The sequence below is a fragment of the Aquarana catesbeiana genome, linkage group LG08 (genome assembly GCF_042186555.1).
Source record: "Aquarana catesbeiana isolate 2022-GZ linkage group LG08, ASM4218655v1, whole genome shotgun sequence".
Classification (NCBI taxonomy): domain Eukaryota; kingdom Metazoa; phylum Chordata; class Amphibia; order Anura; family Ranidae; genus Aquarana; species Aquarana catesbeiana.
Window position 1 is genome coordinate 92,703,532 of NC_133331.1, and position 288,358 is coordinate 92,991,889.

Genomic DNA, 288,358 nt, shown 5'->3' on the forward strand with positions numbered 1-288,358 from the left:
TGGTGTGAACTGACCCTAAAGAAAAAGAGGGGGAAAATGCAATGCACTGCATCAAAAACTCACCAAAAATGTGCATGCAGAAAAGCATCTGGAACGCATCCGTACTGTTTCTTTGGCGTGAACTGGCCCTTATATAGCAGAAAGTAAAAAATATATATATATATATATTTATATTATTTTTTTTATATATTTTTTTTTTAAATTGGTGGTCTTCTTTTGTATATAGAGCAAAAAATAAAAAATGCAGAGGTGATCAAATACCACCTAAAAAAGCTGTATATGTGGCGAAAAAAGTATGTCAATTTTATTTGGGTACAGCGTTGCACGACCGCGCAATTGTCAGTTAAAATATTGCAGTGCCATATCGCAAAAAAATGGCCTGGTCATGAAAGGGGTGTAAATCTTCCAAGAGGGCAAGTGGTTAAAGGCAGAAGGGCTGCAGTTTGGAAGCATGCTGTATGATCTCACACTTTCCATGTCTCTCTCATCTATAGCCTGCCCACTCATCTCAATTGCGCATGGGCAGTCCATGTCTGGGCTTCACGCATGCGCAGAGAAGGCTGAGCGGCGTCCCGTCCATTAGTGGTGTGCGCAGGCGCAGTAGCCGGCCCGTCATCTCCTGGACAGGAGGAAGCCGCCATGGAGTCATACGATGTGATCGCAAACCAGCCCGTGGTGATTGATAACGTGAGTAGAGCTGCACGCCGCAGACATTTGCACACAGCTCTCTTCCTCTGGCAGGGTCAGGGATTTGTACAGTGAAGGAGGGCGGAGGGGCTCTGCCATTAATTTTTCCTTTGTCATTATCGCAACCGCGCCCTCCTGACACACAGACAGCACTGCTATAATACTCAGCAGCAGGGCAGGCAGGCCGGTGGCTTGTGTGTACGCTGGGGGGAGGGGGAGCCTCCATGGACGCGGCTTGGGTATTTTATTTCTCGGGTGTTTAGGGGGTGATAAAGCTGCGAGCAGTCACCCTAACCTGATGGCTGCCACGGGACACGCCCTGATGCTTGGGTAGGCGTGGTAGACAGCGGAAGTGTGCATTCCTATTGGATGAAATCGCCGCCGTTCATCCGGAGGAAAAGGGGCGGGAATGAGCGGCGTCACTTGTCCGCACCTAGAGTGCTGATTGGGTGGTAGATTGAATGGCAGCTGGGGTCTGAGTTGTGTTTGGAGCCCATGTGAAGGGGCGGGGTTTGTCGGTTGGGTGTGGAAGAGGCGGGCCCGTAATGTGGGTTAGGTTGGTAATAGAATGGGCTGGATGTGATCATAGAGTGCAGTGTGGCGGGGTACGGCTGGCATTGTATACTTCCCGTCTGGGCGGCGCAGGGAGAGGCCGTGACACAGGAAGTGTCTGGCTGCGCTGTATGTCTCTTCCCATAGATCAGCGGTCTCCAAACTATGGCCCTCCAGTTCAAGAACTACAATTCCCATCATGCCTAGTCATGTCTGTGAATGTCAGAGTTTTGCAATGCCTCATGGGATGTGTAGTTCCACAACAGCTGAAGGGCCGTAGTTTGGAGATCCCTGCCATAGATCAATGAATATACTACAAGTCCCATCCGCCTCCATAGCAGAGAACAGTTATGTCACTACACTCAGAGCTCATTTTACACCTGCTTTGTCTCTGAAGAGCAATCCACATTCAGATTGCCATTCAGAGAACTTTTGACCGGCGGTGAGAAGGAGTTGTATTGCCTGTTTTAACCCTCTAAATACCAGACAACGGTGTGGTTGCAATGCAGCCTCCTGCACTTGAATGGGACGCATTTAGCGGGCGCTACCACCTGCCAAAAGCAACGGGTTAAACTTGCTGCTGTGGCATGTGTACACAGCCCTGCCTGCCGCCTCTACAGGAAAAGGGAGTAGCGGTTGGCCGGCGGTAAAAACATGACTCAACCACAGAGTTTACCCCCCTCACCCATCACAAGTGTAAATGAGCCCTTAGGCCTTGTGCACACAGGTGAACTTAAAGTAGAACTTTAGTCAAAAAATGAAGTCCTGCTAGATCACTCTATCCTGGCCTCTTGCAGGTATTGCTATGTAAAGTGTCTATACTGTTTAAAATCCAGTAATACACACTCTCACCCTGATCTGCACATGCTCAGTTGCTCTCTATTTTTAGGCATTGCCGAATTTGTAGAGGCCGATCTGCTGGCAGCCTTAACACAGAATTAAACCCTCCTATCCTTTACAGCCAAGGAAGCTGCTTCTGTTTGATCTGCAACCACCATGGTGCTGCACATCTGATGAGTTATGACACCAGCCATTTGATGGTTTGACAGTTTGGTTGAGGACATAGCGAAATCAAGCTGTTTTTTGAAAATGGAGAATCAATGGGTTTAGTTCCGCTTTTTTGATTTACTGCTGTTCAAGGGCTCTGGGCTTCAGCAAAATGGCGGCCTCCAGCAAGAAGAAACAGGAGCAATGCTGGAGGCAATTTACAACACACATTAATTTTGGTAGCATAATTATTAACGTGGTATGTATATTCCTTGCTAAAGAACATTTTGTGCTTATCAAATTGTTAAGGGAAAAGTTCCGTTTTTAAAGCAGGTCTTTACTCATAACAACTTGATAAAAACATAATGTTCTTTAACAAGGGACATCAATTCTACATTAACCGCTTCAGGACCGCCCACCACATATATACTGTGGCAGGGTCGGCCCGTCTGCGCAAAATCGTGTACCTGTACGAGATTTTGTGCACGCGATCTAGGGGCCATACACGTGCTGCCGGAGCACCGCTCCTGCTATGTTTGGACACAGCGGGAGCCAATTAGCAGGTCCGGCACAAGGCAGACCACTGTTCTGTCAGGGAGTAAAAAAGAGATCTTGTGTTTCAGCTAAGCTGAAACATGGCTGTCTCTTTTCCTCCAGTGCATCCACTCCCCCCACAGTTAGAAAGCATTCCCTGGGACACACTTAACTCCTTCCCTGTCATTGTCATTTATACAGTGACAGTGCATTTTTTTTAGCACTGATCACTGTATTGGTGTCGCTGGTCTCCAAAAAGTGCCACTTAGTGTCAGATTTGTCCGCTGTAATGTCGCAGTCCCGCTAAAAATCGCTGATCGCCGTCATTACTAGTAAAAAATATAAACAAAAATATATAAAGTCCCTAAATCTATCCTATAGTTTGTAGATGCTATAACTTTTGCGCAAACCAATCTTCATACACTTATTGGGATTTTTTTTTAAATAAAAATATGTAGCAGAATACATATTGGCCTAAATTGATGAAGAAATTACATTTTTTTTTTCAATTTTTTTTTTTTTTTTTTGGATGTGTTTTATAGCAGAAAGTAAAAAATTATTTTTATTTTTTTTTTCAAATTTGTCAGTCATTTTTTGTTTATAGTGCAAAAAATAAAAACTGCACAGGTGATCAAATACCACGAAAAGAAAGCTCTATTTGTGGGGGAAAAAAATACATCAATTTTATTATGTTGCATGACTGCGCAATTGTCCGTTAAAGCATCGCAGTGCCGTATTGGGGGTAAAACCTTCCGGAGCTAAAATGGTTAATAAATATGCAACCAAAATGAGTGTGCTGTAAATTGCCTCCAGTATTGTTCCTCGTAAAGCAGCAGTACGATAATCGGATAATTAGTACAGAGCTTTCGAGAGCGGATTACGACAGTTCACCCAATATTATCCGATTGGACAACCACCAAAATTATTCTGATATGATACCAGATCATACGATTTCCATTTAATCAGTACAGTACATCGTCTGAAAATACAATACAAATACACTACAACACATGACATCACTTCCAATTTAAAACATTTTTTTTTTTATTCTGTCGTATGAGAATTTCCGTAACTTTAGTAAACTCTCCATGTTCGATTATACCACTAGCATGCAAAAAAAAAAAAAACGGACGATCTGTCGTCCGATTTTCGGATTGTGTGTACGGAGCTTAAGAAGCATTTGATATACTTTGCCATGGTGGCATTTTGATTCACAATAACTTTATATGTTGCATTACATGAAAATTAGGGTCGAAGCATCTGAGTTTATTACTGCTTTAATGGTTTAAAAAAAGTTACATTCCTGGAATGCCTGGCTTGTCAACAGTCACATTTGCCTGTGTCCTCAACCAAACTGTCAAACCATCAAATGGCTTGTGATCAGCAGATCGGCCTCTACAATTTCTGCAGTGTCTACAAATAGAGAGCAACTGTGCATGTGCAGTGCTCTCTCCTGGGTAATACAGCTCTCTTGTGCTCTCTCCTGGGTAATACTGCTCCAAGGAATTGTCTGTAGACCTCCGGGACAGGATTGTATCAAGGCACAGATCTGGGGAAGGGTACAAAAACCTTTCTGCAGGTCCCAATGAGCACAGTGGCCTCCATCATCCATAAATAGAAGAAGTTTGGAACCACCAGGACTCTTCCTAGAGCAGGCGGCCTGGCCAAACTGAGCCATCAGGGAAGAAGGGCCTTGGTCCGAGAGGTGACCAAGAACCCAACGATCACTCTGACAGAGCTCCAGGGTTTCTCGGTGGAGAGAGGAAAACCTTCCAGAAGAACAACCATCTATGCAGCACTCCGCCTATCAGGCCTGTATGGTAGAGTGGGTAGACGGAAGCCACTCCTTAGTAAAAGGCACATGACAGCCTGTATGGAGTTTACCAAAAGGCACCCGAAGGACTCTCAGACCATGAGAAACAAAATTCTCTGGTCTGATGAAACAAAGATTGAACTCTTTGGCCTGAATGGCAAGCGTCATGTCTGGAGGAATCCAGGAACTGCTCATCACCTGCCCAATATCATCCCTACAGTGAAGCATGGTGGTGGCAGCATCATGCGGTGGGGATGTTTTTCAGCAGCAGAAACTGGTAGACTAGTCGGGATTGAGGGAAAGATGAATGCAGCAATGTACAGAGACATCCTTGGTGAAAACCTGCTCCAGAGCGCTCTGGACCTCAGACTGGGGCGAAGGTTCATCTTCCAACAGGACAAGAACCTAAGCACACAGCCAAGATAACAAAGGAGTGGCTACAGGACAACTCTATTAAAGTGGATGTAAACCCACTCTCATCCTTTCTAAACCACTGCCATAGTGGTTATCTATAAGGATATACATGCCTCCTGCATGTATCCTTACCTATCAAATGTCTCCCCTCTGTTATGAGACCCGAAAACTGCAGATTCTGTGGGTGGGTCTGTTGTCTGGAGCTTGGTGGGTGGAGTTGTGATGTCAGTAGACTCCCCGCCCACCTCTACACTCCCCTTGTCAACATGCATTTTCTCCTGTGTATTTCTTACACTGAACTTCTGCTATGATAACTAACATCCAGTCAAAACCCAGAAAAGTCACATGACATCCGCATGCCCAATCCTGCAGAGGTGGGGGGGCAGCCAATCCCAGGAGAGCTGGAGAAGAAAGGAGGAGGGGATCTGAAGTACACAGAATGCCTCTCACACACTTGTGCACGAGATATGTAAATCACCTGTCGCTCACAGCAAGGGGGAAGAACTGACTCCTATTTCTCTGTGTGTCAGCTTGTATCTCACTGAAGAAATATAAGAGGACTGCTCAGAGCTGGATTAACTCTTTGAGGCAAGACTGGGCACAGATGACATGAAATCCTACACTGTACAAGGTGCAAGCCTTAATTTAAACTTTTTTTTTTTCTCGGTTTTACATCCACTTTAATGTCCTTGAGTGGCCCAGCCAGAGCCCAGAGTTGAACCTAATTGAACATCTCTGGAGAGATCTGAAAATGTGCACCAACGCTCCCCATCTAACCTGATGGAGCTTGAGAGGTCCTGCAAATAAGAATGGGAGAAACTGCCCAAAAATAGGTGTGCCAAGCTTGTAGCATCATACTCAAAAAGACCTGAGGCTTTAATTGGTGCCAAAGGTGCTTCAACAAAGTATTGAGTAAAGGATGTACACTTTATGTACATGGGATTTTTTTTCTTTTAATAAAATTACAAAAATTTCAAACAAACTTCTTTCATGTTGTCATTGTGGGGTATTGTTTGTAGAATTTTGAGGGAAAATAATGTATTTAACCATTTTGGAATAAGGCTGTAATGTAAGAAAATGTGGAAAAAGTGAAGCGCTGTGAATGCTTTCCGGATACACTGTATGTTCCTGCATACTGTGAGGACAAACATAGTCACCCTCTAACAGGAATTCGGATCACAGCAAACAAATTTGGAGGAGACTGAGAGCAATGGACGGTACTTGATTGAGTACATTTTTTTTTTTTAAAACTAAAGTTTAGTGTCACTTTAACAATCTTTATATAAAATGTAAACCAGAGATTCTCTAATTCCCTTTGCTGGAACTGTGAGCATCTTTGGATTAGAAATGTAAAAGCGTAGCTTTAGAATTCCATTGTTCTTTTTGACACCTCCTGTTCCTCTTCTGGTATTATTCATTGTACAGCTATGGTAATTGCTGTTCTTATACTGTAATTTTTCTCTTTAGGGCTCTGGAGTCATTAAAGCTGGCTTTGCTGGTGATCAGATCCCAAAGTATTGCTTTCCTAACTAGTAAGTACTTCTTTATGGATGAACCAGTATGCTGCTGTACAGGGTGAAGGTTGTAACCTTTGGTTGTATTTCTTTGTAGTGTGGGGCGGCCAAAGCATATTCGGGTCATGGCCGGTGCCTTGGAAGGAGATTTATTTATTGGACCAAAGGCAGAGGTGAGTTACTTTGAGCACTGTTTGTAAAGGAACCACTGAATATTTCTTGAAGTGTTTAGTAGGGCTGAAACAACTAATCGATTAATCGACAACTAATCGATTATGAAATTAATCGATTACTATTTTCATAATCGATTAATCGGACAGTAACATAATGGGGTTAAAAAAAACTAAAATGAGCCGTTTATAGCACAAAAAGAGCAAATAATCGCTACTGTAAATCAAAATTTCACAGTTCTACAGTAAAAAAATGAACCCCTTACAGTAGTGATTATCTAAAGGGCCAATTTTATTTTTATTAACCCCATTATGTTACTAAACGTCTTAGACCTGCTTCACATCTATGTGTGTTTTTTGGTGCTTTTTGCATAAACGCACTACAGTTCATTTACATGGTTTCCTATGGGACACATTCACATCTATGCTTTTTTCAGCCAAGTCAATTTTCAGACGAGAATATTCAGACGAAAAATCTTTGTACATTCGCTGAATGAAAGAATGAAAAAAATTGATGTCTGAGTCTGATGATATTTACCAGATTCACCCTTTAATAGTATATATGCTCTAATAGTATATAAAGTATCTCTTCTAATAGTATGTACAGTAGATCTCCTCTAATAGTATGTACAGTAGATCTCCTCTAATAGTATGTACAGTAGATCTCCTCTAATAGTATGTACAGTAGATCTCCTCTAATAGTATATACAGTAGATCTCCTCTAATAGTATGTACAGTAGATCTCCTCTAATAGTATGTACAGTAGATCTCCTCTAATAGTATGTACAGTAGATCTCCTCTAATAGTATGTACAGTAGATCTCCTCTAATAGTATGTACAGTAGATCTCCTCTAATAGTATGTACAGTAGATCTCCTCTAATAGTATGTACAGTAGATCTCCTCTAATAGTATGTACAGTAGATCTCCTCTAATTGTATATACAGTATATCTCTTCTAATTGTATATACTATACTATATACTACATTATATCTCCTCTGTCTTATTCTCAGAGTGGATTAGCGCTTTTGCTCCCTAACCATAAAGTTGGTAATTTATATTTACCACTGCATTGAGATATTTAGGAATAAATTTCCTTTTTTTTTAAACTTTAAATATTAAACTAAATTATACACCACACTTTTTTTTTAGGTTATTAACCGAATAATCGATTAATCGAAACCATAATCGGCCAACTAATCGATTATGAAAATAATCGTTAGTTGCAGCCCTAGTGTTTAGCCTGCAGGAGATATTCTGTTGTAATACTGACATGCATTACTATTCTAGGAACACAGAGGCTTACTATCTATCCGATACCCCATGGAACACGGCATTGTAAAGGACTGGAATGACATGGAACGTATCTGGCAGTATGTCTATTCAAAAGATCAGCTGCAGACTTTTTCAGAAGAGGTATGGCGGTGTTATCCTTAAAGGGGTTGTCCCCTAAGAAAATAAACACTTTTTAGTAGTCTCCATATGCTGCGTAGTTCATTTCTTCTGACATCTGGCAATCATCTTTTTGCCTGGATTGGGGTTTCAATTTTGTAGCTGTATCACACATGTGAGTGTCCCCCATTCAAATGGGATGGACCACCCTCTCTGGTATAAGGACACCAGTGAAGGTGTTTTCCCAATTAATTTTGGCATTGGAAAGCTAAAGTAGAACCAAATGAGAGACATTTTTTTTCATTTTGGATAGTGTAAGGGAGGGTTCTAACAACTGTCAGTTTTTTTTTTTTTTTGCCATCTGTTTCCCGTTTGGGGGGGATGTGTGTTACCTTCACTTCCTGTCCCATAACCAAAACAGGAAGTGAGAAGAAATCCCTGCAAATTCATGGAAATCTATTGGGCCTCCAAGTCAACAGAAGGTTTGCTTTTAGTTTACATTAAAGTGGTTTAAATACTTAATGTTTTGTTACCTTCATGCATTCTCTGCATTAAGGTACAAAAAAAACCTTTTGTGTTTAAATGGCCTTTGCAGCAAGGTGTACATGGAAGGGCCATGCACATCACAAACAAACAAAAGATTTCCCAGCACACTTGCTAGCCTGCAAAACAACCAATTTTGCCCTGTCTAATAGTTTATGTTGAAAACAAAGGGATACTTGCCTGTTCTTGATCCAGCACTGCCCCTGAGAGAGCGAGCAAGCAGGGGGTGGGGCTGAGCCACTGTGAGTGCCAATAGGCAAACAGACTCAGGATCAAGCCTGCGTGAGTGCCCCCATAGCAAGCGACTTGCTATGGAGGTATTCGGAAGGGTGGGGGAGCCTGGAGCGCCAGCAGCAGACCCCAGAAAAGGAGGATCGGGGCTGCTCTGTGCAAAACCATTACACAGAGCAGGTAAGTATAACTTTTTTTTTCTTTAATTAACTTTACAATCACTTTAAAGTGTTTGTTAACCCCCAGTGCTTGTGCTGTGTAATCTGCCCCCTCTAAACTAAAAAAAAAAATCTGCCTGAACCTGCCACTTGCTGTATCCCCCTCTCTGTACTGACCACGGTGGTCAGGGTTACTGAGCCCTGACCACCGTGGTCAGAGAGCGTCCCTCCGTCATACGTAGCCCTGCTCTCAGCTCTCCTCTCAACCCCAACCCCCCCCCCCTCTGCCTGTCATCTCTGTGTCTGTGTGTCTACGTCCCTGCCGCCCGCCGCTATTGCTAAAATAAAAAATTCTAAGTGGTCCCTGCCAGCCCCTCTTTTATAGCCTGGCATAGAACTCTGCATTTGTTTTTTATAAAAATGAGCGTTTGTAAATACTGATTTAGCACGATCTTCAGGGCATTCACGTGACACTTGGGTGGTTTTCAGGGCTACTGCAGGAGAGGCTGAGCGGCCATGTGATCTCCCCAGCTGATGTCAGAGGGAGATCTTGGCCCTTCCTGCAGAAGCCATATATCGGATGTATACAGCGGCCGCGAGTCATGTGACAGGCCTGAAGATCAGTCTAAATAGGTTTTTACAATGCTCATTTTTTTAAAAAAAGACTAATGCAGTGTGCTATGCCAGGCTCTAATAGAGGGTCTGGCAGTGTTTGTGTTATATGGGTTAACAAACACTTTAACTCATTTTTATCAACAACATGCTACGCATAGAATATATAGAAATTGTAAATGTTATGTACAAATGTGTTCACAAAATTGTCACCCAGGAATCACATTTTTTTTTTTTTTTTTTCCCCCCAAATTAAAAAATATTTGTAAATCTTGCATGAAAGCTTTTTTTAAATAGACCCCATAACTTTTCACATAAACGCCTTTTTGTCCTCTTCTTCTGATATGCTGCCGTCCCAAACCTGTTTCCTGACCTGAGTGCCGGAAATTTGCTTGTTTGGGCTTTATATGTTTAAAACTCAAGATGCCCTGTATTGGTGGCCTGTGGAGGTACATTATATTGTCAAAAGTATACGGACGCCTGCCTTTACACGCACATGAATTTCAATGGCATCCCAGTCTTAGTCCCTAGGGTTCAATATTGAATTGGCCCACCCTTTCCAGCTATAAGAAGGCTGTTCACAAGGTTTGGGAGTGTGTCTATGGGAATGTTTGCCCATCCTTCAAAAGCGCATTTGTGAGGTCAGGCACTGATAAACGAGAAGGCCTGGCTAGCAGTCTCTGCTCTAATTCATCTCAAAGGAGTTCTGTTGGGTTTAGGTCAGGACTCTGTGCAGGCCAGTCAAGTCAGTTAAAACTTTTGTGGATGTGGAATTCTCTTCCACAGACGGTGGACTCAGCGGGGAGCATTGATAGTTTCAAGAAACTATTAGATAAGCACCTGAACGACCGCAACATACAGGGATATACAATGTAATACTGACATATAATCACACACATAGGTTGGACTTGTGTCTTTTTTCAACCTCACCTACTATGTAACTATGTAAGTTCCTCCACCCCAAACTCACTCATTCATGTCTTTATGGACCTTGGTTTGTGCACTGGTCCAAATCATTTGGTGGAGGGGGACTATGTTGTTGGTTTGTTTTTCAGGGGTTGGGCTTGGGCCCCTTAGTTCTAGTGAAGGAAACTCTTAAGGCATACCAAGACATTTGTGGACAATTTCATGCTCCCAACTTTGTGGTAACAGTTTGGGGATGACCCCTTCCTGTTCCAACATGACTGCGCACCAGTGCACAAAGCAAGGTCCATAAAGACATGGATGAGGGAGTTTGGGGTGGAGGAGCTTGACTGGCCTGCACAAAGTCCTGACCTCAACCTGATAGAACACCTTTGGGATGAATTAGAGCAGAGACTGCCAGCCAGGCCTTCTCGTCCACATCAGTGCCTGACCTCACAAATGCACTTCCCATAGAGACACTCCTAAACCTTGTGGACAGCCTTCCCAGAAGAGTTGAAGCTATTATAGCTGCAAAGAGTGGGCCAACTCAATATTGAACCCTACAGACTAAGATCGGGTTGTCAGTCATGTGGATGTAAACGCAGGCGTCTTTACATGCTTTTGACAATATAGTGTACCTTGCATGTACAAAATAAAAAAACCGCAATATACTAAGAAAATACTGGTTGTTAACCCCTTTATAGAAAAATAAAAAACACATTCAGTATAGATCCTCTTTAAATGATTTCTAATTTTCTTACACAGCATCCAGTATTGCTTACAGAAGCTCCCTTGAATCCACGGAAAAATCGCGAGCGAGCGGCAGAAGTTTTCTTTGAGACTTTTAATGTTCCAGCTCTGTTCATCTCCATGCAAGCTGTGCTGAGCCTGTAAGTGTCTCACTCTATTACTTTATGGTTGTCTATGCTCATGTTTTTTATGGTTTTCCTCTTATTGACTCCAGGTTTCTTGTTTAAAAATGTCTTATTCTGCAAAAAAAATATGTTAGCTGCTGGAATCGAATTGGATCCTGTAGACCACCCACACACATTTGTACATGAGACTTGGGCCCCTTTCACACTTGTACGACTTGTCCTACGACTTGGGACTGCAAAGTCACATTACAAGTTGTTCCCCATGATTTCCAATGACGACCATTCATATTAGTACGACTTTAGTCGTGCCAACTTCAAAGTAGTCCCTGCAATACTTTGGTCCGACTTTGATGCAAGTTCAGATTCATAGACCTTAAGTCTCCCTGAAATCGTGGCTGTAAAATCACATGACTTTGAAGTCGCGGTAGCGTGAAAGGGGCCTTAAGCTTTATATTATGTCTGTGTTAAATCCTTGGTGTGTTCCTAGTGTTTGCACTGTAACAGCTGCACACCTGGGATTCATTTATTCTGCACTATAAACCATCGTGATTAATAAGTGTAGTCTGGTGCGACTAAAGACTTGTGTGTATGAGTGCCTGGGCGTTCTGGGCTGCTAAAACTTTGTTCAGTAGAGTTCATAAAACCATGGCATAGAGGCAGCTGGGTTTTGCTGTGTGCAGATCAATTTCTTCAGTCTGCTTAACCACTTGCCTGCTGGGCACTTTTACCCCCTTTCTGCCCAGGCCAATTTTCATCTTTCAGCGCTGTCGCACTTTGAATAGTTTCTGTTATAACATTTTGGAAATAAGTAATTTTTTTTCTTCGCTGATGAGGCTGCACTGATTATCAGGGTTAATGTCACCTGCCACAAGATAGCCGGTTATTGGCTTTTCTTCCCTCACAGTGACAGTGCTGAAGGAAGGAAATACAGATAACCAGCATTTGTTTACATGTGGTGAGCTGTGATTGGACACAGCTAATCACATGGTAAATGGCCACTGTGATTGGCCCTTTTACCTTGATCTGTGATGAACAGTGTTTGTAGAGCTAAGCATAATTGAAAACAGATGGGGTTTAAGTACAGAATCCTAGGCTGTCAAGAGCCCCCACAACCCCCTATGTTTAATAAAGAGAAGGATCTTGTTTTTCTGTCCTTAACTATGTCATCATAGAGAGCTCAGCATGTACAGTGTATACACTGCTCAATAACTGGCTTCATCAGACGGGTGATTAAGCCCGAACTCCATGCAGCGTGAGTGTGAATGGGCATGCAAAGTCTGAAAGCAGAGTTTCACCCAAAAGGGAAAGCTTTGCTTGTTTGCAACAACTGCCCCCCCTGCCACATTTGGCACTTTTGTGGGGGGGGGGGGGGGGGGCGGCGGCGACCTGGTTTTGACAGGTGCCCGCTCCCACTTCTGGCTCAGGTCTGGGCCGGAAGTTGACCCCCCCCCCCCCCCTTCCTTTCCCCGCAGTCTTCTGAGACACATCACAGGTCCCAGAAGACTGTGTGGCCATTCACAAGGTGCAGCGCAAGGCGCTCATGCGCCATAGGAAACAGGCTGTGAAGTTGCTCCAAAGCTAATTGAAGAATCGGCTCAGGTGAGGACATTGTGGGATCCCTGGACAGGTAAGTGTCATTCTATTAAAAGTCATCAGCTGCAGTATTTGTAGATGCTGACTTTGATTTTTTTCTGAAGGAGCCTGGAGTTTCTCTTGATTGAAGAGACTGTGCATTTGGATCTGTGCACCCGCTGCTACCTGCATCTCAAAGTTTGACATGCAATTGGGTCCACGCATCCACTGTGTATGTATTCACTTCTTTGGGCTGCCTCCACAAAGCTCTGAGGTGGTTGCACACGCATCGGCCAGTGGCTTTGCATGGAGGACGGCACTAATCTGGGCCCTAACTTTTTTCATTTCTAATAGAAAATTTCCAGTGTTCTGGTAGGTTTTAGTTCCACAAAGACTTTATTGAGATAAGGCGAATACAGAAAAGGGCCCAGGGGGCCATGGTAGACATTACAACAAACAGAAGAACTAAAGAAAGAGCTTTCAAAAATGCTGTACATTAAGGTTGATCATCAGTAGGGGAAAATGTGTAAAGGCATGGGGTATACACTAGTTATGAACAGTGAGCATGTGAACATGTCCCTCAATAGAGAGAAATCCCAAAATAGAGAATATTGTGCAATAAGCCAGAGTCCAGATGCTACAGAGGGTACAGTAGTCTTAAAGCAAAAAGACGCTCATGGAAGGGAAATCTAATTTCAGCCTAAAAAGTTGACCTTATGCAAAGGGACTAGTAATCTGGCCAGCCATCTCCACTAAGGGAGCCAAGGGGAAGGGGATGGGGGGGGGTTACAATGTAAAATGGCTTGAGTAGTGTAGGTTAGATGGAGCCTTAGAGATTGAGGAGCGTAGCAACAAGGGGAAGGCAGAGGTCGCTCCTTCTACATGGGGGTGGCCAGCTTCACCCACCCTCCCCGTGCTCTTCCCTCCTGAAGTGAGTACAGCAAGCTCTGCCAGTTTTTAAACCTCTTGTTTACCACTGTCTGACACTCGTATAAGTGGTCAAATACAGGAGTCAAATCCACTGGTCCTTGGCAACCCCATTTGTCTCTTTGCTACCTCTTTGGCCCCAGATTGAAATGCTGCTTAGCTTTTTGCTGTTCCGTGGAGGAGCTGTAATATACAAGCATAAATAGTTAATGAGGGTGTATTGTGGCTTAGGTTTGAGGGCCCATTAGGCGTTCCACTGTGGTGTTAATGCACATGCGTTAACATGTATTATGGTTACTGTATGCTATGTTAAAGCAGAACTATACTCGCCTCCACACCAGCAATAAAGTGTCCAGAAGCTCCCTGCTTTCTGCTAAACTCTTCTGCTGGATGTCTTCTGGGTTGCGATCTGGGGCCGTTTTGACTGGACCAAGATGACATCATTTATCTTGGCAGATGTCAAAATTGTTCACTGAACTGTGTGTGCAGGATGGTAAGAATACTTTGATGCAGAAGAAACAAGAAGAGGCATAGTAGCCATTCATATAGAGTAGATGCATTGTTGTGGTGTGAACTGTCCCTAAGAGTTTATCCAAGTGACAGACTATAGCACCATCAGTTGTCCTTTAGACTGATTTCACATTTGTCATACCACTCAGGTTGTGTATACATTTAATGTGGCCTTATACTGTATGTTGTAAACATTTGTGTCCTGTTGTGATAAAAATCATTTATATGTATACAGCCCTGGCCAAAAGTTTTAGAATGACCCAAATATTCATTTTCACAAAGTCTACTGCCTCTGTTTTTATGTTGGCAATTTGCATATACTCCAGAAGGTTATGAAGAGTGATCAGATATATTGCAATTATTTGCAAAGTCCCTTTCTGCCATGAAAATAAACGTAATCCCGTAAACATTTCCACTGCCCTTGTGAAGAAGACTTCAGGGTGCCTAAGAAACTCCAGCAAGCACCAGGACCATCTCCTACAGTTGATTCAGCTGTGGGATCGGGGCATCACCAGTGCAAAGCTTGCTAAGGAATGGCAGCAGTCAGGTGTGAGCGCATCTGCACGCACAGTGAGGCGAAGACTTTTGGAGGATGGCCTGGTATCAAGAAGGCCAGCAAAGAAGCCACTTCTCTCCAGGAAAAACATCAGGGACAGACTGATATCCTGTAAAAGGTACAGGGATTGGACTGCTGAGCACTGGGGTACAGTCAAATTCTCTAATGAATCCCCTTTCCGATTGTTAGGGGCATCTGGAAAAAACCTTGTCCGGAGAAAAAGAGATGAGCGCTACCATAAGTCCTGTGTCATGCCAACAGTAAAGCATCCTAAGACCATTCATGTGTGGGGTTGCTTCTCAGCCAAGGGAGTGGGCTCACTCACAATTTTGCCTAAGAACACAGCCATGAATAAAGAATGGTACAAAAATATCCCCCGAGAGCAATTTCTCCCAACCATCCAAGAACAGTTTGGTAAGGAACAATGTCTTTTCCAGCATGATGGAGCACCATGCCATAAGGCAAAAGTGATAACTAAGTGGCTTGGGGAACAAAACATCAACATTTTTGGTCCATGGCCAGGAAATTCTCCAGACCTTAATCCCATTGAGAACTTGTGGTCAGTCCTCAAGAGGTGGGTGAACAAAAAAACCCCACAAATTCTGACAAACTCCAAGCATTGATTATGCAAGAATGGGCTGCCACCAGTCAGAATGTGGCCCAGAAGTTGATTGACAGCATGCCAGGGAGAATTGCAGAGGTCTTGAAAAAGAAGGGTCAACAACACTGCAAATATTGACTCTTTGCATAAACTTAATGTAATCGTCAATAGAAGCCTTTGACGCTTATGAAATGCTTGTAATTATACTTCAGTATACCATAGTAACATTTGACAAAAAGATCTAAAAACACTGAGGCATCAGACTTTGTGAAAATTAATATTTGTGCCATTCTCAAAACTTTTGGCCACGGCTCTATAAACAAGTACAAACAAGTTTGAACTGCTGTGATCTAAAGCTGAACTCCGGGCTCAACAAATATCATTTAAAAGAGAAGTGTGTTTTTTTTTTTTTTAGAGTCATACTTGCCCATGTGGATGGAGCATCAGACCGATGCTGTAGCTGTCCTCCCGGCCTCTCTGCACTGATGACCGAGCTACAGAACACTGCCGATGGCTCGGTTCTCACTCCTCCACAAGCGTAGAGATGTTGCCTGTCAGTCAGCATCTCTCCTGCTCTGATCCTCCATGCTCATTGGAGCGCTGAGCTGTGGAGGGGCAGGGAGTGGTTGTCTCAGCGGCTCGCTGAGACTGCCATCAGTCAAGGCGGATCCAGACTTGGGGAGTTGGGATGATGTGATGCCTCAACTGATAGCAGTGACGTCAGCGGATGCGGAGAGCGGACTTCAGACTGCTCTCCGCTGAAAATGGGTCACAGGATTGCAAAATGAATTGCACTCCTGTGCCCCAGAGGAGAAGCCCAGCCTAAAAAGCTCAGGCTGGACTTCTCCTTTAAATATAATCGGAGGATATAAATCCACCTTGTGTTCACCAAATGTCTTTGCTAACCCAGATATTACCTTGAAGAACTAGCCGTGATATCATAACTATGCTGTGTATAGCCTGTGCAGATATAATAGCTGTGGGATGGGCCACGCAGGACCCACCCACTACAGGCTGCCTGCCGAAAACTACAGAAGGGGGCGGGGACAAGACCAGTCACCCTGCACAAGGAGAGTGGGCAAAAGTGATTGGTCTTTATCACAGGAAGCTTCTGCAAAGAGACAAAGTTTTACACTGGTGTACTGCACAGATCTGGAAAAAATACATTAAAGCACACTGAGTTTCAAGGAAGAATACATCTAACGCTTGTGTTTAGCCACTATTTTCTTATCCCAGAGTTCAGCAGTAAAAAAAAATCTTCTATATATGTTTCACAAAAGAAAATAATCAACCCACTTTTCCTTTATCCAGCTATGCCACAGGGAGAACAACGGGTGTGGTTCTAGACTCTGGAGACGGAGTAACACACGCAGTGCCAATTTATGAGGGCTTTGCCATGCCTCATTCCATCATGAGGATTGACATTGCTGGTCGAGATGTCTCCCGCTTCCTCCGGCTGTACCTGCGGAAGGAGGGCTATGACTTCCATACCTCAGCTGAGTTTGAAATAGTCAAAACTATCAAAGAGGTTCGTAGTGCTTTTCTTTCTGAGGTGTTGAAAAGTTTGACAAGTTGAGTATGAGTTTGAAACAGTTAAAACTTCCATGGACTTCATAGGGTACATGGGCACACATGCTTGATCTAACTACCCTCAAATACTCCTGTGGGGGGGGGGGCATCCTCCTAAATTTACACTTTTGGTGTTGCCAGATGTTTATGTGTGTGGGCAGATTCCCATATATGATCATAGTTGGCCATGTTCAGTCAGCTCGTGCTTCAGCTTTGATTTGCTAAGGCAAGAGTATTTCCCACTGTGAAGGTCTACCGGATTGAATATCCATTTTTATAGATTGTCAGGCTGCATATTGGAAGGTAATCTTGTCCATTTAACCCCTTGGTGCTGGCCCCACGCAAATATGCGGCCTCCTGGTGCTTGGCTCCGAAGGGCTGTATATTTGTGTGAATTGCTGCCCAAACAGGTGTGCCGAGAGCGCGTGCCCGACAGTTACCGGCGCCTAACCCAGAGCTCCCAATTGCTACTTGCTATCGGGAGTTTTCGGACCACGTTAAAGCCAATCATGGCGGTCACGTGCTCTTAACCCTCTGAGGACCATAAGATTACCGTCGTCAATATAAAAATAATTATATATTTTTCCTTTTAAGAATGTATTTGAAAAATAAATAAAACCATTTCCACACGTGTCATTTTTGGGGGAGAAATTATGCTAGATCTATTTGTTTATTTATTTTATTTATTTCAGGTACTTATATAGCGCCGTCAATTTATGCAGCGCTTTACATATACATTATACATTCACATCAGTCCCTACACCCTCAAGGAGCTTACAATCTAAGGTCCCTAACTCACATTTATACGTACTAGGGACAATTTAGACAGGATCCAATTAACCTACCAGAATGTCTTTGGAGTGTGGGAGGAAACCGGAGTACCCGGAGGAAACCCATACAGGCACAGGGAGAACATGCAAACTCCAGACAGGTAGTGTCGTGGTTGAGATTCGAACCAGCGACCCTTCTTACTGCTAGGCGAGAGTGCTACCCACTACACCACTGCGCCCATTTGTTGATGAGAACTAATATTTTGACTCAAACCAAAAAAAAAAGTATTTTAAGTTCTTAATCAGATGATACAGTCAATTAAAAACCTGGGACAAATACGTCCCTTGGTCCTCAAAGGGTTAAGCCCCGCCCCACCTCCCGGCATTATAAACCTCTTAAAGGGCCAGGAGGCGCCGGCGTGAAAAGGTTAATTAACTACATTTGAAACAAATTCAAGTTAAAGCTGAATTCCAGGCTTACCTTCAGTCTTATACAGTTGAACAGGCTCCCCTTCTGTACTGAAATTGCTTATTTTGATTTTACGACACACTGTGAGCTTCTCCAAAAAAAATGTTAACGCCACTTTTCCAGTACAAGTTATATTGCAAAGTAACCATTACCTCTTTTGTTCATTGTATCTGTACAGTTGTGACAAACTGAACCCAAATGTCTTTTTCGTGAAAGAGATGCTTGTGAACAGGCTGTGTCCATGATCTAGCACATTGCTATGGTGCCAGGACTATAACAGCTTGGTTAAAGACCCATTCTAATCATTAAAATGTTTCATTTGAACCGATATACAGCAGGCTGCCTTCGTTTTGAAGTCCTGCCGTTCTTCTTAGGCAGCTAGCAGTGTAAAATGAATCTGTGTAGTGAAGTGTTTCTTCCATTAGATTAGTAGTTCACTGATTGATTCTTCTTTTGCTTGGGTTGCTTTTTCAATATGTTTGTTATACATTTGTTACCTATTTTTTAAAGTCAGAATCTTTTACCCAAATGTTTATGAATGATTGTTCTATTTTGTTCTGTGTAGCGTGCGTGTTACCTGTCCATAAATCCACAAAAAGATGAGACACTGGAGACAGAGAAGGCCCAGTATTACTTGCCTGATGGAAGCACAATTGAGGTATGTACCCAAGCAATGGACTAGAGACTTGTCAGCCATCATTAGCTGAATCGTGTATTTTCGATATATGAAAATACTATTATCTAGACAGAACACACACCTACCTTACCTTATACACACATAACTTATACTTACCCGAGCCCCATCGCGATACAGCGCTGTGCTTGGCTGTAGCGGCTTTCTCCTTTCACTTCCTGGTCTCGCAGGTTTTTCTTCTCCCGCTTTTTTTGCTGTCAAGTCAAATCCTGTGATGGGGCGGGGGGCCTAGTCACGCTGTCTGAGTCTATGGAAGCAGTGCGACTTAGAATAGAGCCCGCAGGAGTGCCCCCATGGCTTGCTATAGGGGCACATTTAGAGGAGAAGCCAGGAGTGCCAGTTGGAGACTGGAGAAGAGGAGGTTCAGGGCCACTCTGTGCAATTGCATTGCACAGAGCAGGTAAGCATATCATGTTAGAAATAGGTTTTACTATCACTCTATAACTCTGGGTGTGACTGCTTTACTTGGTATCATGCTTTTTATTGGCGAGTTTAATTACAATGTATTTTGCAGTGCTGTCTGTTTTATTTAGGAACTCCACATATTAGGAGGTAAAAATGCAATTTTGTTATCCTGCATTTTGGGCATGTTTAGGTTAATAGCTCAGATGTACAGATTTGAGTTTTATTGCATTTTTGATATTTCCAAGGATATCTCAGATCAAAATTAGTGCAAACCACTAAATGATTTGTAGATTTGTCTTTTTTTTTTCTGGCATTGACAAAATAAGGCCTTAATTGAAAGGGTTGCATATACAGTAGACCTAGCAACAGAATATATTACAACTAGAAAAGCTACAATTTCTGGGGAAATTGTGAAAAGTGTTCTTGCCTCTACAACTGGAGTGGGCGGAGTAACTGGGTGGAGTGGCTTGAGTAACTATTTTAAAAAGTATCAATAGTAGTAAAAAAGTTGAAGAAGTCCCATAATTAGCTGAAAGAGCTGAACATTTTTTTCAAAAATGAATTTTTTTTTTTTTCAAAAATGATTTTTTTTTTCAAAAATGATTTTTTTTTCCAAATTTTTTTTTTTTAAATGATTTTTTTTTCAAATTTTTTTTTTTTTTTTAAATGAATTTTATTTTTTTTTTTCAAAAATGAATTTTATTTTTTCAAAAATGATTTTTTTTTTTTTTTCAAAAATATATATTTTTTTAATTAGGCGGTCATGTTTTTTCTGATCATGGGGTGGTCATAATGTTTTGACTGATCATGGGGTTGTCAGCTTTTGTCACCTCCCACTCTAGTTTTGAACATTTCGCCATTCATTCCTATGGGACCAATTTCGTCGCAAAAACGACGATATTTCGTGAACCATTTGGCGAAACGTTCCACAAAGTAATAGCACACCAATTAAATGACATTGAGGCCGGATTCACACTGGTATTTTTCAGCTTTTCACAAAGTTCCACAAGGTAATAGCACACCAATTAAATGACATTGAACATTTCGCCATTCATTTCTATGGGACCAATTTCGCTGCAAAAACTACAATATTTCGTGGACCATTCGGCGAAACGTTCCACAAAGTAATAGCACACCGATCGGGAACAATCCTCACCTTCGGTATATTACTGTCTATGTAGTTTAAAAGCTGTGGGAGGAGTTAGGGTGGTATGATCATGGGGTTGTCAGCTTTTGTCACCTCCCACTCTAGTTTTGAACATTTCGCCATTCATTCCTATGGGACCAATTTTGCCGCAAAAACGACGATATTCCGTGAACCATTCGGCGAATGTGTAAAAACTGTGGGAGGAGTTAGGGTGGTAAATTATCAGCATTATCAAGCATCGCAGATGAAGGTATGGCCACATGCATTTGGGGGGTTTCAGCATCTTGTGTTTACAACCACTGTTTCCTAGCAACGCTCATGTACTGTTTATGCTTCACACGCACTGCTCAATACACAACACAATGTAATTTCTACACAATACAATTCCTATCAAAACTTCCCCATCATATTGCCACCATTAAAACTGCCCCATCAGAATTGCCCTATCAAAACTGCCCCATCATATTCCTCTATTATAAATCAGTACATGGTGTGTCTGTCCCCTCCCCCGGGCTCTGTAATCACAGCTGAGATGCTCCAGCCACCTCCCCCCTTGTGTATAACAGAAGCTTTGGTAACCATGGCAGCAAAACAAACACTAACAGTACACTCTGATTAATGGCTAAAATTTCCTGAAATGACCTCTAAACAAAAAGCTTTTTCCCAAAAACTATAAATCCTACAGCGAAGATCTTTATATTGTGAGAATCACAAGACCCAGACCTAGATTTTGATGTATAGTATGTCTCTGAAATATTAAAAATGAAGGCACAGTCGCAGTTTAGAAATTGCCCTTCAAATTTGAAGGGGCTAGAGTGTAGTTTCAATGAATGTCAATGGACGGCATGAGTTACAAACAAATGGTCATATTGTGAAAACTATCAGGACTATGGCTTAGCCGTGGACATGTTTAGTGGCAGCAGGGATAGCTGAACGTTTTGATATAAGATTTGTGTAGGTGGGCTTAAAAATAAGGGAGTGGTGGCAGTTTAGAAATCATGTTCTGATTTTTCAGCTTTTGTCACCTCCCACTCTAGCTTCCCCATTCATTCCTATGGGACCAATTTTGCCGCAAAAACGACGATATTTCGTGAACCATTCGGCGAAACGTTCCACAAAATAATAGCACACCATTCGGGAACAATCCGCACGTTTCGGTATATTACTTGTCTATGTAGTGTAAAAATTGTGGGAGGAGTTAGGGTGGTAAATTTGGCTATAATAAGAATAATAAGAACTAGAAAAGGTACAATTTCTGGGGAAATTGTGAAAGTGTTCTTGCCTCTACAACTGGAGTGGGCGGAGTAACTGGGTGGGGTGGAGTGGCTTGAGTAACTGTGAAAAGTGTTAAAAAGCTTAATATTTTAAAAAGTATAAATAGTAGTAAAAAAGTTCCATCATTCGCTGAAAGAGCTGAACATTTTTTTCAAAAGTAATTTTTTTTAATCAAAAATGATTTTTTTTTCTTCAAAAATGATTTTTTTTTTCAAAAGTAATTTTTTTTTTCAAAGGTAATTTTTTTTTTTCAAAAATGAATTTTTTTATTTCAAAAATAATTTTTTTTTCGAAATTATTATTTTTTTTAAAGTAATTTTTTTTTCAAAAATAATTTTTTTTTTTCAAAAATATTTTTTTTTTCAAATATATTTTTTTTTCAAAAATAATTTTTTTTTCAAAAATATTTTTTTTTTCAAAAATATTTTTTTTTTTTCAAAAATATTTTTTTTTTTACATGGGGCGGTCATAATGTTTTGGCTGATCATGGGGTGGTCATAATGTTTTGGCTGATCATGGGGTTGTCAGCTTTTGTCACTTCCCACTCTAGTTTTGAACATTTCGCCATTCATTCCTATGGGACCAATTTCGCCGCAAAAACGTCATTTCGTGGACCATTCGGCAAAACATTCCACAAAGTAATAACACACCAATCGGGAACAATCCGCTCGTTTCGGTATATTATTTGTCTCTGTAGTGTGAAAACTGTGGGAGGAGTCTACAAGCATTATCAAGTCTAGCAGATGAAGTCACATGCATTTGGAGTGTCTCAGCATCTTGTGTTTACAACCACTGTTTCCTAGCAACGCTCATGCCCTGTTTATGCTTCCCAAATACTGCTTCATCAAAACTGCCCCATCAGAATTACCCCATCAAAACTGCCCCATCATATTCCTCTATTATAAATCAGTACATGGTGTGTCTGTCCCCTCCCCCGGGCTCTGTAATCAGCTGAGATGCTCCAGCCACCTTCCCCCCTGTGTATAACAGAAGCTTTGGTAACCATGGCAACAAAACAAACACTAACAGTACACTCTGATTAATGGCTAAAATTTCCTGAAATGACCTCTAAACAAATGGCCGTATTTTAAAAACTATACATCCTACAGCGAAGATCTTTATATTGTGAGAATCACAAGACCCAGACCTAGATTTTGATGCATAGTATGTCTCTGAAATATTAAAAATGAAGGCACGGTCGCAGTTTAGAAATTGCCCTTCAAATTTGGAGGGGGCTAGAGTGTAGTTTCAATGAATGTCAATGGACGGCGTGAGTTGCAAACAAATGGTCATATTGTGAAAACTATCAGGACTATGGCTTAGCCGTGGACATGTTTAGTGGCAGCAGGGATAGCTGAACGTTTTGATATAAGATTTGTGTAGGTGGGCTTGAAAATGAGGGAGTGGCGGCAGTTTAGAAATCATGTTCTGATTTTCCAGCTTTTGTCATCTCCCACTCTAGTTTCCCCATTCATTCCTATGGGACCAATTTCGCCGCAAAAACGACGATATTTCGTGAACCATTCGGCGAAACGTTCCACAAAGTAATAGCACACCATTCGGGAACAATCCGCACGTTTCGGTATATTACTTGTCTATGTAGTGTAACATGTCTATGTTAATCAGAAGGCAGCGTGGCTGAGCGGTCTAAGGCGCTGGAGTAAGAGCTCCAGTCTCTGCGGAGTCATGGGTTCAAATCCCATAGCGGTCTAAGCCGCTGGAGAAAGCTCCAGTCTCTGCGGAGTTGTGGGTTCAAATCCCATAGCGGTCTTAGGCGCTGGAGAAAGCTCCAGTCTCTGCGGAGTCGTGGGTTCAAATCCCACCGCTGCCTGGATTCTTTGTGCTTTGTCATTAAAGAGGAATTGCAGTCTGCTCACATAATAATTTGTAACTAGAAAAGGTACAATTTCTGGGGAAATTGTGAAAGTGTTCTTGCCTCTACAACTGGAGTGGGCGGAGTAACTGGGTGCAGTGGGCGGAGTAACTGTGAAAAGTGTTAAAAAGCTTAGTATTTTAAAAAGTATAAATAGTAGTAAAATAGTTGAAGTCCCATCATTAGCTGAAAGAGCTGAACATTTTTTTCAAAAATGATTTTTTTTTTCAAAAATGATTTTTTTTTTTCAAAAATTATTTTATTTTCAAAAATGAATTTTTTTGGTTCAAAATTTTTTTTTTCTTTAAAATAAATTTTTTTTTTCAAAAATATTTTTTTTTTTTTTCAAAAATATTTTTTTTTTCTCAATAATATATTTTTTTTTTCAAAAATGAATTTTTTTTTTTTCAAAAATTATTTTTTTTTTTTACATGGGGTGGTCATAATGTTTTGGCTGATCATGGGGTGGTCATAATGTTTTGGCTAATCAGGGGGTTGTCAGCTTTTGTCACCTCCCACTCTAGTTTTGAACATTTCGCCATTCATTCCTATGGGAAAAATTTCGTTGCAAAAACGTCATTTCGTGGACCATTCGGCGAAAAAAGTTCCACAAAGTAATAACACACCAATCGGGAACAATCCGCTCGTTTCGGTATATTACTTGTCTCTGTAGTGTAAAAACTGTGGGAGGAGTCTACAAGCATTATCAAGTCACATGCATTTGGGGTGTCTCAGCATCTTGTGTTTACAACCACTGTTTCCTAGCAACGCTCATGCCCTGTTTATGCTTCCCAAATACTGCTTCATCAAATCTGCCCCATCAGAATTACCCCATCAAAACTGCCCCATCATATTCCTCTATTATAAATCAGTACATGGTGTGTCTGTCCCCTCCCCCGGGCTCTGTAATCAGAGCTGAGATGCTCCAGCAACCTCCCCCCCTGTGTATAACAGAAGCTTTGGTAACCATGGCAACAAAAACAAACACTAACAGTACACTCTGATTAATGGCTAAAATTTCCTGAAATGACCTCTAAACAAATGGCCGTATTTTAAAAACTATACATCCTACAGCGAAGATCTTTATATTGTGAGAATCACAAGACCCAGACCTAGATTTTGATGTATAGTATGTCTCTGAAATATTAAAAATGAAGGCACAGTCGCAGTTTAGAAATTGCCCTTCAAATTTGGAGGGGGCTAGAGTGTAGTTTCAATGAATGTCAATGGACGGCGTGAGTTACAAACAAATGGTCATATTGTGAAAACTATCAGGACTATGGCTTAGCCGTGGACATGTTTAGTGGCAGCAGGGATAGCTGAACGTTTTGATATAAGATTTGTGTAGGTGGGCTTGAAAATGAGGGAGTGGCGGCAGTTTAGAAATCATGTTCTGATTTTTCAGCTTTTGTCATCTCCCACTCTAGTTTCCCCATTCATTCCTATGGGACCAATTTCGCCGCAAAAATGACGATATTTCGTGAACCATTTGGCGAAACGTTCCACAAAGTAATAGCACACCATTCGGGAACAATCCGCACGTTTCGGTATATTACTTGTCTATGTAGTGTAAAAACTGTGGGAGGAGTTAGGGTGGTAAATTTGGCTATAATAATAAGAATAATATATATGTGAGATAACAGTAAGTGGTCTTGCTATGCAAGAACACTTAATTAAAACATCTTTGCCATTCTGAAGCTTCCCTCCAACCACTTTGCATATTATTTTATATATACTGTACTTGCCAAATACCCTGCAGAATCCTCCCTCCACGGAGTCTGGCTGCAACCATTTTAACTGTGGGCAGCTGAAGCTACTGCCTGGATTTACACAGAGGCACACCTCCAGCTCTGCAGCTCTCATTGGCCCTCTTATGAATCCCCCCCCCCTTCCTGGCAAACTCTCCAGAGAGAGAAAGCTGTGCATGATGTCATAAGCCAAGGCTAGAAACAGGAAGTGGGCTGTATAAGGTATTTGGTGGCAGAATAAAAGAATAGGATTGTTTGCCCCCCCCCAAAAAAAAAATACCACCAACCGCCACTGGTGTCAGGAAAGGTAGGCTGTGATTGGTGATGGGGGGAGCATGTCAGGAACAGCAGGCTGTGATTGGCTGGGGGGGGGGGGCAGGGAGTGTATCAGGAAAGGTAGGCTGTGATTAGTGGTGGGGAAGTGTGGGTGTGCCAAAAAAAAAGGCAGGCTCTAATTGGCGGGAAGCGTATTGGGAAAGACAGGGTGTGTGTAGAAAAGACAGACTACAGTGATACAGTCTTCTAACTCTAACTTAGAAATACTAATACACAAACTGACCACACCAATATAGATCTGCTTCCATGCTTAAAGCAGAGAAGATTGACTGACAGGATTGCCATGTACTGTATGAAAGAAGAAAGAAAGATACAACAGGGTCCAGTTTCACACACCAACATATAATGAAAGACATATTTAACATAGACTTTAGGGCACACAGCCACAATATATGATCCACTTTTCTGGTAAAATATAAAAGATGAGGTTGTGTCGAGTAAATAGATACCCAACATGTCAAGCCTTAAACTGATGCACACCACTGAAATGACAACAAGCTTCAGTACCCAAATTTGTCCGTAGGTGACATTTTTAAAAACAGTTTAGAGTTGAATGGTGGCCCTAAGTTTAAACGTCACACATTATGGCCTCTGATGCAGCCGGTCAGCGGGGGCAAAACTGGTCAGGCTGAATTTTAATTTTCTATGCCCCTTCTTTTCCCAAGGGAGCAACTGATCAGGGACTGATAGGTATTTTTTGAACATTTTGCTGCCATAATGCCTTTGGAAAATCGATGGTCATCTTACTTGGCTTGAAATGATGGATACTCGGGACATGCGTTTTCCTTATAGAGAGTGCAGATAGAACTTTTGGCTGCTGACCAAATAATTTGCCGCTGTGAAAGGGAGACTTCCCCAAGAGCTTGCTCCCATTTGATCATATAGCTATGTTTGCCCCGAGTATCTATATTATGCGAGTTTAATATTTTATATACAGTATATCCTCACTAACAACACTGTCCTAACAGAAAGGCCTTGCACTGTATCACCAGCAACGTTGGAGCTCATAGAACAGAGATTCCTGGCTGCAGCAAAGCGATGATGAACAATGCAAGATAATAACTCCCATTTGATAGCAATACTATTTGTAATCCAAGAGAATGTTGCAGGTGTTCTGTGCTGAAAGTGTAGTACTTGGCAAACAATGGAATCCGTGGGCCTGAAGCCCCCTCACCAATCCTGATAGTCTTCAGAGTCACCCGGTGGAACCAACAAACGATTCTTCCTCTTTCAGGTGGACCGGGACACAGGGATCCGTCTGTGGACTGTTTCCGCGGTATTCAGCGCTGCTGCAGAGCGTCCTTCTGACAACTGGAACTCACTGGGGCTGAAGCGGTGGACTATAGATCGCGTACTAGGCCGCAATCCTCCAAATCCGCATGGGCCTGATCCTCAGATCCCCATATAGTCTCTCCCACAATTCCTCTGCGAGCAGACAGTCTCTTGGGAGATGAGGTTCACAGTCAATACTGCGAAATCAGCAATGCCTGTTAAGGGAACTACTTCTCCCACAATGCTTTTCTCCGTGCTTTAGTTGATGATGTCACTGATGAAAATCCAGCACTAAGCGGGCTAAAATAGTAACAGACAGTCTGCAAAGTCAGATAACTGTAGTCCACTCCCGGCTACATACAGTCAGGTCCATAAATATTGGGACATCGATACAATTCTAATCTTTTTGGCTCTATACACCACCACAATGGATTTGAAATGAAACAAACAAGATGTGCTTTAACTGCAGACTTTCAGCTTTAATTTGAGGCTATTTACATCCAAATCAGGTGAAGGTGTAGGAATTACAACAGTCTGTATATGTGCCTCCCACTTTTTAAGGGACCTGACTGTATGTAAGCCTTGTTCTTTTCTCCAATAAAATTTTTGAACAAGAAAATTTGACGGGCAGAGACTACAAAGTCTAGGTTGCTCATAGGCAGTTTATATTCACACTTTTAAAGTTCAGGAAGGTTTCCACAAGCAACACTTATATAGCACCTGGTTTTTAGGCAGGGTTGCTCCTCACAAATTTACTTGCCAGGAGTAGTTATCCTGGTTGATTGCTAGAGATCTATTGATTTCTCCCTAAGTTTGGCCTTGTTGCACTTTTCTCTTCTACCACTAGGTCAGGTTATGGGTATATGGGGGATCTCAGCCAATATGGGCAAGGGTTTTCTTGAAACCCTTGGCCTGCTGGGAGAGCCTATATACTCAGGTGATCTGTGGACGGCTGTCTGGGTGGACTTGTGTTGTACTGCCCGGGCTACTAGGCCGGAAATTGGGCACATCTGGCTGCTGGGCTGTCTGAGGGCCTATCCAGAAGCAAGAGAGCATCGCAGGGTTGGAACTGCGGTTTGCAGTCCAACCAAAAGTGACGGTTCTGCCGGCCGGAGAACCTGTCGTGGCCGGAGATAGAGGGGAAGCTGTCACCACTAAGGGTCTATCCGCCTTATTACCAGGGACCACAGTGAGTAACTGAAGCAAGTACCGAAGCAGAATTCTCAGCAACCGGGGTCGGTGAAGAATCTGGAAACTTCAGTGGGAATCAAGTCAGGGACCCAGCCAGCAGAGGTAACGCTTGCAGAGCAGCCTTGTGTGTCAAGCTAGGGACCGAGCAGGCCAGTGTCGGTGAAGCTTGAGAGGTATCTAGAGTATTAAGCTAGGGACCCAGCAGAGAAAAGGGGGCGATGCTTGAGGAAGATACCACCGTGAAGATTGACAGAGCTCAAGGGATTCAATGGCAGTGAATCAGTGGGTCTAGTGAGAGACCAGGAGCTCAGTGTGCTGAAGAACTACAAGGAGTGATTGTAGTGAAAGTGAAGGAAATGTTAAGCCTTGTGTTTGGAACTGTTAAAGACTGTTGCCATAGGAGGCAGCATTCCTACACGTGCAGATGTGGCATCTTGCTGGATGCCTTTCCCTGCATGGCTGTCTTCTTATTGAAGTCTCAGAGTCTGCCAATTAATCTTGCAACTACCTAAGGTTGTCCTGGCCCTAACCCTCTCTCCCCCAAAAAGGTTTGTTAAGAGAAATAAACTTCCTTTTGCATCCAAGAAGTGTCTGGCGCCCAATAACGTAACTACTCTACACCCACCATGCCTCACAACCCACTACATACAGAAGGATGTCAGCTATCCCTAGCCCTGGAGGTTCTCATTAGATCAAAGGAGGCCTGGGACCTTGCTACACTTAATACAAAATTTTGGAAAAATTCCTGCAATTTTCAACCTCAAGCTCCTGGGACGGCCCCCCACCCCACTCCATATTCAGTGCAAATTCTAGAATTTCTACAAGCTGGTTTCGATAAAGGTGCAGCAAAATCTCTGGCCTTGTCCAGTCTAATGAGAACTTTCCAAGCCAAAGATAGCTGACATCCTTCTGTATGTGGTGGGTTGTGAGGCAGAGTGGGTGCAAGGTGGACAAAGTTATTGGGCGTCAGACACTTCTTGGATGTAAAAGAGGTTTTATTTCTCTTAACAGTCCTTTTTGTATTTTTGGGGGAAAGAGGGTTAGGGCCAGGACACCCTTCAATTGGCAGACTCCGAGACTTCAATAGGAAGACAGCCGTGCAGGGAAAGCCCCCAGCAAGGAGCCACATCTGCACATGCAGGAATGCTGTCTCTCCTATGGCAACAGTCTTTAACAGTTCCTAACTCAAACGTAACAGTTCCTTCAGCTTCACTGCAACTGCTTCTTGTAGTTCTTCAACTCTGAGCTCCCGGTCTCTCACTAGACCCACTGATTCACTGACTCTGAATCCCTTGAGCTCCTTCAATCTTTGTGGTGGTATCTCCCTCAAGTGTCACCAATGCTTCCCTGCTGGGTCCCTAGCTTGGCACTCCTGATACTTCTCAAGCTTCACCCCTGCTAACCGGCGAGGTCCCTGGCTTGACTCACGAGTCTGCTCTGAAAGCATCTCCTCCACGGGTTGGGTCCCTGACTTGAGTACCGCCTGAAGTTTCCCGATTCTCCACCATGCCCTTTCGGTGAGAATGTGGTTCTAGTACTTGCTTCAGTTACTCACTGTGGTCCCTGGTAAAGGTGGTTGGTCCCTTAGTGGCGGCAGCTCCCCTTCTACCTCCTACCACGACAGGTTCTCCGGCTGGCAAAACCGTCACTTTTGGTTGGACTGCAAGCCGCAGTCCCAACCCTGCGCTGCCCTCTTACTCCTGGATAGGCCCTCACACAGCCTGGCAGCCAGACGCCCCCTGGATAGGCTCAATCTCCGGCCTAGCAGCCCAGTGCGTATGACACACATCCACCCAGACAGCCGTCCAGGTGGCACAGAACATAGATCACCTGACCTGACCCAAATATATAGGTTCTACCAGCAGGCCAAGGGATTCAAGAAAACCCCTGCCCATTCCCATTGGCTGATATACCTCATATACTCATAACCTGACCTTGGGTTGCCCTTCTCATATCTAGTACCACCAAGTACCCGGCCACCTAGTGGTAGAAGAGAAAAATGCAACAAGGCCAAACTAATGCCGTGTACACACGGGCCGACTTTTCGTCCGGACTGGTCTGACGGGACGAATCTGTCGGACAATCCGACCGTGTGTGGGCTTCATCGGACCTGCAGCTGACTTTTTCGGGTGAAAATCAGACGGACTTTAGATTTGAAATATGTTTCAAATCTTTCCGACGGACTCGAGTCAGGTCGAAAAATCCACTCGTCTGTATGCTAGTCCAACGGAAGAAAACCAACGCTAGGTCAGCTATTGGCTACTGGCTATCAAATTCCTTATTTTAGTCCGGTCGTACGTCATCACGTACGAATCCATCAGGCTTTGGTGGGATTGTGTGTAGGCAAGTCCGTTTGTTCGAAAGTCCGTCGGAAGTCCGTCAAAAGTCCGTCGAAAGTCCGTCGGAAAGACCGCTGGACCTTTGATGCCGAAAAGTCCACCCGTGTGTACACGGCCTTAGGGAGAAATCAATAGATCTCTATCAATCGACCAAGATAACTACTCCTGGCAAGTAAATGTGTGAGGAGCTCCCTGGCTAAACCCCAGGGTGCTACAAAGGCAATGGAACAAGTTCAGTTAAAGTGCAAGTTTATGCTGTTTCTGCGCTCACAAATTACAGGTGTGCTACACATAATTTTTTTTTTTTTTTACAGAAAAAAGGTTTTTATTTTAACAAATAAGCATTACAAAACAGTGCTACACATAATTTAATAGTACAGATATTAAAAGCATGTACTTTTGGGATATGGAAGGTTTTGCAAGAATTTTTTCCAGGCTCTGGTCTCAAGGTTAAAAACTAGTGCTCTAAACACATATGAACGTAGGTTTGACAGTGCCAGTGTGAATGAGGCCCAGCCCTTGGGCATTCACCCTCAGCATCACAGGAGTGAGTGTTCTCTTTCACCTCATCGCTGAGCGCAGTTGCTGTTGCTAATGAGAGAGAGAGCACCTTGAACATTTGTAGGGGTTTGATCAAGGAGAACGCTCATTCCTGTGACACTGTGGGTGAGCGCCCAACAGCTAGAGCGTCCCAGCAGCAGGACAGGATGGGCAGTTACCTGTAGGATGTACCGCACCCCCCTAGGGGCCTAAGATGAACTGGGATCCTACACCCTGCACAGCCAGGCAAACCGAGTCTTCACCAGCACTTCAGAGACAGAGAACAGCCTGTAGCTTTGTTTTTAATTTTTATTAGGGAGTTTCATCTTGGTTAGGGAGGGGAGGTTATGGGATGCCCACTAAACTTCAACAAGTTCAGGGACAGCTTCCTATACATAGTCTATATATATTGTCTCTATGCACAGCCTTCTCTTCTTCAGCCTCCTGCTCACTTAGTTTTTGCTGGCTCACACCTTTAGGGGAGCTGACAGGGCCTGATTGTCAACTCAGTAACAGCCCATCACAGGTAGGAACTCGCAGTCCCTAAACAGTAGCACACTGGAGTGACACAGCTTGCACCTTCTCCTTCACTTCCTTTCCGGGGTCACTGAGCCTAGCACCACATCTTCTGTCAATGCCTACCCACCTGGCTGCATCTGCCCCTTTCACTAGCCCACCAGGCAAACTTCTCACAGTAGTCCTCCAGACAGACTTTCTCACCAGCCCACCCGGCTGACTCTGCAGAAGCTCTCAGAGGGAAGGGATGAAGACTTGGCACAACACGGTATTTAGGGAGAACTGGCTATGTATGGCAGTCTCCCCCTTGCGAGTCCCCAGTAGTGCTGCTCTACTCACACTGTCCTCACACTTGTTCCCATGCCTCCAGAAAGGGTTTCCTCTGTGTGTTGTGGCAGGATCCTTCCAACACCCATGCCCGGACCCAAGGTCAAACCCCCCCCGACTAGGGTAAGGTGACCAGATTTTTAAAATGAAATCCGGGGACATATTTTTTTTTTTTTTTTTTTACTAGTAATGGCAGCAATCGACGACTCTTTGCCTGTCTCCGCCGCCGCCACCCGCCTCACAGCCTGTCAAGTCTAAAGCCCCATACACACTATCAGATTTTCTGCTGATTTTTTCCTTCAGATTTACCAAAACCATATAATATGAGGTCAAACCATAGGAGTTTCAATTTGTATGCAATCAGGTAGGCCCTTGCACTACATGGTTTTGGTAAATCTGAAGACAAAAATCAGCAGAAAATCTGATAGTGTGTATGGGACTTTACTCTTCGGGCCCCGGCTACTACTGGGTGGGGAGTGGAAGAAGGTCACTCCACCAGGGAAGGCAAGGAGATAAGCAGGCAGGCGGCTGGCTGGGACTTGAGCCAAGGCAGAAGAACATGTGAGCGGAGCTGAGTGGGCATGCGCCCGAAACTGAAGAAATAGTCCCTCCGCTCCGACCAGCACATGATCATCAGAAAGGGACACAGATAATGGAAAAAATAAACCCCCATAAGCTAGTAGGAGCGGCAGAGGAGGGGGGTGCAATTCAGATTTTTTCTTTTTATTCTGCACGGGCTGTCTTTGAAATTGCCCCAGCCCCTGTTCAAATCCAATCCGGGGACAAAACTGGGGACAGACTTGGTCCGGGGACAGTGTCCTCAATCCGGGGACTGTCCCCAGAAACCGGGGATGTCTGGTCACCCTAGACTAGGGGGTACCCCAGAGGGCCACTGACAGTCTCTACAGCACTTTATCTCCATCTTCCACCCGACTGCCCTTGCTGGCATGGTTCATGCCTATTTGTGAGGTAAACCTACCCCCTGCCAGCCCTTTTACTGGGGATTGGCTCAGGCCCTCATAAATATTACAAACAGTTCCTCCTAACCTCCACCTAATAGCTCTAAAAGTTTTTACAACTTTCTAGAAGTTTCGTACAATAACAGACCTAATCTACAAACCTACACTACTAACTAGCACACACTAGAGGGTGCTACAAGGAGCTACTCAGACAGGCCTTAGGGGTGACCCAAATGGCCTACAGGTATAACTATTTAACCCCAGCACAATATTTCAAAGCTGCATACAGATTATGAAAACCCTGGGGCCCCTTGACTGCATGGTGTACTTTATGGAAAAGGTGAACTAACCCTTTTAAAGAATATATATTGTTGCTGACTGGTAGGTAGAGAACTGTAGTCACATGGCGAGGGTGGCTCAGGCAACCAAAACCCATGATGGCTAAGAGGCCCAGAGCTGTTTCAGCCTGGATTCACACCTGAGTGTTTGCATGTGATTTTGGAGATTTTTTGTGCACGTGTTCTGTTTTCATGTTTGAGTGTTTGATAATAACTCCTTTCCGCTGGCCCTTTAAGATCAGAGTGATGTCATCTCTTTGCGTGGTGTTGACTGGCCTCCCTTTATCACTGTGATTGCCTGACACAGCGATCATGTGATTGGGAGCCAGTCCTACCTACTCCTGATCACAGTCACAGTGCTGGGAGTGCTGATTGGCTCCTGCTGCTGTCAATCAGAGTCAGTGAGCCAATAAGGAGAGAGAGGGGGCGGTGTCAAGCTGCAGCTCCATGTCTGAATGGACACACAGGGCAGGGGAGCAGCTCGGGTGCCCCCATAGTAAATTGCTTCCTTTGAGGGGGCACTCGATAGGAGGGAGGGGCCAGGAGCGCAGGCAGGAGACCCAAGAAGAGGAGGATCTGGGCTGCTTTGTGAAAAACCATTAGGCCCGGTTCACACTGGTGCGATGCCAGACATCGCATGTGATTCACAGCGCACTGCTGTTCACATCACATGTGATGCGATTTCAGCCATACAGATAGTATGGCTGATATCGCACCACATTCGGTCCAAACACGCACAGGACCCTTTTTTTTGTTCGGACCGGAATCGGATCGCATGGCTGTTCACACCTGTGCAATCCGATTCGTGTCCGAACTGTCAGTTCGCAGTGCGATATGCAAGCTGAACTGGGGGTGTCGTTAACAATGTATTGACACTCCCCAGCGATTCGCATATGGCAGTGTGAACTGCCATGCGAGTCGGTGCGATGTGGGAACCCGCAGTGGATTTGCAGGGTTCTCGCATCGCACCAGTGTGAACCGGGCCTTACACAGAGCAGATAAGTATAACATGTTTGTTATTTTTAAACAACAAAAAAAAAACAGGACGTCAATATCACTTAGTCGCACTGATCTGAATGTATGCCATTGAAAAGAATGGGCTGCGACAGGTCATGTCCAAAGTCACATGACAAGTCGCACAAGCGTGACTGGTGCCTTAACCACTTGCCAACCGCCGCACGCCGATTTACGCTGGCAGAATGGCACGGGCAGGCAAAAGGGCGTACCTGTATGTCCCTTTGAGTTTGCTGCCTAGTAGGCGCGCGCCCACCGCGTGCTGCGGGAGCGTGCCCGCGGGTCCAGCAAACTCGATGTTCGCCAGTGGCCTGCAATTGCGGCGAGGAGAGGCAGAACGGGGAGATGCCTATGTAAACAAGGCATTTCGCTGTTTTGCTTAGCAACATGACAGAGATCTACTGTTCCCTGTCACCGGGAGCAGTGATCTCTGTCATGTTGTAGTGAGCCCATCCCCCCTACAGTTAGAACACACCTAGGGAACACACTTAACTCCTTGATCTCCCCCTAGTGTTTAACCCCTTCCCTGCCAGTGTCATTTATACAGTAATCAGTGGCTATTTGTAGTACAGTGTATCACTGTATAAATGCCAATGTTCCCAAAATAGTGTCAAAAGTGTCCGATCTGTCCGCCATAATGTCGCGGTCCCAATGAAAATCGCAGATCGCCGCCATTACTAGTTAAAAAAATAATTTAATAATAAAAATGCCATAAATCTATCCACTATTTTGTAGACGCTATAACTTTTGCGCAAACCAATCAATATACTCTTATTGAGATTTTTTTACAATAAATATGTGGAAGAATACATATCGGCCTAAACTGAGGAAAAAATGTGTTTTTATATATATTTTTGGGGGGTATTTTATTATAGCAAAAAGTAAAAAATATTGCTTTTTGTTCAAAATTGTCACTCTTTTTTTGTCTATAGCGCAAAAAGTAAAAACCGCAGAGGTGATCAAATACCACCAAAAGAAATCTCTATTTGTGGGAAAAAAAGGACGTCAATTATGTTCGGGTGCAACGTCGCACGGCCGCGCAATTGTCAGTTAAAACGGCGCAGTGCCTTTCGCAAAAAATGCTCTGGTCAGGAAGGGGGGTAGGGGGGTAAGTCCTTCCGGGGCTAGAGTGGTTAAACTGCTGCACACAGAATCTGGTGTAGCTGTGCATAGTAACCAATCAGTTTCCAGGTTTTAATGTCAATGCTTCATTGAACAAGCTGATTGGTTACTATGCACAGCTGCACTGGATGCTGAGTGCACCAGATATAGTAAAGCTCTGGTTCAATCTGATGCGGCTTTGAAAATGTGCGATTTGCACTGCTGATTTCCACCTAATCTAAAAATATACAATATTCAGCGCAGAAAAAATAAAACCACAAATGACCTAGGTTGCAAGCTGACACTTAGTTAAATTCATAATAACCCTTCACATGAACAGTAAAAATAATAAAATAGGGGAAGCCATTAGATGTCTCCCAATAATCAATAATAAAAGAGAGGAAGGGGACAAACTAGTGCTCTCTGTATATAATATTTTATTAGACAAATAAAAAAATGGGAAATGTACTCACATAAATTGCACTCCAAAACCGAGTGCAGCTAAACAAGCAAGCATGTAAGGTTGTTTCCAACCTAGAAGATGGCCGCGGGTGACGTCAAACGTGACTCCTCCCCCCTGTCACCCGCGGCCATCTTCTAGGTTGGAAACAACCTTACATGCTTGCTTGTTTAGCTGCACTCGGTTTTGGGATGTTTACATTCCTTGTAATAGGAATAAAAGTGATCCAAATAGTTTTTTACAGTGAAATAGTGAAAAAATAAATAAAATAAAGTAAAATAAATAAGAAAACGAAAAAAAAAAAATTCTTTTTAAAGCGCCCCGTCCCGACGAGCTTGCGCGCAGAATCGAACGCATACGTGAGTAGCGCCCACATTTGAAAACGGTGGTCAAACCACACATGTGAGGTATCGCCGCGACCGGTAGAGCAAGAGCAATAATTATAGCCCTAGACCTCCTCTGTAACTCAAAACCTGCAACCTGTAGAATTTTTTTTAAACGTGGCCTATGGAGATTTTTAAGGGTAAAAGTTTGACGCCATTCCACGAGCGGGCACAATTTTTAAGCGTGACGTGTTGGGTATCAATTTACTTAGCGTAACATTATATTTTACAATATGAAAAAAAAAAAATGGCTAACTTTACTGTTGTCTTATTTTTTTATTCAAAAAAGTGAATTTTTTCCAAAAAAAAGTGCGCTTATAAGACCGCTGCGCAAATACGGTGCGAAAAAAAGTATTGCATTGACCGCCATTTTATTCTCTAGGGTGTTAGAAAAAAAAAAAAACAATATATAATGTTTGGGGGTTCCAAGTAATTTTCTAGCAAAAAAACTGTTTTAAACATGTAAACACCTAAAATCCAAAACGAGGCTGGTCCTTAAAGGGGGGTTCTGGCCGTTTTTGTTTTTTTTTTTAAAGTCAGCAGCTACAAACACTGTAGCTGCTGACTTTTAGTAAGGACACTTACTTGTCCAGCGAGCCTGTGATGTCGCCCCCCCCGGCGGTGCCTCCATCCTAACTAACGGAATCAGGCAGTGGAGCCTTGCGGCTTCACTGCAACTTTCCTACTGCGCATGCGCGAGCGGCGCGGCGCTCTGTGAATGGCCCCGTTGTTTCCTGGGACACACACATGTCCCAGAAGGCAATGGGGCCGCTCACCTTAGGAGAAGGAAGTGCCGCGGAATAGGAAGAGGCAGATTAGGAAGACTGCCTAGCAACAGGGCTTTCAGGTAAGTTAAAAAAAAAAATTTTCTCAAATGTTTTTTTTTAATTTTTTTTATGAATTTTAATGCCATTTCCTTTTTTAGGGTGGACCTCCACTTTAAGTGGGTAAACATCCCGTGTAATAGGAAAAAAAAAAAAGCATGACAGGACCTCTTAAATATGAGATCTGGGGTCAAAAAGACCTCAGATATCATATTTACACTGAAATGCAATAAAAAGAAAAGAAAAATATTTTTGTCAATTAAAAATTAAAAAAAAAAAATGTCTCTTTAAGAGCTATGGGCGGAAGTGACGTTTTGATGTCGCTTCCACCCTGCAATGTTATGGAGACGGGTGGGGGCCATCTTCCCCTCACTCATCTACATACCTAACACCGGGAAGGATCCGATCGGCTCCGGTAAGCGGCGGAGGGCACCAGAGCGTGGCGGAGGGGGGGGGCCCTCTCCCGCCGCTGATAAAAGTGATCTTGTGGCGATTCCGCTGCAGAGACCACTCTTATCGGAAACTGGACGAAGAAGAGGATCCCGTGGTTTTGGCAGGTAGCTGATGCCATAACAACGATATTCCGCTTCAAAATAATGACGTATATCGGCGTGCGGCGGTCCGGAAGTGGTTAACGCCTGAATTACGCCTCCAATGTGAAAGGGGTCTTATTCTAGACTTACCTGTAGCTATCAGTGGTAGAACGGGGTTTACAAACACTGTAACCAGAGGCTGGCTTCACACTGGTGCGATGCGGGGAAAACCCTGTGAATGATCCAGTGCGGGTTCCCAACTCGAATTCATCGGCGATTCACACTGCACTATGCCAACCGCTTGCGGGTGTCCATACAAAAGTTAATGTCGCTCCACAGATCAGTGCGAACTGCGAATTCTGAACATGAATCGGAACGTATTGGGTCCAAACACCCATGCGATCCGATTCCTGGTGCGGTCCAAAAAAAAAAAAGGGTCCTGCGCCAATTTCTGGTGCGAATGCAATGCGAATTCATCCCTACAAACTGTGGGGCTGAGTTTGCATGGCACAGACATCGCATGGGATGTGCACAGCGGTGCGGGTGCGAATCACATGCGACGTCTGACATACGCTATAGTGTGATATCCTCATGTGTATTGTACACGTTTGCAGGGCGGCCCTCCGTTCATCATTCTGCCCACCAAAGAGGGGGGTCAATTTTTGCTGCTGAGGTTACGACACTTGTACAACTTCCCCTCCCCCACTGTGATGGATTTAGTGGAGGGGGGGCGCAAAAGTGCAACTCAACCACCTATATTTACCGTCCCCCTGGAAATGGGGTGTCGCCAAGTTCTGGCAGCTGATTGGATTAGTAAATCGGTTGGGATGAGGGTGACGCCCCCCCTTAGCTGATCTCTACATATCACAGATGGCACAGGACATCACAGGAAGTGAAGGGAATCCCCTATATAAGGCAGGTGTCCCCAATGGGAGATTTCCCCTCACTTCCTGTTCTGGTGACAACTGAGAATTTTTGAGTTTCCATAAAAAAGGAAGTAGATTTTCCACAAAAGGGGGGGGCGAATGATGATAAAAAGGAGTGGGCGGAGCTTCAAGCCGCCACTGAAGCCTACGTGTAGGCGGGGCTCAACTCACAGGAGGCATACCAGCCTAGGGGTGGTGGGCGGGAACTACTTTAACTCGCAGAAGGCACGGAAGTCTGAGTTGGTGGGCGGAGCTAAACGAGTTCACAGACTGCTTTGCACAGCCTACGTGTAGGCGGAGTTTCCAGAAGATAGCGATGAAGGAATAGGGGTATGAGTGTTGGGCGGAGCTACACTAATCCGATGCAAGCATTGGAGTATATGCGTGTTGGGCAGAGCTACACTAACCCGCCGAAGGCATTGGACTCTGCCTGGTGGGCGGAGCTTACTCTAATCCACATCAGGGATTTGGAGTCTGCGTGGTGGGCGGAGTTTACACAGCCAGGGGTGGAAAAACGTCGTCTGCTAGCCAATTGACAGTGAGAGTACGACAGCAGGTGGCGAGAGCGACCAATAAGGGAATTATTAGGCCAGAATAGACAGGGCGTGCGGCCAATAGCAGTAGAGATTTTGAATAGCATCCCCAAGAAGGCGGATCACTGATGGTGGCGGGCATGTGAGGATAACATGGGAGCGATGTAAATCCATGGAATTCACTAATAGAAACTGAAACTAGAAAAGCTACAATTTCTGGGGAAATTGTGAAAAGTGTTCTTGCCTCTACAACTGGAGTGGGCGGAGTAACTGGGTGGAGTGGCTTGAGTAACTATTTTAAAAAAGTATCAATAGTAGTAAAAAAGTTGAAGAAGTCCCATAATTAGCTGAAAGAGCTGAACATTTTTTTCAAAAATGAATTTTTTTTTTTTTCAAAAATGATTTTTTTTTTCCAAATTTTTTTTTTTTAAATGATTTTTTTTTCAAATTTTTTTTTTTTTTTTTTAAATGAATTTTATTTTTTTTTTTCAAAAATGAATTTTATTTTTTCAAAAATGATTTTTTTTTTTTTCAAAAATGATTTTTTTTTTTTTTTTTCAAAAATATATATTTTTTTTATTAGGCGGTCATGTTTTTTCTGATCATGGGGTGGTCATAATGTTTTGACTGATCATGGGGTTGTCAGCTTTTGTCACCTCCCACTCTAGTTTTGAACATTTCGCCATTCATTCCTATGGGACCAATTTCGTCGCAAAAACGACGATATTTCATGGACCATTCGGCAAAACGTTCCACAAAGTAATAGCACACCGATCGGGAACAATCCTCACCGGATTCACACTGGTATTTTTCAGCTTTTCACAAAGTTCCACAAGGTAATAGCACACCAATTAAATGACATTGAACATTTCGCCATTCATTTCTATGGGACCAATTTCGCCGCAAAAACTACAATATTTCGTGGACCATTCGGCGAAACGTTCCACAAAGTAATAGCACACCGATCGGGAACAATCCTCACCTTCGGTATATTACTGTCTATGTAGTTTAAAAGCTGTGGGAGGAGTTAGGGTGGTATGATCATGGGGTTGTCAGCTTTTGTCACCTCCCACTCTAGTTTTGAACATTTCGCCATTCATTCCTATGGGACCAATTTTGCCGCAAAAACGACGATATTCCGTGAACCATTCGGCGAATGTGTAAAAACTGTGGGAGGAGTTAGGGTGGTAAATTATCAGCATTATCAAGCATCGCAGATGAAGGTATGGCCACATGCATTTGGGGGGTTTCAGCATCTTGTGTTTACAACCACTGTTTCCTAGCAACGCTCATGTACTGTTTATGCTTCACACGCACTGCTCAATACACAACACAATGTAATTTCTACACAATACAATTCCTATCAAAACTTCCCCATCATATTGCCACCATTAAAACTGCCCCATCAGAATTGCCCTATCAAAACTGCCCCATCATATTCCTCTATTATAAATCAGTACATGGTGTGTCTGTCCCCTCCCCCGGGCTCTGTAATCACAGCTGAGATGCTCCAGCCACCTCCCCCCTTGTGTATAACAGAAGCTTTGGTAACCATGGCAACAAAACAAACACTAACAGTACACTCTGATTAATGGCTAAAATTTCCTGAAATGACCTCTAAACAAAAAGCTTTTTCCCAAAAACTATAAATCCTACAGCGAAGATCTTTATATTGTGAGAATCACAAGACCCAGACCTAGATTTTGATGTATAGTATGTCTCTGAAATATTAAAAATGAAGGCACAGTCGCAGTTTAGAAATTGCCCTTCAAATTTGAAGGGGCTAGAGTGTAGTTTCAATGAATGTCAATGGACGGCATGAGTTACAAACAAATGGTCATATTGTGAAAACTATCAGGACTATGGCTTAGCCGTGGACATGTTTAGTGGCAGCAGGGATAGCTGAACGTTTTGATATAAGATTTGTGTAGGTGGGCTTAAAAATAAGGGAGTGGTGGCAGTTTAGAAATCATGTTCTGATTTTTCAGCTTTTGTCACCTCCCACTCTAGCTTCCCCATTCATTCCTATGGGACCAATTTTGCCGCAAAAACGACGATATTTCGTGAACCATTCGGCGAAACGTTCCACAAAATAATAGCACACCATTCGGGAACAATCCGCACGTTTCGGTATATTACTTGTCTATGTAGTGTAAAAATTGTGGGAGGAGTTAGGGTGGTAAATTTGGCTATAATAAGAATAATAAGAACTAGAAAAGGTACAATTTCTGGGGAAATTGTGAAAGTGTTCTTGCCTCTACAACTGGAGTGGGCGGAGTAACTGGGTGGGGTGGAGTGGCTTGAGTAACTGTGAAAAGTGTTAAAAAGCTTAATATTGTAAAAAGTATAAATAGTAGTAAAAAAGTTCCATCATTCGCTGAAAGAGCTGAACATTTTTTTCAAAAGTAATTTTTTTTTTCAAAAATGAATTTTTTTTAATCAAAAATGATTTTTTTATTCTTCAAAAATGATTTTTTTTTTCAAAAGTAATTTTTTTTTTCAAAGGTAATTTTTTTATTTCAAAAATATTTTTTTTTTCGAAATTATTATTTTTTTTAAAGTAATTTTTTTTTTCAAAAATAATTTTTTTTTTTCAAATATATTTTTTTTTCAAAAATAATTTTTTTTTTAAAAGTAATTTTTTTTTCAAAAATAATTTTTTTTTTTCAAAAATATTTTTTTTTTCAAAAATATTTTTTTTTTTTTTCAAAAATTATTTTTTTTTTTTCAAAAATTATTTTTTTACTTTTTTCAAAAATAATTTTTTTTTTCAAAAATATTTTTTTTTTTTTACATGGGGCGGTCATAATGTTTTGGCTGATCATGGGGTGGTCATAATGTTTTGGCTGATCATGGGGTTGTCAGCTTTTGTCACTTCCCACTCTAGTTTTGAACATTTAGCCATTCATTCCTATGGGACCAATTTCGCCGCAAAAACGTCATTTCGTGGACCATTCGGCAAAACATTCCACAAAGTAATAACACACCAATCGGGAACAATCCGCTCGTTTCGGTATATTATTTGTCTCTGTAGTGTGAAAACTGTGGGAGGAGTCTACAAGCATTATCAAGTCTAGCAGATGAAGTCACATGCATTTGGAGTGTCTCAGCATCTTGTGTTTACAACCACTGTTTCCTAGCAACGCTCATGCCCTGTTTATGCTTCCCAAATACTGCTTCATCAAAACTGCCCCATCAGAATTACCCCATCAAAACTGCCCCATCATATTCCTCTATTATAAATCTGTACATGGTGTGTCTGTCCCCTCCCCCGGGCTCTGTAATCAGCTGAGATGCTCCAGCCACCTTCCCCCCTGTGTATAACAGAAGCTTTGGTAACCATGGCAACAAAACAAACACTAACAGTACACTCTGATTAATGGCTAAAATTTCCTGAAATGACCTCTAAATAAATGGCCGTATTTTAAAAACTATACATCCTACAGCGAAGATCTTTATATTGTGAGAATCACAAGACCCAGACCTAGATTTTGATGTATAGTATGTCTCTGAAATATTAAAAATGAAGGCACGGTCGCAGTTTAGAAATTGCCCTTCAAATTTGGAGGGGGCTAGAGTGTAGTTTCAATGAATGTCAATGGACGGCGTGAGTTGCAAACAAATGGTCATATTGTGAAAACTATCAGGACTATGGCTTAGCCGTGGACATGTTTAGTGGCAGCAGGGATAGCTGAACGTTTTGATATAAGATTTGTGTAGGTGGGCTTGAAAATGAGGGAGTGGCGGCAGTTTAGAAATCATGTTCTGATTTTCCAGCTTTTGTCATCTCCCACTCTAGTTTCCCCATTCATTCCTATGGGACCAATTTCGCTGCAAAAACGACGATATTTCGTGAACCATTCGGCGAAACGTTCCACAAAGTAATAGCACACCATTCGGGAACAATCCGCACGTTTCGGTATATTACTTGTCTATGTAGTGTAAAAACTGTGGGAGGAGTTAGGGTGGTAAATTTGGCTATAATAATAAGAATAATATATATGTGAGATAACAGTAAGTGGTCTTGCTATGCAAGAACACTTAATGAAGGCAATACATGACATAATTCAGTTTTCCTTGTCAAAAGAAGTTTATTGAGTATACAATGTTATAAAGATACATAAAGTAAGTTTACAAGGATCTATAAAGTAAGCTCATTGTTTTACAGTAGGGTTTATATAGGTAAATATCATGAAATTTCAAATATTAAACATTGGGTTCACGTAAACCTAAATTAAAGATATATATCATTTCCTTAGTTACTTTTGTAGGTATTTAAATGATTTATACCTACTATACATATTGTTTACAAGTAGAGTGTATATAGGTCAAATAAATTCTGATAATGAGCTTTAATCGTAAGGTGGAGAAAAGGAAAGAGAAAGAAGAAAAAGGGTTGAAAGGTAGAGGTATGGTCCACAAGGTTGTCCCGCTCGTCAGTTTATTATTCTTTTTAGTTCTCTTTGAAGCCTTAGAATGGGTGTTTCTGTAAGTCATTTAATCTGTTACCATGGCAACAGGACAGAGTCATTGAAGTTTGACAGGAACTGTTGTTTTATCCAAGGATGCCAAAGTTTTTCAAATTTTGGAATTTGATTTTGATCGATGGCTACCATCTTAGCATGGGACATTGTATTATTCATTCTATGAATTGTTTCTGCTAGTACCAATGTAGGAGATTTCCATGCCTTGGCCACTGTTTGTTTTGCAGCCGTTATTAGTTGGATCATAAGTTTGAATTGAGAGAGTGTTAACCATTCCGGTTTTAGATTAAGTAAAGTTAAATATGGATCTGGTTGTATTATTTTTTTAAATATTTTAGATGCAATCACGAAGACTTCCTTCCAGAAGGTTTGGATTACTGGGCATGTCCACCATATGTGTAAATATGTGCCTATTTCTGGGCATCCTCGAAAACAAAGAGCTGAGGTATTAGGTGAATATTTTGCCACTCTAGCGGGTACAAGGTACCAGCGAGTTAGGACTTTATAATTTGTCTACAGTGCTAAGATGTTGGGTGAAGATGACTTAGATGTGAGCCATATGTTAGACCAGTCCGTGTCTTCTAAAGTTCGTCCCAGGTCCTCCTCCCACCTCTGAACGTAAGAGGGTCTATTAAGATTTGCTACTCCATATAATTGATTATAAAGTGATGAAATTGTACCTTTAGCAAATGGATCTTTTGTACAGATTGATTCAAAAATGGATAATTGGGATAATGGTGTATCCCCCTTTAGGAATGGTGTATAGAAATTTTTGATTTGGAGATATCTAAATATCTCAGAGTTTGGTAGATCATATTTTTCTCTAAGCGATGGGAATGAAAGGAATGATTTAGATGCTATGAAGTCATTTAGTGTCTGAATGCCTGATGTTGTCCAAGCTTTAAAAGAATTTGGGTAGATCCATGCCGGATAAAAGGCCGGATTTCTGATAAAAGAAAGGAGAGGATTGTGTGGAGATTGTAACTGATATTTGGTTTTTAGTTTATCCCAGAGAGATAAGAAGTGTTTAGTTATGGGATTATGAATTTTAAAGCGGTCTTTAGGATCAAGCCATAATAAATTTGATATTAATAGAGGGTCATTTTCTGAAGCCTCTATAAGTACCCATAATGGGATTTCCTGTTTTGCATGGTATTTGGACAGACTGGCCAAATGTGCTGCTCTGTAGTAGTTAGTAAAATTAGGGTATCCCAGGCCTCCTTTATTTTTGGGAAGATGTAGTGTGTGTATAGGTATACGTGGTTTAGAAGAGCCCCATATAAACGAAGTTGCTCTTTTTTGTACTATTCTCAAAAAATAGGAAGGAATTGGAATAGGGAGGACTCTGAATAGATAAAGCAATTTGGGTAGAATAGTCATTTTGATTGCATTAATCTTCCCTATCCAGGATAAAGGAAGTTGCGACCATTGTTTTATTAGATTTGTGATCTGTCTTAATACAGGAGGATAATTGGTTGAGAATAAGTCAGAATGAGATGCTGTTAAATGAATTCCAAGATATGGGATTGATTTTTCTGCCCATGTGAATGGGAGTGCAGCCCTAGCCGGGATCAATTCCATGTTTGTGAGTGAAATATTAAGCACTAGGCATTTCTTAGGATTAATCATAAGGCTGGATAGGGCTGCAAACCCATCAAGAGCTGGTATTAAGTTAGGACCAGAGACCTGTGGTGATGATAGAAAAAGTAATATATCGTCTGCAAATATACATAATTTGTGTGTAATACCTCATACTTCAATGCCAGTTATAGTTTGGTTTGTTCTGATGTATTGGGCCATGGGTTCGAGTATAAGGGCAAATAATAAGGGAGATAATGGGCAACCCTGTCGGGTACCTCTTTCGATATTAAAGGCTTCAGATTTGTATCCAGCATATTTTATATAGGCTTTGGGTTTATTATATAATGCTTTGATCCATGTTAAAAAGTGGGGTCCAAAACCCCATTTTTGTAATGAATATTGCATATATTGCCAGGATACTGTGTCAAATGCCCTCTTAATATCGAGAGATAGAAAACATAAAGGGATTTTCCGTTTTTTAGCAATATGTGCCAATAACACTGCCCTGCGTATATTATCGCCTGCCTGTCTATTTGGCATGAAGCCTACTTGATCTCTATGTATTAATTTTCCTATAATGCTATTGAGGCGTTTTGCTATTATTTTTGCTAATAATTTAATATCGAGGTTTAACAGAGAGATAGGCCGATAATTCACACAGGAAGTATCATCAGAAAGGGGTTTTGGGATCATACAAACAATTGCCATTAGTGTTTCTTGCCGAAAAGAATGTCCATCTAGAAGTTTGTTAAAAGTTTCAGTGAGAATGGGAGAGAGTATTTCTGAGAATGTTTTATAGTATAAAGCCGAGTAGCCGTCTGGGCCTGGTCTTTTGTTAAGTTTTAGGTCTTTTATGGCGTTAGCAACTTCATCTATAGTTATAGGCTCATCCAAACTGCTTTTTTGATTCTGAGATAACTCAGGTAAGGTTATTTTTGAGAAGAAGGATTCAGCCTCTGTAGGATTAAATTCATTGTTTGTCTTGTATAAAGTTGCGAGATGTGAGTGAAATTTATGGACTATTTTAACTGGATTACAAGTGTAAACATTTTTTGATAATTTCAAACGTATTGGTTTGAAAGATTTGTTAGTTGAATTTAATGCCCGAGCCAAATATGTACCTGGTTTGTTTGTATTCATGTAGAAATTGTGTTTGGAGCGTTTGAGGGATTTATCAACTGACTCAGTGAGAAATAGATCGTATTCCAATCTAGATTTTTCCAGATGAGATTTTGTACTCTGAGATGGATTATCTTGAAATGATATGTATGCTGCATTAAAATTGAGTTCTAGTTTTTTTGCTAGATTTTTGCGTTCCCGTTTAAATAGTGCCATTTGTCTTTGTATTGTACCACGCAAGACAGGCTTATGAGCTTCCCACAGTGTTATTGGGGAGATGTCTGTTGTATTATTAATTGATATGTATTCCTTTAAAGCTTGTTCAATGGCCATCTGATGTAGTGGGTGTTTGAGCATTATGTCCGGTAAGTACCACGTTGGGTCATGCGCTTTTGGTATGGCTGAGGCTATAGTAGTGTATACTGCATTATGGTCAGACCACGGAATCGGAATTATATCTGATGCAATAATTTCTGGTATCATTCCTATTGTTAGAAAAATATGATCTATTCTGGTGAAGGTTTGATGAGGGTGCGAGAAATAAGTGAATTTCTTTTTCATTGGGTTATTTTCTCTCCATGAATCTACCAGATTGTATTTGGAAAGAAGTTGAGAAAAAGGTAATCTAGAGGTTATTTTGGATGGTGTAAAAGGTGATTTATCTAGAAATGGGAGGAGGACCTGGTTCGAATCCCCACACATTATCACTGTTCCTATTTTGTGTGTATTAATCACTTGTAATATATGTGAGAGGAATGGTGTAGGTTGTTTGTTAGGAGCGTAGTAGGAAATCACCGTGATTGCTGTATCCATTATATAACCCATGAGTATCAGGTATCTACCTTCTGGGTCTTTAATTTCTGATGATAAGGTGAATGGTGTGGATCGGTGAAATGCAATTAGAGTTCCCCTTTGCTTGGTACAGGCAGAAGCCGTGTAATGTTGTTGATAAAAAGGAGAAATATATTTTGGAGTAGAATCTTTGGTGAAGTGTGTTTCTTGGAGGCATACTATGTGAGCCTTCTTGTTATGGAAAGTACGGAAGGCTTTGGTCCTTTTTTGAGGGACATTTATTCCCTGAACATTCAGGGAAAGTATATTCAGTGGTGCCATGGCAATAGATCAAATAGTTTTGACTTACTTTTTGTTATGCAGAGCTGACTGCGCAGATCAACCTGTGTGGACTGAAGAGATGAATAGATAGAAAAGAAACCAGTGAATTCTGGAGTAAAGAGTAAACAAAAAACATATGAGATTAGATGATACATTGTATAAATTATTTTTTGCAAGTAATCACAATTTACCCGTGAAAGAGAATAAATATCTCTCTCAGGGGAATAAGTGCCTTCGTCACACTCCCACATAATATGGTTGGGAGAATGAGGAGGGCTAATGGGGGTACACGGATCTTCCGCTTACAGGAGAGAAGTGCTATGTCAAAAGACATCAAAATGATGTTTCATTAATTGGAGTGCAGAATATAGTTTTTGTTGAAATTATTTATTCCAGGGTGGTTGTATATGGTTAGTCTTGCCCTAGGCTAAATAATTCAGTTAGAAAGGTACTGTTAATAACTTTGGTATTGATGAAGATAGTTTGAATTATTTTGGGATTTTAACCCTTTTAGAGTAAACAATTACATATTTTATTCATACGTAACTGTTTAGATATGTTAACTCATAAAATTGAGGTTGTATTGCTTCAGATTAGAATAAACAAAAACATAATTCTAGGAACTAGTTAGGTAATAATATATTTGTTTTAAGAAAAGAAAGAAAAAGCTTCCATTACTTCTGGATTATTGAACATATTTGTCCTAAAAAGTAATAAATCTATTGTTATTACCTGATAATATATAACTGAACAAGAATTTCCTTATTTCACTTATATATTCTAAGGTTATATGAATCAGAAGTAATAAGAAATATAACTGGAATGTAACATGATCCCACACAGTGTGTGACTATCAGAATGCAGTTACATTCAGTTATAAATATAGGTTTTTTATAGAGAACCATCTCTTAGTATAATAAATGAAGAGATATCAGGAATTAGGATGTCAGTCCATTGAATCTTCTTTGTCCATGGATGATGTGGCATAACGGCCTCTTTTGTGAGAATGATGATTCCCATTTTGTTCTGAAATTTTCTGGGTGCTGCCTGAAGGTGAAGATGATGCCATTCTTCTGCGTGTGGGAGTGTTGCTGCTTGTAGGTTCTGTCAGATTTAATTTTAAAAGGGTTTGTTGTAGTTCATCTGCTGATCTGCTTCTGTAAATTGTACCTTGGTAGTTAAATCTGACTGAAAAGGGGAAGCCCCATTGATACATAATGTTGTGGCGTTGCAGTTCCATTAGTTGGGGTTTCATGGATCGTCTTTTAGTAATAGTAAGTTGGGATAGGTCAGCAAAAATTTGATAATCGTGTCCTTGAAAATTAAGTTCCTTTTTTTCTCTTGCAGCAATTAGTATTTGTTCTTTCGTTCTGTAATAATGAAATTTTGTGATTATATCACGTGGGGGTCCATCTTTCTTTTTGGCTGTGAGGGCTCTGTGTACTCTGTCCAGTTCTAAACGTTCAAGAGGGATATCTGGCTTTAGTTCTTGTAATAGAGCAGTAATAGTAGAGTGCAGGTCTGTCACAGTTTCAGGTATTCCCCTTATGCGCAAGTTTGAACGTCTGGCTCTATTTTCGTAATCTTCGAGCTTAGTTTGAAGTATTAAATTCTCTTTTTTTAATTGTTCCAATTCTGTTATATTTTCTTGGGTTGTAATTTCAATTTCATCCATTTTTATTTCTAAGGCTGCGGTGCGGTTTCCCAGCTCTCTTATTTCTTTGGTTAGGCTTTTTGTTATTTGGTCTGAGGTTTGTTTTAAAGCCTTATGAAGCATCTTTTCAAATTGTAATAATATTACTGGGGATACTGAGGAGGCTTGTGGAGAAGTTTGTGAGAGGATTAGTTCTGTATCTGACACAAATGGAGAGTCTTGCTGTGACATTTTCTGTCTGTGAGAGCGCCCTGATGCTGTATCTTGTGAGGTGACTGGAGCTGCTTCAGCTGCAGTGAGTGCCTGTGAGCTCTTTGTGAGGTGATTTTTATTTCTGCCACGGTTTCCTCCCAGTACCATATTTCCTGCCCAAACTTTCACAGTTTGTTCCCTGGGGCAAAAAGGTTCAAATGGATACCTTTTGAGCCTGCAGGCTCTGCTTTGTCCTTCTCTTCTCTCCTCAGCGGTGTGGAGCTCTAACAATACATGTCTGCTCCGCCTCCTGCCCCCTCGACATAATTCAGTTTTCAATGAGGTAAAGAAGTAATAGACCATTGAAGCTGAAAGAATGTTTGTTCATGAAGAAAAGCATGACATGCAGACATAGCATATTTGGCGCAGACATGGTACAATGCATGTGACCATATACAAACACAATATGACTTAATAAAAACAGTGAGGTTGCAGTGAAGGGGAGGTGCATATTCGGGGGACCACAGAGCATCTACAGAGAGGGAACTAAGCAGGGGGTCACTCCAGTGGTTTCAGTCGAGTATCTGAAAGTGAGCCAGGGCTACTGTTCATGCACAAGTGCTGGAGTGTGCCAACTATCAGTCCCAAATGTTATTGTATTTAGAGGGACAACCCCTATATGTATGTATGTGTGTGTGTGTGTGTCTGTTTTTTGTATGGAAGAATGGAATTTACGTCTACTAACCAGGGTGGATTTAATTTAAATCACTAGTACAAAGGCATAATTTAAATCGACTCCATTTAAAACATAATTTTTAAAAAGAGCAGCTGTTATCTGTCCCACAGCGGCTCCTTCTCTGACCCGCTGTTGACCGTCAGTCTCATTCACATTAATGGGACAGCTGGTGAGTGGATGCCCGCTAACGGGCACTGCCATGACGGATTTGAAATGACAGGTGCTCTTTAACTGTAAGAACTCATTCTTGCTGGTAGTTAGAATCGTTAATATTAAAAACAAAATTTGCAACTTATTTAGAATAATAAGCTGTCATGTTAGTAAAACAGCGATATCGGAACCGATTTTAGGTTAATCACACATAGTTGGAGAACTACTCAAATTATTTTATTTAATCAAAACAATAACATTGCCAGTGCATGTTATCTCAGTTTGCAGAGCTTGGATTCATTGACTAAGTTTACCAAAAATGTAAATATTGCAGAATATACAGCCTCATGCGACATAACTAAGCTCCATTTCCTGCTGAATAAACTAAATTATTAATGTATCTTAAATAGAAAATTTATCTTTAGATAAATTTTTACTCCAAAAGCATTTTAATAAAATAAATTTGATTAAAAAAAAAAAAAAATCCAATTTAAATCCCAAAATCTGTGGTTGTTTTTTTTTTTTTTTTTTTTTTTTTTTTTTTTTTATCATCATCGATTTCTATCCACCCTGCTACTAACCATGATTAAAGTGTAGAGGAAGTGCCTCCCAGTTACATACAATCGCTTTCCTTGCACTAAAGAGGGTTACATGTAAGTATTACTGTCAGATATTTGTCAGGATCAGGAAAAAGACCAAGTAAACATTGTCTTGGGTCAACGGGGAACCATAGATTATCCCCTTTTAAAGGCTTTTTTTTGCCAAGTGCACCCTGCGGTTTCAGTACCAAAACTTCCATTCAGTGCACCTCTTAATGTTTTGTGCATATTTCTCCACCTGTGAGCCACAGGTGCTACGCACAGCTGCTCCGTAGACATGATTGGTGGTATGCAGGTATTCGCTGGTACTCGCATGGATCCGTACGTATATAAAACCCTGATCACAGACAGTCTGTATGACACCAGGTGGCCATGTGCATGAGCCCTCAGCGTTTTGTCCCAGCCAAATGAGCAAAGTCCTGTGTTTTTTTTATTTTTTTTATAGTAGTTTTTTACCTAGGAAGAAAAGCAAGCCTTTCATATGACTTTCATGTTCCTATTCGTTCTTTCATTAGATGCCCTTGTAACCTAATAACAAATCAGTTCTAGATGACATAACATGACAGTGGGGTATTTGTTTCAGAACTACATAGACATTGTGATCAGCTCCACGCTGTCCTTTATACAGATCACAAGGCATTGTGGGATAGCTGTGCTGAGTGACTCACCATTGTGTGTGATCATTGGGTGTGGTAGACAAGTAGTGCCAACATTTTATTAATGTGTCAGATGTTGCAGCTTCTGTTGTCTTGTTAATTTTCCAGATGTTTCCTCTTCTATGTAGATTGGCCCAGCCCGATTCCGGGCACCTGAGCTGCTGTTCCGACCAGATCTTATTGGAGAGGAGTGTGAAGGAATTCATGAAGTTTTAGTATTTGCCATCCAGAAGTCAGACATGGATCTAAGGCGGACTTTGTTCTCCAACATAGTACTCTCTGGAGGATCCACTTTATTTAAAGGTGCTGACAATTATGATTTTTTTTTCTACATCTTTAGAAAGCTTGGAGGCATCTCATGATTTGCACTGGCACATTTTTTTTTTTTTAATTTTGTTTTTGTATCTGGTAATTTTATTTGGAAAAATTAGAACTTTTCAACAAACTAAACTAAAAAACAGAAAGAAGTTGAAATAAAATTGGTACAGAAACATTGTGCGTTCCAAATTGTCACAATGCATACAATAGTAACTCAGCAGATATGTGATAGTCATCATAAACCCCCAGCCTATGGACTGAGCAAGCTACGCATGCATAGCCACAGGTTTACAATTGTGAAAGTCTAATCTGTCTGTGCCTGGCAGAGCGAAGCAACCTGCACTGGCATATTCGAATCATATAGACTAAGTATGTACATCATTTATTACTGCAGGTATCCTCAAAGTGGTTGTTAAGCCACTTGTATAAAATGCTCACATTCGCTCTGTATTAAAACAGTAAGTTCCCCTGTGCCTGTGTTGTATCATAAATATGCTTATCTGTACTGATAACAACATCTTTTTATGATCGGTTGCCTTTTCTCTCTCTGGAGTCTGGACATGGCATTATCAAACAGCTATTGTAGGTGATACAGAGGGATAATTTAAAAAGCAAAAGCACCATGCTGCTAATTGCACATTAAAGGGACAGGAGCAGCATTTTTTTGGGGGGTTAACAAACACTTTAAGGCCCCATTTACACCAGATGCAGTGGGATGCATTTTTAACTGCACTCTAACTCCATAGACATAAATATAGGCTTTATATGTACATCATTTATTACTGGAGGCGTCTTTAAACTACATAAACCCAGCATTTCAGTGTTGGATTAGATTTGATGCATGGAGAGCATATTACTTGCTGTGGTTGTCTCACGGTAGAATTGGCTCTTCTTATGTAGCAGTGTCCTCTGAAGTTGATCAGCAGATGCCTTGATGTAAGTAGAAAAGGTGTCACAACCCCACCCCCCCATTGGCTACTCCTTTCCCTTTTATGAATATAGACAGGGGTAAAACTTATATACCGTATTTATCGGCGTATAACACGCACCCCAAGTTTAGGAGGGAATTTTAAGGAAAAAACTTTTAGGAGTAAAGTTTAAGGAAGAAAAACTTGCAATAAAATGCCCATCAATGCAGCGTTATCGGTGTCCATCTGCAGCCTTGTCAGTGTCAGTGCAGCCTTGCTCCAGTGTCTATTGCAGCCTTGTCAGTGCAGCTTTGCCCCAGTGCCGAATTGTCAGTGCAGATTTGCCCCAGTGCAGCCTTGTCAGTGCAGCCATGTCAGTGCAGCCTTGCCCCAGTGCAGCCTTGTGTGATCGCCGCGATCCCTGCCGACATACACAGCCGTGTGTAAATTCAAATATGGCGCCGAGACTGCAGGGGGATATTCAGGGGGGAAAAAAGTGTGTGTTATATGCCGATAAATACGGTAATTTGACATTTTTCAGGATGACATCTGATGACAGAATGGTGTGGGGCAGGCAGTGGAGGATGGTCCCTATACATAGCTAATTCCAAGGCTAACATCTTATTCTTTTATTTTTAAATCCCATTTATTCAGAATAATCTTTATTTTTATTAAAGTGGATGTAAACCCTCACATATACCCAGTGAAGTGAATGGCCTCGGATGATACACAGAGGTGAAACAAATCTCCCTACATGCGTTTTGCATGTATATCTGCTGTCTTCAGCTCTATATATTCTTTAGAAAGTTCTGATCACATTAGGAGATTTTTCCTTTGTGGTCAGCACTGCAGTGAAGCCTGGGCATACAGCCAAGACCGCTGATTGGAGGAAAGGCACACACCCCCTATCCTCATAGGTAGAGACTTTCAGAACTGTTTGTTGAATGGTTCAGCACTCTGCAAATCTATTTATAGCATCCTTCCCAACACAAAACTCAGGCTGCTTTTATCTCAGTTGACTGAGAACTTGTCAGAAGTTGTCAGGAGTTATCAGGCTGATAACAGAAGAACTGTGCAGGAGACAGCTACATAGTGCTTTGAAGAGAGATAAGAAAACACTGTAGATATATTTGCCCAGCTCAAATTTCATGAATCTGGTTTACATCCACTTTAAGTTTAGCCATAAATGTATTCCTTGACAAAGCTGTTCATGCTGTAGTGGCCCAGCACAATCTTTATATCTTACGGCTTCCTGGGTGCAGTCAGCCAGCCTAGAATTAACATAGTAACATAGAGAGGGCAATCTACTACAGGGAAAGATGGATGGTTGGAACCCGGGTACTGTCAGCCAACCTAACACAGACTTTACATTGTTTGGCTATGCTGGATAGATAGACAGAGAAGGCATTGTACTATAGAAGAAGAGTGGGGGGGGGGGGGGGGGTTGGGACCTTGCTACTGTCAGCCAGTTTAACACTCTGACTCTGCATCATCTGCCTTTTTTTGCATAGTAACACATGAAGGAAAGCATATCCTGCGGGGAAGGATGGGTGGTTGAGACCTTGGTCCTGTCGGCCAGCCTAACACCCTACAAACAGTGCTACCTGAATTCTCCAAGTTCATAGGGTACCCATGCAGTTTCTGATTTGGAATTCCCATTTACTGCCTATGTGATGAACTCAGCATTTGCCTCAGTGACCTTCAATTGCTACTTACTTGTATCCAGTATACTCGCACTGATCTGTACATTTTTATTCCAGGTTTCGGGGACCGACTTTTGAGTGAAGTAAAAAAATTAGCACCGAAAGATGTAAAAATAAGGGTATGATATTTATTATTCATTTATTTGTTGTTTTTGTCTTCATTGTGTTGTTGGAGTGGAAAAGTGTTAGAACCACCCTGTTAGGGCTGGGGAAAAAATCGATTTTTTTTTTTTTCCCACCAAGACCGGCGCTGACACCGGAGATGCGGGCAGGAGTTTTTAGGCAAGGCCGCGGCTTCGGCCTAGTCCATGATGCCGGACGTCACGGACTAGGCCGAAGAGGCGGCCTCTCCTAAAAACTCCTGCCTGCAGCTCCCCAGGACCGGCGCGGCTGTAGGCAGGAGTTTTTAGGGGAGGCCACGGCTTTGGCCTAGTCCGTGAGGCCAGGGGGTAGAGCAGCCATACATCCGGGTTTTATTCCCTGCCTACAGAGGAAAAGTGATGTACTCCTGTAAGCTTTATTCTAAGTCTATTACCTCTAGTAGATAGACACAATGGACCTAACTGTTCACTTTTACTTTTATTTTCATGTCCACATTTTGTAGATGGCCACACAGGTAGTCACATTATGAAATGTAAACCAATCAGCCTAGGCATTACTGAGGTTTCCTACAAGACATGCACTATTAGTAGGCTCAAAGACAGTGATCTGCAGAGTTCTAAAAGCAAATTCACAAAAATTAGTTAGTAGTTACATCGATTTTAGGACCTCTGTCAGATTTATATTATTTGTGCCCCCCCCACTGGGGAGATTCCCCCCACCTCCTGTGTGGTTATTTAGACAGGAAGTGAAGGAATCTCTACACTAATTAGAAAGAAAATAAATCCTCACAAGTATGACCAGTTTAAGGCTTCCTTTGCTTAAAAAAAAAATTCCTGCTATTTGTGAATTTGTTAGAGATTTTCTAACTTCTTTTAATAATGACTATAGAGGAAGAGAGATGAAATCTCATGTAGTCACAGTTAAACCATGGCAGCATTCCTATTCCCCACCCTCTTCAAATTAAGGTGGTTTTTGAAATGAGACCAGGGGTATATTTAGCAGCAAAGGTGGAAGGTTACTAAACCATAGGCTATTTGTAAACTGGATTATCATTAAGGCTGAACCTAATGCTAATTGAATGCGGATTTCCCTGCATCCAATTTGCATGACATGATTGATACAGGAGATTGTGATCAGTTCTCTATGGAGCTGGTTCACTCATCTCGGCGGCGGCTGCGGGATGGCTTGCACAGGAGTCCTGTGCATCTTTGGCTCCGTTTCAGGGACGAGTTCAGGCAAAAACGTGGGACTGATTTTGTCCCTGAAACGGAGAATAGGGACATATCGGACCCCCTGATGTGAGCTGCATCCGTCAGCAGTGTGAACCCAACCTAAGGGTTTTAGTTGTATAGAATGCAATGGATTGTTTGGAAAATGTTTTTTGGATTGTTTGGAATAAGGGGGTACTAGTAGTAAATGTACATACATTAAGGGGTATTTAAGACTAGGCAATCATTTACAATTGGCTTTTTAAATGTGGTTTTATTTTTGTCTAGATATCTGCTCCTCAAGAAAGATTATATTCTACATGGATTGGGTAGGTAACTTTTTTTTTTTTTTTTTTTTATGTGATTTTTATTGAGGAGACATGATTAAATAATAGCAAGAGTTAGAACAGGAAATCATTCTTGCATAAAATAACATACCAGAGAATTTGGGGGGGGCGGGTAGGGGCAGGAGTGGACAGATTGGGGTTCCAGCTGACTCATCCGTGAAGTGCTGGTAGTCTTGATAGAGAAAAGAGAAGTCTTAAGTGTTAGGCTAGCAAGGAGACACACTCTAGGTTTTGTTTTTTTTATGTTATGTTATTTAACGTCTAATGCAAAAATGTACGCAGAGTCTTTGATTAAAAAAAGATGTTACTGTCTGGTAATGCACTTATTCGGTACATGCTCAGTTTAAATTTCTTAGGTTTTGTGACAGGTTTTCTTTGACCCTGACTTTTTAACCTTTTTAATTACACACCACAAAGAAATATAAATGATCAATGCAATCTCCTTAGGCCCCTTCCACGTGGGACTGGCTCCGTTGCAGTCTGCTTGCTCAGCGGGTGATCTGTCCACTGATCCCCGCTAAACAGGCGGATGGCTGGTCCCTGTCTGCTCCGCTTAAGCAGAGTGGACAGAGGCACAGCCCGCTCTCCTCTATGGGTGGCCAGATGTAAACAGACCGCCTGTCTGTTTAGACCCGACTGCCATCCGATCTGATTTGCCAGACAGATGGGGAACGATCCCTATCTGTGTATTTTTAGCGGATAGGATCAGATCGGATGTCAGCGGGTTTAAAAGGACACATGGCTGTTGATATCCACCATTACTTAGAGGAGACTGGAGGGTCAGATCGAGTCCACCTAAAAAAAAAAAAAAAAAAGGGGTCCGGCGGTCCCAATCGGTCCGCTGGTGTGAAAGCCTATGTTAATTGTTGCACAGATACTGCTACTCCTGATACAATACATCAGATGCGTGCAGATGCAGTCATGGCTGAAATATATTTCTGTCCCTTGGATTCTAAATATTAGTGAATATTAGAGCTGCACGATTAATCATTAAAGAATCAAGATCACGATTCTAACCCCCTCCAGATCTTACAAAAGCATTTCCTCGATTCAGTGCAGAGAGTTCTCTGCTCAAGCCGACAGCTGTCAAAATAAAAAAAAAAAAAAAAACAGCCAGCCTGCGAAGTTTCTTATAACATGGCTTATAGGCAGAGATAAAGAGAAACATTTAACATATAGTTCTTTTAGATCAAAGGGATGAACTTCTGTCTGTAAATAAGATCAGTTTAACCACTTAAAGACAAAACCTTTTTCTGACACTTGTTGCTTACAAGTTAAAATCCGTATTTTTTGCTAGAAAATTGGAACCCCCAAACATTATATATTTTTTTTTTTTTAGCAGAGGCCCTAGAGAATAAAATGGAGGTCATTGCAATATTTTATGTCACACTGTATTTGCATAGTGGTCTTTCAAACACATTTTTTGGTGGTGGTGGTGGTGGTGGGGGGATACACTTTAATGAATTAAAAAAAGACTAAACAGTAAAATTAGCCCAACTTTTTTTGTATAATGTGAAAGGTGATGTTACACCGCGAGAATCGTGATATTTATTCTAAGCAAAAAAATCATGATTCTCATTTTAGCCAGAATCATGCAGCTCTAGTGCATATGTGTTTGCTTTAGGCATAGAAGTACTTTAGAAGTGCTTTCAGGTAGCAATTCATTATCGGGAACATTGGCAGGCTATAACGCCTAGTGGCTGCATGTATGTGTTTATAGGGAAAGTCTTTTCTATGGTGAGAGCTCGCTTACTGTGCGGTCTCAGCACAGTGCCTAAGCTGTGTCACAGGCAGTACTCCACTCCATGCATACATACGATCAGGAGCTTCCGATCATGTGACCTCAGATTGCATCAGTCATGAGTTTGGAAAGCCCACATCTGCCTCCCAGCATTTACATCTTTTTAAGGGCTAGGGGGCGAGGTTAAAGCTGTCATGTGGGTGACTCTGCCAGTGGTGACACATTGCCAGCAAGGGAGCCTTCCAGTTACCGCTCTGGAATCTCTCTCTTTCTGGCCGTGAATGTGTCAAATCTTGCTCGCTAGCAAGGGAGCAACATCTCACTGGCTTGGCTAGTGAGGGAGTAACTCCATTGAGGGAACAATAACTAGCTGGCCCGTCTACCAGTGGACTTATTCCATAAAGACTGGTAGGTGGCCTCTTAGTAATCCTGACACTGGTGAAATGCCGGTAAGGCTGCATTCACCCCTGAGCGCAGGTTTTTTTTTTTTTTCCTGCTGCGTAACAGCACATGCAACAAACGTGTAAAGTAGCTCATGTACCTTTTTTTTTTTTTTTTTTTTTTGGCACTGAATCAAATGCGTTTTGACGCACAGCACATGGGACTCCTACCAGTGTTTGGAGTGCTATTAGGAAATAATAGCACGACAAGAGCAATGCACCTTTTTGATCTTTTTTTTTTGCATGCTAGTCTCATGTCGAAAGTGAAGAGGTTACTCACCATACGAAAATTCTCGTACGACAAAATACAACTTCAGAAGTGACGTAATGTGTTGAATCGTTTTCTATGTGTTCTTTCGTTTCTGAGCATGGGTAGTCTTGCTCTTTCGATTTTTTTTTTTGGTCGAAAACTGAACTGATTAAACGAAAATCGGACGTTGAGTTCACGTACGATAACATTTTTATAGTCTGCACATCCAGCTTTTGTCGGACGAAAAATTGGAATCAGCTGTCGAAAGCACCGTACTAACGACCTGAAAGTCGTCAGATCATTCGCCGGACGAAATTTTACTTCTGATTTTCGGATCGTGTGTACGGGCCTTTAGTCCTGGTTCGCACCAGTGCGGCTTTGAAATCACGCACTTCACATTTCACTGTCTAGTCACGGAGGAAGGGGACGACCTGTAAGAGCCCTTTCACACTGGGGCAGGCGGCCGACTCACTGCTTCCATCGGTGAGTCGGAGAACGGATCCGCCGCCCCGGATAATGATCATAGAGATTTCCGGCGGACCAGATGGTCGCCGAAGTCTCTATGATCGTTAGGAGGCCAGGCGCGATGTTATGAAGCCACACCCGGCCTCTGCATTCAAACGAATGGCGCCACCTCGGCTGGGAAGCTGAGATCGTTTATTTTTTTTTATTTCAGGCTTCCCAGCCTAGAGGTGAGATGTGGGGTCTTATTGACCCCATATCTCACTGTAGAGGACCGATCATGCCATATTCCTATTACAAGGGATGTTGTAAAAATTTTAAAGCGTTGTCTATGGGGTTTTTTAAGTACCGAAGTTTGGCGCCATTCCACGAGGGTGTGCAATTTTTGAAGCGTGACATGTTGGGTATCTATTTACTCGGCGTAACTTCATTTTTCACATTATGCAAAAAAAATTGGGCTAACTTTAATGTGGTTTTTTTTTTTTTAAAGCACGAAACAGTTTTTTTCTTTTCCAAAAGAAAGGTGTTCGAAAAATTGCTGCGCAAATACCGTGCGAGATAAAAAGTTGCAACGACCGCCATTGTATTCTCTAGGGTCTTTGCTAAAAAACATATATATAATGTTTGGGGGGTTCTATGTAATTTTCTAGCAAAAAAAAAATTATGAATTTTACATGTAGGAGAGAAATGTCTGAATTGGCCTGGATGGGAAGTGGTTAAACACTGCTAGTGTATTCCCTGTGATACAAGTTGGAAAACTGTTTTACATTTTTAGACTTCTAGGGGAAAAACAAATGTCCAACACCATTACAAGTTCTTTGATTCCGTTTCAAATAAACATTTTACCTTTTTCAGTGGATCTATTTTGGCTTCTTTGGACACCTTTAAGAAAATGTGGGTCTCAAAGAAGGAATATGAAGAAGACGGACCCAGAGCTATCCACAGGAAAACTTTCTAACGTCCCAAAAGACCAAGTCTCTGTATCAGTCCACTTCAGTTTAAAACTCGCTTTTTGAGTATGAGAGTGTGGTCGGGAGGTGACTGGTGGGTGGGTGTGAATGTATGTGTCTGTATGCGCTCTCCAGCATGCCAAGAAGTCGTCAAACGAGGGCAGAAGATCTGTAGAGGGCAACTGAAAATAAAACCCATCGGAGAGGAAAGCCTTTATCCCATTCCTATTTATGTGTTATGTTGCACCAGGGTCTGTAAATGGTCTGTTGCGAAAATATTTTATCGCATTATAGCCTATTTATCCTTAACAGATTACCGTACATAAAGTGTAAAAAAAAAAAAAAAAAAAAACCCCAGCTGGCAGTAAATTATGAACTATTTACTGACGTACGTGACCCCGCACTTATCCGCCACACGGGCCTTTCAGAATTGCGTTTACTTGAGTAACAAAGAAAACACGTTTCTTGAAACTATAATATGTCATACTAATTTAAAGACATTGTTTTTGGAAATGTTTCTATTGCATGATAAAAAAAAAAAAAATCAGTATAGTTATATAGTTAGACATCTGGAATATTTGATTTTTTTTTTTTTTTTGTTAGAATATCTCTGTGACAAAGCCTGTCTGCAGGTCAGTGTAGGTTCCAGGACGTTCATCTATAGAATTTATTAGTCGGGTAACCCATACAGTCTGTTCTGTGTTCATATTTATAAAGAAACTAAGGGGATTAGGTAACCTGTCTTTGTTTTGGTTCTTTGTATACTTGAGAGGAGACGCCAATTAGGCAACCCTGTTTATTCATCATTGGGTGCCTGTTTGCTTGGGAGAAGAAACCAGCTATGTAACCCTGTCCCTGCATCCATGGATCTTTGTATACCCAAGACAAGTAAGCCTGAATCTCCATTCTTGGGTGCCAACTAGGTAACCCTGTCCCCATTCTTGGCTCCCTGTATACCTTGCGGAAGGAGCCAACCCTGTCTCTTCATCCTTGGGTGTCTATATATCTGGGAGATGAAGCCAACTAGGTAACCCTGTGTCCCCATCCTTGGCTTCCTGTATACCTCAGAGAAGAATCCAACCCTGTCTCTTCATCATTAGGTGTCTATATATCTGGGAGATGGAGCCAACTAGGTAACCCTGTATAGCTGGGAGATGGAGCCAACTAGGTAAATCTGTCTCTTTAGCCTTAGGTTCTCCTAGGAGAAGGAGCCAACTAGGTAACCCTGTGTCCTCATTCTTGGCTCCCTGTATACCTCGGAGAAGGAGCCAATTGGGTAACCCTGACTCTTCATCCTTAGGTGCTTGTATACCTGGGAGATGGAGCCAACTAGATAACCTTGTCTCCCCATCCTTGGGTCTTTTTACACCTGGAAAAAGGGGCCAGTTTGAGAATCCTGTCTCACCATCCTTTGGTCCTTGTATACTTGGGAAGAGGGGCTAAGTGTCGTGCTCCTGACTGTTTCTAGCCCTTTTTGTTGTTTGCCCTACAAAACAAATGGCATTGAATACCACTATATATTGAAGCAAAACTATATAAAGTCTAACATTTCTGTCTTGGTATATATTTGTCTACTTTTGTATTATTTGTTCACTTGAATTGTCTGATATATATATATATATATATATATATATATATATATATATATATATGTGTGTGTTTAGTTTGGCACAGAGATGGGATGCTCTAAAGGTTTTTTCCCCACTTTAAATTTGTTGATGACACCGGTTTATTATACTTGAGCCACATGTGTAGTGTAGTTTTATACCACCTTGGTAAGAGGTAGAGCAGCTTTATACAGACACGGTTTGCATGGGTCCCAGCTTCCTCCCTTGTCAGCATGTACCTGCTCTATAGAAGTGTCACCCATTGGGGTTCTTAGTAGGCCATTTTAGTATACACTTCTCCCATTTTATGAATGCTTAACAGTTTATTATTTATAAGTGCTCTTGAGTCATATCCAAAAGGACCCTGAAGATTGTTAAATGTCGGCCTTTTAATGTTTTGGTCAATCCTTTTCCGAAGAACTCCATCCAAGTGTGTTTTGGGGAAAGGGGTCTTTAGCTGTTATGTAAATATTGCTTATATCTGTCACCTCAGCTATAGTGAGCGTTTTTTCAAACATATTTAAAAAAAAAAAAAAAAAAGTTAAAATCTGTTAACCAAAAGTATAATAAATCATCTTTAGCTGATCTGGGCTGCAGTAAACGGAAATCTGATTACTATGATTCTGCTCACTTTGCATATCGTTCTAGCCTGTTGCATTGTCTTACTGCATAAATCTTATATACTTGAAAATATAAAGGGCCCTATATACATTCTGCACAAGAGGACAAGATGGTTTTTGCTTTGCAGATGGAGGTAACAGTGGCAAACAATACTTACACTTTTGTTCCATCCATAATCACTTGTGTGGAGTTCAGGAAAATCTGCTGTCAGCACAAGAATAATAGCGAAAACATATTTATGCTTATTTGATAGTTACTTGGTCTTCATCACATAGAAAAATACACTTTTACCACTGATAAACAAAGTGCTGCTACATCAGAGCCTGAAAACATTGGTTCCAATTTGTCCCTTTATCTAGTCTACTTCTTTATATGATTTGTATTTTGTATTTATTAACTACTGCTTTAATACGTCAACACTAAATAATAACTTCAACTCAAATAATATATTGGATTGGTTCATGGATTGTTTACATTAGTGTTCTAATACTGGCATACTAAACAGGTAATTAAGATGATGTAACACTAAATAGTGTTTTAATGTGTCTGGTAACAACTTATACAGGACTTTGGATCTCTTTTTTTGTGAGAGAGAGCACTAGTAGAATAATGAGGCTGGATCTGAATCTTGAACCCCTTTCACACTGGGGCTGCGGCCACGTTAGCGCCACTCATTTTAACAGCGCTGTTCGGCTGCTAGCGGGATGGTTTAACCCTAAAGAAGGGATTAAAAACTCCTGTATTGTGTTGCTTTTCAGGTGCTTCAGAAGCATTGCCCATTCATTCAAACGGGAAGGGCGTTTTTGGAGCGCTAAATACAGCTCTCCCAAACCGCCCCAAAGATGCTGCTTGCAGGACTTTTTGGAACGTCAGTGTCAAAAGTCACAGCTGAAAACCACCCCAGTGTGAAAGGAGTCTTGGTGTGCATCGCTGTTTTTATAATTGTTTACATTAAAAAAAAATCAGGATTATTACTGAAAACTTAGTATAGTGCAGGAGGGTGTGAAATTGATTTTTCCTGGGTGTCATATGTGCTAGGTATGCCATATTATTTGGTCTTCTTTAGAACATTTTACAATGTACTGATCATACCAATACACCATGAACTGAAGATGTAGATATATTTGTTTTTATCAGAAGTTCTTAGCGACTTGAAACATATTTTAAAGTGGATGTAAACCTGAAAATATATATATATATATATATATATTTTTTTTATGTCATAATGTAGAATATGAGATTTCCTATCATTTGAGCCCACAAATTTGCCACAAAGAGTTAATCCAGCTCTGCGCAATCCTCTTTTATTGTTCAGTGAGATAAAACTTGACAAACAGAGAAAAACTTTGTCAAATCCTCCCCCTTGCTGTGAGTGACAGGTGATTTACATATCTCGTGCACTAGCCTAAGACACAGGCATTATTTTTTAATTCCCACCCCTTTCTTCAGCAGCTCTGCAAGGATTGGCTGTTCCACACCTCAGCATGATTTGGCATGCTGAAGTCATGTGGTTACTTTCCTGTCTTTTCACTGGATGTTAGAGATCATAGCAGAAGTTCAGTGTAAGAAATAGACAGGAGAAAATGCATATTGACAAGGGGAGTGTAGAGGTGGGCGGGGAGTCTACTGACATCACGACTCCACCCACCAGGCTCCAGACAACAGACCCGCCCCCAGGATCTGCAGTTTTTCAGGTCTCATAACAGAGGGGAGACATTTGACAGGTAAAGATACATGTAGGAGGCATGTATATCCTTATAGACAACCCCTATGGCAGTAGTTTAGAAAGGATGACATTGCGTTTACATCCACTTTAAGTCAAGAGTTCCAGCAGGGAAAAAAGGTTGAGAGATTGGTGTAAAGTACACCTTCAGGACAATGAGCAGATGTGAATTCAGGGCTGTACACCACCCCTGGTGGAGGGAAAGAAAATTGTATGGCCAGCTTTACTCACTCTTTTTTATAACTAGGAAAACAAAAAGGATAGAGTATAGGGCTTTATATCTCTTCTGCTCCTTGCTAAATAAAGGGCCCACTCAAACCAGAATCTTAAACGCTATGCACACACTTTAATTTTTGTGTGCCAATTTATAACTGTTATGTATTCAGTAGGAATCCTTAAATGTGGTTGGAAAATAGTGTCTAGCCAATGGGTAGACTTGATCAACATAGAGGTAACACTGCCTCTGTCAGAAAAGTTGACTTCTATATGGTGCAAACTGCATTTTCTTTTCTTAGCAGAGTCAAACAACGAACTAACTCAGAATGGATTTTGGTTGGACTAGTGTAGATTTCAATCCTCTCTGGACTCATACTGCATGGCTGTTGCAACTAAAAGTACACTTCTCAGCTGAGCTTCCAAAGTCACCCAGCTAAGTGAAATCACCATACTGTATATCACTGGATAAACAGTATTCATACTCCTCTTCTGTTTCTAATAGGACATTCATCAGAACGGTCTCCAGTTTGGCCAATTATTACATAGACATACAATAATCATATATATAGATAGTTTGGAAAAGGTACAAAGTTGGACTGTTTGTTTTAAATGTTTGGACTCTTGTCACCTAGAACAGTTTTATTTCAATAAAGGTTATCTTCTATAAAAGAGCACACACAAAATTGACAAACACTGCCAATGGGGCATCCAATACAGGAATTGTGAGGAATGCCTGGTCACAGTGCCTGCCTTCAGATCTCTTCCACAGGTTACTAATTCATGCAGTAGAGGCATGCTGTTAAAAGACGAGGACTGCTGCATTTGTGTGATATATGCCCCTGTGGATGAGCAATATGAATGTATGGAAAATTGCCTTTAACAGGTGACCCTCTAAGGTCCTGGGGAATTCATTAGAAAACTGAGCCCTGCATCACTCCACCTAAAATGGAAAGTTGTTTTTTTTTAAAATCATGCCATTTAGAATAGCAAGTGCATGTCATCAATATTTATGGGTGAAGCAAATTCCAGCTGCTGCTATATTTTTATTCTGGAATACTGGTTGCATTTGTCTAAACATAGGGCTCTTTATGCAGCATGTTTGTTACAAATTCTGTGCATGTAATAATAATTAAGTGCAGCGAGCATCAAAAATTAATCAGCTCAGCACCATTAGCCCAGTATATTGTGGACAAGTAATGGCTGTGAAGAAAAAGATGCTATAATTTTGCCCATTTAGGGTAGAGAAGTATCCAACCTGAGTAGGCTTCATTGTTGGAGGGAACAAGGCTGAATGCCACCACTGTTTCCTAACCCTTCCATGTGACAGTGTTTGTATATGGTGATTGGACATATGGTCATAACAGTCACGTGGGGGGAGGAATAATATTCACCCCCTATACCTGGAAGCCCCGCTCTGATGGAACAAAGGAGCAAAGAGGCATAGCAATCTGTAAGTGCCATGTTGGGCAGTAGGGTTAGCAGGAGGCACTGTTCCTTTAAGATGCTGATAAGTCTTGAGAATACCTGTATAGTCCTTAAAACTGAATGCCACCCTTTTAGACAAATGATCCAGTGTAATGATTAACCTTCTAAATGGCTTTTGTGTGCGAGGAAGCTCTCTTGAGGTATCATCCTGCTCCCCAGGAATATTCTTTTTGATAAGTGTAGAATAAATGTAGACACCCAGGCATAAATAAGCAGTGCAAATAGCACTGACAAGTAGTAGCACCCACTCAGATTTCATTTTACTTGATGGAATCATCGTTGATAAAAGGAATTCTTAATGCAAGATACAAATTACTGCATCATGTCTATTTTTTTATAAAGTAAACTCACATAAACCAGGACTGCCATTTACTTGCTGCTTTGAAAATGTTAGTTGCCTGGCTTTAGTACCTGGGTGTGAATAATTAAAAAGGAGCATGCAGACCAAGAAAGTCACACATTCTTGCATACCTGTACCAGGCCAGTGACCACTGCAGCTGGTGGGTTGGCATTAAAGTCAAGAAACTCCCTTTTTTTTAGGAAAGGTCAGCAATGGCTGCCTCCATGTTTTATTTGAACAAGGTGTAAACCATTATTTTTTGGGGGATTTTTCTGGTAAATTTTAAATTATATTGCCCTGATCACTGGTAGTTTAATTAAGCCTTTGTTTTAAAGCACATATGAATGGGAGTGCCACTTATGATTTCCAGTGCATTCGGCATTGTTTCAATGGCTGTGGAATTGGCCCTATACATTTTTGTTTAATAACAGTAAGTAATGTTAACTTTTTTTTTCTATCATTGTAATAACTGCCTGATCCTGTACCTTACATAAGAAACTGTCAGCTGGTGATGCCCAAATAAAATTTAGAATCCTACAATAAAAAAAACCCTGCTCTAAAAGTGTCATGTACTCAGTGTGAAGTGCTTGGATCAAGCTAAGGTAACCTGCGGTGGAACCACAAACCCAAGTGTGTCTGCTGAGTCTTGTAGTTCTACTATAAAGGCGCTAAAGCTTGGTGAAAATTTACTGAAAACAATGCAATGGACAAAATAGACAGTTTATTTGAATGGCAAGTCATGAGTTGAGTCAGAGCATGGCAGTAATACAGCTGGTCACCATATGGGAATGACATCCTGAGACAAAATGAGGTATATATTCACACATCTGGGCTTTCAATCAACGATGGTGTACAGAATGCAGTAACCAACAGCAACCAATGAATCAGATCTATCAACATTCTGAATGAATGCTATGGTTACTGCTTGTTACATATGTATCTTTTACCTTTGTGATTGAGCCCTTTGCACATTTTTCAAGAATAGTTATATTAAAAGTTTAAGTTCCCAAAGCCATTTAAACATGATTAAGACGCTTTGCTGAGAAACACATGCACGACTTGGGCCTGGTTCACATCTATGTAATTTTAGTGCATTTTCAGTTTTACAGAAACACACTACAGTCCATTTAACATGGTTTCCTATGGGTCACATTCTCATATATGTATTTTATGCAAAGGGCTAGGGACTTTTTGGTTCCATAGAATTTTATATTAAAAAATGCAAAATGCACCTGGAATATGCAAACTACAACCAGCATAGGTATGATGAACCAGGCCTTAAAAGCAGGAGAAAAAGCTGTTGCCTGAAGCAACCATTTAGCCTCGGTTCACACTGGGACGACTTGTCAGGCGACCTAGGTCGCCTGACAAGTAGCGTCCCGTTCAGTACAATGGAACCGTTCTAATCGGAGCGACGCAAGTCGCTCCGACTTAGAAAAAGGTTCCTGTACGACTTTGGGGGCGACTTGCATAGACTTCTATACAGAAGTCGTTTTGCAAGTCGCCCCGGCAGTCGTGTGCAGGTCGCCTCGGTGAGGCGACCTGCAAGTCGTGCCGCCTCTGGTGTGAACCGAGGCTTAGGCTTTTATACTCTAAACTGCACCAAGAAAATTAAGGGTGGAGTCAGACTGGTTTCTATAGTCAACGTTGCCTTTGCCCCAAGTTTTATCAGGGTCAGTTAATGAATATAATTTTGCATTCCCTGTAGGACAAATGATCTGGAAAGTATCAAAAAACTTCATGCCTCCCAGATCAAATTCTCCTGCATTTATATGTACTTGTGTTTACATGTGTATTCATGCATTTAGAAACACAGGGAGATTTATTAAAACTGGAGCACTTGATCTGGTGCAGCTGTGCATGGTAGCCAGTCAGCTTAACTTCAGCTTGTTCAATTCGGCTGTGGCAATAACATCTGGAAGCTGATTGGTTTTTATACAGAGCTGCACCAGATTTTGCACTCTCCAGTTTTAGTAAATCCCCCCCAGTATCTAATCTGCCTCTGGACACACAGAATTCTGTTTTCTCTAGGAACATCTAAACGGAATGCTTCTTAATGCAGTGTGAATGACACCGTTTAAAATCATTGCATACAATTATGCGTTTTAGAAATGTCCTACAAGTGCCTATAACCCATGTACTGTATGTCACTGCTAGTGTGAACAAGGCCTAAAAACTTAAGTAATATAACAACTTAGATCAAAGTATCCCAGCTCATAATTATTGCATTGTAAAAAGAACACACATTTCATCTGTGCTTCTGTGCACACTGGTCAGTTCTTTTTCTTCTGTTAGGTTGTGCTGGTACAACTTCTTAGTTAGTTTAACCCCAATAACAGCAAATGTAGAAAATGAAAAAAAAAATAGGAATATATCTTCATATTGATGGCGAATACCAGTCTGCTTAAAACGGTTTAAAATGGCATTACTATGCTATATGAAAGCGACCCTACTCTGGCCTTGAAAGTACCTGAGTTGGCAAATGAGGTCAATAGTAGGCACCTTGTAGACCCTTGCAAGTGCTTGTATTAGTTTTCAGACTGATACTTGTGTTCTAGAACCATCCTGTATTTCTATAGATTGGTTTAGTTTGCTAAACCTAACCCCACGTTATGCAGCTGTTGCACACCTCTTTTAGACTTACAGCTAAGTGACAGGAGGTGAAGCTAAGCAAAGTAAGGGACAATACAGCCTGGGCTTGGGATATAAAGGAATCTCCATTGGGACAAAAGTGTCTGAAAACCAGACTGAAGCTGGTTCTACACTGAGTATATTTCATCTGGTTTGTAATGATGGAGCCAGGCAGAAAATTGTCAAGAAAACAGTGCTTGCATCCGAATAGATGCAGGCACTATTCAAGTAGTCCAACCACCAGCTCTATTGGCTGTCAGAATACAGTAGCCATAGTGGCACATTCATTCATGTGCGCCATTTAGTGTGCATAGACAGATCTGTTCAATTTCTTTCATTTATCCTGCAAGATGAACAAAAGAAGTCTTTGGCCAGCCTAAAATAAGTACTTGCAGGTTTCACAAAATGCCCACTCTTATTACCTTAGGTACTTTCTTATGCTGGGTAGGTTCACTTTAACATTCAAAGATAAGGTCCCCTAAAGTGCACCTGTCCTCCTATACACTTTTAAGTCTTTCATATTGTTGGAGGAAGCAAAAAATCCAGTCCGTCAATTCCATGGGAACTTACATAATGGCTGCTTTGTGCATTATTCTGTAGAGTTGGTGCTAGCACACAAGTCATTTAAAGAATGAATAAGTTGAGCACAAAACACGGCTACCTCCACTGTGAGAAGGCATCAGGTACTACAATTAAATAAAGCCTCCATCACATATAGGACAGAATAAGTTGGTCCCTTTTGAAATTAAAAAAGAAAATGTTTAGCATGTAAAAAGAAACCTGAATAGAGAAAAACTTGAAGGATCCCTTTGCTGACTTTAGTTTAAAGACACTAGTTTCATGGCTGTCACAAGTTCATGCTTGCTCCAGATCAGTGACTGCACAAGCCAGCCAGAGAACTAGCATTTTCAAATAGAGAACAGCAAACGCAGCTCCAATATATCTCAAATGATAAGTACATGACCTTTGTGCACTGTACACTAATAAGGAGGTCAGTGGTCATGTTCTGACCAAAGATGAAAAAGGCAAAAATTGGCAATGTCTCTTCAATGGTCCTTCATATAGTTTTTACGTCTGGAGGAACACCGTTTTGAGCCTGGCGATAAGTCTTCACGGTGGTGAGCCGTTTTCCATGTAGAGTAAAGTGGGACCAGGTGAAGAGCTGCAGCAGAGCACATGTAATTGGGATGAAAACAAGGAGATAGAAGCATCCTTGGCGCAGAGTGGTGGTCAGCACTCGGCTGGAATCCATCTGTGGCTCCGTACTGATATTATTCATAGCATCCCGCTGAAATATGTCATATCCTGCAATAAAATAACTGTACGTCACAAAAAACATACACTGAAACCAGTAATGACTTTATTTGCTAACTGTACTGCTTCAAAGTAACCACATTCAAACATTAACCCTGTCTTTCTATAATGAAAAAAAAAAAAAGATCTGGGCAAAGTCTATTAATCTTCAACTGCCTTCTTTTAAATACTGTAAGCAGATACTTGGAAAGAGCAAAGTGCAAGCAATCAAAATGGATCTTCCACTGGCCTGACAGTTGTAAACACAAATTTGATGGGGTGTTTTGGGTCACCATTGCTGCTCTCTGCCATTCCTTGCCTAAAAGGATGGGACAAATATAAAGGACCTCCTGTTTTAAGGGTGCAAGCCTAAAGTTGAACTCTAGGAGGTGAACAAACTCTACCCTTTTAGTACCCCCCACTTCAAGTGTTAAATGTTTGTTTAGTCTCATTGAGGAAGCAGACAAGCTCAGAGAGGCATGCTGATGGATGTCCATGTGAAGAGCTGTGAAAACTGGAAAGAGGGAGCCCGAGAAGCTGGTTGGTACAATGCGGAGGCTCGGTTCTGGTAGGAAATCGTTGTCTAAGAGACGTCCCGACACTCTCCCACCACTCTGCTATGTAGCCAAGTTCTTCCTGCGTCAGCACCCGCACAATGCATAGCCCAGGAGCTGAACACCTGTTCTTCACTCTAGGTCTGCAGAAATCCCCACTGTACCAATCTCAGCCTCTCTCCTTCAAGTCACAGCGCTTTTCAGAGGACATATCACAGGCAGTGAGGGGGGTTATATTGTGTCCCCACTGCCTGATTTAACTCTATAATGCCGCACGATCAGGCTACAATCGCGTGCATTGCATGCAGTTGCAGAGCAGCCCTACTGAACTCAATGGGCAAGTTTGACAAACTCTGCAGCCCAAGTTTAAAATGCCGCAGTATGTCAACAGCCCATCTGGCTATTATATTACAGTTCGGGTGGGCAGCCAGTGAGTGGTAAAACTGCAGCTCAGCCACCCATTTTTACTACCCCTGATTGCCCAACTGAAACAGCAGTTGTACCTATTATTCCTAGCGCCGGCTGCTTGTTTTGTATAGGTTTACCTACCTTTGGACCTTCTCAGGTCCAAAATTATATTAAAGCAGAAATAAATTCGGCCCTCCACAACAGTCTTAGTTTCTAATGTGGCCCCTTAGGAAAATGTATTGCCCACCCCTACCTTAGATTTAGAGGTTGGTATGAGTTCCCTGAACAATATCTGACTCAGATAAATAACCACTGACACAAATAATCTTTTTTCAGCTGTTGTGTGTATGGGGTCAATTTTTCCAAATGACTGCCGGTGGGGGGGGGGGGGGGGGGGCATTCTATCTACTGAGCAGCACCAATGAAGGAACATTCTTTTCACTGAGCACCAATGTAAGGAGCACCGAACACCAGTGCAATGGGTCCCTACTTTCAATGACCATCAATTTAAGAGAGTCCTTCTCCCACTGACCATCAATCTAAGCAGGCCTTTCTGCAATGACCCACAATGTAAGGAAAGCATTTTACTGACCACTAATGTAAAAGGGCATTCTCCCACTGATCATCAATGATCAATTTTCACTGAGTTTACCCGGTAGTTAAAAATTATTTTCAGCAATAATAAAATGAAACAAATTATGTCTTACAGAATCGTCCTTGGTGTCAAACATGCCACACCACATTCTTTATTCTCAACTGACTCTTAACAGTAATGTAAAATAACCTTTAGACGTAGTAACTGATAGCAGAGGATCCCAGAGACCTGAACCAGAGCCACATAATTAGGTTGAAAAAAAAAAACATGTCGGTCAAGTTCAAGAAAAAAGAAAAAAACAAGCCAATAGAAAACCTCCTTCCTATACCCACAGTTGATGCAAAGGAATGCAATAAAACCCAATACAGCTCCATCCCATTTACTCAAGCAGGATAATTTCTTCCTGATCCCAGGGTCCAGGAGACACTCAGATATTCCCTGAATTAACTATCTCTGGTGTTATTACCTATAAATGTTAGTATCCAGTTATATCTTGTACATTTAAAAATGTACCCAGCTTTTTTTTTTTTAAGAACATTCTTCTGAGCTGGCTGGAACTAGTTCTTGAGGGCGTCTATAACACATTTTCACAGCTTCTAACCCTTCCGTATGTAGAGGTTAAACCTCTTTTGTAAAAAGTACCTTCTTGTCCTCTGTAATGACCCGAAAGTTTATAACTCAATACCAAGTTCATTACTGTATATGGACCACTTATGTATTTATATGTGGTGACCATATCCCCCTTCAATGTCTTCTTCTCAAGAGAGAATGAATTCTCTCTTGAGAATTGACAAAGGCTGCACCAGACCCTACTCTTCATAAAATAATACTCTATGTCCTGTCTATATACCTGTATAGACACACAGTAACCATGTGCCTGCGAGAGGGGCAAAAGTTTGGCCAGGTTTAGTAACCAAAGCAACCATGCCAAACATCAATGCCGAGGCGGCCTGTTTCCTGCGATTCAGCACAAAGTCTTCATCCACCAGGTCTGAGATGACCAGATTCAGCAGTTTACAGGTTCCTTCAGTGAAAACACGATTGCTGTAACAGAAAAAAGAAAAAAGAAAATCAATTTTAGTTCCAGCATTGTACAAAATATGGTGTGAACACCATGGGCTGTGAAATGCAAATATATAAACTGTTTAGATATGTCAAGCACACAAGCTGCACTTCCGCACATAAGGATCCTGCATTATATGTTAGGTAGATTCCTCCCTTTCTAAGCTAGATGCTTGTGTATAGAAGCTGTTAGAAGGTTGGGTTGTAGTTTTCATTTCATAGTACCCACAAAAATCACTCATAGCAGCTAAAACAATTCTTTCAAAGTGGACGTATCTTTTATTGCATATAATATTCTGCATAAGAGAAAGATAAGAAAAACTGAATTTTAATTTGGTTTACCTGTAAAATCTATTTCTTGGAGTACATCACAGGAGACAAGGTATCTTCATATTCATTACGGTAGGGGTTATGCTGCCACCTTCAGTTAATTGGATATTGACAAAAAAAGCAACTCCCAGCTAGGCATACATTCTCTCACACAAGTCAGTATACCCCTCACATTTTTGTAAATATTTTATTATATCTTTTCATGTGACAACACTGAAGAAATGACACTTTGCTACAATGTAAAGTAGTGAGTGTACAGCTTGTATAATTGTGTAAATTTGCTGTCCCCTCAAAATAACTCAACACACAGCCATTAATGTCTAAACTGCTGGCAACATAAGTGAGTACATCCCTAAGTGAAAATGTCCAAATTGGGCCCAATTAGCCATTTTCCCTCCCCGGTGTCATGTGACTCATTAGTGTTACGAGGTCTCAGGTGTGAATGGGGAGCAGGTGGGTTAAATTTGTTGTCATCGCTCTCACTCTCTCATACTGGTCACTGGAAGTTCAACATGGCACCTCATGGCAAAGAACTCTCTGAGGATCTGAAAAAAAGGATTGTTGCTCTACATAAAGATGGCGAACCTTGGCACCCCAGATGTTTCAGAACTACATTTCCCATGATGCTCATGCACTCTGCAGTGTAGTTGAACATCATGGGAAATGTAGTTCCAAAACATCTGGGGTGCCAAGGTTCGCCATCACTGACCTAGGCTATAAGATGATTGCCAAGACCCTGAAACTGAGTTACAGCACGGTGGCCAAGACCATACAGCAGTTTAACTGGACAGGTTCCACTCAGAACAGGCCTCACTATGGTCGACCAAAGTGCACATGCTCAGTGTCATATCCAGAGGTTGTCTTTGGGAAATAGACGTACGAGTGCTGCCAGCATTGCTGCAGAGGTTGCAGGGGTGGAGGGTCAGCCTGTCAGTGCTCAGACCATACGCCGCACACTGCATCAAATTGGTCTGCAAACAGTTTGCTGAAGACAAGCAGGCTAAGGACATGGATTACTGGAACCATGTCCTTTGGTCTGATGAGACTAAGATAAACTTATTTGGTTCAGATGGTGTCAAACGTGTGTGGTGGCAACCAGGTGAGGAGTACAAAGACAAGTGTGTCTTGCCTACAGTCAAGCATGGTGGTGGGAGTTTCATGGTCTGGGGCTGCATGAGTGCTGCTGGCACTGGGGAGCTACAGTTCATTGAGGGAACCACGAATGCCAACATGTACTGTGACATACTGAAGCAGAGCATGATCCCCTCCCTTCGGAGACTGGACCGCAGGGCAGTATTCCAACATGATAACGACCCCAAACACACCTCCAAGATGACCACTGCCTTGCTAAAGAAGCTGAGGGTAAAGGTGATGGACTGGCCAAGCATGTCTCCAGACCTAAACCCTATTGAGCATCTGTGGAGCATTCTCAAACAGAAGGTGGAGGAGTGCACGGTCTCTAACATCCACCAGCTCTGTGATGTCGTCATGGAGGAGTGGAAGAGGACTCCAGTGGCAACCTGTGAAGCTCTGGTGAACTCCATGCCGGAGAGGGTTAAGGCAGTGCTGGAAAAAAATGGTGGCCACACAAAATATTGACACTTTGGGCCCAATTTGGACATTTTCACTTAGGGGTGTACTCACTTTTGTTGCCAGCGGTTTAGACATTAATGGCTGTGTGTTGAGTTATTTTGAGGGGACAGCAAATTTACACTGTTATACAAGCTGTACACTCACTACTTTACATTGTAGCAAAGTGTCATTTTTTCAGTGTTGTGAAAAGATGTAATAAAATATTTACAAAAATGTCAGGGATGTACTCACTTTTGTGACATACTGTAGCTTCAGTTTTGTAGCACAAAAGGCGGGGACATATAGTTCCGTCCAAGACAGGATGGGATCTCCTTCCTCCTGAGCAGCACAACTTCTGGTGCCTTCCTGAAGACTTATGTAAGCCGTGACATTGTCTTACTGTATCCTTAAAGGATGGCTCCTCTAGTTACACCAACCAATGCAGCATGGAAAGAAAAATGCTCTAAATTCCAGGATGTTCATCGGCAATGACCTCTCCCTGCAGTGAGCAAGTTCCCTAGACGTAAAGATTAGAGGTCCATATATCAGCCGATATTTGGCTTTTTTTACTTAATGGCATCGGCAGATTGTGCTGATAAAAAAAAGCCGATATAACTTCAGGGGACTTGCAAATGACTTCTGTAATAGAAGTCAATGCAAGTTGTCTGAAGTTTTCTTCTCTCCTCCTCTGGGCAGCCTGCCAAGTCTGATAAGAAGAAACATTGTGAGGAGTTCTCAGTTTAACCATTTAAAGACTAAATCTTTTCTGACACTTGTTGCTTACAAGTAAAAATCCTGTATTTTCTGCTAGAAAATCACTTAGAACCCCCAAACATTATATATATTTTTTTAGCAGAGACCCTAGGGAATAAAATAGCGGTTGTTGCAATATTTTATGTCACACGGTATTTGCACAGCGGTCTTTCAAACGCAATTTTTTTTAAAAAAAATACACTAATGAAATAAAAAAAAATAAATAAGCAGTAAAGTTAGCCCATTTTTTTTCGTCCAAAAGTTTTGATGACCTGTTTTTGTGTATTTAATATTTAAGATATAGTTATTTTTTTTTTAATCTAAATTATACATACAAGTGAACTGATTGGAGGTTTGTTTTGTTTAATAAATGTTTAAATGTAAAAAATTTTCTGTATCACTTATTACCTAAGGCTGCTTTCACACTGGAGCGGGCATGCGTTGACGGTAAAACGCTGTTAGTTTTAGCGGCGCTTTACCGTCATTTTAGCGGCACTATTCGGCTGCTAGCGGGGCACTTATAACCCAGCTAGCGGCCGGAGAAGGGGTTAAATGCCCCCTTCAAGCGCTGCTGCCGAAACGCTTTGTAGGCGCTTCGGCAGCGGTGCGCATTCATTTCAATGGGCAGGAGTGGTGGAGGAGCGGTATACACCGCTCCAAAGATGCTGCTTGCAGGACTTTTTTTTAACATCCTGCCAGTGCATCGCCTCAGTGTGAAAGCACTCGGGATATCACACTGAGACTGCAGGGGAGCCGTTTTACAGGCACTTTACAGGCGCTATTTTTAGCCCAAAAGCGCCTGAAAAACGCCCCAGTGTGAAAGGGGTCTAACTGTTAGATTTTATGAGATGAAGGGAAAAAAAAAAAAAGAAAAAAAAAAATTGGCCTAATATATCGGGCCAAAAAAAAATCGGCATCATATATCGGCCATCGGCCACCGCGATTTCTAAATATCGGCATCGGCATGAGAAAAACCCATATCGGTCGACCTCTAGTAAAGTTTGTTCAGAACTCCACCCCAGCCCCCCCCAGGATAGAGGAAGGAACAATTAACAAAAAACAGAGTTAATTTCCTCATACATATCTTCAATGTGGATGGGGGAATCCTGCTCACTGAGCTATTGTATTCTGACAGCAGGGAGATTTTCCTACTATCAGAATACATATATCAGCTTTGCTGGCTATAGCTTGTGGTGCTAAATGAGCAGGGAAAGTTCCAACAGGTCCAACAGGTTTCCATCAATCACAATTCCACAAAATAAGGTATGATGAGTGCCAGAACAGAAAATCTCATGCAATTACACCAGAACTCCCCGGGATGATCCAAGTTTAGAGGTGATAAAATGCAGCTTGTAAATTCCTGGTCCTAACAAGTGTGAGCCTAGGCTACCTGGACAGGAAATACACCTGCCAAGTCTGTAAAGCTCCTGGAAGAACAACGTTGGGGAGGGAGACAGATGGGAGAGAAGGGAGGGAGATGGAGACAGTTCAGCTCCCACTCACCCAAGGTGGCGAACTGCTATTTGATGGCTGACACAGGGGCATCGATCATGCAGCCAGATGCAGCTGAAGCAGCTGTAACTTCAAATCTCCCATCCACATCCCCTTTCTCATACTGGCTGCACGCTGGGGATTGCAGCAGGGCAGACACAGAACAGATGTTTCATTCTCTTCTCCAAGCAGGGGAGGAGCGGCTGGCTGGGCTCAAAGAGACTGTCATAGATGCTGCAGCCAGCCGCTCCTAAGTTCATGGGCAGCTTCTTCCTGTCTAGGCACAATGTCCATGGAGAGGATTGTTGGGGGACACAACACAGCACCATACCATCTTCACTACCCACTAAGCCTGCACCACGTTTTCCATCTATTGCAGGCTGTACTGTACATAACAAAAACACCCATACCTGAGGCTTCCCATGCCGTTCCTGCTGACCCCTCCTCCTGGTGTCACTCAGCTCCTCCCCCCAGCGGTGATGGTCTCTGTACTGGAGCCGTGTTCCTACTGTGCGATGCCCGATGCTATGCCCCTCCCCCTGGTCTCACTCAGCTCTTCCTCCCTCTTGGCGATTGTGCTGGCTAGTGCTTCTGCTGCCGCCCAGGTGGGAGCCGGAGAATATTGTTGTTCATTGCATGGGCTACAGAAAGAGAAGCGGATGGAGGTAGCTAGGTAAAGCTGCGAGCAGGGGTGGCACCAGCATAAGAACTTGTTGAGGGATGCCTGGGTTTGGTGCCCCCCCTGTCCTGGCGCCCTAAGGCAGCTACCTAAACTGCCTTATGCTGGCACCAGCCCTGATTGTAAGGCTTCCCCTGGGGAACCTACCAGCCCTTACTGCAACCCCTCCGGAAGGAGGATTCAAACTTTACCCATTACAGTAGGCTGTCGCCCGAAGGGCCTTCAGGGACATGATTTCCCAGCTGGTGATCACCGCCCTGGACCTCTAAAGCACCCTTCCGGGTCCACAAGACAATTTGTCATTGCACAGGGTCCTGTTACACAGAGTCCAGTGCTGAACAGCAATGCTACAGGCAGTCCCCAAGTGTCCAGTATGGGGTCCAGATACCATTCCTCTTAGCTGACTGCCGTAAGTAACAGATAAGTAACAGATATGGATAAGCCAGTCTTCTAATCCCAGATGGAATCTTGAGAAAAACTAGCTAAAAGAAACAAACAATCATTATGCAGAGATTGCATAGACATGACCATCACCTAAGAAACTAGCAAATAAACTGAAGCTATGCCTAGTTGATAAGTGTTATGCCTGGGAGGGGATTTCCTATCTTTTTTTGCCAGTGTCCAAGCACCTGAAGATGGAAGCATAACACCTATCATAATGGATATGAAGATACTCTGGTGTCCTGAGATGTTCAATAAAGAAAAAAAAGTAGATGACAGCCCTCTGACTGAGAACCCCCACGCAGGCGGGACCCTGGATGATCTTCTAGTGGCCCACTGTAACGTGTACCTTGAAATATACCACCTCCTCACACTCTCCTTTCCTGTGTTTATTTTCCTTTTTCTTCTTAGGACTGGACCAGCCCCGACAGCATTTGGAGGTGACAGGCGGACCCTATATTGGACATCCTATTAATGTTTTAGCCTCATGCTACTGTATTAATAATGTTACTTTTTAGGGTGAATTGCTCTTAAGACACCCACCAACTTGTATCTCAGGTTCTTAGGTTGGTCCCCATGTCTTAATTTTGAGGACACCTTCTATGTTGTTTTTTGCTCTTACTATGTTTTTGTAGTACACTTTCTTATTTTTCTTTTGCATTACACGTTAGCCTATGTATGGCTTAGAAATGTGTGCTTACCTTCTAGGGCTAGCACCATATGTTGGGTGCATGTAATTTTTTTTTTTACTGAGGGAGAACGAAAGAAAGAAAGAAATAAGGGCTCTTTCACACGGGGTGGATCAGTGATGATCCGCCCCGTGAACATCCGCTTGCTCAGCGGGGATCGCTCCTCCGATCCCCGCTGAGCAGGAAGATGACACTTTTTAGGATCGGAGCGGGTCGGATGTCAGCGGTGACATCCGACGCTCCATAGGGATACATGTATGTCCGTTTTTCATCCGAAAACGGAAGGATGAAAAACGGACATACGGATCGTCAGTGTGAAAGAGCCCTAACTTTTTGATTGCAATCTTAATACCCAATCACCACAGACTTCTGAAGGTGTGCAGGGATCCAGACACATGTTAACCTGGACACTTAAAACCAAAAAATTTTGTACACAAATAATAATTGTTTAAGACACAAACCTAGCTATGAATATACAGAGTAGGTATATCTGGTCAGGGCCAGCAAGAAGCATCAAAACGCTGAGGACCAGCTTGATGTAGAAGAGCCACCGCACAACACTGTAGACACCATACTTCTGACACAGCGAGAGGAAGTACATATTGTTTAGATGTGGCGCTATGTAAGAAATACCTAAAAGAAAATGAAATATATATAAAATGTCCCTACTAATCACATTTGCAAAGATATAGACCTGAGATAGTTCTAACATGACTGATGAAAGGCAACAATCAACCTATCCCTCTAAAACACATGCAAATTCGTTTCCCACAGACATCTAATGTCTATGTGCATCCTAAGATCTTACTGATGGATTACTATAATGACCGGATGACTAGAGCTCTCTACGGCCACATGCACTAACGCTTAGCCCTGGTGCACGAGACTCCTGTGTTTAAGGTTCCAGGGGAAGGCACAGGTGCACCATTCAGCACAACTACCTGCAGCCTGTAAAACATTATGAGAGGCTGATAGCTGCTGAGGATGGACAGGGCTGTACGGTGCACCGAGCAGTACTAATGTTTAGGGCAGTATAAACCTAGGGATGAGTGCCCAGAATGCAGACTCGTCAGTTTTCTGATTTGCATACTGGTTACAGGTCAGTGACTTGGAAAGTATTGAAACCACAAGAGCAGCCTAACAGCCAAGCAGCTACAATTTTCAGGTCAGCAATGGCAGCTCTTTCTTTCCTATTGGGACATGAGGAATAAAAAAAGAAAAGAAACATACCATGACAGAGATATGTACTGTAAGCTTCCATTGCTAGCCACTCTATTAATATTCTAGTTGCCTGGCTGTCACTGATTCTTTAGTTTCAATGCTTTCTCAGCACTAAAACTGGTCTTACACAGCTCAAATTTCAGCCAATTCATGCTGAATCAGTCCCAATTTGAGCCGTTGGTGGTCCTATCCACACCAACCAGCCAGACAAAAGTTGATTAAAAAAATACCTAAAGAGCCAGGTGGAAAATGATTGGCTGAACAGTGACTGAATACAATCAGCAATCAGATCAGGTATTTAAGAACACAATAATCACCAGGGGGCAATCCTCCTTCCAACATGCTTTGTGGGGAAATTTACTCTTGATTTCTTGATCTCTTGTTTGATTTTTGAGTCAGCAATTCAGCAGAATGAAAGCTCCATGCATAGCCAGTGAATTGGCATTTTCAGATAGAAGTTAGCTCTATTTCTCCTATGATTGGTATACTTTAAGAAAACAAAGTAGGTACAATATGCAGATATACGCTTTAGGTTTCGAGGTTTATTTTCCTCATAGGTGCTTTATTTGTCAGTTTCTTCATATGCTACAGATTGTTCTTGCTTGATGCTATGTTGTTGCCAAGACATACAATCAAGGTTGGAAATGTACATATTTTAATTGAAGAAAGTGACATATCGTTTTTGAGACTAAGGAGAGGGGGAAAGTTTCCAATAAGAAAATGACTGCTCTGGGCTTCAACAAAATGGTGGTCTCCAGTAAAAAGAAACAGGAGCAATGCTGGAGGCAATTTACAGCACACACTCATTTTCGATAATTATAATTAATCGATATGTAGTGCCAACTTAATAGCATCATGGGCCCCTGGGTAAATGAATGCACTGGGGCCCCTACAAGCCTTCCCCAATTTACGCACCTACTCTCAAGAATGAAAGTATAAATAGTTGATAGATTTGAATTGATATTTAATTTTTAGCACTATAAACAAAAAAAAAAGAGCGACAATTATTAAAAAAAACAATATTTTTTACTTTCTGCTATAAAACACATCCAATAAAGAAATGTAAAACATCAATTTAGGCCAATATGTATTCTGCTATTTTTGGTTAAAATATCCCAATAAGCATATATTGGTTTGCAGAAAAGTTATAGCGTCTACAAACTATGGGATACATTTATGGAATTTTTTTAAAATGTATTTTTACTAGTAATGGCGATGATCAGTGACTTATAGTGAGACTGCAATATTGCGGTGGACAAATCAGATAGTGACACTTTTTGGGGACCAGTGTCACAAATACAGTTATCAGTGCTAAAAAAAAATGCACTGTCACTGTACTAATGTCACTGGCTGGGAAGGAATTAACATTGGGGTGATCAAAGGGTTAACTGTGTGCCTAGGGAGTGCTTGCTAACTGTGTGCCTAGCCTGTGCTTGGTTATTGTGTGGGAGGTGCTTTTACTAAGGGAAGACATTGATCCATGTTCCTGGTTTGCAGGAACACAAAATTAATACCTTCCCTACTCACAGAACAGTGATCTGTCTTATTTACATAGGCAGACTGCTGTTCTGCTTGTGTTCTGAATGATCAGCGAGTGCCAGCGGACATTAAGTCTGATTGGCTCCCGCTGTGTCCAATTCCAGGTCTGAGGTGGAAGTGCAGGATCACGTGCTAGGTGTGTATATATATATATATATATATATATATATATATATATATATATATATATATATATATATACACATATACATATATACACACACACACACACACACACACACACCAAAAGTATTAGGACGCCTGCCTTTACACGCACATGAACTTTAATGGCATTCCAGTATTAGTCCGTAAGGTTCAGTATTGAGTTTGCCCACCCTTTGCAGCTATAACAGCTTCAACTCTTCTGGGAAGGCTGTCCACAAGGTTTAGGAGGGTGTCTATGGGAATGTTTGACCATTCTTCCAGAAGCGCATTTGTTAGGTCAAACACTGATGTTGGATGAGAAGGCCTGACTTGCAGTCTCCGCTCTAATTCATCCCAAAGGTGTTCTATTGGGTTGAGGTCAGGACTCTGTGCAGGTCAGTTAAGTTCCTCCACCCCAAACTGGCTCATCCATGTCTTTATGGACCTTGTTTGTGCACTGGTGCGCAGTCATGTTGGAACAGGAAAGGGACAAACTTTTCCCATAAATTTGGGAGCATGAATTTGTCCAAAATGTCTTAGTATGCTGACACCTTAAGAGTTCCCTTTGCTGGAACTAAGGGGCCAAGCCCAACCCCTGAAAAACAACCCCACAACATAATCCCCCCTCCTCCAAATGACTGGAAATGCACAGAACAAGGTCCATAAAGACATGGATGAGTGAGTTTGGGGTAGAGGAACCTGACTGGCCTGCACAGAGACCTGACCTCAACCTGATAGAACGCCTATGGGATGAATTAGAGCGTAGACTGTGAGCCAGGCCTTCTCGTCCACATCAGTGCCTGACCTCACAAATGCACTTCTGGAAGAATGGTCAAACATTCCCATAGACACACTCCTAAACCTTGTGGACAGCCTTCCCAGAAGAGTTGAAGCTGTTATAGCTGCAAAGGGTGGGCCAACTCAATATTGAACCCTACGGACTAAGACTGGGATGTCATTAAAGTTCATGTGTGTGTAAAGGCAGGTGTCCCAATACTTTTAGTAATATAGTGTGTGTATGAGAATATAAATATATATATATATATATATATACACACACACACACATATACACACACACACTGTATATATAATAAGAGATGAAAATTACCTAGCAGAAAAGATCCAGTAGAAACTGAGATTTTGTCAGACAACAAATGCTCCAGGAAGAGGGGGAAGAAATTACTGTTAAAATGACAGTGAAAAACCTGTAAAAAAAAAAAGAAGAAGAAGAAACTTAGCAACAAGTGCCTTTATACAGTCACTAGGTACACTTTATAGAGTCACTCAATACACCCATCATTAAATGTAAAGCTATCCACACACAGAACAAATTCTGGCCGGTTCCCAATGAACCAGTTGAAATTTAGTCCATTGTTGCCTTGTTGGCACCTACTCACCTGACATCATTTGATTGCAAAATAGAAGGTGGAAAACTGTTGATCAAACAGCGCCTGCATTCAATCAGATGTATGCACCATTTGGGAATTTGGACAGCCAACAGTGCCAGCTGTATGAATACAACGGCCGCAGGTGGAGTTTCGCCCATCCGTGCTGTTAAGTGTGGCTGAAGGAATATTTTAGGAACGAATATTAGATTTTCTTGTTCAGCCCACAGACTGTTTATTCAGAGGTTCTACAGAACTCCAAACAAGAGTGGATCTTGTGTACACTAAGTCCTGCTTCACACCTATGTGCTTTTTTAGTGCTTTTTACAGAAATGCACTACAGTCCATTTAACATGGTTTCCTATGAAACACGTTCACATCTATGCTGCGTTTTTAGAAAGGGTCACTGACTTTTTTCAAATGCAAAACAGTGCGGTTTAGGTTCAATAGACTTCAATGGAAACGCTGCAGAAAAGCATGTAGTTTATTTTTAAGGCATTTTGCATTTTAAAATAGCCAACAACAAATTGGCCACATAAAAAAGAAAAAAAAAAAAAAGCAGCATAAAAAAATGTAAAACGCTTAAAAAACGCGTGAAAAACACATCAAAAACACGTGTGCAAAAAAGCACTGCAGAAACGGATCAAAAGCAAACAGGATTCTGTTCAACAAGTACAGTGTTTGAGCCTGTGCCCCGTAGCCACACAGATTCCACCTAGAGGGAACACTTCTCTGTTGAGTTTTCTAACTTACACTAGTAAAATGACAACTAGACCCAACTTGTTGCCATAGGCTACAGATTTACAAAGGCAAAAACCTTTATTCTTTTTCTATTGAGGATAATGATTTCCATAGACATCCAATGTAAAAGACTCCTCATACAGCTCTATAGGAGTATGGGGCGCCCTCAGACTTCTATAATAAAGACAGATTAGAGAGCTGTGCCTAACTGCTATTAATCCCCCAGAGATTAGTCTGTGCTGGGATGGTCTACATCAGTATTTCTCAACTCCAGTCCTCAAGGCGCCCCAACAGGTCATGTTTTCAGGCTTACCATTATTTTGCACAGGTGATTTGATCAGTTTCACTGCCTTAGTAATTACCGCAGCTGTTTCATCTGAGGGAAATCCTAAAACCATGACCAGTTGGGGCGCCTTGAGGACTGGAGTTGAGAAACACTGGTCTACATAACCCTCTCCCTTCCTGCCATCAAAGATGAAACTAAAACACTCATGTAAACCAGGAATTCTGATTTATGGCAGTAACTGTGCCTGCCAACATTGTAAGGTTAGGTCCTGTCTCAATGCAAGCTGTATTCAGATGTCCATAAGAGAAAAAAAACAGCATCCATCCATAACAGTGCATGCGTGTGGATCATAGCATTCATAAACCAATATAATCTATCAGGAAAATGTTACATCATTTTGTAAATATTCTATTTGTGTAAGTCCCACCTACTGTATGTTTCCCCCACTATCCCAATACAAAACTATGTCTGTATCTTTTAAGTATTTATGAGTCACCAAGCCACAGGGCCACATAAACCTCTGTGATGAGGTCTATAACAGCAATCAACCACAAGGTTTTTTACCAGGTCAATATAAACTTTCTGATAGAGGTACTGTATTGTAATCAGCCCTCCCCCATAGACCGCTAACAATTCAATGATTTAACAAAGTGCTCTCACCTGCACCAGATTCATACAGACAAACCAAAGGAAGTTGCGTTGTCTGGACAGCTGTCTGAGGTATTCTAGAAGGGTTATATTTTTCTCAGGCGAAACCGAGGATTCCTCCACATACAATCTGAAGATAAAGAGAGGAAAAATGATAAATCACAGCACATGAACAATAAAGCATTCAACGCCAACCTATAAAGGTGGCACTCCTACAGGATGTGCGACACAAAAACTGCTACATTTCTCCCATGGCAAGTAACATTATTCAATGAGTCTTTGTTGTAAATGGTGTTGCTATTAAACTTAAGTACTGAAAACTTGGTACTGGTACTTCTTGGTGTGAGATAAGTGAGCACTGGAAGCAAATTATGCCCCGTACACACGGTCGGATTTTCCGATGGAAAATGTGTGATAGGACCTTGTTGTCAGAAATTCCGACCATGTGTGGGCTCCAACGGACAATTTCCATCGGATTTTCCGACACACAAAGTTTGAGAGCAGGATATAAAATTTTCCGACAACAAAATCCGTTGTCGGAAATTCCGATCACGTGTACACAAATCAGACGGACAAAGTGCCACGCATGCTCAGAATAAATAAAGAGATGAAAGCTTTTGGCCACTGCCCCGTTTATAGTCCCGACGTACGTGTTTTACGTCACCGCGTTCAGAACGATCGGATTTTCCGACAACTTTGTGTGACCGTGTGTATGCAAGACAAGTTTGAGCCAACATCCGTCGGAAAAAATCCTAGGATTTTATTGTCGGAATGTCCGAACAAAGTCCGACCGTGTGTACGGGGCATTAGAGTGTCTCCCCACATGTTCCTGACTCTTACTTTTAAAGTAGAAGTTTACTATTAGGAGCATGTTACATGTTACACCCATATTTAGAGCGCTCCTATTCACCTGTCTCCTGCCGCTAGAACCCCCCGCCCCCACACCTGTCAATCTCCCTGCACTGCTGTCACATTTTGAAAACGACACGGCTGTGAGGGGCTCCACCTGTACAGCTGTGTCCTTCAGACTTGGCAATCTGTGAATGGGAAAACTACAAGTCCCATCTTCCATTGTGGCAGACTGCTTTTAGTTCTAAATGAACTGTGGCGGGCGATTATGAGCATCCTTGTATTTCATTTACAAGCCCTGCAGCTTTTAAACGGACAACCCGAATGGAGGTACAGGCAGAACGCTATAAGGCTTGTCTGCAGGAGCCCAACATTGCACTCATAACCCACTATTCGCAGGTGTAATGCTCTGCAGGCTCCCGTAAAAAAAATAAATGCACATTTTTTTTTTTTTTTTTTTTTTACGGCAAATTAATTTTTTTCACAAAGGTGAACTTAGCCTATAAAAATAACCTGTACTTAACCCAGCCAGCTAACAGAAATGTTTGCTTTGGTGCCCCCTCCCCATCAGCACATACACCACTGTGAACTTTTCTCCACAATGCTTACAGATATGAATGAGGGCTTGCTTTAAAGTGCTGCTCGTTCAGAATATGTAAATATTTTAAAGTGCATTATGTGGGCACAGGTTCACTTTAAACCAGCTATTAAAATAACTGTCCTCAATGTGAGTAGGTACAAGGCATACCTTAAAGAGTACATGTCAACTTGGTACCTAGTACTTCATAAGACAAATTACCCTAAAGAGGCAGATGTGTAAAAAGCACATTTTGTTGGGTTTTCTTTTGGTTTTCTTTCATCTCTCTAAAGTTTTAGAGGAACCTCTGGCTCCTTTCACACGAGTGGACCGATCGGGTCCACCTATCTGTTTTTCAGGAGGACCCGATTGGACCCTCCATTGTTCATTATGGAGCGGCGGGAGTAAATGAACATGCGTACATTTACACCTGCCAACATCCAAATCGATCCACTAAAAACAGAGGGATGGGGATTTAGCGGCATTCGGGTGTAAACAGATGGTCTGTTGACATCCGACCGCCCACAAAGACCGGGCTGTGACTGAGTGGACATGGACCAGTCATCCGCCTGCTTAGCAGGGATCACAGGACAGATACCCTGCTGAGCAGGCGGACTCCTGACAGAGTCCACCCTGTGGCAAATGGGCCTTAAATATAATATGGGGAATGTACCGTCTATGTCCTTTCTGAGAAAACATCAATGACTTCCTCATCTGCACAATGCTTAGGCCCCTTTCACACTGGGGCGGTGGGGGCGTCGGCGGTACAACAGCGCTATTTTTAGCGCTGCTGTACCGTCGTTCTTGCAGCGGTATTCGGCCGCTAGCGGTACGGTTTTAACCCCCGCTGGCGGCCGAAAAAGGGTTAAAATCCCTCGTACAGCGCGGCTATAGCCGCGGTATTGCCGCGGTATAGCCGCGCTGTCCCATTGATTTCAATGGGCAGGAGCGGTTTGCAGGACTTTTTTCACCGTCCTGCCAGCGCACCGCTTCAAAACAAACAGCAGAGGCTGTTTAGGGGCGGTTTGCAGGCGGTATTTTTAGCGCAATACCACCTGCAAACCGCCCCAGTGTGAAAGGGGTTTTATTGTTAGAGGTTTTGGCTTTTGGCTGAAAACCAAAACCGAAAATGACAGTTTTAACCACTTACCCACTGGGCATTTAAACCCCCTTCCTAACCAGACCAATTTTCAGCTTTCGGTGCTCTCACATTTTGAATGACAATTACTAACACTGTACCCATATGAAATATCTGTCCTTTTTGCTAGACAAATAGAGCTTTCTTTTGATGGTACTTAATCACTGCTGGGTTTTTTATTTTTTGCGCTATAAAAGAAAAAAAAGACTGAAAATTCTGTAAAAAAAAAACTGCACTTTTCTTCGTTTCTGTTATAAAATTTAGCAAATTGGTAATTTTTCTACATAAACTTTGGTCAAAATTTATACTGCTACATATCTTTGGTAAAAATAACCCAAATTGGTGTATACTATAAGGTCTTTGTGAAAGTTATAGAGTCCACAAGCTATGGTGCCAATCCCTGAAAATTGATCACACCTGAAGTACTGACGGCCTATCTCATTTCTTGAGACCCTAACAAGCCAGGAAAGTACAAATAAACCCCAAATGACCCATTTTTGGAAAGTAGACATTCCAATGTATTTAGTAAGAGGCATGGTGAGTTTTTTTAAGTTGTTTTTTTTTTTCACAAAATTGTCATATTAACAGGTTATTTCTCACACACAGCGTATGCATACCACAAATTACAGCCCAAAACACATTCTGCTATTACTCCCGAGTATGGCGATACCACACTTGTGAGACTTTTACACAGCGTGGCCACATACAGAGGTCCAAAATGCATGGAGTACCGTCAGGTGCTCTAGAGACATAAATTGCATCTACTTTCCTAACTACCTCTTGCACTTTTGAAGGCCCTGGAGCACCAGGACAATGGAAACGCCCCAAAAATGACCCCATTTTGGAAAGAAAACACCCCAACGTATAATCTATAAGGCATAATGAGTTTTTTGAACATGTCATTTTTTTTGTAAAATGTGGAAAGAAAATGAAAACGCATTTTTTGTAACACAAAAGTTTACCATTCATCGTGATGCGCCAGGTCCTCGAATCTGGGAGGACGGACAATGTACGCCCTGTACCCGTCATTCGGCTATGGGCCGGTTGTAAAGTGGTTAAAAAATATTTATATTTTTATATATAATTGTATTATATTTGACCTTTTAAATTAATGTCATCAATTTAAATTAATATTTTCGGGCCATTATCGGCAAGCGCAAGAAAAACGTATCCTTTTAAATTCTAGGTATGTCTGCACACTGGTCTGTTGTGCTTCCATTGTGGTGTTAAAAATCCTGCTTGCTGCATTTTTGGTCAGTTAAATAAACGCACAAAAAAACGCACCTCCCAGTTGAAATACATTGAAAACACAGCAAGAACACATCATCAACACACCCGTGTTATGTTTTTTAGTCACCTATGAAAAACACTCCATGAGCACAGTAAAATCGTGGTAATATCGGCGCAAAATCGCCACAAACTTGCTGTAAAATTGCTACGAATTCGGGGCAAAAATCGCGTGCATTTTTGGAGCCATTGACGGTGCATTTTTCTCTTATCGGTTGAAATTTTGGTGGATCTTTACTTATTGTGACACTACACTATATCATTCTTGAAAAATAATCAACACATCCACTACCCAATGGCCCTGTATCCTATTTCTCATGAAATGGTTTCTCACTGTGTTTCTCTGCTTCTCCGTAATGTCCTCCACAAACTCCTGAACTTCTTCTTTTACCCCCTCTATGCACACTACAAATCCCATAGTCTCTAGTCCATCTCAGGAGCAAGAGAGGGTGGCTGTGCTCCTACATATAGTAAGACCATAGAGAATGAACATGGCCACCCTCTTAAAGCAAGTCTTCACAGCGGCAAAAAAAAGAAAAAAGATGGAGATGGAGACTGGGAGGAGGCTGAGAGCAATAGAAGGTACTTTTTATTCTTTTTTGAAAAATATTTTTTTTTAAAGGAGAATTTGGTGTGACTAAGATATTCTGCAAGGTTGACAGGTTAAGAAACCTTCATGTTGCTCAGAATGACACACCACTCCCTACTTAAACTGCTAAAGAACTCTCTAAAATGACACTTGAGAAAGAATTACGTATAGTGAAGCTGAGAAGAAAGGATAAGTATGTCACCTAGGCAGATAATAAACATATTTTAGGAACAAAAGGTCATTGCTATGGGAATCCAAGCTAAAACATTTATTTAAACTTAGCTGGATCGAGTTTACCTATGGCCTTCAGATGTGTGCAGATAGCCTAATCTTTTCAGAAAAGCATTTCATTCTTTTATGACATCTAAATAAGGAGCAGATAAATCGGACCTCAGAAAGCCATAGAAAAGGCCCAATGGAGAATGGAGATATGGAATGATTTGGAATGTCAGTAAAAATCTCCAGTGACTAGGTGTCTGTATGTGGTGCTACTCAAGCATTGTTGCTTTCTCTTTTCAGCCAAGTGGAGTCTATGTACACTTCATTCAAGTGTGGAAGATAAGAAACAAGGTTCCATTGCTTCACATTCAAGCATAATACAGTAAAGCTCCATCAGTAACTAGTGTGTGCTACTGGCTGAGAGTTTAATCAGTTAGTTTTTTTTTTTTTTTTTAGTTTGGGTGGCTAGTAGTAAAAATGTGTCCATTTAAAGAGTCCCATCATTCCTCCAAGTCCAGGAGCATCCAGCTTAAATTTACATACAATATATGGCCAATAGTTTGTGAACACCTGACTATCACACCTATATGAGCTTGCCATGCATGCTATTTCAAAAGCATGAAGTTGAACCTGTTTTGAGGCTATAACAATATCCATTCTTCTGTGGGGGGGGGGGGGGGGGGGTTCCACACATTTTAGGATTTGTCTGTATGCTTATTCAGGGACAACTGCATCAGTAAAAGGTTAAGTACTGAAGTCTAGAAAGAAGACCAGGCTCGCAGTCAGCATTTCAATTTACCCCAAATGTATTAGTACGGTTGAGGTCAGGCCACCCAAGTTCCTTCTAGGGCTGAAACAACTAATCGATTATGAAATTAATCCTTTACTATTTTCATAATCGATTAATCGTCCAGTAACATAATGGGGTTAAGAAAAACTAAAATGAGCCCTTTATAGTACAAAAAGAGCAAATAATCACTATTGTAAATATCACTTTCACAGTTCTACAGTAAAAAAATGAACCCCTTACAGTAGTGATTATCTGCTTTTTTTTTTTGTACTATAAAGGGCTCGTTTTAGTTTTTTTTTTAACCCCATTATGTTACTAAACGTCTTAGACCTGGTTGCACTACAGTTCATTTACATGGTTTCCTATGGGACACGTTCACATCTATGCTTGTTTTTAGCCGCTGCATATTTGGAAAGGGTCAGGGACTTTTTTTAACGCAAAATGGTGCTTTTTTGGTTCAATATACTTCAATGGAGAAGCTGCAGAAAAGCATGTAATGCGTTTTTGCAGAAATTTGTGTTTTTTAATCTGCCCAACAACAAGTTGGCCAAAAAAAATGCAAAAATGCAAATCGCAGCAAAATCACGTGTGCAAAAATCAAAATGCACAGCAAAAGCACTGCAGAAACAGATCAAAAACAAACTGCATAGGTGTGTACCGAGCCTTATGCTGGTCACACGGATCAATTTTCAGACAAGAATATTCAGACGGAAAATCTTTGAACATTCGCTGAATGAAAGAATGTTTGAAATTTTCACTTGTTTTTAACATTCTGTTTTTAAAATGAAGGAAAACTACATACACCGTCTGAAAATTCCTTTGACCAAGAAGTTTTCTTTTATTTTCAAACTGTCACCATGGTTGAAAATGAACGTCGATTTGACCCCACTAACGATTAGAAAATCGAACTAACTTTCTTAAAATGCCTTTTTTTTTTTTTGAAGGAAGACATTGTTTTTTAAATAAAAAAAATTTTTATCTCTGAGTCTGATGATATTTACCAGATTCACCCTTTAATAGTATATATCCTCCAATAGCATATACAGTATATCTCTCCTCTAATAGTATATACAGTACATCTCCTCTAATAGTATATCTCTTCTGTCTGTTATTCTCAGAGTGGATTAGATATTTTGCTCCCTAACTATATAGTTATTTATATTTACCACTGCATAGAGATATTTAAGAATAAATTGCCTTTTTTTAAAAATGTACATATTAACTAAATTATACAACACACTTTTTTTTTTAAGCTTATTAACCAAAACAATAATCAGCCAACTAATCGATTATGAAAATAATCGTTAGTTGCAGCCCTAGTTCCTTCATGTTTTTATGGAGCTGGCTTTCTGCCCAGTCATGCTGGATCACAAAAGAGCCTTCCCCAAAGTGTTGTCGCACAGGTAGCTTTACAAAATTGTCTAAGATGTCTCTGTCAGCACAACAAATTGTACGTTGAGGCAGGGTTACAGGAAGGAACGCTGATCTGCTGGAGACACCTGGATGTGATGAGCAACCCGAGCGATCAGGAGAACAAACAAGGGTCACACATGCTATAGTAGAGTTAGGCTCGGTTCACACTAGGACGACTTGGGATCCGACTTGTAAGCCCTCAAGTCGCCCCAAGTCGCCCCAGAAAGAGATTCACATTACAGTGAATGGGAGCGTCTTAATAGACACTACTGAAGTCGCTCCGACTTCAGAGCGTACTCCCTGTACTACTTGGATCCGACTTGGTAGGCGACCTGTACCATAGAAATCAATGGAAGTCGCCTCCAAGTCGGATCTCTCTCTACAGTCAAGCGACTTTGCAGGGAAAAAATTTAGTTTGCCCAGGCAAACCCCTCCCTCCCAGAGAGCTGATTATCCTGTGATTGGCCACAGCCAAAGTCGCCTGTCCTGGAGGCGACTTGAAGTCGCGTTGTAATTTGCTTAAGTTGCGCTGAAGTCGCGCTGAAGCCGCGCTGAAGTCGCCGTACAAAGTCGCGCTGAAATCGTGTTGCCCCTGTGTGAACCGAGCCTCAGGCTTTGTGTGATAAAAATGCTACACAAACTGGGTGCTGAGCAGAATGCATAAGTTAATGTGAGCATAATAGCATATGGATTTTATGGTTGTATATACTAGTCACTTAAAGCGGAGTTCCACCCAAAAGTGGAACTTGTGCTTTAAAAGGCCTCCTCCCCGGCTCCTGTTTGTGAAACTGAGCTTTTGGGGGGGGGGGGGGGGGGGAGAGCAGGTACCCGAATTTGACAGGTACCTGCTCCCACTTCTGTTCTGGTTGCCTTGGCTCTCCCTCCCGAAGTCTTCTGGGACATATGACAGGTCGGGGAGAGAAGATTTCGGGATCCAGTCACAGACCGCAGCACCACTCGCGCATGCACAGTGGGCAACCCGGCTGTGAAGCCACAAGCTGTCACAGCCGGGTGTCCATAGTAAAGATGGCGGAGCCACCAAGGGAGGACACAGGGAGACCATGGGACAGGTGAGTGGCTGTTTATTAAAAGTCAGCAGCTGCACTTTTTGTACCTGCTGTCTTTTATTAAACAAACTAATGACTGGAACTCTGATTAAAATAAAAAGTATTTTTAACACTATTGGAGCCTCCCCCCCGACCCTGATTTTCTGATAACCCAGACAGAGTTGTGAGGAAGAAGTGCTGCTACCTTGAATGATGAACTTTTTGGGGAAAAGCATTGACTGACCCACTCCAACAGGGGGTCAATTCTGTCTGGTGAGTTTTCATATGTGGTGGTGGCCCATCGAGGTGAAGTTGAGCACGGAGCACTTTATGAACAGCAGAGCACTTTATGGTTTAAGAATTTGGTTTGTACAATCTGCATGAAGCACTATTGAACATTATTAGTCATTGTACAAGCAAGAGGAAAATTGCAAGAGACGCTTAGTGAATATCGTTACCGGTGAATGGACTTTTACACTAAAGTTGCACTGCATGGGACATTATAAAATTCAGAAATTGCTATAAATGATTTATTTTTTGGCTAGAGCGCTGTGATTTAGAATGAATTTTGATTTATACACAGTTATTGTGATACACAGCAGCTAAAATTTACACATATATATCTTTTTAGTCACTAAGCACAGGTGTTTAATAGGTACTGATTTTATCCACGTTAACGGTACCTTTCACTGAAAACACCTGAACCAAGTAATTTGGAGGGGTGTTCACATACTTTTGGCCATATAGTGTATAGCACCATAGCTAATGTGGCTTTTCAATCTTTTTTTGTAGTTTGTACAACCCTTTGACTACAAGATGTCACTTACTCTTTCAGTATATCCTGGTCACTGACAGTACTACCTCCTGTCTGGAAGCGCTGTCTAAGCAGCCATGTTGACACTGTAAATCCAAAAGCAGAAACAGCTGCCAAGATCACACAAAATATCCGAAAAGAGAAAAAGTCTTCCTTATTCCACACAGTGTAAGATGCAAAAACTGACAGAGAACCAATAGCACTAAACAGAGAACAATGGAAATTCAGTCTAGTCCTCTCCACAGCTGAGACAGCTAGGTCTGCCAGCAAGGCATTGTGGTTGAGATCGACCATAGTGAGGAAGCTGTCATACAGGCAGAGACAGATGAGGAACTGTAAACCAGGGTGAGCCCAAGACACCCAGAAAGCCAGGAATGAGAGTGCAAACAATGGTCCATTTCTTCCCAAAGCCTTGAGCCTCTTCAGCACCACCTCGGGAGTTGAGATATCAACATTGGACCTGTAACAAGAAAACTCAGTTACCATGTCTGTCTTTTAAAGAAACCCCCTGCTATGTGGTTATTACTGAAGGGAATCTAGAGAGAATTTTCTATATCAAAGGCAAAATTTTCAATTATTTTAAAACTCTTTATTTATCAACCCCAGCCACACTGATAAATATGCTTTATGTTAACATCAAGATAAATGTTTTAGTTAACCCCCATCCCTACATTAATGTCAGTAATTGACACCAAGGCAAACTATGCATCTTTTTCATCATCCCAATTCAGATTTACACATATCTAGCAGGGGAGGAGACCAGTGACAGGGATTCCATATGGTCACCAAATGCTTTTAAAAGATTAGGAACTAACGTTATTGAACCAAATGTAAAAGAAAAAATAAGGTATTTTTTGTTTTCAAATCCTACTCACCTAGGTGCATGCAGCATCAATGTGATGCTGCATCTGTCCTCTGCCGTCTCTAACACTGAGAACTGAGCAATCAAATCCCACTAATCGCTCAGTTCTCCCCTCTGCTCTGAGCGAAGAGCCGGGATTGTCAGTCACCAGCTCTCTGTTCTGTCCCTTTAGCACTTACTACAGCGCTAGGCTGTGGAGGGGGCAGGAGGGGTTGGCTCAGGCTCTCAGTAGCTCACTGAGAGGCTTAACCTGGTGCTGGTCCAGGCTCCTGGGTGGATCCTGATCATATGGTTGTGATTTTTTCCAAGCCTGACCCAGCTCTGTGATAACAGCTGACAGAGGGCTTTAGCAGAGTGCAGAATGAACTGCAGTCCTGTGATCCACAGAGGTACAGCCAAACAAGCTTTGGTTTAAGTTAAAGTGGTTCTAAACACATAAGGTTTTTCTTTTACCTTACGGTCGTAGTGTGTGTGTGTCATTGGACCGTACGCATGTGTGTCATCATAGGAAGTGGCTTCCTATGGTGGCACACGCAGAAGAGGAACCTAGTGTGCCGGTGAGAGAGACCCCAAAAGAGGTTCGGGGCCGCTCTGTGAAACACCATTATACAGAGCTGGTAAGTATAACATTTTTTTTTAATTTTAGGAAATAAATTAACCTGTATCCAGCCCAATATAGTTATATTTATATTGCCTATGCCTAGCTGTAAAATTTATTTTTGCTCTCCTAAATCTCACCCCAGACCAGTAACACTCTGTGGCCATACAGCTTCACAGGAGTCATGTCTTATAACAGTAGTTGAACCCAGTAACAAGTAAAGGTCCAAATCGCAGGCGTTATAGAAGGTGCCACACCCTATTAAAGTCACAAAAACACTAAGGCTAGGTTTCCACTATTGCAACCCCAAAGTCACGCGGTTTTTTGCAGCGATTCTAATGCACTTGAAGCAATGCCTGTGTATTCTTGAGGTCTATGGACCTCAAGTCACATCAAAGTGGGACCAAAGTAGTGCAGGGACTACTTTGAAGTCGCACAGATATGAACAGTACTCATTGGAAATCATGGGGTACGACTTGTCATGTGACTTTGCAGTCCCAAGTCGCATGACAAGTCGCACTAGTGGAAACCGAGCCTTAAGCACATGGGCTTTTAAGGCCCAGGTATCAAACAAATACAAACCACACATTAACATACACATTTTTGCATAAAATAAAAGATTTTTTTTGTACATAAAACACATATTAAAAAAGGTGGGAAAAGGGATTCTAAGTCATTAATATAGGTGTACCCAAAACAAATATCCAGCTCTCTACACTCTTATAATATGCAAAAATAAAAATGTGTATGTTGCTATGTGGTTGTCATTGGTTTGATACCTGGTGCCTAAAAAGCGCAAGTGATTTTTAAACAATAAAAACAACAATAAAAACTTCCCTGCTCTGTGGAATGGTTTTGCACAGAGCAGCCCCGATCCTCCTCTTCTGAGGTCCCCCACTGGCGATCCAGGCCCCTCCTCTTTATTGGGTGCCCCCACAGTAAGCCACTTTCCATTGGGGCACCCATGCAGGCTCGCTCACGAATCCCGTTGCTGCGTCCATTGACACAGACAGTGGGAACTGGGCCCCACCCCCCTGCCGTGTCACAGCTTTTGATTGATAGCAGTGTGAGTCAATGGCTCCTGCTGCTGTCAATCTGTCCAATGAGGAGTAAGACAGCGGCTGGAACCGCTGCGCTCGTGCACATTGCTGGATAGGATCAAGCTCAGGTAAGAAAAAGGGGTGGTCTGGCCTGATCGTACAGCCCATGTAAGAGGGGCCCTAGGGAAAATAGGAAATAAGCTTTGTCCAAGTAGTGTGAAGCTTACTCCATGATAGCAGCTCTTTGCCAAAGATAGTTTGATCACACCGACACTTCGGCGGGACGCAGACCACCAAGGTGTTTACGTATATTTCTTCACAAATTTAATATTAATGAAAACCTGACTAGCACTTTCTTTAGAAAGCTGTCATACTTACTGTTTTGTGCTCAGAAAGACGCGGTCACTTAACCACCCAAACAAGGGGTCGTTCAAGCTGTTCCATATTAAAAATACAGTCTGCAACAAGAAGAGAACTTTGATTATGGTGGGTGAACATCACACAATTAAGACGACAAAGAAATATGTGGACATTGGCCATATATACCAATAACATTATATACTATAATTTTCTAGTACAGGTTAACATGTTGGATAATTACACTTCATTTCATACACATTCTCCATGAATGATTATCTACAATTACATACAATAAAAAGTACCAATATGCCTCTTCTCAGTAGTCTCTATGCTTATTGACAACATAACACTTGCTGGAGATGTCAGTCATTATCTCAGGCATAACTTCAAAGAAACTATCAAGAAGTGTAAAGAGTCTGTATCCCAGAATCCTACCTATAGACCAGGTATTAATTCACCCGCACATTGCCAAAACTGAGTGAATAAACCTTAAAGCTGGGTTCACACTAATATCAGTAAATATCTCTATATATACATTGACAAAAGTATTGGGACACCCCTCCAAATCATTGCATTCAGATGTTCCAATCGCCTTCATGGCCACAGGTGTATAAAATCAAGCACCTAGGCATTCAGACTGCTTCTACAAACATCTGTGAAAGAATGGGTCGCTCTCAGGAGCTCAGTAAATTCAAGAGTGGCGCCGTGATAGTCCATCCGTGAAATTTACTTGCTACTAAATATTCCACAGTCAACTGTTAGTGGTATTATAAGAAACTGGAAGCAACTGGGAACAGCAACTCAGCCACGAAGTAGTACGCCACGTAAAACGACATAGCGGGGTCATCGTATGCTGAAGCTTACAGTGCACAGAAGTCACTGTCTGCAGAGTCAATAGTTAGACCTCCAAACTTCATGTGGCCTTCAAATTAGCACAACAGTGCATAGAGAGCTTCATGGAATGGGTTTCCATGGCCGAGCAGCTGCATCCAAGCCTTACATCACCAAGCGCAATGCCAAGTGTTCTCAACCCTGTCCTATAGTACCCCCAACAGGCCATGTTTTGGGAATTTCTCTTAGATAAAATAGCTGTCCAAAATACCAAGCCATTGACTCCGATTTTAAAGCACCTGTGCAAGATAAAGGAAAACCTGAAAATATGGCCTGTTTGGGGTACTTGAGGACAAGGTTGAGGATTATGGTGTGGGGTTGTTTTTCAGGGGTTTGGCTTGGCCCTTTAGTTCCAGTGAAGGGAACTCTTAAGGCGTCAGAATACCAAGACATTTTTGGACGATTTCATGCTCCCAACTTTGGGAACAGTTTGGGGATGTCCCTTCCTGTTCCATCATGACTGCACACCAGTGCACAAAGCAAGGTCCATAAAGCCATGGATGAGCAAGTTTGGGGTGGAGGAACTTGACTGGCCTGCACCTGACCTCAACCCGATAGAACACCTTTGGGATGAGTGGAAACTGCGAGCCAGGCCTTCTCGTCCAATATCAGTGCCTGACCTCAAAAATGCGCTTCTGAAAGAATGGTCAAACATTCCCATAGACACTCTCCTAAACCTTGTGGACAGCCTTCCCAAAAGAGTTGAAGCTGTTATAGTTGCAAAGGGTGGGCCAACTCAACATTGAACCCTACGGACTAAGATTGGGATGCCCTTAAAGTTCACATGCGTGTAAAGGCAGCCATCCCAATATTTTTGGTAATATAGTGTGTGTACCTATGCTCCTCAAGTACTCTTAGTCGGGTGCCCTGGCCTCACATGCACTGTTATTGTTTTATACACCTTTGTGAGCCATCCATTAGTCAGAAGCCTCACACTTCTATAGCTATAAATCCTTGGTAAACCATCCACAGATAAGGTGTCTGAGCTTTCTCCTTTCTCAGCCATACTCAAGTATCTGGTGTCCTCACCTGCACTGCTATGGCTATGCAAATTTGTAAGCCTTTCTTCAATGTATTCACTGGCTAATGTGCAGTGTGAATGTTGATTAGCAAAGGCGGCCTGTTCAAAAGCACAGGATGATTGAAGCTTATTTAGACTGTACATGCACAAAACCTTGTGGAATAAGTACATAGATTCTATGTATATAAATATGCATTGACATCAGCTGATGTGTTTTTATTTTACATGCGTTTTTACCCTATATCTTGTGTCATCACTTCAATTTACAATTTGTGGTGAAAACACTAGACATCTGTATAATTATTTACTTGCGGTGTTTTTATGTGCGTTTTACAATGATTACATGCTTTACAAAAAAAAGACCTGCTGCTGTGTTTTGGTGTGAACAGATAACATATAAAACAACTATTTTCTGTGTACCTACAAAGACCTGCATTATTCTAGTGCAGAAAAACACAAGTCTATGCACATAATGTGAAGGAGCCCTGAACAATTTTCCTATCCATAAGAGTGGCAATCATTCCAACAGTCTTGAATGTTGCTTAACAAAATAAAAAAATATTTTGGTAACAGTCGTATGAAAACGAACATTCTAAGCAGGTCTAAGGCCCGGTTCACACCTATGCGGTTTTTTGTGCTTTTTGCAGAAATGCACTACAGTCAATTTAAGATGGTTTCCTATGGGACACGTTCACATCTATGCTTTTTTTTAGCCGCTGCATTTTTGGAAAGGGTCAGGGACTTTTCTAAATGCAGAACGGTGCGTTTTTGGTTCAATAGACTTCAATGGAAACGTTGCAGAAAAGCACGTAGCTATATAAATCCTGTAAAATAATAAGTGTGTCTTTTTGATGCATTTATGACACGTTGTGCTTTTTTTAATCTGCCCAACAAATTTGCCCCAAAAAACGACAAGAAATGCAAACGCACCACAAAAAGCATGAAAAACATGTAAAAAAATGTGTGTGAACCAGGTCTAAAACAGGGCCTGATCTCATGTATCAAAGTACAAGTACCAAACTTCTGCTGGGAGCAGGTATCTACCAGAATTAAGTACCTGCCCCCCCAAAAATACCAAAAATATGTGGGGGGGGGTTTACAAAAAGCGGAACGCCTGGTTCAAACCTATGCATTTTTAATGGACTTTGCTTTTTGCAGAAATGCACTACAGTCCATTTAACATGGTTTTCTATGGGAAAAGTTCACATCTGTGCTTTTTTAAGCGGCTGCATTTTTTGAAAATGTCCAAGGACTTTTTTAAAGCAACACAGTGCATTTTGGTTCAATAGACACACTGTGAAAATGCATGTAGTGCATTTTTTTAAGCGTTTTTCATTCTGCCTAACAACAAAAACAAAAAAAGCAAAATGCATTAAAAATCATGAGAAAAACGCATGTACAAAAATGCACCGCAAAAAGCGCTGCAGAAGTGTATCAAAAGCAAACTAATGCTGGCCATACACTATACGAAAAATCGGCCGAAAAATCGTTCGTATAGACACTTCGTTCGTTTTTCGGCACGTTAATGGGCACAAATCGATAATCGTTTGTGATGTTTTTGTGGGAAAAAAACGAATGGGAAGTTTGGAAAATTTCTGCCGACTGTACAATAAATTGCAAGGTTAATGTGTTTCCCGTCCGAACTGTCTGCACTAGGTATATGTAAAAAAAAACAAACAAAAAATTATTTATTCATGTCCACTGAACAATTTATCGGTCATTACAAGATGGCATGATCGTTTGCGGTCACGGTCGAACGTTCGTTTTTCGAAAATGTGTTCGGCCGATTTTCTGTATAGTGTATGGCCAGCATAAGTGTGAACCAGGCCTTAAGGGCCCTACACACAAGCCGAATATTGGAGGGCATCGGCTGGATCAATAGAAACTAAACGACAATCAGCCTGTGATTACGGCAGCCAGTTAAGACTGAAAAAGGTCTGCTGATTGGCATCCGATCAGCGCTCTTAGCCAATGGCTGAGAGTGCTGACCAGTTATTCTGACAGGGGGGCTGTCAGCAGGGGAGATCACTTTACTAACATTGCATAGTTAGTACATTGGCTCCTGAGCTATTCAGATTTTTTTCCCATTCAGCCCACTGGGTTGAAAAAAATAAATAGTGTGTACTAGGCTTAAGTTTTTGCTAAATATTTCTCTCTCCACTGCTATGCAATAAACACAATAGTGCATTATCACAGCTTACCTCTCCAATCCAGAAAGACAACTTGTCGATCTTGTAAACCGAAACAAAAGTGTCCACATAATACAAAAGGAAAACATTGTGCAGGACGGAAATGAAAAATGACAAGGAGCCATAGAGGACCGCTGTGGGGAGATGGAAAACCCCGGCAATTAATCGCAAACCCATGTTAGGTTATTCAGCTACAGCCATTGTCCATGCTGGCTCCTCCATAGCATATGAAAGCGCTCATCCCCCTGGAAAAGAAAACCTCTGTTAATATCAGAGCTCTAATTTCTGACAGCAACCAAATTCCAGTTGACATTTCTGAGACAGGACTGACAACCATAGTAAGATTTCAAGAGAGCAACGCAACCCTTTCTTAAACTCAGGAGCCTGGATGAGCACCGAGTGTCAGCCTGTGTCGCAGTTTAGTAGTCACATATTTCTGAATAAAAGCAGTAGACATGACAAGCAGAAAAACTCAACACTAAAAGCAAGCAAAAGTTACCATAAAGTATAATAATTAATGTGCACGTATCATAATGTCACTTACAGGCATCTGTAGTTAAGTCTTGTAGTCTGTTCCAAGTCACTCTTATAGTGAGAGAATGTACGTGTACAAACTTGTTCAACAAGACTGCCTCTTTGCTATAGAACATTATTCACATTTTTACCCACCTCTCCAGCACAGAAAAATAAACTTCAGGGGAAATCACTTTGCTACAATGTTAATATAGACTGGATTTTTTCGTGCTGATGTCTACAAAGATTTCCAGTTAACAAACAAAAAAAAAAAACAAAAAAAGTCACGCTGACACACAAGTGTACTTCCTTGTTTTACAGAACAGCTACTAAAAAATATTCACAAATTTCACAACATCTGAGATAACATCCCCTTTAATTTGTTGATGTGGATGAGACACGGATAACACATTTGTGAAAGTCACAATATGACCAATCAGTACAGATTCTAATTTAGGTACACAGACCTGTTTAATTACAAGCCCCTAAATGGAGGCATGTCATTTGTGTACGAAACTAAACAATGGTAAGGAATACACAACAACATAATTGGAAAATAATAAGCTCCTTCTGGTTCATCAGCTACTGGTTAGTGAGATCGCAATTCCAAATTACATCACAAAATAATCATTAAAACTAATATGTGCTGAAAATCAGGGTGCTGGTTGAGCTGGCCATAGACATCAGAGGACAGTCCAATACAAACAAATGGTCTGATCACCTGAAAACGTCATTTTTTTTTTTCCAAGCCTCGGTCAATGAATGTGAAAGCTCAGGTCAGCCAAGAAATCATATTCATGCTATGAATCTGAGATGAAGTGAGGGTAAGTGGATATACCTGGTGCTGACACAAAGGATCTTCAGTCTGGAAAAAAACAAGTCATCAGCTACATTTTCTGAAGCTGATGACTTTAAGGCTGGGTTCACACATGTGCGGTGCGAATACCAGCTGTTTTCTCTGTGAAGAGAAAAAACAGCTGTTCAGCGGTTCCTCTCTGTTGTAGCTGCAGATCAGTGAGCAGGGAGAGGGGGAGGTGTAGTGAGGAGGAGAGAATTCATGTTCAGAACGGAATGCATCTGCGAATCAGATGCGTTCCCATAGAAGATAATGTGCTTGTAATTTGCACCGCAATGCCCAGAAAACGCACTTTTTTTGGGCAATGCGCAGTGCGAATGCAACACACATATGTGAACCAGATGCATTCAAAAGCATTAATTTTAAAATGTCCTACGAATTGGATGCGGATGTAATCCATATCTAATTCGCATAGGTGTGAATGGGGCCTTAATAAAAATCCACTTAACAGTTCAGGGATCCAGCGCTGTCCTTGGCCAGGCTGGCTCTTCACCAGTCTTCAGGTCTCCGGTGCTGCCATCTTGGATGTTGGAGGCTGGCTGTGACTTCCTGCGGCTTCACAGCCAGTTCCCCATTGCACATGCATGAGTTACGATGCGCTTTGTGAATGGACCCGCAGCCTCCTGGGACCTGTGACATGTCCTAGGAGGTTGTGGGCAGGGAGGGAGGTGGAGGATGAACTTCCACTTAGATCGGCTAGGCAAGCCAAGGAGAAGTGGGAGCAGATACCTGCCAGAAATAAATACCAGCTCCCTGAAAAAAAAATAGGGAGGAATAGAAATAGCTGAACTTTCCTTTTCAAGTGAATTTTCACTTTAAAGCTGAAAAGAGAGTCAGAGAGGCAGTTATGCCTTAGTTACACTTTAGCCTAGGTTCACACTGATGCCATGCGGGAAATACAGCAATCCTACGTTTCCAGCACTGCATTGAAATGGCACTTGGTTTATGAGATCTTCTGCGGGTGTCAATGATAAATGAACGACACTCCGAAACAGCTTGAAAAACACAGTGCGATTGCCAGAATCAGATCGTGTGAACACCCATGCAACCCGATTTAGGTGAAAAAAAAAAAAGGTTTCTGCACCATGGATAAAATCGCCCCTGCTTTGCAGGGAAACGAAATCCAGCACATTCCCGCTGACAGGGCAGAGCTCCGTCCAGTTTGGCTCCTCGCCGATCAGCCGATGAACGGCTGCTGCTGTGATTAACCACTTCAGCCCCAGAAGGTTTTACCCACTTCCTGACCAGGCCATTTTTTGCGATACCACACTGCGTTGCTTTAACTGACAATTGCGCAGTCGTGCGACGCTGTACAAAAATAAAATCGATTTCCTTTTTCCCCCACAAATAGAGCTTTCTTTTGGTGGTATTTGATCACCTCTGCGGTTTTTATTTTTTGCGCTATAAACAAAAAAAGAGCAGCAATTTTGGATAAAAAACAATATTCCTTACTTTCTGCTATAAAACATTCCCAATAATAAAAATAAAAAAAAATCATATTTCTTGATCAGTTTAGGTCAATATGTATTCTGCTACATATTTTTGGTAAAAAAAATTCCCAATAAGCGTTTATTGATTGGTTTGTGCAAAAGTTTTTTTTTTTTTTTTTTTCTTGTACTAGTAATGGCGGCGATCGGCAATTTTTAGCGGGACTGCAACATTGTGGCGGACCAATCTGACCCTAAGTGACACTTTTTGGGCACCAGTGTGAGACACCAATACAGGGATCAGTGCTAAAAAAAAAAAAATGCACTGCTCCCTGTATAAATTACACTGGCAGGGAAGGGGTTAACACTAGGGGGCGATCATTGGGTTAAGTGTTCCCTAGGAAGGTGCTTTCTAACTGTGGGGGGGATTGTTACACTGGAGGAAAACAGAGAACGTGTTTCAGCTTAGCTGAAACAGAAGATCTCTCTTTTCCTCACTGACAGATCAGTGGTGTGCCTTGTTCACATGGGCACACCGCTGCTCCGTGTCTCCTGTGAACGATCGGCGGGTCGCGGTGGCCATTGTGGCCACCTGACCCGCTGATTGGCTCCCACTGTTTCCAATCACAGAGGGAGCAGCGTGCCCGCGCCTCCTACACAGTGTGCACTAAATCACGTACAAGGTACGCGATTTTGCGCAGCCGGGTTGACCTGCTGCAGTATATGTGCGATGGATGGTCCGGAAGCAGTTAAAGCAGAGTTCCACACAAAAGTGGAACTTCCACTCATTGGTCTCCTCTCCCCCTCCGGTGCCACAATTGCCACCTTTGGGGGGGGAGGGGGGACAGGATACTTGTCTTTGACTGGTATCCTGTTCCCACTTCCGGGAGTCAGGGCCGCGGCCCGTGACATCAACGCGGGGCTCTCTCCTCCTCTCCATGTCAACAGTAGGAGAGAGGAGCGGGGCCTCGCGCATGCGCAGTAGGGTTCCCGGCGTGAAGCCGTAAGGCTACACTGCTGGGTACCCTTACCCGCAATGGCAGCACCCGACAGCTGATGGAAACATCAGCTGCGGTGCCGACATCGCTGGACTCCAGGATAGGTAAGTGTCTTATTGTTAAAAGCCAGCAGCTGCAGTATGTGTAGCTGCTGGCTTTTAATTTTCTTTTTTTTTGGGCGGAACACCGCTTTAATCTCAGCAAAAGCGGCGTTCCCCCTACCCGGAAGAGCAGAATAAGGTATAGATATGTGATTCTGCGCAGCGTGGCCGCCCTGTAGCAGTGAAGCTACTATGGGGCGGTCACATGCAGAACGATGCACAGCAATGTACTTGCAGTAACAAAAACGAGAGCCAAAAATGGCCCCTCGCCAGACAGAAACCAAAACGCACCGCTCAGCAGACATGTCCTAAACAAGGATGAGCTCAGGTGTGTTTGCAGCTCCACGTGCCTGAGCCCGCCAGGAAGCTGACTCTGCGCAGCACCATTTACAGGCAGTGAGACATTTCCCAATCTGTGCAGCTGCGGATCAGGAAATGTCTCACTAGCTGTGATTAGCGATGCGGAGTGTCAGCTTCCTGGCGGGCTCAATCACATGAAGCTGCGAACACACCTGAGCCCATCCTTAGTTCTGATAATGACAGGCTGACAGGAGCTGCTGCTATCCACATGTATGCGATCATCCAGTGATGACCTGCGGTTAGGGATAGATGATGGATCATGATGGCTTGCACCAGAGGGTACTTAGTGAACTCAGTCAAGTAATTGCCAGATCGTTGTTCCTAATTTATACTGACAGTCTACTAACTGGAATGGTACAAGCTGATTGGAGAAAAGCCAATGTAGCACCAATATTTAAAAAGGGCCCAAAATACATCCCTGGGAATTACAGACCAGTTAGCCTAACATCAATAGTATGTAAACTCTTGGAGGGGATGATAAGGGACTATATACAAGATTTTACTAATAAGAACGGTATCATTAGCAGTAATCAGCATGGATTCATGAAGAATCGTCTATTAACCTTCTATGAGGAGGTGAGTTGCAATCTAGATAAAGGAAGGCCCGTAGACGTGGTGTATCTGGATTTTTCAAAAGCATTTGACACAGTTCCCCATAAACGTTTACTGTACAAAATAAGGTGCGTTGGCATGGAGCATAAGGTGAGTACATGGATTGAAAACTGGCTACAAGGGCGTGTTCAGAGGGTGGTGATAAATGGGGAGTACTCAGAATGGTCAGGAGTTTGTATTGGGGTTCCCCAGGGTTCTGTGCTGGGACCAATCCTATTTAATTTGTTCATAAACGATCTGGAGGATGGGATAAACAGTCCAATCTCTGTATTTGCAGACGATAATAAGCTAAGCAGGCAAAAACTTCTCCGCAGGATGTGGAAACCTTGCAAAAAGATCTGAACAAATGAATGGGGTGGGCAACTACATGGCAAATGAGGTTTAATGTAGAAAGATGTAAAATAATGCATTTGGGTGGCAAAAATATGAATGCAATCTAATCACTGGGGGGAGAACCTCTGGGGGAATCTAGGATGGAAAAGGACCTGGGGGTCCTAGTAGATGATAGGCTCAGCAATGGCATGCAATCCAAGCTGCTGCTAACAAAGCAAACAGCATATTGGCATAATAATAATGCATTAAAAAGGGGATCAACTCCAGAGATAAAATGATAATTCTCCCGCTCTACAAGACTCTGGTCTGGCCGCACCTGGAGTATGCTGTCCAGTTCTGGGCACCAGTCCTCAGGAAGGATGTACTGGGAATGGAGAGAGTACAAAGAAGGGCACTAAAGCTAATAAAGGGTCTGGAGGATATTAGTTATGAAGAAAGATTGCGAGCACTGAACTTATTCTCTCTGGAGAAGAGACGCTTGAGAGGGGATATGATTTCAATTTACAAATACCGTACTGGTGACCCCACAATAGGGATAAAACTTTTTTGCGGAAGGGAGTTTAACAAGACACGTGGCCACTCATTAAAATTAGAAGAAAAGAGGTTTAACCTTAAACTACGTAGAGGGTTCTTTACTGTAAGAGCGGCAAGGATGTGGAATTCCCTTCCACAGGCAGGCGGTGGTCTCAGCGGGGGGGCATCGATAGTTTCAAAAAACTATTAGATAAGCACCTGAACAACCGCAACATACAGGGATATACAATGTAATACTGACACATAATGACACACATAGGATGGACTTGTGTCTTTTTTCTACCTCACCTACTATGTAACTATGTCTGTGTACAAGGCCAGTCATCTGTAATCGCTTGATGCGCAGATTTATGTGGACAGCCGCGGCTCCTCTCAGGCTGAGCACACATCTGTGGTTTCTGCCCCAGGAATTCTCTGCTAGCCGTGAGACCCCATTCACAATTGGGCCATGCAATTTTTAACCACCTCCCACCTGGCCACTGCACATATATACGGCCGGGTGGGAGCTTCCTCCTGCTGAGTGGACGTTCAGGAACGTCCCCCAGGAGGGGGATCGCGCGTGCGCCCACGCAGCGGCGCAATCCTTGTGTCACCCGGACATGGCACATCTCCAATCGGCCGTCCTGATCATATGACGGCTGTGTCCAATCAGAGCCATCATGTGATGTAAACAGAGAGCTGGTTGCTAGGCGATCGGCTCTCCACTCCTCACACGGAAGTTGTCAGTGAGGAAGGATGAGCTCCGGCGTGTTCGCACAGCCCGACAGGAAGTCGGCACTGCGCTGATCACAGGCAGTGAGACATTTCACGATCTCTGCAGCCGCACATCAGGACAATGTCTCACTGCCTGTGATTAGCGCAGCGCAGACTTCCTGGCGGGCTCTGCACGTGGGCTGTGCGAACACGCCGGAGCTCATCCTTAGTGAGGAGAGAAGAGCAGATCGCTGCAGCCAGCCGGTGATCAGCGAGTATGAGCGGTTTATTACAGCTTTTTACACACTGATCACCAGCGCAGTGTCCCCACACATGTAAACACACACACACAGTGCCCCCTAAATAGGGTCCCCAAAACACTGTCCCCACAAAGTAAAAACACCTGTCCCCCCCCCCACACATGTAACACTAAAATCATATGTCCGTGATCATCTGCGCACATCTGTACATGATCATTGCGTACATATGTCTGTGATCACACAAACCAATTATTATACACTTAACAGGATTTTCTTTTACCAAAGACATGTAGCAGAATACATTTTGGCCTAAATTTATGAAAAAAATTCGATTATATTGGATTTCTTTTAAAACAGAAAGTAGAAAATATATATTTTTTTTTTCAAAATTTCCGCTTTTTTTTCGCTTATATCGCAATAACTAAAACATTGATGTGTGAATAAATACCAAAAGAAAGCTCTATTTGTGTGAACAAAACGATAAAAATGTCATTTGGGTACAGTGTTACATGACAGCGCAATTCTTATTGAAAGTGCGAGAGCGCTGAAAGCTGAAAATTGGCCTGGGAAGGAAGGGGGTGAAAGTGCCCAGCATTGAAGTGGTTAAACGCAGATTTTTTTTTTTTAAATGGCATCCCAAATGCAGCGCAAGTTTGCTGCGATTATCACACACCCAAATGTGCCTTTAGAAATCGCATGACGCTTGTTACCCAAAAAGGAGCAGGAGCTTCTATTGGATGACAAACGTACAAAGGGCAGCCCATTGAAGTGAATGCGCAACGCGCGGAATCGTCCACGCAAAAGCATGCGAGGGAACGCTAGTGCGAATGAGGCCTAAAACCTGACTGAGGTTCCAACCCTTCCAAAATCAGCAGGAAGAAGTGTATTACAGGTGGCCAGCTTGTAGCCATGTCTATGGACACTAACATTAGGTATTCTGATACACCGGCATGTGGAGAGGAAGTCAGTCCAGGGAAGCCGGGCCCAGTCACCACCCCGGTCTGTAGTAGAGAGCAGCTGCGGCTCATCACTCACCTCTCATGTATCTCAGCCCCGCACACAGGCCGGCACGGAGCGCTGTGTATCTTCAGGAGAGCGGCGGGCTGCGGCCTGTACTGGAGGCGGGCGGGGAGGGGCGCTGTGGGGACATGCGGATGTGCACGGAGCACATATGGCTGCCACCGTGGCGTTGTGTACATACAGATCACATCCTGGATGATGGGTGGGCTGGGATCAGCTCATGGAGCGGTGACACCATGATAATCCCCATGTCAGGGTGGTAATGATTGTCACATCGGATCACAGAGCTGTATAAAGATCTTCCCTCTATGTATGGAGACATCATATAATAAAGAGATAGACTTCTACAAACATCACTGCATCCCATACAATACCCCATTGGGGGTAAAATGAACACATGGGGGGGCTCATTTACACCACAATCTGTGTTCACTGCGCATGTGTGCAAGAGAGTTTGTGCACATTTTAGTGCAGTTTCAGCGCATTTTTTTTTAAATTCTATTTATTTCAATTTATTTTCTTTATGAAGTTGCATTTGCACATATTTGCATGTAGTCATGCACATTTTTGGTATTTTCCGATGCAGAAAAATGCAGCATCCTGTATGTTTTTTTTTTTTTTAACCACTTGTCCTCTGGAAGAGTTTACTCCCTTCATGACCAGTCCATTTTTGCTATTCAGCACTGTGCTACAGGTACGTCGTTTTGCAGCAAGTGGTTAAAGCAGGGCTCAAATTGTCAAGTCCTGAGCTACTAGCCGGGCCTCAACCCCTACTCCACCCCCATAAATTATCTCATGAAATGACAATTAAATGTTTTACGCAGAATTAAGTTATAAAATACATATTAACAACAACTTTATCCGTGCCCAACAATGCAGCCTGCCTGTGTCCACCAATGCAGCCTGTGCCCGCCAGTGTCCACCATGCAGCCTACCTGCGGAGGGGAAGAGAGAGGATAGCCACCACCCGGATGGTCAGAACGCCGGGAACATAACAGCCTTCATTTCAATAGCTGTGTGTTCCCCGCCGCGCGCCGTCAAATACAGCCCCTCCCCCTTGTCCAGGGGAACTTTGATAGACAGATCACCTGTCCCAGAATTCTGGATAGTGTTGCCACCTCATCCCTTTAAACCTGAACACATAAGAAATACACAGGCTCTGAGGCTAATTTAATACAGATAAGGCACCAAGTGAGTTTAATTACCACCTTAATCAGCCACAGAACCTGTGCAATTCATATGTGTTCGGTTTTAAAGGGATGAGGTGGCAACCCTAATTCTGGATGATCTGTCTATTAAAGTGCCGGACAAAGAGGAGGGGCTGCATGTGACGGCACGCGGCGGGGAACACAGCTATTCAAATAAAAGCGGTTATGTTCCCGGTGCTCTGACCATCCGAGCTGCAGCTTTCCTCTCTCTTCCCCTGCACAGGCTGCATGGTGGACACAGGCTGCATGGTTCCTCCGGGGACTCCAGTTTCCTCCCACACTACAAAGACATGCTGGGAGGTACATTGGCCCAAGTATGTGTATGAATGTGAGTTAGGGAGATTAGATTGTAAGCTTCTTGGGGGCAGGGACTGGTGTGACTGTACAATATACAGGATGGAAATTGCAGCTGTGTTCAGTTATCTATGTCTCCTGTACTGACTGATCATTATCACTTGGCCTACCTGTTGGATTGGCTCTGCAGACTCCTTTTCTCCGTTGCCGATACCTGCAGGTTTCCTGCCAATCCCCTGGGCAGGTTTGTTGGTGGCGGGGGTCCTCTGGGCTTGTATGGCCCTCTGTGGAGACACCAATTACACAGCGAGACCCTTTATCTCCATAGCAACAGTGAGACCCCCCCCATGACCCACAAATTGTGGGGAGCCCCCTCTAAGAAAATGTGCCCCTCCCCCCTCCCATTTTCCTTCCATCTTCTGCAGCTTTGGGAAGATCTGTGGTTTGCAGGGACTCATCTTAGGAAGGTCCAGTATTCATTGATCAGAGCCATAGACATTCCCTGTCTGCTCACGTTCACAGCACATTTTACAGCTATTCATACTCAGGAGTAAAGGAGAGAAAGAACTTTCCTCCAACATCTCCATCCAAAAAAAACATGCGCACTTTACATGTCTGCCCACTTCTAATAAAAAGTTTTTTGTATGGTGGTCACTGATAAAAAATGGAAATATGGCGGTGACAACTTTCCACCATATCAGTCTACGGTCACATCTGCGCATTACAGTAATGCGCACAGAAATGCATGTTTTCACGCAATCCCGGAACATGCAAAAATATGTGCCTCACGCTTGTAGCGACATTTATTGTAAATGTCCCCCCAAACGTGAGAGTCCAATACAACAGATGTGGCAAAATGCGTTGGAAATAAAATAAAGCTGAATGCGTCTTGAGCTACTTTGTCACACTTGTGGGGCATAGGGCAACGCACTGAAATCAATAGGGGTGCTATGCTTGTTGAGTGTTTGCCATCCAGGTGTATGTCAGAGGTGTGACTGGGACCTTCATCATTTCACAAACTATGGAATGCTGGGAGAGTAGAAATCAGCATAAATCTCCAACATATATTTCAATCATTCTAACTCACCGCTTTAATAAAAAATGTTTTTTGATTTTGACCATGTCCTTATTGTAGAGATTTCCCATCACTTCCTGTCCATATAAGACCAATGTTGGGGGGATTCTGTAAAAAAAATGGCACTTTTTGCATAATAATCAGGCCCAAATTATTCCAGGATGCGTTTTATTAGGAATTCTAAACCACAGAGATGATACCAAGGGAACAATGGACAACATGGATTCATTAAACAGAGTGGGGGTAAACTAATGCGCAAAACCAGATATAAAAAAATTATATAGGTAAAAGGAGAAGCAGACAACATATATAACTGTTCCCACACAGCAAAAATAAAATATAAATAAACGTATGAGGCGCTAGCAAACCTATTCAATCCAGATCAATAAATCTTCAATAGTAAATGCTAAATGTGCAACTCCAGTCACCAGGCGGTGATAATCCAGGCAATAACGAAGCCTAAAAGTGCAAAATAAAACAAAAAATATACAGACAATAATAACTTAGAAGGGTGGAATAATAAGAAGGGTGGCTCCAATGTGTAGTAATTAAAGATTTTATTTAACATCCAGCACACACAGTAACTCACATAAAGGAAAATGAAAAACAGCATTAAAACCGAGTACTTCTGGTCTGGGCCGTGACCGAAAGTGACGGTTTTAATGCTGTTTTTTAATGCTGCGTGTGCTGGATGTTAAATAAAATCTTTTAATTACTACACATTGGAGCCACCCTTCTTCTATTTTACCTTATGCCCTCCCTGCTGAGCCCAGAGATTGAAGGTGTTTGCTGAATACTAGAAGGTCGATCGTCTCGTGGAAAGTCATCATCTCTGGTTGATCTGAGTCCTACTTGGCCCGTAGGGGCCGCTGCTAGAGGTGAGAGGCTAGGGGAAGAGGTGGCGCACCGCGGATGGGGATTGGATGAAGTGGACATCAATTGTTCTTTTTTGCACATCGATTGTTTTTTTGCACTCTGCACTTTTTTCACATATGAACTGTTTGGAAGATTTTTTTTACACATTTTTTCGTTGGTTATTGCATCACTGCGGATGGGGAGGATCTTCACATATGAATTACTCTGAAGTTATTCTATTTATTTATTCTGTTTGATATTGCATCTTAAAGAGGAGTTCCACCCAAAAGTGGAACTTCCGCTCATCGGATTCCTCCCCCCCTCCGGTGTCACAATTGGCACCTTTCAGGGGGGAGGGGGGTGCCGATACCTGTATAATACAGGTATCTGCACCCACTTCCAGGAATAGACTTCCACGGGAGTCACGGCCCCGCCTGCACTCCCCCGCTGTCTCCTGGGAAAGACACAGGTCCCAGGAGACAACGGGGACCATTGAGAACGCGCAGCGCGACTCGCGCATGCGCAGTAGGGAATCGGGAAGTGAAGCCGCAACGCTTCACTTCCTGATTCCCTCACTGAGAATGGCAGCGGCAGCACCCGAGGACCAAGGAACGGTTCGGTCTCGGGTGCCGACATCGCTGGACCCTGGGACAGGTGAGTGACCTTATTTTAAAAGTCAGCAGCTGCAGTATTTGCAGCTGCTGACATCTAAAAAAAATTTTTTCGCCGGACTTCGGCTTTAACATTATTGTAAATCATTGATTCACCTTCAGTTTTTATTATTATTTTTTTTTAGGCTACCTATTAGCAATTTATTTTATTGTTTGTACTTTGACGTTATTTTTGTGTGTATATTTATTTATTATTTTTGATATAGTTTTTTATTTTATATTATTTTTTAATATATGTTATATTTAGTGATATATACACAGTGGTACCTTGGATTATGAGCATAATTCATTCCAGAAGAATGCTTGTAATCCAAAGCACTTGTATATCAAAGCGAGTTTCCCCATAGTCAATGGAAACTCAAATAATTTGTTCCAAAATGACTTCTATTGTATGCAGTACCGAATGTGTCCAGAGGTGGGGGGGCGCCGGAGACATTCGGAAACCCCTCAGAGCCGCTTAGATGCACTCGGAAACACTCAGAGAGGCTCTGAAACATTTGGGAACCTGAGCGGCTCCGAGTGTCACCGGCACCCCCACACCTCTGGCCAAATGCGGTACTGCACACCGCAGAGGCTTGAATTCTGCTCATTTTATGAGACAAGGCTCAGGATTTTTTTAAAAATAACAGCTCGTATTGCGAAACGCTCCTTAACCGCATTACTCGCAATCCGAGGTATTACATATATATATATATTATACACACACACACACACACACACACAGTACATGTATATATATTTATTTATTTATTTATTGCCCCTGGCTGAGTGGCTCACATGATGGCCTTAAAGCCCAGGTTGACCTGAATTTACAAACAGAAAAATCAGCACGAGGGACTTAAACTTTCAGTTTGGAATGATGTGTCCCTTGTGCTGATTTTTCTCCTTTCAGTAGAAATCTTGCTCTGCCTTACCCAGCCAACTTCTGGGTTCAATATCGAACTTGGTTCAGGACAAAGGTAAGCTCATCCCTGTTCAGTACAATAGTGATACATGTCATTCTATAAATGATTTATATTTTATTTCTGTCCACAAAATGGCCTAAACCACTTGACACCCAGGCCAATTCTGACCTCTCACATTTACAGTATGTAAAAATGTACACTTTTTTGATAGAAAATTACTTAGAACCCCAAATATTTATTTATTTTTTATTTTGCAGAGGCCCTAGAGAATAAAATGGTGGGCGGTGCAATTTTTTTATGCTGTGGTACTGAGGAGCGGATGCGCGTGCCCGGTGGTTGCGATGTCCCCTGGGCACCCGCGATCACTCCTGACAGAGCCAGAATGAGGATCTGTGTGTGTGTAAACACACAAATCCACGTTTTGGCAGGGATGAGTTGACGGATCGTGTGTTCCTATTATATAGGAACACGGATCCGTCTCCTCCCCAGGCAGTCCCATCCCCCACAGTTAGAACACACCTAGGGAACACACATTTAACCCCTTGATCGCCCCCTAGTGTTAACCCCTTCCCTGCCAGTGACATTTATACAGTAATCAGTGGCTATTTTTAGCTCCGATCTGTCCGCTGCATTGTCTCAATCCCAATAAAAATTGCTGATCGCCGCCATTCCTAGTAAAAAAAAAAAAAAATGCCATAAATCTATCCCCTATTTTGTAGACTCTATAAACTAATCAAACTAATCAATATACGCTTATTACAATTTTTTTACCAAAAATATGTAGCAGAATACATATTGGTCTAAATTGAGGAAGAAATTTGTTTTTTGTTTTTTTTAAATTGGGGGATATTTATCATAGCAAAAAGTTTAAAAAAAGTTTTTTTTAAAAATTGTCGCTCTTTTTTTGTTTATAGCGCAAAAAATAAAAAACGCAGAGGTGATCAAATACCGCCAAAAGAAAGCTCCATTTGTGGGAAAAAAAGGATGTCACTTTTGTTTGGGTACAACGTCGCATGACCGTGCAACGCAGTGCCGTATCGAAAAAAAATGACCTGGTCAGGAGGGGGGGAGGGGGGTAAACCTTCCGGGGCTGAATTGATAATGAAACCCCCCCCCCCCCCGAAAAATTTTTTTTTTTTTTTTTAAATGGGCAGATTCGATTGAGTACTCGGCCTTTTCTAGGTTTCTAATATGAAGTGCAGGGGGGTTAAAAACAGGGGACCACCTCAGAAGGGCGGATCAATCGTTGTGATTATTCCCAAAGTGTAGGAAGTGCCTGGCTATGACGAGGCCATAAAGATGGATTGATTGTCCTAAAAATATAACTAACCATAAACATAGTAATGATGAGGTCACCATCAAGCATATACAGGTACATACCACAACCCACTACATAGGGATAGTCTCATTTACATCAAGGGACTACAGGTCCCAGCAGGGAAGAAGGTATGAACAAAGAGAAATAAACAGCAGCCATAAGTTACAGCAGGTTGACAGAATTGATTGGCGGTTTGGAAGTCACTCCCTCCCACAAAGGGAGACAGAATTAGTAGAAACGATGGAGGGCACATACATAGTCAGATACCAGAGAGCACCTAATGGTCACAAATGTACCCACCTGAGTGAAGGTCCGGCATCCCCCCCGACATCAACCACAGCAGAGGGGAGTCCCATCTGTCACACAATAAATACCCCCCCCCCCCCCCCCGGCATGTGACATCACCAGGTCAGTTCCCCTACAATGGATCCTGTACATGCGCACTGTCAGAGACATGGCCGGATTGCAATAGGGGGAGAAGGCGTGATCCAGGGCAACTAGCCACCCTGTCCCCCCCCGTGGGGGGTCACACGCCCACCAAGGGAAATTAGGTCAGTACACCACATCCAGCCAATCAAGGAAAAGTGATAGTGGCCAGATAAATTTCCGGGTAAACAAAACAAAACTAGTCAAGCAAACACAATAAATAGCATTATGGATAAAGTAGAATACATTATCAGGAACGCAATCAGGTTTTACCGTTTAGCGACCACCCACTGTGTAAGTGTTTAGGGGCGGGGGAGCTAGAACAGGTGAGGTGCGTGTACATATACTGCGGCAGGGAGGCCGCTCTGCGCCAGATCACGTACCTACTACATGATCTGACAGTTCCAGGTCTGGCGTGCACACTAGGGTGACCACATTTCCAAATTGCCATTTAGGGACACCCCCCTTCCCCAAAAAATATGATTTCAAAAACCTTTGCTGACGATGGAATCTGTCACTCATTTCCCTCCTGCCTGGCTATCTCTAGCATAGAGCACTAGGAGGAAGTGATGTCACTTTAGAACAGCGGTCCCCAACCTTTTTTGCATGGGGGACCGGTTTCGTTGAAAGGGGGGAGGAATGTAGTCTCTGGGTTGACAGGGAATTCAGCGGTGGGTGATTTGTCGGGTGAATGGCTGATGTTAGCACTTAAATCATCCCGACACCATGCTTGATATGGTGCCAGGATGATCAAATCACATTGTTTCTATTACTACATTGTAATATATAATTAAATAGTTCAACTCACCATAATGCTGAATCAGTGGGAACTCTAAGCTTGTCGATTGCCCCCAGATGCAGCTTGTCACTTGCCACCATCGTCTGCTGCAAGATGCAGTGTGTCGCTTGCCACCCGTAGCCTGCCACCGGATACAGTGTGCCACGTGCCACCTATAGCCTGCCACCAGATTCAGTGTGCCACTTGCTACCCATACCCTTCCACCAGATGCTGTGTGCCACTTGCCACCCACAGCCTGCCACCAGATGCAGTGTCACTTGTCAGCCAATAGTGAGGGTGTATAGTGAAGGGTGCAGGGTTCTGTAGAGGGGTGCAGGGTACTATGGGTTGGGCACAGGGTGTATAGTGAGGGCTGCAGAGGGGTGCAGGGTTCTCTGGAGGGGTGCAGGGTACTATGGGTTTGGGGAAGGGTGTATAGTGAGGGCTGCAGGGTTCTGTAGAGGGGTGCAGGGTACTATGGGTTGGGGGCAGGGTTCTGTGGAGGGGTGCAGGGTACTATGGGTTGGGGGCAGGGTTCTGTAGAGGGGTGCAGGGTACTATGGGTTGGGGGCAGGGTTCTGTAGAGGGGTGCAGGGTACTATGAGTTGGGGGCAGGGTTCTGTAGAGGGATGCAGGGTACTATGGGCTGGGGGCAGGGTTCTGTAGAGGGGTGCAGGGTACTATGGGTTGGGGGCAGGAAGAAGAGAGGGCTCCCACACAGGGTTCAATGGAGGCGTAGAGGGCAGAGGACAGTGTCAGAGGGGGCCCTGGACATTGACAGCCTGGAATGGTTGGAGGGACCTGGATCAGAGCTGGGGGAGATGATCAGGGAGGGAGCAGCTGAGGGTAAGCAAGCACCGGAGGGACCCGAGGATTGGGAAGCACGGGAGGGACTCAAGGACACAGACACAGGTAGCGCCCCGCCCCCATTTCAGTCACGAGAGACAAGCAGTGCCAGAGCACCAATCACCGGGATCCGCCGTACACTGCATGTCTGACAGGGAGCCAGCACCGCTATCCCCGACCTACACCTCCATCCACCTTACTACTACCCGACTGCCAGCCCCGCTCCTCCAACAAATCACACTCTACTACCTTGACGACCCTGCCTATCAGCAGAGCAGGGGGCGGGAGGAGCTGTTATGAAAAGACTCGGCCAATCCCTCTGTCGGGGCAGATCTCCAGCTCCTCCCGCCCTCTTGCTCTGTGCTGATAGGATGAAATAGTTGGTGGGGTGGGAGAGCCGGAAGAGGAGACAGACAGACATGGCCACAGAATTGTGAACGGCTGCATCGGCCGTGTCAATTTCATTCTGGGACGCTGTATTGTCCCGGAATGAAGGTGCCCGGGACCCTGGACAGACCTCCAAGATGCGGGACTTTCCTTGGCAATCCGGGAAGCGTTGTCACCCTAATGCGCGCCTCAGGTGACCCACTCCCACTGTGATTGGACACAGTGGGAGCCAATCAGAGGGTTCTGGCGCAAGGAACTGACGATTGTTCAGGAGAAAGGCAGAACGGTGGTCTGCTTAGGTGAAGGCAGATCGCCGTTCTGTGAGATCCTGTGCTGATCCTGTGTTTCTACTAAGCAGGAACAGTGATCTCTGTCTTCCCCCCAGTCAGTAATCACTCCCAGGGAACACATTTACCTCTTTGATCGCCCCTGATGTTAACCCCTTCCCAGTCAGTGTCATTAGTACAGTGACAGTGCCCAGTGACAGTGGTCCCCAAAAAGTGTCACTTATGCCTCTTTTCCACTGAGTGGATCGGTTCGTTTGGTTCGGTACGGTACGCTATTTTGGGTGTTTCCATTATGAAAGCGGCCCATACAACCGAACCGAACCGTTCCATTCAGGGTCCTGCTTCAGATGTGGGGCCATAGAAAATGGAACGGTTCGGTTAGGGCGGAGCTACGATAAATCCACTGATTGGCTGACAGAAAACCCTCTGCTGTGCTATGCTGAGGCATTTTTTCTAAACCCTGTATGGCCCCTTGTGGTCCCACTTGCAGTGGAAACACTCACCAGAATAGACCGGACCATTCTAGGCCATTCAAACTGTACCAACCCGAACCGATCCGCTCAGTGGAAACGAGGCATTAGTGTCCAATTTGTCTGCTGCAATATCGCAGGCCCGCTATAAGTCTCTGATCGCCGCCATTACTAGTAAAAAATGAAAATAAAATAAATAAAAATATCCCATAGTTTGTAGACGCTATAACTTTTGCGCAAACCAATCAATATACACTTATTGGAATTTTTTACCAATAATATGTAGCAGAATACATATTGGAATAAATTGATGAAGAAATTCGATTTTTTACGTTTTGTCATTGGATATTTATTATAGCAGAAAGTAAAAAATATTGTTTTTGTTCAAAATTGTCGCTCTTTTTTTGTTTACAGCGCAAAAAATGAAAACCGCAGAGGTGATCAAATATCACCAAGAGAAAGTTCTATTTGTGGGAAAAAAATGATATCAATTTTATTTGTGTACAGCGTCGCACGACCGTGCAACTGTCAGTTAAAGTAACGTAGTGCCGTATGGCAAAAAATGGCCTGGTCAGGAAAGGGGGTAAATCTTCCAGAGTTGAAGAGGTTAAACCCTAATGGTGGCGATAATCACTTTGATAAATGATCAATTTATTTTCTGATTGATCTGCTTCAATAGGAATAATCAATCTATAAATGACAACACATTCAATCAATATGTCACATTTGGGGAAGTGGATTTCAATGGAAAGGATACAATCATAATGGATAATAAATGTATTTCTGTTTCCATGGTGTAATCCCATCATCTGATTGATCACAATAGTAGAGTGGGAGTGGTTTAGATCTTTATCACTGTCTGGGGTCCCCACAGTGGAGATTTAGCCCTCACTTTCTCCAGGGTCAGAAAGGCAGGAAGTGAGCAGAATCTCTCCCATAGCAATAAATAAGAGGAGGAGCATCTACTGTACACACAGCGGCCATCTTGGATTGCAGAGTCTCTTTCCAGGGATGAGTGTTTTCGGGGACCACTAGGATTCCCCTAAATGGTTACAAGGGAACCCATACTGAGAGAAATATGTAGGCTACCATTGCTGACCGCCTATATGCTAAATGCTATACTCCTGGCTGGCTCTGGCTTTCATGCTTTCTGCATGTTCATTTAGAACTTCTTCCCAATCAGTGACGGAGAACAGACAGACTGCAATGGATCAGACTGACAGCCAGGCAACGAGTAGATTCGGTCTCTATTCTCCCTTAACCACTTGACCACTGGGCACTTAAAACCCCTTCCTAACCAGACCAATTTTCAGCTTTCGGTGCTCTCACACTTTGAATGACAATTACTCAGTCATACAATACTGTACCCATATGAAATTTTTGTCCTTTTTTTCACACAAATAGATCTTTCTTTTGGTGGTATTTAATCACCGCTGTTTTTTTTTATTTTTTGCGCTATAAATCAAAAAAGACTGAAAATTCAATTAAAAAAAAAAAAAAAAATTCTTTGTTTATGTTAAAATTTATTGCAGAGTATTGGCAAGTATTGGTAGAATATTGGCCAGTATTGGCAGAGTTTTGCAGTGTTGCAGAGTATTGCACAGTGTTGCAGAGTATTGGCAGAGTATTGCACAGTGTTGCAGAGTATTGACACTGAGCAGCGCTGTGGGCACTAAACATCCAGCCCACAGTGCTGCTGCAATCTCTCCCCCTCTCCCCTCACACTGTACCCTAGGGAGGAACCGGCGTCATGACGTGACGCCAGTTTGTTTAAAAGTGATCGCTCCGTCATTTTACGAAACAATCACATGGTAAGCGGCTATTTACCGTGATCCGCCGGAACCCGGCGGTCACGGATCTTCCAGGGTGCGCACCCCAGGGGGCGTGCGGGAGCAACATTCTGGAATGACGTCCCACGGACATACACCCAGATTAAGCCGACCGCGCTGTAGCCGTCTTTCGGCTATGGCCCGGTCGGCAAGTGGATAATAGACAATCCAGAGGCTTTACAAGACGCCCCCCCCCACTACCCTCATACCAAACACTAATTTCTTTACTCAACCTCTGATTGGTTGCTATTGGTTACATGCATACCTCCCAACTTATTGAGATGGGAATGGGGGACATCTATCAGCAAAAGCATGCAGGCATAGGACACACCCCATGCCACTCCCCCTTAAAGGAGAATTGTACAAAAAAAAAACAAGATTGGTTAAACCCACAATTGCTTTTTTACCACTACTATTCCTTTATATTGGCTTTTGGAATTTGCAAATGCAGCAATTTAGAAATTAGATGAAAGGATTAGTGCTGGAAAACACTTTTTGATAGCTAAAAAGTGCATTTTAAAAACATCTAAATAGATCAGACCAAAATGAGGGACAAATGAGGAGGAATATGGGACAGAGGGACATTGCTCCAAATCAGGGACAGTCCCTCGAAATCAGGGACAGTTGGGAGATATGCATTTTGCTTGTGTATGCATTTGTACTGCATAAAAATTAGTCTAGAAAGGATGAAACCTGTTGGGGGTAGGAGAGGGCATATAATAGCAAGGTTTAAAAACTCCCTTTCCCCCACATGACAATGTAAGTTATAGTTGAAGTCCAAGAACAAAAATATAGTACAGGTTAATTTTTTTTTTCTGCACTTCATTTTCAACAGTCCTTCACATATGCCCCAGTTCACACTGCTGCGACCTGTGACACCACAGCCTGCACTACTTTTCTGTGTCTTTTTTGCAATCTGAGTACCAGCAAAAGTCACAAGAAAGTTGTATCTTTGTCTTATCAATGTTACTTTGGCTGTGACATGACCCAACTTCAGAGGGTTTTTTTTTTTTTAAACCCTATACTCCACTCACAGTCCATTGTACTTTTAGCCCAGGTAATCCCTGCAGCTCCAAATTTTCTCCCAAGCATTGTAACCACCCAAAGAACATTGCACACCTAGCCAGCTTGTGTTCACAGTCCAGGAAAGATGGCTTCCAGGAGACTGAGGGATGTATTGGATGATGAAGACCGTGTCCTGCAATTTAAAAAAAATAAATAAAAAGGGACCCTACTTATAAAGACCATACCAAAGTCGCAAAACATAAAAGTTGCATCTAATCGCAAGCAAGCACGACTTTGGGGTCGTAGCAGTGTGAACCGAGCCTTAGGGTCTCCAGCAGTCAATGTCCTCAGTTCACCCCCTAGTGGATGGAGGGAGGCTTAAAGGATAAGTTGACCTTTACAAAAAAAAAAAAAAATAAATGCACAAAGTGTTCACAACACATGCAATAACACAGCAAGAACGCAACAAACTTGAGTGTTAAGATTAACATTGAAGAGGAACCAAGTAACATGTCCAGCAGACAAAGTGACTTCCCATCATTTGCTTGGGGTTTGAATAGATGTCCTGGCCATAAGCCAGATAGTGGGATTTCCCCAAGGTGTATCAGGAGGTGAGCCAGAGTGGTCTTCAACCACAGCTGTAGTGGAAAGGATTGGCGCCTCTTGGTACCTTCAATGCTGTAGATACAGTCTCTTCTGAACTTTGGCCCAAAGAGTCAAAGGTCATTCTTTTAGGAGGGCATATTCACCTTCCAGCTCTTTCCCCAGATGTTCTCTCTCCTGATGACTCTTCATTGGGTTCAAAGGGCAACAGAAGTGTCTGTTTCCTCTTCACCCAGCAGAATAGGAGTATCATGAACCTGGTAGAAGAGCCTGATGAGATGATGAGGAAGGCCTCTCCTACACCTCGGCCTTTGGGCCCCTGATAGAGCAGACAGGAGGCGCAGGAGTACAGAGTGGCACAAGTGCCTGTTGGTCTTGCTAGCAGCAGGGCTGGATGGACTCTCTGTATCAAGCAAGGGAAGATCGTCAGTAGAACACAGCAGAGCAGGAGTGCCAGATAGACGCCAGTGAGCTGGAGAAGGCTGGCACTGGTGACAGAAGGCAGACAGGCGTTGAGCAGAAGCCAACAGAATATATGTAAAAAGGGGAAGGGAACTTGGTGGGACTTTATATGAAACATATGTAAATACGTCTCCATTGCTGATTCAATAGAAACAAAAGAGTCTTTGAGCACATATCTTCACCTACTCATAGGGGTTCTCTATTACGAGTATATCTGTCTCTGCTTTAAATTTCACCATGTGGCTTTGCCTCCCTCTAACTCTTTTTTTCATCTGTATCTCTAGCTTGTCCTTGGTGGAGGTTTCCATTCACTTTTATCCACGATTTCACAAAAATATAAATCACTCACTCAATTCATTTTTTTTTAAAGATTAATAGTATTGGAGCCTATACACATCACTTCTGGACATTTCTTTCTTGTGGAGGTTTCTTTTACGCTCCTGCTCCACTCCTTGGGTCCCAGTACCTAAGCTCCCGTTACAGACGCCTTGAACACAGCAGTGGCCCGTCCACAGGGGGCGCATGGGTGCCGCCCCCCGAAAGCTAGTCACAAAAACAAAACAAAAAACAAAACAAAAAACAAAAAGGTCCTTTAAAAAAAACTTCACATCCCGCATATAGTCATATGACATCCGCAGGAGGAATCTCCCATCCTGGGTGGGCGTCATATGACGTCCTGGGCTTCCCGGCCATCGGTGTCACTGGGACCCGATGCGCATGCCCGGCGGCCGCGATGTCCACCGGGCACCCGTGATTGCCCGTTAACCGAGCAGTTTACACACACAGATCCATGTCCTGTCAGATGAGGGAGAACGATCATGTGTTCCCATTACAAAGGAACACCGATCGGTCTCCTCCCCTTGTGAGTCCCCGCCCCTACAGTTAGAATCACTCCCTAGGACACATAGTTAACCCTTTGATCGCCCCCTAGCATTAACCCCTTCCCTGCCAGTGACATTTATACAGTGCATTTGTATAGCACTGATCGCTGTTTTGGGGCCAATGGTCAAAAGTGTCCGATCTGTCCGCCGCAATGTCACAGTCACGATAAAAATCGCTGACATTACTAGTAAAAAAAAAAGAAAGAATAAAAATGCGATAAAACTATCTTCTTTTGTTTATAGCGCAAAAAATAAAAACCGCAGAGGTGATCAAATACCACCAAAAGAAAGCTCTATTTGTGGGGAAAAAAATTGTAGAAATTTCATTTGGGTACAGTGTTGCAGGACCGCGCAATTGTCAAAGCACGACAGCGCTGAAAACTGAAAATTGGCTTGGACAGGAAGGGGTGAAAATGCCCCGTTTTGAAGCGGTTAAGTGCACTGTGTACAGGCACCAGACACAGCTGTCTATGGGCAGTGTGACGTCTATGCAATCACGTGATTGCAGGTTAGATGGTTCATTTGCTTGCTTTGGCAAGTCCTTGCGGTGCAACGCAATGTGCCCGAACACTCCCACTCTAAAATTCTTCTCCTTATTGTGGGGTTTGAGATTGGCACTGCCGTAGGACATGGGCGGTGCTTTCTGCAGCGTCAATTCCGGTTTCCCACTGGGCCTGGAACTGGATGGAACGCATGGCCTGAGCGGCGCCTCCTCTGTTATTCTTGGCCAGACGGAAAGCACCAGCGGTGGCTGAGAATCAATCACAACTGCCTTGCGCTGCGGCCTGCCCTGCGATATGGGAAGATGTGGTGGGTTAGCTGGTGCAGTGGACTTGAAATTGATGTGCACAGTGATGCTGATTGATGGGCACAGTGGCTGCATTTTGATGGGTACAGTGGTGCTGGTTGATGGGCACAGTGATGCCAATTGATGGGCACAGTGAGGCTGCATTTTGATGGGCACAGTGAGGCTGCATTTTGATAGGCAGAGTGATGCTGATTGATGGGCACAGTGATGCCGATTGATGGGCATAGTGAGGCTGCAGTTTGATGGGCTGCATCCGACGGGCACAGTATCAGAAACTTCCTGGGCCCTTTGGCCTGACTAGCTGGTCTCGGTCATCTTCCTCATCCTCACTAGCTCATTGAGGGGTCAGGCTATCTTGGCAAAACCCTCTATGAATCTTCAAGAATATGAGTAGAACCCCAGAAATTAGCTCAGTTCAGTCACGTTGCTTTGTCTTGACCAGGAAGTGATAGCTTTTAATTTCTTGGGCTTGGTGGCCACTTCTGCAGAGACCTCCACAGCTTTCTCATGTTCTGCTGGTGCGCTCTGCTCTTGCACCATTGGTACACCTTCTGCAGCATGGGGTTTAAACCTTTTGCTGTTGGGTCACTTGCTGAGACAAGGAGTGAATAATCCTCTAAGTCTGTATTCATCCTCACCATCAGGGAGCTCCTGGTGGAGCTAGAGGGACGAGGGGCATGATAGCTAAGGTGTCAAATGTCTCTGACTGCATGACAGGGGGATCAATTGCAAGCCTGATATTCATCATGATGGAATTTCTCGGCTCAATACCCTAATTTCCTGATCCTCCAGCTTCTGTAGGGGTACAGTAGGTGCTTTAGATGTTTATCATAGACGTCCTGGTACAACAGGAGCACTTGTGCATCTGAATCAACAAGGGCCTTCCTATAAATACCCTCTACTTGGACTGCCAGGATAGGAGAAGAGCTGATCAGCTTGTCTGGAATCTTTCTTGAAGCTGGGGCCTAAGATTCAGTGATCTGTGCTAGAACTCCACTCTTAGCGCAATGATATATTTGCCGTCTAAGGCGTTTTCAGAGATTGGTTGGTATGGTCTTCCCTTGACGGAGCAAAGGAAGTGAATTGGACAGTCTCCCAGAAAAATAAGGGAGGCCCTATTTTAGCATTTTGGTTTTTGCTGTCATTTATTTGTATATCTAGAACTGGAGTTGGTAGTTGTAGGTGGCAATCCGGCTTCCTCCTGGTGCTGGCTTTTGGACTTCATCAGGCACGCACAAGTCCGTTGCTAGCGTCCCACTGCTCTGAAGTTTAAGAAATCACTTGGCTTACTGGCTTCACAGCCAGGGGTTGATGACTGACCCCAGAATGCACTAAGAGATGCAATGATCTTGGCGGCCAGCAGAGTCATCATTTCCATTACTTTTGACATCTGTGACTTTGGGGGTAGCCATTTCCGAAATTACTTCTACTGCACTCACTGTCTGTTCACTAAAACTCTTTTTGCAGCATGCTAAGGTAGTCATAAGTCATCCAAGTCTTCTGCCCAAAATTTGTGATGGCCTCTATAGCAGCTCCCCTTTAACTCTCAGTGATCTGTTTCTTTTGAGCTTCTGACAAGTCCCAATCTTCCAAAGCCTGTTCAATCCAGGTCTCATACTTATTCTCCAGTGGGCGCCGGCTGTGTCCCATAGAAGATTCTTAGCATTCTGTAGCTTGTTCCTGAATGGACAGTGCTAGGTTGATTACACCTGGTCATGTAATCTCAAAGGGCAGTGAAGAACTTAGCCCTTATGGTGACTGAATTTGTTGATATAAAAGCCCATTCTGTTATTAATATTACTACAGGTACTTAAATAGCACCATCAATTTACACATATACAGTATATTGTACATTCACAGCAGTGCCTTACCCTCAAGGAGCTCACAATCTAAGGGCCCTAACTCACATTCATACATACACATACTAGGGCCAATTTAGACAGGAGTCAATTAACCTACCAGCATGTCTTTGTAGTGTGGGAGGAAACCCACACAGGCACAGGGAGAACATGTAAATTCCAGGCAGGAAGTGTCATGGTTGGGATTCAAATCAATCACCATAGTGCTGCTAGGCAGAAGTGCACTTAGCCACTTTTGACATTGCCTGACTTGTGCTCTCTGGATTGTTGTCTAACATTCTCTGAGTCATCTAGCCCCTTGGAAATAGGTGTGGGAGTTTATTTGGTCCACTTAAATTCAATGTGAACACCAGTTGTTCTGGAGCTAAGGCCATCACTGCCGGACAGATCTGTACTTCACAAGCGACTTCAGGACATTGAGAACTTCACTCAGGCCTGGTTAGCCATTTTGCTCTTGGCACTACTGGACAGGTGTGGCGGGGTTCATGTTGCCTCTAAAGTAGCCATCATTCTTCACTCACGGAACAGGAAATTCCCAGACTCAAGCCACCACATGTAGTGCTTACCCCCCAATGAATGGGTCCCCTGATTCCAGATGACAATGAACCTTCTCGCTATGCTACGCCCTCTGACACACCAAGGCTGAAGGAGGAGGATTTATTCGGGCTACACACCCAACAAGGCAACAACAAAGAAAACTGTAACAGAAATAAAGTCACAAAGTAAAACTAATTTATACAATATAACAAAGACAATGAGTGGACCACGTATTTCTGGATCTAATCCCCTCCAGATACCTTAATCCTAAAATTTAAGGGGGTTCTAACTAAAGGCAATACTCGCCTAGAGGTTGAAAGGTCCTAGAGTCTTTCCAAAACCCTTTCCGCAGGCCAATGTGGTACTAACTGTTGGAGCACTCAAATAAATTTGTGATATTACAGCAAAAGGTGCAATTCCCCAACCTAAGCCCTAAGTTACGGTGATGCTGTCCTGTATGAGGAGTGTAAGGTGGCTGCTGACTCTCACCACCATGCAGTCTGCTGTGAAGTCTCTTCCCAGTCACAGGTGTTTGGAACCCTGGATATTTAATCAGTGCTTCCCTTGAAAACCCATGGCATTGGCAGCAACTCTGGATTCTGTAGAGATGATCTCCTATGAAACCAGCGATGCTCCTCTCCACCAGCTCACTGGATTTCTCTGACAGCAGCAGCCCCTAATCAAATGCAGCAGCACAGTTCCACTTTGACACTGCAGCGAACTCCGGCAGCAAACGTATATCACAAATTCACAGCTTTGTGGTACATTTTATATATTTGGTATTTTAAGTAAATTTTATACACACAGAGCAGCGCAACACCAGTTATTTTTATTTTACAAAAAAATACCTGCACTTTTGATTGGTGCATTTTCATTTTGCCGTCTGTAAAGGCAATCCCTTAAATTACAAGACAGATTTTGCAAAAGCATCTTGTGTGCATGCTAATGCTGAGTACACAAGGTCGGATTTTCCGAGGGGAAATATTCGATGGTAGCTTGTTGTCGGAAATTCCGACCGTGTGTAGGCTCCGTCGGAATTTCCGACAAAATTGAGATCTGGATCTCAAATTTTCCGACAACAAAATCCGTTGTCGTAAATTCCGATCGTGTGTACACAATTCCGACACACAAAGTTCCACGCATGCTCGGAATCAAGCAGGAGAGCCGCACTGGCTATTGAACTTCAGTCCTCTCGGCTCGTCATACGTCAACGCGTTCTTGACGTTCGGAATTTCCGACAAGATTTGTGTGACCATGTGTATGCAAGACAAGTTTGAGCCAACATCTGTCGGAAAAAAAACATGGATTTTGTTGTCGGAATGTGTGACTGTGTGTACGCTGCTCTACTTTGAGTGCATACAAGACACTTTTGCAAAAATCTGTCAGGGTTTCTTTCTGTAGGCCAAGAAAGCATTGGTTTTAATTAGCTCTACTTCCAAAAGATACGAACAGACTGTAATCTTTTTTAATTCTATGCAATCGTTAAGCCACAATGCAAAGTGGTGCATTTGAGAACTTCCTGAATTTGGCACATAAGTCAAAATCATAAACAGAAGTGTTGCATACGCTTCATGAATTTGGCACAATATTTTAACAAGGATTAATGCGGTAGTAACCCACATTAAAAACAAAAACAAAAAACAAACTTGTCCTGCTGAAGGCTCTTGTCATAATGTGCTAGTATGCACAGCATACTAGTGCATTATAATGGACTTACCTAAACCTATTTAGCTAGACTTACATAAAAACTGATCCCTCCAGTGCGCAGTCACCGCTGACCAGGAATCCATCTTCACCCTGTCTGGGTTTACAGGTTCCAGTTGTTTGAGGAGATGTGATGATGGGAGTCATGGCCGCAGCACAGCTCTCTCAATAGAGGACATGCCGTCCATTGAGAGCATAGTGTGCATGCGTCGGTGACGTCACTACCTGCTACACCCAAATTATTTCTTATACGGTGCATGTTTAGGAGATATTAACTGTACCTACAAGGCAAGTCTCATTATAGGCTTACCTGTAGGTACAAGATAAAAAAAAAAAAATAGCACTTTAATGCCTGAAAAGTGATGTGGCAGCTTTATGGAATTTCCTCCAATTTGGGTTTTATTTTGAATGTGTTTGCGCAAAGATTAGACCCTCTGATAAGTTTTTGTTGCCGTCGTCCCCACTGGAAAGATTCCCCCCTCTATTTGTCATGGTGAAATTTTTACAAGTTGTCACCAGAGCAGGAGACGTGGCTAAATGTCTTGCCTGCTGTTTAAGATAGGAATTCCCTTCTTCCCTTTTAAGAAGGCTGGGTTCACACCATTGCGAATTGGATGCAGATTCTCCACATCCAACTCGCAATAGCAGGAGATTTTGACCGGCTTTATGGCGCCGGTTCAGATATCACCGCTGCGGCTCCGGTACGAATTTGCACAGGAGCCCTGTGCGTCTTTTGGTTCATTTCAGGTCAGAATTTATCCCAAAATAGGGGCTGAAAAGGGACCTGAAACAGTGAACCAGGACGCACTGGACCCCTGCTGGGAGCCGCATGCGGCGATGGTGTGAACCCAGCCTAAAGGAGATGTCTGCTCATGCATGTTCAGGAAGAATAGGGAAATTTCCCAATGGGCAAACAGAAAAAATAATCTGATGGGGCTTTTAACCCTTCCCTATTCTATCCAAAACAAAATTTTGGCTATTTACAGTATCTTAAAAAATTGAGTACACCCCTCACATTTTTTATTATATCTTTTCATGTGACAACACTGAAGAAATGACACTTTGCTACAATGTAAAGTAGTGAGTGTACAGCTTGTATAACAGTGTAAATTTGCTGTCCCCTCAAATTAACTCAACACACAGCCATTAATGTCTAAACCGCTGGCAACAAAAGTGAATACACCCCTAAGTGAAAATATCCAAACTGGGCCCAATTAGCCATTTTCCATCCCCGGTGTCATGTGGTCTGATAAGACCAAGATAAAAACTTATTTGGTTCAGATGGTGTCAAGCGTGTGTGGTGGCAACCAGGTGAGGAGTACAAAGACAAGTGCATCTTGCCTACAGTCAAGCATGGTGGTGGGAGTATCATGGTCTGGGGCTGCATGAGTGCTGCACTGGGGAGCTACAGTTCATTGAGGAAACCATGAATGCCAACATGTACTGTAACATACTGAAGCAGAGCATGATCCCCTCCCTTCGGAGACTGGGCAGCAGGGCAGTATTCCAACATAACGACCCCAAACACACCTCCAAGAAGACCACTGCCTTGCTAAAGAAGCCAAGGGTAAAGGTGATGGACTGGCCAAGCATGTCTCCAGACCTAAACCCTATTGAGCATCTGTGGGGCATCCTCAAAACGGAAGGTGGAGGAGCGCAACATCCACCAGCTCCGTGATGTTGTCATGGAGCAGTGGAAGAGGACTCCAGTGGCAACCTGTGAAGCTCTGGTGAACTCCATGCCCAAGAGGGTTAAGGCAGTGCTGGAAAATAATGGTGGCCACACAAAATATTGACACTTTGGGGCCAATTTGGACATTTTCACTTAGGGGTGTACTCCCTTTTGTTGCCAGCGTCATTAATGGCTGTGTGTTGAGTTATTTTGAGGGGACAACAAATTTACACTGTTATACAAGCTGTATACTCACTACTTTACATTGTAGCAAAGTATAATTTCTTCAGTATTGTCACATGAAAAGATAAGAAAATATTTACAAAAAATTGAGGGGTTTACTCACGGGGGTGTGTGTGTGTGAACATATATATATATATATATATATATATATATATATATATATATACACACACACACACATACAGTATCTCAGAAAAGTGAGTACACCCCCCTCACATTTTTTGTACAGCTTGTATAAGAGTGTAAATTTGCTGTCCCCTCAAAATAACTCAATACACAGCCATTAATGTCTAAACTGCTGGCAACAAAAGTGAGTACACCCCTAAGTGAAAAATGTCCAAATTGGGCCCAATTAGCCATTTTTCCTCCCAGGTGTCACGTGACTCATTAGTGTTACAAGGTCTCAGGTGTGAATGGGGAGCAGGGGTGTTAAATTTGGTGTTAATCGCTGTCACTCTCTCATACTGGTCACTGGAAGTTCAACATGGCACCTCATGGCAAAGAACTCCCTGAGGATCTGAAAAAAAAGAATTGTTGCTCTACATAAAGATGGCCTAGGCTATAAGGAGATTGCCAAGACCCTGAATCTGAGCTGCAGCACGGTGGCCAAGACCATACAGCGGTTTAAAAGGACAGGTTCCACTCAGAACAGGCCTCGCCATGGTCGACCAAAGAAGTTGAGTGCACGTGCTCAACATCATATCCAGAGGTTGCCTTTGGTAAATGGACGTATGAATGCTGCCAGCATTGCTGCAGAGGTTGAAGGGGTCAGCCTGTCAGTGCTCAGACCATATCAAATTGGTCTGCATGGCTGTTTTCCCAGAAGGAAGCCTCTTCTAAAGATGATGCAAAAGAAAAAAACGCACAGTTTGCTGAAGACAAGCAGACTAAGGACATGGATTACTGGAACCATGTCCTGTGGTCTGATGAAACCAAGATAAACTTATTTGGTTCAGATGGTGTCAAGTGTGTGTGGCAGCAACCAGGTAAGGAGGACAAAGACAAGTGTGTCTTGCTTAAATTCAAGCATGGTGGTGGGAGTGTCATAGTCTGGGGGTGCATGAGTGCTCCCCGCATTGGGGAGCTACCGTTCATTGAGGGAACCATGAATGCCAACATGTACTGTGACATATTGAAACAGAGCATGATCCCCTTCCTTCGGAGACTGGGCCGCAGGGCAGTATTCCAACATAATAACGACCCCAAAAACATCTCCAAGTTGACCACTGCCTTGCTAAAGAAGCTGAGGGTAAAGGTGATGGGCTGGCCAAGCATGTCTCCAAACCTAAAACCTATTGAGCATCTGTGGGGCATCCTCAAACGGAAGGTGGAGGAGCGCAAGGTTTCTAACATCCACTAGCTCCGTGATGTCGTCATGGAGGAGTGGAAGAGGACTCCAGAGGCAAGCTGTGAAGCTCTGGTGAACTCCATGCCCAAGAGGGTTAAGGCAGTGCTGAAAAATAATGGTGGCCACACACAATATATTGACACTTTGGGCCCAATTTGGACATTTTCACTTAGGGGTGTACTCACGTTTGTTGCCAGCGGTTTAGACATCAATTGCTGTGTGTTGAGTTATTTTGAGGGAACAACAATTTTACACTGTTATGCAAGCCGTACACTCACTACTTTACATTGTAGCAAAGTGTCATTTCTTCAGTGTTGTCACATAGAAAGATATAATAAAATATTTACAAAAATGTGAGGGGTGTACTCACTTTTGTGAGATAATGTATCTATATAAATATACAGTTTAAATCTAACATATTTATGGTACCATACTTTTTAGGCAGTATGCATGATGATAGTTTACTCTTGTTCTTCAAACTATGAATGCAGTAAAGATTCTCAAAGTGTACTTATAAGCATCAAAGTGTACTTCCCAAGCATATTGCCAAGCACAGTATGTGGTCTGTCATTCCCACAATTCAATTTTTAATAAAATAATAGAATAATAAAACAAAAACATGGTACTTTTATATAAATTTTTATATAAAATAACCAATATACAAACATATGACAGACTGCAGAATTCTTATAACAAAGCTTAAATATACAAACAGAAAAAAAATATACAAAACAAAAAGATGGCCCTTCCAGAGTTTATACAAAGTCTACAATATAAAAAAAAAATCGTAAAGTGGTTAAGCAGAAAAAAAGCAGTTAAGATGTGATTTTTATGAAGTATGTTCCATTTGTGGTATATATATATAAGGCTCCATTCACACTTCACGATTTGAAACGGATTCAAAATTGCTCGACACACAGGAATTGCCTGAGTAAAGCTGGGTACACACGTTGAGAAAATCCAATAAAAATATCCGTATGAGGCACAATCGTTCGAGTTTCTTATTGTGTGTACACAACTTTCAACATCCGATTCAGACTTTCCAAACTAAAATTCCATCAAACTCCAAAATTTTGCTCGTATGCGAACAGAAGGAAAGAGTTTTGTTTAACGTGTATGGTTTTCGTATGAAGGTATTCAGATACGAAAGGCTGTGCATGATCAGAGAAAAAAAAAAAGCCTTTGTCGTATGAGAATTTTCATACATTTCCATCTTTGGTATTCGACTTGCTTTGAAAGATCAAAGAAAACTTGACGATCGTTCACCCGATTTTCTTATGGTGTGTACCCACCCCAACAGGGGCCAGTATTAGTGCCTGAGGAACTACTTTTTGGTCACAATACAACAAACCTCCCTTTCTTTGTGTAAAATTGTGGAGGTTGTGACGTCTCCAATGAAAACACTTTGTATTACCGTATTTATCGGCGTATAACACGCACTTTTTTTCCCTTAAAATCAGGGGAAAATCGCGGGTGCGTGTTATACGCCGATCCCCTGCGATCTCGAGCTGTCAGATCTTCAAAATCGCCGACCGCGATTTGAAAATGGCGCCGCCGAAATACACAGAGCCAGTCCTCGGCTCTTCTCGGCCACTTTCGGCTTCACTCGAGCGCCGCCCGAGCGGATAACTCCGCTCACAGTCACGCTCATCCCGGGCGGGACTACAAGTGGAGCCGAAAGTGAACGAGAGCCGCCGAGAAGAGCCGAGGACCGGCTCTGTATTTCGGCGCCGGCGGCGCCATTTTCAAATTGCGGTCGGCGATTATGAAGCCTAGGATGGCAGGGGATCTAAGGATCGAAGGCTGCACTGGGGGAAGGCTGCACTGGGGGAAGGCTGCACTGGGGGAAGGCTGCACTGGGGGAAGGCTGCACTGACATGGCTGCACTGGGGCAAGGCTGCACTGAGAAGGCTGCAATGATGGGCATTTAAATGTAATTTTATTTCCCTTCAACTTCCCTCCTAAAAGTTTTTTTTTCCTTAAAATTCCCTCCTAAACTTGGGGTGCGTGTTATACGCCGGCGCGTGTTATACACCGATAAATACGGTAATTAAAAAAAAAAAAAAAAAGGAGGCAATGTATTAATGGCAGCAGTGCAAAGTGAGCGACCCTTGTGGTCAGTGTGGCAGATGCTCAGCACAGGACTTGAAGAGCAGGCTGTTCAATGTAGTAACTACAGTGATTTTTAGTTTTCGCAGTGTTTCATCAGGTATGGGATATGCATACTTACGTTGGTCCAAGCTGGTGCAAGTATACAATTAAGATCACACAAGAAACTCACCCAAGCTCTACCGCAATGTTGGAAAATATATGAGCTGAGTGTCGGTGCTCAGGCTGTCACATCCAATGCAAATCCATAAAGTCAAGGAGCCGGTGTTCTGCCGAGAAAGTTCCGCTCGGCGGATAAGGACCCCCCTCTACTGCGCAGGCGTAGGATCCAGCGGAAACAGCCGAAGGTGAATAGCTGAAAATCATCTATACACGGCGCCTGTAAGAGGGCCGCTCGCCACGCTTCGGGCACGGCCTCGCTTTGCTCGCCACGCTTCGGGCACGGCCTCGCTTTGCTCGCCACGCTTCGGGCACGGCCTCGCTCTGCTCTTTTTTATTCCCCCTCTAGGTCCACTTGGATGGTGGGGAAGGAACCTGGACCTAGGGCGCAGGTGCCGTGTACAGCTGATTAAAGATTCTGAGCTTCGGCTATCTCCGGTGGCTCATAGTAGTTCGTACTGCGCAGTACAGGGGGGGGGGGTCCTTATCCGCCGAGGGAACTTTCTCGGCAAGAAACCGGCAACACCAACGGTTCTCGTTATTCAATTTTATTAAAGCACTACAGCATTTGCAACATCGTGAAATGCATTTCACGATGTTGCAACTGCTGTAGTGTTTTAATAAAATTGAATAACGAGAAGCATTCGGTGTTGCTGGCTCCTTGACTTTATACAATTAAGATCATATCTGGAATTTAGCCTTAACATTATGCCAGATGATTATAGTTTGGAAACATTCTCTAAGCCCTTAAAGCAGTATTAAACCAACAACCAAAATGTATTATATTGCAGCTTACCAATCATTAGATGTGGTGGCTGCATCAGTTTTATTTTCTTTGGCTCTTTTCCCTCTGTTTTCATCATCTGCCCTGTAACACACCTCCTGCCTCTATTAGTGAGACACAACTCTCCAAAAAGGAGCACAGGAGGGTAAAGCAGACAGCAGCATTGTCAGTCTGGGAGGGTAGTGTTAAATGTATTAACAGATTTACATGCAATAACAAAGTGAAGCCAAAGCCCAGCTCAGCAAAGTGTTTTTTTTTCCCCCTTTGCGATAAAGGTTTTGCATGAGTAATAAAAAGAGGATCATTTTAATCACCCCTGCCAGTGTTAAGTGGTTTGTTTCATCCATTTAAACAGATACATTCTGCTGTAGAGCTTGACCTTGTGAAAAACAACAGACCTAACGGTCAGATCACTAGAAAAAAAAATAGAAGTAAAAAAGCCTAAAAAAGGAAGCTAAAGCCATCACGTCTAAAAATTGGAAGGTTGCAATATAACAAATGTTTGCTTTTGGGTTCAATACTGCTTTAACTCTTCCATAATCCTATTACACAAAAAACACAATTTTTCCTCATACACTTTCTGTACAAAAAACGTTTCTATTTACTTAGCAAAATAAACTTTGGAATTAAATACACAATCGGCAGTTTCCATCATTGTAATTTACCTCTGTGAAGCGATAGCAGGATTCTTTAGAGCAGGGGTCTCAAACTGGCAGCCCTCCAGCTTTTGCGAAACTACAAGTCCCATGAGGCATTGCAAGGCTGACAGTTACAAGCATTACTCCAATAGCTGGAGGGCTGCCAGTTTGAGACCCCTGCTTTAGAGTGTTTTAATACACAAATGTGAACTTCCTAAGTGAAGTTAGCTCCTGGACCCGTCCCCTCCTAACTGCCCTATCAAACTGAACGGTGGCCTGGTTAAGTAACCAAGAGCTTATGCTCCCAAGCCAGCATAAACTAGGAAGCAGATTTTAGCATGCTCCTGATTTTGGGAACCTCTAGAACTTTAAACACTACATGCAGGCTCTACAATGAATCCAGCCACAGGTTTGCTTTAGGGGTCACTTCCAAGATAATTTTTTCAAAAAGAATGAAATGCAATAGTTAAATAATTTGAACTGCTATAGATGCTTTTCTGCTGATATGGCTCATGCACCTGTTTTTGGGCAGTGCTTATAATGTTATATTCCATATTGGTATATTGGATAGGACTTCTTAGAGTAACTGAATTCCAATTTTACATTCCCACCAGCTGTTTAGCCCAATGCAATGGCTGCTGATTCCTGCTGCTGTTTTTGCCACCTGTGAGCGATTAGCAGGGGCCACTGAGAATATATACTTTAATGACAGTTTGGCGGCAGCCTCAACTATCCGTGGCTGTTGGCACAGCTAGTGATCACCACAGGTAATCGCTGGCTGTGTGAACAGCCAAGGGTAGCTGCGGCCACCGCCGACCTGTTAAGTGTATGGGCTAGGCGGCCGAAGCTAGCCGCTCACAGGTGGCAAGAACAGCAGCAGGAATCAGCAGATTCTTGGCACTGCCATTCATGCCAGCCAAAATCGCTTGTGCGAATGTAGCCTTAAACCTTCATATGACTGCACAAGAAAGCAAATATAACTGCTGAAATCTGATTACCATGGGAATCATTGCCACTTTTAAAACTCTCTCTATTAATGCAGTGTCAATTCCTACTTTTAAATTCCCTCTACTTAGTTTGTTACCTTATTGATGCACTATTCTGCTTTATTATAGGACTCCTTCATATAATGCCTATAGTAATTATGGAACACATATATACAGTTAAACTGAGCATGGACAATGCAGCTAGATTCTGAGATATAAGAAAACAGTGTTTTATGCATCATTTTATTCTGACATGTTTATCTGTTTCCCCGGAGAAGCTTCATCAAAACTCTCCTGTGAACTTGGAGGGCTTGAGCTTTCACATACCGGCTTCCAATATTCATGAAGTTTCCCCTGTATTGAAGCAAAGCATATAGTTAGAAGGACACATAGTAATGTAAATTAATCAAACAGTGACATTTAGGGCTCATTTACACTTGCTTCAACATGCTTTTTTTAATGTGTTTTTGATGCTGCGATGATGCTTTTTTGAAGCTTTAATGATTTTTTTAAGCGTTAATAAAGCTTGGTAACAGCCCTGTGTGTTGATTTTCAATTTGTTTTAAAGGGGCTGAGTAGAACCCCAGCTCAATGGTACCCCCATTCAGCAGATGCCCAGGTCATTAGTACCCCTGTTCAGCAGATCCCCAGCTTCCTCATACCCTCTGTTCAGCAGATCTCCTGCTCAGTACTAAAAAGTGAAAGTGTCTCTGGCGCTACTGAGAGTAACTAGTAAATGTAGATAGTGACAAAACTCAGGTGATAAAGTAGTGTATCTGATGCAGCAAAACCTAAAAGTGTATCACAAAACACTAAAACAAATAAATCTGGATAAAGTGATCTAGCGCAAAAGATAAATATCACTGTAAGGAACACTGCGATAGGATAACCAGCAAGTCAACACTAAAAAAGGAAGAAAAGCCCCATGTGGAGTAAATACGTGAATATAAAAACAATGTGCAAAAATTATAATAAAAGTGTCCAAAATGTGCAAATAATTGGATGTAGATGTGCAAAGTAGCAATAAAGTGTCCAAAAGATTCCTACAATAAAGTGAAGTAATAAAGAACATGGATGTGAATGAATCCCAAAAAATGAGGTAAAATTGGGAGAGACACACACTTTCACCTTTTTTTTTTTTTTTTTAACAGAAAAACACTTTCACCTTTTAACTTGTTATTCACACATTTACTTTTGCTGCTACGATGGATGTGCTTACATTCATGGAGAATATAAATGTCAACCTAGATGAGACCCACAGAACAAGACACGCAATACGGATCTAGAATGCCTAATTAGAAAATTAGGACACCATATGGAAAAAAAAAGTAAACCTATGGTGGGACACTAATACCTTTGAGTGATATATAAGAGAAAATATTGTCCCTAGACGTTTACGATGGGAATTACCACCTAATGATGGCCTAACAGATAAAAAATCTATGGTCTTAAAAAAAAAAAAAAGAGAGTCTATGGAAGAATGGTTTGAATTCTTCAACAGTAAAAGCATAGATGGTCTGAAATTACTATTGGAAAGAAAACTGAAGACGACCAGATTATTAGGACAACAGATTGAAGAAATCAAACAAAAATTAGAACCACATAAAGAATCCCCAGACTTTAAGAAATTTGCCACACAGCTAAATAAAGACCTGATAGCAAAGGACCTGGAGGTTTAACAACGCAAGATGAAGAAGTACCAACGTGATATGACAGACTATAAAACAGACCACATTTTCAAATGGCAGAGTAAAATAGAACAGTTACAACCAAGTTCAACATACTCCACACCAGTAAGGGAGGTCAGAATACAAGACCCCACCACATCTCATGTATATAATCCATCTAGATGGGATGATAGGGAAACACAAGTGGATACAATAAGACCACAATATGACCAACGGAATAATGGCTATTATGGGTACCAAGTAGATCAACGGAATAATGGCAATTATGGGTATCAAACCCCAAAGAAAGGGGGAAAAAAACCATTTAAGAAACCATATAACAACTGGCAACACAACGAGAGGAATCAGAGAGATAACAGAAGACCCCCCTATCAACAGGACCACCATAGAGGACCCGCCTACCAATATGACCACTATGGAGGAGGACTGGATAGAACACCTATACCCACTTATAATAGGTTTGATCCAATAAGAGAACATCAAGACCAATATAACGATCAACGTTACTACCAGAACCAATATGACCACAATACGCAGCGTCCTTTTTTAGACAGAGAGAGGAGAGATCACTTTCCTTGGAGACCACCACAAGATCCAAATCGATCACCCAGGAGAAGACCCCAAGACGACAGAATAGGAAACAGTCCAGAATGAAGAGAGGCCACAGAGCGGGAAAGAGACTCCAAGCGAAAAAGAGAATAGTTGGAGAGAATGTTGTAAACTTGAGTGGTATACCTATCACAGCTGATGAACTAGCAGTGCTGGATAAAGGTCTGAAACACGCACCAGTGAAAAATCTCAATAAATTCGACACCTATATAGTTATACAAAAATAAATAAGGAAAATCAAAATCAAAAAATGCATTATGAATAATTCTTCACAATCTGTAAATACAGTGAGAAATGCTCCCTCGACAATTATCCACAGCACGTTACGTAATAAAACTTTGTATATAACCCACAAATATCAGTCAACACATAGATGTGTTTAAAAAACTAGTTTTACAAGACCGGGAGTCTCTGAAACTGAAGAAACGAACAGATCTGATCCACATAAAGAAGGGAATCCAACTACTTACAAAAAAAAAAAAAAAAAGACATTATAATACGGCCGGCAGATAAGGGAGGAGCGGTGGTCCTACAGTCTAAAGAACAATATCAAAATGAATTAAAAAGGCAATTACGAGGTGAGGATACCTACATCAAATTATTGGGCAATCCAACAGTCAAATATAAAAAAAAAAAAAAAAGAGTTGGAACTTCAGATTGATTTAGGGATTAAGAAAGAAATATTGAACGCAAAAGAATCGAAATACCTAGTACTAGAGTCATGTCGGATCCCAGTCATTTATACTGTCCCAAAAATCCACAAGTGTAAAGAAAACCCGCCAGGAAGACCCATCGTTAATAGGATAGACTTCCTGACATCAAGGATGGGACAGTATATAGATCATTTTATACAACCGGCAGTCCAACAAACCCAAGCCTATCTCAAGGACACCAAGCATGTGCTACAACTATTGGAAAATGTACCGGTCCTAGAAGGTAGAACCCTACTGGCAACAGCTGATGTAGCATCGTTATACACGATAGTTGCACATCACGAAGCATGCTCAGCCATTAAGTGGCTCCTTAGGAATCATAGTACCTTAATGTGCAAACAAAGGAAGTATATCATCAAATGCCTTGATTTCTGCCTGAAGTATAACTACTTCTGGCATGATCAGAAATATTACAAACAAGCAATAGGAATTGCAATGGGTGCCAAATTTGCACCGGTGTGACAAATGCTTTTATGGCTGAATGGGAGGAAAAATCGATATACACCGACACCCCTGCCGAACTTACCCTATACAAAAGGTACATTGATGATCTAATTATAGTTTGGAATGGAGATACACACCTTGGAATCTTTCCTGAATAATTTAAATAACAATGATAAAAATATCTCCTTGGTCTGGAAAATAGACAAAATAGTAACCAAAACTTTCTTCAAAAATGTTGATGCGAATAGCTGTCACTTGACAGTTGCCATTTTAAACCCTGGCTGTACAATATCCCTAGGGGACAATTAGTTTGATTAAAGAGGAATTGTATGAGAAGAGGACTATAGGGCCCAAGCTGAAATAATTGGTGAAAGATTTAAAATTAACCACTTCAGCCCCGGAAGGATTTACCCCTTCCTGACCAGAGCACTTTTTACAATTCGGCACTGCGTCGCTTTAACTGCTAATTGCGCGGTCATGCAATGCTGTAACCAAACGAAATTTGCGTCCTTTTCTTCCCACAAATAGAGCTTTCTTTTGATGGTATTTGATCACCTCTGCCGTTTTTATTTTTTGCGCTATAAACGGAAAAAGACCGAAAATTTAAAAAAAAAAATGATATTTTCTACTTTTTGTTATAAAAAAAATCCAATAAACTCAATTTTAGTCATACATTTAGGCCAAAATGTATTCGGCCACATGTCGATGTCAATAAGCGTATATTTATTGGTTTGCGCAAAAGTTATAGCGTCTACAAACTAGGGTACATTTTCTGGAATTTGCACAGCTTTTAGTTTATGACTGCCTATGTCATTTCTTGAGGTGCTAAAATGGCAGGGCAGTACAAACCCCCCCCAAATGACCCCATTTTGGAAAGTAGACACCCCAAGGAAATTGCTGAGAGGCATGTTGAGCCCATTGAATATTTATTTTTTTTGTCCCAAGTGATTGAATAATGACAAAAAAAAAAAAAAAAAAAAAAATTTACAAAAAGTTGTCACTAAATGATATATTGCTCACACAGGCCATGGGCATATGTGGAATTGCACCCCAAAATACATTCAGCTGCTTCTCCTGAGTATGGGGATACCACATGTGTGGGACTTTTTGGGAGCCTAGCCGCGTACGGGGCCCCAAAAACCAAGCACCGCCTTCAGGATTTCTAAGGGCATAAATTTTTTATTTCACTCCTCGCTGCCTATCACAGTTTTGAAGGCCATAAAATGCCATGATGGCACAAACCTCCCCCCAAATGACCCCATTTTGGAAAGTAGACACCCCAAGCTATTTGCTGAGAGGCATGGTGAGCATTTTGCAGCTCTCATTTGTTTTTGAAAATGAAGAAAGACCAGAAAAAAAATTTTTTTTTTCTTTTTTCAATTTTCAAAACTTTGTGACAAAAAGTGAGGTCTGCAAAATACTCACTATACCTCTCAGCAAATAGCTTGGGGTGTCTACTTTCCAAAATGGGGTCATTTGGGGGGGTTTTGTGCCACCTGGGCTTTCCATGGCCTCCGAAACTGTGACAGGCAGTGAAGAGTGAATTCAAAAATTTACGCCCTTAGAAAGCCTGAAGGCGGTGCTTGGATTTCAGGGTCCCGTGCGCGGCTAGGCTCCCAAAAAGTCCCACACATGTGGTATCCCCATACTCAGGAGAAGCAGCAGAGTGTATTTTGGGGTGTAATTTCACATATTCCCATGGCATGTTTGAGCAATATATCATTTAGTGACAACTTTGTGCAAAAAAAAAAAAAAAATTTGTCTCTTTCCTGCAACTTGTGTCACAATATAAAATATTCCATGGACTCGACATGCCTCTCAGCAAATAGCTTGGGGTGTCTACTTTCCAAAATGGGGTCATTTGGGGGGGGTTTTGAACTGTCTTGGCATTTTATGCACAACATTTAGAAGCTTATGTCACACATCACCCACTCTTCTAACCACTTGAAGACAAAGCCCTTTCTGACACTTTTTGATTACATGAAAAAATTATTTTTTTTTGCAAGAAAATTACTTTGAACCCCCAAACATTATATATTTTTTTAAAGCAAATGCCCTACAGATTAAAATGGTGGGTGTTTCATTTTTTTTTTTCACACAGTATTTGCGCAGCGATTTTTCAAACGCATTTTTTGTGGAAAAAACACACTTTTTTAAATTTTAATGCACTAAAACACACTATATTGCCCAAATGTTTGATGAAATAAAAAAGATGATCTTAGGCCGAGTACATGGATACCAAACATGACATGCTTTAAAATTGCGCACAAACGTGCAGTGGCAACAAAATTAATACATTTTTAAAAGCCTTTACAGGTTACCACTTTAGATTTACAGAGGAGGTCTACTGCTAAAATTACTGCCCTCGATCTGACGTTCGCGGTGACACCTCACATGCATGGTGCAATTGCTGTTTACATTTGACGCCAGACCGACGCTTGCGTTCGCCTTAGCGCGAGAGCAGGGGGGACAGGGGTGCTTTTTTTTTTTTTTTTTTTTTTTTTCTTTATTATTTTTTTGCTTTTTTATCTTATTTTTAAACTGTTCCTTTCATTTTTTTTTTTTAATCATTTTTATTGTTATCTCAGGGAATGTAAATATCCCCTATGATAGCAATAGGTAGTGACAGGTACTCTTTTTTGAAAAAATTGGGGTCTATTAGACCCTAGATCTCTCCTCTGCCCTCAAAGCATCTGATCACACCAAGATCGGTGTGAAAAAATGCTTCCCCAATTTCCCAATGGCGCTGTTTACATCCGGCGAAATCTAAGTCATAAAATGCTCGTAGCTTCCGGTTTCTTAGGCCATAGAGATGTTTGGAGCCACTCTGGTCTCTGATCAGCTCTATGGTCAGCTGGCTGAATCACCGGCTGCATTCTCAGGTTCCCTGTTGAGACAGGAGAGCCAGAGAAAAACACGGAAGACGGTGGGGGGGGGGGGCATTCCCTCCCACTGCTTGTAAAAGCAGTCTAGAGGCTAATTAGCCGCTAGGATTGCTTTTACATGAAAGCCGACCGCTGGCTGAAAAGAATGATACCAAGATGATACCTAAACCAGCAGGCATCATTCTGGTATAACCACTCAAAGTCGTGAATGGCGTACCTGAAGACAAAAAAATGGTTAACAATAAAGCACAGTGAACAGTAAAGTATAAAAAATTGCATACCTGAAAAGCAAACATGATAAAACATAATAACAATAAAACATTGCAGAATAGAATACAGTAAAAAAGAGCAGAACCATAGAGAGAGAGAATAGAGAGAGAGAGAGAACAATAAAACGACAACTATTTTTTTTTATTTTTGTGTTTTTTTTTTTTTTTACACTTTTTTTTGTAACTGTAACTTTTATAACTGTAACCGGTTCCAGGTTCGGGTCTCTCAAAATGCGATGGCATCTTGGGAGACCCTGTGAAAGTGTGCCTAGTCTGTGCAATGCTGTACCCTACGCTAATACTCAACTAGTGAATGGTAGCGTTCAAAACATTCACCAATGCAAAGACCAGGATTGTCAGGACAGGAGGGACAATAATAGGGGGTGTCACGCCTATATCCGCGCTTGCTGCAGACACAACATCTTTTTTGGGGGGGTTCGTTGGGTAGGGGTACTCGGGAGGACAAAGAAAATGCCTCTCATGCAGCTGACTGCATTTGGTTGGGGATGTGAATGGGGGAAGTACGGGCGCTGCAGAAGCGGTGGTTTCCCAATTAGGATTGGCAAATGCAGCAGGAAGGGCTCTATGGGCACGACGGGCCTGTGTTCGTCTTCTTGGTGGCAGCGGGACACTACTTGTGCTTGCCACCTCACCAGCTTGAACTGCACTTATGGGACTCGCCACGTCACCAAGTGTTACTGCAGTGCTGGTTTGACTACGACCGGGGTGTACTAGGCCGCTGGCGCTTGCCAGTTCACCAAAACGCTACCAAAAAAACTGTTAGCGATCGCAGGGATCAGGCCTGACTCTGCGAACGCTGCAGTTATGCGTTTAGTGTTTTGTAAGTGACAGTGATCGATCGATACTGCACTTGGGTGGGCCGAGCCGGGCGGAGGGGCAAAATGCAGGTGCTAGCAGGTATCTGGGCTGATCCCGCTAACACTGCGTTTTTGGGAACCCTAAACTGCTGGGGACGCTAGTATAGATCTGATCGGATCAGATATTGATCCGTTTAGATACTATACCACTAAGGGAGGCGTATGCTGCGTGCGTGGGTGTTAGCGGTACTGGCGCTAATCTGACGCTGCCTGGGGCGACGCATATCACCGCCGGGCGATCGGGGGGCTAAACCTTTATTCGGTAATAAACGGCGGGTGCCCTGACACTATAAATAATAAACAAACTAACCAGCGTCACCCGTAACGGTTATACAGTGATCAGTGGTGAAAGGGTTAACTAGGGGGGCAATCAAGGGGTTAAAACATTTATTCGGTAGTATATGGGGGTCCCTGTCGCTATAAAACGCTGACGGCGAACCTAAATATTTACCTCCCTAACTAGCGTCACCAGCGACACTAATACAGCGATCAGAAAAATGATTGCTTAGCGACACTGGTGACGGGGGGTGATCAAGGGGTTAAAACTTTATTAGGGGGGGTTAGGGGGGTACCCTAGACCTACAGGGGGCTAATACTTACTCCCCTACCACTTCTACCTGTCACAAACTGACACCAATCAGTAATCAGGAAAAAAAAAACAGCTTGGTGTCAGTTTGTGACTGGGGGGGGGGGGGAATCGGGGGTGTTTAGTGTGCCTGGCATGTTCTACTGTGTTGTGTAGTGTTTTACACTTACTCGGATGTCTTCTCTTCTCGGCGTCGGAACGGAAACTGCCAAGCCGAGGAGAGATGACATCACATCCTCTGCCTGTGTGTACTATACACAGGCAGGGGATGTTTCTCATTGGCTGTGAGCGATCGCGAGGGGGGGGGGGCCACGATTGGATGGCCTCCCCCTCATCTCTGATCGCTGCCAGACAAATGCCGACCGCCGCTGGCACCGGGGGGGGGGGGGGGGGTCTGATCGGACCCCCCGCCCGCGGGAAGGCATCACGTATCAGGTACGTGATTTGCCTGCCCGTGCCGCTCTGTTGACGTATATAGACGTGAGGCGGTCGGCAAGTGGTTAAAGGATATGATGACTCATGGATTAAGGACCAGATAGATACAACATGTGAATGAGATGGATAGAGCAGTAATGCTACAAAACAAACCTAAAAAGAAATTCCAACAAGAGGCACCATGCCTTATATTGGATTATAATGTCCAATATAAAGATGTAGCCAAACTAATACAACGACATTGGCACATCCTAAAAAATGATAAGGATCTTAAAAATATCTTACCGGATCGCCCCAATATTGTCTACAAAAGAACACCCATGATTAAAGACCTGATTGTAAAATCAGTAGTGGAACCACCACCCAAACCAGCATACACGTTCTTCAATGGAAAAGGATTCTACCCTTGCAGAAACTGCTATGCCTGTTGTCACTCAAAAAAATTTCAGAAAAAGAGAACTGAGTTTGTGGCCACGAGTACAGGCCAATCATATACTATTCGTGATTTTATAGGTTGCCATACTGAGGGAGTAGTGTATGTACTACAGTGCAGTTGTAATTTACAATATGTTGGTAGAACCAAGAGAGCCCTGAAAGTAAGGATACAGGAGCATGTACAAAACATAATCAATGGTTTCCCAAAACACAATGTATCAAAACATTTTGCACTAAAACATAATCTGGTTCCCCAGATGAAGTCACGAGACGTGACGCAACGCGTAGGGATTGTCCGGAATAGACACACACCGGAAGTGACGCAAGAAGGTGCTGAACAACGCTGATTCTGTTCCCTGTTTTAATTGTTTTTAATATAAGAGTCCATTTGGGTTTTTCAATAAATATATTGTCTGGCCCATAACACATTACACTATTGGAGGCTTTTTTGTTTTTTTCCTCCTCTTTCACTGAGGCACTTTCTCTGAACTAATTGGGGTAACTGAGCAGATCACCTTGTCCATTGGATGAATACCTGAGAGTCCACCTGCAGTGTGTACACCCTAAATGAGTGCCCATATACAACAGTGGAGATCTTTGATCATTTATGGAAGCCTTTTACTTCTATTATTAAGGTGAGAGTTCTGGGAGACTTGCGCATTTAGAGGCTATTCAGGAAACATACATGGACACTTCTAAGTGTTTACATTTATCCAACATCACTTATACCGGATCCATTAGGCTGTGAAGACAACAGAAGTTTAAATTCTTAATTCGCATATCTAGAGGACTATTTTACCTCATTTTTTGGGATTCATTCACATCCATGTTATTACTTCACTTTATTTTAGGAATCTTTTGGACACTTTATTACCACTTTGCACATCTACATCCAATTATTTGCACATTTTGGACACTTTTATTAAAATTTTTGCACATTGTTTTTATATTCACTTATTTACTCCACATGGAGATTTTCTTCCTTTTTTAGTGTTTACTTGCTGGTTATCCTATCCGTGTTCCTTACAGTGATATTTATTTTTTGCGCTAGATCACTTTATCCAGATTTATCCTGCTCAATACTACCCCCAGCTCTGCTGAAGCCCCACTGAGTAGTAACCCCCAGCTCTGCTGATCCTCCTCTCTCTCTGGTCCCCAGTCATCTCCCGCTATATTGCGCCCATGCTCTGGTCCTTCAGCTCTGCTGTTCCTCTGCCGCTCAGTCTACTCTTTCCGTTCCCCGCTCAGCTTTCGCTATAGCGTTCCCATGTTGCACACCACATATGCCATCTACTAGTTGCTTCGCTCCAGTCCAGACCCCATTCACTTTCCTGCTGTTCAACACTGCACACCAGTGACGTCTGCACCAGACACTCCCAGATTATATACACATGAACGAAAAGTGACTGCTTTCTTTCCGGTTTGCTTGTTGGTTTGCCAGTGCATCACGGAATATCTCATATATGCAATACCTCCAAAACAAAGCAAAGCTAAAGCTGTATAAAAGCCTCTTGCAGGTGCTGCAAGTGTGCTTTGTCATGGACTTCTAAGGATGCTTTAAAGCACCAAGAAAGTGATATGGAGTATAATTTTTGAAGCGAAGCAAAGTAAACACAACACGTAAACAGAACTGTAAGCTTACCATTTTATTTATTGACAGGTGCTTGGATTAGCATTCAGAGTGCTTTAAAAAATCGACTCCAATGCCACATTTTAAAGCAAGTATAAAACGAGCCTTTAGAGTGATGTCACAGGAGCAGGGAAAGCTACATTTGTTTTATTATTGCAAAGGCAAAAAAAAGCAAAAAAATACAAAGAATGAAACTGGATTTTTGAACTCCCCATAAAATCCTTTTCTTGGAATCTAGTAAAAGACAGGTATTCTTTCACCTACAGGATAAACTGTTGCCTACACAAGTAAACAAAAAACTGTAGTTGGGACCTGTGTCGCTTCATGGACTCCAAGAAAAGGATTTCATGCATAATACAAAAATTCTAATTTCTATTTTGTCCATTTTCACTTTTGGCACATCCTAAAGCAGTCCAGCAAAAGGGTAGACAACACAACAAATGCGAATAGGCTCAAGAAAACAACAGAGAACTTTGGACTTCCTGCAGCTCCAAGAACCACCTTAAGCAGCCATCGGATGAGGTTGCAACATCCACCTGGCAGAACTTCAAGAATGTGTGAATTGAAGACAAGGTGGCAGTCTTGCAAATCTGGAAAACCGCTGCTCAATCCTGAAAAGACCAAGAAGCACAAACTAGTAGAGTGCACCTCGACAGGAAATGGTGGAAACTTTATCCTTGAGAACATAAGATTTGATAAAGGTAAGCCTGAGGAACCTAGAGATGGTGGAACAAAAGCTGGTACACTGTTAGGGGTCCATATGGGATTAAGGAAGCTGTCTTTCTTAAAAAAAAGTAACAGAGGTAGCCCAGACAATGGAGGGAAAATACCATTTAGTGAACTGGAGCTGCACATAGGGACAAAATAACAACATCCTAGCTTAGCTAAAAGACAAAAAACGACATTAAGCAAGAAGGAAATCCTGAGCCTCTAAACCATTTTGTCCCTATGTAAAACCAAAAAAGGACTCCTTGGACAATAGACACGCTAATTCAGACACAGGCTTTGCAGATCTGATGGCTACACGGAATATTATCTTGTGAATGAGAGTAGAGAGAGAAATGTCTCTGATGGGGGTTCAAATCTTCATTTTTGGGGAACAGAGGAAACCAGATTAAGATTCACGAGTCACAGAGGTCACATGGGACATTCCCTGTATAAAAGGTCTCAAAGAGTAAGAGGCCAATAGTCTCTGAAACAACATATAAAGGGCCGAAAACGGTCTCTCAATACAGCAGAGAACCAAACGCTGGTCCAGAGCTGCAAGGAGGAGAGGATCTGAGGCTAAGGCAATTTAAGACTCCATGTACTCACGTAACCTAGACAGCTAGTAGCAGGAGAAGATTGGATGGCCAGAAGTGACCCAAATAACTGCAGGTGGGCAGCAGGAACAGATTGAAGAGTAAAGTTTCACATGCTTCTCTGCAAGCAGGAGTAGCAGTAAGGAGATGCTTTCTCTACTCTTACTTACATTTCTCTACTCTGTATTAGTGATAAACAGAGTGAGTACCACACTTCACACAGTGGATGATGCAAACGTTCAGATCTTCAGTGTTAACTCCTTCAAGGCAAAACTGAGGGAGGAGCAAAATTAGGCATTTTAAAAAGGTACCCAGCAATCTATGTAATTGGCAGAGCACCTGGCACTCGGCCCAACTGCCTTACTTACAAAATTATAGGACACGCGCTGAGGCAATGCAGCAGCTCTGGACCTAGAATGCGCTTCACACCTAACTTTTACCAGAACGGTGTCTGCAAAGCTCCCCAAAGGTAATTTTCATGATATCACCGCAACTTCTGGTTTAACAAAGCAAACTGTTCCAAACACACTCCCAGGTGGGGCCCAGGGTGCTTTCAGTCTGCAAAGAAATACCTCGAACAGCGAGGCGTAGTGGAAAGGAATTTGCAGTTGTTGGAGTACTGAAAGGCTGTACAAATAAGGTCCTCAACAGGGACTCTGTAGTAACTGTGACCAGTGGCCTGGCCTATTCAAAGGCCCTGGGAAGGTCAGAGATGGACTCTGTAGGGGATGAAGTTAGAGCATGCTTAGAGCTTCTGAGGTAGGTTTTTCAGCAGAAAGTAAAAAATGTTTTTTTTCTAAATTGTCATTCTTTTTGTTTATAGCGCAAAAAATAAAAAAAATAAAAAACGCAGAGGTGATCAAATACCACCAAAAGAAAGCTTTATTTGTGGGGGGGAGGGGGGGGGATGACAAAATTTGGGTAGTGTCGCAAGACTGCGTAATTGTCAGTTAAATTAACGCAGTGTCATATCGTAAAAAATGCTGTGGTCACAAGGGGGGTAAATCTTACAGAGGTCAAGTGGTTAAAATGGACTGATGTGAGCCTCTTCAGTGTTAGCTTCTTCTAAGGATGTACCAAGTTTTTGTTTTTTGTATCTTGATGCCTTGACTTCTGTTTTAATATGTATATTATTCCAAGGGAATCTACCACAAAGTAAAAATAGGATTTTTAAAACAGCTTACCTGTAAAATCCTTTTCTTTGAAGTACATCAGGGCACACAGAGCCATAGTAGTTACTATGTGGGTTATAGGCCACTTTCAGGTGATGGACACTGGCACGCCCCAAGACAAAGTGCACTCCCTATATAACCCCTCCCACTACTGGGAGTACCTCAGTTTTGTAGCAAAGCAATACACGTGTATACCAAGAAGGGAGGGACCTCTGTGTCCCCCGATGTACTTCAAAGAAAAGGATTTTACAGGTAAGCGGTTTTAAAAATCATATTTTCTTTTCATACATCAGGGGACACAGAGCCATAGTCGTTACTATGTGGGATGTCCCATAGCAATGCCAACTGAAGGGAGGGAGACACAACAAAAGTAGGGCACCAAGAGACTAGAGGACTTCTACTGCAGCCTGCAGCACACTGCGCCCAAAGGCGATATCCTTGTGACCTTTTACATCTACTTGATAGAATCTGGTAAATGTATGGATTGAAGACCAAGTTGTGGCCTTGCAGATCTGAGCCAGGGAGGCTTGGTGATGCACTGCCCAAGAAGCACTAACAGCCCTGGTGGAGTGCGCTTTAATATGAAAAGTAGGAATTTTCCTCTTTAATCCATAAGCTTGAACAATCACTTGACAAATCCATTTAGAAATAGTAGATTTCCACGCCGCCTGTCCTCTTTTAGGACCGTCTGGCAACACAAACAAAACATCTGTTTTACGAATCTGAGCAGTCACTTTTAAATAGACCTTGACCGCTCTCACCACATCAAGAGAATATAGTGACTTTTCTTCCACAGAACGAGGTTCTGGAAAAAATGAAGGCAGAACAATATCCTGGTTTAAATGAAAACCTGACACTACCTTCGGTAGAAAATTAGGATAAGGCCGCAATACAACCTTATCCTTATGAATAATAGGATAAGGCCGCAATACAACCTTATCCTTATGAATAATCAAATATGGCTCTTTACAGGAAAGAGCAGCCAACTCTGATACTCTCCTTGCAGAAGATATGGCAACCAAAAAAAATTATTGCCCTCATCAAGAGGATCAAGGGAATATCTTGAATCGGTTCAAAAGGCTGTTTAAATTTAAGTCGCAAGGGTTTAGGGGTGACTTAACTGGGGGATTAATCCGCGTTACCCCCTGGTTATGAACCAGAGAGTGTGAAGCAAGTGGTCATTGAAAAAACACTGATAAGGCTGACATCCTGGCCCTTGATAGTGCTCAAGGCCAGCTTCATTACTGATCCTATCTGTAGGAACTCAAGGATCCTACCTATGATATATTTCCTGGGGTGCCAACCCCTGGATTCACACCAGGAGACATATGCCTTCATGACTCTATAATATATGATTCTGGAGGCCGGCTTCCTAGCATTAACCAAGGTAGAAACTACTGAAGCTGACAGCCCATGGTCCTTTAGAATGTGGGTCTCAATGGCCAAACCGTTAAATTTAGCATTTGTAAGGTAGGATAGAACACCGGACCTTGCAAGTGAAGGTCTGGCCACAGGGACAGAGTCCAAGGGTCCCCTACCGCCATCCTTATGATCTTGGCAAACCAAGATCTCCTGGGCCACGCTGAGGCCACCAGAATCACCTCCTTTCCCGCTTGCTTGATCCTGCGTAGGAGACGCGAAAGCAGCAGAACAGGAGGGAACGCATAGATCAGTGAAAACTGATCCCATGGAAAGACCAAGGCATCTGTTCCGTATGCCACTGGATCCCTTGTCCTTGACACAAAGTTTTCAATCTTGTTGTTGAACCTGGACGCAAACAGATCCACGTCCGGGACTTCCCATGTTTGGCATATTGACAGAAAGATGTCGGGGTGAAGGGACCATTCTCCCGGGAACAATTGTTGGCGACTCAAGTAGTCCACCTGCCAATTCCCCATCCCTGGAATGAAAACTGCTGATAGGCAAGGGATGTTTTCTGCCCAAGACAGAATATGATTCGCCTCTCTCTGGGCCGCACAAATTCTTGTGCCCCCTTGGTGATTGATATAAGCCACAGCTGTGGCATTGTCGGATTGGATCCTGACAGGATAATTCCGTAGTCTGCGCGTCCAGGCCTTTAGGCAAGGTCAACTCCGATTTGGACCACTTCCCTTGGACAGACGCTTCTTCCAGGACTGCTCCCCAGCCCAAAAGGCTGGCATCTGTTACTACTTTCCAGGTAACCGGTAGAAAGATTTTTGGATATTAACCACCGATAGAGGCTCTGACGCACCTTCGCGGATAAACGCATCGGGAAGTCCAGAGTTTGGACCTTCTTGTTCCAAGTTGATAGGATACTGTTTTGCAGCAGTCTTGAATGAACGGCCTCGAAAGAAGCCACCATTTTTCCCAATAAACTCATGCAAAGATGAATAGAAGGATTCTTCTTTGTTTTGACCAACCGAATCAGTTCCTTTAAGGAACCGATTCGTTCCTGGGGCAAAAATACCCTTTTCTGGACTGTATCTATGATCAGCCCTAAGTACTGCAATCTCCTTGATGGTTTTAAGAAGGATCTTTCTAGGTTGAGGTTCCAACCTGAAGTATTCCAGGTAGCTGACTGCGGTGACCAGACTTTGGTTTAAATGGGTTACCGATTGATCTATCAAGGAGTAGATCATTTAAGTATGCTAGTATTCCTATACTTTGAGCCCTTAACCTGGCTAAAGGAGGAGCCAGGATCTTTATAAAACATGAGGTGCAGTAGCTAGCCCGAAAAGGTAGAGTTACAAACAGGAAATGAAGATTTTCTATCTCGAATCATAGAAAATTCTGGTGAACGGGGAAGAGTTTAGATCTTTGAGATCCAGAATGTCCTTTTGGATTTAACCAAACCCCAACCTTTGCTCTTACATGGGGACCACCATGACCACTTTTGCCAAAAAAAAAAAAAATGGTCCAATGCTTGAAAGACTTTTTTCTCTGGATCCTTAGGAACACTTTGATCTGAGAAAAAACGAGGAGATGGGAACTCTTGGAACTCCAGCTTGTACCTTGGAGCTATTGAGGAAGTTCCCTATTTGTCCTTCTGTCAGATCCTTAAGAACTGCAGAAAAATTCCCCCTATTGAGCGAGCAGGGCACCTCCTCATAAAGGAGACTTCAGTATCTTGTAGGTGTCCTCCCTCAAGACCTCTTTTGTACCTGGGGTTAAATTCTAAGTATTACCTTTTGAACCTGACGGCGGAAGCCATCGTGACTGCCTGGAGGCTGATGCCACTGGCACAAAAGAAGGAGCTTTAAAAATGAAAATATATTGACTCCTTTACTTAAATGGCAAAAGGGGGTATTTCCCACTAGAATTTCTTTGGATTCATTAACCAAACAAACATTCTCAAATAGCTGTTTCACTGCAAAAGGAAGACTAGCCAGGAGCTTCTGCATGGTGAAAAGAAGTTTATCCTCCGCTGACGTGCATTCCCGCACTCATGCATTTAGCTGTTTGTGTTAGCAACAATGTGCACAGAACCGTGTATAGCACCTGGTATTCCCAGGCGGTCTCCCATACAGGTACTAACCAGGCCTGACCATGCTTAGCCTCTGAGATCAGACAAGATCGGGCACTTTCAGGGTGATGTGGCCATAGGCATCTCAGCAGTTTGGCTAGTTTATAAAGCAAGCACCTGCATGGAGGACCTTGTGGAGGTTCTACAATAGAAACTCACAAAGCAATTATTGCAAACATAAAGCTGTCAGATCCTGGGCCTGCTGAGCAGGATACCTGAACACCTGTTAAAACTGGCCTCACAATGATTAAGCAATTACTGTCAGCGCAGGCTGCTCAATTTGCCAGAGAAAAAAGTGTTTGCTTTTTTTTAACAGGAATCCCAACATTTTATCCGTTGGATGCCTAAGCATTGTCTGCCAAACAAAAGCTCTTATTTACAGAGGATATAGCAGTGTTAATTGCAGGATACTCTACTTAGTGAATTTCCTCCACCATAGGATAAAAACTTTTTTAGGAGGAAAAATAATGTTTATCTGGGAGATCCTCTCAGATACAAAAAAAGCTTTTCCAACAATAATGGACAGGAAAAGGCATGCACAGTTTGAGGAGGCTTTAGCGAACCCAAACACTCAGTTAAGGGAGCATAAATGTGGAGTGGACCATACAGCAAGAAATTGCACCATCAATCTTAAGATTGAAACCAGCTGATTCTCCCACATTTATCACCTCAGAAGAGGAGTCATCAGCCTCACCTCGGTGCCCTAAGGGGATTCGTCTTTTCCCGCCCCTAGTTCCTCAGTTTGAGGGTCCAGGACAATGGAAGAGAACCTGTGCGATTAAAGTTGCTACACTTTTTTTTTTTTTTTTTTAAACCCATCATGCCTGAGGGAAAAAAGATCTTTTGGTAAAATACACAGGGGCTGCAGTGTTGAAAACAGTTGCAAACGATGCTCATTCTAACCAACCACTCCCTCTCAGGGGAGGATGCCATTTGTAGAGATGAGTAGGCTTTCCAGAGCTTTGAGGGGGACCCTTTTAGCTCTATTTTGGGGGTGTTTTAACCCCCCTTCTGACCTTAGCCCGATGCACAAAGCAGAGGTACTATCAGAAGAAATCGCTTCCACTGCTTGAGCAATAGTCCAGCCGCTGCTATTAATGCTCAGCCTCATGCAAATAGTAAATGTGTTAAGCAGGAAATGCCTGTGTCGCCAAAACCTCTTTCATGCTCCCTTTGCTCTCATGTCTCTGTGACAATTTTGCAGCCAGCACAAATGGAGTTTTTTTTTAAAAAAAACAAACACTCCCGTGTTGGAGGACGCCGATGCCGTGCTAAGCCTCACCCCCACCTCGCATCATGTCCCCCCTTCCTTTCTCTTTCAAAAAGTTTTCCCGCGCAAGCACGGGCCTCCGATCTGACGGGGTCGGCTTGTAAGTGAGTGAGGGATGGCGTGGAGGAGACCTGGAAGCCGCCCCGTGTAGGGCGGTGAAAGAAAGTGGCATTGCCGATAGTTTTCAGTTCTCCCTTATACTCAGCCTCATGAAGAGGGGAAGAGTTCAGCCCAGGTGGGGGTGTCTGGAGGAAGCAAAAACCTGCCAAACGGAAGTAAATGGGGGGGAGATCAGTGAACATTGTTTCCTTGGTTTTATCTAGCTGGAATGAATACAGAAGTGATGTATTATGTAAATTTCTGGTTCAACTGTTATCCAAGCTGTGGCAGAGAAAGAAACCAATGGTGTACAATATGGGCTCCATTAGCTTCAGTGGAAGGCAGGCAAGACATCAGGAGTTTAAAAACCACTAATTTCTCATTAAATTGAACCTGTCCTAGCAAAATGCTATTACATGGGGCCTTTGGTTTCCCATTTATTAAAAATAAAAGTGAAAAAGGAGTAAAATATTAAAGTCACAATCAAATACTTGAACCCCAACTTTACCCCCACCACAACATTTGTGAGCCTGTCCTGCCCCCAGGTACACACACATATAGTACTGTGAACAAGTATTTGCACCCTTCCTGATTTTTTTTTTTTGCATATTTCTCACACTTAAATTATTCAGATCATTAAACAAAGTTTATTATTACACAAAGATAACCCGAGTAAATCCAAGATGCAGTTTTTAAATTATTTCATTTATTAAGGGAAAAAAGCTGTGCAAACCTGCCTGACCCTATGTGAAAAAGTAATTGCCCCCTCCCATGCCGATTCATGACTGAACTGTGATTAACCACAATTTTTTGGAAAGCGGAGTTAAATTTCACTTGCCACACCCAGGCCTAATTACTGCCAGACCCGTTGAATCAAGAAATCACATAAATAGATAAATAGAAGCTGTCTGACAAAGTGAAGCACGCTAACAGATCACAAAAAGCCACACATGCCACAATCTAAAAAAATTCAAGAACAAATTAGAAACAAAGTAGTGTACATGTATCGGTCTAGGAAGGGTTTCAAAGCCCTTTCTAAGGCTTTGGAACTCCAGTGAACCACGGTGACAGCCATTATCGACAAATGGAGAACAGCGGTGAACCTTCCTAGGAATGATCGGCCTACAAAAATTATTCCAGAGCATGACGACGACTCATCCAGGAGGTCATAAAAGAACCCAGAACAACATCTAAAAGAACTGCAGGCCTCACTTGCCTCAGGTAAGATCAGTGTTCATGATTCAACAATGAGAAAGACTGGGCAAAAATGGCATCCATGGGAGAGTTCCAAGGCCAAAGCCACTGCTGGCCAAAGACAACACAAAGGCTCGTCTCACATTTACCAAAAAACATCTTGATTATCCCCAAGACTTTTAAGCGAATATTCTGTGGACTGATTAGACAAAAATTTAAACTTTTTGGAAGGTGTGCGTCCCGTTACATCTAGCATAAAACGAATACAGCATTTCATAACAAGAACATCATACCAACAGTCAGACATGGTGGTGGTAGCGTGATGGTCTGGGGCTTCTTTGCATTTTCAGGACCTGGATGACTTACCATAATTGATGGAACCATGAATTCTTAGCTTTACCAGAAAATCCTAAAGGAGAATGTCCGGCCATCCGTTCGTGACCTCAAGCTCAAGTGCACTTGGGTTATGCAGCAGGACAAAGATTCTAAACACAACGGCAAGTCCACCTCCAAATGGTGGAAACAAGGCAAAATCTAGGTTTTGGAGTGGCCTAGTCAAAGCCCGGACTTAAATCCAATTGAGATGCTGTATCATGACCTTACACAGACCGTTCCTGCTGGAAAACCCTCCAATGTAGCTGAATTAAAACAATTCTGCAAAGAAGAGTGGGCCAAAATTGCTCCACAGCAATGTGAAACACTTATTGCCATTTATCGCAAATGCTTGATTGCAGTTGTTGCCGCCAAGGGTGGCACAAACAGTTATTAGGTTTAAGGGGCAATTACTTTTTCACATAAAGCCAGGCAGGCTTGGAAAGCTTTTTTGCCTTAATAAATGAAACCATCATTTAAAAACAGCATTTTGTATTTACTCGGGTTATCTTTGTGTAATAAAATTTGTTTGATCTGAGTCATTTAAGTGTGACAAATATGCAAAAGAAATCAGAAAGGGGGCAAATACTATTTTACAGCATCGTATGTACATTAAACACATGCCCTTGGGGGTGCCATGCTGAAATGAGAGCAATATCTCAAGGGCCATTCACACTTAACCCTAAACTGACTTTAAAAGCATCTCTTATGGAAAATTTCAAATACCAAAATTAGTCATTTCATGGGCGAGCAAAATTTTAAGACTTGACATGTTTGGTATGTATTTTTCTTTAAAAAAAAAATTGTTTTGTGTGGTATCTATTTAATTGGTGCAACATCATCTTTTATATTTTACCTAAATTTGGGTAATATATACTTTTTTACTTAAAATTTAGGCCTAATAAACCGTTGTGCTAATATTGTTTGACATAAAAGTTTAGAACCATCACCATTTTATTCTCCAGGGTTTTTGTCAGAAAATATATATTGTTTGGGGGGGGGGGGGGGGTTAAAACAAATTTTCAAGCCAAAAAATCTTTTACACATATGTGAGAAAAAAAAAAAAAAAAAAAAAAAAAAAAAAAGACTGGCAGCAAAAAAAAAAAAAAAAAAAGTTACATTTAGGACGAGCCCTATAAATTGAGACCTTCTATCAGGGGCTTCTAAGTCAATTGTTTTTCTGTGCCAAGTACCTTCTAAGCCTGGGTTCACAATATTGTGAACACAGACATCGCATGTGATTCGCACCACATTGAGGTGCCGATCACATGCGATGTCTGTGTTAGTTGTATAGCTGAACTCGCATTGGATTCACATGAAAAAGGTGCAGGAACCTTTTTTTCCCCCACACTGGGATAGGATCGCATGGATGTTCACACTCATGCGATCCGATTCCTGTCTGTATTCACAGTTAGCACTGCAGTCTGCGAACCGATCTGGGGGTGTCATTAACTTTGTATTGACAGCCGCAGCAGTTCGCAGAGGGCAGTGTGAACTGCCTGCAAGGAAGCTGCGATGCGGGAACCGGCACTGGAATCGAGCTGGTTCCCGCATTACATATGTGTGAATCCAGACTTAAAGTCAATTCCACAACTAATTTCTCCAGGTAGAGAAGTTATCAAATCTGTAAAAAAAAAAAAAAATCTGACATGCACTGTACCTGACTTGGTCGAGAGTAAAGCAGTAGTTCTTGCCATCTGCCATGTATTCTGGCCACTAGATCTTTTACCTGAAAGAAAACGTAGCAAAATTTAATTAAACACTTTAGTTATACACCACCGTCAACCACTATCTGGTTGTGCACCAGCTATTGTTGCCACCTGAATCTCTGCACAGTAATAGCTCACCTGTGTGTATGGAGAGTATTTTCATGGTATGTATATCTATGACAGCTTGCCAGTGTGAAGACTTGGATTACTGCTGTACTCTGCCTTCTCTCCAAAGCCTTGGAGGAGGAATTTTCTATGCTTCTACCTACATTTTAAAGTGTAATTGGAAATTGTCTTTTCTAGCTTCTCATATCACTAACACCATCCTTGCACTCTGTGCTTGTTCTTCCATTTGTGTCAGCTTAGTTTTTTCCTGATTATGGAGTTGCGGTTGGTGTGCTGCGTGACCCTGGAGAGATTACAGTACTTGGCAATCAGCCATCATATTTTCCTGGTGACTATATAAAGAACTGCCTATGGACTTTTAAATTATTGTCATATTCCCTCACAAATATTTTTTGCCATTTTCCATATTGTGGTTCTAGGTGTTTTTGCACCATTTGTGCTACAGAGGCATTATTTTGCATTCACTCTAGTGTCTAACATTCACTATAGTCTAAGATAATATACATTATAAAACACTGTTCACTATAAAACTACAGTGAACAAAAAAAAAAAAAAAAAAAAAAAAGGTACACACATTTTATTACACTACGTATACCATTTCACTAGTACAACAAAAAAGTACCAACAATCATAAAAACAAAACAAAAAGACATTTTGGTAAGCACTAATGTGACTGTATGTTTAGATCAAGTAGCAGTGTTGTGTTCGTATCACAGCTATATGCCATGTCTGTTGGCAAATAGAAAGTACCTTTGTTCTGTAGAAAAACCTTGCATCTTCACGGATATCACTCTTTACGTGCTTCTCTAACTCTGAGCATAATTTCACAAGGTATTTCTGCAAACAATATATGCAAGTGATGAATATTTTAAAAACACTAGCTGGTAATGCAAAAACGACAAACCTACCATTTCGCATATACAGCGGGTAAAATAAGTATTGAACATGTCACCATTTTTCTAGGTAAATATATTTCTAAAAGTGCTATTGACATAAAATGTTTACCACATGTCAGTAACAACCCATGCAATCCATGCATACAAAGATACCAAAACAAATAAGTTCAGAAATGAAGTTATGTGTAATAAAATGGAATGAAACAGGGAAAAGGGTATTGAACACTCGAAGAAAGGGAGGTGTAAAAAGGCACAGAAAGCCAAGACACCAGATGGAATCTATCAGTAATTAGAAAGCAATTATGCCCCTTGTCAGTGCAAATTAATATCAGCTGGTTCAGTCTCAACTGATGGCCTATAAAAAGGTGTCTCATTACCAAGGTGTCACACAGGAATCTTCTCATGATGGGTAAAAACAAAGAGCTCTCTCAAGACCTTTGCAACCTTATTGTTGCAAAACATACTGATGACATTGGTTACAGAAGGATTTCTAAACTTCTGAATGTTCCAGTGAGCACTGTTGGGGCCATATTCCGGAAGTGGAAAGAACCTAATTTCACCATAACCAGGTGCTCCTCGCAAGATTTCTTGAAAGAGGAGTGAAAAGAATTATCAGAAGAGTTTTCCAAGAGCCAAGGACCACTTGTGGAGAGCTTCATAAAGACCTGGAATTAGCAGGTACAAATATTTCAAAGAAAATAATAAAAATGCACTTAACCGCCATGGCCTGTATGCATGCATGCTCCATTGCTGAAGAAAAAGCATGTTGAAGCTCGTTTTAAGTTTGCTGCACAACATTTAGACAAGCCTGTGAAATACTGGGAGAATATAGTTCGATGAGATGAAACCAAAATTGAACTCTTTGGATGCCAGAATACATATCATATCATATTTGGAGGTCAAATAGCACTGCACATCACTCCAAAAACACCCCCATACCAACTATGAAGTTTGGAGGTGGGAACGTCATGGTGTGGGGCTGTCTTTCAGCATATGGTACTGGCAAACTTCATGTCATTGAAGGAAGGATGAATGGAAAAATGTACCAAGACATACTTGATAAAAAATTTGCTGCCATCTACCAGTATGACGAAGATGAAACGAGGGTGGACATTTCAGCAAGACAATGATCCCAAACACAAATCCAAGGAAACTCTCAATTGGTTCCAAAGAAAGAAAATAAAGCTGCTAGAATGGCCCAGCCAATCACTTGACTTGAATTCAATAGAAAATCTATGGAAAGAACTAAAGATTGGAGTTCATAGAAGAGGCCAATGGAAGTTTTAAGATTTGAAGACTTTATGTGGAAGAATGGACCAAAATCACATCTGAGCAATGCATGCGTCTAGTTTCTCCATACAGGAGGCGTCTTGAAGCTGTCATTAGCAACAAAGGATTTAGTACAAAATATTAAATGAATTTCAATTAGCGTGTTCAATACTTTTTACCGTGTCATTCCATTCACTTCATTTATGTTGTGCAGCAAACTTTAAACAAGCTTCAACATGCTTTTTCTTCAGCAATGGAGTTTTGCGTGGCGAGTGTGCATAGAGGCCATGGTGGTTGAGTGCATTACTTATTGTTTTTGAAAAAATTGTACCTGCTAATTCCAGGTCTTTCTGAAGCTCTCCACAAGTGGTCCATGGCTGTTGGACAACTCTTTTGATAATTATTTTCACTCCTCTGTCAGAAATCTTGGGAGGAGCACCTGGTCGTGCCAGTATATGGTGAAATTATGTTCTTTCCACTTACGGAATATGTCCCCAACAGTGATCACTGGAACATTCAGAAGTTTAGAAATCCTGTAACTCATGCCATCAGTATGTTTTGCAACAATAAGGTTGCAAAGGTCTCGAGAGAGCGCTTTGCTTTTACCCATCACAAGAGGTTTCTTGTGTGATACCTTGGTAATGAAACACCTTTTTATACGCCATAAGTTGAGACTGAACCAGCTGATATTAATTTGCACCGACAAGGGGCAGGATTGCTTTCTAAATATTGATAGATTTCAGCTGGTGTCTTGGCTTTCCATGCCTTTTTACACCTCCCTTGCTTCAGGTGTTCAATACTTTTTCCCTGTGTCATTCCATTTTATTACACAGAACTTCATTTCTGAACTTAAATTGTTTTTCAGTTGCTTTGCAAGTATGGATTGCATGGGTTGTTACCGACATGGGGTGAAAATTTCATGTCAATAGCACCTTTAGAAATATATTTACCCAGAAAAATGGTGACATGTTCAATACCTACTTTACCCGATGTATGTTGCCTTGAGAGAAATTATTTTATAAATGCTGTTGCTATAAATGCATCCTGAAATATATCAGTGGACCTGGCTATAAGTCAAAGCTAAGTTTAACACAAACCTTTACTGGAAAATCAATGGTGGCTGCCATTATCAATCTTTCTGAAGATGCTAGTTGTCTGAGTTCCCCGCCATCAGAATACACTTATCAGCACTGCAGACTTTAGCCTGTAGCAATGATCAAGAGAAAATTTTCCAGCAGGGCGGTTGTACAGATGTTATTTGGTGGATGGAATTCTGTTCAACCACAGTGCCCATACATGGATTGGTCCCTGATGAACTGGCCTAATTACCAGGCATCTATGAGCAACTTAAGATTGGCAGTCTTAATGAGACCTTTATCCGGTTTTTCTTTCTTTCTATCTCTCAACACAATGCTTTCCTCTCTTCTACTCTTTCCTTTGGGTGGCTGATGCCTCGCCTCCCCTCCCATGATTAATACAGGGCCAGAGTGTTTAGTTAAACCAAATGGAAACTAGATTTTCTCAAAGCCTAAATGGGTTGTTCTGAATTTATAACCTTTAAGGAGACATTCACATAGGTGCTAAGGCCCACAGCATGCATGAGTTGCTGCATGCACACAGCCTATGCAGAGCAAAGAAGAGGCAGCAGCTGTACAGACACACTCGTACATCTGAGATTGACAGAAATGCAGGGATGGCTGCACAGCCCCCAATGCACATTTTGTTCAGGGCCATGCACCTGTCCCTGCACGCCAGTCACAAGTGGATGTGTGCTTGAGTCTTGAGTACACAGGCTGCCTGTATGCAGCACCATGATGATCTAGGTGCATATATACACACACACACATATACACACACATCTAGCATGCTGCGTGCCTCGACACCTGTGTGAATGAGCCCTAAAAAGGACATAGTTTACTAATATTGCAAAAGAAAATGTATAAAAATGCTTTTGTATAAAAAATACTTTAATAAAAAAAAATAAAAATATATATATTACTTACTACAGTTAAAGAAACCTTGTCCCCAGATCCCATCCTCCTTTAAAGAAAATTGTACATTTAGCTTGCAGAATTGATTGTGTTTGAAAGTCTTCCCTTGTGGTCAATATAAAGCAGACTGCTATCACACTGGATCTGATGGTAGTTGTCACTACATAAAATACACGAGTAATCCTTAGGTACAGTATTTCAGTCCTAGGTGGTTTCAATACCAGTGTATAAGTATGGTCTTTTAGGCCCCTTTGACATTTGTGCAACTTCTCCTGCGGCTTGGGACTGCAAAGTCGCATGACAAGTCATACCCCATGATTCACAATGAGTACCATTCATATCTGTGAGACTTCAAGTCCCATGACTTCAAAGTAGTCCTTGTATTATTACTTTGGTCTGACTTTGATGCGCGTTTAGGTCCATTGACCAAAAGTTTACACAAGCATTCCCTGAAATCATGGTAAAATCGCACAACTTTCAAGTCGCAGCAGTGTAAGGCCCCTTTCACACTACCACGATTTGAAAGTCGCGTGATTTTTCCGCGATTTCAGGGGATGCCAGTGTAAACTTGAGATCTATGGACCTCAACTTGCATCAAAGTCAGACCAAAGTAGTACAGGGACTACTTAGAAGTCGCACAGATATGAATGGCACTCATTAGAAATCATGGAGTACAATTTGTCATGCGACTTTGCAGTCCCAAGTCACAGGACAAGTCGTACAAGCGTGAACGGGGCCTCGGGCTGAATTCACACAGTGCAGTGACGGGCATTTTACTGCATCTTAAAATGAGCCCCTGCAAGAAAAACCAGAAAATAACTGCGTTCTGTGTGAATTGGCCCTTACTGCTCCTCCCAGCAACATACTCCTGCTGTCAGCCAGAGTATAAATCCCAGTACACACCGGCCAAAAATAGGCTGGTTCAGCAGGAACCGGTCAACTTTTGGCCCATGTATAACGACCGGCTTCTGTTGAACAGGCATGCTGGAAAACCAGCATTCACTAAGTATTCGCAGCCAATGGCTGCAAGCACTGAACAGTGTATTCTGGTGAGAAACAATATCTCGGTGGGAGAGATCCCTGCATCAACATCGCTTGTATTGATGCAGGGATCTGTCTGGTTATTTTTGTCCAACCCACTGCTTGAACAAAATAAACTGTTTGTGTGTACCCATTCTAAGACAACAGGATGCTTGAGGTAGGCCATACGTTATGCAACCACGGTTTGAAGGAAAGAATATTGCTTTATTCCCCCCATCAAAAGTCAGCGTTGATGGGGAATTCCCAGCCATCAGAATACAATGAATGAAAAAAAACCTGGCAGGCTGGTTGTATTCAAGTCGATCAAAAGATCAAGTTCAGTACAACCAGCCTGACCATAGATGGATCAAAATTTGTCTGTTTCATGCTGAACTGGGCAAAATTCGATAGGTCTAAGACTGGCTTTACGGGCAGCCACACAGCAGTAACATAGGAGCAGGAGGGGGAGAGCAAAAGCAGCAAATAGATCCCTCTCTGTGCCAGCCCTGACACTCCCAGAAGTCTCAGATCCAGAAGACAGATACACCACTGTGATTATTAAGGTCAAATCATTCTAAAGAAAGAAAAAAAAAATGTGGAAACATGAGATATTACATGATGAACATATTATGATCTAATACTGCAACCATTTAAAATAGAATTTAAGATCTGATGGCAGGGTCTCCTAAAGACTGGCATCTCCAACCACCAAATACCTTGGTTTGGTTACTGCGGATTATAGCTTTCTTGCTTGTCGCTTTTGCGTTTTCTTTTACTAAAACCATATCTAAAACATTGGTACTTTTTTAATCATAAAATGTATACAATAGTTCATTGCACATGCCTCAAAACCCAATAAATAAATTGAACCATAAGACTGGCATCTATTTCCTGCTTGGATAGTTCTTTACAGTAACTATTGTTAAAGAAAATAGTGTACTTTTGCAGAGAAGAATGCACTTACTCTCTGAAAGGAAAGAGGTTCATCTGAGCTGCTTGCATCATTGACCAAATGTAAAAGACTGAAAGTCAAATAATATGCCTGAAAGAAACAAAACGTGAAAAAACATAAAATAAGATTTGTATGCTTACTATGAAATCTTTTTCTTAAAGTCCATTGAGGGACAAAGGATTGTAGAATAATCCATGACATATGGGTTATACTATAAAAATAATAATGGGATAAACTCGTGCTTAGACCACCCAGCGCAGCAGTCCAAACTGCTGGACCTAAAAAAAAATCTTAATAAAACAGGTAAGCTTATCTCTATAAATAGTTTTATATGCATAAAAAACAATTCATATATGTGACTGTGCAAAAAAACTAATAAAAAAAAATATTTTTTTGATTGAATCACATTTTGGTCATTATATAGTTTTTTATTCATATAGGTGTCCTATAAAGATTTTTTGTGGCACTTTGAGTATTAGATGTGGGTTATACTGGCACCTAGAGGTGGTTTGAAAAAAAAAAAAAAAAAAAAAAAAAATGTTAAGCTAGTACCTGTAAAACCCCCATCTCCAACAGCCATGCCCCGGTTTAGTGAGCAAGCGGTACATAAAGCTAATACCAGAGGGGCAGGACCCAAAGATTTTTTGTACTCACCATAAAAAAATCTCTGCGTTAAATGAAGGACGCAGCCAGATCTTTAGATGGTGACCAATAGGTTATTATGCCACCTGCAGGAGTAGGATGCTAGGTTAAAAAAAAAAAAAAAAAAAAAAAAAAAAAAAAAAACACCCTAGTGACCCCTTCCGATGGCTACTAACCCACTCCATCTGCAACACACCGCTCCGTTAGTATTTTTAAGGTGTGTACAAAAAATAAATTAAAAAAATCGAATTTTCTCTTAAATCATTGTCTGCAAAACGTTGCAGGCGAAACTAGCATCTATAGAAGCAGCATCAACTCTGCAAAACTTAGTGAAAATGGACAGAAAACCATCTAGCCGCCTTGCAAACCTAAGAAGGCACAGTGATAAAAAGCCCAGGATATGCTCAAAGCCCTGGTCAAATGAGCAGGAACGGGAAATGACAAACCGGAACCACAGTCTGACAAGTCCACTTGGAAATGGTCATATGTCCCTTTCTAGGACCATCTGCAATTACAAACAAGGAATCCATCTTCCGTACAGAGGCAGCAGAATTCAGTAGACCTTAATGACCTCAACTACATCCAAATAATGACACCTCACTTTCTTAGGATAGGACGGATTAGGACACAGAATGCAAAACAATGTTCTCATTCAAACTAAATGCTTATGCAACTTTCAGCAGGAAAGACAACTTGGACTTGGTTTTGTCAACTTGTTTTGTCTGGACCGATGGCCTGGGAGCGTAGTAAAGACTGCCTTGATGAGGTACCGGATACTGGAGCAGTAGAACCTCTAAAGGGCCAGATGCTTGCCCCTTAAGTGGCAAGGGGGAACTCTTTCAGCCAGAGATCCTTTGAATACAATTGTCCAAGTCCTCACAGAACAGGCCAGCTCACCGAACAGAACAGTTCCCCGTGAAAGGGAAAACCCAACAATTTTTTTTTTTTTTTTTAACAGGGCAGTTCTGTGGACCAGCTTTTCGCCCACATAACCCTGCGGAACCCTGAATACATACCAGAATAAAACAAGACGTCTGTTAAATTGTGTTCTTCGGGGCATCTACCGCAAAACAGAAGGCTTGGGCAACTCAGTTAACCCTCACTAGTGTGCCTCCACATGTGCCAGGTTCCACTCACCAACCACTAAATGCATTCCTTTAAGCTTTGGAAAATACCAGTGGCTGCCACTGTACGTTGGACAGTAGATCCTGCCTGGGCAAAAGGAAATTTTAACAGTGCCTCTAATCTCGTCAGCCTAATATGGCTGGTTGCAGTCAAGGTTCTCAAGCTGTGCGGAGGAAAAACCTGCAAATTTAGGCCTAAAGGCTAAAATGAAGAACAAGTTATTAGAGACTGGGTCACAGCAGAGGTCATGCCACTGCACTGGATATAGAGAACACTCTGCAGCTGATACAATATATGTGGACTGGGAAATGTCACTGGAAGATTTCAGTGAGAAAGGTCAGAGACCAAAGAACCCTCAAATACTAATAAACTGTCTTGTGTTTAGGGCCTCTAAAACTGTGCTGAGGGAATACCTATACAGGAAAGCCTAAAGGCTACAGTAATGAGTAAGTGTTCAGAGATTGGTTTAAATTATGTCACAGACCTTTGAGACAAAATGCACTGTGACTAACAGGTATGACTAATTTCACAATGACTGGAAAGCGCCAATGGCAGACATGTAAAAGGAGGGGCACAGGGGAAGTAACCACACCGTTACTATTCTGGTGAGTTGTGTAAGGGCTTGCCCAAGTAGCTCTAAGGAAATAGCCATAAACGTAAGCCCGAAAGCTGTACTAGAAAATTAGTTTCTAGAGTCATGGCATATGCTTCACAATAGCTGTGGACATTGAAAAAACACAGTCTGCAGTTAATTGACCCAGTACAAAATGTCTGGACAGCACCACTGGCAGAGCTGAAAGTCCAGCTTATTCACTGAGTTTTTAGAGACTGAGTCACAGCCTAAACTGTGCCATTGCCCTCAACTCAGAGAGAGCTCTGTGGCTAACACAGTACCCAAAGTCCTAAGAAGCACCACTGGCAGAGCCCAGCAGGGTCCAGGCATGGCCTCTAAGGCAGTGCCGAGCGTTAGCAGACATGGATAGCAGTTATAAAGAGAACAGCCCAAACAGTGCATTTATGGTCTTGATTGAAGTTATCAAAACATAAAATATCTACAATAAAATAAACTACCTAAAGAAAATGAAAAATATGCAAAAAAAAAAAAAAAAAAAAAAAACCACTAGCAAAAAACTGAGGCATGATGGTTTAAAGTCGGGTTTTGGGGGGCTGACCTAATGTTTTTTGTCTTCCAGTGTCCAAACCTTCTTGTAGGTGGCAGTGTAACCCATGCCATAGGCTATCATTTGTCCTTCCATAGACAAAAAAGAAAAATGTAGTTTCAAGATTATAAGATGCTTGGGACTTGTAATGGTAATTTTCACACCTGAGGGACTCAACTCTTGTCCAGTCACCCGAATATAACAAGGCAAGTTAAACAATTCCTACTACTCTTAGTAAGTCTTATGCTGGCCACACACGGTTAGAAAATCGTTCCTCAAAAACAATCTGAAGTTTAAAAAAAATCTGTCGAACGTGCATGCGATAACACCATCATTGTATCAATAGATGTCACCCAATTATCAACATATTATCGATCGATGACAACAGTACATTTTTTCTCGATCGATTATACGATCAGCGGAAATTATGTAACGAATATTTGACCGTTGAGAATCCTCCCACTGTAACACGTCATATCGTTGCAGTGCACGACCCACCCATCGTTGGAGGTGTCGTTACATTCTGTTGTCATAGTCGTGGATTGTGGTCCAGCTATGGGTGCTCAGAGGCAGAGGAAGATGGCAATTGTTATGCTGGCAATAATGGCACTGGATAAGGACGCATCAAGAAAGATCTGCTTGTTGAATTGACTTCCGGGGTTACATTTTAATACACGCATGCACTGTCTATTTTTTTTAACTAGTTTTGATTGATTACACTGCTAATCTTTCAAAAAACAATCGTTTTGGTGAAGAAAAAAACAACATTGCTGTTAGTTTTTTTCCATTAAAATTGCCATTTCGACATTCGAAATTAGCCCACTAACGTTTTGAAAGTCAAACGATCAAGCACTTTAAACGCTTTTTCCAAACGATTTTCTAGCTGTGTATGGCCAGCATTAGTTTAGTTGCCTTTGTACATTGAAGCATAGAGTTTTCAGTTTTTGGAAAATAAGCAAAATGAATAGGTTGTTTGGGAGACCTGGGCAGGATGAGAGTGATGAACAGTAAAAATTAAAAAAATATCTAGCTTTTGTCAGATATATTCATCCAGCATGTAGTGTTCACCAAATTATACCCACCAATTTAACCATTTCCCAAAAGAAAGCCCCAGTTAGAAATGTGTTGGAGTCCTTAACCACTTGATCCCCAGAAGATTTACCCCTCTTCGTGACCAGGCCATTTTTTTTTGCTATACAGCACTGTTACTTTAACTGACAATTGTGCAGTCATGCAATGCTGTACCCAAATACAATTTATGCCATTTTTTCCCAGAAATAAAGCTTTCTTTTGGTGGTATTTGATCAACACTGCCTTTATTATTTTTTGCACTATAAAACAAAAAAAGTGACAATTTTGAAGAAAAAAAAAAAAATTATTATAATATATATATATATATATATATATATATATATATATATATATATATATATTTTTTTTACATTCAGTTGTAAAACATAGCCAATATTTTTTTTGTTTACAAAATGGAATTTCTTCATAATTTTAGGCAAACATGTATTCTGCTACATGTTTTTGGTAAAAAAAAAAAAAAAAAAAAAAGCATTGATTGGTTTACGTGACCGTTATAGCGTCTACAAACTATGGTATACATTTATGGAATTTTTTTTACCTGTATTTATTTTTTTAATACTAGTAATGGCAGCGATCAGCAACTTATAGCAGGACTGAGATATTGCGGCAGACAATCGTACACTAACACTTGACGGTAACAAGTGAAACGAACACATGGTCAGTGCTAAAAATATGCACGGTCACTGTACGAATGACACTGGCTGGGGAGGGGTTAAACATCTAGGGCGATCAATGGGTTACTTGTGTGCCCAGCCAGTGCTATTGTATACTATGTTAGGTGCTTTTACTAAGGGAAAAGATGGATTTGTTCCCTGCTTTGCAGGAACACAAAATCCATCCCTTCCCCTTGAAAGAACGAAGATCTGCCTTGTTTACATCTCAGGTCTGTGCGTTTTACTGACGATCGGCGGGTGCCAGTGGACATCCAGTGCCCGGCACCCGCAGTTTGGCTTCTGCTGTGAGTAATTACACCAAAACAGGAAGTGACAGGAAATCCCTAAAAAATTAAGGAAATTCCTTGGGGGCCCCCAGGTCACCAGAATTAGTGTCCCCATTGGAAGATTTCCCCTCTATTACTTTTCTGGGGATAACCCAAAATTTGGGATTTTCTTTACTACAACTTGCTATAACAGTAAACAGGACAGATAGATTGGGTGAATGTCCTTAACGGGGACGCAGACAACAATAAAAACTGACAGGGATTGCAATCCATCTCCCCTCTATCCAAAACGAAATATAAGGTTTTGCCTTTTCCTGTTAAAAAAAAAATAAAATAAAAAGTTTTGCCTTAAGTTATACTTTAGTAAAAAACTTATAACATTCTGCTTACCAAAATGTGCAATATATGCTACATTCAAGGCAGGTGATACCGTACAGTGTACAGTGTGTTGATGTCAGCTCTCAACCCTCAAATAGCTGTCATAGCTGATCACGTGCCGCATGGTAACTGCATATCTAACAGACTCAAGACAGTGGCGACTTCTGCAGCAAAAGGACTGTTTAGGTATGCTTTATACAGCACTCTGGCCGTAGACATGGCACAACTTCACTAATATCCAAATGACATGCGATTTCTATAAATAGGTCCCAGCTTTCCAACAGAAATTACAGCTTCTCCTACTATAGAAACATAACTATAAAATACCTCCTGATCCAAGTCCAGGAATGTCTTTGCTTCATTTTCTGGAAGTGACTGCATTTTCTTCACCAGAGACGATGGCTTCATTTGGGACAAATACGTACACAACAGCAGCATCTGATAAGCAAACATGAACCACTGAGTACATCTCAACATGCCACAAGGAATCCCTACCAAAAACCATAAAACTATAAAAGATATATATATATATATAAAAAAAAAACAGCATGTACAAACCCGAGACACATAATCCAGAGGTATATCTGTACAGTGTCCATTCTGGATATTCGATATAAAAATAAGGCTGACGTGTCTTCTTAGTTCTCTGATGTGAAGAAAAAAAATGGATAAGATACACAACATCTCTTTTAAAGTATCTGATTATTAAATGATCAGTTGCTCAGCTTACAGCTGTTGCATTTACTGGTCAGGTCAAAGGCAACATACTATATTAATTTGTATTTTTTTTTACATGTTATAGTGTTTCAAAACAAGCAAAACACAATGCACATTTGTGTGGTCATGGTAAGTATACAGGCCCAGGTTTTTATTAACAAATTATCTGTTTTTCTTTCCAACACTTCCAACAACAATTTGTTATCATATCAAGAAAACTCTGATACGCAAACATTTTTCTTCTTGTTACCTGCACTTCCACTAGGATGAGTATTTTATACAGTACATGATAGCAGAACTAAAACACTCTCAATCGACAATAACTATTTTTTATTAGTAAATCGATAGGAAGGTAGATTATATTTTTTCTCATTTAACTTTTTTTTTTTTTTTTTTTTTACATTTTTTCAATTGCTTCCTGGTTTCTGGCCTCAGCCAAACTGACATCATACATCCCAGAAGTCTTCAAGGGCAGGAGGAGTTCTCAGCTAAGCATGCCCTCTACCTGCATACCCACGCTAAGGGCAGATGGATTCCAGGAAGTTAATTCACTTTAATGACTGTCCCAATAGCAGCTTATACTTACTTTCACTTCTTTTGCATATCTTTTGCACTTTGGAGTTTACAGAAAACTGGAGACTAGCTCCCCATTTGAATGTAATAATTCTTGATAAACAATTTAGGGCAGATGCATGAATCATCTGCCCTTACTTAATATGGCTGTAATAGGAACAAAACAAAAGGAGGGACCAATGACACATCCAATTTAGCACAGGTCAAAACGAGTTAATAATTGGCTTGTCTATTGCCCACTCGAATAAAGACCTGTTTACATCATCAGCCCTGATTAGAAACAACAATAGGTTCAACACTCAGGGGGTGGTTGTCCTCTGAACTGAAGGGTTAAACATGAAAAAAATGGAAAGAATCCAGCAGCAGTTCATCAACGAGGACAGACCGATGTATGCTAAATATCTTTATTGATTATCCCAATAGAAAAGTAAATATACATAAATATAACAACTACACCCACCTCCAACACATGATTAAAAATAAGACAGACTTCTTAATGGGACACGGGTGGCCACCAACCCGATACAAACACCTCACACTCGTCATACACACAGACAGACATCTTGGACCCGGGTCTAACACAGAGGCATGAATAGTCAGTCAAAATTAAACCGGTATGCCAGTGGTAAGATAGAGGCATACGGGCATGCTTCCAGGAGGGTTGTCTGAAAAGTGCTTGTGCTTAGAGGTGGACGAGAGTTCCCTTAATGTGATAGCTGAGGGTATGATGGCTCTGAAACAGCAATACAAACAGCGATATAGATGACAGTGGGGATTGAAGGCAGATAGCAATTCAGGCTGATATCTCACAAGGAAAACAAACGTACTGAGCTATACAGGATAGGACTCCTCAATATTGGAGTGCAAAGCAGCTCACCGTTTGACGTCTTGTGCAATCGAATTCATAGCCATTGAATATGGCTGTGGCTAGAAATGCTAGGGTGGTGTTTTTCAAAGCCCTTGCTTTAGATGTTAAAGAGTTTGCTTTGAATATCATATGAATTAAATAGCAATTTCAAATTTGTGATTTAGTTTGTGATGCTCAAATACAGTTTAGTAGTTCTTAAAATTCAGATATAAAAAAAATACCTATACACAATAGCGATGTTTTAAATACATATAGTATATTCTTTAAAAGCAGATCTTCACCCCCCCCCCCCCCCCCCCATTTGTTTTTAAAACCCTGATTACCTTGTTGCGGGTTTGGCAAAGGTCACATAGTCACCTACCCAGTTGATCCAGGGTTGTCCTGCTGAATCCTCTTCTCTTCTGCCACTGATCGGGTCCGCAGCACTGCCATGTTCTTTGTGACATCATTGTGAGACTGACGGCTCATCTGGGCTCTGCTGGCAGCCTCCTGATGAACTGCTACTAGGCCTGACCCCCTCCCTTCTTTGTGAAAAAAGGACTTTGCCTCCTAGGATATGTGACGTGCATATCCCAGTTAACGTCATTCGCATAGGCGAGTGATGTGCATTGCGGGGGGTGGCCCAAAGTCTTTTCCCAACATAAATAACCATCTAAAAAAAGTGGGCCATTTGTGCAGAGGAAGGGAAGAGGGGTGGAGAGATGAGAAGTTCAATTTGAGGGAGAAGATCGACTTTAATACTTTAAGGGTCATTAACCCAGAACAAGCATGCAGCAAGTGTAGTTTTTTCAAAGAGTAAATGTACAAGGAAGGGTTTCCAACATAAATCGGGGAATACCAGAATCCCTTCATTGAGAATTCTATAACACAAAACAATTTTTAAACATGGGATCTTTAAAAAGTACTCCAGACGTCAATAAATCATAGCGACAATGAGGACTACTGATGCTCTAGCTAGTGTTTTATATTCCATAGGATAGAGGGAGCTACGTGGATATAAAAAACACTAGTTTGAGCATCAGCAGACGGCATCAATATCACTTTGGAGATGCAGGAGAATACTGGAGAAATAGGATTTTTACACCAACTGTTATGATCTCCATGTATAGATTGGGGGACTGCTTGTCTCAAGATGGATGCTTAATTATACAGATGAAGTCTGTGCATCCCAAATAAATGTCTAAACATAATCTGGCACCTTCCAGTCTTTTGAAATAATTAATATACTCAGGACATCAATCCTCCTTTCTGCTAAAACAAATGTATTATTGGTGTTCAATACTCTCTGATATTAAGGACAACACCAGAATTGGGGCAGGAACCTCTGATCTCCCATGGCTTCAGTTTCTGGCTGGATCATTGCATGCACAGATGGCATTAATGGTTTTAATGGCGCTGACAACTATCATCTTCCTAAACTCCTGAAGAAGTTTCCAATGCTCAGGTGTGGGGTACAGGAAATGTAGAAATAGTATATTGGATATGTAATACCAATTTGCAAATGTTTTGTATGCATTTATGGTATTTTAATAAGAGTAAAATAAAATATGATTAATTTGAATGAGTACCATTTAATGACACATGAAGTACCTTTAAAAGTCCTATATTAAAAAAATGGTGTGTAGATCTGCATGCAAAGCATGAAAAACAGGAAACTCGCATTGCTGGATGTGGTCAGCAATGGTGAACTGCTTATTTCTCTCAGTACATCGTTCCTTGAGGGGAAATCTGAGCCCTTCAAAAATACAGTGGAGAGCAGTGGTGAAAGGTGTTATGGCAAGCTATTGTTTTGAGACAAAACTTCAATCCTTTGTCTGAAACCAAACTTCTTCCCTTCCCACTTCTTGGCGACTGATACCAATATCTTTGTAAGGAAGGAAGGCACAATACCATACACTTAGGCTCGATTCACATATATGCATGTTGCTTTTGAGCATTTCTGCAGTGCTTGCCGCGTTTTTGCTGCGATTTGCATTTTGCGTTTTTTTTTTTTTTTACACTGTATATAGCTGGTTGCTAAGGAGGGGCCAGGAAGCCGGCCACCACATCCTTAACAACCGATGAGTCATCAGTTGTCAGCAGGCTTCCCGCTGAATGTAAAAAGAAGAGAGAAAAAAAACAAAGCAAAAAAAAAAAAACACACACAGTGTGGGGTTCCCCCCCCCCCCCCCCCCCCCCCGGTCCATACCAGGCCCTTGGGTCTAGTATGGATTCGGAGGGGACCCCTGTGCCAGAATTTTAAAAAAATATGGCGTGGGGGTCCCCCCAAAATCCACACCAGACCCTTATCCTTCTCCCCCTTCTTCTTTTTCCGCTCTTCTTCTGTCTTCTTTGTCAGGTATTCTTCTTCCTCTGCCACCACCGATGACCCTCCTCCAATGCTGCATCCCGCTGATCTGTCGGCGCCAATGCCCTGCACTTCTTAAATAAGCTATGGGACGTGGCAATCGGATTACGACATCCAGAGGCAATGCCCCCTTGTGACGTCACCGCCCGTGCATGATGGGTCCGTGACGTCACAAGGGGGCGTGGCCTCCGGATGACGTAATCCGATTGCCACACCCCCATTGTTATTTAAGAAGTGCAGGACATTGGCGCCGACAGATCAGCGGGACGCAGCATCGGAGGGGGGTCGTCGGCTGGAGCGACGACAGAGGAAGAAGAACACTAGACAAAGACAGAAGAAGAGCGGAAGAAGAAGCAGGGGAGGAAGGAGAAGTCCGGAAGGATGAAAATGCGGGAGAAGATGGAGAAAGACCAGAGGAAGAAGCGGAGAAAAAGAAGATTTTTAATAAAAGACTTGTCAAAGTGTCTACTGTATTTAACACTACACTACTTTTTTTAGTGAATGGGTAGGGGTACAATGTACCCCATACCCATTCACATGGGGGGGGCCGGGATCTGGAGGCCCCCTTGTTAAAGGGGGCTTCCAGATTCCGATAAGCCCCCCGCAAACGCTGACAACCACTGGGCAAGGGTTGTCAGGAAGAGGCCCTTGTCCCCATCAACATGGGGGCAAGGTGCTTTGGAGAGGGGGGCGCAGAGCCCCTGTCCCAAAGCACCCATCCCCCCATATTGAGGGCATGAGGCCTGGTATGGTTCAGGAGGGGGGCGCTCGCTCATCCCCTCTCTCTTTCCTGACCTGCCCAGCTGCATGTTCGGATAAGGGTCTGGTATGGATTTTGGGGGGACCCCCACGCCATTTTTTTTTTATTTTGGCATGGGGGTCCCCTCCGAATCCATACTAGACCCAAGGGGGACCCCCACGCTGGTTTTTTTTTAGCCAGCGCTTTTTTTTTTTACATTCAGCGGGAAGCCAGCTGACAGCTGATGACTCATCGGTTGTTAAGGACGCGGCGGCCGGCTTCCCGGCCCCCTCCTTAGCAACCAGCTATATACAGTGTGAAAAAAAGGGATTAAAAAAAAAAAAAAAAACGGGTCCATTGAATTCTATTACATCCAAAACGCTGCATTTTGTGGAAAAAAGTCCCCGATTCTTTCCAAAAACGCAGAGGTACAAAAATACATTGATGTGAACATGTTCCATAGGAACCCATGTTAAAAAATTTCCCTGTTTTTCTGCAAAATGCATCAAAAAACGCATTAGTGTGAATCAAACCTTAAGCCAGTACTAGACTTTTCGAATCTCAGCCGGTTCAGCAGAGACGGGAGAGCACAATAGCTCTGCAGGATGGATTCCCCCATCAACGCAGTCAGTCGATTAAAATGTATTACTATCAAGACTGGTATATGAAAAAATTAAGTGCTCTAAATGAATGGCTGCAACAATACACTTATGGAATGTTCAATGCCTGATTTTTGAAATTGTGCATCATGCATCTAGCATGGTCAAACAATAGAAACCCATGGTTGCTGGAAAGAAAATCACATCTATGGCCCGCTTTAAAATGTAGGTCTCCACGCAAAGCTGGAAAACCAAGCCCTTTAGCAAAAAGCTTGATTTTAATATATTACTTGAGTTATATTAAAGAAATATAGTCATCTCAGAAAGTTACCTGCCACGAAGCTCAAAGGTAGGAACAAGCTGTAGCAGCTTTAGGAAATTATGATGGTGATCGGAAAGTTCGCTCATAGCAAAGCACAGTTCCGGCATCTTGAAGACAAACAAAAGATCAGTGAATTTTATATAGCAGAATGGCTTCAGAGAATTGATTATTTAAATTTGCTATATTTACTTACAATAGTTACCCAGTCCTTGATGTTTTGAAGAAGATTTGCAATGAGACAATGCAAGTCCATCACAGGAATGTCTTTTATTTCTTTTTCCAGATGTATTTTTAAAAGCATCACCAAAAGTGCAAGGATTTCCAGGTCATGATAGCTCTCCCTGTAGACTGCTGTACACAAGCTTAAGAACTGTGAAGAAACATACAGAACTGTAAAAATACTGATTATGCATCAAAAAATGTAATTGTATTCCTGATCTTAAAGTACAACTCCACATTGTTTCCACTCCTGAAAGCGGAGTTCCACACAAAAATGGAACTTCCGCTTTTCGGAACCCTCCCCCCCTCCGGTGTCACATTTGGCACCTTTCAGGGGGGAGGGGGGGTGCAGATACCTGTCTAAGACAGGTATTTGCACCCACTTCCGGCATAGACTCCCATGGGAGTCTATGCCTCTTCCCGTCCCCACCGCGCTGTCTGCTGGGAACACACAGCTCCCAGGAGAGAGCGGGGACCACTAGGGACGCGCAGCGCGACTCGCGCATGCGCAGTAGGGAACCGGGAAGTGAAGCCGCAACGCTTCACTTCCCGATTCCCTCACCTAGGATGGCGGCGGCAGCTGCCGAGAACCGAGCGGGTTCTCGGCGTCCCCTGCCGACATCGCTGGACCCTGGGACAGGTAAGTGGCCATGTATTAAAAGTCAGCAGCTGCAGTATTTGTAGCTGCTGGCTTTTAATATTTTTTTTTTTTGGCGGTGTGGGTGAACCCCCGCTTGAAGGTACTATTGTTCACTATATTGTTTTGCTCTGTTATGTTATGCCATTTCATTATATACGGGTAAATATACCTCCCCTTTCCTTATTCCGGTTTGACTTTTGCTTTTGTTAAGCACTATGAATCAGGGCTACTAAGCTCTATGTTATAAAGTACATGCTTTTTCTCTTGTACTGTAAAAATTTCAACAAATATAAAAAATAAAAGTACAACTCCAGACAAAGCAATAAATACGCAGTGCCGATACATTCAAGTTTCCCATTTTACCTGACCAAGGATTTGCAGTTTTGAGCAGCCAATCTTATGTCACACTTACCCGCCCTAGCCAGTTAGATCACTTTGCTGCTTCCTGGTTTACCTTTATTGTGGCTTTGGTCAGCTCTCTGATCCCTAGACAGAGGTGATGTTAAAGGCCAAGTTCACCTTGTCAGGCAGAATTTCACTTTTCATAATTAATAGAAACCTTTGCTAATGACTTTTCTACCCAAGCCATCCCAATGTGCTTAGCTTTCATTTACCTAGTACATGGCAGCTTTAAATCTTCACCTCTGGGTTCAGTATTTTTAAAAATGCTTCCTGACCCCATTACTTTCTGTGGCATCATGTGATCTTCCAGGAAATGTCATATCCCATCATGCAACTGCCTTACAAATTAGGTAGTGTTTTACCAATCTGGACCACACCTCCCTCATTGATATACTCCTGTTTTTTTTTTTTTTCTTCATTTTTATCCACTTTCCTACTTCTTCTTTTAAAGGGGTTGTAAGGGGGTGTTTTTTCACCTTAATGTATCCTATGCATTAAGGTGAAAACACCTGCCGGTGACCGGCCCCCCTAGCCCCCCCATTTTACTTATCTGAGCCCTGTATCTCCCTCGGCGGGGATGTGCTGTCCCTCTCTCCACTGGGTCCCGGCTCAATCAAATCCAATGACGCGGGCGCGAGTCTATGGACGCAAACGCTGGACTCGGGAGTGCGACCACAAGGTAACCCCCGGGAGAGCACTTCTCCTAGCGGGTTATCTGATGTGGGGAGGAGCTGCGCGAGCCACCGAGGGACCCCAGAAATGAAAGATCAAGGCCACTCTGTGCAAAACGAGCTGCACAATGGAGGCAAGTATATGTTTGTTATTTTAAAAAAAATAAAAAACGAGCCTTTACAATCACTTTAATGTGGACATATAATGTATAATCTAAATGCATAATCTCCTTTAGATTTACCATCAGCTATGTAGTGCAAAGGCCTTCCTGATTTGATACAAATTGAATAGATTGCTTAGGTGGGATCTCCTAATCCAAATTTGATACAAATTGAATGGATTGCTTAGATGGGATCTCCTAATCCATAGTTTTGGTAAATCCAATGGAAATTTAGACTGACGATGCAGCACATACTGGCGCTAGCACGAGACGTGCCTTGGCCTGGCATGGCTGTGCTGGCCACCGCAACAACTGCCATGCATGTTATCTCCGGCATACCTCCAGACGTGCCCGGGCATGCTCAACTCTCTTGGGACAGGGGTTGGACACCCTGATCTAAGTGAAAAAAAAAAAAAGTCCACAACTCTACTCGTGATCCTCATTTCACGGTCTCTCAAAACTCAACTGTGTCAGTAAAAGACTCTTCTGCTCAATCTTGTGCGAATATAGATTTTAGAATAGAGGTTTTGCATGTGTCAGTGGTAGTATAATACAAGTAGCCCATATTTGATATTAGTGATCAAATGTGTTCAGCATTCCTCCATTCCCACAATAGTCTGGATCTTAAAGGCTAAGTTCACCTTTGTTCACCTATTTGTTTTCTAAATTCAAGCTCAACTATGTACCAATATACCATTAAAGCAGAGTTCCAGGGTTTTTTTGTTTATTATATACAAGTATAGCTGCTGACTTTTAATAGACACTTACCTGTTCCACGGTCCAGCGATGTGGTCCCCGCTCCTCTCCCCCTCGGTGCCCCCATTGAAACTGTGGGCACCCGGCCATGACAGCTTGTGGCTTCACGGCCGGGCACGCACTGCCCTCTCCCAGTGGACTGACAATCTTCTGGGACCTGTCACGTGTTCCAGAAGATTGCCGAGAGGGAGGGGCCGCCTAGGGGGAGAGGAGTCACCTAGGCGACACGTAAGCGGAAGCAGGAAGTGGGACAGGAAGTCCCACTCAAAACCAAGCACCCCCCCCCCCCCCAAAAAAAAAAGTTACATGCCAAATGTGGCATGCAAGGGGTTGAGGAGTGTTTAAAGCGGAAAGCGGAAGTTCCACTTTTGGGTGGAACTCCGCTTTAATGTACTTCTTTTGCAGAAATAAAACAGCATTCCATTTATTCTAAACACGCTTACCTCAGTCTTCATGGCTGTTTAAAAAAAAAACTTCTCCATTACTTCCTGGACAGACTAGATCATAACACAGGAAGGAGTTGACTAGCTGTCCTCACACCAGCACGTGCACATTTCACACACACCATGCATCCTCTACCCTGCTACCTACCACCCAGTTCCAGGTGCATGGTTTTTTAAATTAAATGCAATCAACCAGTGATCACGGTTCTCACTAAATACAGAGGCATCAAAATATTTTTCTACCTTAACTTTTCTCTTGCATAGATCCTTCAAGGGGCAGAGTGTGCTGAATGATCAGTTAGCCCATGTGAATAGAGATGTGGTATTGAAAATAGGAGAAGTGTGTTCTGGGTTCTGTAAAGCTCATCATATACTATACAATCTGATTTTACAATCTCCTTTAGATCTACCATCGACTATGTAGTGCAAGGGCCTGTCAGATTGGATACAAAGTGACTGGATATATGGTCTATCCAGTCTGACGTCATGCAGAGGCGCACACCACACGAAGATTGCGCTAACACTGTCTGACGGCTTGATACCCATGTTATGAGGATTCTTTTATTCTTTTGCTATGTATAGTTTGGTGCACTCGCAGCACCTGTAAAATTCGTTTTTTTACTGTAGAAACGATTAATAAAAAACGGATGTTTTAAAAAAGCATAAGCACTATGTTTAGCTTTCTCTTTTGCAAAATGGATAAGTGGAGTATGGATAAGTGGAGTTAACCATACTGAGAGGCGGATATAAACCCAGAGGCAACCACAAGGGAGTTAACATCATCCCAGACCCCCAAAGCAGGAAACAACGCATATAGGCCATTTTTTGGTGTTGTCCCCTAGATGAGGGCACATCGGGTGAGGGGATAATCACTACTGCATGCTGTATATTGGAGCACATAGAGGTAGACACTACTCTAGCAGTTGCATGTGTGAATAGATCACTGCTGCAAGTGGGGTTGTATGCAAGCCTTTATACATCACAAGTGGACAATCTTTAAGCAGATGCATGTCTGAATATACAAAGTGTTGTCACTATTGCAAGTGGAGGTGTATGCAAAACACCCATACATCAAAGGACATTTTTAAGGACTATTATTGTTTACAGCACGTTTTTGTTTATTAATCCTCATTTGTAATATTGGTGTCCAATATGGCAAGGCAGGTTTAAAGAGACAGCAACACTGATTTTTGTTGAAGGAAGGCGACACCATTATTCTTTATAATAGTGTTCAGGTACAGATTCCTCTCCAGCAAAAACTGTCACAAACAGCAGTTCCTCTCCCACAGAAGATATACAGCTGTGTGTCTAGGCATACTCAGTATGTCAGGAAGTGCTCAGCTATTTTACAAGAGGCATTCAAGACGAGAAAAAATAGTTTTCAGGGTACTGTCTAGGTACAATTATCAAGAAGAAACAAAATTATTTTTTGGTTAAGGCTTTGCATTTGGCCATGAGCCATAACTTCTTTTGGCATTATAAATAGTACTTTAGACAGAAGAAAGGCGTGGCCATGGGGGCCAAGTATGCCCCCTCAGTGGCCAACTTGTTCATGAGCCACTGGGAGAAAGCCATTAACAACACTGCACCTCAATTAAAATTCTATAAACGTAATATAGATGACATAATTATATGGGCAGGCACACAGGATTATTTTCTGCAGTTTCTGACTGAAATTGGGAATAATTGATACGGTATTTCCTTTACAGCAACATTTGACCAACAATATGTTAATTTCTTGGATCTCATAATATTTAGGGAGAATTATCAATTGTTTACTAAAACTCATTTTAAAAGAGGAACTTTAATGAGAACACCACACCACACCAGAGAAGCCCTTACGAGGACCTATTTCTGGCCCGTAAACTGATAATGTTGATTATCTGATAATGCTACATTGGAAGTCTGAATGGAAAAAGTTATTTACCAGCATAGGGGTGTGCACCAGAAAATTTGAGCAGCTATGGGGCCCGTGGTTGGAGACATCGGGGCTCGCCCAGGGGGATCTGATCATGGACAGACTTCTGGGATTAAACGTGGGATAATGTAGACACCTTGATACATGGAATATAAGTAGGAGGCAGAGTTACTTACACTCCTGTTGCACGGTGAGGAAGGCTATGGATTTAAGCTGTGTGCTCTATGAAGATGGTGGCTGCGATGAATATGTAATGTTCCCAATGGATATTGGACTGTATATATGGTGCATAAGAACTACTGTCAATTTTTGGACTGTAGGCACTCAATCTAAAATAAAAATAGTTTTTTTGGCTAAAAAAAATTAAAAAAAATTTTAAAGTGGAGGTCCGCAAAAAAAAAAAAAAAAAAAAAAAAAAAAAATTAAAAGCCAGCAGCTACACATACTGCAGCTGCTGGCTTTTAATAATAGGACACTTACCTGTCCTGGAGTCCAGCGATGTCAGCACCGCAGCTGAAGTTTCCATCAGCGGTCGGGTGCTGCCGCCACCATTGCTGGTAAGGGTACCTGGCAGTGTAGCCTTACGGCTTTACGCCGGGAACCCACTGTGCATGCGCGAGGCCCCGCACCTCTCTCCTACTGGCCTGGTGACAGGGGGAGGAGAAGGAAGACCCGTGGTGACGTCATGGGCCACAGCGCAGACACCCGGAAGAAGGAACAGGATACCTGTCAAAGACCTGTTCCCCCTCACCCCCGAAAGGTGTCAATTGTGGCACCGGAGGGGGATAGGAGACAAATGAGCGAAAGTTCCACTTTTGGGTGGAACTCCGCTTTAAGGAAGTGGACAGAAATGGCTACATCCCACTGGGAAGTTGCCACCATCCTAGATGGTTGAGTGCAATTCCCAAAAGCCAATTCATGAGAGTAAAATACAATTGCGTCAAGAAAGATGATTATGAAATACAGGCCAAGATTTTACTTGATAAATTTGAGGAAAAAGGTTACCGCTCCAAGGATCTAGCTAAAACTAAGTTAGCGGTAGGTGAAATGAAGAGAGAGGATTTGTTTAAGAAGAGGAAAATAAAAAGGGACTTTGGAGTTGCTTTTCTGACCTGTTTTACATGCCAACATAAACAGAAAAAAATGATTCACAAACATAGGCCTCTACTTTTGAAAGATGCGGATCTAAATAAAATCCTACCAGCAAAACCACAGTTCATCTACACTAAGCTCCCCACTTTTAAAATTAGCACCCAATGTGATAGACCCACCCAAGAAGGTGTGTACGTTCTTGGATCAAGTATTTTTTTTTTTTAGTTGTGGAAGGTGTGTAGGACTTCCAGACACAGGACAAGGAAGACCACACATTTCACCTCTCATACCTCTGGTGAGTACCACAAAATCAGGAAGTTCATTATGTGTGGGACCACGCAGGTAACATACCTTCTCACATGTCCATGTGGGTTGCAATACGTGAGCATAAACCACTAGGAAATTAGGAGTAAGACTTTGCGAACACGTTAACAGAATAAGGAAAGGTTACAAGCACCACAGTCTGTCTAACCACTTTAGACTCCACCACGGGAGGGATCCAAGTGGCTTGACATTCTGTGGTAAAGACAAGATTGAGGGTCATTTTAGAGGAGGTAACCTTAAGAGGCCCATCTCTCGAAACAAGATCCAGTGAATTCATCATCTTAGAACGATGAGTCCATTGGGGTTAAATATTGAACTTGATCTTCATGGTTTTCTGTCAAATTGGTAATTTTTGGTTGTAATGGATTTGTCATTTACACCTTATCTGTTTTTTATTTAATTTTTATTCATATCTTTATCTTCAATTTTTAATTTTATTTTTATTTACATTTATTTTATATAATGTTCTTAATTTATTTTATTATATTTTCTTCTTAGTTCTTTTCTAAAATTTTTTGATATATAACATTCCTAGGCTATCCATTAATTAAAAAATATTGTTTTGTAGGGTATTATCTTTTATATGCATTGAATTAATCAAACTATAATAATAGGTTCATAGTATTTTATGTGATGAAATGTTTCATTTGGAATGACATCCTCTGGATCAATTATTATAACCGTGGGAACCAGCTTCACTGAGTAATAGAGATCAAACCAATATAATGGCCGCCAGTCTCCCTTATGGGAATCAAGCTATGATCGAGGAAACATGTTTGTCCAACCAACAAAATGGCCATCATGCGGTATTTGATTGGCCGACTAGGGGGGAGGTTACCACTCCTTGTATACAAGGATGGCTCTTCTAACCGAAAATGAGGTCCTTGATGATGCCCTGTGGGAGGGCGAAACGCGTTGATGCAATTTCCAGTTTCACGTCCACACAACGTCACTTCCGGTTTTCGGTGGAATGCACGCCAGCAGGGGCGCTTCCCATTGCAATACTTTGCCTATACTTATTTTAACCTACATTTTATAAGCAATATATAAAAACAGAAAGGCAGCGCTCTATGGGGGAAAGTCAAAGTTATATCAATATATGTGTAGATATATATAAAAGTCCTATTGGTCACATCCGTCTCTCTTCGCTTTGCTTCACTGCAGTGACGGACACAAATGCTGTCACAGCTTGACGCTGTGCCTGGGGATCATAGAGGCGAGTTCCAACCATTGGGGCGGCCCCCACCGCTCCTCTTCAAATTGCACAGCTACTGATCCCTGTGTTAGCAGGAGTAAGCTTTCCATCGCCCCACTCCTGATTGGAGCCAGATCGCCTTCCACACATCCCGATGTAACCCTCTTCCACCTGTGAAGGGCGAACTTCCCAAGAGCAGTTAACCCCTTCCTATCAAGAGGCTATGGTGGTACCGTCTTTAAAGTATTTTGAGCAATTGTACAGTTATATGCTTTTTATCTTCTGCTGCAGTTTTTACCAGCATTAACAGTTACGTGGACACCGCTGGGCTACACTTTAAGTGCAATAAATTGTTTTCAAATTGAATCCAAGAGATAGATAGAGATAGAGAGATATATATAGATATATATATATATATATATATATATATATATATATATATATATATCTCTCTCTATCTATCTTTATATATCTACACATATATTGATATAACTTTGACTTTCCCCCATAGAGCAATGCCTTTCTGTTTTTATATATAGCTTTCCATTTTTCCAGTGGTCGGCAGCTGCACTGGGGGTTAACCTTACACCTTTACACCCCGCCACTGACTGCCAGGTTTGAGCACTTCAGGAACTTGTTGCTTACATTTTGCAAGTACCTTTTTTATCTGCACAATAAATACTTTTACCCAGCAATACTTCACAAAGTCCCCTTCCTTTATGTCGTTTTGGGCACTGTGATCCACGCCCGATTGCTATGAGCATTGGAGATCTTCCTGGTGTCATGATGTGAATTTGCCATCCGTGGCTAACACTATAAGCCTGAATGACCCCTAGACTGCAAAGCTGGGAGTCCATTCCATCCGGTGAGTGGAGACAAAGGAGGGAGTATGGCGCACTTTGAGTTTTGGAGCAGGATCGCACTTTATGAATTGGAGCACATCAGTCACCAATATATCTGGACATTCACTTACTTATGAATTGGTTTCACTGTATTCATTGATATATTATTTGTACTACTGCGAGCGCTGTAATTTATTAATTTCAAGACAAAATATAGTTTTCAGGGTACTGTCTAAGCACAATTAACATTTCTAGATGTCCCCTAGAACATAAAAAAAATTTCACTTTGAGTTCAGGTCCAACTTATATTGGCAATTTTATGATTTACAGATATTCGGGTGTTATCTGACTGTGACCTGAAATAAGTGACACCTTATATGCAACTGACCATCACATCAGTGGCAAAACACACGTACAGATGTGCCTGTGGCTAAAGCAAAGAATTATAAGTTTATCATCTTAAATCACCATAAAGCCGATACCTTAATTACATGAGCGATCTGAGATGCTGGAACACGAGAAAAAATTTGTTCTGTGCACATAGTTCCTTGTTCTGTTGACACCGATCCAGGTACTGCAGATCTGTAAATAAAGAAAGTTGGTGGTCATAAATGGAAACACATATTTAGCTACGGCATATGTAAGGTCTAAAACTGAATGACACTACAAAGAGAGGAAATAGTTCACATTGAAAGAATTATACAGCTGCCAAAATTGTTGTCCCATACAATTCTTCAAATAAAAAAAAGCGAATGATAGATGCATTGGCCCTAATATCACCTCAATACAATGGAGGAAATCTACAGACATAAAGATCTGCAGTACTTTCCTTTAACACCTAAAATATATCCTGTCTTATAGCTGACCACAGATCTTACAAAAAGAGGACCCGTCACAGCCCATGCGATCACAAAAGATGCTGTTCATCCCTTGTGATAGCAACAAACTTGATACAAAAAAAAAAAAAATAAAATAAAAAGGTGCAGTGTAAAAAAATTAAAAAATAAAATTAAAACCAATTAAACATTTTTTTAAAATTTCACCCTGCCTGAACACAAGCACGTATGTCCCCCGTAGTTTGGCGCTGTTCCACAGACGTACACAATTTTAAAGAGTTGACATGTTCAGGATCTATTTACTCAGCGCAACATCATCTTTTACCAAAAAATCAGGTATTATATTGTGGTTCTTTAAAACTCATTAAAAGTGTATATTTTTCCCTGAAAATCTGCGATTGATACACTGCTGCACAAATATCGTGCGACACAAAAAAATGCAACAGCAACCATTTTATGCTACAGTGTCTCAGCTTACAAAAATATATCATGTTTGAGGGTTGCAAGTAATTTTCTAGCAAAAAAATGCTGATTTATACATGTATGACAGAAACATCATTATTGGCATGGACAGGAACTGGCTAAAAAGATACAATTTAATGACTGGAGATGTGTTGAAGAACAAAGTTCAAAAAATGATCAATTCGCAAACCAATTATTCCAGACACAGAGAGGAGTTGAGTGGCTGAGCCGGAGCTGTACCGGGGCATGGAGCATAGGGGAGTCAGAAGAGCGGAGAAGCTAGATGGATCAACCCTGACTGGATATGGATACCTACCTGGCGTTTGGAGACTTCCTATTCAAAGGGATTTAACATGCGCATTTGACCATATTATATTATAGTCCACAGGATCAGGTAATAGGCTTATCTGGTGTCACCCGGTGGTGGAAGCACTGAATATTGGGAATGTGGGGTCACTCAAGGTCTAATTGGATAGCAAAGTGATTGTTCCTTTTTTGAACTTTGTTCTTCAACACATTTTCTTTTATGCCCTTACTGATGAGCTTTTATGGACTGATTATTTTTTTCACAAATGAGTTTGGTATCACTTAAAAATGTAGGTTTGTCACAAAATAAGTTTGGAGTCATCATAAGAACACATTTTTAACAAATACCTATTCAGGATTTAATCACCTGTTTATTGATTTAGCACGGTTTCCATACATTATATTTAAGCTGTGGGTGCCACAAATTGCTTAAAGCGGCTGCTCATTTATAAACATATATGTTCCAGAGCAGGTTTTCGATACAATTCTTTGATATACTACACAACAGCAACAACCACCACTTGTGCATTTCAGATTATTTCTCCACAGAACTAATGCCTGAACAGGCATCATTTCAACAAGATAGTTTACAAACCAGGAAAGACAGGGAAATAAAAAGTGAAGCACTTACACTAGGTCAGAGTCACTGAAAGCTGGCTGAATGTGTGGAAGAGAAAAAAGAGTTTTGAAGGCAATCCCCATGTTGGCAAAAACAGTTGCTATGTCCAATAAAGTTGGAACCCAGGGTTTTTCTTCAAGATTTGTAACTATAGGAAATAAAATCTTTGTAATGATCAACTACTAAGACAGGAAAAAAGCAGATGCATAAACATGTGTTCAATACTTACGATGGTTGCACGTTATTTCAATCAAGGCATTTAAAAGTTTAATGGATATGGCGTAAGATGGATGAACAGAAACCATCTGCAAGAAAAATAATTAACAATGACAATATGGAATACAAATCCACTCCAAAGAGAACAAAAAAAAAATATACAGAAAATAAATAAATAAATCATCACTGCAGCACTGACAAAATTGAGAAAAAAAAGTGTCATAATGCATTGGAGATAATTACAAAAGATATAAAAATCTGACTGGGCGAATGAATATTGATGCAGGGCTTGATAGTTCCTATAAACACAGTAACAAGTAGATAAAAAAAAACTGAAGATAAGAAAGGTCCTAACTCCTAAACAAAACAAAAAAAATGAGCTGTGTGTCGCAGGTGGGGGGTTTGATCACCAGCAGGTTGTGTGCTTTTTTTTTTATAGTACCTAGCATCTGCCTCCTGCCAGTGGCTATGAACAGAAGAGGGCATACCAATTTAAATCTTTTTTTTTCCCCTTGTATAGAACCTAGTTATACACCTTGCCACTCACCAGCAACCCTTACCGAGTAGTGTGTATTTTCTAACAGAACATTTTCCAATATAACTGGGCTCAAGGTGGGTTCCGCCCTTTCCCGATGGCCCTACACTAGTGAAGTGTTCTTAGCTTGCCTGGGATGGAACTATGTTATACTGTTTTTGTTCTATGGAATAAGCCCCATCACTGCTTGCCTTGAAATATTCATGCGGTGCACAGACAAGAAGTTCTCATTTGGTTCTTTATTTAGGGATAATTTTGTATTTCCTGGGTCCCTCTTGTGTGCTGTCTCACATAGACTTTGCTGCCCTTCTGGTTCTCCCTGATGGCAAAATATTTCAATTACATTCTCCATATTGAACTTCTTGTGTCTCCATGTTCAGAAGTAACCTTGAGTCAGAACATGCTCTTCTGGAATGTCAGAAGACTACACACCTCCTACCAGAGAGCACTGATGTTTTAATATGTTAAAATCAATACCCCTCTTATTCTGCTACTGCAGAAAATGCACCTGACGGGCAGCAAAACTCTCACATTAAAAATACCCTGGGTACAAAAGACTTTTCATGCAATGTATTCCTCCTTTTCTAGAGATAGCTCTATATTGATCTCTTCCTTGAGTAATCGAGGATGTGCATTATGATCCCCAGGGCAAGTTTGTGGTTTTGGTGCTTACACTCTGAAATCAGAGATATGTGATAGTTAATGTAGATCTGCCTTCCCCATTCTGATGATTTACAATACGCTCTCCTGGAGAAGGCAGCCCTTTATTGTCCTGCAAAATTGTTTATGGATGACTTCAATGACACATAGCACAGACTCTTGACAGACCCACTCCTACCAAAAATGTTATTAAAGATTTATCAGCTTGGGCCTCAGCCATGGACCTTACAGAGGCTTGGCGGTGGAAGCACAACAATGTTAGATCCTACTCATGTAACTCCCCACACATAACTTCCTCCTGAATAGATTTATCATTTGTAAGGCCTCTTTCACACGGACTGTCCGTTCAGGTCCACCTGTCAGTTTTTTAGGCAGACCTGAACGGACACTCCATGGAGATCTATGGAGCGTCGGATGTCAGCGGTGACATGTCCGCTGGCATCCGACCCGCTCCGATCCGAAAAAGTGTAACGGAGGAAAAACCTACTTTTCCATCCGTTTTCTCTACGGTCCATCATCACCTGATCCCCCATAGGGGAGAGCGGCGCTCTGACAGGTCCGTCGCTGTACAGTGTGCAGCGACGGACCTGTCATCGTCCTGCTCAGCGGGGATCGGCAGAGCGATCCCCGCTGAGCAAGGGATGTTCACGGGGCGGATCATCACTGATCCGCCTCATGTGAAAGAGCCCATAATCTATTACTATTAGCTGAGGCGGTAGAAATTTGTTATTTCCCCGAGTAGTCTATCAGTCCACTGTTCTCTGGCCCTGTAGCTAAGGATGCTTATTATAGCAATAGATCCCTGTGGCGTCTGGGAGCACATTGGATCTCGCATCCTAAGGCCTTAGAACGTATTCCAGATCATATCCAAACTTCATATTTCATTGGCTCTACACATCTTAAGGCAGTTTCTAACATTCTGTTCACAGAGTTATATATAAAATAGATTCAGTAAAGAGATAATATCCAACCGTTATCTGCTAGTTATATCTTTGCAGACAGATGGGCAGATGAGTATAAGAAACACATAGAACAAGCAGAATACAATACACATTGAACACTGACCACACTTACAGCCAGAAGTTGTGTGGATAGATATTGATAGTCCAGCAGGGGGGACTAGCGTATATAGCGTCTACATTGGCCATGTACCTGCAAATTATGTTCAGTATTAAGGCCTATTGGCACGAGTGATATCAATTTGTATATCCACCACTTTTCTTCTGTAGTAGTATCAGATTGAAATCACCTCTTCTTGTTGACAGTTTCAGTGTATAGATGCCCTTAACCTGCATGCTTTCCAGGCTGCCTTTATGAAATTGGGCAAAATGTCTTGCTAGAGGTTTGTCTGGGTTTTTTTCACCAATTTCGCACATATGTTCACCTATGCATATTCAAAGCTGGCGTTTTGTTTTCTCTAAATAGAAATTACAGGGACAAGTCAACATGTACATGACTTTGGTAGTGGCACAGTTTATGATTTGAAAACTGCGTTCACCCAGAGCATCATTAAATGTGTCAGTCCTATCCACATGGGAGCATACCTGGCAGTGTCCGCATGGAAACATACCCTTGCTTCTTGGGTATCTTGACAACCAGGAGGTTACCGTTGTCTTGGAAAACTCTGACCTGATCAGGGTATCTCCTAGGATCTTAGCTCTCCTAGCTACCATCTTTGGGGCCGGGCCCACTGTTTGCTAGACCTGGTGTTTTGGTTAGGATACCCCAAGGTTTGCAAAGAATATTTCTTACTCCATTGGGTCCCAAATTGAGTTATCACTCTCATTGGACCCGGGCCAGCTCCACCATCTTTCTGATTTTTCTTTTTTGAGAGCTTTTCTATTGTATCAGGCTACTTTTTGTTTGGCTCTCCTGAGTTGTCTGTGCGAATAGCCTCTTTCACGAAAGAGTCTATATTAGGTCATTGCTTTCCTGTCTAAAGTCAGCTGGATTGGTACAATTCCTCTTAATGCAAAGGAATTTACAAATCAGAATACTGTGTCAATTGACTAGGCGTCCGGACGTTTTCCGTTTTTTGTAATTTTGTTTAATGTCATGTGTTTGTGTGTCATTGACACAGCTAGCATGCATATTTTGCTTTGCTAAGCAGATTTTATGTTTCCTCACTTGGTGACTGCAACGCAGCACCATGACTTTAGATGGTACTACCTTTCACTAATAAAATTAATATTTGGATATAGCGGTCTGTACTCTGTCATTTTGCAGCCTGTCTCTTTTTTTCCCCCTTCTTGGGGAAGAAGTATTTTTTCTTTTTATCTTAATGCATAGGATGCATTAAAGTGTTATTAAACCCAGTAATATGAAAATAGTTCATCTGCTCCCCCACAGTGCCCAAAGCTTATAAATAATCTTTTTACATTAAAATATTGCCACTATATACCTTTTTGGATGATCTGTATACCACGGTTACATGATAAACTGCACAGTTTCTCCAGTGCTGAGAGTACAGGAAGGAGGAGACTTTCACTACAGCCTGTATACACGCCCACATGTGTGATGTCAATATCATGTGAGCTGGCTAGCTCTTAGAACAAGAAACTGTTCTCTCCAGCATAAAAACAACTGAGCATGTGCAGGTTGGCTACTGCCTGTGTTAGTTGGCCTTCCCCAGATAGACAGTGGAGGAGGGGGAGGATCTATGCATACAGGATAAAAGAGCTTTACACAATGCAGAGGATTAACCCCTTGGGTTCCACAATGAGTATAACAAGCATTCTATGCTGCATATACAGACTGATTTTACAGAAAAAAAAACTTCTGCCTTTACAACCACTTTAAGGTAGACCTAAAAAAAATAAAATAAAAAATGGTCTAATCTCTATTACGCTATTATTATTTCTCTATTATGACGACTCCACCAACTAAAATTTCTTACCTGAAACAACCATCTCATTAATACCTCAGGGCATTGCTTAAATTGATACAATGTAGTGAGGAATCCTTCTGTGGCCAACATAAGCTGATTTCCAGGAATACAGCTGCATAAAGAAATAAAACAGAGTTAGACAACAGATAGCAATTCATAAACAGCTGAGAGATCCCAGAATGAAAATGGGGCCTCAATCAGGCTTCACATTAGGCCATGGCTAGACACAAACTTGCTCGTTTACTTAATGGTTGGGATTCATACTATGAAATAGGATTTTTGCTTTGACATTTTAATAGCCCAAAAGGAACCAGCTGCTCTTGGGTCAGGACATAGATTATGATTTTGCCCAGGGGTCCTTGGTTATTCAGAATGTGTTAAATAGGGACACAGCTCTGTTCTTGTGAATTAATCAATTTTAATGCATTTCTAAAGGGCCGACATTCCTCCTGTGTGTATGGCAGCCAGGCCGGCTTCTGTTGAATGGGTATGACTGAAAAGGGTCTGCCGATCTGCACCCGATCAGCGCTCTTAGCCAAGTGAAGAGTGCTGGCCAGTGCGTTCTGGCGGTAGGGGCGGGGGTTTCCCAGTGTCAGAACATAATATCTCTGTGGGGGAAAGATCGTTGTGCCAACATCAGATGGTTAGTATAGCAGCTCCTCAGTTTTATTCTGTTTAGCCCGCTCGGTTGAACGACAAAAACTGTTATGCCCCGTACACACGGTCGGATTTTCCAATGGAAAATGTGTGATAGGACCTTGTTGCCGGAAATTCCGACCATATGTAGGCTCCATCACACATTTTCCATCGGATTTTCCGACACACAAAGTATGAGAGCAGGATATAAAATTTTCCGACAACAAAATCAGTTGTCAGAAATTCCGATCGTGTGTACACAAATCCGATGGACAAAGTGCCACGCATGCTCAGAATAAATAAAGAGATGAAAGCTATTGGCCACTGCCCCGTTTATAGTCCCGACGTACGTGTTTTACGTCACCGCGTTTAGAACGATCGGATTTTCCGACAACTTTGTGTGACCGTGTGTATGCAAGACAAGTTTGAGCCAACATCCGTCGGAAAAAATCCTAGGATTTTGTTGTCGGAATGTCCGAACAAAGTCCGACCGTGTGTACAGGGCATTAGTGTGTACCAGGCTTAAGGCCAGAGATGCATTGCACAGGAAAGATACAAAGCAGTGAAAGTCCTCTAACAGCCATAAACTGATTTGTGTAAAGTCTGACTGGCACCAAGAGCAAAAGTCCACTCTTAGGCTCAGACATTTGTGCATCAGGAATGCATGCAAAAACTGTGCTGCCCTTTAGCAGACAAGGGGCAGTACCATTGATTGTTAATGACACCCCCACGAATCGCTCACTTTCATAAACACCAAACAGCATGGTGCCATAGCACCATGCAGATTATCGTGGCGCGTTTTTTGAAATATAATCAAGGACTTCTTTTTCATGTTTCTCGCAGCTGGGGCCACCCATGAACTGAATGGGCTGCCCTGCGCAGAGAAATATGGTCGTACCTGTAGGTGTGAACCAAGAATTAGTTGAGATTTCCCAATTTAATGTAAAATTAACATACAGGAAGAGAAGTAAAAACAGATGCCTATAAACCTATATGTCTACAAAATGAGTATATTACTGATCCAGAAGATCAATAGGTTACCTGAATATGATCATTTCTTCAGAGCTGCCAGAGATGGATTGTAAATGTTGCAGGTTAAGAGTACAAATGTTAAAGATCCTTCCTGATTGAGACAAATGGAATATTTCCTCTCCTGGATGGTGATCTGGTATTGCATTTGTGGCAACTGAAAATTTCTTCAATAGGTCCCTGTAAAGTGAGTAAAAGCGCTATGTTCAAAAACTCCTCTAGAATAAACTACAAAAAAAATTGTGTTCCAGATTCAAAACATTCCTGGAATCAATAGTATTACTGTGATGCCAAGGACTGCCATTATAATAGACCCATACAATTGTTTACAATCAAGAAAGAAAATGTATAGTCAGTCCACCTAAAGGTGACATCTTTCTCATCCATTGAGGAACACAGGAACTCTTAGGCTGTTGGGGTATACTGCTGCATACAGGGGAAATTAACACAGGCAACAAAAGCTGTTGCCCAGCATAGGGTAATGCTACTACCACTGTGCCGCCATGTTTTTTTTTTTTTTGCTAGTGTACTCAGGAGAGTGCTGCCTTCAGCTCTGCTGTTCATGGTTAAGGCCATTCACACACCAGAATGCAGCGTGGGAAACCCACATTCTTTGTGCAGTTCCCACACCACTTAAAAAACGCACTGCAGCTGGTAACACTGTTAAGTTAACAACACCTCATACAGAGGGTGCAAACAGTGTGTTTGCCTGCACTGGATCATATGGCACAGGAGTACCATGCAAACCAGTTGCAGTGCTTTTTTTTTTTGGAAAATTATTTTTATTCAAATTATTTTTATGCAACATTTATTAAACAACACATACAGTACAAAAACATCCCATCCCAGCATCCTCCCCCCTTCCCTCCCCTGTGCAACATTCCATAAAGTGCAGGAGCATAATCAGAACTGGTAGATAAACATTATACTAGAAAAGTATAAACTGGCTTCTCAAGTAATCTGACAACTGCTTGGTCACATTTAAAATTTCAGTTCACCAAGTTCCATACTGCAATAATCCATCCCTTAGACCAGTGGTCATCAACCCTGTCCTCAGGGCCCACTAACAGGCCAGGTTTGCAAGATAACTGAAATACAGTGATTGCAGTATTCTAGTCTGCATCTCCCCAAGGTAATACATAAAACCTGGCCTGTTAGTGGGCCCTGAGGACAGGGTTGATGACCACAGCCTTAGACAGTCAGGTTAGAGTATCCTTGGCAGCAAAGCAGCACTGCCACACCTTCTCAAACTTTTTGGGACAACCCCTGCTTAGATACGTTGCTTTGTAGAAGGGTAGTGCTTTATTGACAATGCCCTTCCAGTAAGATACTGTAATGGGTTCAGGCCTTGTTCAGCATAACAAGATGGATTTACGTGCATAGAACAGGGAAAGGGATATCATGGTCCTTTGGGCCGTACATGGTGCCACCTCCTCCACCAGGCCCAACAAGCAGACAGAAATTGTCAGGGGGATGGGAAGGGACAGCAAGCTCTGAATGGTATGAGTATCCCCCGTTCAGAACTCCTGTAAATCGGTCAGCCGTGCCAGAATATACGGTCAAAATCAGCAGGATTAGTAGTACAGCGCCAGCATTCTGTGGCACCAGTACCGTAAATGCTGGCTATCCTTGCGGAAAATCCGATCACGAGCAGAAACCAGAGCCCTGAACAAGTGATCCCACATATCATCCCAGTCATCCCCCTGAAAATTAGGTATTAAAGAGCTCCATGTGTCCCTACATTTGCTGAGCATTTTTGGCCTTTCCACAAATGATTCTTTATATACTTCTGACAATGGTTTTTGCAGCGATTCATCACAAAACGGTTCCAGAGAGGACCAAGATCCAATGTATTTGTGCCAAACTATCATGAATGCATGCCTCAGCTGAAAATAGTGGAAGATATACCAGTTCGGCAAGCTGTGCTTATCTTTAGGTTGGTCAAACTTAAAGTGGGGTTCCACCCAAAAAATAAAAATACCTGTAAAAATTCTAAAAAAAAAAAAAAAAAAACAAAAAAACATTTGGATATTTTTTTTTTTTCACTTACCTCTAAATGCCTGTTGCTAGGTGGTCCCTCGTAGTCTGCCTGTTCCTTTGCCTGGGCTGGTGACATCACTTCCCCCCAGGCACAGGAAGGGCTCCGCTCTGCTCCCTCCCTCCTGTCAATCATCTGGGACCCAATACAGGTCCCAGGTGATTGAGCGGCCAATCACGGTGCGCGGCGCCGCTCGCGCATGCGCAGTGGGTGTCAGGCTGTGAAGCCACAGCCCGGCGCCCACAGTTGAAATGCCGGCGCCGACGAGCGGAGGGGGGGGGACGAGCGGGGCCTCGATCCCTCGCATCGCTGGACCCAGGGACAGGTAAGTGTCCAATTAAAAGTCAGCAGCTGCAGTATTTGTAGCTGCTGACTTTTAATTTTTTTTTTTTTTTGACGGCCCCCCTGGGTGGAACTCCTCTTTAAGTAGTTTCTCCCCCCCCCACCACCATATTCTTCAATTGTTTGATGCTCACTCTGGCCCAGATAATTGGGTCCGGTATCACACCAAAAAAGGTCAGTCTAGGGTTAAGCCACAGGGGGGTATCTGGTGACCATACCCCAGTATCAGATTTCATCAACACCTTAGCTTTGTCCCACGCGCGAATGGTGACGCACATTGAGCCAGTCAAAGATGATGCCCCTTGGGAACCCCTATATACCAGATAACAGACCCTTGTAAGATCCCATAAGGGCTGCCTCCAGTACTGTTGCCGCATCCCCATCTCTCAACAGCCATTGCCTAACTACCATTTGCCCAGCTACAAAATATTTGAAAAGGTCCGGTAATGCCAGTCCACCCTGTGCCAAAGGCTCCTACAAGGTGCAGAGACTAATCCTGGGATGTGATGTAGACCACAGGAAGGAGCCAGACTGTTCACACGCCTAAAGAACGAGCAGGGGACCCAAATTGGGTAAATCTGCAGAAAATACAAGAATACTGGTAGGATTTTCATTTTGGGAAGGTTTACCCTTCCAATCAATGAGAGCGGCAGATGTCTCCAGGCATCCAGCTGTATTTTTACCTTGGTAAGAAGAGGGAGTAAATTATGTATTATAAAATCACCTGCTCTGAGGGATATACGAACGCCAAGGTATTTAAATTCAGATACCCAGGAGAGGGGAACTATTTTTGATGCCAGAGCCTGAACTCCCGTATCAATGGCCATTACACAGGATTTTTCCCAATTTACTTGTAGACCCGAGAAACAGGCAAAATTACATAAGATCTCAAACACTGCCTCTAGAGATGGTCCTGGATCTTGTAAAAAGAGAAGCATGTCGTCTGCATACAGGGCAGTGCATTCACGGATACCTCCTACCTCCGCCTTCACTTCTGGTGAGCTTCGCAAAGCAATGGCTATGGGTTCGATTGCAAGAGCAAATAAGGATGGCGAGAGAGGGCACCCCTGACGTGTTCCCCTACCCACAGCAAACTGAGGGGAAACCAACGCACCAATCTTTATAGCCGCCTTGGGACTACTACAGAGCAAAGAGATCCATGTCAGAAACACATCCCCAAACCCCATATGTCGTAGTACTACAGACATATAATTCCGGTCCACGGAATCAAAGGCTTTAGCCACATCAAGAAATACCACCACTCTAGCCCCGGAGTTAGCATGGTCAATCTGTAGGTGTGCGAACAGCCTGCAAAGGTTAGTGTCCTTAGACTTCTGGGGAATGAAACCTGTTGGATCTATGTCCACCAGGGTAGTGATAACCCGTCACAGCCTGGTGGCCAATATCTTTGTCAAGATATTAAGATCTTGATTTAAGAGTGCTATAGGCCCATATGAAGAGCAGGCCAAGGGATCTTTGCCCGGTTTAGGCAACAGAATCACCTGAGCCTCCATAAGAGTGTCTGGGAGAAGTTTATTTTCTAGACAGAAATAAAACAAGGCCCTAAGTCTCTGTACCAGAATCTCCAAAATGTAGCCTATACCATTCTACACAAAACCCCTCTGAACCTGGAGATTTATGAGGGGGGGAAGGCTCTAATAGCAGTTTCAATCTCTTTCTCCGTGATGTCGGCCTCCAAGCTATTTCTATCCGTCTCAGAAAGAACAGGAATATTCAGGGAAGATAGTAATGCTTCCAAGTCCTGTTCATTGTAAGCCGGAATAGTCACATACAATGCTTTATAATATTCTACAAAAGCGTCCAAAATGGCAGTCGGATCAGTGAGGATATCCCCCTGCGTGTTTTTAATGAAAGGTATATTTGTCTGAACTCTGTTATGCAACTAAAATAGCAAGTAACTTTCCATTTTTATCTCTTTGTTCAAAAGCGGACTCAGCCCTTTTTGTCCAAGAAGTATGCGTTAGCTCAGTGTGGTGCAGCACCAGAAGACAGCGAGTCTCTAACAATGCTATATACATAACATCTGACTGGTCAGTGGCATGAGCGAGTTCACAGGCCCTTTCCTTATCCTGTAGTTCCTGTGACTTGCTATTGAAAGCCTTACAAGCCTGTTTAATGGGTGATATATACTGTCCATGCATACACGCCTTGAAGGCATCCCATACAATAGGTACCTCCAACCAGCTCGAGTTCAACCTCCATGCTCCCCCCTAATATGCAAGGGGAGACTAATGTGTACAGATAAAGGTGTATGGTCCGATAAACCACCAGCTAGATAACTGGCACCCCTCACTAACTGCAGCATGGGAGCATTAGCAAAGGCAAGATCAATCCGTAAGGTTTATGGGTTTTAGATGAATGGAAGAAGCTCCTTGTGGTAGATTTTTTCCCATCTCCACAGCTCCATTAAGGAAGCTGTAGCCGTGAGGAGTCCGGGGCGGCACCTAATATGGCATTAAAGTCACCCTCAGGCAGGCCCACCACACGACTGTTATTGCGCCTTTGTCTGTTCTCTACATCGTCCACTTTATTGACCAATGAACTCACCAGCAACTGTAGATCCGCAATTTGTGAGGCCTGGGATCCCTGCTGATCTTCCACCGTGCTAATCCAGGCCTCTGCCTCTTTAAGCCTCCCTCTTATTTTGTCCAGATCATGGCGGATCAAGGTGCATTCAGATGCCAGGTGTTCTATACAGACCATCAGCATGGTTTTGAATCCCTCAATAGCTGCCAGTATAGGCTTGATGATGGAATCTGGCGCTGCCTCCAAGAGCGTGGGAGAAGAAGGAGCCTCCAGCTCTGGAGGAGATGCAATGTCTGAAGAGGATACCGCTGGGCTCGGCTGCATCTTCTGCCCACGGTGCGCTCCGGAAGTGGATGCTAAGATGGCGCCCGGTGAATTAGCAGCCCACCCCTTCCCAGGGCACTTGGATTTTGAGTCCTTTTGTGCCTTTCCTCTGCCTTTAGCAGGCATGATCGCTGCAATAGTGAGATCCAGGATGCTCAGAGGAACAGATAGACACCTTGGCGGCGAAAATCGAGTCAGTAGTCAGGGTTAATAGAATGGATCTGCACGGAGCTCTGAAGGCACACGTTTTCTCCGGCTCACATCTCAGCCACGCCCCCACAGTGCATTTTTTAAAGTAGTACATGCACTACTTTTAATGCTGTCCACTACTATGCATCCCATTTGAAATTAATAGGCTCAAATTGCATCGCTCAAGAACGCAGTCCTTGGTTTGAAAGATAACACTATCAACCGCTGCTGGAAAATCCATGCCAGATATGGTAAATCCTGAAAGTCTCTCCAGTCGGCCAACATGCAGTGGTAGCCATTCATACCAGATTAGTTACATACTGGAAATATGTCCAGTGAGCCAACGAGCACTGGCAAGATCTATGTTGGATATGTTAAATCTGGAATGTCTCCAGGTACAGGGATTCTCTATTAGAAGCAGTGCATGCTCTGGGAACTCTGTGGGATCAGTACACCCTGATCTACACTTTTCCTCATCTGATTCCTAGGATGGTTATAGAGGGCATTCCAGAGATTCCCACTGCCTTGGACTGGCTCAAGAGGATGTGGTACACTGACCTGGTAAGGCTCCTGGCAGATGCTCTATGAGCTCTGGCAAATCATTATTGTCTTAAAGTGTCATTAAACCCACATCATAAAAAACTATCAATAAATGGTGTATTACATGCTGTTCATACTCACTCGGTCACTATGAGATTAATTTTCTTCATAAAAATTGGTTGATCCTGCTGTACTGTCTCCCCCTTTTGATAAGGTCCCCAGTTCAGCTAGGGATTTTGCAGATGTGGTGGCAACTCTGCACATGCTCAGTCTTCAGTGAGTTTCTATGCAAGGCATTTCCTCCCTATCACATCTGAGCAGCCCATGGTACTAGAGAATCACACATGTGGGTATATATTAGGGGTGCAACGGATCAAAAAACTCACGGATCAGATCGATCCTCGGATCAGAGTCACGGATCGGATCATTTTCGGATCAGCAAAAAAAATAAAAATAAAAACACAAATCTTGTTACACCCACCGGAGTTTTAGATTTAACAGCTATTTTCAACACAAAACGGAGCTTATATGCAGAAATACAGTATTTGTAGATCGGACGGACTGTTTAGAGGTTAAATTTTAAAAGCAGCAGCAAACCTGCTGACCTTACATGGTTGCTAATGTGACAGAACATTGTGAAAATCAGGTGTGTTCTGTCACATTAGCAACCATGTAAGGTCAGCAGGTTTGCTGTTGCTTTTAAAATGTAACATCTAAACAGTTCGTCCGATCTACAAATACTGTATTTATGCATATAAGCTCCGTTTTGTGTTGAAAATAGCAGTTAAATCTAAAACTTCGGTGGGTGTAACAAGATATCCGCTTGCCCCCTTCTCACTCCCTCATTACAGTACTGTGCAGGCGTGTGGGGTGTAGCAAGATGGCGGCAATGAAACGTCACTTCCTGGCGAGACAGCGGCCGCCTCCGGGTGTACCAATATGGTCCCGGAGCTAGGCCAAAGCTGCGGCCTTTCCAATGGCCGAGGCCGCAGAACGCTCCGCGGACCGTGGGTGTGCCGATCCGCGGAGTTTGACCCGTACGGATCACGGATCGGTGACGATCCGTTGCACCCCTAGTATATACACAGTGGCAAATGACAACCCACTCCCTTCATGCCCACTAGCCAGCTAAACACAATGAGGGTGGAATATTACATGTAGAATAATGGAGGCTTCATCTCCCTCTTATTCTAAGACACAGGCTGGGAGGTGCATGACCCAGACTGACTGGCAGAAACTTCCCCACACTGTTATTTCCACAGATTTCATATTTGTATGCCAATTTAAAAAAGTTTATTGGATATTTATTTTTACTCTGTATTCCAAAGGTTGTTTTTATTTTTTAGTTTATATTCAACATGTGACCAGCAGCAAAGGACTAGAAGCTCCTCCTGCTTAATTTCCCTACAGACATGCTGGGGAAGATCTGGGTCATGTGACAGCTGTATATAGATAAGAAAAAAAGTACTTTTTTTTTAGTAAAATTACAGTACCGTTACCCACATACAGAAATAAAGAAGACAATGTAAAATAAACAGTGTGTGTTTAGTGTCACTTTAAAGTGGTTGGAAACCCTTGCCCCCAAATAGTCCTAAGCAGTTATTAATGTAATATAACCTGATTGATGTGCTCCAAAAATTGCTGTTTTTCTACCTTAATTTTTAGTGGTTTATTGCCTGTCCTATGAACACAATCCTCCTTCCTTCTAAGCCTGAGAGCTGCTACTGGGCATGTCTCATTTTCGGCTCTCATTCACAACCACAACCCAAATCAAGGCTAGGGTGAGTTGGTGGAGCCGCTTCCCCTGTCAGAGCTCTCTCATAAACCAGGATGCCTTTGTATTCTCATTCATGAGAAAGCTTGTGAGATCATGAACGGGGAAGGGATGGTGCAGGGCTGAGAGAACAAACACCGACAACCGAATGAGGGAGTGCCTGTCTGCGCTGATGAGTGGAGATGATGTTGGTGGAAGAGGGGAGGACTGCTGAATGTCCGCATCAGAAAGTTGTTTCCAATCAGGCATTCAGCAACCCAAAAAGTGGTTAATATAAAAGTTAATTATATAGTTCAAAGAAATAAAAGGGAGTTTATTTTTGACTGGAATTCCACTTTAAGGATTATTTTGTCATCCTACTTTACGGTCCCTGGTTTGAACAACACGTAGTTGATTTTTTTACCTCAGGGGCATCTTTGAAGTTGTGTTTCCTATGATTCGAACAGCTAGGAAGGCCACTTCCCATAAGGTTCATCATCAGACATGGAAGGCATACTATACTTGGTCACAGACTCAAAGCTTCCATAGCATCCCAAGGCTAGGTTCACATCTGTACAGGTGGTGCCACTGTGGGACCCACACAAATACCGGCATCCGCAACCACCTACACAAGGAAATGTGGGACCCGCAGACGGGTGCCATTAATCCTAATGGCACGCCGCCGGCGCTGGAAATTGCACCCGTATTGGAAACCTCGGTTACCATGCAAGCTGCAGTTTAAAAAAATAGTGCAGGGACTTCTTTCCTGCGTGTCACGGGGCATGGCAGTCCATTCAAATGAATGGGCTCTCTTGCCCATGCAAACCACGGCCCACACAGGTGTGAACCTAGCCTAACAGGACTTTAGCAGCTCCTTTGTGGGAAAAATCATCTTCTTCCTGCAGCGGAGAATGGATCAGTGTTTGGCTCTCAGCGCTATCAAGGGCCTGGTTTCTGACAGGATTACCTTGTTTCATTAACAATTGATCTTTCAATCCTTGAGTTAGACATTTTTAAACAGAGCCTCCCATGTAGCTTCCCCTGCAACTCTGTGGGATCTGAATCTGGTTCCCTCTTAACTCAAAAGTTTGTGTGAACACATTAGAAACGTTCTCTTCTCTACTTTCATCCACAAGGTGTTGGTTCCTATAGCCATCACCTCTACAAGATGTCTGAACTGGTGGCTGCATTGCAAGGAACCCTTTTTGCAAGGACTAGGAGATGCTGAGGTCCAGGACTTCCTTCCTTTTGTATTGTGGACAGACCCTGTAAGGGTATATCAGTGTTTTATGGATCGGATTACACCTTTTGCTGTCAAGGCGAGCTCCGCTAAATCAGCAAGTGCTTCTTGTTCTTTTCAGCATCGTGCAACTTTATCTAAGCTTGAGCAGGTGGATATTCTGGACTCATCCGAGGACAGCTTGGATGTTGGGTCTTTCAGGCTGTCTGAGCTGAAGACAGTCCCCACTTTACTGATGTTCTTTTTCCTAGACCCGTTAATCTTTGTTGCTTTAATCTCCCCCTTATGCCCCCTTCCTGCTTGTTTTTATTTATTATTACACAGTATTTATATAGCGCCAACAGTTTACGTAGCGCTTTACAACTTGAGGGTAGACAGTACAAATACAATACACTTTGATACAGTAGGAATCAGAGGGCCCTGCTCCTTAGAGCTTACAATCTAAGAGGGAAGGTCAAGAGATACAAGAGGTAATAACTGTGGGTGATGTGCTGATTGAGAAGATAAGTGTACAGTTGTTAGGTGGGGGCCAGATAGGCTTCTCTGAAGAGATGAGTTTTCAGGGATCGTCTGAAAGTGGATAAAGTAGGAGAAAATCGGACGGATTGGGGTAGAGCATTCCAGAGGATGGGGGAGGCTCTGGAGAAGTCCTGAAGGCGAGCATGGGATGAGGTGACAAGGGAGTTTGAGAGCAGGAGGTCTTGGGAGGAGCGAAGAGAACGATTAGGTTGGTATTTTGTGACTAGGTTAGAGATGTAGCTGGGGGCCAGGTTGTGGATGGCTTTGTAAGTTATAGTTAGTATCTTGAATTTAATTCGGTGACTGAGTGGCAGCCAATGGAGGGATTGGCAGAGGGGTGTAGCAGACGCTGAGCGGTTTGTGTGGTGGATGAGCCTGGCAGCAGCGTTCATGACGGACTAAAGTGGGGATAGCCTATTTAGAGGTAAACCAATGAGGAGGGAGTTGCAGTAGTCGAGGCGGGAGATGACCAGGGAGTGGATTAGAAGCTTTGTGGTGACATTGGTTAGGAAGGGGCGTATCTTGGAGATGTTGCGGAGATTGAGGCGGCAAGCTTTGGATAGTGATAGAATGTGGGGTCGAAAGGTTCGTTCAGAGTCCAGGATTACACCTAGGACCTTGGCGTGGGGAGATGGGTTGATAGTTGAGCCGTTGAGATTGACAGGGAAATTAGGGGAAGTGGCACCTGAGGGAGGAAATATCATGAGCTCCGTTTTGGATAGGTTGAGTTTGAGGAAGTGATGTGACATCCAGGCTGATATGTCTGCTAGTAAGTTGGTAATGCGTGAGGAGACAGATGGAGAGAGCTGAGGGGTGGAGAGATAGATTTTGGGTGTCATCAGCGTAGAGATGATATTTAAAGCCGTGGGAGGCAATCAACTGACCCAAGGAGGTGGTGTAGATTGAGAAAAGGAGAGGTCCAAGAACAGAACCTTGGGGGACCCCAACGGAAAAAGGAAGAGGAAAGGAGGAAGTAGAGTTGTAAGTGACACTGAAGGAGCGGTGGGATAGGTAGGATGAGAACCAGCGAAGAGTACAGTCACGGAGACCAAAGGAGTGGAGTTTTTTGAAGAGGAGGGGGTGGTCCACTGTGTCAAAGGCAGCAGAGAGATCCAGGAGAAGTAGTACAGAATAGTGTCCATTGGCTTTAGCCATTAGTAGGTCATTTGAGAGTTTAAGGAGAGCAGTTTCCGTGGAGTGTTGAGGGCGAAAACCGGACTGAAGGGGATAAAGAAGTTTATTCATGGTCAGATGGTCGCTTAGTCGGTTGTAGACCAGTCTTTCAAGAAGTTTGGAGGAGAAGGAGAGTAAGGAGATGGGACGTAAGTTGTTGAGATTGGTGGGATCCAGTGAGGGCTTTTTTAGTATGGGGGTGACTAGCGCATGTTTTAGAGAGTTTGGGAAGATGCCACAAGAGAGGGAGAGGTTGAAAATGTGAGTTAGAGAGTGTAGAATCGAGTCAGAGGGTGAGCGTAGCATTTGCGAGGGAACAGGATCCAGGGGGCAAGTGGTTAGATGAGTGCTAGACGTGGTCATGAGTGTAAACACCTCCCAGCAACCAACCCCTTGCGTGTCCCCTCCCCCTACAGTTAGAATCACTCCCTAGGTAACATAGTTAACCCCTTGATCGCCCACCTAGTGTTAATCTCCCTAAAACTACATCCAATATTGTAGACATTATAACTTTTGCGCAAACCAATCAATATATGCTTATTGTGATTTTTTTATTTTTTTTACCAAAAATATGTAGAAGAATACATATCGGTCTAAACTGAGGAATTTTTTTTTTTTTTTTTTAATTGTGATATTATAGCAAAAAGTAAAAAAATAAATACTGTGGTTTTTTTTCAAACTTGTTGCTTTTCTTTTGTTTATAGCACAAAAAATAAAAACTGCAGATGATCAAATACCACCAAAAAAAAAGCTCTATTTGTGGGCAAAAAAATGATAAAAATTTAATTTGGGTACAGTGTTGCATGACCGCGCAATTGTCATTCAAAGTGAAAATGCCCTGTATTCAAGTGGCTAATAAAGCATGCATACTTGGGGGAAGAACAGAAGAACAGCTTTCTTTGACATAATTCTACGCAAACAGCCTTCTGTCTGCAGGTGGCCAAATTATAAATAAAAATAATGGCGGGAAACCTCAACATCAAGAAGAAAGGTCATACATGCACATGTGCTTGATTTCCTAGGTATGTTTTAGAAATAAATAAAATTGTAGTTACTCGTAGCTACTGTCCTTTATTTTTTAAAAGGGCGAAAAAACACTATCGTTTTTTAAATCAGAAGGACAAATGATGAAATGCTCATTTTTATAAAAAGTGTCAAATGCCAAAATAAAGCATTTAGAAGATTCAAACTCAAATGCCATTTCTTTCTACAAATATTCAACATATGCATTCCTAATTCTATTACTATACTCTGCTATAGAATGTTCCTAGTATGCTATAGCAGTCCCAAATAAAAGGCTAACAGCATTAGTGTAACTGAACTTCAAAATTGTGGCAGTATGGTGGTGGGAATTAAAGGAAAGAACCATGTAAAAGGAGTTTTGGCAGCCTTTTCCCAACATAAACTGTAACTTAAGTATGAAACATAAGGAGGAAATGGGAACTATAAAAAATATTCACACACACACGCTGTATACTGTGTATATATTTATTATATACATACTCGTACTGCATGTCCTGAACTTAAGGTTTAAGTTGGTAATGTCATGGAGGCAACCTAGGGTTGCCAAACACTGCCTTAAAATTATAGAAACACATTAAAGCTGAACTCAATATAAAATTTCAAAATTAACTTTGCAGCGGGGCTTGTTTTTGTCTAGGGTACTATTAAAAGCAGATTTACCTTATCCCTTGCTCCCACCAGTAGCCACCATTCTTTTCCCTCCAATGCTCTGAAATAGAACGGTGCACCCTTGGCACCCTAACTTACAATGCAGGACTGCTTTTCATGCAATGTATGTGATGACCTCAGCTCAGAGTGCAACTGACTGACGAAATGCCACAGAGAGGCAACTTCAGTTTACTAGTCACAAAGCAAATAGGAAGCCTACCTGCAGGAGTTAGTGACGAGGTATGTAAAATTTCATTTATAAATAACTTACACAAAATTGAGCATTTACCCAATGCAATACAGCGGTGGACCAACTGTAATGCCCCATACACACGGTCGGATTTTCCGACGGAAAATGTGTGATAGGACCTTGTTGTCGGAAATTCCGACCGTGTGTAGGATCCATCACACATTTTCCATCGGATTTTCCGACACGCAAAGTTTGAGAGCAGGATAAAAAATTTTCCGACAACAAAATCCGTTGTCAGAAATTCCGATCGTGTGTACACAAATCCGACGGACAAAGTGCCACGCATGCTCACAATAAATAAAGAGATGAAAGCTATTGGCCACTGCTCCGTTTATAGTCCCGACGTACGTGTTTTACGTCACCGCATTCAGAACGATCGGATTTTCCGACAACTTTGTGTGACCATGTGTATGCAAGACAAGTTTGAGCCAACATCCGTCAGAAAAAATCCTAGGATTTTGTTGTCGGAATGTCCAAACAAAGTCCGACCGTGTGTACGGGGCATTAGAGTAGTTTTGAATTTTCCCTAAATTTCAGCTTTATGCAAGTTTCTGTAGCTTATTAAATCCACAATGGGCACGAACCTAATCAAGCTACAGAAAATGAATAGCTAATGAATACATCAAAGGGATGAGTTAGAACACTTCTTTGTCATAAGCATAAAATGGATGAAATACAGTTCCCAGTGTACTTCAGAACAAAGTAAATATAAATAAAAGTGAAAAACATAGAAATTCAGTAAACAAGTAGATTACCTGTGCTCTTCGGTAAGTTCTTCATTCTGTTCATTGTCCATCACTTTTTCATCAGCCACTCCCTGTCCCCTTTCTAGGTCCTTGTGAAGCTGCTTCTCTATTGCATTGATTCTGTTACATGATAACAAGTTGACACATTACAAGGCCTGGACACCAACTGAAAACCGATTACGAGAAAGAGGAAAACTGCAGATAATAAATGGGAGCTTCCCCTGTGGCGATCTGCCATTCAGCATCATAATTAGGGGAGGGGGCAGACAGTCTGTGAGGGCGTCATGCCTTGTGATTGCATATTAAATTTGCATTTAAAATTCAAAAATGTTTTTTGCTGATAGTAAGTCATTCAGGTCCTCCTCGTTTTAATGACAAAACCTGCTTTTTACATGGACCAATGTTTTCCTGTCTATTAGCTGAAAACATAGAAAACTGCCATTGCCGAATTGTTTTTGTGGGTGCACGCTCTGGGGCTTAATCCATGCTTTACTCTGATCTACAATACCCGGTATGCACATGCTTTCCTTGCCTTTGTGACTTATGAAGTTAGAAAAAGAATGACAGCCTTGTGCCCCGAACTTTCGCACACAGTTTTCGAACTAGCAGGTTCAGCAATCAAGAACGGATTCCACTAATTTTAAATATTTAGAAAATTACTCCGGACAAATCTGCCCAGTTATTTTGATTTCCTAGGTTACATTTGCATTTCACAGATTTCTTGTTATTTTTTTACACTAAATAGAGACTATAACAAAAAACGCCAGTGTTAAATGAGTAATACACACCCAAAAAACGGATATACTCAGATTTGTGTTGTACTTTTCTAAAGCAAAGAATGCAATAGCATGGAGGGATAGATTCCTGCATTCACATCGCTTGAGTGGATGCGGGGATCTGTGAGGTTTTTGTTAGTTCAAATCACTGGTTGAACTAAAGAAAAATTAAATGTGTATAGCCTATATTAGCCCTACATTCAGCCTGGTCACACTTGCAGATGTTAATCTTTGAAAGGCAGGTGAAGAGAAACAAGTAAGTTTGTGTAGAAACAAAGATAATCATTAAAATTAAAATTATAAAAAGCTTTTTTATTGAGCAATAAGCAACAAAAAGGCAAAAATAAAGTGGACCATGTATTCAAAGGGATGAATACAAATATGCTTAATTAACTTAGTATATTATGTTTATTATAGGGTACCTTTAAGATTGTCCATCAAAGTGGTTGTAAACCCTCTCATATGTGCAGTGAAGTGAATAGCCTCAGGTGATACACAGAGATATAAGAAATCCTCCTACATAAGTTTTACTTGTTTATCTGCAGTCTTTTCTTCTCTATGAAAAATAGCATAATTGTGATCAAATCATTCTGCATCTGTGAGGAGTACAGATGAGGAGGTGGAGAGCTGCAGTTACAGTTCTTATACACTGTGTGAGAGCTGACTGGAGGAAAGGGACACCCCTCCGCCCTCCATATAGGCAGAGTAAAGTTACTCATGCTGAAACAAAGCACCAGAGAGAAACGACCCTAAGAGCTTTGGAGACAAGTAAACACTACAGATATATGTGATCTGTTCAGATTTCATGACTGGGGTTTACAACCACTTTAAGGCTCGGTTCACACTATTGCAAATTGGACGCAGGTTTCTCTGCATACAATTCGCATAGCAGGAGATTTTGACTGGCTCTCTGTGGAGCCGGTTCACACATCTCCGCAGTGACTAGGGTCTGAATTGCACACAAGTCCTGTGTGTCTTTTGGTTCGTTTGAGGTTCGAATCCAGCCCAAAATTCTGGCTGAAATCGGACCTGAAATGATGAATGGAGACGCGCTGGAGCGTGCTGCAATGTGAACCCAGCCTAAGGCTTAAAATGGGTGCTTTTAGGATTTGAGCATATAGAGGTAGTGCTGGGAGGATTTATATAGTAGATATTGTATGGATGACAGATATCTCTTAAAGTCACCACTGCGACAAAATGTGTTGAGAACACGTTCTCGGTTTTATTTTGGCTTGCTTGCTGCTTAAAGCTCAATAAAGAGCTCTTTAAAAATGTCAAGCAATTCTAAATGAAAATTTTTTTCTTCTTTTTAATACTTATGTTATACTTATCTGCTCTGTGCAACGGTTTTGCACAGATCATCCCCGAACCTCCTCTTCAGCGAGTGCTTCCATAGAAAGCAGCTCTAATAAAATATATCTATAACACACACACACACACACACACACACACACACACACACACACACACACACACACACACACACACACACACACACCAGCAGGGCTCGGCCACTGCCATCAATCTTGTCTTGTGAGGAGGGAAAGAGCTGAGAAAGTCGCTTCTCTTGAGCACATCGCTGGATCAAGATTGGGATCTGGTAAGCATAAGGGAGAGCTGGTGGGGGCAGCTGCACAGGGAAGGCTTTTTACCTTAATACATAGAATTCAATAAGATAAAAAACAAAAAAAAAAAGAACAAAACTTTTACCTTTAGAACCACTTTAACCACTTGCCGCCCGCCCTATTGCAAATTGACGTCGGCAAAGTGGTTTGAGAATCCTGACTGGATGTCAATAGACGTCCGCAGAATTCACCGCTATTGCGCGCCCCCGGGGGCGCGCACCACGGCGATCGGGGATGACGCTTGTCCCTCGGACACAGCGCATCCCCAATCAGGGTAAACAGCCAATGAAATTGGCTGTTTACCATGTGATCGGCTGTGTCCAATAACAGCCGGTCACATGACATATCAAATCGGGTGCGCGCGCAATGCGCGCCGCCGGGGGCGTGCAGATCGGAGATGCCGAGTGTCCCTTGGACAGTCCCATCCCGATCAGGGTAAACAGCCAATGAAATGGCTGTTTACCCATGTGATCGGCTGTGTCCAATCACAGCCGGTCACAAGTATAAACAAAGTAGCGGTTTCCAGGGATCTCTCCTTCTCTCTCCTCACACACCGATCGTGTGAGGAGAGAGAAGGAGAGATCCCATCAGTGAGTGAAACACCTTTTATAACACTTGTCTACTGTCTACAAAACACGCACCCCCCCCACCAATAAAGAGAACCTGTCACAGCCCATCAAGATCTGTCACAGCCCATCAAGATCTGTCACAGCCCATCAAGATCTGTCACAGCCCATCAGAACCTGTCACAGCCCATCAGAACCTGTCACAGCCCATCAGAACCTGTCACAGCCCATCAGAACCTGTCACAGCCCGCCATCAGCACCGCCATCGGTACCGCCATCAGCACAGCCACTGCCACCATCTGGATCTGACAGCCCATCTGTCACACAGACCGCCATCAGTACCACTAACGGTACCGCTATTAGTACTGCCATCGGTACCATCTAGATCTGACAGCCCATCTGTCATTGCCCATCTGTCACACAGGCCCGCCATCACTACCGTCGCACAGTCCCGCCATAAGTATCGTCACACAGGTCATCAGTAACCTGTCAGTCAGTCACACAGGCCTACCATCAGTGAGCTGTCAATAGCACCACCAGTTCCGTCACACAGGCCCGCCAAAAGTACCACCATCATGTCCCAAAGAGGTTACACAGTTGAGGAGGCATATAACATCCTTGCCATGTCGGATGATGAGAGCAGCGGGGAGCTCTTATCCAATTTTGGTTCGGAATACGAGCCAGTGGAGGGTAGTGGATCGGAGTCAGAGTCAGCGGAGGAAACCGCCCCTCCTAAAAGAGTAAGGAGATCAGGACCAAGATCAGAACACCTGCCTACCACCAGCAGCGCCAGACCCCAGGAAGAGGAGCCCAGTACCAGTACTGGAATTGCACACCCAACCCAAAGAATCTGGGCCCAGTCCTACCTTCCCGATGCCCTGGCAAACCCCTTATGGTTGCCTGCCAATTCAGGATCCGCTACAATCCCCCCTTTTACTGCACAGCCAGGTGTGCAGCCCAACACTTCGAATTTTTCATATTTGGACTATTTCTATTTATTTTTCCCGGAAGATTTGTTGCAGTACATGGTGGACCAAACAAATCTCTATGCAGAGCAATTTATTGCTGCCAACCCCAGTTCGTCCTACGCCCGTATGTTCCATTGGCGACGTCTCACACTAGACTAATTCAAATTGTTCCTGGGCCTTACTTTTAATATGGGGCTTACAAAGAAAAACAAACTGCATGCCTACTGGTCCACCCACCCCATACCCCTATATTCTTCTGTTATGTCCAGGACACAGTACGATATGATAATGCGTTTCCTACATTTTAATGATAATTCGCAGTGCCCTCCCCAAGATCATCCCAACCATGACAAATTATATAAGCTTCGCCCCCCCTAATAAATTCTTTTACCAAGCGATTTTCTGAAGTCTTTATCCCTGACCAAAACATTTGTGTAGACGAATCCCTTATCCACTTTACTGGCCGGCTCAATATCAAGCAGTATATGCCAAGTAAGAGAGCCAGGTACGGGGTGAAAATGAACAAATTATGTGACCGAGCCACTGGATACGTGTACTCATTTCGCATTTATGGAGGGAAAAGACTCCCAGCACCAGCCCCGTGAGTGCCCCACATACATAGGAACCAGTGGTAAAATTGTGTGGGACCTTGCATACCCCCTGTTCAAAAAAGGTTACCACTTATATGTAGATAATTACTACAGCAGCCTGCCCCTTTTCCGTCACCTGTATCGTGAAAAAACCCTGGCCTGTGGAACCTTCCGAAAAAATAGGAAGGGCTTCCCACAGAACTTACTTTCAAAACGGCTACAAAAAGGGGGAAGCCGCATTTATGAGGAATGAGGAGGTGTTGGCCATGAAGTGGCGGGACAAGAAGGATGTTCACATGATGACTACCATTCACAATGACACCTTGGTGGAGGTTCAGAGAAGACGTGGCCCCGTAGTAAAGCCTGAATGTGTCCATGACTACAATCTGTATGGGGGGGTGGGGTGGATTTAAATGATCAGATGCTGCAACCATATTTGTCAACCCGCAAGTCCAAATATTGGTATAAAAAAAGTTGCGTTTCATATGGCCATGTTCAATTCATTTGTCTGCTATCAAAAATCACCCGAAAACCAACCCATCACCTACCTCAAATATCTTGAAAATATTATCACTGCCCTTATTTACCAGCAAGGACCGCCCCAGGAAGCATTCGCTCTGATAGTGTGAGTCGACTTCATGAGCAACATTTTCCCTATACCATTCCCCCTGCAGAATCCGGAAGAAGACGCCAAAAGAAATGTCGTGTATGCTCAAGTAGAGGAGCCAGAAGAGATACAATTTATTATTGTCCCGATTGTCCCTCCCAACCTGGCCTGTGTATCGGTGATTGCTTCAAAAATTATCACACATCCATCAGATATTAGTTCCCCTTATTAGTAACAGACTGCCATTTCCCCATTTCAATTACCTGTGTGCATCATTTGCCTTCCATGTTAACTGACCCTGGCCTGTTTACCGACAATGTCTTTGCCTGCCGTTTTAACCACGTTTCTGACTACCACGTGCACCGACCTCAGCCTGTTTACCGACGATGCCTTTGCCTGCCGTTTTAACCACGTTTCTGACTTCCACGTGCACCGACCTCGGCCTGTTAAATCGACCATGTTTTTGCCTGCCACTTGGACTGATCTTTTGCCCTTCTACTTCAGTACACAGGGGTCTCACATATGTGAGGGGCTTCAGAATAGCGTTCTGAGTAGAGAAAATCAGTTTTTGGTTTTCTGTGTTCCCAGAACAGGGTCTGGTTGCCCGGAGGCTTCAAAGAGATTTGGGTGGGAGAAGCCTCTACCCCTGTCCCCCTGGCCCTAAGCTTGATGGTCCTTCCTGCTGCCTGGACCAATACTTTGGCTGTGCTGACCATATCGCTGCCTGTAATGACCCAGGACTTTATGGACTGTGTTTATTTCTACTGCCTAGACCAATATTTTGGCTGTGTTGACCATATCTCGGCCTGCTATAGACAGTATTTCTGCCTGGACATCTCTGCCTGCTACCTGGACCAATGCTTTGGCTGTGCTGACAGTATCTTTGCCTGAACTAACTATGGACAGTATTGCTGCTTGGACGATTGCTTTTGCTGTTGCTGACCACATCCCTGCCTGCTGCCTGGACCGATGCTCTCCTCTGTGGACCACTACACTACTAAAACCACAGGTAATCTTTTGTTATTTGGTATTTACATGTTATGTGTTAGAAATATGAAGGGCCTTCAAAAATACGATCGGTAGTCATGAAATTATGTAATTTATGCTCCTAGAACGACTGGAGGTGCTATTTGGATGTTGGGCTTCTGTATGTGGCCAGGCTGTGTAAAAGTGTCACACATGTGGTATCGTTAAACTCAGGAGGAGTAGTAGAATGTATTTTGGGGTGTCATTTTTTCTATGTACATGCTATGTGTTAAAAATATCTTATAAATGGACAACTTTGTGTAAAAAAAATGCGTTTTCATTTTTTTTCCATGTTTTCCGAAAACTTCTGGAAAAAAATGAACCGTTCAAAACACTCATTATGCCTCATAGATTATACGTTGGGGTGTTTGCTTTCCAAAATGGGGTCATTTTGTGGGCGTTTCCATTGTCCTGGTGCTCCAGGGCCTTCAAAAGGGAGATAGGTCGTCATGAAATTATATGTGTAATTTTGCTCTTAGAATGCCTGGAGGTGCTACTTGGATGTTAGGCCTCTGTATGTGGCCAGGCTGTGTAAAAGTCTCACACATGTGGTATCGCCATACTCAGAAGGAGTAGTAGAATGTATTTTTGGGTGTGGTTGCAAGTATGCGCATGCTTTGTTCAAGAAATAACCTGTCAATACAATAAGTTTGTGTAAAAAAAAAAAAAAAAAAAAAAAATTCATTTTCCCAAGAATTGTGGGAAAAAATTACAACTTCAAAAAACTCACCATGCCTCTTACTAAATACCTTGGACTGTCTACTTTCCAAAAAAGGGGTCATTTGGGGGGTATTTGTACTTTCCTTGATTGTTAGTGTCTCAGGAAATGAGATAGGCCTTTAGTACATCAGGTGTGATCAGATGTGATCAATTTTCAGTGATTTGCACCCTAACTTGTAGACTCTATAACTTTCACAGACTAAATAATATCCACTAATTTGGGTTATTTTTACCAAAGATATGTAGCAGTATAAATTTTGGCCCAAATTTATGAAGAAAAATGACTTATTTGCAAAATTTTACAATAGAAACTAAAAAAAAGTTTTTTTTTCAAAATTTTCGCTCTTTTTTCGCTTATATCGCAAAAAAGAAAAAACCCAGCGGTAAGTAAATACCACCAAAAGAAAGCTCGAATTGGAGAAAAAAAAATGATAAAAATTTTGTTTGGATACAGTGTAGCTTGACAGAGTAATTGTCATTCAAAGTGTGAGAGTACTAAAAGCTGAAAATTGGTCTGGGCGGGAAGGTGTTTAAGTGCCCTGTATTGAAGTGGTTAATATTGCTGGGTAGCCTTGTCTCTATGCAAGTAAATATCAAAAGGCTAGGGGAAAACAACCAGTCCAGCGTGGTCCGTGTCTGGCACCCCTTAGGAAGCAACGATCCGGATGGCTTGACAGAGACCTGCTCAGAAAAAACATCCATCCTCCTAGAACATTAGCAAAAAAAAAAAATTGAAGCATGCCAGGAGTGCAGGATTCCCTACTTTTTTGTTTGTCAGTGTCCAATACTTCTGTAGGTGACAATGTAAGCTGACACTGAGTTTCTGTGTCCACCAATGGACAAGAAAAATAGCTCACTTTTGACTCTGTCCTTTGGATATTATACTAGTCTTAGACTTTTAGCTTTTGTATATTGGTCTGTACCACCTACAGTGAAAAAAGGATAGATATTTTTTCATTTCTGGGACACTTATTTAGTTTGATCCCATTTAAAGAGAGTTACTGCAGTCTGCTCACAGAATTTGTAATAAAAACATCTTTGCCATTCTGAAGCTTCCCTCCAACCACTTCTTCATATTATTTTATATATACACTGTGATTGCCAAATATGCTGCAGAAATCCCCCCCCCCCCCCACAAACTCTCACCAGAGTGAGAAAAAGAGCTGTGCATGATGTCATAAGCCTAGGCTTCTTATCAGACAAGAAACAGGAGGTGGGTTGAATAAAGTATTTACTGTCAGAAAAAAAAAATCTGTTTTACTATCCAAAGTTAAAACAACAAGGGCAGAAGATTTATTATATAGAAAAATGACTTTAGTTCCGCTTTAAGGTGGGACAATTGAAACATATTATTTTTGGACAGTTAGGATTTGGTTGAACCATTTTTGCACTGTTACATATATTGTATACATATGCAAATACTTTATGATGCATTACACACTTGACCCCGGAGTTTTTGGTTATTAATTTAAGTACATTTTACCAGTGAATTGTACGGTTGATTGTGATATTTAGAATTTGTTAGCATTTCTTAGTACATCTTTTATTGTTAGCACAGGAATTGGTGTGTGTGTGTGTATTTTTTAAACAGGGGCCAATATAAGTCATGGCTATATTCCAAGTCTGGAAAACGCATTACTGATCTCCCTTTCACCAGCATTCACTACAATTTCAATAAGCCAAGCTTTTAAAGACTTCTTTTTACACACCAGTATAATGGGTCATTTTAGAACATGGCTGCACATACCTTTCACTCTCTTCTTTCTCTTTTACTAGAAACACCAGATTGTTATCATAGCGAGGAGTTTGTAAAAGTTCCTTTAATCTGTTATTTGCCTTTAAAAATAAAATAAAACAAAACTATTAAATTCATCAAGCATACCAATACATATACTTATGTTGAACGTTCTTTTTATTGTGTACTATGCAGGCCAAACTCTAAATCTTCAAGAGTCCACATATGTCTTGAGGGTCATAACCTACTTAGAAAATTGGTAATTAACATCGTAGTGACAACTGAAGCCAGAGAAAGGCCAAAAACGCTTTCTGAAGTACTCAGTTACAATTAAATCTAAATCATTAAACCCACCAAGAGCAGAAATTAAGAAGTGGGAGGGCAATATGGGTTCATAAAAAACACTGGTTTGACATTGACAATGTATCAGCTTGCGTAGAAGGGCACCAGAACCATGCCAGATGTAGCCAAGTGAAAACATGCTTCAAAGGAAAAATTGTGTGTTTTCAATAGGAGTTTGTGATGTGTTCACCTGCATTCTTTTTCAATTATGCAAAGCAGCATTTCTCAACATCTGGCCAGCAGGCACACACCAGGTAGTCCCTAGTCTTACATATACAGACCAACATTGCCAGCAGGGGCAGAAGCAGGGTTTGCTTCCATTTTTTTTCCCCAGAAGGAAATATGGAGGCTACAACCTTTGTTCAAAAAAAAAAAAAAAAAAAAAAAAGCACCACAACCAGAGACTGCTCTATCCACAAAAGCGAACTGGATGGAGGAATCCCACCATTCTGACAGTGGGACCCAGTGCTGTCAAAATACACCATTTAGTTTTCCACTAAACAGAATGTCAACCTGGATATACACAAGTCAGAACTTCTAACCATTATGAATGGTTTGCATGCTAGGTGAGGTTTTTAAAAAAAAAATAAATAAAATAAAGGAAGGAAAAAACACTCCACATCAATACATTTAAAAATGTGCTTGGTCTACAGTGGGGTAGGTGACCTTTGAGAGGTGAAGGTCTACTTGAACAGATCAGACCAGGGTTCGGCATTCTTTACTGGTTTTTTATTTTTTTTTATTAGCTAGTAAGGCCTAACTAAATAGTAATAAAACAAGTGTCACTAAAAATATAAAATGTAGCCTACCTTTAAAGTGGACAGCGTCAGTCAGTAGGGTAGTGGACGGTCTGTAGACAGTGTCAGTCTTTTTTTAAATAATTTTATTATTTCTTACAAACCACTGATGTCTCACTTTTCAGGCAGAGAAATGAGATTTAGGACAAACTCATCTGCACAGAATGAATGAACAGGAAGGGCTCTGTACATTCTCCCAGTTCATCCAAAAACTGAATCATAGTAAACACTTGGTATCGATCACTCACTGTGCTTATTCAGAAAAGGAAAGGGCCAGTAAATGACATATTTACCAGCCCCTCCCCCGCTCTCCATCCTGAAATAATCTTCCGCAGAAGCTCTAGGCAGAGGAGGGGAAGCCAGCAGCGCTGCAAAGGGGGGGGGGGCGTCAGGGCTGCTGCAGGCGGGAAAAAAACAGGGTATCGGTTACCTGCCTGCGATTGAAGGGTTGCCAACACCCAGTCTAAAGCAAGCTAAAAAAATAAAATCAATGAGTAAGAAGAAAGGGGATAACAGACTAGTCATGTCATGTTTCAAAACCATTTGATGGGCCACCTTCAATCACAGAGCTTTCTCTGCTGTGATAAACAAAGAACACTGTGTGATACTATAATCTCCACACCACAGCCTCTATGAGCTGTAACATGCAGGCACAGTAATGGGGCAGAGGAGAACAGCATTCAGGGCTCTATGTGTCCACAACAGTTAATACCAGACTTTATTACTTCCTAGTTTGGGTGAATGGGTGAGCGAGCAGTTTTATATAGTATATGCTGACACATATGAAAAGGAATGGTCCAAACAGTGACTTCAAATATGAGCAGAGATTTTAAAAAGGTACATTTTAGGCAGAAAACACAGGAAAGAAGCAGGTTTTGTACAACCAGGTCTATGAGAAAACAACTAAACGTCATCGCTGTGCACACGCCCCTATGTCAATACTCTCAAAACAGGGGTGTGCCAATAAATGGCACATACAGAACTGAGCACTTAGGAAGCACTAAGAATTCAGTCCACTAAGGATAGAGAAGGCAAGAAAACCTTCTGTGTGCAGCATTCCTCGCAGCCCCCCCCCCCCCCCCAACACTTACCTGAGCCCCATCTTGATTCAGCGAGGTGCATGAGAGCAGCAACTCTTCCAGATCTCTTCCTCTTCATTGGCTGGGACACAGCAGTGGGAGCCGTTGGCTGTCAATCATAGCCAGTGAGGAGGGAGCAGGGACCGCAAGGCTGCACTCTGTATGTCTTATGGACACACAGACGGCTCAGGAGAGAGCAGGAATGAGTTTCCCCATAGCAAGCAACTGGGCAAGGGGGAGGGGCCAGCAGCGCTGTCAGGAGACCCGAGAAGAGGAGGATTGGGGCTGCTCTGTGCAAAACCACAAAGTCAGTACCTCTCTCTGTTCAGTTCACCTAATTCCGCTGGTTGGATTAGTCTGTCCCAATGGAAAGCCTGAAAAAGAAGGCGGTGGGAGGGGGACCCCCCCCTTTCCGCTACCTGTGAAAGTGATCCAGCGGCTGTATTATTGCTCATATCACTTATGTTAAAGAAATTACCGGCTGTAAAAAAAAAAAAAAAAAAAAAGATACCAGACCATGCAAACTCAACCACGATCCAGGTAAAACCACCTCAATGCGAGGCCATAAATACTGTATACATATGGTGGTATTGAGGCATAAACAGCCCATGGCATAACTGTTTTTCACGCTACATTTTTTTCTGTGTAGTACCTTAAAAGTCTCTATAAGAAAAGAACATACATTAAAAAAAAAACAAAAAAAACAAAAAAACACATTATACCTACCGGAGTATCATGGATTGGTGACTGAGATAGAGAAAGTGAAGACAAGTCTGCTTTCTGTGGGGTAGCTGGCACAGGCTGTGCTGCAGTTTTCATAATCTCATCAAGAGGTTTGAGTGTCTCTTCTTCTTCTTCTTCATCAGAGCTTAATGAAAAAGCATGAAATGATTCATCGCTGTCCACGCTATCCCGGTGAACTCGCCGGAAGACTTTTTTTGAACCATTAAAAGGAGTGTCCGGTGTAGAGCAGTCAGAGTTCTTGGATTCTGAAGTGGCAGGTCCCATAGGGAAGAGAGGAAATTCAGATTCTAAATCACTGCTGCTTGCCTTTTCAGATTCTGCAAATTTTAGAAACATTTTAGTTGGAAACTAGGCTGTGAATTTTGCAAGAACAAACTGAATTGTAAACATTCTTTAACAAGGAACGTCCACAATATCCTTGCATGTACCTTCTCAATACAGGAACTTTTTTGATTTCCCGTCCATCTTATACTTACAACTTCATTCTTTTCTGGACAGGACTGGTTAAAGTATTTAAAGCGCAAACTTATTCTGTCTGTGTCCCTGCTAGGGAGAATTATCCTCTTTAATTGTCCTAATGACCAATGTCACTAGACTGAAAGTGATGGAAAAAAACAATGTTCTGGTTACGACTATTTAAAAGTCCATTTGGAGAGATTTCCTTTCACTTTGTGTTACATAATTTACCGAACAGGAAATAAAGGGATCTCCCCGATAAGACAAAGGGAAAAAAAAAAAAAAAAAAAAAAAAAAAACACAATCTGACATCCGGCCTTTGGGGCACTATTCCTGCAACTGACAGCACTGAAGAAACACTATTCCTCCCACTGGCACCAATGATGGGGCATCAATTCCTCCTCATGACCTTCAAACTGGAAGTACTGTTACTCCCACCGGCCAGCCCCCCTAAAATCTGAAAGACAACAAACTGGCCCTTTGTTTAGAACGTTTGGAAAACACTGCTATACTGTAATGTTTATAGTGATTGTAGAATAGTTAAACTAAAAAGGTAAAACTTTTTTTTTTTTTAATCTGCATAGAATTGAGAGGTTAAAATCAGGACTTTAGAAAGATCCATGTCCCACTCTCTCTAACTGTCCAGATTACCAAATTCTATAAGAGTGAGGCTAAATCCAAAATGTAAAGTTTACACCTAGAACAAGAACAGAGGCAGTTGTTACAGTGACAACAGTCTGAGAGAGGATCAAACAATCAACTTCTGTTGAGCGGGGATGGCAACACACTGATCGAAATTCAGCCGGTCCCTCATGAACTGGTCAAATTTCAATCAGTGTATAGCCAGCTTAATGCGGTCAACACATCCAAAGCTGAAATATATTACATGTTGGTTCCAGAAGACAAGACCAAGAAGACCAGAATAGCTCTTTACTTACCTAAACTAGTTTTGACATTTGAAGTTTCCCTAATACTTACAGATGTTCCATTTACCTATAAAATAAATACAAAGACTTAGCATGAAAAGTTTTCTGATCACGGATCAGTCAACAAAAATACACAAAAACACACTATACAAAACTATTCTACAGGTTTAAGCCCAGCGCAAGCATATTAGAATGCAACAGATATTGATACAACTAGCCATTGAAGTACAATGAAACCAAAATAAATTTTTATCATTTCCTTTGTGTTCACCATTACTGATGTGTCTATAATCCTGCATATAGAGATATAGAAAGTAATTTGCACTGCTGAATGCCAATGAGGTGTGGACCTTTCTAATGAAAAGCAAATACTGCTTCATACATAGGGAATATTACAGGGCCTCCCACAAACACTTCCACATAGAAACAGTGCTGTACCTTGTACAACACTAGTTGTACCTAATTTTATTGCCTTCTGCACTGCTACTGTAGTCATATCTGAATGAATGTGTGCTAGCCAGCAGTGCATCCAATAACAGAGGCCAGTCCTGGCAAAATAATGGTACAGAAGAGGTCAAACTGTGTTGTGACCACGGCATTTCAGTTTTCCATTCGTTGAGAGGAAAGTTCCTTTAAAGGTCTATACACACCAAAATGATCGTGTTGTGGTGCACCAATATGCATTACAGCATGCATTAAAGTGGTTCTCTGCATTAAATAAAAAACCTCCCAATACCTAAACACATCCCCCTCCATCCCCAAATATTTACCAGGGTCTTCTATCAACCCAGTGCTTTGCCCAGCTGCCTGCAGCTCCACTGCTCTCTCTTTCTGTCCTCAGAGGAAACAGAGCAGCGGGAACCATAGGTTCCTGTTGTTGTCAATCAATTTATGTGAGGAGGGAGTTGGTAGCATTGGCTGAGCTGTGCTATATCTATGGACACACACAGCCCGGGTTGGGAGTGTGCCTGTATAAGTACCCCCATAGCACATGGCTTGCTATGTTTGCACCCGCAAGAAGAATGAGTGAACAGCGCTGGCAGAGGACTCTAGAAGAAGAGTTAAAGCGATTGCAAAGCTTCACATTATACATACCTGCTCTGTGCAATGGTATTGAAAAGAGCGGTTCCTTGCCTCCTCTTCTGGGCTCCCCTGTGGGCACTCTCATCTAACCCTCCTTTCCGAGTGTGCCTATAGCAAGCTGTGTGGGTATGCGCCTTGCCGGGCTGTGTGCATCCACAGATCCACACACATACGGCATGGCTTGGCACTACCCATGCCTCACAGGTTTTGATTGATAACACCAGGAACCAATGGCACCTGCTGCTGCCTCTATATCCTGTAAATGCAGGTAGAAAGGATAGCTGGGATGCTGGCAGACACAGTGCTGGAGCAAGAGTGGTGATAAATAGTTGGGAGAGAAGAGGCACAAACATGGGTTTTCTACCCCAACGCAAAAAAAAAAAAAAAATGATAAGGGGCTGTTCTGTCCAATATTGTTGCACAGACCAGGTAAATAGAACATCCTTTGTATTGTAGAAAAAAGGAAACCTTTAATACCACATTAAGACACCAAGTGGAAACAAAAAATGTTTAACTTTTTTTTCAGTGCATCATGTCTAGAAATCACCAATCTATCCAGGTTAAATGCGTGTTTTTTTACTGGAATTACTTATACCTATAAGCCAATTGGTCTTCAATAGCTTTTGTCAATATAGGTTGCAGTTTGTAACATCAAACCTAAACGATCCAGTGATGAAAACACAAGAGAAAAAAAGAAAAAAAGAACCCAAACAAACAAGAAATAACTCCAAAGCCACATGCAACCATACCTTTGAAAGAAATTCACGTCCCTTTGATTTCCCCAGACTAACCGCCTCATGATTGCTTTTCTTCGTTATTCCTCCATGGGACCTGTTACGGGGTGCCCAGGAGTCTACTAAGATTAAAGGTTTCTGAGGAACGTGACCTCTTTGTCCACTTACTGGAGTTTGGCTCCTTTTATCAAAAAATTGCTGATTATAGTGAGATTTTCCAGAAAATGGCAGCGGTCTTACATTTTTAGATTGTAAACGTTTTAAGGAAGACAGGTTTTGAGCGACAGCCTCTGTACTGTCAAAGCATTTTTTAAACCCTTCTTTTAAATTAACCAGTGTGCTGACAGGTAAAGTTAGTCTCTCAATTACTACCTTAGGAGATAGTACATTCATGCCACATTTTTCACAGTAAGCCTGAAAGTTTCTTACAATTGTTCGATTGTCTTTCTTGCTTTTTAGAAAGGCTTCTAAGATGGGGCTTTTGCTGGGTGACTGCGCTGGGCTCTTCCTCTGCCTTTTGGGTGGTGGAATTTTGTTAGAATTGCAGGAGTCCACATCTTGGGTCTGTAGTTTTAAGCGCTTATTTGCTCTGCAATTAAAAATGGAATTGCCAAGTGCACCTGTGGGACAGAAGGCTTATTTGAATATGCAGTAGTTAGAAAGAATTTCACAATATAGCAGTTATAGTGTACAGAGGTCTACAATACACATACCTGGTTTACAAGCTGGTTTGAAGAAATCAGTTATATGTTGCTTTCTGAAAAGAAAAGACCAGATTAAACATGACAAACAAAAACACGGCTATTCCTTGTTAGCACTCGTCTTTTTTTTCTAGAAATAAGATGCATCTAAAACCAAAAGCAAATTGTGATATTGCAGCTTACCAGTGGTACTCGTTTCCTTTGATCAGACTAGGAAAACTTTTTAGCAAGTTCAGAAAATAGCTGTTGATCCTAAAGCGGAGTTCCACACAATTTTAGAAGTTCACCTTAATAGCTTCCTATCATTACAAACATTGTCAAATGGAATTTTTTTTTTCCTAAGTGTTACCTGTATAGCCTTTATTTCTGTGGCGTTTCCTGTCTTAGCCACCCGTGGGTATCGCCATCATATCCGGCGGCGCACTGTCTCCTGGGAGCTATGAATCATTATTTCCAGGAGTCAGTGTGTCTAGCCTCCACTAATTCTCGCAATCTTCCGAAACTGGAAGTGATGCAATGACGCTTTGGTTTATCTTTGTTGCCATCACAACGGGGCGGGCACTTCCGATGACTCCGCCTGTTGGGATGGCAATGTCGGAAGTTTGCATTGCTGTGCATAGTACATAATGCGCATGCACGGGAAACGGCGGTGCATGCTGGTAGCTCAGCATCACCGTATCGCGGAACTGTCTGCTTGTGGGCTTCACATGCCCACAGGCAAGATGAAAACGGCCAGGAAGAAATTATATAACTTAGTTTTTTTTATACGAAACCGGACATCGGGGGATATATTTCAGAAAAGAAGTGAGTGTTACATTTACATTATATGAAGGTACGAATTGTTTAGAAAAAAAGAAAAAAAAATTATTTGACGTTGGGACTCCACTTTAAAGACGTTCCCCTTTTAAAACATTTTTTATAATTTTTTTTCTTTTTTTTACTTGAAGCCTGTAAAGCATTGCACCTGCAGACTTCTCAGTGTATCTGCCTCCTTGTACCTCGTATGGGCAAGCAGATACACACTGGAAATGAGAGAATGAACTACCATAGCGCTCAACAGTGCAGTGGTGGTCAATTAAAAACTGCAAGTCGACAGCTGCAAAGGCTGTCTGTACTTGTTCACCCATTCACAGAACACTGTGAATGGATGACGTGGCAGGGCGGGCGGAGCAATTGTAACATGTTACAAACGAATATGGGTGTAACATGTTACAAAAGATGAACTTACCCTTTAACAGAATTGCACTGTGTTTGTCAAGAGACAAGAACAGTGTTATTTATACACAGCATTACCAGATAAAAGAAAAGGGAAAAAAAAAAAAGAAAAATAGGCCTAGTTAGTCTTATGGTATTTCTAAGAGCCTTTCAGGACAACCTTGGAGAGAGCGCAGCTCTGCCCACTTTCCAGGAAACGCAGCCTTTAAATCTCTCCTCTTTCACCATGGCCTCAGTTATTGTGGTCTCCGACATACTCGAAAACAAAGCACAGAAAACCACAAACAACCATGATAGACACTTAAACCACTTCTAAGATACAAAGGGAGGGAAATAGCGGTTGTCCTGAAACGCTCTTAGAAATACCGCCACCGTTAAGTCTAACTAGGCCTTTCTCCAAATCGCCTTCCAGGACAACCTTGGAGAGGATAACCGAGAAACATACCCTAGGGTGGGACTACTGCCTGTAGTACCTTCTTGCCGAAGGCTTGATCTGCAAGTCCAACCTATAATGTCGGAGAAATGTTGAGTAGTTGGACCAAGTAGCCGCCTTGATCAGGCGTAGCACCGGCCCTCTCGGCCCAGGAAATTTCCATTGATCTCATGGAATGAGCAGCAATACCTGAGGGGGTATTTCTCCTTTAGCTTCATAGGCCTCCACAATCGCCCATTTAAGCCATCTGCCCAGAGTGCTTTGGGAAGCTTTCTCCCCTTTACGCGAGCTGAGAAAATCACAAAGAGGGCGTTTGATTTTCTAAATTCCTTAGTGATTGATAAAAAATGAAGCAGGCATCTCCTTACCTCCAAAGTATGAAAAGCTTCTCCTGTCAAGGAGAAAGTGGGCAACACTATTTCCTGTGAGCGAAGAAAGTTTGAAGAAAGTTTGGGCAGGAAAGCTGGGTTTGTCTGAAGAACCATTCGGTCTGGAAAAACTTTAAGAAAAGGCTCCGTGACTGCTAGGACCTGAAGCTCGCCAACTCTTCTTGCCGAGGTAATGGCTACTAAGAAGATTGTTTGCAGAACTAAACTTTTTAAGGATGCTTCCTGTAAGGGTTCGTACGGAGCCCCCGTGAGACCCTGTAAAACAATAGATAAGTCCCAACTGGGAAAATTTTTGAGGGCCACCGGCCTATTCCGTGCTAGTGCCATGAGAATCTTGAAATTAAAACTTCTCTGGATAGAGTCTTTTCAAAATAAACTGAAAAAGAGCCGTGACCTGTGTTTTTAGGGTGCTGGCTGCCAGTCCCTTTTCCATTCCATCATGGAGAAATTCAAGGACTGATACAACACTTTTTACCTGAAAGCTTTTAGAGGTACAATAGGAATTAAACTTCTTCCAGATCTTCAGTTATATGGCCCAAGTTACCTCTTTTCTGCTGGAAAGTAGTGTCTTTACTAGTTTATCGGATAAACCCTTGAATTTTAGGAGATCTTCCTCAGAAGCCAAGCAGTTAGATGTAACCGGTCTGCTTCCGGATGAATCACAGAGCCTCGTGTTAGAAGGTCCTCCCTGAGCGGCAGCCTCCAAGTAGATTCTGTGGCCAAATTTAGTAGTGTTGCGAACCAGGGTCTTTTTGGCCAAAAGGGAGTGACAAGGATCACGTTGGTTCTTTCTTCTCTGAATTTCCTTAAGACCATCGTTATCAGAGGGAAGGGGGGAAAGGCATAGCACAGTTGGTAATGCCATGGATGTGCGAGAGCATCTATGCCTATGGTTTGGTCTTCTCGGTGAAGAGAAAAGAAGTTCTGAACCTTTGAGTTCTGTTGGCTGACGAACAAGTCTACTTGGGGTTGCCCCCATGTTCTGGAGATCAACAAGAAGACTTCTTGATTCAGGCTCCACTCCGCTTCCACCACCCCTCCTCCTGCTGAGTAGGTCTGCTAGCAGATTCTGAGAACCCTTTAAGTGAATTGCCGACAGAGAGGCCACATTCTGTTCCGCCCAGGAAAGTAGTTGACTGGCTAGTTCCATAAGTCCTCTGCTTCTGGTTCCTCCCTGCTTGAGCACGTATGCTACAGTGGTCATATTGTCCGAACGGACCTGAACATGATGTCCCTTCACTGCTTGTTGAAAAGCTAGGAGACAGAGAAAGATGGCTTTTAGTTCCCGCCAGTTTGACAATCTTCTGGCTTCTGTCTTGGACCAAATCCCCTGAGACGTTAGACTGTCCAGGTGGGCTCCCCAACCCCAGGAACTTGCATCTGTTAGATGCTTGTCTAGTGGAAAGACCCAGAAAAGACCTTTTGTCAGGTTGGCTGAGTCCCTCCACCACCAGTGTGCTCGTTTTACCTTTGAGGTATGTCTGATCTGCTTTTCCAGTGAAACCTGATGCGACCATGTCTGTAGGATATTCAACTGGAGTGGTCTGGAGGGAAATCTGGCCCATTGTATGGCTGGGATCGATGCCGTGAGAAGTCCTAATACTGCCATGGCCGATCGGACTGAGATTGAGATATTCATTTGAATTTGTTTTACTACGGAAGAGATCCTCTCCAACTTCGCCTGTGGAAAGAAAACTTTCTGGAGCACTGAATTTATTATATAACCCAGAAACATAATTTCTTGATTTGGTTCTAGTTTTGACTTCTCCAGGTTGAGGAGCCACCCTAGGTCCCTGAGGTGTATCTGTGATACCTGAAGATTTGTCACCACTTGCTCCCTAGAGCCCACAAAGAACAACAGGTCGTCCAGATATGGAATGACGGAAATTCCTCTTAACTTCAGAGGCTCCAGGGCTTCGGACATTATTTTTGTGAAAATCCTGGGGGAAGATAAGAGTCCGAAAGACAAAGCTTTGAACTGAAGATGCCAAACAGATGACCCCAGGTTGATGGCCAATCGGAGGAAACGTTGGGAAGCCTGAGCAATCGGGACATGTAGTGGAGAAAGACAAAAGAATCCTGGACAGCCGCACTCAATGAAAAAGAAAGCACCTTTATTGTGACAAAAAATATCAGAACAGGTCACATAAAATGTGGATATGACAGGACAGCAGCTAACGCGTTTCACATCTACTGATGCTTACTCATAGCTAGATTGAAAGTGGTCAAACACGTACATATAAAAAGGGAAGTAATTTAAAAATATGCAAGACACCTGGCAATAAACTCAAAGTTAGAAACACCACACCCATTGCACTGTTAACCTTCAAAAACCCAGAAGGTACAAAGTATTGATAAAAAATTGGTTAAGTTAAAATCCATCAATGAATCTGCATCATTTTTATTTTATTTCATCTAATTTTTCATTCATACCCTCTGATGCGCTGTACAGTTTTCTGTCCAGCCCATTAGAGGTTAAATGACACAGGTTTAATTAAATTATGTATTCATTTTCTAACTAATAGAGCTTGAAATACATAAGTCTAACATATTTGATACTACCCAGTCATCTTTATTAGTTGCTTTCAGGACTAGCAGCACCATCAGGTTCCACTATCCTTACTTATTGATTTTATTTTATTTATCTCGGTTATCAGTAATCAACCGAACTCACCTTTGGTTGTTTATAGTAATGTTATTGACCCTTTGCAACATATCAGTCAGGATATATCCAAACTCACTATGTTGCAGATTGCAGCGGAAGGAGTGAGACTCTCTCCTTGGTGGTATATTTCATTTATATAAACACCACTGATGGAGCAAGTTTTTTTTGTGTTTATCATTTCTGTGATACTCCCAATCTCTGGTTTCAGATAGCTTTAATTTACTGCAGTAGAGTCCTACTAAGGGTATCTCTTTTTCATCTCGTCTATAGCATTTCAAGCAAGATAGTTCATTTTAGTATATATAGTTTATTGCTAAATTTCTTTTTTATTTTATTTGTATTTCATTTCATTTTATTTTATTTGGTTGCTTTTTTTTCTTCTCCTTTTTCCATTACATACCTTTTGCAGCGTTCTGAATGAGACTCTGGGTCCTAATACAGGCATTGTTTTGCCACTCTTTTTCCCTTTTCGCTTTGTCTCTCTCTATGTGGTTTCACTGCCTTTTCCCTTGGCTATTTGTTCAATAGCCATTTTCATTATATTTTTGCGCTTGTATAACTGTTGATGTCCTGTCATGGGAAATTTTACTCCTTAATGTAACTTATATTTTTTGCGACATTGCATGAGTGACTCTAATTTATCATCATACTATAGAGTATAAGATTTCCTATCATTCGAGCCCAATCTTGCCACACAGAGTTAATCCATCTCTGAGCAATCCTCTTATTGTTCAGTGAGAAAAATCTTGACAAACTGACAAAAACTGTGTCAAATACTCCCCCTTGCTGTGAGTGATAGCCTAAGACATGCATTATTTTTTAATTCCCTCCCCCACCCCTTTCTTCAGCAGCTCTGCAAGGATTGGCTGTTCCACACCTCAGCATGATTTGGCATGCTGAAGTCTTGTGGTTACTTTCCTGTCTTTTCACTGGATGTTAGAGATCATAACAGAAGTTCAGTTAGAAATACACAGAAGAAAATGCATATTGACAAGGGCCTTGTAGAGGTGGGTGGGGAATCTACTGACATCACGACTCCACCCACCGAGCTCCAGACAACAGACCCACCCACAGAATCTGCAGTTTTTCGGGTTTCATAACAGGTAAAGATACATGCAGGAGGCATGTATATCCTTATAGATAACCCCTATGGCAGTAGTTTAGAAAGGATGACATTGGGTTTACATCCAATTTAATATCTTTTTCCAGTTTCCTTTTTGGCATATTTCTTATTTACTAGCTTCCAGCGCACCGCAGTGTCAATGTGTAGCGCATCAGTTCAACACACATGCTTTGTTCTGCACAGAGTTTTGCATAAGTTTTTCTTTTATTTCTATTTTTATTTTTTTTTTCATTTATATGTACACACATATATAATATATACACACACACACACACACACACACACACACGTATTTGTTTTTTTTCCAACTACTCTTTGCATTTTCTGCGGTTATATGATAATGATTTTTTGCATAGTGTGTACTATTGTGATTTCCTCAGCATCTTATGTATAGATAAGAGTTTCTAACTTAACCAATTTTTTATCAATACTTTTGTATCTTCTGGGTTTTTGAAGGTTAACAGTGCAAGGAGTGTGGTGTTTCTAACTGAGTTTATTGCCAGGTGTCTTGCATATTTTTAAATCACTTCACTTTTATATGTACGTGTTTGACCACTTTCAATCTAGCTATGAGTAAGCATCAGTAGATGTGAAACGCGTTAGCTGCTGTCCTGTCATATCCACTTTTTATGTGACCTGTTCTGATATTTCGTCACAATAAAGGTGCTTTCTTTTTCATTGAGTGCGGCCGTCCAGGATTCTTTTGTCTTTCTCCACAACTTGTGCAGAGCCAGCACCTGTGAGGCCGTTTTGGGTGTTAATTTTCATCCAGGTGTGGTAGTCCTGGGAGCGGCTTTTTTCCTTTTGACAATCTGGAGATATAGGTAAGCATCCCTCAAATCTAGGGATGCCATGAAACAGTCTGGAGTCAACAGTTTTGTTATTCAATGTATTGTGTGCATGCGGTAATGTTTGTAACTAATTGATCAGTTTAGGAATCTTAGGTTCAGGATCAAATCGATACTTCCCCGAAGGCTTTTTCACCAAAAAGATGTGGGAATAGAAACCTCGGCCCTCCTGATGTTTTGGGACCTGGACGATTACTTCTTTTTGGATCAGATCCTGTAATAGGTTCATCATTGATGAAGCTTTGTCTCGATCCCTCGAGCCGTAACGTAAAACATGCTTGTGGGGGGGGGGGGGGGGGTGTCCGAAAACTCCAGACTGTATCCCTGAGAGATAACATTCCTTATGAAAGGGCTTGAAGATGTTCTGTTCCATTGTAAGAGGAAGGCAAACAATCTTCCCTCTACTGGGACAAGACTGTCACTTGTTTTTGGGTGGTTGGTCTGGGGAAGATCTGAAGAGAACTCCTCCTCTACCCTTACCCTTTTGGGAGGTCCAAACTCGTAAGGGCTGTTGAACAGCACGAAAATTCTTTTTAACCGTTTGGTTCTTTTTGGCAGTGAAAGTCTTTTTCTTGTCAGCTGTCCTGTCCAAGATTGTTTCCAGGTCTGGATCAAAAAGAAGATCCCCCGAAAAGGTAGACCACACAATTTAATCTTGGAGGCTGTGTCGTCCGACCAAGTTTTTAGCCAGACAGCACGTCTGGCTGAATTCACCAGAGCTGATGACCTTGCTGCCATCTTAATTGATTCAGCCGATGCGTCGGCCATGTATTTCACTGCTTTCAGAATTAAATGGAAAAGATGCCAAAAGATCTTTTCATGGTGTCCCCGCCTCTTCAGCTTTTCCACCCAGCATTCTAGGTTTCTTGCCACCACCGTGGAAGCCATAGCTGATTTGAGGCTGGCCGACACGGAATCCCACACATTTTTCAAGAGGGAGTCTGCCCTTTTATCCATCGCGTCCTTGAGCACCCCCATGTCCTCAAAGGCTAGGTCTGTGTGACAGTACACTTGTGAAAAAGCAGCATCCATCCAGACTCTTCTTCTGTCTTCAAAGGGAAACCGTCTCTTGAGGGTTTTGGAAAGGAAAGGGCTTCTTTCAGGGTCCTTCCATTCTTTCTTGACCATATCCGATATAACTCTATGGACTGGGAACACCCTGTGTTTGGTGTCATCCAGACCCTGGCACATTCTACTGTGAACTGACAATTGTACTTTCTCCTCCTGAATGTCGAGGGTCGTGTAAATCGCTTTTAAAAGGTCGTCCACTTCTTCTAAAGACAATTTGTACCTAGAGCCTCGGCTATCGTCTTCCTCTTCTACCTCATCCTCTGAATCCTTGAGGAAAGGAAGAGTACTTGCCCCCTCGTCCTCTGAGTCTACAACCTCAACGGGCCTAGAGGTAGACGCCCTGGGACTAGATGGTGGTTGCTAGGTTTCAACTTGGCCTGCTGGCTGGACCAGCAACGATTTGACTGAACCCAGTGAGTTTGAGAGTTCATGTAGTGAGGAAAACAAGTCTTTATATTGCTGGGATGTTTCCTCTTCGACAAGATCCTTAGTGCAGGATCTGCACATTTTTGCCAAGAGTCTCTGAGAGGATTTTTGCATGAAGGGCATTTCCTCTGACTTGGTGGGTTCAAATGTTTTGTTTTCCCTAAAACTTTTTCCTGCCCTTTAGTGCTTAGGAGAAACACAGACCACCACCAGTGATAGGTAAGAAAGAGAGAGAGAGAGAGATGCCCCTCAGTGTTGAAACCCATACATAGCAAAACCTCCACCATCAAACTGCAGGGTCCGAGAGAAGTAACCTCTGACCCTGCAGTAACAGGCTCCCTACAGGGAGGAACATAAAGAACAAAACAGTCACAGCATAAGCCCATAAGGAGAATAAAAGGCACCACTGTGCCCCTCTTACCTGGGCCTGAACGGTGCCTGTTTCCACCATTGCTGACGGTCTCTCGTCCATCTTAGCAGAGAGAGCAGCGGGGGATGAGAAAACCTCCTTTGTTTTAAAATTTCCTGGCTCCAGCATCAACGATGGCCGGAAGCACCGGTCGATAGACCTGCCCCCTTGGCCTCTGCGTTCCAGGCGACCGGAACCACTTGTCGCCACGCCCACACAGAAAGCTTATAAAAGGCTTTGGGCTTGTGTATCTGACCTGCAAGTTGACTTGCTTCTTACCTGTTCAAACAAATTTTGAATTAAATTTAGATTTGTACAGGGATGCAATACCTATTTGACATGAACCTGTTGATAACCTCAAAAAACAATAATATTCAGAACATCCAGCATATATAAAAAAAAAAAAAAAAAAAAAAAAAAAAAAGCTGGCATGTGGCAGAGTGCCCATCTCTGTACAATCTGAAGCATGGTGGCATGTTTGCAACCGATTCCTCCCCCCCTCTCCTGTCACTGGTTTTCAAAGACCCTGTTTGCTACACAGCCAAAAAATGGGCTCCTAGCAACCAGTGACGCTGGAAGTGGGCACAGCCTGATAGGGTAGTTTAAAGACTAGATCCTGTAATGGAAATTTGTAAGTTCTGTATATAATTGTATTGTATTTTGTATGTATTGCACACTGCCCTCACTGTGCAACAGCACTAATAATGTTTTCAGTAAATGTTTACATTCTTTCGAGTCCTGATTAGAATAAGCCTGCCTATGTAACGCCCCTTGTTACGATAAACCTACAATTGTAATATTAATGTGATACCTACGTAATCATGTGCATAAAAACCTTCAATTGCGTCATAATAAAGCAGAACAGTAATTTGGAAAGATGCTGAGCGTATCTTTTGTGTCTGTTCCCTACTGCAGTAGTTATTAATTTGGAACCACTAATCAATATGAGGATAGGAGTTGCCTATCATCAATTTAACCGAGTCAATCCCCATTCACTGTTCTTGTTATTGACAGCAGGCGATGGGAGAATTCCTTAGCCAACAGTAGGCTGTCTAATGAGTATGGATCCACCCACTGGAGAGAGGACCTGATGCCATCAAAGTCTGCCCACCCAGCTACAAAAACCTCTTGGCAGCTGCACTGTGTGTGGCAGTGGCACGTAGGAGTTGAGCTGCACTGAGGATGGAGGGTCCATTGGGGTCATGGACTTGTCACTTGAACCGAGTGTAACCACAATGGAATTCTAATGACACTGTGACTGCCTATACCCCCTGCAGGGGAAAGAAAAATCCGGGCAGCGCCATACTACTCCTGCTTTCTTACAGAATTCTAAAGAGTGCCACAGACAATCTTTAAGAATTCCTCGTTATACATTCAATTTAGAAATCATATGGATATTATTATAGAAATGTCAAATTGTGAACCAGAAGAGATAAATCAGAAGAAGGAAAAAAAAAAAAAACACCACATCACACCCCTATAGAGGCTTTGCTGAACAAACCTCTTACATAAGTCTTCACATTCCACAAAGAAATTAATCACCTATATTTTTAAGGCTACCACATGATCATGGAAAGCCTCCACGGTAACGTTTTTCAAAGTATTTTCTCGACTAAACAGATCCATGGTGAATGAAAAATTGTCAGCTATTTCGAATGACACCCGTGAAAAATTCTTGAAGGGCTGGTTGTCATGGATATTGCACTCCCAACTGAACTTCAGAGCATCACATCTTTGAGTCATTGAAACACTCAAGTGGTCTGTGGGGGGGTGGGGACTTACCCCTCCACTCCCCGTCCAAACTTCTCCACCTCAGTACTCTCTCCCAAACCCCTACACACTTAACCTTTCTTATACTTTTCTCTTTCCTAGTTTCCTTATTTTCTTCTTTTGAATACCTCTATATCCTATTGAAACCAGATGTGCCTCAGTATCAAAGACATATATACCAATGGTATTTAAGACCCCTATTTTCTTTGTAAACCAGAAAATTAATTTGAATCACCATATATGTATGCTTATATTCCATATTGTTACAAAAGATGTCTGCCAATGTAAGCAACTCAACTGTGCCTCGTGTTAACGTGATACACCCTGCTGTTCACTGTATATTTCTGCCAAAAAAGAATCACCCCCTTTTTAGTACATGTATTGAAAACGTAAATAAAAACAATTGAAGAAAAATAAAAAAAACAAAACGAAACAAAACAAAAAAAAAAAAAAAAAACAACCCCACAAATGTTTACCAAAAGATTGAAAGTGTAAAAGCAAATTAAGCCAAAATAAAAATAGAACACAAACAAGCTCTATTCCCATAGGCCCAAATCAGTGACTGAACTGAAAAGCAACTGTACAGGAGTATGAGGCTGAGAGAGAAAACTGTATAATAAAAATATACAAAGCACTTTACAGGGAACACCTGTCTACCAGCTTATGCAATATGATTACATGGTAGAATCACAATGCTTAAAATCATGCAGATATAGGCCAGGGGCTTTGGTTAAAGTGGTATTAACCACTTGAAGACCAGACTTATTCACCCTCTTTCAGGAAATTTTTCAACGCTGTCAGATTTTGATTGACAAATTAGTCATGCAACACTATGCTCATATTTAATTCATTTTAAAGATAGAGCCTTCTTTTTGGGGGCGCTTTGCTATATAAAAAAATAGGAAAAAAAAGTTTTAGTTTCTGTTTTAAAACGTTGGAAATAAATAATCTAAATAAATTCAGACTAAAATTAATTCTGCTACAACAAAAACAAAAAAGGTGTACTTTATTTAGTCTGTGTGAAAGTTAGAGTGTCTACAAACCATGGTATATATTTGAAAAGTGATCAATCTTTATGTACTGACTGCCTGTCTAATTTCTTGAATTCCTAAAATGCCAACACAGTACAAATACCCTCAAAAGGATATATTTTTGGAAAGTATACAGTCCAAGGTATTTAGCAAGAGGAACGACAAGTTTTTTTTAACCACTTCCCACCCAGTCTATAGCAAAATGTTGGTCGGGCCGTGGTGGCACGCATCGTGGCGATCGGTGGTACGGTGTGTCAGTCTGACACACCGCTACACCAATCTCGGTAAAGAGCCTCACCATGTGATCAGCCGTGTCCAATCACGGTTGATCAGGATGTAATCAGGAAGAGCCCTTGATCGGCTTTTCCTCACTCGCGTCTGACAGACGCGAGTAGAGGAAAGCCGATCGGTGGCTCCCCTGACGGGGGGTCTGCGCTGATTGTTTATGAGCGCAGCACCCCCCGCGGATGCCCACACTGGACCACTAGCGAAGCCGCCAGAACCACCAGGGAAGCCCCCAGCATGTGGATGGCCAGCTATGTACCCCCATGACCATCCACATATAAAAAAATATGCCCAATACATGCCAATCAGTGCCCACAAATGGGCACTGACTGGCAACATTATGGATCAGTACAGACAAGTGATGCCCAGCAATACCACCCATCAGTGTCCATCAGTGCCACCCATAAGTACCCAGTGCCACCCAAGTACCCATCAGTGCCACCCATAAGTACCACCCATAAGTACCCATCAGTGCCACCTCATTGGTGCCGCCGTATCAGTGCCCGTCAGTGCAGCCATATCAGCGCCCATCATTGAACAAGAAAACTTACTTATTTACAAAAAATTTTAACAGAAACAAAAAGAAAAACTTTTTTCTTTTCTAAATTTTCGGCCTTTTTTTTTTTTTTGTTGCGCAAAAAATAAAAATCGCAGAGGTGATTAAATCCCACCAAAAGAAAGCTTTATTTGTGGTAACAAAATAATGTAAAAAATTGTTTGGTACAGTGTTGCATGACCGCGCAATTGTCAATCAAATTGCGACAGTGCTGAAAGCTGACAATTGTCTTGGGCAGGAAGGTGTATAAGTGCCTGGTATTGAAGTGGTTAAAGTTGTAATTTTCTGTCACAATTTTTGGAAAATTAAAAATTAAATCAAAATGTGTTTTTTCCACAGTTGTCCTTTTACCAAGTTATTTCTCACACATATCATACATAATTACAATTACACCCCATAACAAATTCTGCTACTTCCTTTGAGTATGGCAAGACTTTTTCACAGCCTAGAGCAGGGATATGCAATTAGCGGACCTCCAGCTGTTGCAAAACTACAAGTCCCATCATGCCTCTGCCTCTGGGTGTCATGCTTGTAGCTGTCAGAGTCTTGCTATGCCTCATGGGAGTTGTAGTTCTGCAACAGCTGGAGGTCCGCTAATTGCATATCCCTGGCCTAGAGGCATAGGGGGGCCCAAAATCCAAGGAGCACTTTTGGGCTTTCAAGGAGCATTAATTACATGTCTAATTTTTTGACTACCTATCATATTTATTGAATCCCTGAAGTAAGGACAGGAAAAAAAAAAACACACAAAATAACCACATTTTAGAAAGCAAACACCCCAAGGTACCGTATTTATCGGCGTATAACACGCACATTCATTTTAAGAGGGAAGTTTCAGGAAAAAAACTTAAATTTTAAATAAGGAACTTTGAAGCAAAATAAGGGTCAGCGCCCATCTGCAGCCTCACCATTGCCATCAATGCAGCCTGATCAATGCCCATCTGCAGCCTCACCATTGTCATCAGTGCAGCCTGAATGATGCCCATCTGCAGCCTAGAGAGGATAGGGAGGGGGGCGGGACGAGCGCCGACAGATTTCATACAGTGAGAATCCCCTATGATAGACAGAACAGTAGTCCAAGGGCGGCCCAGGAGACGGGACTTCCTATTACAGAGGCCGCCAAGTAAACAGGAGATTCTCACTGTATGTAATCTGACGGCGCTCGCCCCGCCCCCCTCCCTGTCCCCTCCCAGGCAGCTAAAATTGAAGTATTGGCATATAACACGCTATTTGTACTGGATTTTTGTGGTGGAAAAGTGAGTGTTATACGCCAATAAATACAGTATTTTCTGAAAGGCAAAGTGAGTCTTTTAAAAATGTCACTTTTTCCTACATGTTTTTGGAAAACGCAGAAAGAAAAATATTTATTTTTTTTTTTTTTTTTAACTCAATGTTGTCAATTACAACACACAGCAAAGGCATACTTAGAATTACACACTATAACACATTTTGGTACCTCCTCCTCAGTATGGCAATATCACGTGTGAAACTTTATCACAGCCTAGCTGCATAGAGAAGCCCAAAAATACAATCTAATTCTTCTGACTAGGCCCTGGAGCACCAGGACAGTGTAAACACCCACAAAAAAAAGTAAACACCCCAAGGTATTTATAAGAGGCATGGCAAGTCTTTTGAAGATTTCATTTGAAAATGACCACTTTTATGTTAAAGCGGATCACCCACCGTGTAAAAATATACCGGGGTTATGGTAGCTAGCTTGTGGCTCTCTGGGGTCTTTCCATGGGCCAGCAGGCATCCTTTTATGTAAACCACTGCATTATATGGGGTGAAATCATGGTTGGACAACTATCAAAATTGACAACATGTGATCCTAATTAAGGAGGGTTACCTGCGAAATGCGCGTATGTTGATTTGACTATCATGTGATACAACACCGAGTATTTTTATTTTTTAACTCTTTTGTTAGATATGTAATAATGAGTGTTTTTATTGTTGATTAAAGGGGAACTTTACTCAGAACAACTTGATCAAAAATGAAGTTCTTTAGCAAGAAACAAAACATACCATCCACATTAACCACTTCAGCCCCGGAAGGTTTTACCCCCTTTCTGACCAGAGCACTTTTTACAATTTGGCACCGAGTCGTTTTAACTGGTAATTGCGCGGTCATGCAATGCTGTACCCAAACCAAATTTGCATCCTTTTTTCCCCACAAATAGAGCTTTCTTTTGGTCCTATTTGATCACCTCTGCGGTTTTTATTTTTTCGCTATACACAAAAAAACAGCGACAATTTAAAAAAAAAAAAATTATATATATATATATATATATATATATATATATATATATATATATATATAATTTTTTTTTTTTTTACTTTTAACTAGAATAAATATCCCAAAAATGTTTTTTAAAAAACAAATTTCTTCATCAGTTTAGGCCAATATATATTCTTCTACATATTTTTTTTTTTAAACCAAAAAAAGAATCGCAATAAGCCTATATTGATTGCCTTGCACAAAAGTTATAGCGTCTACAAACTATGGGAATGATGACAGTTTTATTATTTTTACTAGTAATGGCGGTGATCTGCGATTTTTAGCGGTATTGCGACAGACAGATCGGGCACTTTTGACACATTTTTGGGACCATAGACATTCATACAGCGATCAGTGCTATAAAAATGCACTGATTACTGTGTAAACGACACTGGTAGGGAAGGGGTTAACACTAGGGGGCGATCAAGGGGTTAAACGTGTGTCCCCTCAGTTTGTTCTAACTGTGTGGGACTGAGGAGGAGTGGAGACATATCGCTGTTCCTACTTACTAGGAACAAAGAGACATGTCTCCTCTCATCTGACAGCACAGGGATTTGTGTGTTTACATACATAAATCCCCGTGTTGGCACTCGATCGCCAACCACGGGCAGCGGGCTCCTAAATGGAACCCCGTACTCGTACGGGGTTTCGCGCAAGAGAGCCATTCTACCCCCGTAAATACATGTGAGCTGGTTGGGAACCGGTTAATAATCATGCTACCAAAATTAGTGTGTTGTAAATTGCTTCTAGCAATGCTCCTTTTTCATCTTGCTGGAGGCTGAGTGATCTAGCAGGACTTCATTTTCTGACTAAAGTTCCACTTTAACCACTTAAATACAGGGCATTTTCACCCTCTTCCTGCCCAGGCCACTTTTCAGCGCTGTCTCCCTTTGAATGACAAAATGTGTTTATTTTTTCAGATAGAGCTTTCTATTGGTGGTATTTACTCTGTTTTGTAAATATTTTTTCTCCTTCACTAATTTTTTTTCAGCAGTGGAAAGAAAAATAGCCCAGTTATGCATACGCTGGAAATTGTTTTTGCAATGTTTACATGCAAACAGACATAAATTGATCACTAAGAGCCCTTTCACACTGGGGCGGTTTGCAGGCGCTATTGCGCTAATAATAGCGCCTGCAAACCGACGCGAAAGTGGCGCTACTTTCATTCCAGTGTGAAAGCCCCGAGGGCTTTCACACTGGAGCGATGCGCTGGCAGGACGGTAAAAAAGTCCTGCTAGCAGCATCTTCGGAGCGGTGAAGGAGCGGAGTGTATACCGCTCCTTCACCGCTCCTGCCCATTGAAATCAATGGGACGGCACGGCTATACCGCCGGCAAAGCGCCTCTGCAGAGGCGCTTTGCGGTGGTATTTAACCCTTTCTCGGCCGCTAGCGGGGCTAATAATAGCGGCGTTTTACCGCCAACGCCGACCCCGCCCCGGTGTGAAAGGGCTCTTATGCACGTTAATTTTAGTAGCTAGAACACCTGAATATTCTGGTCAATAGTGCGCTGAGGAGGTGGCACTGATGGGCACTGTTGGGGCTGCACTGATAATCAGCACACTATGCCCTGTGTGGATTGCTGCTTATCGGCTCTCAGCATGAGGAGAGGATTGCTGATAACCAGCAAATCCTGTTTACACTGTAATCAGCTGTGATTGGGCACAGCTGGTCACATGGTAAAGAGGCACTGTGATTGCCATAGCAATGTAAACACAAGTGAAAAAACATCCAATTAGAGGCATTTTTTCTGGCAGCCCAAATTCATATGTCCATATTCATGAGGCCTAAAGGCTCGGGCACAGTTTTTAATGCTGCTTGTAGGAGCGTCTGGTGTTTTTTTTTCTGCCTCTAAACACCCCTACATGTTATGTTATGTTATGTGTCCACGCAGACAAAAAAACACCACTGCCATCATGTGCAGGCGTAGCTACGTTTTAGCAGAAAAAATGCTTGACGCCTGTAAACTCCTCTAGACGCACATTAACACTGGTTGTGTCAAGCGCTTGAGCGTTGATTTCAATTGACAGGGGAAAAACTTTTTTCAGCAAATACGTGGCTGACCAGAGGAAGGACATTTAGGAGAGTTTATTGAACGCCCTGCTTGCATGAGACCTAGACGCTCCTCTATGAATACCCTGTAAATGCCAATGTGTGCGTGGACCCATAGGATATCGTACAGGTCTCCCGTGTACAGGTACCGAGGGGAGGTATAGGTCTCCCGTGTACAGGTACCGAGGGGAGGTATAGGTCTCCCGTGTATAGGTACCGAGGGGAGGTATAGGTCTCCCGTGTATAGGTACCGAGGGGAGGTATAGGTCTCCCGTGTACAGGTACCGAGGGGAGGTATAGGTCTCCCGTGTACAGGTACCGAGGGGAGGTATAGGTCTCCCGTATATAGGTACCGAGGAGAGGTATAGGTCTCCCGTATATAGGTACAGGTCTCCCGTATATAGGTACCGAGGAGAGGTATAGGTCTCCCGTATATAGGTACCGAGGAGAGGTATAGGTCTCCCGTATATAGGTACCGAGGAGAGGTATAGGTCTCCCGTATATAGGTACCGAGGAGAGGTATAGGTCTCCCGTATATAGGTACTGAGGGGAGGTATAGGTCTCCCGTGTACAGGTACTGAGGGGAGGTATAGGTCTCCCGTATATAGGTACTGAGGGAAGGTATAGGTCTCCTGTGTACAGGTGATGCCAGCTCTCTTCTCTCTCAGGTAACAGACAAGAGCTGGCGGAGTTCCTGCTTACCTGTCGCCTTGTGTCCCCTCTGTCCGTCTGGAGTCCGCTCCCTCCTCTAGGGGATGAAAGCTGAGAGCACGGCGAGTCATTCCAAACTTATCCTGAGCGGCCCGGCTTATTGCTCTGTAAAATATCCCGCCATCACTACTACACACACCGCTTCCGGGTACCAACACAGGACTAATAATCAACCGCGGAGAGGATCCAACACAGCTAACCATCACCAAGCGCTCAGCTAGCCGACGTTCTACGCTGCTGTTAGCGAGGCAGCGCCACCTGCTGTCCCAACTCTGCAATGCGGTCACTGTACAGCTGGATCGGAAAGCAATCTAAACCACTTCAATAGCGGGCACCTTCACCCCTTACCTGCCCAGGCCAATTTTCAGCTTTTAGCGCTGTCAGCCTGTCACACTTTGACAATGGTGCGGTCATGCAATGCTGTCATTTTTTTGAGACAGCTAGAGCTTTCTTTTGGTGGTATTTAATCACCACTGAAGTTTTTATTCTTTGCTGAACAAATGAAAAAAATCAAATATTTTGAAAAAATAAAAGTTTTCTCTTCATTTCTGTTATAAAATTTTGTAAATAAGTAATGTAGCAATAACTCTCGGTGGAGCTGCTGGTTTAAAGTGGGCTGTTACCTTCACCTTTGTTACCTCAATTTCACCAGAACCGGGTCTAGGGTCCCGTTGAGTTTAATACCAGACAATGTAGGCACCGGACACTTGAGTATCTTTTCCAATGCTTTAATAAAGAGTAACTGAAGGAAGTAGCAGGAAAGAGGTAGAAGAAGAGTTGCAGGGAAGTTCAAATACCTTTTCTTAGTGTAGTATTAGGAATTGGAATCTTGTAGATGAATGTACTTTCCTTTTAGAGTTGAATCTTTGCCCACCCGGATAGGTTTCTCTCACTAACCTAGCAACCGGTACGCAACACGAACAAAAGTCTTTGCCACAGACTTGAATGGAATAGAAACCCGTACGATCCTCTGCCACAGGATGTAATGGTTTACGATGAATAGCAAACACAGCACTAGAACCTTTAAACCGACCCGGCAGTACTATGCGGTAGGATTACTTTAGGATACGTCCTCCAACCGAGTCACCAGGCCCCCCCTCCAGACCATCACTCTGCATGATCCTTCCATAACGAGTCCTCCCCTGGGATCTTCTCGGTTGTCCAGCTTCTTCCCGTAGGACAGACAGCACAGGACCATTCCCTCGCCGCTGTGGTAGGCCCCAGACAGGCTTCTGGGCCCACCCACACGCTGCAGCAACGTGGTCCTCCCGGTCGGAGGACCACGCGGTAGTACTCCTAACACATACCTGTCGGCCAGGAGGTGGAACGAAACAGAACCCTAACACATGGCGTCTGTCCCATAAATACCCTCTCCCAGAATGCAACTCGGAGGACCACCTCCACCGAGTTGTCTCCGGGACAGAGGAGCACTCATACACTTTAACGTGTTGCCTTTCCAACACCGACCCATGGTGACAATGACACACACAGGCACAGTGTGAAATTAAATGCAACACAGCCAACTGGAACAGAGGCTAAATCTGACTATGTATAAAACAGATAACCCACTAAATTTACCTATAAGTGGTAGATTAAAAATCTACCAGCTCTACAGTAATTTTTCTCTTTCACTGATGAGGCTGCACTGATGGGCACTAATATGCACCACTTATGGGCAGCCTTTATGTACACTGATAGGTGGCAATAATGGGCACTGATAGGCAGCACTGATGAGGAGGCACTGACAGGCATAACTGATGGGCACTGAAAGGTAGAACTGATGGGCACCGGTGGGCATCACTAGTGGGCACTGGTGGTAACCCACAATAAAAAAAAAGATTCTGTTCCTTTAAAGCAGTGTTTCTTAACCAGGGTTCTGCGAGAGGTCCCCAGGGGTTTTAAAGCAATCTACCCATCAATCACAGACAGCTGACGGGTAGCTCAAGTCTCAGCCAACATGCGAGTTGCGCGGGAAGCGGCTGTAATAAGACCTCTCTCACAGCGCAATCCTTCCCGCCAGCCTCTTCGTTCCTCCCATCCAACCCAGGTGATGTCATATACAAGCACCTGGGGTGGACAGGAGGAAACGAAGGGCCGGCGGGAAGGCTTGCGCTATGAGAGAGGACTTATTAAAGCCGCTTCCTGCTCTACTCTGCATTTGAAAAAACTGCTGCACCCTGCCATGTGTCCTCTGCCTTGTACCCTGCCGTGTGTCCCGTGCCTTGTACCCTGCCATGTGCCCCATTCCCTGCACCCTCCTGCACCTATCTACGTGACCTGTACCCTGCTATGTGACCTGTACCCTGCTGTGTGACCTGTAGCCTGTTGTGTGACCTATACCCTGCTATGTGCCCTATACCATGTTGTGTGCCATGTACCCTGCTATGTGACCTGTACCATGTTGTATGTTTCAGAAGAAAAACAGCACACATTTGACATAAAATAGGCAAGTTCTATCATTTAATGCTATTTCTTAAAATAATTGTTGTTATATCACAGCTCGCTAATCACACCAATGTTCTGTGAGCTGTAGATCTGAATTATATTTTAGGGGTTCCTCGAGATTTTAAACCTTTTGCCAGGGGTTCCTCAACTGTAAAAAGGTTGAGAAACACTGCTTTAAAGCATAGTGCTTGTGCAGTGTTATTTGTCACTCTCTATGTTGTTAAACATCCGGTTTATCCTGTCTGTTCCTGTATCCCCCTTATTGTGCTGACCACGGCAGTGCTGTGTCTTGGCCTAGGCCAACAAGGCCCAGGGGGGCGAGCGGGGGGAGTTCTCTGGCAAATGGATCAGCAGCGCTGTGACAGGGAGAGGAGAGATGCGGGTTGTCTGTGTATCTCCCCCGCTCGCCCCCCCTCCCCTTTCTTTCAGCTGAAGGGAGAAGAGAGAGAGAGCGGCTCTAATTGGTTTCACCATGCCGCCGCCCAGCTTCCTGACCGCTGTTTTCCTCACCATGATTGGCCACAGCAGAGGGCCAATCAGAAGACTCTGGGGGGCATCATGGGAAAATAGTCCCTGAAGAATGGCGGCCCTGTGTGTCAACAGACATGCTACAGCCCCCAGCATGCATGCACTCTGCTGAGGGGGGGGGTGTTAGAGGAGAAAAAGAGGGAGCCACGCTGTACCGGCACCACCAGAGAGCCACGCTGTACCGGCACCACCAGAGAGCCACGCTGTACCGGCACCACCAGAGAGCCACGCTGTACCGGCACCACCAGAGAGCCACGCTGTACCGGCACCACCAGAGAGCCACGCTGTACCGGCACCACCGGAGAGCCACGCTGTACCGGCACCACCGGAGAGCCACGCTGTACCGGCACCATCGGAGAGCCACGCTGTACCGGCACCACCAGAGAGCCACGCTGTACCGGCACCACCAGAGAGCCACGCTGTACCGGCACCACCAGAGAGCCACGCTGTACCGGCACCACCAGAGAGCCACGCTGTACCGGCACCACCAGAGAGCCACGCTGTACCGGCACCACCAGAGAGCCACGCTGTACCGGCACCACCAGAGAGCCACGCTGTACCGGCACCACCAGAGAGCCACGCTGTACCGGCACCACCAGAGAGCGCCACGCTGTACCGGCACCACCAGAGAGCCACGCTGTACCGGCACCACCAGAGAGCGCCACGCTGTACCGGCACCACCAGAGAGCGCCACGCTGTACCGGCACCACCAGAGAGAGCCACGCTGTACCCGCACCACCAGAGAGAGCCACGCTGTACCCGCACCACCAGAGAGCCACGCTGTACCCGCACCACCAGAGAGCCACGCTGTACCCACACCACCAGAGAGGAAGCCACACTGTTCCCGCACCACCAAAGAGAGAGCCACGCTGTACCCGCACCACCAGAGGGGGAGAAAGATAAAGCCACTGCCAGGGTACAGACATGCTACACTACTGACCAGAGTCCGCCTGGGCAACCCAGAGTGAGCGAACGTCCAGCTAGAGGGATCACTGTTGCGGTTTCACCGGGTCTGGTAAGAGAGCCTGTTGGCCATTATCCATTACTGTTCCCAGGGACTGAGCCATTAGGAAGTGCCTAACCTGATATCCTCTAGGCCTTGTTGACCGCCACAATGAGCTCCAACGCTGGGCCTCCAGTCCAAAAATTAAGGGGGGGGACACAATTTTTACAGCTCCAGGTGACACCAAACCTAGTGACGCCACTGTCCCGGAGCCCACAACAAGTTCCGGCACTGAGCTTCGGTAACTGGCAGCCAGAGTGCGCTAGCGTGGGCACCCAGGAAATCTGCCACCTGGGGTCCCACAAGCGCCGATCGGCTTTCCGTAGCAGCCGCCACCTCTCTCCCCACTGTCAGCCACACACACTCCTCGGCTCCTCCTCCTTCTCGGCTCCAATGTTCTAGTGTACACAGCCAGGAGGAGGAGGAGCCACAGAGGAGGGACACGACTTCAGTGCAAGAGCCGCGCTGCCGGTCTGAGGTCTGTGTATAGTTTACAGTGGAGGGGGACACAGTAACCGGGAAGGGGGGCAGATAACAGATGCACACATGGATGAGGGGAAGGGGGGTAAGGGGATATGTGCTGGGTGCTTTGGGAGGGGAGAGGATATGTGCTAGTGAGAGGGGTCTGATCCTCCCCTCCCAAAGCAACTAGCACATATCCCCTTACCCCCCAAATGAAAAGATGCCGCATGCCTCTCTGTCCTCTTCCCGCGGCGTCCCTCTGTCCTCCTCCAATGAAGATGACAGGGCGGATCTTTAAAAGAAAGGGGTGTGGCCTTGACAGGAAGGGGTGGGGCATATTTAAATTAGGGGGTGCGCAAGCTCAGTCAGGCCTAGGGCAGCACAAAACCTAAATACACCACTGGACCACGGTAATCATGGCTGCTGATCCATAATACCGTACTCAGTTTATGTGCCTCCGTCATCCCACAGTCTCTCCCTCTCCCCCTACCTCCCTGCCTGTCAGCTCAGGAGTCTGTGTGTGTGAGCCATCTCCTCCACACCCCTCCCTTCCTGCCGCTATTCCACTATGGCTGTAAAATCACTAATCACAAATCCTGGAATCCCCTCTATTACAGCAAGATATACTGTGCACAGTGCATGTTTCTGAAGTGCGCTACATACAGAGTGCAGTGTTCAGAAGTGCACTAAGTACAGAGTTGCATGTTCAGAAGTGAGCTAAGTACAGAGTGCAGTGTTCAGAAGTGCGCTAAGTACAGAGTGCAGAGTTCAGGCATGCGCGATGTTTAGAGTGCAGAGTTCAGGAGTGTGAGAGGTACAGAGTGCAGAGTTTAGGGGTGCGCGATATACAGCGTGCAGAGTTCAAGGGTGAGCGATGTACAGTTTGCAGAGTTCAGAAGTGCGCAGTGTACAGAGTGCAGAGTTCAGGAGTGTGCAACGTTAAAGAGAGCAGAGTTCAGGGGTGCGCGATGTACAGAGTTCAGGATCATGCAATGTAAACAGTGCAGAGTTAAGGAGTGCATTATATGCAGAGTTCAGGCGTGCGATATAATAAAGAGTGCAGAGTTCAGGGTTGCGCAATGTACAGAGTGCAACATTCAGGTGTGCACTACATACAGAGTGCAGAGTTCAGGCATGCGTTACATACAGAGTTCAGGCGTGCGCTACATACACAATGCAGAGATCAGGAGTGTGCTACATACACAGTGCAGAGATCAGGAGTGTGCTACGTACACAGTGCAGAGATCAGGAATGTGCTATGTACACAGTGCAGATATCAGGAGTGTGCTATGTACACAGTGCAGAGATCAGGAGTGTGCTACATACATAGTGCAGGATCACAAATGCATTATGTACACAGTGCAGAGATCAGGAATGCGCTACATACACATTGCAGAGATCAGGAGTGTGCTACGTACACAGTGCAGAGATCACAAGTGCGCTAGGTACACAGTGCAGAGATTAGGAGTGTGCTACGTACAGTGTGTAGGAGTGCGCTATGTACACAGTGCAGAGATCAGGAGTGTGCTACGTACACAGTGCAGAGATCAGGAATGCACTATGTACACAGTGCAGGATCACAAGTGCGCTAGGTACACAGTGCAGAGATTAGGAGTGTGCTACGTACAGAGTGTAGGAGTGCGCTATGTACACAGTGCAGAGTTCAAGAGTGTGCTATGTACACAGTGCAGAGTTCAGGAGTACATTATGCACACAGTGTAGGGTTCAGGAGCATGCTATGTACAGAGTGTACTAAAAAAACAAAACTATCATACTAGGTTCACAATTACTGACAAACTTTCAATGGTGGGGGAGCCTTCCATAAATTACCAAATGCTATAAACCCAGAGAAGATATGGATACGGGCTCTATCTCACACCCCTCGTATAAAAGTGAATTGGCCCTTCACACTACATTTAGAGTCTAGAAAATTAAACAATTACTAATCCTCATCTATAAATAGATAGGATAGCTCCCGATTATTAAAAGTACTCAAAATATTTATTATAAAAAATACTCAACTGGCTAGATATAATTAGTATGAAGGTATACCCAGATATGCATATCAGATATATCCTAAACAATGGTATAGGTGGCCACCGGATAACTACCTAGAATGCTTAATAAGATACATCTGCAGCGTGATCATAGAAGAGAAATAAAATAGAATAAACATCGTGTGAATTAAATTTCCATCATGCTATCCCTTTGAGTGTGCATCACTTCATAAAGGTTGCACATGCATTCACAGCTTTCAACAACAGGTGGCTCCTTGATTTAAGTAATAATTATCTTGTAGACCTGGAGATGAATAGCTCAAAAAGGAAATCAAGGATAGTTCATAATAATAATAACCCCAGTCACCTCCCACACACAGAGACACAGAGAAGCACATGACACTGCAAGGCAAGCAAACATATATTTCTGGTCCGGAGGAGGTTGGTAAAGGTACACTAATAAGTTGTATAGGTATATCCTTTCACAAATGTATATTCCCCCCTCACAGAGTTTCTGCAATGCCCTTGTGGTGAGTCCCAAAAATCTGGATGCCAAATTATTATGACTGTAATCCTTTAACAGCCAAAAAGAGGAAATATTCAAGGCAGTTCAGTGTAGGGATCATTATAATCCACAGGGTCTCAGAAAGTACTTCAAAGTCCCATGTATCCCAATACAGTAAGCATGTAGCATCTCAGGACTTGGCGGCTCAAAAGCTGTATAGCCCTCCCCATGTTGCAGACATTAAGAAAAAGGTTTCTCAAAAGCAAATAGGATACTTAGCATGTAATTCTAAATTAATCCAATCCGATTTACCAGCCTCTGAAGCAGCCCGTTTACTGGCAAAACTGGTCAGGCGCATCTACCCAGCTGCCAACTCCTACCCACTGGCTTTCACCCACTGGCTGGTACATTGGCTGGAATTGCATTGACTTATGCCCTGTACACACGACCGGTTTTGCTGTCGGAATAAAATCTGAAAGTTTTTGCGATGGAATTCCGCTCAAGCTGTCTTGCATACACACGGTCACACCAAATTCCATCCGTCCAGAATGTGGTGACGTACAACACGTACGACAGGACTAGAAAACGGAAGTTCAATAGCCAGTAGCCAATACAGTAGCTTCCGTCTCGTATTTGCTTCAGAGCATGCGTCGTTTGTAGTGCGTCGGAACAGCATACAGACGAGCGTTTTTTCCAATAGTAATTTGTTCTGTCAGAAAAATATAGAACATGTTTCCTATCTAAGTCCGTCTGAATTTTCAACGGAAAAAGTCCGATGGAGCATACACACGGCCAGAATATACGATGAAAAGCTCCCATCGGACTCTTTCTGTCAGGAATTCCGCTCGTGTGTACGTGGCATAAGAATTACATGATAAGTATCCTATTTGCTTATGAGAAATCCTTTGCAACATGGGGAGGGCTATACAGCTTTTGAGCAGCCAAGTCCTGAGATTCTATATGCTAGCTGTATTTGGATACTTGGGACTTTGAAGTACTTGCTGAGACCCTGTGGATTATAATTAATCCTTATACTGAACTGCCTTGGATATTTCCTCTTTGGCTATTAAAGGATTACGGTCATAATAATTTGGTATCCAGACTCACGGCAAGGGCATTACAGATACCCTGTGAGGGGGGGATTTATATTTGTGGAAGGGTATACCTATACAACTTACTAGTGTACCTTTACCAACCTCCTCTGGACCAGAAGTATATATTTGCTTGCCTTGCAGTGTCATGTGCTTACCTGTGTGATGGAGGTGACTGGGGTTATTATCAGCGGCGGCTGGTGCTAAATATTTCGGAGGGGGGGGACTAATGCCACCACCCCCCCTCAGCCCCTGCTGTGGGAGACAGACAGGAAGGCAGGCAATCGGCGCAAGCACAGCGGAAGACGGACAGTGGACGATGCGGACAGTGCTCACCCCTTTTTGAAGCCAATTAGAGCCTCGGGCTCTAATCATCTGCTTAAAAAAAAAAAAACCCTTGGAATCCATGCGTCCAGCACCCTGCATGGAGATTAGGGGCCAGGCGCATGCATTAGGGGGGCCCCTTATAGACGAGTCACCACTGGTTATTATGAACTATCCTTGATTTCCTTTTTGGACTATTCATCTCCATCCCCGAGTCACCTCCTCTACCACAGTGGTTCTCAACCTCAGTCCTCAAGTACCCCCAAACAGGCCATATTTTGGGAATTTCTCTTAGATAAAATAGCTGTCCAAAATACCAAGCCATTGATTCTGATTTAAAGCACCTGTGCAAGATAAAGGAAAACCTGCAAACATGGCCTGTTGGGGGTACTTGAGGACTGAGGTCGAAAACCACTGCTCTGGAGTTTCTAGACCACATTGGTTTAAATCTTCCAACCTTATCAAGGATTCCAAGATTTAAAAATTACATTCATATATGTGGATATATAAAGTGTGCTGGAGCCTACACATGCTCTGGGATTTCACAGCTGAGGATATGTAAATACCATACAATTGTCTACAGGAGCATGTCTACAAGATAATTATTACCAATTGTAGCCACCTGTTGTTGAAAGCTGTGAATGCATGTGCAACCTTTATGAACTGATGCACAGGGATAGCATAATGGAAATGTAATTGACACAATGTTTTTTTCTATTTTATTTTCCTTCTGTGATCACGCTGCAGATTTATTTTATTAAGCATTTTGGGCACTTATCCGGTGGCCACCTATACCATTGTTAAGGATATATCTAATATGCATATCTGGGTATACATTTATACGAATTATATCTAGCCAGTTGGGTGGAGCGAAGGCTGCTGGTTGTTTTTAAACATGTCTGTTCACTTGGTTGGCTATAGTAAATGTGTGTGTTTTTTACAATAAAGATTTTGAGTACCTGTTAACAATCGGGAGCTGTTCATTTATAGATGAGAATTGGTATTTGTTTAATTTCTAGGCTCTAGTCTAAATAGTGGTGTGAAGGGCCAATTCAGTTTTATACAAGGAGTGGAAATAGAGCCCGTATCCATATCTTCTCTGGGTTTATAGCATTTGGTATTTTGTGGAAGGCTCCCTCACCATTGAAAAATTTGTCAGTAATTTTGAACCTAGTATGATAGTTTTTTTTTTTTTTGTAGTACACTCTTTAAATAGCACTGAACCCTGCATTGTGTGCATAATGCGCTCCTGAACTCTGCACTGTGTACATAGCACATTCCTGAATTCTGCACTGTGTACATAGAATGTACCATTCAGGTGTTGACTACATAGAGTGCAGAGTTGCGAATTAGCCGATTTTTGTGAATAGATTGCATTTGGTAATGGTAATAACCACCAAACTCAATATGGGATATCATTTACACTAACATGAGGAGGGAGAGATAGTACAGAGAGAAAGTTCACATTACTTTTATTGAGATTCAGGGCTCTTGCACACAGGTGGCTGAGCCCATTCAGTGTAAATGCAGTTAAATTTCCTCCCTCCAGGCAGGCCAGGTACAGTGTACAGCTTATCACTGACATGAATAGTTGTACGCTGCTGTACTCACGTTTATGACTGCATCACTGTATAGCGGAATGCAGCAGCATACAACCATTCATGTCAATGACAGGCTGTACACTGCACTTGGGCTGTAATTACAGTGAATGGGCTCAGGCAGGTGGTGTACAAGAGCCCTGGCCTGTTTCTAGAGTGTGGGAAACAGAGGATTCTATTGTGACACCAGCAATGTTTATGTAAAAGATAAAGCAAGCACAGGGAGGGGGAGGGATGGTTGGATAGAGTGATGGATGAATGGTTGGATAGAGCAAGGGATGGATGAATGGATGGAGGGAGCGGTGGTTGGATAGAGGAATGGAGGGAGGGATGGATGGATGGATGGAGCAAGGGATGGATACAGGGCCAGCCCTACCATGGGGGTGGCAAACTGATGCCCAAGAGCAGTGGCAGAACTGCCACCCGCCAGCCCTTTCCACCAGCTCCGCTGCTTATCCCACTGAAAGGGAGCCCGGTGCCGAGGTGACAGGAGCGTGCAGGCAGAACACTTACTGCCCAGGGGGGGAGCAGTCAGCAGGTAAGTGAGTGGGCAAGCCAGTCGGCAGGTGAGCAGGCTTGCTGGCCAGTAAGGATGAGCACTGACGTGTTCGCACACCCCACGTGCAGAGCCCACCAGGAAGTCGGCACTGCGCTAATCAAAGGCAGTGAGACATTGTCCCGATGCGCGGCTGCAGAGATCGGGAAATGTCTCACTGCCTGTGATTAGTGTAGTGCAGTGCCGACTTCCTGGCGGGCTTTGCAAGTGGGCTGTGCGAACATGCCGGAGCTCATCCTTACTGGCCAGTCAGCAGGCCGACGGGCGGGGGAGCAGAGAGATGACATCATCTCTCACCACCCGCCCTGCATCACTGCAGTTCCGCCCTCACTGTGCAGCCACGGGCAGCAGAGAGATTACATCATCTCTCTGCTGCCTGCCCTCACTCTGGGACACAGCAAGTGACAATCCGCAACGTGTGGCAAGTGACAATCTGGAACTTGTGGCAGGTGACGACGTGGCAAGTGACAATCCGCAACGTGTTGCAGGTGACAATCCGCATCTAGTGGCTGGTGACATGGCAAGTGACACGCTCAAGGCTCCCACTGATTCTGCCTTATGGTGAGTTGAACTATTTCAGTGGCGTCACTATGAGGGGGCGGGGGGTGCGGTCCGCACCCGGGTGACACCCGCCGGAGGGGTGACACCAGGGCTTTTTTCAGCTGGAACATGGCGAAAAAGAATTCTGCCATCTCCGTCACTGCCCTGTGCTTTCCGCTCAGTACTGTCACTTCTAAACACAGAAGTCAGGCTCCTGTATTTAGAAGTGACACAGCGCTCCTGTCCGGCCGGATTCTCGCCACCCGTCCACACTCCCGCAGCATCGCTCGCCACTGCCTGTCACACTAGAGCCGGGGAAGGGAAGCTTTTGCTACGCGGCTCCTCCCCGGCTCTGACGTGTCTTACAGGTCATGAGAGGAGCCTGGAAGGATGGGCATCTCTCTCAATGGATTGAGCCGCGCTGTATCTGAGGTCTGTGTTCACAGGGGAGAGTTTAATATGTGCTAATTGTACAGGAAGGAGGATGGGTGTCTGTGCCGGGAGGAGGAAGACAGTTCTGTCCAGAAAGGCGATTCGGTGGTGGAACTCTGCGCCCTGTACCTACCTGCACCATGTCCCTACCTGAACCCTGTACCTACCTGCACCCTGTACCTACCTGCATCCTGTGCCTACCTGCACCCTGTACCTACCTGCACCCACCTGCACTCTGCACCCACCTAAACTCTGCACTCTGCACCCACCTGCACCCTGCACCCACCTGCACTCTGCACGCATCTGCACTTTGCACCCACCTGAACTCTGCACCTTGCACCCACCTGCACTCTGCACCCTGCACCCACATGCACCCTGCACCCACCTGCACTCTACACCCTGCACCCACCTGAACTCTGCACCCTGCACCTACCTGCACTCTACACCCACCTGAACTCTGCACCCTGCACCCACATGCACCCTGCACCCACCTGCACTCTGCACCCTGCACTCACCTGTACTCTGCATCCTGCACCCACCTGCACTGCACCCACCTGAACTCTGCACCCTGCACCCTCCTGAACTCTGCACCCACCTGCACTCTGCATCCTGCATCCCACTGCACTCTGCACCCACCTGAACTCTGCACCCTGCACCCACCTGAACCCTGCACCCTCCTGAACTCTGCACCCACCTGCACTCTGCACCCTGCATCCACCTGCACCCTGCATCCACCTGCACTCTGCACCCACTTGAACTCTGCACCCACCTGAACTCTGCACCCTGCACCCACCTGAACTCTGCACCCTGCACCCACCTGAACTCTGCACCCACCTGAACCCTGCACTCATCTGAACTCTGCACCCTGCACCCACCTGAACCCTGCACCCACCTGAACTCTGCACCCACCTGAAGTCTGCACCCTGTACCCACCTGAAGTCTGCACCCACCTGAACTCTGCACCCTGCACCCACCTGAACTTTGCACCCTGCACCCACCTGAACTCTGCACCCTGCTCCCACCTGAACTCTGCCTCTGTATGTAGCACCCTCATAGTATTTAATGACCCTTAAGGACCCTGCCACACCCAGCTGCTGTGGCACGCTCAACCACCCACCCCCCTACTTGGGGAAAGGTGTGGAGCGTGGTTGAGTTCCTGCACCTTTTCTCTGAGAAGAATGCATTGGGTGACACTATCTGCACTGCGTCAGGCTGTGGATGGGGGGGCGTGAGAGGCACATAACGCGGTAGCCTGCTTAGTGCAATACTGCCTGTCATGCGGGGGGGGGGGGGGGGGTGACGCCATGTTTTACTGCACTGGGTGACACCAACCCTAGTGACGCCACTGAACTATTTAATTTTTTATTACAATGTAATAATATAAATAATGCGCTTCAATTATCCTGACACCATAACAACCATGGTGCCGTGATGATTGAAGCACCAACACCAGCCATTTCCCTGATAAATTGCCCAAAAAAAAACATATTTTCTGTCAGTACCCCTCCTGAGACTAGACTCTGGATCTGCCCCTGTCGCTGCCATACCCACACAGCGGACCCAACCGCCCATCCTCTCCACGCACCCCCCCATTGTTGCAGACAAATTCATTGTCGGAACAAGAGGCAGAAACTGCAGGAGAAAGTCAGCTGACCAGCTGCCAGCTGATGGCCAACAGCATGAAGGAGGAGGAGCTTTCTGCTGCGAGCAGAGACCCCATGTTGGAAAAGGCATTGCTGGAGGCACGACTGACATGGTAAGCAAGTAAGTGCTAGCGCCATTGATCCCATCCCCACCACCGCTGCCTCTGACTGAACCCCCCACCACCACTGCCTCTGACTGAACCCTTCCCACCACCACTGCCTCTGACTGAACCCCCCCTCCACCGTTGCCTCTGACTGAACCCCCCCCACCATCACTGCTGCCTCTGACTGAAACCCCCCTCCCCATCACCACTGCTTCTGGCTGACACCCCCACCACCACCACCACCATTGCCTCTGACTGACCCCACCTCCATCACTGCTGCCTCTGACTGAACCCCCACCACCACCACTGCTGCCACTCACTGAACCCCCACCACTGCCTCTTCTCACTGAACCCCCACCACCTCCACTGCCTCCTATGACTGAACCCCCCACCACCACCACTGTTGCATGTAAATCTAACTCCCTTACATTCAATTTTAGCTTTAGTTGTCATGATATAGAATAATGGATGTGGGGGCCTTTGGTCAGCGTGATTTTTTTTTGGGGGGGGGCAGCATTTGCTTCTTGGGCCCAGACAGGACAATCACTTGGGCCGGCCCTGAATGGATATATGGTGGGGGAGAGGGATGGATGTTTAATAGAGGGTGGGATGCATTGAAGGAAAGGGGGATCGATGGTTGGATAGATGGAGCAAGGGATGGATGGATGGAGTGATGGTTAGATGGACAGAGGGAGGCATGGATGGTTCGTTGGATTGAGAAAGGGATGGAGGGACGGATGGATGGTTGGATGGGGGGAGGGGTGGATGGAAGCAGGGAGGGAGGAATGGATGGAGTCAGGGATGGAGGGTTGGTTAGATGGAGCGAGAAATGGTTGGTTGGATGGAGCAATGTATGGATGGTTGAACGGAAGGAGGATATAGGGGATAGATTTATGGCATTATTATTATTTTTTTTTTATACTAGTAATTAGGGATGAGCTTTCTGTTCGGGTCGAACATGAGTTCGACTTGAACATTGGCTGTTCGCTCTTTGGCAAACATTATGGGCTGTTCGCGCCAAATTCGAGCGGCACGTAACAGCCCATAACGCACTGCGGGTGCGCAGTGCATTGCTGTCTGATAATTGGCCAAGCATGCACTATGACCCGCATGCTTTGGCCAATCACAGCGCTGTCAGCAAAGAGAGCCATAATTGGCCAAAGGTAGGGTACCTTTGGCCAATTATGGCTCAGGGGGTTAATTTCACGCCCCTCACTATATAAGGCCGCCTGCACGTCCGCCCTGTGTAGTGTGTTGCTGACGTTGAGGTTTTCAAATACACTTTCAGGCAGGCAGGTGATTCAATGATCTGCAGTGCATAAAATATATATACAGTCTCCTACATATATATATATATCCACTGCATTCTAGTCTAGCCAAGCCTATATCTGACTGCAGGCAATTTCTGGTGTACTTTTTCTGTAAACTTCAGGCGGTGTTTTGCTAATAAAAGTTTACAGCATGTCTGGAAGGCCACCAAGGAGAGGCAGATGCTCACAGGCCACTAAAAGAGGGCAAGAATTCTCTGTGTCTGCAGCCAACAGTGCTGGTCGTGGACACGGTGCATCCTCAGCACCGTCCTCATCCTTTTCATCCTCTGTCACCCAGGCTCAGAGTACTTTGCCTGCCAAAGCAGCTGCCAAAGCGGCCTATTCCATCGGCTCAATGTCATCAGTCACTCCTTCCCTAGCCCCACCATCATGCACAGAGGAGTCCCCCGAACTGTTCGACCACAGTGCCGGGTACATGCTGTAGGAGGATGCACAGCGTTTTGAAGGCTCCGATGATGGTACCCAGGTTGAGGAAGGCAGTAACGTGAGCCCAGAGAGAGGGGGTGCCCAAGAAGGACAAGAAACTGGCAGTCATGTTCCCCCAGCTGCAGCATACTGCCAGGTTTGCTCCAGTGACGAGGAGGGAGGGGATGATGAGGTCGCTGACTTTACGTGGGTGCCTGATAGAAGAGAGGAGGAGGAGGAGGCACATCTCCAATGAGTCAGGATGCCCTCCAGGGGCCAGCTTGAGGGCAGCCACCCGACTGCATCACACCGCAGAGCTCCACATGTGCAGGGCGCTTCTGATTCCCCCGTATTTTGAAAAGTTCTTTGGTGTGGGCCTTTTTTGATACGTGTGCAGCAGATCGCACCGTTGCTGTTTGGAACATATGTTTGAAACGTATCAAGCATGGCCAAAACAGCAGCCGCATACACGTTCCAGTGTACGAAACGCGTAGACGGAGGGTGGCGCTAACATGCCCCCACATATCTCGATGACCCCAAGTCCAAGCAATAAGGCAGAATTGCCTACCACTCGTGCTGTAGGTTTGGACTGATTAAACGGCTCATCTGACATTCACTTGATATCCACCTGGAGGCTATTTGGACTATCCAAACCGTACTCCACAGACACTATCTCTGCATGTGTCCTGCACTATGCCTGGAATGATTGAATCTTCTCCCTGAAAACCAGCAGTTTTAGGCATTATCTTTTTATGATGGAACGGCTACAATTGCGGACATTAACCGAATCAAAACTACAGCCCAAAATCATCAACTGATCCAAAGGCCATCTCAGCAGACTGAATCTGGAAATCCATCCTGGACATACAGGGGGTCATTTACTATAGCGCTATGGCACTAATTCGCGCAATTTAGCGCGAATTAGCGCTAATAGCGCTAATTCACGCTAAAACGGTATTCACTATAGCGCTGGTGAGAAAATTCTCCCAAAATCGAATTTACTATAGCTCCCTGAAACTAAATAGAGCCCAAACCCTTACTCTGCTAAAACCTAGAGAATTGCACATGGAAATAATGTTTAGAGCATGATATAATTGCCTAAATAGTACTGAAATATGCGGTATATTATTTAAAGATTATCTGCTTTTAAACTGTGTGAAAAAGTGATTTCTACACTGAAATATCTTTAAAAGTCTGAAAAGTGAAAAATTCCCCGTTTTGGACAACTAGGTGCCAACACAACTGAGCATGCTCAGACCTGAAAATAACTCTCATTTTAACTCAACTGTCTTTTTTACCTGGAGCTATAGTAAATACCAAAATGAGAGCTAATTAGAGAGCATTTTTTGGGAGTTAAAATCTGCTCTAATTTAGTCCAAATGAAGTTTCAGTCACTGATTCTAATGGAACAATTCTAACTTTCACAAAAAAACCTTTTAATGTTGAGATGAAATGTATCTTTCTGTGAAATAAATTTTCCTTTGCAACATTGTTGCTTCTACTTAAAATATTTTGATTTTAAGAATGCTACAATGTGGAATGTTTTGATGTTTTGGTAAAATATATTTTTCTCTGTCACTTTCACTTGTTACTCTTCATCTCACAACAATCTTTACCCCAAACTCACACAGGAGTCTTTATAATCCACAAACAATACCATTGCTGACGAAAATTTAAAATGAATCACAATTTTTTGTGCTTTGTATTATTTCCAAATATTCATAATTTGAGCCCAAAAAATGTGATATGTGTACCAACATCAGAAATCAAAATGTAATTCCCAAAAATTTGAGGGTAATATTCTACTCTCACCCACAAAAAAACACCAAATATCACAGAATAAATCAAGAAGAATAACTCCTGAGTAATGTAATTCCATCACCTGTATGTCCATAGAAATGCAGTATTAATGTGTTTTTATGTGTATTTATGTGTAGTTATGTGTAGGGGGGTCTCACACGTGGCAGCTCTGTGGCTTAGAGGTTAGAACTTCTGCTTAGTATCTCTGAGCCTCTGGGTTCAAAACCCAACCATGTTACTTCATGTGGAGAAGTTGTCTCATCTCCCAGGTCCTATAACTATGTCTAATTGTAGTATTTATGTGTAGGAGGATTCCACCACCATTGTAAGTCTTTTCCAGATACACTATATAGCCAAAAGTATTGGGACGCCTGCCTTTACACACACATGAACTTTAATGGCAGCCCAGTCTTAGTCCGTAGGGTTAAAATTTGATTTGGCCCACCCTTTGCAGCTAGAACAGCTTCTGGGAAGGCTGTCCACAAGGTTTAGTCTGCCTATGGGAATGTTTGATCATTCTTCCAGAAGTGCATTTGTGAGGCCAGGCAATGATGTTGGATGAGAAGGCCTGGCTTGCAGTCTCTACTCTAATTCAGCCAAAGGGTGTTCTATCGGGTTGAGGCCAGGACTCTGTGCAGGCCAGTCAAGTTTCTCCACCCCAAACTTGCTCATCCATGTCTTTATGGACCTTGCTTTGTGTACTGGTGTGCAGTCATGTTGGAACAGGAAGGGGCTTTCCCCAAACTGTCCCCACAAAGTTGGGAGCATGAAATTGTCCAAAATGTCTTGGTATGCTGATGCCTTAAGAGTTCCCTTATCTGAAACTAAGAGGCCAAGCCCAACCCCTGAAAAACAACCCCACACCATATTCCCCCTCCACCAAATCATTTGGACCAGTGCACAAAGCAAGGTCCATAAAGACATGGATGAGTGATTTTGGGGTGGAGGAACTTGACTGGCCTGCACAGAGTCCTGACCTCAACACAACAGAACACTCTCCCTGTGTGGGTTTCTCACCACAATCCAAAGACATGCTGGCATCTTATTTGTCTCCTGTCGAAATAGGTTCTAATGTAAGAACGTTAATTTTGGACTTTATATTGGAATCTCATTGCAGCCAGGGACTGATGTTAATGTTTATTAGCACTAATCATGCCCAGGGACTTGGACATTTCAAATTTTAGGGTTTACACTGCACAGGTACATATGCTTAGAAAACTGTTGTTTTGTTTATGTGGATGCAAATGGACTTTGATCTTTGTCCTGTAGTTGGAGATTTGATGCACACAGCCAAGGGCTAACACAGTTGCAAATACTATTATGTGTTCCTGCTCATCAGGTGCAATCACTTTAGACATACATGAAGAGACAGATTGAAAGATACTGGTGGGCATGTACTTCTATTGGGTGTGTCAGTGTTCTAACAATAAAACCTCTCTTATATAAAGGCCTGCAGTAGGGGGGTTTGTTTGGCCTGAGAAGGTCAGGTTTTTTGTTGTGATGGAGAAGGAATGATATTGGGAGATTTGATGAAATTCTTGTGCATTTTTTCAATCAAAAGTGGGTTTATGTGGCCATGCTGTCAATGTGTGTGTATTGTTCCTGTCTGACCATGCAAACATCGTTTGGAAGCATCCGCTGACCTACTCTTTATGATCTCGTTTAATCGTGTACACCGAAATGCAGCTTCCAGCAGAACATGGTCACCAATGTATGTATGTGTGGATTGTGGGCTGGTGGTGGGTGTTTTGAATAAGTCTTTTGTAATATTATGTTGGAATGCTTTGTAAGAATGACTGTTAAGTATGTTTCTATAATCTTTCAGATAATAATGTGATGTGTTGCCCGTTATACACTGAAATTAAAGCTGTATCCACTCTAAGGTTTTGTCTAATTTTAGATTGTAAGCTCCTATGAGCAGGGCCCTTAAAATTCCGTTGCTAAATGTAGTACCATATATCCTGTCCAAATTTTTTTGAAGCTAGTAAATGTAAATTTATTTTTTTTCTGCTGGTAAAATAAAAGTACATTAAGCTTTTGTTGTGGTGTGTGTGTGTGGTGTGTGTTGTTTTTTTTTTTTTTTTTTTTTTTTTCCTTCTACTTTTCTTTCTCTTTAGTTTTTGTGGGTGGTGGTTTTGGGAAAGTGCAATATCTTTTATATTTTATTTCAATATGTATTTGTGCACCAAAAAACTAATCTCTTTGCCCTGGTTCACATGCTACTTTGAAATTGCACTACTTCACTTGAAGTAGCACGATTTCAAAGTAGCAAGGTCAGCGTGATTTCAGGTGGCTTCATACACAAATGTCTATTGAAGTCGCACCTGAAATCGGCAAAAGTAGTGCAGGAACTAATTTAGCAAATTGATGCGGTGCCACAAAAAAAGTTGCATCGATTGGAACAGTGCCATTAGTCATGCGATTTGATCTCTCAAATCGCATGACCAATCGCTCCAATGTAAACCTAGGCATCTGCACAACTGCAAGTTATATATAAAGATTCCACCTTTATCATTAACAGCTGTGGAGAATTTCAGGTAATGAATTCAGCTGGTGGATAGGCAGTGTTTGAATGTGTCAGCTCTGGTTCACATTGGTGTGATTTGACATGTCAAATCTGTGGCAATTGCACTGTTCTAATTGGTGCGATTTGTATTGATATTGGTGCAGAAACCTGCACCGATGTCTCTGATGTTGCCCCACACAGTCGGGACTGACATGCAGGAATTAAATTGTGGGAGTTCAGCTGAACGCTTTCCTCCCGCTGTCAGTGTGAACCAGGGCTCAAACTGGGCCTTTTGCCTTTGTAATTCACCTGCTGCTAACCCAGGGACACCATTTCTTAGCAAACTCCCTTAAGTTTACCTTCAAATATATGTAGAAATACAGATTTGCATATCTGAAAATAAAAAATACTAATCATGGTTGAGATCAAATATTCGCAGCTGCAATCAAAAGTGTGGTTTCACCTTCTGACCCAGAAATTAGTCATTGTATGCACCCGGAAGTTCCTGTGCTGGTCAGGATCTCCATCTAGGTGGACATGGCGAGGTCTCTTTAGCAGAGAGGAGGCGCTGCTCATTGGCTGGGTAAGTGTAGGATATGTACTTGTACTTAATCAATGCGGGGGTGGATGTCATAGTTAGATTTGGTGTGGGTGGGGTTCATTGATTTGTTTGGCATCACCACACATTTGCTTCCGTCCCGTGTGCACACATCACTTCCTGCATTTGTTCTGCTGATGTAAATCAGTAAGGACTATGCAAGTATAAATGAAAGCTCCTTTTATTAAAATATATATGACTTGTTTCACAGTTGGGCGAATTTTCCAGCAAATTTGGACCTCTGAGTTGCATGACAAGTTGTACCCCATGATTCTCAATGATAACCATTCATATCTGTGCTACTTTAAGTCGCACCAACTTCAAAGTAGTCCCTGTACTACTTTGGTGTGACTTGAGGTATTTTGGGTACAATATTACACAGGCATTCCCAGAAGTTGGGGCCAAGTTGCAGCAGCAAAGTGGCAGCAAAATAGTGTGACTTTCAGGTTGCAGCAGTGTGAATGAGATTCAAGGATAACACCTTTGAATTTGGCCCTATTGTCACTTGTGCATCCTGAAGGTTTAGCAAATTCGTCCCTGCACTACCTTGGTTTGACTTTGATGCAATTTGAGGTCCATACACCACAAGATTACACAGACATTACTTCAAGTCATGACAAAGCTGTGCAATTTTAAGGTCGCACAAGTGCAAATGGGGCCTTATTCAGAGGTGTTATCAATTAATCTCATTAGGTTACTTTCACACTTGGGTGACTTTTCATGGAGCTTTGGACCTCAGAGTCACATGAAAAGTTGTCCCCCTTGATTTCCATGCATATTTATTAGAGCTGCACGATTAATCGTCATTGTGATTTTTTTCCCCTTTACGATCTTGAAAAAAGAGTTTCACAATTCTTGCTATGTAAAGAACTCTCTCTGCTCTTCTGAAGCCACAGCCGAAAAACCAGGAAGTCTGCCAAGAATTAGAACATTCTTTATCAGTGAACTTAACTAGAAACCTTGTAACAATTTGTCAATGAAATAGAATTCTGTGTAAGTAAGGAAAGTTTAACCACTTAAACACTAAACATTTTTCTGACATTTGTTGGTTTCAGGTTAAAATCTTTTTTTTTTTGCTAGAAAATTACTTAAAACCTCCCAACATTATTTATATATTTTTAGTAGAGACCCTAGAGAATAAAATGGTGGTTGTTACAATATTTTATGTCACACTGTATTTGCGCCTTTCAAATGCATTTTTTTTTGGAAAAAAGTACTTTAATGAATTTAAAAAAAAAAAAAAAAAAAAGAAAAGTTAGCCCAATTTTTTGTGGGATAATGTGAAAGTTTTTACGTGAGAGAATCGTGATCTTTTTATTCTAAGCAAAAAAATTGTGATTCTCATTTTGGCCAGAACCGTGCAGCTCTAATATCTATGCAACTTCACCCATGTTCACATAGGTCTGAGTTGACATGTCAAATTGTAGGCCAAATCGGCGCCTATTGATGGCCATTTGAACTGTCTGAATTGGTGCGACGCCACAACGATTCCCAAAAGTAGTTCCTGCACTACTTTGGGCGACTTCAGGGGGCGATTTCTTACCTCCCAACTTTTTGAGATGGGTATAAGGGACACCTATTAGCAAAAGTAGGTAGGCATAGGACACCTTCTTAAAGGAGAACAGTTGGGACCTATGTGATTTCACTAGACATCTGTGCAGGAAAGTGCACTGATGTCTCTGAAATCGCTGACAAAGTTGGGCTGAGTCACACTTGTGCGACTTTGGACATCAGAGTCGTATGACAAGTCATACCCCATGATTTTTAATGTGTACCATTCATATCTGTGCAACTTCAAGTAACACTGACTTCAACGTAGTCCCTGTACTACTTTGGTCTGACTTTGATGCGAGTTGAGGTCCATAGACAAAATTGCAAAATTGCTGATGCAAAATCATGGGAAAGTTGCGTGTCTTTCCCTGCGACAAGTGTGAAAGGTGCCTAAGTCACTGTGCTGAGTACTATTTTATACCTAGAATATAAAGTAGTCCCACCATCAAACACTAGTAAACATATGTTCTCAATATAATTGTGCTCAAATGGCTGAAAATCACACAGATGGTATCACCTACTGAAAGCTTGCATTGTACTCAGCAGCATATGCTGAAAAGAGGCAAATGCCTATTAGCCAATGCCACATCGGCACGAGCATGATTGTTACTATAATATTAATGCTTGAAATGCAAAACATTATTGTATTGAATCAAACATTAGTAAATGTATTTTCTCTGTAGGTAAGTGCTCAGCTCTGTAGCATAGCGGTATACCCTGCTGCCCCCAAAAGTTCAAGCTATGAATTCAAATCCCACTGACAGCATCACCTCCTGGAAGTGTGCATTGTACTCAGAAGCATATTTAGCCAAAGCACATCAGCTTGCTTTATTCCATATTTTAACTCTTCAAATGCATGCAATGGTATGCACTTATTCAATAATATGGTATGGAATTCCAAAATTCAAGGAAAAAAATGTCGTAGGGTCCCCCCAGTACATACCAGGCCCTTCGGTATGGACTTTAAGCGGAACCCCACACCAAAATGTAAAATAAATTTGATGTGGGGCCCCCAAAATCCATACCAGACCCTTATCCAAGCATGCAGCCTGGAGGTCAGGATAGGGGGGGACGAGTGAGCACCCTCCCCTTCTGAACCTTACCAGGCCACATGCCCCAAAGCACCTTTTCCCCATGTTGATGGGGACAAGTGCCTCTTCCCGACAACACTGGTCGGTGGTTGTCGGTCTGCAGGCAGGGGGTTTATCAGAATCTGGAAGCCCCCTTTAACAAGGGGGCTCCCAGATCCTGACCCCTATGTGAATAGGTATGGGGTACATTTATCCCCTACCCATTCACCAAAAAAAGCAGTGAAATGTAAAAAAATTAATAGCCGGTTTTTGACAAGTCCTTTATTGTAGAATAGCTCCGAGCTGTCTTCTTCCCTGAGCCATCTTCTCCAGACGCTGTCTCTCCCTCCTCCATCTTCTCCCCGAGCTGTATTCTCCCAGAGCCGTCTCTCCTGCCGCCGCCATCTGCTGTGTTCTTCCGCACCGCTGGTTACCCGCTAATAAAAAAAAGCTGCTCTTCTTCCATGGTGGTCTTCCTCCGCTGTGTTGTCACCCGCTGTGTGGCGTCTCTTACATAGCCATGGAGTGGACTCTCCGGGTGACATTATCGGTTGGCCACAGAAGACCGCCACAAGAAGAGCGGCGTTTTTTTTTATTAGTGGGTAACCGGCTGCGCTGAAGAACACATCAGCGGGAGAAGATGGTGGCAGCAGGAGAGACAGCTCGGGGAGAAGAAACATCAAACACTAGTGAATGTATTTTCTATGTATGACTGTGCTACACCCAATAGGCTAGCGGTCAGCACTTCTACCTTGAAGAACTCATGGGTTCAAATCCCACAGAGAAATACTAAAAGATTGAATTGGTGAAAAAAAAGCAAATGACTATTTGCCAATTAGCCAAAGCAGCATATGCTGAAAATAGGTGAATGCCAATTAGCCAATGCACTTTAAATTTGGCTGATTCTATTATATTAACTCTTCAAATGCATGCAATGATATGTAAGTATTCAATACTATTATGGTGTGAAATTCCAAGCACCATACACTAACTAATGGGCAGATTACATTTTTTTGTTTGTTCATTTTAATTCTCTTGTGCACTGAAAAAATAAACACAGCTGGGGGATGGTAGGTTGGCTGGTATTTGAACTTGTACCATGAGTGCTGTGGAGACATCTGAGCAAACTACTAAGCCATTGTGCTAAGTATGAGACCTGCATAATAGTGTAGTATGATTAAAGAATGAATATAAATAATTACCGCTTTATAGTCACCTAGATTAAAAAAATAAAAAACAACATACAACAAATAAGTAACCTAAATGTTTAATACATGTAACTTTACAGAATAGCAGACATTACTATGTAATAATCATTCATAACTGCATTAGTCAGCAAAAGAAGGAAAAAACTAGGAATACTTATTGCAACATACATCAATAGATGCACACGAGGTAGAGCACATCTCACATAAAATGTTTCTTTCACATACATGGATCATGATTACAGTGCAGTACTATATAACAACTTGGTAGGAATTGGCATTTGCATATACGCGGAAGCGCTAATTAGCGCCAGCTTAGAATTTACTAACATGTGTTTCTCACTAATAGCGCTAGTTTTTCATTCGCACATTCGCCTGTTGAAATTTTATTTGGCTAAAATGGGAGCTATTATTTGCCATAGTGCCCAGTACTTCCTGGCACTACAGTAAATGACCCCCATAGACTTTAACGGTGTTCGCGTGCTCGAACAAACTTTTTTCCTGTTCACATGTTCTGGTGCGAACCGAACGGGGGGGTCTGCTCATCCCTACCTAGCAGTAAAAAGGGTCGCTGGTTCGTATTCCCAACCACACCACAAGACTACCTGCCTGGAGTTTGCATGTTTTCCCTGTGCCTGCGTGGGTTTCCTCCAGGTACTCCGGTTTCCTCCCACCCTCCAAAGACATGCTGGCAGGTTAATTGGCTTCTGTCTAAATTGGCCCTAGTATATGAATGTGAGTTAGGGACCTTAGATTGTAAGCTCCTTGAGGGTAGGGGCCCATATTAGTGTATAATGTATATGTAAAGCACTGCGTAAATTGACGGCACTATAGAAGTACCTTAAATAAAAATAAATAAGTCTTCACTAATATTATGGTGTGAATCTCCAAAACACCATACACTAGCTAACAAGTAGTTTACATTTGGTAAACTTTATTGTATGGTATATAAACCATCAAACACTAGTAAAAGTATTTTGTAGATGTAATTGTGCTCAGCCCAATAGGCTAGCAGTTAGAACCTCTACCTTCAAATATTCAGGTATTGAAAGACTCATGGGTTCAAATCCCACAGAAGAGTCCTAAAAGGTTACTATTGGTGGAGTAAAGGAGAATGCCAGTTAGCCAATTAGCCAAAGCAGCATACATTGAATGCCAAGTAGCCAATACACTTTAATGTGGTTGATATTATTGTATTAAATCTTCAAATGCTTGCAATGGTATGTAAGTATTCACTAATATTATGGTGTGAATCTCCAAACACCACACACTAGCTAACAAGCAGTTTACATTTGATAAACTTTATTGTATAGTATATAACACATCAAACACTAGTAAAAGTATTTTGTACATATAATTGAGCTCAGCCCAATAGGCTAGCGGTTAGCACCTCTACCTTCAAACATTCAGGTATTGAAAGACTCATGGGTTCAAATCCCACAGAAAAATCCTAAAAGATTGCATTGGTGGGAAAAGGAGAATGCCAGTTAGCCAATTAGCCGAAGCAACACAAATATATGTGTATATATATATTTACTGAAAATAGGTGATTGCCAAGTAGCCAATGCAGTTTAATGTGAAAGTTTTTATTGTATTAACTCTTTAAATGCATGCAATGGTATGTAAGTATTCAATTATATTATGATGTGACATTCCAAACACCACACACTAGCTAAAGGGCAGTTTACATTTCTTTGTTTGTTTATTTTAATTCACTTGTGCACTGAAAAAATAAACACAGCTGGTGGATGGTAGGTTGGCTGTTGTTTGAACTCATACCATGAGTGGTGTAGGAGATATCCAAGCAGACCACTAAGCCATTGTGCTAAGTACAAGACCTGCAGAATAGTGTAGTATTATTGAAGAATGAACATAAGTAATTACTGCTTTATAGTCAACTAAATTAATAAATAATAAATCAAAAACATGAAAAAAACAACATACAACAAATAGGTAACCTAAATGATTAATACATGTAACTTTACAGAATAGCAGACATTACTATGTAATAATCATTCAGAACTGCATTTCTTAGCAAAAGAAGGAAAAAAACTAGGAATAATAATTGCAATATAAATCAATAGATGCACGGGAACTAGAGCACATCTCTGATAAAAAATGTTTCTTTCACATACATGGATCACGGCTACAGTACAGTGCTATATAACAACTTGATAAGAATTGGCATTTGTATATACGCGGAAGCGCTAATTAGCGGCAATTTAGAATTTACAAACGTTTGTTCTCTGCTTATATCGCTGATTTTCATGCGCAAATTCGCCGTTTTGTTTCCATTTGGCTAAAATGGACTCTATTATTTGCCATAGTGCCCAGTACTTCCTGGAGTTATAGTAAATGACCCCCACAGAGACCTGTAACTATGATACAATCGGGGTAAGACGCCCATACACGGGCCAATATTGTTCGATTACATTCCCGTTTTGATGTATGCAGCAGGTTTAAGACTTTGTTTATCGGTGGATACGATTCATACTTTGGAGCCAACAGATGAGCCAAGTGCTACATATTCTGCTATTGATGATTCCTCCGCTGTAGTGATATCAGTCTAATTGTCATCTACATGAGACCGTATACATTTTGATAAACACCTGTACTATGGACATTTGACACAACACAAACGGAAATTTTTACCTTTGGGTGTTTACATTGCTTCCCTTGATCCAGCTTCAAACTTGACTGAATCAGCCAATAGGATGTTAATCATCTTCAACTAATGCATATTAAATGACATATACTGGTCAATCACAGAAAACAGCAGATCTCTGCAGTTAATTGAAAGCTGGAGACACCTTTGCTAAAATAACCTTTGGTGTCACCCTTGGGAAACTCATTTTCTTTTCAAGTCAATTTTTCCTCCTGGTCTTTGGTATTAGTCTTGATATAGTAGGGTTCATTTATTAGCCCTTTTTAAATTGTGACAATATTGTCTTATTACCATGTGATTTTATTCGTGATTCATTAATTTTTTGCAAATTACAGTACATGAACATTATCCAACCAGGGTAGGGTTGTTCCTCCTGGATTGGAACACTGTCAATAATTTTGTACTTCACCAATAAAGCTTCTATTAATTCATTTATATACTGTGGCTGATCTCCCTTGATTGTTTCTTAGGGTTACCTTTTAACCCTCCCCCCCACTTTTTATGTTCTTGTGCAGGTACCTGGGCTTACAGGATCTCCTGAGGCAGGCCAGGAAAGTCTGTGGGCATTTCCGCCGGTCATATAATGCCAGTGCTTGGCTGGCTGACCTTCAAAAGGAATGCAACCTGCACAAGAACCGCCTCAAATGTGACATGCCCACCAAGTGGATCTCAACGTTGGCAATGCTGCAGCGGCAGCACACGCAGCAGAGGGCCATCAATGAGTACCTGTGTGAGTATGGCACCAGGACAGGGTCAGGGGAGCTTGGCTTTTTTTCACCAAGCCAGTGGCTACTAATCAAAGATGCATGCACTGTCCTGTCACCATTTGAGGAGGCCACGAGGATGGTGAGCAGTGACAGTGCATGCATCAGTGATACTGTCCTTCTTGTCTTCCTGTTGGAGCACACGCTTTGTGGAATAATGGACAGGGCACTTGAGGCAGAACAGAGGGAGGAAGAGGAGAACTTCCTTACCTCTCAGGGCCCCCTTTATCCAGACAGTATTCCTGTGGGCCTGCCGATCACACAGGAAGAGGAGGAGGAGGATGAGGATTGTGTCAGCATGGAGGTGGAGCCTAGCACTCAGCATCAGCAGCAGTCTTCAAGGGATCGTTCTCAGTCCCCAGAAACCCATGGACTTGTACGTGGCTGGGAGGAGGTGGCTGTGGATCATGTCATCCTTAGTGACCCAGAGGACTCCGGATCGAATGCCTCAGCAAACCTTCACTGCATGGACTCCCTGATCCTGCAAAGTCTTGCGAAAGGAACCTCGGATTCGTGGTATCAAGGAGAGGGATCATTACTGGCTGGCAACAATTCTTGATCCACGTTACAAGGGTAAGGTTGCGGAACTTATTAAGCCTCGGCAGAGGGAGCAAAGGATAAAACATCTTCGGGAGGCCTTGCAGAAAGGTTTATGCAGTGCGTTTCCAGAGCCTGGGAGGTTACAGTTTCCTGGTCCTCCTGGACAATGTGTGGCTGAGGCTTTCGTCAGTCACAGAAGGAGCGGTGGAGAAGGTGGCTGTCTGCCATATGCGTTCAGACAATTCTTTAGTCCGCAGCCCCAAGGTCTGATCGGTTACAGCAACCATCGCCAGCATCTGATTTACGTGCAGGAATACCTACGGGCAAGATCAGACTTGGAGACCTTTCCAACTGAAAATCCACTGGGTTACTGGGTGTTGAGGATGGATCACTGGCCAGAGCTTGCACAATATGCAATTGAGCTACTGCCTGTCCTGCATCCAGCGTTCTTTCTGAACGCACATTCAGTGCTGCTGGAGGCTTTGTAACCAATCACAGAGTGCGCCTGTCCATAGACTCAGTTGATCGGCTCACCTTCATAAAAATGAATCAGTCTTGGATCACCAGCTACCAAGCACCTGATGCTGATGTAACTGATTCATTTTTCTATGAATGTGAGATCCCTTGAAGACTGCCTATGCTGAGTGACTATCCTGTTATGCTGAGTGACTATCCTATTCCTCCTCAATGATCATGTTGATAGCTTCTAAGAACATTTTTGTTTCAGGGCACCACCACCAGTGCCTAAGGTCCAATTTTTTTGCCCCCGTTTAACAGGGGCGTATAATTATAATTTTTGCTGTAATATTTTGCAGCAGGGCTCGTTCTTGCGCTCAACTAGAGTATCTGTGAGGGGTTGCAGTGTTGTGGCACCACCGCCAGTGCCTAAGGCTCAATTTTTCTGCCCCTGTTTAACAGGGGCATGTAATTACAATATTTGCTCTAATATTTCACAGCAGGGCCCGTTCCTGCGCTCAACAAGATTATCTGTGAGGCTTTACAGTGTTGTGCCACCAACACCACTGCCTAAGGCCCGATTTTTCTGCCCCTGTTTAACAGGGGCATGTAATTACAATATTTGCTCTAATACTTCACAGCAGGGCTTGTTCCTGCGCTAAACAACAGAATCTGTGAGGGGTTACAGTGTTGTGGCACCACCACCACTGCCTAAGACCCAATTTTTCTGCCCCTGTTCAACAGGGGCGTGTAATTACAATTTTTGATCTAATATCTCACAGCAGGGCCCGTTCCTGCGCCCACCAAGAGTAAGTGTGAGGGCTTACAGTGTTGTGGCACCACCACCGCCACCACCAAAGGCCCATTTTTTTCTGCCCCTGTTTAACAGTGGCATGTAATTACAATCTTGATATAATATTTCACAGTAGGGCCTGTTCCTGTGCTCACCAAGAGTAACTGTGAGGGCTTACAGTGTTGTGGCACCACCACCAGTCCAACACCACCAAAGGTCCAATGTTTCTGCCCCTGTTTACCAGTGGCATGTAATTACAATTCTTGATATAATATTTCACAGCAGGGCCCGTTCCTGCACCCACCAAGAGTAACTGTGAGGGCTTACAGTGTTGTGGCACCACCACCACCACCAAAGGCCCAATTTTTTCTGCCTCTGTTTAACAGTGGCATGTAATTACAATTCTTGATATAATATTTCACAGCAGGGCCTGTTCCTGCGCCCACCAAGAGTAACTGTGAGGGCTTACAGTGTTGTGGCACCACCACCAGTCCACCACCACCAAAGGCCCAATTTTCCTGCCCCTGTTTAACAGTGGCATGTAATTACAATTCTTAATATAATATTTCACAGCAGGGCCCATTCCTGCGCCCACCAAGAGTAACTGTGAGGGCTTACAGTTTTATGGTACCACCAACACCTAAGGCCCAATTTTTTGCAGAGTATATAGGGCAGGCCGTATAGTATATACAGGCAGTCCCATACTTTCAAACATCCAACTTACAAACGACTCCTACTTACAAACGGAGGGAGACAACAGGAAGTGAGAGGAAATCTACCCCTAGGAAGGGAAATTCTCTCCTGTAAGAGTTAATATTGGAAAAAGGTGTTTACACTGATGCTTTATCACCAATCCTTGTTTCCCTAATAACCCCAAATTTTCAAAATCCAATTGTCATTGGGACAGAAAATGAGGTGAAATCTTCTGAACAGGGGCACAGACAGCAAAACAAATGTTACAGGGGTGATAACCCTTCCCTATGTTATCCAAAAAGCTTAAAAATAGATTTTTTTTGGCTGGAGCTACACTTACAAAATATACCTGTTCCAAATTACAAACAGATTCAGTGGCACAGTGGTGTAGTGGTAGCACTCTCGCCTAGCAGTAAGAAGGGTCACTGGTTCGAATCCCAACCACGACACTACCTGCCTGGAGTTTGCATGTTCTCCCTGTGCCTGCGTGGGTTTCCTCCGGGTACTCCGGTTTCCTCCCACACTCCAAAGACATGCTGGTAGGTTAATTGGATCCTGTCTAAATTGTCCCTAGTATGTATGAATGTGAGTTAGGGACCTTAGATTGTAAGCTCCTTGAGGGTAGGGACTGATGTGAATGTACAATGTATATGTAAAGCGCTGCGTAAATTGACGGCGCTATATAAGTACCTGAAATAAATAAATAAAATAAACTTAAGAAAAAAACCTACAGTCCCTGTCTTGTTTGGACCGCCTGTATACTGCTGTCCAGAGTATATAGGGCCTGGGGGCCCCACTCCTTTTCTTTTTTTAATTTGGGTGCGGGGTTCCCTCTAATATCCATACAAGACCCAAAGGGCCTGGTAATGGGCTGGGGGGGGCGGGTACCCATGCCGGTTTTCTCAATAATTTTTATCATCCATATTGCCGGGACCCAACATTACATTACAGCCGCAAGCAGTTTTAAATGACTTTTATTCCTTTAGAAATGTCATTTTGTGCAGGGACTGTTCTAAACATGGGAAACAAGCACCACTTTACAGGCATACTATAGTCACCCCCCAGGTACGATATTTAAAGGAATATTTCACTTTTATTTTTTCACTTTAAGCATTATTAACTGCTTCAATACCGGGCAATTCTGACACTTTGCTCCTACATGTAAAAATCATCATTTTTTTGCTAGAAAATTACATAGAACCCCCAAACATTATATACGTTTTTTTAGCAAAGACCCTAGAGAATACAATGGCGGTTGTTGCAACTTTTTATCTCACACAGTATTTGCGCAGGAATTTTTCGAACGCGTTTTTTTTTGGGAAAAAAACTGTTTTGTGTTTAAAAAAAAAAAACAAAACAGTAAAGTTAGCCCAATGTTTTTGCATTTTGTGAAAGATGAAGTTACGCTGAGTAAATAGATACCTAACATGTCACGCTTCAAAATTGCACACGCTCGTGGAATGGCGCCAATGTTCGGTACTTAAAAATCCCCATAGGCGACGCTTGAAATTTTTTTACTGGTTACATGTTTTGAGTTACAGAGGAGGTCTAGGGCCAAAATTATTGCTCTCGCTCCAACGTTCGCGGCGATACCTCACATGTATGGTTTGAACACCGTTTTTATATGTGGGCGGGACTTACGTATGCGTTTGCTTCTGCGTGCGAGCACACGGGGACAGCGGCGCTTTAAAACATTTTTTTTTTTTTTATTGTTAATTATATTTTATTTTTTTTATTTTGACACTTTTTTGAAAAAAAAAAAAATTGATCACTTTTATTCCTATTACAAGGAATGTAAACATCCCTTGTAATAGCAATATGACATGTCAGGTGCTCTTAATAGTGAGATATGGGGTCAATAAGACCCCATATCTCACCACTAGGCTGGGAAGCCTGAAATAAAAAATAAAAATAAAATGATCGCCGCTTCCCAACCCAGTTTTTTTTAATGGAGAGGCCGGGCGTGAGGTCATAACATCGCAACCGGCCTCCGACGATCATAGAGACTCTGGGGACCATCTGGTCCGCCGGAAATCTCTATGATCTACATCCAGCTCCGGCGGATCCACTCTCCGCCTCACCGATCGTAACGGTGAGTCGGAGCAAGCACCGGAGGGCGGCGGGAGGGGGGGGGACGTCCCCTCTCGCCTCCCATAGGAACGATCAAGCAGCGGAACTGCCGCTATGATCGTTCCTATGGTGTAGAGATTCGCCAGCTGAAACCGGCAATATCTGAATGATGTCTGTAACTACAGGCATCATTCAGATATACCTGCTCAAAGCCCAGGACGTCATATGACGCCCTTGGTATTGAAGTGGTTAAAATCACTGCTCCCGAAAAAACGTCTGTTTTTAAAACTTTCTTTTCAATGATACATGTCCCCTGGGGCAGGATCCGGTTCCCAAACACTTTTTTGGACAATAACTTGCATATTAGCCTTTAAAATTCGCACTTTTGATTTTTCATGTTCAGGTCCCATAGACTTTGCGTGAACTTTCGTTCCGTTCACATGTTCTGCCGTGAACCGAACCAGGGGGTGTTTGGCTCATCCCTACAAGTAATGGCGGCGATCTGCGATTTTTATCATGACTGCGACATTATGGCGGACACATCGGACACTTTTGACACATTTTTGGGACGATTGATATTTATACAGCGATCAGTGCTATAAAAATGCACTGATTACTGTATAAATGTCACTGGCAGGGAAGGGGTTAACACTAGGGGGCGATCAAGAGGTTAAATGTGTTCCCTGACTGTGTGTTCTAACTGTAGGGGGAGGGGACTGACTATAGGAGATGACAGGTGGTGGTTCCTAGCTATTAGGAACTTACGTTCTGCATCTCCTCTCAGAAGAGAATAGGGATTTGTGTGTTTAAACACACATGTCCCTGTTCTGCCTCTTGTGCCCGCGATCACTCGTGGCCGGCGGTCATCGCAACCGCCGGTCACGAGCATCGGCACCCCCGCAGTGCAGCGAGCGCATGCGCACCTGCTATCCTGCTTAAAGGAGCCGACGTACAGCTACGACGGCTCACTTGATCGTGCTGACCTGCCGCAGTATAATGACGGCAGCTGGTCAGCAAGTGGTTAACAAAAAAAAAAACGCAGTAATAGTTGTGTATTGCACACACGTTTAGGCACATCAAGCCCCTGTAAAGGCCAAAGTGTGCAGGGACATATAAGCCAACATAGAGGTGCTTTTACAGGCAAAAAAAAAAAAAAACACCAAATGCCTGTAATGCAAAAATGTCATCTATTGCAGTTTACCAATCCTTAGATGTGATGGCTGCATTTGTTTTCACCTGGTCATCTAGCACACACCCCCTGTATTAGGGTGCCCCCACTCTAGATAGAAGCAGCAACAGTGACACCTTTGGACAACAGCATAGTCAGTCTGGGGGGAGGAGAGTGTTAGATGTAGTAGCAGATTTTGATACACTAACAGATTGAAGCCAAACTTCATCTAATACTCTACAGCAGCCATTCTCAACCAGGGTTCCTACAGAGATGGCTAAGGGTTCCTTGAGCTGTGGCTAAATGACCAATCATGTGAAGGTGCCTGCATAGTTCCAGGTCCAACAACACTTAGCATAGCCAGAGCCATGTCTGTAAAGGGAGCATTCTTCCCACTGTCCACCACCAACGAAGGGGGCAATTTCCCAAAGACCACCAATGGACTACTTTTAGCAGGTTTTCCCTGGGACCTGAAAATGATTGCAAGGGTTCCTTTGGGGTAAAAAGTTTGAGAAAGGCTGCTCTACAGCAAACAGTTTTTTTCCTTTTGGGATGAAGGTTTTAGGCCTCATGCATACAGGACGTTAGATTTCTCCTCTGAGCGCCGTTTACTCCTGGCAGGTAAAAGCTGCTTAAAAAAATGTACCTAATGCCGCGTATAGGAGCGTCAAGCGTTTGAACATTAATGGATCCAATTGGCAAGAATAATAATTTACACAAAGGCTAACATAGAGGTGCTCTTACAGGTTAAAAAAAGACAACAGTGTTTTTTTTAAAGCCCTGTGTGCATGGGACTCGACATAAATAAATAAAAGTTGATCATTGTAAGCACCCCTTTCAGTGGTAAATGGTTTGTCTTAAACCTCTAACTGCCACTTCTGCAGGACAGTATTTTCTTTTGAAAAACATCAGACTTACTGTTCGGGTCACTAGGGTAAAAATAAAAGAAATAAAGCCTAAGAATGGGTATGCTACAATATAATAAATGTTTACTTTTGGATTTATTGCTTTATTACTGCTTTAAAGGCATATTTTACCTTTTGGATAAAAAAAAAGAAGTGCAAAAAGAAAAGTGAAAAATCCATGGCAGCCCTCTGAAGAAGCTTTGGTATAACTGTGTTGGGTTAAGGGGGCAGGGCAGTCATTAATCATCTCAATACCGGGTACTTTCACCCCTTCCTGCCCAGGCCAGTTTTCAGATTTCAGCGCTGCTACATTTTGAATGACAATTGCACGGTCATGCAACACTGTACCCAAAAGAAAATGTTATCATTTATCCTTTTCCATTAGTAAAGTGAGGCCCGGAACGGAAAGGACTGCAAGGAGGGATAGTGTAGGGCCGGGCATGACAGTGTGTCTAAGGGAGACACATATGGGGTTAATGTGGAAAGGAGTAATGGGAGTGGCAAGAAAGGGGAAGGTAAGAAAGAAGTTTTTGCCAAAGGGGAGTGGTTATATTTATAGAGGGGGTGGTGCAAAGGGTCAGTGTGAAGATGAACTTACAGGAGGAGGCAGTTTTTCTCACTGCTCCTCCACGATGGCAGAGATTGAAGCAATACCAGAGTGGCTGCAGAGACAGGCGCGGAGCTCATGGAGGACGAGGCAGACGGATCCCCGTCAGGTGAGGTGTCCCATCGCGCGTGGAGGTCGCGGCCTCCGGTGTGCTTTTCACCAGGGCCTGCATCTAGACCCATTCGCCTCCCCAGAAGTCCGACAGAGGAGCGATCGCTTCCCCCGGCAAAACAGCATCAGCCACAGCTTTCAGCAGGCCCTGGGTGGTCCACACGCCGCCTGCCTAAACCGGTGGGTGGGGCCACGGGCCAGCATGGCGCCGGTTCCCCGCACGGACATCGTGGGTCAGGAAGCAGGGCGGCATCCCCATCCGCACACAGCGATCAGAGGGGGGAGATGATGAGGGACGGAGAGCCGAGCAGAGACACGGAGGTGGTGGAGCGGGAGATCGGGAAGTCGGTGAGGGGGCGGAGCCTACCGGGACGGCGCTCGGTGGGACAAGATGGCGGAGGAAGAACAACATATGACAGACAGGGCATCGCCAGGTCAGGTCAGTGACGCCGGTCTGGAGAAGGAGGAATTTCGGGGGTGAAGCGGGCCCCACAACTGCCAAGCACCACGGCCTTAGGGATCTCCCGGGGGGCTTGCTATGCCACCCATCCTGGAACAGGACGAGAGGTCAGAAGGGAAAGCATCAGGGGAGGAGGAACCACTAGTACAGCGATGGAGAGCAACGTGGCGGCTGTTGGGGGAGCTCCTTGTCAGCCCGGTAAGTCAATGGTTAATTTGTCTTTGTCTGATGCATTGCAGGATGTGTTAGGGGTGGTAGCTGCGGGTACGGTTAGGCCAGCAGTTCCTTTGATACAGTCAGGGGGGGACACGCTGGGCCAGCAGGGGGCAGGGCACAGGCCTGCAAGTGCGGGGTCCGGTACGCAGCTGACGGATTTATTGGAGGGCCTGCGGGCGTTGTTAGGTAGATTTGAGGCAGTGGTTGGAGGAACTGTGGGATCTGGGGTGGAGATGCCCCCGGCAGCTCCGATACCCGTGCAGTCAGGGGTAGGAGTGGTCACCGAGAAGGCAGGGGAAAAAGGGGATACGGAGAAGGCGGAGAGGACCAATATGGTCAGGACTGCGGACGCGGCGAAGTGCGAGGTATACCTCTACTTCGAGGGCCCGCTGGGAGCTCATCTAAAAAAGGAAGTCCGTGATAAGATTTACAAGGGCGAGTATGTGGAGATTTTTCGCTACTGCCACTGGAAAAAATTAACTTGGACAGGGTGAAACCTGATGATTCCAAAAAGGAGAACGAGGAAAGAAGGAGGTATAGGCTTATACCGTGTATGCTGGCAGTGCAATGAGGGCTCCTGTAAATTTGGAGCAGCATACAAGTTCAAGCACGAGTGCTCTGGGTGAGGGGGAGCCCATACATTGTCCAGGTGTTTTAAGAGAGGGAAGCGTGCCGGTGACTGCTCAAAAGAGGGACGACCCCGGTGAGGGTGGAAAGAATGCTTCCTTTTCTAAGTAAGTATCCGGACAGGGAAGCGGCAAAGTTATTGGCTTCGGGGTTTCAGGACGGTTTTAAGATCCCGTTCCGCCAAAGGCAAGGAATTTGACATCTGCTTTACAGCATCCGGGGGTGGTGGGGGACAAATTGGGAAGAGAAGTGGCCATGGGGCACATGGGGGGCCGTTTGCCAACAAACCCTGGCAGGATTTGGTGGTGTCACCATTGGGGGTGGTGCCCAAGAAGGACCGAACAAGTTCCGCTTGATACACCACTTATCTTTTCCAAAAGGGGGTTCGGTCAATGATGTTATTGACCCGGAAGCGTGCACAGTGTCCTACACTTCTTTTGATTTCATGTGCCATGTTCAAGGCTTTCAGCTCGTTTTTGGAGTGGGTGTTTAGGGAGGTTTCCGGCTTAGGTTCAGTCATACATTATTTGGATGACTTTTTGGGTATAGGCCCCCCTGCTTCCTCTGTGTGTGCGATTCTACTTTCCACGTTGCAGCACATCGCAGGCAGGTTTGGTATACCATTGGCCGCAGAAAGAACGGAAGGCCCAACGGCTGAACTTAGCTTTTGGGGATAGTAATAGACTCAATGGCGATGGAGTGCCGCTTGCCCAGAGGTAAGTTGGAGGACTTGCAGAAGGAAATTCGGGAAATCCATGGACTGCAGAAAGTTCAGTTGAGGACTCTGCAGTCGTTGCTGGGTAAGTTGAATTTTGCCTGCAGGATCATCCCCATGGGGCAGGTTTTTGCCAACGGCTGTCAGCAGCCACCGCGGGGGTAAAGGCCCCGACTCACTTTATTCGCCTGACGGGGGAACACAGGGAGGATTTAAAGGTGTGGTATGAGTTCTTAGTCTCATACAATGGCAGGGCGGTGTGGATGTCTGGCCCGGTGAGTAATTTCGATGTAGAGCTGGTTACAGATGCTGCAGGCTCCACGGGCTATGGTGCATTTTTTCCAAGGGCAGTGGAGCGTGGAACCCTGGCCGCAGTCTTGGGAGAGGGCGGGGTTCCTTAAGAATTTAGTGCGACTGGAACTTTTCCAGTGGTGCTGGCTTTGGAACTGTGGGGGGAGGCATGCCAGAATCTAAAGTTGAGAATAAATTGTGACAACATGGGAGTAGTGCAGGTGGTCAATCGCATGTCTGCGTCACCACAACCAGTTATATGGCTTTTGCGGAAACTGGTGTTGAGGTGTTTGAGATTAAATATTTTATTTATGCGGTGCACATCCTGGGCGTCGACAATTCGCTAGCTGACTCCTTGTCTCGATTTCAGTGGGACAAGTTCAGGGAGCTGGCTCCGGGTGCACAAAAGGAAGTAGTTCCTTGCCCGGACTGGATTTGGGAGCTGCCCTTGGAGTCACCGCGGGATGGATTCGGCAGTCTAAGTCAGTCCACTTGGTCAGCCTACGCGAAGGTATGGAAAGAATGGTCAGGGTTGGTACAGGAGGCAGGGGCTGGGAAAATGGGGTCTGACGGGCGGTTACTGGTATTGTATTTTGTAGCTAGGAACATTGAAAAATGTTTTTTCGGTCTCTTCCATCGATAAAAAAATGGCTTATCGTTTCTTTTCAAATTAATGGGAGGGGAGGACTGGAAAAAAGATTTTGGGTGAAGCAGGCCATAAAGGGTTATCGAAAACAGCATATGTGGAAGGATGTGAGACGGCCTGTCACTTTTGCGAACCTGGGGTCCGTATGTGCGATGTTGGGTTCAATATGTAAATCACGGTATGAAGCGTTGCTGTTATTATTATTAAAATTTCTTTTTATTGAGTTTTTTCAACAGTGTAATGTACAACTGGGTGTGTCAAGTGACACCTTCCCAGTGAAACTTGGCCTTGCAGGGCCTTGAACAACTAAACCCTACCAGATACAATCTAGGCCTACCCCATACCCACTTCACTTCCTCCCCCCCCCCCCCCTCCCATTTAACTTGTCACAGCTCAGGGACATTTTTTAGCAATATAATTGTTTAGTTTTACATTTCACATTTTTACATTTTCACCTTTGTGTTATCACATTTACTTCCACCTCCTTGTCTATTTCCTTTGTTTCAGTCTTCCCTCCCCACTTGTGCATATAGTACTCTGCGTCTTAACAGTTTATCTTTTGAGAGTCATACCATCCAAATGTGTAAACCATGGATTAAATCACCTATCCCACCGTATTGCTAGATTCCCACCAAACCTTCCATGTTTTGTCAAATTTTTTCTCACACCCCCTTGCTCTATATGTTGTCTTGTAATACGGAAGCATATTGTTAACTAACTGTTTCCAAAACCTGCCCTCTGGAGCATTCTTGTTTTTCCATTTAAGGAGGATCGCTTTTTTCCCATAGAACAAGAGGATGGTTATTAGCGTTCTCAATGCCCTAGTTGGAACCAGATCCTCCACCAGCCCCAATAAGCAAACCTTTACTGTCACTGGGATGGGAACTGAGATCAAGTCTGAGATGCACTGTGTGATTTCCTTCCAATATATTTGAATATGTGGGCATGACCAAAATATGTGTTCCGCATTTGCTGGAGAGAAAGAACATCTCCAGCACTTTGCTGTGTCACCACCATACATTTTTGCAAGTCTGGCCGGGGTGTAGTAGCTTCTATGTAAAAACTTAAATTGGATCAGTCTATCTCTTGCTGCAACTAAGTATTGAAAAGGTTGTGTCCATAGGTCGTCCCAATCCTCCCCTTGTATCTCTGGAACCTCGGTCTCCCAATTTGTTCTGCATTTAAGAACCGCTTTAGGGGTAGTTTTAAAAAATTCCTTATATGTTACTGAGAGAACTTTAGGCAATTCTTCGTCTATTAATAGAGATTCGAGAGACGAAGGCAGGGATTCCACCCTCATCTCCCTGAATTGTTCTTGGAAGGCGTGTCTAATTTGAAAGAAACGGAAGAGGTAAGAGTTCGGTAAATCATGTCTGGCCTTAAGCTGCGGAAAAGTCAAAAGCTCACCAAAAGATGTGATGTCTTTCAGTGTTTTTATACCCCTCACTGCCTATATCATTGGATCTGGGAGACTGTAAAACTGCGGAAGTAAGGGATTCATCCATAGTGGTGATGACGGTGAGAAACCCAGGTAGCTAGGAGATGCTAATTTTACTGCCAATCCCCATGCTCTAATTGTGGCTGTCATTGTCTCTGTAAGTGGTAAGTCTGTTTTAGTGCCCCTAAATAGGGCCAGTCGAAGGCTTTCGTACGACCCCAGATGAGCCGCCTCCAAGACCGTCGCTGCGTCCCCATCGTCTGTCAGTAGCCATCTGCGGGCAAACACCATTTGTCCCGCCAGATAGTACTTATGCCAGTCCGGTAACGCTAGTCCTCCCTGTGTACTAGGCTCCTGGAGAACTCTGAGACCCACTCGGGGAAGCTTAGGTGTCCACAAAAAAGAGACTATCAGACTATCCACACTCTTGAAGTAAGTCTTGGGTATCCAAACCGGGGCATGTCTAAGAAAGTACAGGATTACCGGTAAAATTTTCATTTTTATAAGGCATATTCTGCCTATCAGGGAAAGGGGTAATCTGGCCCAGGCCTGAAATTTTTGTTTAATGAGAGTTAGCAATGGTATTAAATTTAACTTGAAATAATCCTGTACTTTCGCTGTTATTTTTACTCCGAGGTATTTGAGTGTGTCCACCCATTTTAGTTGAAGACTGGGGTCTGCTTTGTCCTTTGCTTTGATGTCTATAGGCAATATGGACGACTTACTCCAGTTTACCCTGAGCCCTGAAAAATGGGCAAATTTATTTAGGATTTCTAGGACCACTTTCAATGAGGTGTCAGGGTCATTTAAAAACAGAAGCATGTCGTCGGCATATAATGCCAATGTTTCATGGATTGTACCCACTCTAACCGCCTTCACTTCACTCGAGGATCTGAGTGCAATGGCCATAGGTTCCACTACCAGGGCAAACAGAAAAGGGGATAGTGGACACCCCTGTCTAGTACCCCTACCCACCTCAAAAAAATTAGATACCGCAGACCCCAGTCTAATAGCCACCTTTGGATTCTTGTAGAGCATATGAATCCATTTCCTGAAATTTGGTCCGAAACCCATAACCTCCAGTACCCTAAACATAAAATTCCAATCGACTGAGTCGAATGCCTTTTCTATGTCTATGGATACCACGATCCTCGTCTCAGAGTCAGAGGGTGGCAGCTGTAGGTGTGTAAACAGTCTCCTCAAATTTGTGTCTGTCGACTTGCCTGGCATAAAACCCGTCTGATCGATGTTTACTATGGCCGGGATCACCGTCGCTAGTCTCGTCGCTAGAATTTTAGTTAGAATCTTTAAGTCTGTGTTTAAAAGTGCTATTGGCCTGTATGACGCACATTCCGTGGGGTCCTTCCCTGGCTTTAATAGCAAGATCATATAAGCCTCTAGCATAGAATTTGGGAGAGCTGAAGTTTGGTGACAATGCTCCATGAGCCAATGAAGTCTGGACGCCAACTGTTCTATGTTATCCTTGTAAAAGTCAATGGGGAACCCATCTGGCCCCGGAGCCCTGTTAGACGGGAAAGCAAAAATTGCTGCCTGTATTTCTTTGATTGTTATATTTGCCTCTAAAAGTTGACAGTCATTGTCAGATAATCTTGGGATAGATAACCCTTCTAGAAGTTCGTGCATTTCTTCAGTATCATAATTGGGAATTGGTGAGTATAAGGAGGAGAAGAAATCAATAAACTCCTGCATTATGGCGGTCGGTTCATTGACCAAAATTCCCTGCTTGTTTTTAATTACCGGTATATGAGCAATGGGTGATTGGTCAGCCACTAACATTGCCAGGAGCTTGCCATTCTTGTCCCCCTCTGCAAACACCCTATGTGCCGCCCTAGTCGAGTCCGAGCTAGTTAAACCCTTAATATATATAGATAATCGCTGTCTCGCCTCTAGCAGAGCTTCATAGGAGGACCCAGTATTAGACTTAGCATGAACTTCAGCACAATCTCTCTCCCCCTGTTTTAGAATTTCCATTTCCTCATTTTCATTTACTCTTGCCGTTTTTATAGCTGATATGCATTCCCCCCTAGCTACCGCCTTGAAAGCGTCCCACACCATGGTTGGTTCGGCAGACTCTGAATTAACCGCCCAATAAGAGTTGGTGGCTTTCTCAATTTGGGTCGCCACCTGCTCATTCTGTAACCAGACAGTCGAGAGACACCATCCTCTCCCCCTTGTCCCGGTTGGAAGGGACAGAGCAAGAGAGAGAGGATTATGATCCGACAGGCCTCCAGCCAAATAGTTAACCGTATTCACATATTGTAATATTTGATTGTTACCAAAAGCAAGATCAATTCTTGCTGCCGACCTATGAGTTGATGACAGGTGAGAATACCCTCTTTCCGTTGGATGTTTCCATCTCCACAGTTCTGTTAGGTCCGCCATCGTGGCCCATCCACACAGGTCCGCCGAGCTAGCTCTGCCCGGATTGGATGAGTCCAATGCCGCATCAAGTATCGCATTGAAATCTCCCATCAGGAGCAGAGGGAGTGCAGAAACTGGGCTAATCGGGTTAACATGTCATATAGCATCTGAATCTGGAATGGTGGAGGAACATAGACATTTACCAGTAGCATTCTACTATAATACACATCAATTACCATTGCCACATATCTGCCATTAGTATCAGTTATAATTTGGTGTATGTTACAAGGAATTCATTTGCTAACCAATACAGACACTCCCCTAGCAAAGGTAGAGTAGGTGGAATGGAAAGCTTTTTGTATCCATGGTTTACAGAGAGACATCACCCTGCCACTGTCCAAGTGAGTCTCTTGCAAGAAGACTATGTGTGGTTCTGATTGCTTTAGGTATTGGAACACCGAGGCTCTCTTAAACTTATTGTTCAGGCCTCTAACGTTCCAAGACACTATGTGCAAATTATCCGTCCCTGCTATTGGCATGATAATAATATTTGTTACCTCCTTTTACAGGAACCTTTTCCCATTTTTGCATTTTATACCGACTAGTTGTGTAATCTAATCCACTTATGTCAATCTGAGCCGTGACAAGTTTTCTAAACCCTCCCCCCCTGCTATTATACCAGTGAACAACCCCAACCGAACGTAAAAAAGTCTGGCATGTAGCTTCATCCCAAAAAACGAAAAATCAAAAAATAACAAGGACATCTGCCGTATCCGGCGAAAGTCTGACAGCTCCTCTAGTGTAGTATACGTCTTCCTTCGAGATGCTCCGAGCAAGATGATTCTTGGAGAGTGTAAATTTTGAAGGGGCCTTAGGGGACTTAAATGACAGGGAAGCCCTAGCAACAGTCCCCCCTCCCTCTAATTTATTTTGGGGACATGCGTAACCGGAGTGTTCTCCATTAAACGTCCTTCAGGAGAGCCACTTCACCCCTTCTTTGGTGACAACTGTCTCATCCAAGTGGAAAAAACAGGAACAGAGGAAATCCAATGAGACAGAATTCGAAAAAAAAAAAAGAGGAGTGAAGACAAAAATTGAAAAAATAGAGAATTTTTGAAAAAATAAAAGTATTTTGAAAAATAAAAATTTATTTAAAGATATAGCATTTCTTTGTTGAGACGGAGGTCTTCAGGAAGGATTATGTTTAGTGTTCCACGAAATTACGGAGACTGGGGTTAGGATATACTCGAGCTACCAGGCCCTATAATGATACGTCGTCTCCTTCCGGTGGTGATGTTAAGATTAGGGGCAATCGTGAGTTCACCATTTTCTTGCTTTAGGACTTATCTTCCTGGTGCCAGGCCAGGTTCAAAACAGTATGGCGCTTTTCAAACTCCAACAGCGGGAATGATTTTGGCAACCTACAACCTTGCATTCAAGCAGTTGTGCCTTTAAACAAAAAATCAAACTGCATCAGCCTATTCAGTTAGCCTTCTTCTGATCACTGGTTTTATGAGAGTTCCTTATCCATCCAATCGCATGCTTCAGCGGGGTTATCAAAGAATCTTACATTGCCTTTATACTGTATTCTGAGCCTGCTAGGATAAAGCATGCTGTATTGCACTTCCTTCTCCCTTAAGCGTTTTCTTACATCATTAAAGGAGCGACGCTGCTGCTGGGTGGCTGCAGAAAAGTCTGGAAATAACATTATCTTGGCATTTTCAAACTTTAGTTCCTTGGCCTTTCTGGATTGCATCAGAATCATGTCCCTATCTCTGTAGTTTAAGAATCTCACCAGAAAGGGTCTAGGGAAGGCTCCCGGTGGTCTTTTCCCTGTGGGGACTCTGTGTGCTCTTTCTACTACATAGGTGGGGGGTAAAACTTCCAGTGAGAGGAGCTTTGCGAAGAACTCTTCTGCAAATAACGCAGGCCTGTCCCCTTCTGCTCCCTCTGGCAGGCCGACCACCCTAACATTGTTTCTTCTTTGGCGGTCTTCAGCGTCGTCTGCTCTGCGCTGCAGGGAGTTTACTAGGCCACGGAGTTCCGCAAGCTGGTTGCTCTGGGTGTGAGATGTGTCTTCTACCCCGGAAACCCTGTCCTCCACTGTGGTCAGCCGACCTCTAATTTTGTCCAGGTCATGTCTAATTAAAGTGCATTCTGAAGATAAATGGTCAATTCTCCCCATTAATTCAGACTTACTAGCGCTGATGGCTTCCAGGATCGGTTTGGTGATCGCCTCTGTATCCACCGCCACAGCATGCTCCTCTAGTTCCTCTGAGTCTGCCAGCAGCTCCTCTGTGATTTCTTTCTGCGCCATCGTGGAGGTTAAGTGCTGGGCGCCCTGTGCTGGCTTCCGGGAAGACAAGATGGCGGGGGCGGAGCCTCTGTCCGTCCCCTTAGTGGAGCGAGTCTTACGCTGCTCAGTGTGACCCTTCTGCTGCATTTTGGAAGCCGCGGAAGGCATCTCTGTGATCCTCTCACCTTCCCCCAGGTGCCTGTGAAGTTTAGAACGGATCAGAATGCTCCAAAATTGCGGATTATATTCAGGATGGACGGAGCTCTGAAGAAAAGCTAGCTGCCTCGCTCACATCCGGCCACGCCCCCCGAAGCGTTGCTGTTTACAGTGGTGTTCTCACTAGCATTTTTGGGGTTTTTTCAATAGGGGAGTTGGTCAGCCCATCAAAGTGTTTGGCAGTGGGCCTGTTGAGAGCAAGATGTGCAGGTGGAGGTGGATAGAGTGTGTTTGCGGCTGCGCAGGTCAAAAACTGATCACCAGGGTAAGGGTGTGGATGTGTCGCTGTTCGCATTACCTGGGTCTAGGGTGTGCCCTGTTGAGGCAGTGCGTGAATTTCCGAAGATTAGAACAGATGGGGCAGGGCCATTCCTGAGGCATGAGGATGGGTACTACTTGTCAAAGTTTCAGTTCATATCAATTTTTAGGAAATGTCGTAAAGCAGCTGGGTTGGACGGGGCAGGGTACGCTTCACACTCCTTCCGCATAGGGGCGGCTACAGAAGCTGCCAGATGTGGGTTGGATGAGGCGGCTGTGCGCAGAATTGGAAGATGGGATTCGAGGAGATTTCGGTCTTATATTAGGCCTCATTTGGCCATGGAATAGATATAAAAAATAAATAAATAAATAAATAAATAAATAAAACTATCTTGGATGTTTACAGGAAAAGGAGGGTGCATGTGGGATTCGCATGTTGTGATATGGTTGTGTTAAGTTGACAGGTGTGTTGCTGCCTTTATGTTATTTGTTTGTCGTTTCAGATGGAGGTTCAGTACGCCTTGTCTGGATCATAGGTCACTCCTAGGTGTGTTGGGGGGCCAGGAGAGGAGACGTAAAACCGGATGGCAGGCAATTGGGTATTTTCCAGGGGGGAGGCTTATCGGAGATGGTTGGGGATACCCGGGATGAGGTGGGGTAGAGTGATGGTGGAGGTGGAGAGGTACGTAAGGCTGGATAGACCACCTGACGTGTTAGTGATACATGCGGGTAGGAATGATTTGGGGATCCTGGGACCTGATATTAAATCCAATTTCACGTACTTGCGCACTAAATTCCCGGGTACCCCTTTTTGCTGTGGTCTGACATTGTGGCTAGAACGACATGGCGTTGGGTTAGATCTGTGGTGAGCATCAGTAAGACTCGTATCAACAAAGTAGTGGGTAGGTTCGTGGCACAGAGTGGGGGTATTGTGATTAGGCACAGAGAGCTTGGAAAAAATGTGGGGCTCTACTTGAGGAGTGATGGAGTTCGTCTCTCTGAAGTGGGGATTGACTTATGGCTATGGGTTTACAGGAAGGGATAGAACAGGCCCTGAGGGTGTGGAGGTGCCCTCAAGGGTAAGGTTGTCACCCTTTCGGGCTGTGGCAGTGTTCTTCTGGTGGTCTTTGACGGTGGCAGTAAACGGAGGGATCAAAAAGGGGTGGGGGGCTCATCATTTGTATGTGCCCCTCCGGTGTATTCCTGAACGGTGGATGGAATACTGGAATGGTTGCACTGTGGGAAGGGGTTGTCTCCGAGCGGTCACAGCTGGAGGCCTATCAGTTTGGAAAAGGTCCCACAGTGCATTGGTGTGGTATGTGGTTATACGTGGTTAAAAGGTGGGTCACCGTCAGAGACCATCAGACTGGGGTTAACAGGTTATGTTATTGTTTATTATATTTATATAGATATATATATATATATATATCTATATATATATAATATATATATATATAGTCGTTTGGAGTTATTTAGTTGGTTTGTTTTAATAAAATAGGCTGTTATGGCCATTTTACTCCATAAAATATACTGTAAGTGTGGTCTCATTATTTGAGGTGGGTAAGGTATGGGTTGGAGTATAAGTGGGTAACAGCGATAAGAATGAAGGGGACATCTAGACTACACTGGTCAAGTGAGGCCCGGAACGGAAAGGACTGCAAGGAGGGATAGTGTAGGGCCGGGCATGACAGTGTGTCTAAGGGAGACACATATGGGGTTAATGTGGAAAGGAGTAATGGGAGTGGCAAGAAAGGGGAAGGTAAGAAAGAAGTTTTTGCCAAAGGGGAGTGGTTATATTTATAGAGGGGGTGGTGCAAAGGGTCAGTGTGAAGATGAACTTACAGGAGGAGGCAGTTTTTCCCACCCTCCCTCCCTAGATATATGTGTGCAATGTGTCCGTGTGTACTTGCTGCTCTGTTTTTAATTTATTGCAGGAAAAGGAAGAAGGTCGTCATGACAGCGGATAGGTGCCCTTCAGGGGTATGGCGGTGTTCTTCTGGTGGTCTTTGACGGTGGCAGTAAACGGAGGGATCAAAAAGGGGTGGGGGGCTCATCGTTTGTATGTGCCCCTCCGGTGTATTCCTGAACGGTGGATGGAATACTGGAATGGTTGCACTGTGGGAAGGGGTTGTCTCCGAGCGGTCACAGCTGGAGGCCTATCAGTTTGGAAAAGGTCCCACAGTGCATTGGTGTGGTATGTGGTTATATGTGGTTAAAAGGTGGGTCACCGTCAGAGACCATCAGACTGGGGTTAACAGGTTATGTTATTGTTTATTATATTTATATATATATATATATATATATATATATATATATATATAGTCGTTTGGAGTTATTTAGTTGGTTTGTTTTATTAAAATAGGCTGTTATGGCCATTTTACTCCATAAAATATAAGTGTGGTCTCATTATTTGAGGTGGGTAAGGTATGGGTTGGAGTATAAGTGGGTAACAGCGATAAGAATGAAGGGGACATTTAGACTACACTGGTCATGTCTTCTTCCTTACAGACTGTAGGTCATGACACAGGAAGGAGTTGACCAGCTAATCTCATTAGCACACACCTGGCATCATCCACCCTCCTATCTGCCCACCCATTCCCAGATGCACGTTTTTTAAATGAAATGTTCGCAACTCTGCAAAGCGGGAATTTGCATTTCCACATGCATTTTGTTTTGTTTTTTTTTAGCGAGGGGGGAAGTGTTTTGGAGCATTCTCACTCATCACACATAGGTATAGTTGCCACTTCATCCCTTTAAACCCGAACACATATTAATTACACAGGTTCTGTGGCTGATTAAGGTGGTAATTAAACTCACTTGGTGCCTTATCTGCATTTCATTAGCCTCAGAACCTGTGTAATTCATATGTGTTCGGGTTTAAAGGGATGAGGTGGCAACTCTACACATAGGGCAGCCCATCCACCTGAATGGGCCGCTCTACACACAGTAATCGCCCCAAAGAAGCTTCAGAACTTTTTTTTAGAGTGGAGCTTGGTGCGGTTTTTACTGCGATTTTTGGTGCAGCGCATTTCTGAAATGCAAGGAAACGCACAGATGTGAATGGAGCCTCATTGTTCTTGTGTTATCGCACCAATTTCACTTTCAGACCCCATTCACATCTAGCATAGTGGGAGCGTATGTTTTGTGTCTTGTTTTTCCTGTGATAGGCATAGGGCAGTCTGTTGATTTCAACAGGCTACATGGGGTAATGGGACATGTTGGCATTTTGTGGGTTGTGTGTTTTTTACTGTGCGTTTTGCAGCATTTGCCCCTCGTTTTTTCACGTGTGTTTGCTCCTGTGTTTGGTGTGCCATTAACAATTAATGGCACTAAAAGCCCAACTAGTAATTTTAGGTGTATAAACATGGCCATACACTATGCAATCTGATTGTATATTGTGTATTTGGTGAGAAGGGTGAACACTGATTGCATTTCATTTAAATAAGTTCGAAAGTAGTTCAATCTGCGATAAACAGGGAATAGGGAGACCCGTCACCAGCACCCAACAATACCCCATGTGGTGGACCCTCATCGCAAATTGGGATGTGACACTCCTTGTTCAAAAATTACCATCCAGCGGTAATTATCAAATATATGTCATCCCATGCAGACAAAAGGAGATAAACCTCATTGCGCAGTACATCATAACAGTATTTATTAAGATAAAAACGATTGAAATTGCACTCACATTGCTGACAAACAAAAGCAAGCTCTGTTTGTATGTATACAGCCTCTCCCCACCAGAAAGATGGCCGCCATGTCCCAACATGCAGTAGCGTCAGGGCCGGACTGGGAATAAAAACCAGCCCTGGAAAAAATATCGTACCAGCCCCATAGCATTATTATACCAGCCCAACATCATAACATCATTATTCCCTTCCTTGCCAATCAAATGCAGCCTCACCGTGCCCATCAATGCAGCCTCGCAGTGCCCATCAATGCAGCCTCGCCATGCCCATCAATGCAGCTTCGCCGTGACCATCAATGCAGCTTCGCCGTGCCCATCAATGCAGCTTCGCCGTGACCATCAATGCAGCCTCACCGTGTCCATCAATGCAGCCTCGCCGTGTCCATCAATGCAGCCTCGCCGTGCCCACCAATGCAGCCTCACTGTGCCCACCATTGCAGCCTCACTGTGCCCACCATTGCAGCCTCACTGTGCCCATCAAATGCAGCTTTACCATGCCCATGAATGCAGTCTCCCTGTGCCCACCAATGCAGTCTCCCTGTGCCCACCAATGCAGCCTCCCTGTACCCACCAATGCAGCCTCTCTATACCCACCAATTTCAGCCTCTCTGTGCCCACTAATTGCAGCTTCTGTGCCCACTAATTGCAGCCTTTGTGTCCACCAATTGCAGCCTCTCTGCCCACCAACTGCAGACTCTGTGCCCACCAATTGCAGTGCCTCTGCCCACCAATTGCAGCCTCTCTGCCCACCAACTGCAGCCTCTCTGCCCATCAACTGCAGCCTCTCTGCCCACCAATTGCAGGCTCTGTGCTCACCAATTGCAGCCTCTCTGCCCACTAATTGCAGCCTCTGTGCCCACTAATTGCAGTCTCTGTGTCCACCAATTGCAGCCTCTCTGCCCACCAACTGCAGCCTCTGTGCCCACCAATTGCAGCGCCTCTGCTCACCAATTGCAGCCTCTGTGCCCACCAATTGCAGCCTCTCTGCCCACCAATTGCAGCCTCTCTGCCTGCCCACCAACTGCAGCCTCTCTGCCCATCAACTGCAGCCTCTCTGCCCACCAATTGCAGCCTCTGTGCCCACCAATTGCTGCCTCTGTGCCCACCAATTGCAGCCTCTCTGCCCACCAACTGCAGCCTCTCTGCCCACCAACTGCAGCCTCTGTGTCCACCAATTGCAGCCTCTCTGGCCACCAACTGCAGCCTCTGTGCCCACCATTTGCAGCGCCTCTGCCCACCAATTGCAGTCTCTCTGCCCACTAATTGGAGCCTCTCTGCCCACCAATTGCAGCCTCTGTGCCCACCAATTGCAGCCTCTGTTCCCACTAATTGCAGCCTCTGTGCCCACTAATTGCAGCCTCTGTGTCCACCAATTGCAGCCTCTCTGCCCACCAACTGCAGCCTCTCTGCCCACCAACTGCAGCCTCTGTGCCTACCAATTGCAACGTCTCTGCCCACCAATTGCAGACTCTGTACCCACTAATTGCAGCCTCTCTGCCCACCAATTGCAGCCTCTGTATCCACCAATTGCAGCCTCACTGTGCCCATCAAATGCAGCTTTACCATGCCCATGAATGCAGTCTCACTGTGCCCATCAATGCAGTCTCCCTGTGCCCACCAATGCAGCCTCCCTGTGCCCACCAATGCAGCCTCCCTGTACCCACCAATGCAGCCTCTCTGTACCCACCAATTGCAGCCTCTCTCTGCCCACTAATTGCAGCTTCTGTGCCCACTAATTGCAGCCTCTGTGTCCACCAATTGCAGCCTCTCTGCCCACCAACTGCAGCCTCTGTGCCCACTAATTGCAGTGCCTCTGCCCACCAATTGCAGCCTCTGTGCCCACCAATTGCAGCCTCTCTGCCCACCAATTACAGCCTCTCTGCCCACCAACTGCAGCCTCTCTGCCCTTCAACTGCAGCCTCTCTGCCCACCAATTGCAGGCTCTGTGCCCACCAATTGCAGCCTCTCTGTCCACCAATTGCAGCCTCTGTGCCCACTAATTGCAGCCTCTGTGCCCACTAATTGCAGTCTCTGTGTCCACCAATTGCAGCCTCTCTGCCCACCAACTGCAGCCTCTGTGCCCACCAATTACAGCGCCTCTGCCCACCAATTGCAGCCTCTGTGCTCACCAATTGCAGCCTCTCTGCCCACTAATTGCAGCCTCTCTGCCTGCCCACCAACTGCAGCCTCTCTGCCCATCAACTGCAGCCTCTCTGCCCACCAATTGCAGCCTCTGTGCCCACCAATTGCAGCCTCTGTGCCGACCAATTGCAGCCTCTCTGCCCACCAATTGCAGCCTCTGTGCCCACTAATTGTAGCCTCTGTGTCCACCAATTGCAGCCTCTCTGCCCACCAACTGCAGCCTCTGTGCCCACCAATTGCAGCGCCTCTGCCCACCAATTGCAGTCTCTCTGCCCACTAATTGGAGCCTCTCTGCCCACCAATTGCAGCCTCTGGGCCCACCAATTGCAGCCTCTGGGCCCACCAATTGCAGCCTCTGTTCCCACTAATTGCAGCCTCTGTGCCCACTAATTGCAGCCTCTGTGTCCACCAATTGCAGCCTCTCTGCCCACCAACTGCAGCCTCTGTGCCTACCAATTGCAGCGTCTCTGCCCACCAATTGCAGACTCTGTACCCACTAATTGCAGCCTCTCTGCCCACCAATTGCAGCCTCTGTGTCCACCAATTGCAGCCTCTCGGCCCACCAATTGCAGCCTCTGTGCCCACTAATGTCAGCCTCACCTTTTTCTGGATAACACAGCGCTCTCCTCCCTCTGTCCTCCGGTGCACAAATACCACGGAGCTGGGTCTGTGTGCAAGGTCCCGCCTCCCTAGACCGGCTCATGTGATAGGCGGAACACTGATTCAATCTACTATCACACGAGCCGGTCTAGGGGGGCGGGATCTTGCACACAGACCCAGCTCCGTGATATACGAGCGCCAAAGGACAGAGGGAGATGAGCGCTGCAGTCGCCGCTCAAAGTGGCCCCAGGGCAGGCGGCCTACCGGAAATTTCCCAGTATCCCGGTTGGCCAGTCCGGCCCTGAGTAGCGTCACGTTGCCGACTCCTCCCTACGTCGTTTCGTGAGGGAATCACATCGTCAGGTACTCCCTTGTAATGCGTAAGCCGTTTGTGATACCATCTGGTTCCTCCTTCTACCCGGTCCAGGTTGTAGAAGATACAGTTCCGATTTTGTGGGGCTATGTTAAGCCTTTTTTAAACGTTTGTTTGTGAGTATGACTCTTGTTTTTACTTTTTAAATAAATTTTATCTTTGGTAATACGCAAGGTCGGTGTGCCCTCCCTGTTTTTCTATATGTTTCAGTTCTAAGGACACCCATTGTTCTGAGGAGGGCAGCAAGAACTATGACTTTTCCTATTCTATCCAAAGGGTTGGCTACACCACATACATGTGGACTAAGCTCCTGAGCACAGGAGATTGCCTTGTGTTGTTCACACCTATGTTAGTGACAGTGGATTAAGCCATGCAACTTATTGCTTTTCATCTCTCTGGCCAGAAACACATTCAAAACCACTGATCTATAGTTAAAATATAGGCTAATAATATACTGCATTCTGCTGTTTCAGGCTATTTGACCATCATCAATGCAGTGTATAACTTCTGCGGATTAGGGATTGGGACCAACAAGTCCCCTGCAGGGTTTTTAAAGGGATAAACCTTGGGACAATGTGAATGCATTACAGATATGTACTGCATAGGTTTTGCTTTTTTGTTGTTTTTTTTTTTTTTTCCAATTACATCCAGACATATACGCTAAAGGTATACTGTTATTAGCAGATTATAGTAATTAATGTGTGGCTGGGGGGAGGAGGGCACACAACTCTTTTGATGAGAGGAGGCACAAGACAGTTAGCCTAGGGGACCAACATGCATAAATCAGACTTTGAAAGCAAGCCAAACAAACCTTTTATTGTGAGTGACATACATTGTTCAAACATATGAAATGAGCTGTTTTTTCCAGAGATTTTTAATGGA

The 288,358-nt window shown here is 43.0% G+C and overlaps 3 protein-coding genes and 1 pseudogene across 6 annotated transcripts; 1 reads left to right on the plus strand and 3 right to left on the minus strand.

The window, feature by feature from the left end:
- The first annotated feature begins 531 nt into the window (after positions 1-531).
- Positions 532-62,479, plus strand: ACTR1A (actin related protein 1A). The gene is made up of 11 exons (XM_073596153.1): positions 532-687; positions 6,455-6,519; positions 6,599-6,674; positions 7,960-8,085; positions 11,274-11,398; positions 16,861-17,077; positions 18,923-19,015; positions 51,504-51,678; positions 54,362-54,423; positions 55,903-55,943; positions 59,710-62,479. Exons 1-11 carry the CDS (start codon positions 640-642, stop codon positions 59,810-59,812), a joined length of 1,131 nt encoding a protein of 376 aa, XP_073452254.1. The 5' UTR covers positions 532-639; the 3' UTR covers positions 59,813-62,479.
- Positions 62,480-66,497: 4,018 nt separating this feature from the next.
- MFSD13A (major facilitator superfamily domain containing 13A) lies at positions 66,498-107,819 on the minus strand. 3 transcript variants are annotated; one of them, XM_073596150.1, is made up of 9 exons: positions 107,666-107,819; positions 99,956-100,188; positions 95,861-95,940; positions 92,996-93,442; positions 84,273-84,390; positions 82,309-82,405; positions 78,756-78,927; positions 72,128-72,321; positions 66,498-69,732 (listed from the first exon to the last, which is right to left on the minus strand). In XM_073596150.1, exons 2-9 carry the CDS (start codon positions 100,118-100,120, stop codon positions 69,485-69,487), a joined length of 1,521 nt encoding a protein of 506 aa, XP_073452251.1. In that variant the 5' UTR covers positions 100,121-100,188; positions 107,666-107,819; the 3' UTR covers positions 66,498-69,484. The 3 variants fall into 3 exon arrangements, with proteins under 3 accessions (XP_073452251.1, XP_073452253.1, XP_073452252.1); XM_073596152.1 differs by lacking the exon at positions 107,666-107,819 and adding an exon at positions 100,613-100,718; XM_073596151.1 differs by lacking the exon at positions 107,666-107,819 and adding an exon at positions 100,488-100,625.
- A 22,961-nt stretch (positions 107,820-130,780) lies between these two features.
- SLF2 (SMC5-SMC6 complex localization factor 2) lies at positions 130,781-236,892 on the minus strand. 2 transcript variants are annotated; one of them, XM_073596155.1, is made up of 20 exons: positions 236,654-236,892; positions 219,416-219,459; positions 219,132-219,322; positions 216,898-216,952; positions 215,486-215,820; positions 212,554-212,642; positions 203,938-204,048; positions 190,609-190,776; positions 188,941-189,043; positions 184,863-184,938; positions 184,646-184,781; positions 182,893-182,992; positions 173,941-174,117; positions 173,757-173,854; positions 168,141-168,228; positions 167,910-168,020; positions 162,258-162,335; positions 156,868-156,954; positions 155,943-156,011; positions 130,781-135,151 (listed from the first exon to the last, which is right to left on the minus strand). In XM_073596155.1, exons 1-20 carry the CDS (start codon positions 236,863-236,865, stop codon positions 135,041-135,043), a joined length of 2,439 nt encoding a protein of 812 aa, XP_073452256.1. In that variant the 5' UTR covers positions 236,866-236,892; the 3' UTR covers positions 130,781-135,040. The 2 variants fall into 2 exon arrangements, with proteins under 2 accessions (XP_073452256.1, XP_073452255.1); XM_073596154.1 differs by having other exon boundaries at positions 218,718-219,322.
- LOC141107022 (5S ribosomal RNA) lies at positions 151,311-151,429 on the minus strand (annotated as a pseudogene).
- Positions 236,893-288,358: the final 51,466 nt, after the last annotated feature.

Bases quoted from the DNA above. Each gene is read 5' to 3' on its own strand.
- ACTR1A (XM_073596153.1), top strand. From the start codon at position 640: ATGGAGTCATACGATGTGATCGCAAACCAGCCCGTGGTGATTGATAAC. The intron at 6,520-6,598 runs GTAAGTACTTCT...ATTTCTTTGTAG, and splicing joins AAGTATTGCTTTCCTAACTA to TGTGGGGCGGCCAAAGCATA. The intron at 17,078-18,922 runs GTTCGTAGTGCT...TGTTCTGTGTAG, and splicing joins TAGTCAAAACTATCAAAGAG to CGTGCGTGTTACCTGTCCAT.
- MFSD13A (XM_073596150.1), bottom strand. From the start codon at position 100,120: ATGGGTTTGCGATTAATTGCCGGGGTTTTCCATCTCCCCACAGCGGTC. The intron at 93,443-95,860 runs GTAAGTATGACA...TTCTTGTTACAG, and splicing joins GTCTTTCTGAGCACAAAACA to GTCCAATGTTGATATCTCAA. The intron at 84,391-92,995 runs GTAAGTGACATC...CTTTATCTTCAG, and splicing joins GACCAGGATATACTGAAAGA to ATTGTATGTGGAGGAATCCT.
- SLF2 (XM_073596154.1), bottom strand. From the start codon at position 236,865: ATGGTTAGCTGTGTTGGATCCTCTCCGCGGTTGATTATTAGTCCTGTG. The intron at 189,044-190,608 runs GTAACCTATTGA...TTCTTTATGCAG, and splicing joins GAAGAAATGATCATATTCAG to CTGTATTCCTGGAAATCAGC. The intron at 168,229-173,756 runs GTAACTTTCTGA...TCTTCACATCAG, and splicing joins ACCTTTGAGCTTCGTGGCAG to AGAACTAAGAAGACACGTCA.